The 207540-nt window shown below is 55.0% G+C and overlaps 13 protein-coding genes, 2 long non-coding RNA genes, 13 other non-coding genes and 1 pseudogene across 38 annotated transcripts; 10 read left to right on the top strand and 19 right to left on the bottom strand.

The window, feature by feature from the left end:
- Positions 1-10905: 10905 nt before the first annotated feature.
- Positions 10906-51615, top strand: MLLT6 (MLLT6, PHD finger containing). Of its 2 annotated transcripts, none has more exons than XM_065039638.1 (20): positions 10906-11063; positions 14418-14497; positions 17933-17987; positions 18807-18916; positions 19378-19481; positions 20161-20254; positions 21288-21392; positions 28664-28765; positions 35240-35414; positions 36096-36686; positions 38060-38241; positions 38827-38944; positions 42759-42825; positions 43712-43854; positions 44129-44317; positions 44462-44550; positions 44911-45257; positions 45394-45502; positions 48125-48487; positions 49079-51615. In XM_065039638.1, exons 1-20 carry the CDS (start codon positions 10955-10957, stop codon positions 49121-49123), a joined length of 3177 nt encoding a protein of 1058 aa, XP_064895710.1. In that variant the 5' UTR covers positions 10906-10954; the 3' UTR covers positions 49124-51615. The 2 variants fall into 2 exon arrangements, with proteins under 2 accessions (XP_064895710.1, XP_064895709.1); XM_065039637.1 differs by having other exon boundaries at positions 21285-21392.
- A 936-nt stretch (positions 51616-52551) lies between these two features.
- On the top strand, positions 52552-54231 carry CISD3 (CDGSH iron sulfur domain 3). The gene is made up of 2 exons (XM_065039635.1): positions 52552-52812; positions 53625-54231. The coding sequence occupies exons 1-2, from the start codon at positions 52603-52605 to the stop codon at positions 53802-53804; spliced, it is 390 nt and encodes a 129-aa protein (XP_064895707.1). The 5' UTR covers positions 52552-52602; the 3' UTR covers positions 53805-54231.
- On the top strand, positions 53054-53173 carry LOC135576237 (5S ribosomal RNA; annotated as a pseudogene).
- On the bottom strand, positions 54106-65073 carry PCGF2 (polycomb group ring finger 2). Of its 3 annotated transcripts, none has more exons than XM_065039631.1 (10): positions 64792-65073; positions 61737-61876; positions 61408-61504; positions 58622-58677; positions 58348-58398; positions 58158-58266; positions 58005-58053; positions 57747-57842; positions 57061-57141; positions 54106-56134 (listed from the first exon to the last, which is right to left on the bottom strand). In XM_065039631.1, the coding sequence occupies exons 2-10, from the start codon at positions 61846-61848 to the stop codon at positions 55826-55828; spliced, it is 960 nt and encodes a 319-aa protein (XP_064895703.1). In that variant the 5' UTR covers positions 61849-61876; positions 64792-65073; the 3' UTR covers positions 54106-55825. The 3 variants fall into 3 exon arrangements, with proteins under 3 accessions (XP_064895703.1, XP_064895701.1, XP_064895702.1); XM_065039629.1 differs by having other exon boundaries at positions 57747-57845; positions 64792-65063; XM_065039630.1 differs by lacking the exon at positions 64792-65073 and adding an exon at positions 63993-64123 and having other exon boundaries at positions 57747-57845.
- Positions 65074-66483: 1410 nt separating this feature from the next.
- Positions 66484-66557, top strand: TRNAN-GUU (transfer RNA asparagine (anticodon GUU)). Its single transcript has one exon. It is a non-coding gene; the product is annotated as a tRNA-Asn (tRNA).
- A 1994-nt stretch (positions 66558-68551) lies between these two features.
- Positions 68552-71545, top strand: PSMB3 (proteasome 20S subunit beta 3). The gene is made up of 6 exons (XM_065039634.1): positions 68552-68710; positions 69031-69215; positions 69554-69661; positions 70047-70224; positions 70796-70890; positions 71440-71545. Exons 1-6 carry the CDS (start codon positions 68708-68710, stop codon positions 71486-71488), a joined length of 618 nt encoding a protein of 205 aa, XP_064895706.1. The 5' UTR covers positions 68552-68707; the 3' UTR covers positions 71489-71545.
- Positions 71546-71851: 306 nt separating this feature from the next.
- PIP4K2B (phosphatidylinositol-5-phosphate 4-kinase type 2 beta) lies at positions 71852-94341 on the bottom strand. The gene is made up of 10 exons (XM_065039627.1): positions 94056-94341; positions 86443-86540; positions 84924-85020; positions 80645-80797; positions 79770-79916; positions 79438-79476; positions 77968-78081; positions 77422-77680; positions 76936-77039; positions 71852-76474 (listed from the first exon to the last, which is right to left on the bottom strand). The coding sequence occupies exons 1-10, from the start codon at positions 94230-94232 to the stop codon at positions 76394-76396; spliced, it is 1269 nt and encodes a 422-aa protein (XP_064895699.1). The 5' UTR covers positions 94233-94341; the 3' UTR covers positions 71852-76393.
- Positions 94342-95125: 784 nt separating this feature from the next.
- CWC25 (CWC25 spliceosome associated protein homolog) lies at positions 95126-101270 on the bottom strand. Its single transcript, XM_065039628.1, has 10 exons — positions 101093-101270; positions 100618-100790; positions 99644-99880; positions 99141-99210; positions 98566-98693; positions 98268-98337; positions 97645-97832; positions 96989-97075; positions 96294-96455; positions 95126-95974 (listed from the first exon to the last, which is right to left on the bottom strand). The coding sequence occupies exons 1-10, from the start codon at positions 101108-101110 to the stop codon at positions 95860-95862; spliced, it is 1248 nt and encodes a 415-aa protein (XP_064895700.1). The 5' UTR covers positions 101111-101270; the 3' UTR covers positions 95126-95859.
- Positions 101271-102050: 780 nt separating this feature from the next.
- TRNAC-GCA (transfer RNA cysteine (anticodon GCA)) lies at positions 102051-102122 on the bottom strand. The gene has a single exon. It is a non-coding gene; the product is annotated as a tRNA-Cys (tRNA).
- Positions 102123-102474: 352 nt separating this feature from the next.
- Positions 102475-102546, bottom strand: TRNAC-GCA (transfer RNA cysteine (anticodon GCA)). The gene has a single exon. It is a non-coding gene; the product is annotated as a tRNA-Cys (tRNA).
- A 389-nt stretch (positions 102547-102935) lies between these two features.
- TRNAC-GCA (transfer RNA cysteine (anticodon GCA)) lies at positions 102936-103007 on the bottom strand. Its single transcript has one exon. It is a non-coding gene; the product is annotated as a tRNA-Cys (tRNA).
- A 371-nt stretch (positions 103008-103378) lies between these two features.
- Positions 103379-103450, bottom strand: TRNAC-GCA (transfer RNA cysteine (anticodon GCA)). The gene has a single exon. It is a non-coding gene; the product is annotated as a tRNA-Cys (tRNA).
- A 555-nt stretch (positions 103451-104005) lies between these two features.
- Positions 104006-104077, bottom strand: TRNAC-GCA (transfer RNA cysteine (anticodon GCA)). Its single transcript has one exon. It is a non-coding gene; the product is annotated as a tRNA-Cys (tRNA).
- Positions 104078-104487: 410 nt separating this feature from the next.
- On the bottom strand, positions 104488-104559 carry TRNAC-GCA (transfer RNA cysteine (anticodon GCA)). The gene has a single exon. It is a non-coding gene; the product is annotated as a tRNA-Cys (tRNA).
- Positions 104560-104802: 243 nt separating this feature from the next.
- On the bottom strand, positions 104803-104874 carry TRNAC-GCA (transfer RNA cysteine (anticodon GCA)). The gene has a single exon. It is a non-coding gene; the product is annotated as a tRNA-Cys (tRNA).
- A 537-nt stretch (positions 104875-105411) lies between these two features.
- On the bottom strand, positions 105412-107859 carry RPL23 (ribosomal protein L23). Its single transcript, XM_005508241.3, has 5 exons — positions 107780-107859; positions 107433-107516; positions 106397-106525; positions 105708-105821; positions 105412-105541 (listed from the first exon to the last, which is right to left on the bottom strand). Exons 1-5 carry the CDS (start codon positions 107790-107792, stop codon positions 105459-105461), a joined length of 423 nt encoding a protein of 140 aa, XP_005508298.1. The 5' UTR covers positions 107793-107859; the 3' UTR covers positions 105412-105458.
- Positions 106148-106280, bottom strand: LOC135576239 (small nucleolar RNA SNORA21). Its single transcript, XR_010467841.1, has one exon. It is a non-coding gene; the product is annotated as a small nucleolar RNA SNORA21 (small nucleolar RNA).
- Positions 107860-108036: 177 nt separating the features above from the next.
- Positions 108037-108108, bottom strand: TRNAC-GCA (transfer RNA cysteine (anticodon GCA)). Its single transcript has one exon. It is a non-coding gene; the product is annotated as a tRNA-Cys (tRNA).
- A 161-nt stretch (positions 108109-108269) lies between these two features.
- Positions 108270-108341, bottom strand: TRNAC-GCA (transfer RNA cysteine (anticodon GCA)). The gene has a single exon. It is a non-coding gene; the product is annotated as a tRNA-Cys (tRNA).
- Positions 108342-108591: 250 nt separating this feature from the next.
- On the top strand, positions 108592-136463 carry LASP1 (LIM and SH3 protein 1). 2 transcript variants are annotated; one of them, XM_065039632.1, is made up of 7 exons: positions 108592-108771; positions 112744-112838; positions 124924-125008; positions 130729-130836; positions 133258-133414; positions 134082-134176; positions 134381-136463. In XM_065039632.1, the coding sequence occupies exons 1-7, from the start codon at positions 108703-108705 to the stop codon at positions 134552-134554; spliced, it is 783 nt and encodes a 260-aa protein (XP_064895704.1). In that variant the 5' UTR covers positions 108592-108702; the 3' UTR covers positions 134555-136463. The 2 variants fall into 2 exon arrangements, with proteins under 2 accessions (XP_064895704.1, XP_064895705.1); XM_065039633.1 differs by lacking the exons at positions 108592-108771; positions 112744-112838 and adding an exon at positions 118187-118215.
- A 1135-nt stretch (positions 136464-137598) lies between these two features.
- Positions 137599-138580, top strand: LOC110363139 (uncharacterized). The gene is made up of 2 exons (XR_002421040.2): positions 137599-137832; positions 138286-138580. It is a non-coding gene; the product is annotated as an uncharacterized LOC110363139 (long non-coding RNA).
- Positions 138581-141363: 2783 nt separating this feature from the next.
- LOC110363133 (uncharacterized) lies at positions 141364-159636 on the top strand. The gene is made up of 4 exons (XR_002421030.2): positions 141364-141560; positions 153719-153818; positions 158943-159093; positions 159540-159636. It is a non-coding gene; the product is annotated as an uncharacterized LOC110363133 (long non-coding RNA).
- On the bottom strand, positions 141569-151858 carry FBXO47 (F-box protein 47). Its single transcript, XM_021295570.2, has 10 exons — positions 151534-151858; positions 150942-151112; positions 147014-147090; positions 146395-146472; positions 145842-145950; positions 144803-144979; positions 144077-144223; positions 143470-143612; positions 142882-143041; positions 141569-142476 (listed from the first exon to the last, which is right to left on the bottom strand). Exons 1-10 carry the CDS (start codon positions 151712-151714, stop codon positions 142364-142366), a joined length of 1356 nt encoding a protein of 451 aa, XP_021151245.2. The 5' UTR covers positions 151715-151858; the 3' UTR covers positions 141569-142363.
- Positions 159637-160261: 625 nt separating the features above from the next.
- On the bottom strand, positions 160262-178432 carry PLXDC1 (plexin domain containing 1). The gene is made up of 14 exons (XM_065039625.1): positions 178132-178432; positions 176562-176710; positions 174448-174591; positions 174047-174116; positions 173799-173921; positions 173247-173365; positions 172989-173088; positions 171235-171330; positions 169192-169273; positions 167031-167091; positions 166089-166218; positions 164452-164487; positions 164141-164301; positions 160262-163402 (listed from the first exon to the last, which is right to left on the bottom strand). Exons 1-14 carry the CDS (start codon positions 178415-178417, stop codon positions 163283-163285), a joined length of 1677 nt encoding a protein of 558 aa, XP_064895697.1. The 5' UTR covers positions 178418-178432; the 3' UTR covers positions 160262-163282.
- A 762-nt stretch (positions 178433-179194) lies between these two features.
- TRNAC-GCA (transfer RNA cysteine (anticodon GCA)) lies at positions 179195-179266 on the bottom strand. Its single transcript has one exon. It is a non-coding gene; the product is annotated as a tRNA-Cys (tRNA).
- Positions 179267-181717: 2451 nt separating this feature from the next.
- TRNAI-UAU (transfer RNA isoleucine (anticodon UAU)) lies at positions 181718-181808 on the top strand. Its single transcript is given in 2 exon segments — positions 181718-181755; positions 181773-181808. It is a non-coding gene; the product is annotated as a tRNA-Ile (tRNA).
- Positions 181809-183187: 1379 nt separating this feature from the next.
- On the bottom strand, positions 183188-194977 carry CACNB1 (calcium voltage-gated channel auxiliary subunit beta 1). 6 transcript variants are annotated; one of them, XM_065039450.1, is made up of 14 exons: positions 194364-194977; positions 193087-193173; positions 191535-191654; positions 190595-190717; positions 190346-190482; positions 190176-190252; positions 188966-188985; positions 188752-188832; positions 188603-188661; positions 187674-187783; positions 186805-186956; positions 186626-186721; positions 185835-186020; positions 183188-184867 (listed from the first exon to the last, which is right to left on the bottom strand). In XM_065039450.1, the coding sequence occupies exons 1-14, from the start codon at positions 194448-194450 to the stop codon at positions 183710-183712; spliced, it is 2493 nt and encodes an 830-aa protein (XP_064895522.1). In that variant the 5' UTR covers positions 194451-194977; the 3' UTR covers positions 183188-183709. The 6 variants fall into 6 exon arrangements, with proteins under 6 accessions (XP_064895522.1, XP_064895523.1, XP_064895526.1 ...); XM_065039451.1 differs by lacking the exons at positions 188966-188985; positions 193087-193173; positions 194364-194977 and adding exons at positions 189797-189945; positions 192579-192719; XM_065039455.1 differs by lacking the exons at positions 183188-184867; positions 188966-188985 and adding an exon at positions 189797-189945 and having other exon boundaries at positions 184883-186020; positions 194364-194974.
- Positions 194978-196780: 1803 nt separating this feature from the next.
- RPL19 (ribosomal protein L19) lies at positions 196781-200100 on the top strand. The gene is made up of 6 exons (XM_065039459.1): positions 196781-196929; positions 197227-197333; positions 198482-198604; positions 198825-198945; positions 199133-199243; positions 199911-200100. Exons 1-6 carry the CDS (start codon positions 196925-196927, stop codon positions 200032-200034), a joined length of 591 nt encoding a protein of 196 aa, XP_064895531.1. The 5' UTR covers positions 196781-196924; the 3' UTR covers positions 200035-200100.
- An 889-nt stretch (positions 200101-200989) lies between these two features.
- Positions 200990-204336, bottom strand: STAC2 (SH3 and cysteine rich domain 2). Of its 2 annotated transcripts, none has more exons than XM_065039458.1 (11): positions 204166-204336; positions 203768-203957; positions 203582-203679; positions 203210-203276; positions 203011-203108; positions 202863-202932; positions 202730-202782; positions 202171-202268; positions 202028-202079; positions 201817-201954; positions 200990-201716 (listed from the first exon to the last, which is right to left on the bottom strand). In XM_065039458.1, the coding sequence occupies exons 1-11, from the start codon at positions 204238-204240 to the stop codon at positions 201621-201623; spliced, it is 1035 nt and encodes a 344-aa protein (XP_064895530.1). In that variant the 5' UTR covers positions 204241-204336; the 3' UTR covers positions 200990-201620. The 2 variants fall into 2 exon arrangements, with proteins under 2 accessions (XP_064895530.1, XP_064895529.1); XM_065039457.1 differs by having other exon boundaries at positions 203195-203276; positions 204166-204334.
- Positions 204337-207540: the final 3204 nt, after the last annotated feature.

The following is a 207540-nucleotide window of genomic DNA, read 5'->3' as shown; positions in this document are numbered from 1 at the left end:
GATGGATGGCTGCAGACAAGCCTTTGAAGAAAACGACTGTCAACAGGGGGAGATACCCGGAGCATCTGGGTTAGATAGGTAGAAAGCAAAGAGCAACCTGCATTCTTTGCGAGGCTGGATGCTCTCAGATTATAAACCACGGCGATTCCTTTTGATTTCACCATAAAAACAACAGCAGCAGCGAGTTGTTCTGACACTCTCAAAACATCTGGATTGTAAAGTTTGCTGCTTTCTGGCAACAGCAACAATAATAATGATAAAAATCCCCCCGTACGGGCGGGTCTTTGGGATTCGGGCTCGACCCGGCCGAGATGGTTGTTGTGCTGCAGCACAGAAAATGCACATTTCTGTGCACATCCCAAGCAGGGGGTGACACAGCAGAGCTCTGCAGATCCGGAGGGAAAAAGCTCTTGCAATCTCCATTCGTGGTGCCCACGCACCCAAAGGCAAAAAAAGAGCAGAATTGGGGGATACACCCTGTGTGCGTGCTCTTAAATAGCCTAAATTTTCGTTTAAATCTCGGGCTATGGGAGAGATTTACACAAACCCTGGGATATAGGAGCACAGAGTCGCGCCAAACGCCCGTGGGGCACAAAGAGCCCTAGACCGGAGTGAGTCCGTGTCTTTGACGGACACACGGACACACAGACAGAGCTGCGGGGCCTCCGTGCCCAGCACGACCCGGGCAGGAGCTGCTCTACCTGCTGTCGAGCTGGGTCAAACCCGGGAATTCGGGATTTTAAAAGCTATTGAAAGGCTGAGAACTTGGAGCACATCACCCCAGGTGTAGGGGAGGAGGTTGCATCTGCTCGCCTTTCTTTTATTGTTATTCTTTTTTTAACACCGTGATATCTCCCCGTTGCCAAATGGTTCTCGGTTTTGGAGACACTGAGACCTAAAGGGTCGGAGACACGAACCAGCGGTGACAGCAGCCGTCGCTGTCCCCCGGCTCCATCCCTTCATCCCTCTGCCCCCCCCGCGCTGCCACCGCTGCCTTCCCGGGCTATACCCACCCCAGACCCTTCCCACGCCCGCACCTCCCGGTACCGGCTTTCAGGTTTCCTGGGTGCTCCTTCCCCGGGGGGGTCTGTGCCTGAGGCCCCCGGAGGAGCCGTGTTTTTTGGGGTGGGAGGTTGCGGTACCGCCGGTTTGTTTCCACGCCGCTGCCCCGGCTGTGTCCGTAACGGAGCCCGGGCACCCCCTTGCACGGCCCTTCCCGGGGGATTTAGGCTGGAAGGACTCGGAACCAGGGAACCTCAGCACTCAGACTCTCCCTGAGGAAGATGAAGGTCCCAGGGAGGTTTTTCTCTGCTAAACACGGACACACGCGGGGTGGAGAGAGACCGGGATGGGGCAGGGGAGAGGGGACACCCGAGCAGAGGTGGGTGGGCGGGCGGGCGGGCGGGCGGGCGGGCGGATGGATGGATGGATGGATGGAGGGATGGATGGATGGATGGATGGATGGATGGATGGATGGATGGATGGATGAAGAAATAGCCGAGGAATAGTTCGGTCTCTTGCAGTCATTCCCATTTCTAAAAGGTTTCACACCACCAGAGAAGCCGATCCTTCCCCTAAAGCAGAGCCCAGCCCTGAGCCCCCACCTCCTCTCCCTCTCGGGACCGGGCCGGTTTAGGGGGAGCTGGGTGTCGCCCCCCCGGGCTCAGCCCCCTCCCGGGGCAGCCGTGGTAGGGGGCCCGGGCCCTGCGGGGAAAGGCGAGATACTGGCGCCCTCCCGAGGTCTCCCACCGCCAGTCTGGCCTCAGGGCACGCGTTTGGGGGAAAAAAGGGCATTTTTAGGCTTTGCCCAGCAGAGGTCCCCGGCTGCCTTCCCAGCAGCAGCCTGCGGCTCCCCGGATCTGTCCCTCCCGCTGCCGCTGCCCGCACCCCCGGCAGCACCGGGAGCCCTCCCGCGACCCCCGGGGCATCTGCTGAGCCCCCCGGCTCTGAGCATCACGTCCCGGCTGCCTCAGGACCTTGGGACAACGTGGGGCTGGTACAGACCCCCCGCGGGGGGGGTTCTTCTCCTTCACCGGCTCCAGCGGCAAAGCTGCCGGTTTGCCCGGGAGAAATAGAAACTCCTGGCACGGGAGAGAGCAGCAACGGAGGGAAAATCCCCTTTTCCCGACACACTTCATGCAGAGATGCGTTATCTCCTGCATGCCAGGGCACACAGCAAGCGCCTGACTTGACAGAGATCGTTGGGAGATTATCTGACTGAAGCGAGCAGCAAAATTCAGGGCAGGGACCTGGAAACAGCCGCTGGGTTTGGGAGACGGATTAGAACCACGCAGGGGAAAATACACCCACCCCAAGCCCACAGTTCCCACGCAGAAAGGGAAAACCAGCCTAAAACCAGCACTAAAACCCACCACGGCAGAGCTGACACTCAGAAAATCACATTAGCTCGACTCTTTCTGCCTCGCTAAGCGACACAGTTCTGTAAACCGAGTCTCATTTTCAATTTCAGGTCTTCTCACTATTTTTGTAATTGCGCTGTCAACCAGCCAAAACGGGGTTGGGGGGGGGGAGAAGAGAACAGAGTGGGTTTGTCTATATTAGGAAATTACTCTAAATATGCTGCTGTGTTTGTCCAAAGCTCTCATGTAGCCCCACTACTACTGTATACTGCCCTTATGAAAGATAATTTCAATTCAGCAAATAACCAGTTGGATTAAATGGATGTAAGTCTTAATTAAAGCTGGGCTTAGTGCACCTGGATAAGTTTTGCACCTGTGAAATTCCTTCAGCACAACATTCAGCACAACACTCATCCACAGCCTTGCACCAAAGCAGCCAGTGATGGCCTTGCCCTCAGCTTTATGCACCATTTTTTGACAGTTTTAGAAATTATTCCCATTCCCAGGTCTCTCAAGTTAAGGGCAAAGATATCTGAGCATCGAGATAGATAGATATGAATCACGGCTAAACTGATTTATTCCAGATATGACTCATGAGTTACACTGAAACCATCGTCCTAAATTTGATCCCTTAGCTCTCATTGGAAAGCATCACGAAGAGATGGTGCCAGTGACTTTACACATCATTTTGGGGGTAAGCCTCGAGGATGTCAGCATTTGGCCATCTTTTATTTTCCAAGGGACAAGCTATGACTCACCAATGACTAACAGGTTACAGCCTCAAAATTTCTGATGAGTAATAGGGTGTGCGAGAGGATCTAACCTATTCTGTAAGAGTCACTAAATAGACACATGATTAAAGGGACGATGCCAACAGCAAGGCAGATTGGCAGAGTCCATGATAAATCACTGAAATGATCAGTAAAGGAAACAGTTGCTTCCTCTGACAGATAAAGAGGACAGCAGTGCAGGTGAGGCCTCACCAGGGTGGAGCAGAGGGGCAGAATCCCCTCCCTTGACCTGCTGGGCATGCTCCCGGTGATGCAGCCCAGGATGCAGTTGGCTTTCTGGGCAGCAAGATCACATTGTTGGGTCATGTTCAGCTTCTTATCCGCCAGTGCAGGGCTGCTCTCAGTGAGTAGGTGATGGGTAGATGAAGGGATGGATGGAGGAGGGATGCAGGGAGGGATGCAGGGATGCAGGGATAGATGTAGGGATTGATAGAGGGATGGGTGGAGGGATGCAGGGATGGATGCAGGGATGCAGGGATAGATGTAGGGATGGATAGAGGGATGCAGAGAGGGATGCAGGGATGGATGCAGGGAGGGATGCAGAGATGCAGGGAGGGATGCAGAGAGGGATGCAGAGAGGGATGCAGGGAGGGATGCAGGAATAGGGATGCAGGGATGGATGTAGGGATGGATGCAGGGATGCAGAGGGGGATGCAGGGAGGGATGCAGGGAGGGATGGAGGGACAGACGTGCTCTCCTCTGCAGTCCGTAGGGTGGGCGAGGGGCCGCCCAGTCCCGGCCCGGGGCTCCGCTCCCCCCGCGCCGCCGCCCCCGCTTCCTGCCCGGTCCCCGGGAGCTGCGCGGGGGCAGGATGTCGTTGCCTAAACCTCAGCGCTGCATCTCGCAACCAAAAAAGCCACCGATCGTTTCCTGTCAATATTCACGGGGCTTTCTCAGCCCCACCGACACGGGCTGGGACCCGGAGCCAAGCACCGGCCACCGCGTAGCATCCGCAGCAGGGGCCCGGCAGCCCCTCCAGGCCTGCAGCACCCAGCACACCCCCTGGGCTGTCGGTATAGATGTTTTTGCATACATTTTAGGGAGCAGGAGGGGTTTGGGTGAGAGCCGGCACCCCTCCCCAGCGCGGGGTGCTCTGGGGTGAAGGCACAGCAGAGCTTGTGCAGCTCCATGCAGGACTTTTCCTGCTGAGCTCTGTAATGGAAGCTTTTGCATACTGGAAAACAGCTTGAGAAGTCATTATATACACATAAATATAAGTATATATATATATATGTGAGTAATTTGGGAGGAAGGGAGGAGAAAGCTTGACCCTGTGCAGGTTTAGCAGCTTCGGCTTGGCCGTGGGGCGGTGAAGGACGGTGTTGTCCCCACCGGCTGCTCCACATCTCGCCGTCCCTTGGGGCTCAGGGTGTTTTCAGCCCTGGAAACACAACGTGGTTCGGTGCAGTCGCTGCAGGGCTGTTACCTTCAGGCTTTTACCTCAGGTTTCCTGTCTTAAAGGCAGTTTCCGATCGTGCCGCCAAGAGCTGAACGCACAATTGCAAGCTAAGCTGATGCAACGCTCTGAACCAATGCAAGGATGTCAAAACAGAGCGTTTAATTAAACTGGTTTGCAAACCAATTAAATGAGAGCAACTGGTGGGTAGAGGCAAAGCTTCAATTACTGCCAAGTCTTTCTTAAAGGCGCTAAAAACGCAGGAATGTGAGGAAAACATCCCAAGGCACAAAGGGAAACAGGTGCCTAACTCCCATTTAAAAAAGGATCTGTTTGTGATTATTAATCCTGCTTTTCACATCAGGACCGAGGCTGAAGAATCAGGGCCCGGATCTATGAAGTACGTACCACTTTTCCATGCCAAAGCATCCCAGGAGAGTTGAAACCAAAGCCTTGGTCCTGCTCCGTGAGCATCAGCAGAGGGATGGAGCTGCTCCAGCGCTTGGTTTGGTTTCAACAGAGCGTCTGTTTAGATTCCTAAGAACAGGCTTGAAAGCCTAAGTACAGGCTCCTTAAAAATACTCTTGGTTTCTGGACATAGACCACATCACTTATTTCTCTGGTAATTGTTGTGTACTTTCCCTGCCTAATGTAAATAATAATAATAATTAAAATAATATGGCACTAATAAGTCCTTGGATCTGCCTCCCCATAGGGAATTAGCCTAATTGGCCTCTTGAAGTTCCTTCCAAAGCCATGTTTATGTGATTTTATGACTATCCCATTAGGTTAGTTCAACTGGACTTGTTTCGGTGTTCCTCAGCTGTAGCACATTCTCGCTTTTGCAGGAAGAAGTGAATAAATAGTGAAAGCACTTTAAATACATGACCCATAGGAATCCCCGTCACCCAGTGGGAGAGGACGGCGGGGCAAGCGGGCTGGAAAGAGGTCAGAACTACGGGTATGTCATGAAAGCGTGGGAGTTTGGGCTTTCAGGGAGACAAGGGAGCGATTCTAACGATCCCTTCACAATATTTCCACTCATAAACGAGTAATTTAGTACCAAAAGTGAATTTGTCATCTTCCCATACAGTGACCTCCTATATTAATCAATTTTACTGTTTTGAATGCATCAAAACCATGGAGACAAATATGAGCCACTGTCTCACTTGATTTAAGCTGCTAGAAGGAAAAAACTAAGACAGGCATAGAAGATATTTTAATCACTACTTTTTTCCTTTATAAGTCATTAATAGCACTATTTCCTTCCAAAGCTGTTGATGACATCAGTGTTTCCTTTCAAAGCCCTTAATGACATTGTTTAATGAATAATAAGTTGCACATAGATCGTGCTTTTTCAGACAAACAACCCAAAGTGGGGAACTGGTCGGACAAAGGGGGAAAAAGGGGCACAAAGGGCGGAAGGGACTTGGCCAAGGCCAGAAAGTCGCTGAGGCAGCAAAGCCGGGGGTGTGTGTGGTTGGATTTCCTTATTCTCTGAATTGTTATGTGTGCGTTGGTACATGGGAAACACCGAATTCAGCCCCAAATGGAGTGAGCACAAAGTGAGCGCCGATTCACCGAGCTGTTCCGAAAGCCGATCGTTTCTTTCCCTTTGGCGAGCGCCTTCACTAAGCAGAGCTGTTTCTTAAGGAAAGATACCTGGATGAAATTCTTCTCGTGCGGATGTGAGCAGGGCAGAACAGAGACGCAAAGCGGGGCTTTGGGAGGTGTGGTTACTGAGGAGCGGGGGCAAAGGTCTTGGTTTCTCTCCCTTGGGAACCGTGCGCGGCTGCGGAGGCGCCGGAGCTGCTGTTCAAACACAGACTTTGCCTCTGCAGGTCACAGTCCTCACGGTACCAGAAGCCTTTGGAGACCTCGCTGTGATTTTTCCTCATCTGGTGATGGGAAAAGAGAGCTAAGAGGCCCTAAAGCGTAGCAAAATGTGCACTGCAGAGCTGAGTGGTTGCTGTTGGGATTTCCCCATCTCCAGATTTTCACAGAATCACAGAATCCCAGAATGTCAGGAGTTGGAAGGGACCTGGAAAGCTCATCCAGTGCAATCCCCCCATGGAGCAGGAACACCCAGATGAGGTTACACAGGAAGGTGTCCAGGCGGGTTGGAATGTCTGCACAGAAGGAGACTCCACAACCCCCCTGGGCAGCCTGGGCCAGGCTCTGCCACCCTCACTGGGAAGAAGTTTCTTCTCATACTTAAGTGGAACATCCTGTGTTCCAGTTTGTACCCATTGCCCCTTGTTCTGTCACTGGTTGTCACCAGAAGAGCCTGGCTCCATCCTCCTGACACTGCCCCTTTCCATATTGATCCCCAGGAATGAGTCCCCCCTCAGTGTCCTCTTGTCCAGCTCCAGAGCCCCAGCTCCCTCAGCCTTTCCTCACACGGGAGATGCTCCACTCCCTTCAGCATCTTGGTGGCTGCGCTGGACTCTCTCCAGCAGTTCCCTGTCCTGCTGGAACTGAGGGGCCACAACTGGACACAATATTCCAGGTGTGGTCTCCCCAGGGCAGAGCAGAGGGGCAGGAGAACCTCTCTGACCTACTGACCAGCCCCTTCTAATCCACCCCAGGTACCATTGACCTTCCTTTTGACCCCTTGGCCCCACCAGCCAGTGAATATGGTTCTTTTGTTGCTAGGTAATGAAATCAGTTAGTGGTGGAGAGAAAGGGAAAAGGTTTATCTCCTTTATAAACCCACCGCGAAGGTAGCGAAACTCCGGAACTATGGGTTTGCAACGTTATACGTGGGAGAGGCAAAGAGCCCAATGTACAAGTTGTAAGAAGGATTAAAAGTTTGGTCAAAAACAAGAAAAAAACCTTTCTAAAAGAGATACAGTTGGCAAGTTCTCTGATAATGTCACATTCTCCGTGGCGGCTGCTGCTAACAGAGGATGCGACTTGGCTGCGGAACTGATCCCGCGGCTCCATCGCAGAGATTTGTCCTTTAAAGCAGCGGTTCTTGCTGGTGACTCGATGGAATTCGGCTGCCTGGCGAGGGTTATTGCTCTTGTAGGCATGATTCCCTCCAATCTGCCCAAATGGAGCGAGATAAAACCTGAGGAAGCAAACAGGTCCGTTAAACAGGGCACAGATTTGCCTGTCCATGAATAGGCAAGTTTTAGCCCTACTTGGAGCCAGATAAATGACAGTCCTTACTTGGGGTGATCTCAAGTGATAGTTTGGCCAGAAATGGAGGGAGGAAGAGTCTTCGTTCCCAGGAGAAGCTGCTGGAAAAGCCTAGGATAGTGCATGAAGAGGCAATTTATCACCGAGAGCCATTAATGTGTACATCCCAGCGGTTCTTGCATCGACCCTTTGTGCAAGCCAGGCCATAAGCGCTTCTCTAACACACATCAGTCTTTACATTTCCTGAGAGCACGTGGAGTTATCATAAGAAAGATAATTTGTCTTGTTTTTTTTAATTAAAAAAAAATTATCTAACCTAGGATGTATGTGTTCGATCAATAAAATATCTGAAGTATGAATAATCCGGAAAATGCAATGTATGGCCTTACGCTCCAGGAAGAGTATTTTATTTATTATATCTCAAAAATGTCCATGTCAGGCAGGTGGATGATAACGAAGGTTACGTTACTTTTAAATACTAACCAAGTAAATGCAAAGGATCCCCCAGAAAATGAAAGATCACGTGCAACAGCAGCACTGCAGACAGAGATCAGGCGAACAGCTCTGTTTGTGGTGTGTGAGCCAGCCAAGAGGCCGATTCCCCTACCCAAAGTTTTCTGGATAGAGTAGTAAATTACTAAATTTAGCAACAACTTCTGTAGCTTTGGTTTGAAGTTACGACTGAGATGCACAAGGGCAGCGGTTCCCATGGGTCTGTACATACCCCTTTCATTTTGCCTGCTTCCCACACACGGCCAGATTTGAAAGACTAATCAAATAACAAATGGGCGATATCAATTAAATATCTCCCCATCTCAGTTTTCACAGTTGTAACTTTCCCCTAATTTTGTTCTCAAGAAGCCGCCGTGCCCTTTCCTCCCTGGCCTGGCTTTTCCTCACCACAGGGATTAGTTATGTAAATTGGAACTTAATCCCCTAAAGGCAAATTTGCAGTTCAAGTCCAAGTGTCTGCTGGCATGGCCAACTGGAACCAAGACCGTCAGGGGACGGCGGATGTTGAGGGTTTTGTCCTGTAGTCGAAGACAATCTTAAACCGCAAGGATCTCCTCCAGGTTACAAAGGCAACCAGCCAGATTTCCCCCCTTTTCTTTTAAACAAGTTCATAACACAATAGATAAAAGAAGAAAAAGGGGGAGAGGAGGGGAAACCCTCCCAGAAAAGTGAGCTAAGGCTGAGTGAATTTCCAGCAATGTGGTGAACGTATTGTCTGCCCCTGTGACTCTCAAAGGAATGTAATAAAAGGAAGACAGCGACCCAGCAGGCAGCTTCTCGAGGCGCCGTCTGCCTTCCAGCCCCTCGCCGCAACGCTTGAACAGGTGCAATGTAAAGGATGCTAAACTGGGGATTATTAGGGCTGCTGGAATGGGTTTCCTCTCCGATGAGAAGATTTTGGAGCTATATGTTGGGGTATGCCCACCTTTCAGACTACCTGTTGCAAGGGAAGCACGTTGAGCAAGAAGAGGGTCAGCAGTCTAAAAGCCGGCGATGCTGTTCCTGGCCTTATTTAAGCTGCTGTAAACCAGGAATGGTTCTGGTGGAGCTACCGCAGCCATCTGTCCGCAGAACAGACCCGCCGAGCTTGTGTTGCAGGGACGGCACCTTTCTGCAGCAACGCTGATGGTTTTGAAGAGCGACTTTCGAGTAGAGATGCAGCCTCTTGGCTACTCGTGTACACGCCGGCATCTGAGAATAATTTTAAGTGCCTGCTCCTGGAGGCAGAGAGAACAGCTTTTGATTTGTTTTCATTGATGTTCCTTTCACTGCCATGGCCATTTCTGTTTAACGCTCATGACCCACAAAGAATAGGGACAAAAGACTTCAGGTAGTGCAGTGATTCCATGAACCCCATAGGTCTGCCAAGCAAGATGTAATGCTCTCTCCTTTTGATCTAGTTTACAACACTTCTTTTTTAAACACCGAGGATTTACAGGAACAGAACTGAAAAGCTGTAATGCAAGTCAGGCACCTTCACATGCACCTTTTAATTGCCATTTCTGGATACCGATGCTCCATCAGCCCTGCTGTAATAGTATAACAACTGAAGAGGACCTAGTTTTCTGTATCAATGCAGGCAAAATAATGTTCACTGCTACATTTTCTACTGTTTCTTTGCCAGGTCTGGCATCAGGCCCTTCCTTTTAATCCTGAGGACAGTGGGGTGGCTGAGCAAGGACCTACATGGAGACCATGAGACATGGGCTCTGCTCCCTCTGAGCTTCTCTGTGGCCTCAGGCAGAGGATTTCAGGTGGAGCTGGAGCCGTAGGAACACGTTACATGAATTCTTTGGGTTCCTCCTAGGCCTCTTTTCTAAGATTTAATTACTGATGTGCTCCGTGCTTGGGTTTTCCTCATTTCTCCTCGTCTGGATGATGGATCCAAGGCAAGGGCCGTTTCTCATGGCGTACCAGGGGGCTTATGATACTGTGGGGACTTCTGGGACTTGCAGGTGCAATCCCATACAGAATTACTGATTAGAACCTAGGGTTATTTATTTTTACTGCTTTCCAGCTGATTTCTACCGTTCACCCTACTAGCCATAAACCTCCAAAGGGGGCTTTTTTTCCTCCTTCCCTGCAAAGATAACAAAACAGGTGCCAACGGGTTAAAAAAACTCCTCGAGAAGGAGCCTGGGAGAGCAGGACAGGCGGTGGCGCTGGCGGAGCCCCGATCTGTCAGCGAGGAATTGCGGAGATAATGGGATTTGCGGAACGGTCCCAACTCATCGCTCCGGAGCGATCCATGTTGAGTGGCTCGGGCGCTCATCCAGCGCTTTGCACACGCGGGTGCACACTCGGATTCTTGCTCGGTTTTGCTCGGGTGAGGGCGGGGGTGGGGAGAAGGAAAAATAGGAAGAAGAAGACAAATAAAATAAAGCGGCCGGAATTAAAAACAAATGAAAAAAAAGATGAATCTCCCACGCACAGAGGCACGCAGAGAAATGCACCCGACCCAGCCAGCCCGCAATCCCTGAACCTCAAATTTTACAGGCGGCGCAGCCATGATTGTATGGGGAGGGTTAAGGGGGGGGGCACCGCCCCTGTGTGTGTGTCCCCCCGTGTCCCCACCCGAGCACCGCCCGGTTCCGCGCCGCCCTCCCGGGGGGTCGGGCACCCCCGCGCCCCTCGGGGCGGCCGAGTGAAAGGCGGCGGCGAGCGGGGAGGGGGGAGAGGAGGAGGAGGAGGAGGAGGGAGGAGTGTGTGCGTAGAGAGGCGGGGGGGGGGAAGGAAACCCTCATGGAAGTATGAAGGAGATGGTGGGAGGCTGCTGTGTCTGTTCTGATGAGCGGGGCTGGGCGGAGAACCCGCTGGTGTACTGCGACGGGCACGGCTGCAATGTGGCGGTGCACCAAGGTAAGCGACCGGCCCGGCCCCGCCGCCGCCACCGGGGACCCGCCGCCGCTTCCCCCCCGCCGGCCGCCCCGGGGAGGCCAGGGGGGTGCGGGGGAGGCGGCGGGGGGAGCGCGGGGAGGGCTTTGTTTTCTCCCTATTGTTCAAAATAACGGTGTCGCCGCTGGCCTGGCTCGCCGGAGGAGCCCGGGGGGGTGGGGAGCGCGGTGTGGCGGGGGCCACGGGGGGAGAGGAGTTGGCCAGCAGCTGCCACCCGGGGGGGACACGCACCTCCCGGGGGGTGCTCGTTACCGCGGGGTGGGGGGGGGCACCCAGGCCACCCACCCCCGGTGCCACGGGTCGGGATGGGGGGGGCAGCACCGCAGGCGTCCCCGGGGCCCCGGTACCCCGGGCTGGGCCCGCGGCCTCACATGGCCCCGGGTAACCCCCCCCCCGGCCCGGGCTGCCCCCTGCAAGGGCAGGGAGGGAGGGAGGCAGCCGTTCCCCTCCTAGAGATAGGGGCTATTTGCATTTTAAATGACTTGGAGCACGCCCCTAACACACGGCTGGAAAGTTTGTCCTCAGGTCTCCCAACAACAACAACCAAAAAATTAAAGAAAAACCCCAAATTTGCTTTCGTTCAAATGCAGCAGAAAGGCAGGGTGATTATCCCGGTCGGTTTGTTTTGAATCACTCGAAGGTTTCTGGGCTCATCTGGCATGTCTGTTTTTCCATCTATTATTATCCTCTCCATCCACCAGCACATGTTCCCAGCCAATCTCTCTCCCGGTGTCTCGGTTCACGCTCCCGTCTCCGGCTGCGAACGTGTCCCGCGCTGCCCGCCCGGCAGCCGCAGGTCTCTGGGTCTGTAGGTTGGGCTTTGCTTCTGCTTTGCTCACGTTTGGTGTATCCATGCCCACACCTTGGCTAACAAGTCACTTACAGCCAGGTGACTAAAGGGGAATTTGAATGAGGAAGCCAAGCTGGCCGGGGATTTCTCATCATTCGAGGGGATGTTTGGGTGTCTCCTGTCATCGACCAGCCTCTCCGGGGTGGCTCCAAGTGACCCGGCAGCATGGAAGGGTCTCTTTGGACAGACACTCCTGTTTTCATTTAGCTGGTGTAAGCCTTCCATTCTTCCCGTTATTTATCAAATCACATAGATTTTTTCATCGCTGTCTTGTTTTGGAGGGGGCCAAAGGCCATCAGCATCCTCAAGCCCGCTCCGAAGATTAATACAAACACTTGTTTGCTGCCAGGAGTGGTTTCAAACATGGAATGCTTTGATTCTCTTAGGGTGGCTGTTTGTAGGCCCGCACAGGTCCGGGGGCTGGATGTATTTGCTGGGGAGGTGGCACCGAGTGTTGTTTGGTAGAGCTGCATCACGTTGGGAAAATCTCCGAGAGGGCACCGCTGGAGCATTTGGCAACACAACTGTCTATTTAGGTCTTGTAAGAGTCCTTCAGGATATAATAACTCATAAGGAGCGTAGCATTGTGTAGTGGATGTTCTTCAACCATCTCTTTTTAAAGCCTACTCGTAAACCAGGCAGTAGCGCGGTGTTTCGGGAGGCTTTTATTTCTTAAATAGAAACAAACCACTGTAAGGGAGCATCTGGGTCATCTTGTCTCATTCTGTGCAGTGGGTTTGGTATCTCTTATGTACTGCTTGAACATCTGCAAAACCAAAGTTACCTTTTGAAATGATTGTACAGTGAAGTTAAGATTCCTGTAATTTTCTTTAAGCTTATGTTATCGCTACACATTAGGACCAATTCTTACAAATATCAGCACTGTTTCTGCGACCAAAATGCTAACAGAAACATCTGATTGGAAATGAAGGCTCTAATAAGATAGTTAAGAACACAAATTGTATTTTCCACTCTGCCTTACTTATGCTCTGCGTTTTTCCTTGTTTTCTTCCTTGTTTTCTTCCTGGTTGGAGCAGCGGGCGCAGGAGCTCGCGCTGGCTCCAGCTGAGCGCTCGCCTTGGCACGGAGCCCGCGGCTAAAGATGGACCCAAGCCGGCTCCTCCGTCCCGGCTTTCATGTCGTTTCTATTTGCTTATGTGGACGCCTTGGCTCATCTTGCAGTCAGCTCGCTGGCTTTAACTCCACAATTGCGTTCCTTTTCCTGGCCGATGCCAAATAACAGACATTAGTGAGACGGGGAGAACGTCTGGTGGGTGGTGGCTGGTCCGTCCCCCGGGGAACATCCAGCAGGATATTTTCAGATGCTTTGCCCAACCTAGTTTCAAATGTCTCGAGTGACTGGGATTCTATTCCAACCGCCAGTTCGCATTTGAAGGTGGAATAAGGAATATGTAATTTGTTCTTCTCTAGGAGGCTCCTATACCCTTCTCTGAGGTTTGTAGCTTCATTCTTACCTCTATCGTTACCAGCCTCTTGTTTTAAACCCACCTACATGGTGGTTAAAAGCCCTTTCAGGGTCACAAACGCTTCCTTGGGAATCTCAAGAAAGAGCCGCCCGGGTGGTGAGTATGGACACGCTTGTGCTTGCACCGAATGGGGCCGGTCGATGCCCTTCGCGGTCCCCTGGCCACAGTGCTGGAGCCTGGAAGCCACTATAGCTTGTTTAGAGCAGAGGAATAATCGTATCAAAGGGTTTTATACGACGCTATTAGCCGCTTCAACAAACGCTTCCTTGGGGACTCACAAAGCCCAACCTGCGGTGTTTAGAGGGAGAAGGTTGCTGAAGGTGAACAGTTTTCAAGCAACAGTTCCCCACGAGAGGAAAGAGCTGATTGTAAAGAAGTGGAAGCTGCAGGTTGCAGAGGGAGACCCTGGGAGCATCCGCAGCGATGCAGAAAGCAAGAGGGATGCATGATAGAGCTGGATAAAACCAGTAGTTTTATCAGCTTGTCAGCTGGATACTTGTGTTAACATAGAGCCCTGGGAGCAGCCTGAAAATCCCCGGTTCTGCGATCCTGGATGTGAGAAAGGCTGGATGTGGCTGATGGACATCGAAGTTTCACCTGCTGTCTGTCTGAATTCTCACAGATACGATTTCCTTCACGATGCTGAGATTTTAGCTTGGGCCTATTTATGCTTAAGGTGCTTCGTAGCCACCCATTTCATATATAAAGCACTGGTGACACTCGAAGTTAAGGGGTAAGAAATTGCTCCATTGTGTTTGCTAGGCACGGTGTATGAAGTACTCCATTCCCACTTAGGCCAGATTAAGACTGTCTGCTGGATATGGAAACTAGAAGGGGAAATAAAGTGCATTACAGGTGTAGTTTTTGTCTTAGCTACCCATCCGTGACCAATAACAGCTCTGATAAACTTTTATATACACCGGAGAAATTCAACAGCTGATGTAAAGATGGGGAAATGAACTGTCTTTGCTTTTCTTCCAGCTTGCTATGGAATTGTGCAGGTTCCTACCGGGCCCTGGTTCTGTCGGAAATGTGAATCTCAAGAAAGAGCCGCCCGGGTGGTGAGTATGGACACGCTTGTGCTTGCACCGAATGGGGCCGGTCGATGCCCTTCGCGGTCCCCTGGCCACAGTGCTGGAGCCTGGAAGCCACTATAGCTTGTTTAGAGCAGAGGAATAATCGTATCAAAGGGTTTTATACGACGCTATTAGCCGCTTCAACAAAAATGCTGCCAGAGGTGCTTTTAAGCAAGTTAGCAATATCAATTTTTTTGAGTCTGGAGGCATCAATCTTCTAAAAACTAAGGGTGTGGTAAAAGGTGGTTTCCCTGTTGCTTTCTCTATACAAGTCCTAGGGAATTTTTGGAGCGGAGGGATGTTGGCATCACCTGAGATGCTGCTATAATGTCAAAGTTATCATCCGACTGACAGGGGGATTGGCATTCGCATCTCACAGCAACAGCCTCCTGCATGAAGTCTTCTGAGCTTGTAAAACGGCCGAGGAAATGACAGGAAGCTGGATCAGGGCTTTAGTTTCTGCCGAAGTAGCAGCTTAGCAGTGTGGAACACTTTACGAATGTTCTTAATTAATTCTGGCATTTCCCGGTGAGGCAGGAAGGTGGAAACAATCGGGCCAGGGCTGCCCCTTCTCTCCATCTGTGTGGCAAAGGTATTTGCGCAGTGAAATGAGTTGTGGGTTTATAGCCCACCAGCTCCTCTGCAGAGCCGGTATCGGATACGGCTGCACCCACCAGCTGCCGATCTTTACATGTTACTTGTGCCGCGGATGGTGCTTTTGCCATACAGTAAATCCATCATAGCTGCTCCCATTTGCTTCCTTAAAGGTGGATTTAAATGAAGCTTTGGCTTTCCTTGAGTACAAAAGGCCTCGGTCAGCACGAGCAGCATTTATTAGTGCCTGCTCTGCATTCGGGATGGGTGTAGCTGAATGTTTTCAGGAGCACCCAGCCGGGAAGGTGCTGCGGTGAGCTGGGGACCTGCGCAGCGTGTCCCGTCCCATCCCCGCTCACTGCAGGACATGCGTTTAATCTGCTCCGCAGATGGGCGAAGAGCTTGGCCAAGAGTGGGGCTGAGGTATCTGTACCACGCTCTCCCCAGTGCGTTAACTCGTTCCTCCTTGGAAGCCGGCGTGTAAACAAGACCAGACTTCCAGACCTGAGCCTCTTTGCCCATTGTAAGATGCTGCTTTTATGTGCGCTGCAGTAAAGAAGATCAAATGTGGTCTTTGAGCGGTTTTACATCCTGCGGGTAGTTTCATAGCAAAGAAAGGAATTTGGGTTTCATTGGCCTCCTTCCCCCACTCCTCCAGCCGTGCAGGCAGAGGAGCCTCTTCTGCATTAGCTGCAATCAGTGTAAGCTCTAGAAACACACGTCCACCCAAGTCCTTCTCACCTGTGCTCCTTGCAAGGACCGTAACTTTCCGTTTGCACGTTATGTGCTTCAAGCTGCCCCCGAGGTATCAAAAAAACAATGACCTCGCAGGTGGCTCTTTATTGAAGTCGCCCTCAGTGAAATCTGTTAGACAATGCGTGGTGGGCTCAGTCATGCCGCTCAGCCCCGTGCCTTTCAGCCCTGCTCCTAGAATAACTGAACAGCGATAATCTTCCTTCCCAAGCAGAGCTGGGGATGATTTTCTATCTAAATCCCTCACCTTTTCAGTTCAACACCAGCCGTCCGTAGCAACAGACACGCAGATGGGTAAATGCTTACAAAGAATCTCGTTCTTTGATGTAGAGAGCAGCGCAATCAGAGTAAGGGAAATGAGGCAGGTCTGAGGGCATCTGCACTTGGCTCTGCTGCTGAAACTCTTTGAATTGTGCCCCGTGGTCCAGCGAGGCTGGAGGGTCCAACTCCTTCCCTGCATCCTCTCCAGCTGTAAAAGGGGCATTTTCAACCCACAGCCACTGCCTTGAAGATGTTGAGGGAGCAATGCTGCTATTTGAGCGCTAAACACACTGACAGCAGCAGCAGGGCGAGCTGATATTCGTGTTTCTTTCACAATGACTGTGTGGCAAACTCCTTTGAAAAACAAGCATGTTTTTCTTCCCACATCTGCCTTCACAGAAATATCTTAAAGAGGTTTACAGGCTTTGTCCATAACAAACATATTTATTGGCTAAATATTTACACTTTTGCTTTGAGAATGAGATATGGAGGCATGGGGAATATTACACTCCTTAGGGAGTGCTTTAAAACATATGTCTCCTGATTTCTGTGTCTCAGTTCCCACTTCAGCTTTGGAAAGGGCGCAGGAGCCCCAACTTCAGCTGGAGTCACTTGGTGGAAGATCCCAGAGTTAGAAGCCCCAGGGGGTCAGGAGCTCTAACCTTACCCATCGCATCTTTGCTTTAAAGCAACCAAGCTCTATTTCCCAGAGTTGAAATAAAAACCCCGTTGGTCTATGCGGGTTGAATAAAAGGAAGAGGTACCGCTAATCCCTGCTCATAACCCCTCTCAGATGCTCGGGTCCCTCAAGGATGCTGAGGATGCTGCTGTGCTTGCAGTAAGCAACCCAAAGCCCATCCACTTTGTAATCAAATTGTCTGGGAAGCCCGGTGAGCTGCAATGGCCAGAGGGCACTCATGTGAGGGATCATGTGAAGGCTTTAGCTGTCATTTAGAGGCAGGGCTATTAAAAGTCTTGTGTGGGGCCGATGGAGCTGTTAACCCCTCTTGTTACAATCAGAGCTTTGCTAATCGCATGGTGGGAGAGCCGCTTTGATCTGAGGGGTGGAGGGGAGAGCGGAGGGGCCTTTTCAAGTGCAAATTTCTTATTACAGTGTCTCGGTTAACCCAGTTCTTATTCTGTCTTGGCTCTGCCAGGCTTTCCATAGTAATTGTGAGAGCAGCTCTCCAGCCCTCTGGCAGTGAGAAACTCCTGCATCCATCCATCCATCCGTCTGTCTGTCCATCTGTCCGTCCATCCATCCGTATTTCAAACTAAGTCACAGGGAAAGCAAGATGGGCTGCCAACAATGATGGTGCCGCTTTTTGCTGGTGGGACGTGGGGGGCACAGCCCCAATGGCCCCCACGTCCCACCAGCCAAAACATCACAACAGCTTCACCCGCCTCTCATGAGACTGGAAAAAATATCACAAGAGTAAGAGAGAAGGAAGGAAGGAAAGGGGCAAAGATAGATAATGGCTTCACTTTATTTGCCTTCTGCTCTCTGAGTCATGGTTTTCAGTTTTACTCCCCAACCGCAAAGTCTAAAAGCTTATTTTAAAAAGCCCCGTGAAAGTCAGGGTTCACTTGTAGCCCTGTGGCTCTTGGGCTGAGGCTTTAAATACATCCCCGCCAGATATCGAGCTGTGTCAGAGTCTCTTTTTCTACCCAAACCGCTTTCAGCCCTTCTTCCACTTCCTCTCTTTGAAAGCAGCCCCATCTTTCTTAACCATGTTGTAAATGAATCACCTCTTTTGCGGCCCTGCGGGCCTGCGACTGAGCTTCAACTTGTTGTTTCTGTTTAATTTTAAGAGATGCGAACTGTGTCCCCACAAAGATGGAGCCCTGAAACGGACGGACAACGGAGGTGAGTCCCTGTGCGCAGCGCCAAGGGTCGCGGTGGGGATTGGGTTATGATAATAGAGCATCTTCTTCCAAATGTGTTACGTGGTTGGGTCAGGTGTTTGTGCACAGGCACAAGAGGTGCTACCACTGTACAGAATTGTAGAGCTCCAGTGCTTACGGTGCTGTATGATTCTGTAATCCCAGAGTCTGCTTCTGCCTGTTCAGGTGAATCCATCCTAATTCCAGCTAAATCCTTCCAGTGCATTAGTTGTCCCGGTGTGGATCAGCCCCCAAAGGCTCCTGACCTTCAAACTTCCTCAGTTCTGTCCTGACCAGTTGGAATTTCAGCTTACACACCTGATTTGAGAAGTGTCTTGGGAGTTAGATTTTAATCTAACTTGGCTTGCTGAAAAAGAGCCGCCTTCAGGTGTTGAGAACAGGCAATAAAGGGAGCTTTGTTTCCAGTGCCATGGGACTGCCCGTCAGACCCGTCCCCTCGGCATCATTTACAGCTTGGATGCTTTTCCTGGGTTTGGTTAAGTCCTCAACTCTGGGTCGCAAGTCCTGAGATGGTGCTTTTGAGGATGACGAGCGTTGTACATTTCTTTTCCCACAAAAAATCTCCACTTTCTTATTTAATCTGGAGCTGGCACCTGTCTGTCTGTCACCCACAAAGGATTTGTTTGCTAACCGAGTTGCAACAAGCAGGATTTCCAGTCTAACATCTGACCTAAGCTGGGTCGCTCCCTGCACTCCCGTGCTCCCCGCAGCCCTGTCTGGGTTTGAGACTCTTGTGGCTTTCCCCATGTGAATCTCCGCTCTGTCTCGTCCCCTTCCCCAGGCTGGGCACACGTCGTCTGCGCGTTGTACATCCCAGAGGTGCAGTTTGCCAACGTGCTCACCATGGAGCCCATCGTCCTGCAGTACGTACCCCACGACCGCTTCAACAAGGTAAGGCCACCTCTTTCTCCTGCTGCCCAAGTCTGTTTGCGCCGCCTTGACTCATTGGGTCATCTCATCCTCCCACATCCCATTTATTTTAACTTCCAGGCACTCAGATTCCTTTACATATAACTAAGAAAGTAGATACCTATTCTTGCAGACAACTTTTTGGTCCTCCGTTCTCTCTTCCCCAACCCTCTGCAACCTGAGCAAGCTCTGCCTTGGAGCTGCGTGCCGGTGACTCCACATTTTGATCTGACACAGTTGTTATTTTGGGAGAAAAGATGCATGAGTTTTGTGCATGCCACTGAACAATAGCCCAGAGCTCTTGTCACAGGAGGGAGGTGACTGGCCACGGAGTTCCGAGTTCTGGGAGGTTTTGCTTCCTGCTGATCAGTGGGAGTGAAGCAGACGTATTTTCTGCTTATTCGAGTAAGCGCTTTTATTTTTCTCTCTTTTTCTTTTTGCAGACCTGCTACATCTGTGAAGAGCAGGGCCGGGAGAGCAAAGCAGCCTCGGGAGCCTGCATGGCCTGTAACCGGCACGGCTGCCGACAGGCTTTCCACGTCACCTGGTGAGTCCCCCGGCGTCACCCCAGGAATCGCCCCAGATTTCAGTTTTGCTGCTGTGGCTTTGAGGCCGTTGAGCTGGGGGGGTCGGGCTCAGCACCCTGGTTTGGTTTTCTGCAAGGGGTGTCGCATCCTTAGGCAGTTTGGTGAGGGGAACTGTCCCAGGAAGGCTGAGGTTTCACCGGCTGAGAGCAGGGCTGGGGATTTCCCTCGGCTGCTGGAATCCAAGAGGAGACGAGCTGAGTCACAGCCCAGGAATGCTCCTTCTGCAGCAGAGCACATGCAAGAGCAGCATCTAGATGATGTGATTTGAAGGGCCGATATGCTCAGTACCCTCACAGCCTGAAAACAGCGTTGCCTATCAGCAGGACGGGGAGATTCCCAGCTTCACGCTGATTCCTTGCTCGTGATATATCTTTCTCTGCAATGCTTACTGGTTTCCCCTAAGAATGAACAAAAATTGCAAGACAATCTGGTAGAAAAGTAATGACCATTTTGAAGACCTTAATGTGGGTTTAGAAGAGTCTGAGCTTTCTCCCCCGCCCTTTGCAAACCGTTTGCCAAGCAGAACAGGAAACTTCAAGACCCTGCCTGGGTATCCTAAGCTGTTCTTTGCCCTTGGATGGGAAATGTGGTCTGGCTGTATGATTTGCTTTATCCTCCTCCTAATTGCCTGTGTTTCAGTGCCCAGATGGCCGGTCTCTTGTGTGAAGAGGAAGTCCTAGAAGTCGACAATGTCAAATATTGTGGCTACTGCAAGTACCACTTCAATAAAATGGTGAGTGTCTTCATCCCTGCAATGGAAAGGCATCGTCTTCATCCCAGATTGCATCTGTGCTCAGAGCAGTAAGAATCGCCACGAACATGGTTTGCAACCTGCTTCCCTATCCAGCCATTCAGAGTCACTTCAGAATAAAGATGAATTTTCATTCCGCATTTCTCCAGCATCTTTAAACCTATTGTCGGAACTGGAGGTTGAGTTCTTCCATCTGTTTTGGCTCTGGGTGGCTGGACGATTCAGCCCCAGGAAAGCAGAGCAGCCATGATATTGGATGCTCCAGGGGCTCAGGAGGAGCTTGGGGGGGTGACCCAGAACTGCCAGAGCTCCTGCCAGGGGACACAGGAGACATGAGTCAACTTGAGGGACATTTGAGGCAAAGGACTTTCCCCTATTAATTACGGTACCGAGAGGAAAGAGAAGAACATTTTCCCTGTTCTGCATAATTAGTAGACACCTGCTCTCCCCCTCCAGCGAAAAGGAAACTGGATCCTCTTGCTGTACTTTCTGTCTCAGTGGCCCCTTTGTTGCTGGCGTTTCCCACTTTCCTTCCTGCTTATCAGTGCTGTCACATCCAGTGACTGATGCATCGAGCGTCCCCTCAAAGTCACACTGGGGACACCTCCGGTGGCCTTGGGACCAAACCCAGGTGGAGCTCTGTGTTGAGTTTACCGGTTTGTGGAAGCGATGTTGCTGCTCTGTTTTAGCCTGTTCTTCAGAGAACGGTCTCCCAGCAGCTGTGCTTCTCTTCTGACAAGTGTCAGCGTGCATAGGCCACCAGGAACAGTGTGGGGAGTTAGACCCACGTGTTTGTAAGCCCGCTGGCACTTATCCACTGTGCCCACCGCGTTAGGAACCAGACTGGGCATCTGGTACAAAAAGAGTTTGGTGCTGCGTGTGGTAGACAAGCCATCTCCTATAGCTTTGCTCACTGGAGCAGTGAGAGCTGGGCTCTCTAACGCTGTTTCCTCTCTCTTTTTCTTTCTTTCTCCTGTTCTGCACATCCTCTCCCCGTCCCCGCTTACCTCAGAAGACCTCGCGTCACTCTGGAGGTGGCTCCTTCATCGCTGGAAGGAGGAGTCGATCCACGTCCCCTGCTCAGGAGAAGCATGTGTCCCACCACGAGAGGCCAAAGAAGGTAAGACCTGCAGTTTGTCGGTCCGGAGAGTCGTGTGGGACGGAGGCAAGAAGGGGAAGGGTGTGCAGAGCATCCATGGCTCCTTGGTTGAGCCCTGATGCTGTTGAGTTACACAGAGAGCTGCGTTTTTAAACAGCCCTCTAGAAACCTGTGTGCAAATAGAGCTACCGAGCTGATCTGTGTGGAGATAGTCAGGGCTGTGGATTTAAATGCAGCAGCTCAAGAACATAAACTGGAGGTCGTTGTCCTCAGATCCCAGAGTCCAAGTTTTGAAGGACAAAAAGACGCTGATTAAGCAATCTGCGTTGTGTCAAGAATTAACTGCAGGCAAGAATGCAAATTCATATAAACTAGGTAGTACTTTATTAGATTAACCAACCATGGTGATTCCACCTGCTTCAAGTCTACCTGGGAAAACAGTTTATCTCCATTAAACAATTATTTAGAAGAATGCTGCGTGTCTGACTGGTGTGATAGTTACTTATCTAACTCTGCTGGTTAAGATGTACTGAACAAAACTGCTGCAGTGGTACAGGGCATGTTAACAGCACACCAAGGTTCATAATTAACCAGCTGACTCACGTGACGAATGCTCATATTTCAAGGAAAAGCAGCAGTGAGTGTGTAAGGCAGAATCCAGTGGCTGTACCAAAAGAAATGAGATGGCCAGAGGCTTGGGAGCTGTTTGTGATTTATCACAATAAATAGCCCTAAAAGGCAGGACATGCGTTTTTTGATGATTCGGGTTCTAAGGCAAGTGACGGCAGCAGCAGCAATCTTCCTTACCACTGATGGATAGAGCTTTTGCAGTATCAGGGATCCAGAACACAGTTCTATCCAAAGCAGGGGGTAGAATCCGAAGCAGAAATAATTTATACAGGGATACTTTCAATGTGGTGAGAGAATTTGTAATACTTTATGGGCCATATCCTGGTTTTTCTTAGCAGAAATCCAGAATTACTCTACGAAGCAATCTCTGGATATATTGCACTATGGTCAAAAGCCAAATTTACCTTGTGGTGCAAACACAATTGGGGATACCCCTGCACATTGCAGCACCCGTCTTGTAAGTCCTGCCGCGGGCGCCTGGCTGTTTACCCCTTTTTCGTGTTGCAATAGGCACCTTCGCAATGCCTAAACGATTTTGAGTGGCAATGATAGTGACCCACATCCAGAAACAGCCCGACGATGCTGCAGTGGCCCAAGTCTGCTGGATCTTAGCCCAGTCCCAGGGGACAAGGGCATCCAGGCTCTCCAGAGCAGGACAGCCACCGGTTAATTCTGCCTGCCGCCCTCCTGGCGTGCCCAGCCGCAGATGCTGTGGGCAGGAAAGCCATCTCCTTCTTTATTTACAGAGGTTATCCCGCAATATCCAGCTTGAAATGCTGCCCACCGCATCCCTTACGTGTTTGGGGAGCTTGTCCAAACCATACCCGGTATGTGGGCAAACAAGGCAAACCTTGCTTACAAAGCGGTGCCGGCTCTGCCGCCAGCACCGAGGCTGTAAATTCGCTGCTGCCGACAAGGCTAAAGCGTCCGGGGAGTATTTACTCCTCTTGTGTGTTCAGCTGCTGCGAGGAGAGGAGGAGGAGGAGGAGGGAGAAGGAGCATCTGTGCGCGGCCGGGGAGCGGGCGCTTGGCACAAGGTGAAGGGCTGTGCTGGAACGTGCTATTTTTAGGCGAGGGAGAGGGCAGGATCGGGGTGATTGATGGCAGCTTTGGAGAGCTCGGCTGTAATTATCGCTGACAGGCGTGGGGGGACCGGCTGAGGGTTTTTCTCTGTTTGCACAGCTTTTTGGTGGCAGGGCTGGGAGCGCTGTCACGTGCAGGCAGGTAGGAGCAGGGGAGGTTTGGCTTCCCGGCTTTGCTTGGAAAGCAGGTCAGCGCCAGGGGAAAGCAAAACCAGGAGGAATATGGATTTATTTATAGGCTTCTCAGCGGCACTTGCTGCTATTGTTAGCCCCCGGGTTCCTCGCGGACGTGCAGACTCCGTCTCGCTGCTGCCTCGCGGCTCTTCCCCTCCCGATGGCTCCTGGGGTTTGTGAGCAGAGATCCCATGGAGGCCCCATCCAGGGCTGGAATCGCTCGGTGCAAGTGCAAAATCACCTCTTGCCACTTAGAGAGGGCGCAAAAAGGTGCGGGGACAGGGGGGTGCAAAGCGGCTGGGACAGCGGGGTAGACGGCGCTCCCCGCTCCCAGGGGCGTTGAGTGGTTTAGGGGTCTGGGGAAGGGGGTGAGAAGGGCAGGGAGGAACGAGGGGGTGTGGGAACATGGACCTCTGGAAGGGGGAACACCCCGAGAGGGGGTTGAACCATTCATTCCCACATGGTTTTGGAGTACGTGACCGGCAGCGCATGATCTAATCGCACGTGTTTCGGGGGAACGGGGCGTGCGGCTGCGCTGACCTGCAGCAGAACAGCTTTTCCCCAGCCCGGCCAGCTGTGCAGCGCCTGGTCCTGCCTCCCCGGAGCCGGGGGCGATGCGATGGAGCAAAGCGTGTCCGTGAGTCCCCGGATGCAGGTGCTCTCTGCTCCAGAAGCAGCTCCCAGTGCAGGCCTGGGGCTGTTTGCTTAGGATTTATGGAGGAAAACTCCGAGTTAATGACCGATTGGCACAGGCAAGACAGCAAAAACTTGAGATTTGGACTCCGAAGCCCTGCTGTAAAATGGTTCAGCATTTGTGAAGAGGCCTGTTCTCTGCGGAACAAGGGACAATTGTGATGTGGACAGTGTCAGCAGCCCCCGCCTCCCCCAGGCACAAGTGATACCAGCCCAAGAATTCCCTTCTGTGCTGTCCCGAAAATGGGAAAGCTCCAGGCTTTGGGTTTTCCTCGGAACACAGAGGACATAGCAAAACCAGCCCTATTTATTTCTTTGGGGTTGGTGTTGCAGTGTGTGTGCTCTACCCCGTGGGTTGCTTTGTTTTCAAGAAAGCAAGAAGAAAGCGAGAAAGAAAACAATAGCTAAATACCAAGAAAATGCTGGATGACGCACAGGGGTTGAATGAAGTGCAGATGTTCTGTCACCTATATTGTCTGCTTGAAACACGCAGAAAATAAAATGACCATGCTCCATGGAATGAAATTTGTCACACCGGGAGCACACGCGCTACTACATTTTTAGCCATATACCCCGTGGAGGGAGACGCTCGTCCAGTGTTATTCTTAGCGAACACCTGGAACCCATAAGCGAAATCTGGGGACTTTTAATTTGGATATGGGATGTTGTTATGAGAGGAACGGTCCCTGCCCAGCGACACAGGAAAAGAGGCACTTGGAGCAAATAAGCCTGACTGGAGTTATTCCTAAGGTTTGGGGAGTTGTGCTGGGCTCAAATCTAAACCCGACAGCCCTGCAAGGGGGTTTGTGTTTGCAGTTGAGGTGGTGAGGGCTCTGGCTCTTGGATTTTTGTGTCCGCGCAGGCACCAAAGGGCACAGTGGAATGTGTTTTGTCAAGCGGGATGCAGGTGGCTGGTGTAAGACCAGCACAGGTCTTTTTTGGCAGAAGTATTGAATCTAAATCTCTGATGTAGCTGTAGAAAACCTTGTTTTATAGCATCCTTGACCGGCTTTCAGTGACCTCTCGTTATCTGGGTGTTTAACCGCCCCCAGCGAATCCCTCCATTAGCAGGGGGTGCAGCGATAATTCGAGAGCACGCAAAGCCCCGCGAGGGCTGGATGCGGCTCCTGGTGTAAAAACGCTTACGCGCTCAGACTGTGTCTCAAGGCAAACCCACAAAACCGCCAGGATGGCCGTGGTACGAGGCGCTGAGCGCCCCTTTGCCTTCCTCCTGGCTGCGGCTGCCATGGCTGCAGCCGGAGCCGCTTCTCCTCCTCCTCCGAGTTCAGAGAGCCTGGGAAAGAGGGAGGGAGCAGCAGAGCCCACTTGGCTCTCCCAGCCTTCCCCTCCCTCCTTCCCAAGCTACTTTTAATGGCCCAATTGCCGGTGTCCAGCAGATGAGGAGAAGGGGGCTCGGGGAAGGGGAGATGGCGGCGGGGGGAGCGAGGGGAGCCGCGGAACAACCCTTTTTGGCAGCGAGAAGGCCCCGTTGCGTCGCTCTGGCGCTGGGGAGCTGGAAGGGAGATGGTGTCTCCGGCACGCCCCCCCATGCGGCCGCGCTCCCCCCGCCACGGCCAGGCCTGCTCCGTGCCCACATGCCAAGGCCCGGCCGCTCGCTCCGCCATGGCGAGGGTTGGTTTCCCGTGAAGGTGGTGGCGGGGGGCAGGTTCCTGGGCCCTGCTGGCCCAGCCCGCCGCAGGGAGCACCGGCTGCAAGGTACGGCTCGTGGGACGGGGGTGTTGGATGGGTTCCCGCTCTCCCAGCGCATCCCTCCTCCTCCTCCTCCGACTCCTCCATGGCACCGCCAGCCAGCTCTGGGTTGTTGGCTGCGAAGTTTTCTGGGAGGAGGGTTTGCAGAGGAGGGAACAAAGCACTGGGCACAGAAAAGCCAGGTGGGGACAGTGGGGACAGTGCTACCTCCCCTCCCTTTGCGCCCCGCGGCTCATGGAAGAAGCATTTGGAGCTTTCTGGTTCCTGGAGGGAACCCACATGTCTCAAAGGTTCTACTGCAAGCCGGGGAACACCCCGGGTTGTCAGGGCGAGAGAGCCGGGAGTGAGCGAGCACCGCGACCGTGCCGGTGCCGGCGGAGCCTTCGCACCGGTGCCTTGGTTGGGGACAACCCGGCCTGTCTGCAAAGCGTCTGTGGGGTGACGGAGTTAATTGTTTGACACAGGGCGCTGCATTCCTGCAGTGACACTGAAGAAGGTGTCAGATGCTGTTGCCTTTCTGAGTACCCTAAAGTATAACTGGAGGGTGGGAGCCAGGTGTGCAAAGGCAGCAAACGCCCAACTGTGCAAACCCAAGGGCTGCAGCCCAAAGAGGTCATGGGGGTTTCTGCTCAACCCAGGCAGGAGTGACCCAGAGGAGGTTGGGGGGACAAGGACAAGTGCTTGGTGAGCAGGAGCAAGGGACAGGCTGCGGTGGTTCTGGTTTGAGTGCGAGTCCTTTGAGCAGAGCACGAAAACTCTGCGGGGCAGATTTTCTCCATAGTTTGGGCGCAGTTGCTCAGCACATGTAGTCAGGGCCAGATCTTCAAAAGAGCTCGATACCCAGGGTTTAGTGTTTGGGAAAACCTGACCATTTATTCAAGTGTCTAAATGGGAGCCGAGGCATTCCAACAATCTGGTCCCTATTGTGCAGGCTGGGTTCTTGCTGAATATCTACATATGTCCATACTCCTACATAGACCCAGAGCACCGCTCAGCTCGCTGCTGTACAGTCGGTGCTGCTGTACAGTCGGTGCTGCTGTACAGTCGGTGCTGCTGACAGCGAGGGGAGGATTTCAGACCGGAGACAGCCAGGATTTTGAAGCTGGAGGATGCGAGTTTGGTGGCTGCCATCATAATGAAACTATGGGAGGTTTTCATGGTTCCAAGCAGTGACAGTCAGGATGTTTCTGCTTTTCCCCACGCGTGTGCACGTTTGTGTGTATGTAGGTGTGTAGGTTCATTGTCATTAGCCAGAACGGCTTGGCTCTGCCACGTCTCCACCACGAGCTATAAAATTAAATCATTACAGCGCTGTCTCGCTGGCATTCACAGCTTTGTACCTTATTCCCTCCTGTTGCAGCTTCGTGATCGAAATACATTTGGAATCTGGGTCTGAAAATGACAGAGTAAGCCTTGAGCTATTCCCAAAGTTTAAGGACCAGGGTTTCTGCAGTTCTTTGGCAAAATGGATTGTGATGAGGTGTCTGGCTCCTGTTTCCCATTTCTGGCTTCCGTGATGGCACCGGCAGCATCTGCACGTGGGGCGGGAGCCCTGACTTTCCTTCCTGAATCTTTGGATGACTCGCTATGAAATCGTAGCCAGTTCTCCCATCCCTTGTGCCCTGGTTTCCCCATTTGCAAAATGAGATGTAGATATTAAAAACTTCTCTTCGGCTTGTTGAAACCCTCTGCTGTGTGCTATTAAGTGGGTGCAAATTGTTACTACTACTGCAATGATGAACACGGGTGTGCACGTGGTGTGTGACGAGCTGCTTAACTAACTGGGCCATGGTTTCCTCATCTTCCCATCCTAGAAGGCCCTTGAGACTTAGGCAGAGTTTATAGCACGAGAAGCCCTGAAGTATTTAAAACATTATGAGGTTTACTAAAGATGTAATTTTAATTTGTCTTTCGGCACTTGGTAGAAATCACATTCTCAAGCTTCGCTGCCAAAGCTGGAAATGTGTATTAAATAGGGAAAAAAAAGAAAACAGACATTCTTGTAAACTACTGTAGCTGTAGGGACGGTGGCTTTAGCAGATCTGCCAAACGCCAGGAGTGTGGTGCTAAAGCGCTGGATGTTGGCAGTGCCGGCCGGGTGCTCAGCGAGCGCGGTGAAGCTCTCGGCTGGATTCGCCTCCTGTTTTCACCATCCCAGCCAAAGCTGCCGTGCTGTCTTGGCAGGTTGGCGCTGGCTCCTGCGGCACGGGCCTCCTTTCCAAGCGCCGTGAAAACCCAGCCAAACCCACGCCGGAAGGTGCCGATTTCTGCAGCGCTTTTGCTTCGCTTCACGCTTCTCTTCTCCAGCCGTTTCCTCCTGCCCTCTCCCTCCTCTTTTTTTCCCATTTAGCGTATTGTTTCCTAAGCTAATTGTTCCACTCTCTCCTCCCCAAAAACACAGTAGAGCTCATGTATTTGCTGCGGTTGCATCTTCCCCTGACAGCATCCCAACTTGGGCAGCTGGAGCCTCAGGGCTTTGCCTGCGTGAGGAAACAATCAGCATCTTTCGGGGGAATCAAATGAATTTCAATGTGACTCTTCAGTTCGGTCCAGACCGAGGGCTCCAGCTCCCAGAATAAAACCCCAGCGCAAGGGGTTTGTACCACCGCACAGGGTGGCTCTGAGAAACCCTCCAAGAAGGTAGAGAGCACAGAGTCCCTCTGGGGAAACAGCAAGAGGAAAGGTCAGGTTTCTCGAAATCAGCCAGAGCTTGTTAAGTCCTTCCCTATCGTCTTACCGTCGACTGATTTGGGGGCTTCTGTTGACGTGATGCGCTCCAGATGTTGGCTGCAGCTGGGGCAGAGATAGTGGGACGCTCCCAGCCAGAAGCTGGGATGTGGGGGAAGGATACTGGGCTCGTGTGGCTGGGTGGAGAAGGAAAGAGGAATATGAAATGTATGGTTGTAAATCCAGCCCTACACACCCTCCTTTCTTTTCCCTTACAACCGCTTTTCTCAGCAGAGAAAAAGTTTGCCTTCCAGTGCTCTCTGATTTCTTTTGCAGAGTCGGAAGGACAAGGAAAGACCTAAACAGAAGCACAAAAAGCGGCCGGAGTCTCCCACCAGCCTTACCCCATCCTCAGTGCCCGTCGCTGCTGCAGAGAAGGTACCGAACCCCCAGGAATTTGGGGGACACGGGCGGGGAGGGAGGGAAGAGGCGAAGCATCCGCTTGGGCTCTGCTGGGAGGTGGGGAGGAGGGTGCGGAAGAGCAGAGAAAGGGCTTTTATCCATTGATTTTGCTTCCCGATCCGTCACATTCTCACTGTCTCTGCCCCACCTCAATGCCCACCTTGGGAATTGAGCCCGGCAGCTGCCTTGATTTCTGTCACTGATGACACGATGGTGGAGCTCAGCTCCCAAGCGGTTGAGCTGTAAGTGCCAGGCTGTGCCGCAGCAGATGTTCGGATCCGGAGCTCCCACGGAACAGATAAATATCCGCGCTTTGGCCTGTTCTGCTGCCACATCGCAAACAGCTCGGGCAGGTGGATGAGCAAGGCAAGGCTGTGGAAGGAGGTGTTGTCCTTTATTAGACAAACTGATATAGCTGAGGGGAAAAAAATAACCAAACCAGACAACGTTCGAAGCACAGATGATCTTCCAAGTGCGTAATAGAGGTAGCTTTTTTGTGTGAGATAATAGGAGGTCGATTTCTATTTAATTCCTCCGTTTCAGGGAAATTCAGGCAGAGGGCACAGTGTGGTTTTGCTTCTGTTTTGCTTCTGAGGTGCAGAGAAAGTCCAGTTCCCTGCTGGGAAAATGTCATAGGATGTCCTGCATGTCCCTCGTGTGAGCTTGTCATCTCAGTGCCCAAGGCTGGTGGGGCACGATCAGGGTATCGGGGTATTTCTGCTGCTGCAATGGTGCTGCTGACATTGATTCTTGCACCTGGCTGTAAATCGGGACAGCCCTGAGCTTCCTGTAGCCGGCGCCACCTCCCAGCTCCAGCAATGCGGGATGGACACGGTGGAACTTGCCTGGAGCTGGTGTGCAACAAGGTGAAGCCAAGTTCACCGTTCTCCAGGGTCAGGAACAGAGAGAGCAGGACCAGGGCCAAGCTCCTGCTAGAGCAAACAAACCAGCTTGTCCCAGGAATGTCCTTTTGTGCGCAGAAACGCCACTTGGAAAAGCTCGGGTGGCCTTTCCGCGGCACCACCGCCTTGGGAAGGTGGCAATTCCCGGGCTGGCGCTGTCTGTGTGCGAGAAGCGCTGCAAGGGCAGCGAAAGCTCGTGCCAGCCAGCGCGGGGTCACTTCGGGTTAGGACCGAAGAGGATTTTCTGCGTCGTGCGTGGGGCCGGGGCTGGAAGCAGGAGATGTAGGTCAGAGCTGCAGCGGCAAAGCCGCTCTCGTGGTTCCGAGGCCGGGACCACAGCAAGTGACATCGGGACAGGGCAGAGGAGCAGCCCCCGAGCTGCCATCGCTCCCCATTCACCTGTGTGTGTGTTGGGGCGGCTCCGCTCCGCCTTTGGGGAGCAGCAGGTTTGCCCAGTTAACAGAGCTGTCAGGAACCGATGGCCTAAGGAGATTATTTTCAAGCCGAACTGAAATCCAAGCCGTGAGGCTGGGCCAGGCAGCGCGGCTGTCAGACAATTACCCACTGTCTCCTCCGGAGCCCTGCCAGACCTTTAGAAATAACGGAGGGAAGGGTGCAATTCAGTTTTACAGGCAGCTTTCAACTCTTTGTAAGCCGAAATTCAGGAGATCCTAATTACTGTAGCTGTACTTGAGTGACGGGGTTTTAGTGTTTCCCTAGGGAGTTATTATTAATCCTCATAACAGAGAGTGTATTTCCCTTGCTTTTTTTTTGTGCATAGATCCCAAAGTATTGTTCAAACTCCATTACCAAAGGTATTAACCCCAGATCCAAACCCCTCGGGGTGGTTGGACGAGGCTTTCTAGATAGTTGCACCAGCGTAACATTGCATGTGTTAGAATAATGAAGAACCTTGAGGCTCGTTAATGTAGCACATCCAAACAGGTTTCCCTTGGACATCAAAATCCTCTTTGGCCTTTCTGGTCTTCGATTAGGACAGTTCCCAGCAGTGGAACCGTGTTCCATTGCTTTGGAAGAGCAGTGCTACATCCCCCTTTCTTGTTCCCTCTGGGTTCGCGTTTTTCTTTCATTTTGCCATCCAGATTTACTTTCCAGTTCCAATTTTCACCTAATCTGTCGTCCACCCGCTGCTCCCCTCTTGAAGCGCTTAGTTCTGAAGAAGATCCTTTGATGTGGTTTCAGTCTTCCTCTTGAAATCGATTGCGCTAGACCTCTGACTTCTGCCACATTTTAGAAGACGTCTCGGTGAGCGCTTCCCTGCCTCTTCTAGGAATCTAAACGCCATCAATATGTGACACTTGGGCTCCAGCAGGTCCCCGTGTCCCATCTGCAGTGACGAGCTCTCGGTGCATCACCCTGCTTTGGGGGATAAATACACCAAAACCAGAGCAGTGTGGCCTCAGCTCTGTCTACACCGGAAAGTGAAACTAGGGTGTGAATTCACAGCATGCAAACAACTCTTCATAACACCTTCTGAGCTCTGAAAAGCCTTTAGGCGATGGATTTTCACGGCTCACGGAGAGGGGCAGGAGACCTTGCCCATGGGGGACAGGAATGTCCCTTCCCAAGGGCACACGGAGCAGCTGAGCTGCTGGAAATACCCCCGTGGTGCTCGGGGGCTGGGATTTTGGGATGGATTTGGTGGCAGAGGGGTTGTAGAGAGTGGATTTATGCTGGACGCAAGCTCCCATTCATCATGCTGGCTCCTTGTGGCTCCTACAGCCTTTCTGGGGAGTGGGAAAGAGGCAGCAAACATCCCCTCTGGGTGATAGTTTCTGGCTGTAGTACTTTCTGGCTATTTCATGTGATAGTTTCTGGCTGTAGTACTTTCTGGCTATTTCATGTGGTTTATCCAAAAATGCTGCCGACTGGTAATGCTTCTGAACAGCCTGTTGGAAACATGGTGTCTGTGGAGCAGCCTGGGGGGGAGCATTGGGTCAGTTTTGTGAGCCGGGGCTGCGCTCGCACCCTCCAGACAAATTCGGGAGGCAGCTCCTGTGCTCAGGACATCCCTGTGCAGCCGGCGCCTGGTTCTGGCGATGCTCAGTGATCAGCCCAGCGGCGATGCTGCTTCCCTTGCCCTGCGGATGCCCCGGGGAGCCGTCCTGCTGCTCTCCGCTGCACTTGCAGCGAATCCGCGGGCTCGCGAGCCGCCCCAGCTGCCTCCTCCTGCCAGCTGCAGACACCGCCAGCACTTGTTGACGCGCACTCACACATGCTGCATGTTTCGGGCTGCAACATCTGGCTCGCTCTGGGGTTTGTGATGGATGCCAAGGGCTCCCCGCACCCCCCTGTCCCAGTCAGGTGCTGGAGAGGGCGCACAGCAGGGCGAAGAACACACAATTGCAGGCTTCCTGCTGTTATTTGAGCTCTCGGCGTCGACCCAGGAGCGGCCGGGAGCTGACAGATCCTGGGAACCTCTGCGCTGCGCCTGGCTCGGGCACATTCAAAACGGGGTAGGAGCTTGAGGGGGGAAGGATGGTGATTACCACTGCAAATCAAAGCATGTCTCAGCATGGATATTCGCTGTCAGAATCCCTGAACCTTTTAGCATCACTTGTCCTGACGTGAGGGGGAATTTGCCAGTGACACCAGGGACTTGAAATAGTGTTCAGCCCATCTGTGTCTGCTGCCCCCCCTGCCCAGGACGGCGGCGCGGTGCTGCCGATCTGCGGTAAAGGCTGCGGTGGCTCAGACACAGATGCTGCAGCTTGTCCAAGCGCTTGGGCCCTGATGGAGACTGGGGTGAGCGGGCGATCCAGCCTGGAGAGGCAGCAGATACCTCCACCCTGCCCGGGCGGCTGCTCCAGCATCTCGCCCTGTGCTGGAGCGGCTCCGGCTCTCGGCGCATTGTCCTCCGTGTCCTCCCTGCGTCCCCTCGCCAGTAGTTTAATCCAGGGCACAGCGGCTGTGCGATTCCGCCGCGGCGCCCGCCTCCCCCACCCCTTCTGCATTTCATCAGTGGTTCCCTCTAGGAGCTCGTCTCGCCAATCAGCGGGCTGAGACACGCTCTTCTGATTTCCCATCAATAAATTAATGAGTGAGGAGCTCGGGCGCTGCTCAGTGTCACAGAGAGGCCGGGACGCAGGTACAGCCCCGGGGGACAGCGAGCGCCGTGGGGACGAGGTGCGTGCATGCCTGTGCTTGGGTGTCCCTGCCGCTTCATCTCGCTCCTCCGGGCTCCTGGTTTGGAGCAGGAGTTTCCCCATCACTCTGTCACCTCCAGCTGGGCCAGCGGCTTTCTTCTGGTGACATATTATTTTTCACTTGCTTGCTTTAAATAGACCTTCGACACGAAGCTGCCGCCTCATTTCGAAAGCGAGCTCTCACTTCCTCAGCGCTTCCCTGTTATTTTTCTATCCCCTCTGCAGCATGGCCTCCCCCACACACCTGTTTGCAAAACACAAACCATGGGTATTTCTGCACACAGATTTCCAGCCGCCGAGCCAGAGATCGAGACCTCTGGCCCCGCACAGTGATGGGCACGCAAGCTTCTGCAGCCCAGGTTGGAGAATCCCCTTCGTTAGGGACACCGCAGCCCTCGTTAGCGTTATTAATGTTGGCATGATGGTAGCAGAGCCCTCCCCTTCAGATCAAGGCCGTGTTGTGCTTGGCAGCCCCCGGGTCTCTCCTGGAAGGCTCTGCAGAGCTTGCAGGCTCCACAGAGCAAAGTGGGGAAGAAACGGAGGCACAGAGAGGGGAAGGGATTTATCTGGGTTTCGGTTTCCCTCACTTTGCTCCTCAGCTGCAAAACTTGGGCTCTTGCCCCAAATTCCGGCTCTCCGGAGCGGCTGCTCGAGAAGGGCCCTTTGTGGTGAGGAGGGGTTGTGGTTGTACTGTACAGATCTGTCTGGCAAACAATATCTAGGATAGTGTTTAGCAAGGAAAATCCCACCCCAAAATCTCTCGGGGAGGTCAGGTCGACCCTACAGGTGAGCGCCCATGCACTGCCTTCAGCTCAGCCTCTCTTCCCCGCTCCCCTTTGCTTTCCCCCTCCTTTAATTTCGCAATTAAGATTTATTTCGCAGCTCAGGTTTCCCCCTTCCACCCTGCACTAATTCAAGCCTCGCCCTGCGCTCCCTTCCTGACACTCTGCATTTAGAACGTGTCTTCTCATGTGGTTTCCCCCCTGCCCTTCTGCGGCCTCGTGCACCTTGTGCGGAGCTCCAAAGAGGTGAATTTATGGGGGGCGGAATTTGGGGAGGGGTTGTGTTTCTGAGCCACCTCGTTCCTGCGACTCCGTGCGCGGTCTCGGGACGTCCCGCAGCCCCCAGACGCCGCTCTCCTTTCCCTCCCCAGGCAGATGTGGAAAGTCGGAAAGATTTTCATGCTCCCTCTGAGCTCATAAATCAAGAAAGCTTAATCTCCTACATCCAGGAGTCTGTGATGAGAAAATACAGATTCCCCCTCCTCTCCCCCCTAATTTCCACCACTCCCTTCCTCCTGTCTTTCATATTCCCGGCACATCTGGTGTGCGTTAGGCTGCCAGCTGTTGCATTGTGCAGAGTGATTAAACCATGTGGGAGGAATGGGGAGAGATTTTTATCTGGGCATTCATGAGTCTGCATTACAAGCGCTTTTTTCTTTAGCTCTGCCCCAGAAGAGGTCATCTGGAGTCAGGGATAGTGGAATGGGAGAAAGGTATCGTGCTTCTCTGTGTCCTCCTTCTATCTGCTCAGTAAGAAATAAAAGGTGTCTGCGCTAACGCACAGGTGTTCTGGTTTGGGCTGTAGCCATCCCATTGGAACTGTATCTATAATATTGATTGGTTGTGGTAATATCTCGCAAGAAGGGATCTTTGAACGGTTTGGCTTTGAAGTGACTTGAAGGTGAAGGTTTCACATCCGAGCGTGGGGATCTGGTTTTCGGTTCATTCCGCTCTCCCCCTGCTGAACTCCCACACTTCTCCCTCTCGCCCCCAACTCCTGGATTTCCCAGCATCTGGCCAACCTCTTCATCCTCCTTCCTTCCCTGTCTCCTCCAGGCTTATGTGGGGTTTGGATCGCATCTGTTCCCGCCTGCTCAGATGCTGCTCTGGCCGTGTCACTGTGAAATATTGGCTGCGGAGGGTTCGCACAGCCCTGGGCTGGCAGGGGGGACCCAGGGAAACTGCCACCCCAGCACAGGGACCAGCGAGCTCCCCCCAGGTGGAACGACCTTGCTGAGAACAGCACACCTGAGAGATGCAGCTGAAATACACGTTTGAATCGCAGCCAAATTCTGATTTGGTTTGGGCTGAATAACCCTCTGCTGACGGTGCGGTGAACCTTTGATGTCCGTGCCCTGATTGTTAGCGCCCCGTTTAATTTCCTGCACTTAGATGGGATGAGTAGGAGTGTAAAGCCTGTTGCTACCGAGCAGCAATAGAGGGAAACGTTGCTTTTCTCCCTTGAGCAACATGACCTGGCCATCACTTTGTGGGCAGAGGGGGCAATTAATTACTTCTTTTAAGGGGAAATTGGTAAAAAGAGCCCCCGCTGTGGCCACATCTGGCCTGAGTGAGTCACCTCTGTGTTTGCTGCTCCAGGGCTCCACCAGCCACCATGAGGGGAGCAAAGAGACCTCGGAGGTCGCCAGATCGGACGTGAAAGGCAAGAAATCCTCGAGCCATGGGAGCAGCCACAAGGGAAAGAAGACGGGGAGTGGGAAGAGCTCAGTTGGCTTCAGCTCAGCTTCATCCAGCGGGACCTTCCAGCCTGCAGGTGAGGGCGGGAGGAGACGCAAGAAAGGAGGATGGGGGTGATGTTTTGCTTTATTCTGATATCCCTATATCTGTCAAGATACCCATTCACCAGCTGGCGCTGTGAGACTTTGCTGACAGCTGTTTCTTTAACCCCTTGAAGGGAAAAGAAAAAGTCTTATTGCTACTAATTCCATGCACAGAGGGGAGAAGCAACTCAGGCGAGGAGAAACACGGCCAGATGTGCGAGCGGAGGAGGAGGGACGGGGTTCTGTGCGCAGGCGATGCGGCAGCACCTGCCCTCTCCTCCATCAGCGGCAGCGTCTGCGGCAACATTTTGAGGAGTTTGAGGGGCGAGACCTGAGCCCAAACCTGATAGCCAGGCTCCCCCGAGCTTTGAGCCAAAGCCTCGCAGGGCTCTGACCGCGCTCAGTTCATTTTTTGAGCTGTTGTCATTAACGGCCAGCATGTCTTGGCTGCTGGGATCCTAATTGGGGCTGGAGGGCTGATAACGATGCCTGGGGGAGCAGACACATGCACGTTTTGGGGGGGTGACGCTGCTGGCTTGCACCTCTCATGCTTCCTGAAGAGCGTCAGAAGGGCTGGAAGGTGACAAAGATGTGACCGTGCTCGTGTTGCCTTACAGGCTGAGTTACTGTCACCATGAGCCTCCTTCTATCTGCTTCCCCTCCTCATCCCCCAGGTACCTCCTGCAGCAGCTTGCAGTGCTCCCAGGACTTCGTGACGTTCCCCAAGCTCGAGCAGGACGACGAGAAGTACCGCAAGCCCGTCTCCTCCTCCTCTTCCTCCCACTGCTCCCCTCTGTATGAAGGCCAGAAGGGGGACGTCTTTGAGCAGAAGGTGATCTTCTCGGGCTTTGGCTCCATCATGCGCTTCTCCACGTCGGCCGTGAGCCAGCAGAGAGCCCGCGATGCTTCCCCCGTGGACTATAAAGCCTCGAACCCCGTGGGTGGCCCTTCGGTGGGGACCGGCGGGACCGGCGGGAGCAGCAGCAGCCACAAGCGCATGCCGTCCCTCAGCATGGAGGAGGGAGAGGTGCTCAAGGAAAAGAAGCACAAAGGCAGCAAGAAGAACAAGCACGGGCCCGGCAGGCCAAAAGGGGGGAAAAGCAAAGAGATTTTGGGTGCCCAGCTGGCTGGGTCCACATCTACATCCTCGTCACCCTTCTCCGGGGGGTCTCTTGTCAGCTCCAGCGTCGGTGGCTCCTCACGGTCCTTCAGCCACCCGGGGAACCTGCCCAGCCTGAGCATGGAGTCCCCGCTGCTGGGCTCAGGTGTGTTGCCCCTCGGGGCTCCAGGTGTGCGCGGCTCCTCCCAGCCCCGCCGGCTTCTTCCTCACGTTTGGCTGGTGTCTGGACCTGTCTGCACAGTCCAGTCCCTTTAATTCAGTCCCAAGAGCTATAAAAATCCACATCTAGGTCTCGCCTTTCCACTTTGGCTTTCGTCCTAGAATCTCCTCCGGGTCAGGTTCTCCGGCATCGGAGCTGGGGGGCTTTTCAAACCCTTTTATTGAGGGTTTGAGGAAAACCTCAGCTCAGCAGAGCTTAATTTCCAGAGTGATAAAGAGGGAAACTCGCAGGCTAAACCGGACCAACCGCAGTCTGACCCCAAATGAGGGACTGTCATAAATGGGGCAGGTTTAACCCCTCTTTTAAAAGCAAAACCTCTCATCCTGGGCTCGCCACATCCACGCAGGGCTGGGAGACTGGTCACACCATTAACTCTGCTGCGAGGTGACAGCTGTCCCCGGCCCGAGCCCCTGTCCGGGCAGGGATGGGGACACGGGGCACGAAGGGGTTAAGGCGGGAGGCAGAGGAGGAGCCTTCTGCTCCAGGCTGAGGTTTGACACTCTTCTGGCAGCAGAACTTGTCATCGCTCTATTGTGGGTTGTTTGCAGATGCTCCAATTTAGGTCAGATTGCGATGGGGGGGAGGTATCATTTCGTTGTGTGCGCCTGGGAGCCCTGGCCCGTTTTCTGTGCTGCCTGCGAGAGGAGAGGAGCTGCAAGAATTGGGGCAACTTCCATAATCATAACCTTAGGCCATTTTTTGTTGTTTTTTGCCTCACCCCTGGAACAACAAAGGGATGTTTCGAAGAGGAGGAGGCTGCCCGGCCCTGCTCTCCTGCCTTGTTCTCCTGTTGTGTTGGCAGCACCACAAGGGACCCAGCTTTGGGCACTGCCCCATCCCTGAGCCCCAGGCAGCCGCTCGGGTCCTCTCCCTTGGCAGCAGCTCCGTCCTCTCCTTTTCTTCCTCATTTATCCATCCATGTCCCCCGGGCATCACGGAAGGGACAGGTCTGCTCAGCACGAGCGTGGCCTCTTGTCTCAGTGGGACTCCCTGAGTCCCCGTCCCCTTTCTGCCTTGTGCCTCCGGTGAGACACTTGGTGCCATGGTTTCCCCGTTGGACTGGATTGGGGTGTGGGGAGCAAACGAGAGGAGGGCAGGGGCAAGGCTGGGATAGTTTGTGACGCCTTTCGATAGCAGAGTGTGGGCTGTGACCACCCTCGCCACGTGCCGAGCCCCGAGATGCTGCCGTGCAGGTTACACTTGTTCTCGCCCATGGGTGCCACGTTCCCTTTCAGAAACCCAGCTGCCTCCAGGCCATGGAGGGGAGCACAGCTCTCTAACGTCTCCTCCCCTCGCAGGGATCTACACCAGTAACAAGGACCCTATTTCCCACGGGGGCGGAGTGCTCCGTGCTGTCTGCAGTACCCCCCTCTCCTCCAGCCTCCTGGCACACCAGGCTACGGCGTCTCTCCCGCAGCTCAGCCGCTCGCCCTTCGCCAGCACCATCCCGGCTTCCTCCTCCTCGGTCTCCACCACGCAGGTAAGAGCATCAGGGCCAGGAGAGGGGCTGTAGGTCAGGAGAGCGTTGGCCGGAGCGGTCGCCGGCAGAGTGGGGACGATTCGTGGGTGCAGAGGAGTTGCTTTTTCCACTCTTGGGTTCCCTTGGAGCCGGTGGGAAGATGCGAGCGGTTTTGTGTCTCAGGGTTTTGGGGTGGGAGGGCTTGCAAGCAAAAGGGGCACAAACAGCGCTCAGGTAGCAGAGCCCTGGCCATCAGCATGTCCTGTGTCCCGTGCTGCTTGTCCCCTGCTGCCACCACGGCCAGCTCTGTCACCCTGCGCTGGGTGGGCTGTGCTGGGACAGAGCCTTGTCCTTTGCCGGGTGTTTACAGGGAGGACAGAGCTGGTTTTACAGCATTAACACGGCTCATTCAGACCTCTTGGCTCCGAGACAGGGCTGGGAAGATTTCAACTGTCTAGCGAGCCTTCCAAGGAGATATTTTTAACACTCCCTCTCATGAGCAAGCTGGGTTCACGAGTCAGGAAGAGCTGAAATAATGAAGTTATTTTCCTCTTGTATTTTTGAGAAGTCATTTCTCACTCTCTCCCTCCTTGTTTTGCCCTGTAGGTGTTCTCACTGGCAGGCTCAACATTTAGCCTCCCTTCCTCCCATATTTTTGGAAACCCCCTCGCATCTGGGCTATCAATCAACCCGCTCCTAAATCAGTCGGAAAGCAGCCGGGCAGGTACGTGAACCAGAAGGTATGTGAGTCTGGGCTTCCAAAGGGCTCTCGCTGGAAGAGTCGAGACAACTGCACCCGTAGTTCTGCAGCTGCCCCCCCTGCTCGTCCCCATCCCGTGTGTGTGACAACCAGGGGCTCGGACATGGGGACAGTGGCTTTTTCCCTTAGCAGGAGGTGCTTGTGTTTGCCTTAACGAACCGCTGGCTCGCAGTCCTGTAAAACCACATCTGCTGCTGTGTCTGTTGGATAACGCGTGTCCCTGGACACGTGCTAGAAAAGTGCAAGAATGTGAGTCCCTCCCTACAGCAATTTGTTGACTTTTTCCTCACTAAAGCTGTGCAAACCTGGCAAGAGCTACTGTGAGCTTTTGCTTGCTCAAAACCCAAGTTTTCGCTTTGTTTGCTAAAATGAGAGACACCTCACACTCTTAGTTTGCATCTTCCATTTCTGTTTTGAGTTACTTTCCGCCCTTCCCCTTTGGCTTTGTCATGAATGCACCAAAATCTACATTTCCAACTTCCAAACGTGAACGTGCCAACACGGAATTACTTACAACTGCTCATTTTTTCCCACCGAGGCAAATGCGTTTTTCTTGGAAAATTGCCTGGTTAATAAGCAGGAAACTTGAAGCATCATAAGATTCCTTGTTTTTTTCCCCCAAAACACAGCGAGCCTGATTTTGGGTTAAACAAAAGCACCCTCCTGACTTTTCAGATGTTGCCGTTAGAGGCGCAACCGTCTCGTGCTCCCCTTGCCCAGCAAAACCCTGCCCGGTGTCCCCCCGAGTGACAAGCGCTTTCAGACACTCCGTCCTCCTTAGCGGCGGATCGGAGTTCTCCGCATAATCCCACACCGGTGTGCCCTTATTTGCCTTTAACAAGCGTGCATGCCTGCATGTAAAGCATGAATGAACACGTGTGCTTGTTCACGACCTTGGCGAGCCCGCGGAAGGTGCCTGTGTGTCCGTCCGTCCGTCCCCGGCGGCGTTTTGTCTGTGTGTCCCTGCTGGAGGTGACGGCACAGCTGATTCAGGGAGCGGTGAGTCAGGAGTGATTCAGCCACCTGGAGCGGAGGGAAGAACAGGATTCCAAGGGCTTTTCTCCCCTCGTGGGGATGAGCAGCAGAAGGGATGACCCGGCGCTGTATTTTGGCAAGGGGCTGATGGGGAAGGAAGCGGCTCGGGGGCAGGAATAGCCCTGTGGTTCAGGCTCAGGCTTCTGTTCCAGCCCCGCGGCTGCTGCGGAATGAATCATGATGGCAAAAACCTGATCCTTCGTTTCCATTTCCAACATTGTTGTTTGGTTGGTTGACTGGGATCTTACAAGCTTCAGGACCAGTTCCAGGCAGCGTTTAGAACCGCTCCTGGGTTTTGTTAAGGTTTGTCCATCACTATCTCCCGCTGCAGCTGGTGGCCTAGAGCGTCTTAAGCCAAATTCACTTTGTTTGTTTCCAGGGGGATTAATTAACGTTCGTTAAAGCACCTGTGTGACGCCATTTTCACTTGAAAGTGTGGCGACTGCTTTAATCCCCAATCATTAACAGGGAGGTTGTGAAGTTCTAAGTAATCCCGCCTTGTCTTTAATTCGGATTACCTCTCCTGAAAGTGTCATGTAGACAGATCTCGGGGGATGCAGCTTTCATTGCAGCCATGTTTGAGCTCTTCACAGTTGTAATGGGACACAGGGAAATGGTGTTACCCTGTCTTACAGATGGGAGAGCCGAGCAGCTGTTATCAGCGATGCAGGTCGATACCAGGATGCCGTTGGCAGTACAAAAAGCCTGATTCTTATCTTCCCACTCCCTTCGCTACTGTCTAGTTCTTCCTCCCACGGCTTGTCCTGGATCCTGCCTCATTACGATGACAGGCCAGGCATATTTTATCTTCTCGAGTTGTCTTCAAGCCTGTGTTTCCTACGTGCTGCCTTGGGAAGCGCTGTCTCTGGGCGATAACTCAGTCGTCTCGCCGTTCTGCAGACAACAGGCTGGTGTGGGCCAACAGATAATTGAATATAGAGCCTGGTAGTGCTCAGAAAACCAGAATTGTGTGTGTGTGCAGCCTCCCTGGGCTGCTGGCAAACAACGCGACGGTAACAGGCAAAGCTTAGCTGAGTGTTTCCTTGGTTGGGAGTTAAAACTGTCGTGGCAAAGCTGGGGATGTTTTTCAAAGGGTTTATGGTGGGAACAAGACGGAGAACACTGCTGTGGCCTGTTCCCAGCCTTCTGGGAGCGGATCCTGGTTGGAGAATTTAGGGAAGTGTCCCTAAAATCTGGATTTGTATCCGCAACTGCTGGTCACCTCCAGAAAGCAGTGGCTTCTCCCCGGGAGGGTGGACCGGTTATAACTGATGGCCAGAAAGACATTCCTATGGGGATGAAGGAGTGAGGATCCCACTCGTACCTGTCTGTAAGAGCTGCTGAACAACAGCTGCATTTGCTTGTTCTCAGCAGTGGAAAATACTGCCAGTAACTAATGCCCTGCTCAGGGCATTACACTGTAAATCACAGTGTTCCCTGCAGGAGACTTCCTGGATTCTTGCACATAAGAAATGTCTTTTATTGTGTGAAGAAGAGGAGGAGCGAGTCAGCCAGCTGGTGCAGGCTGGAGTCACAACATCTGACACGTCCCAGAGCCTGGGGAACGTGTGTTTACGGGCTGGCAGGCTCTGGGGATGGAAAGCAAATGGCAGATAAATATACTTCACTTCTTGATTACTCGTTGGGTGGGAGATATCCTGCACATGTACAGCAGCTCCGTCCCCAGCACCGCGGTGTCCCAGCTCCCTGGGACAGAGGGATGGGTATGGGGGTGGCTTCTGGACACTGAAGCATTTACTGAAGCTCTTTAAAAGGAGCAGAGCATCTGGAAATTTTGGAAGACTCCAGATGGGTTTCGGGAGCGGCGGCAATTCGGGAATGCAGGCAATAGGGGAATTTGGGGAACGGAGGCAGAGGCTGCGGTGGTTCTTAGGAGAGCCGAGCGGGGCTTTGCACAGGGTTGACTCATCCTTGCAGCCTCAGCAAAGCTGCTCCCCTACTACTGCTGCAGCGTTAGGGCTAAAGGAGAAGCTGCTTTCTGCCCATCCCGCCGTGTCTGCGGCTGGGAAAGAGGTGGGAAGGAGCTGGGAAGGAGCAGAGGAAGGAACTGGGAAGGAGCTGGGAAAGAGCAGGGGAAGGAACTGGGAAGGAGCTGGGAAAGAGCAGGGAAGGAGCTGGGAAAGAGCAGGGGAAGGAGACGGGAAGGAGCAGAGGAAGGAGCTGGGAAAGAGCAAGGGAAGGAAACGGGAAAGAGAAGGATAAGGAGCCGGGAAAGAGGAAGGGAAGGAGCTGGGAAGAAGCCTGGAAAGAGCAGAGGATGGAGCCGGGAAAGAGCAAGGGAAGGAGCCTGGAAGGAGCTTGGAAAGAGCAAGGGAAGGAGCCTGGAAGGAGCAAGGGAAGGAGCCGGGGAATAGCAGGGGAAGGAGCTTGGAAAGAGCAAGGGAAGGAGCCGGGAAGGAGCCGCTGCGGCCCCGGCGCTGCCCGCTCCCCGCGGCTTCGCGCTTGCGGCCCCGTCCCCTCGGGTACATTAAGCCCCCGCCACACGGAGCGCGGGGAGGTTGTCGGTGACCTTCCCAGGGTCACCCCCCCTCCCGTCCCCCATGGCAGTGTGACTCGCGGTGACATCAGCCCCTCCCCCGGCGGGCGGGGCTGGGCGGACCCGGCCCGTTCCGCGGGGCTGCGCTGCTCGGTGCTCCCATCTAGCGGGGACCGGCCCCGGGTGACAGAGCCGGGCACCTGCCGCCTATGAACACCGGGCCTTTCTGCCCCTCTCCCCACGCAGAGCCCGACCTGGAAGACTGCAGCTTCGGGTGCCGAGGGACGTCGCCCCAGGAGAGTCTCTCTTCCATGTGAGTGTCCTTCAGGTGTCCCCTCCCGCGGGGCCGGGCGTGGGGGTGCAGCCAAATCCGCACGGGGGGACCCCGGGAAAGCGTGGGATGACACAGCAAGGAGAGGGAAAGAAACGGGGGAAGGAGAGGCAGCTCCTTCTCTCCTCCTTGGAGCTGGGAATGGGATGGGAATGGCATGGAAATGGGATGGGGTGGCAATGGGAGGGATGGGATGAGATAGAGTAGGATAGGATGGAATGGGGCAGGGTGGGAATGGGATGGGGTGGGATGGGGTGGGATGGGAATAGGATGGAAATGGGATGGGGTGGGATGGGATGAGATAGGGTAGGATAGGATGGAATGGGGCAGGGTGGGAATGGGATGGGGTGGGATGGTAATAGGATGGAAATGGGATGGGGTGGGATGGGATGAGATAGGGTAGGATAGGATGGAATGGGGCAGGGTGGGAATGGGATGGGGTGGGATGGGAATAGGATGGAAATGGGATGGGGTGGGATGGGATGAGATAGGGTAGGATAGGATGGAATGGGGCAGGGTGGGAATGGGATGGGGTGGGATGGGAATAGGATGGAAATGGGATGGGGTGGGATGGGATGAGATAGGGTAGGACAGGATGGAATGGGGCAGGGTGGGAATGGGATGGGGTGGAATGGGAATGGAAGGGGTGAGGTGGGGATGGGGTGGGATAGGATGGCAGGAGGCCGGTTTGCTTTTCCAATACAAACTGGGGCTAATGGGAACGGAGCGCTCCCCTGAAGTAGAGCAGAGGAGATGGAGGCTGGGAGGGATGCAGCCGCTCCCGGTGCAAGGCAGAGGAGACGTGGGGAGAAGGGAGCTGGGGAGTGCGGGTGCAAACACCTCTGACGTGTCCCCAACCCTTCCACAGGTCCCCCATCAGCAGCCTGCCGACCCTCTTCGACCAGACCGTGTCCTGTAGCAGCAGCGGGCAGCTGGAGAATGTCCCCCAGGCCACCCCGAACATCGAGCAGCTCCTGGAGAAACAGGGCAATGGGGAAGCTGGTGTAAACAGTGAGTCACTCCGGGCACGGGCTGTGGGAGGAGAGGTCCTTGTGCGTGCTTGTGTGGGAGCCAGCTGGGATTTTGCCCACAGGCAAAGGAGCCGGGTGGGGGACAAAGCGCTAGTCTGTGCTGGTGGGGGTAGCTGGGATGGTGATCTGGGGCCAGTCTCCTCCCCCAGCGTGGTCTAATTGAGGTACCTCCTGTGGATCCCCTTCTCCTCTTTCCCCCGTCACCCACTCTCGCCCCTGACCCTCTCCCCTGTTCTCCCTGCTGTCCCCTGCAGTTGTCGAGATGCTCAAAGCCCTGCACTCGCTGCAGAAGGAGAACCAGCGGCTCCAGGAGCAGATCATGACACTCACGGCCAAGAAGGAGCGTCTGCAGCTCCTCAACGTCCAGCTCTCCGTCCCTTTCCCCGTAGTGACCAGCAGCAACGGCCCAGGCAGCCAAGCCCAGTACATCCTGCCTGCCAGCGGTGAGGACTCGTCACCCTGTGCCCTGGGGTGGGCAGGAGGGGGTCACAGTGGGGAGGATCTGACCCATTTCTCTGTCCCTTGCTATTGCTGTGGCAACGTCAGGCTCCACCCCTGACTCCGTCCTCCCTTATTCCTCCGTACAGTCTGCAACAACGACTCACTGAGCATCAGCAAGAGCCCCCCATGCAAGAACAGCTTTGGGATGGAGAACTCGCTCTCCACCTCCTCTGAGGTACGCTGGCCAGCTGGGGAAGGGCTGGGGAGGGGACAGAGCCGTGCCGTCCCAGTGCTCCGACTCCTTACCCAGCTCATAAAGCTGCTTAGTCCAGGCCCAGAAATCAGGTTTCTTTCTCTGGAGTGCCTGTTCTTCACCCTAGAGCAGCCGAGACTGGGAGCGTGAGGCGACAAGGCTTCTAGGTTATTGCACTCTCACTTCTAGAGATCCAGCAAAGCATGTCTGAGCTGCGGGACCCCTCTGAGCACACACCCCCGCCTGCACTCACAGCCCCCCCTGCCCAAAGCACCCCTGGAGCTGCGCTGACCTTTCGCAAGCCACCCCAGTCCGATGCTCTTATGTCCGTTTTTCCCCCAGGACCCTCATTCAGGTTGCCCCAGCAGGAGCAGCTCTTCCCTGTCCTTCCACAGCACCCCTCCGCCCCTGCCCATGCTGCAGCAGAGTCCTGCCTCGCTACCCCTGCCCGGGGTGCAGCAGGTGAATGGCCTGGCCAGGGTGGCGGGCAGCGGGCTGGGGGGTGGCAGCAGTGCCGGCCACAGCCTCTCCACGGTGCCCATGGTGGACGGCCTGATGGGGAGCCTGGCAGGAGGTCAGCAGATGCCCATCAACGGGATCCTGGGGAGCCTGAACGGAGCTCAGGCCGCCCAGCCTCCGACGCAGGCGAGCGGGCCGCCGACCTTGCAGCTCTCCACCAGCCTGAGCAGGTGAGGACGGGGAGCTCGCGGGGACAGCCCTGCCCTCTCCAGCAGAAGCTTAGCACCGGGAGGGATGGAGGGAAACCCGACGTGCGCAGGGCCAAGGCGGGCTGCGCTGACGTCCCCTGCCCTGCTCCCCTTGCAGCGGCCCCAGCCTGAGTCCCCTGACCGAGCAGCAGCGGCACGTCCTGCACCAGCACGAGCAGCAGCTCCAGCAGCTCCAGCAGCTCCTGACTTCCCAGCCGCTTAATCCGGTAAGTGCGTGCCCGCTGGCACCTTTTATCTGATGAGCCGTTTGATGGGGAAGCCGCAGAGCAGAGAGCGAAACTCGGGGCTCCCTCCTCCACGTGAGTCCCCTGCCCGCGGGGCTGCCGAGTCTTGTGTCCTTGGCTCGGGGCTGCTGGGGGTGGAACGGGGAAGAGGAGCTGTAGGTGAGAAGGTGCGGCACCTCCTGGAGCGGGGCAAGATGGGGATTTGAACTTTTGCATACAAATCTGGGTTTCCCACATCCTGAGGGTGTGAGAACACGGCAGCGCTGAGCCAGCGTAAAACCAGGAGGGTTGTTGCCTCCTCCAGCCGCCTCTGAATGCAAATCCTGTCTGCTCCGGCGTGTCTCGGCGCTCGCAGGTGAGCTCCATGGGAGAGGAGGAACTTGCTTGAGGATGCTACTTGAGTTTAGATAGATAAGCAGCAAATTGCTTAGTGCCGAGGCGGGTGAGCTGTGTCTGGGCACATTGACGCGGAGGTGCCAGGGGCTGAGGGTTTGGGGTCAGGACGAGGAACAGGCGGCTGTTTGAGGATCGTGGATCTCTGCCCGAGTCCTCCGGGCACAACAGCCGCCCCGTCGCGGGCCGTTGTGGGAAGGGCTGCCCCGAAATGGGGTGAACAAGCCCTGGAGTGTGTCAGGACCAGCAGCATCCTCCGCGCCGTCCCTGCCCTGGCTGGTGCAAAAGGAACTGTGGTTTTGTGCGGTGTTGAAATTTGCCGGTTGACATTGGAATGCGTTCTCAAATAAACGTCGTTATGCTATACATCATTTTAATGCGCTTTTGTCACGTTATGGTTTTTTTTTTTTTTTTGCTAGTGGCTTATTACTCGCTGATTATTCCGTATTTATTTTAGACTGTGGAAATGATGTTAGGCAAAAAGCAAATTTTCTTATTCAAGTTCCAAATGGGTTGTAAAGCAGCGGGGACAACTCATAAGATCAACAAGGCATTTGGCCCAGGAACTGCCCATGAACGGCCAGGGCAGTGGTGGCTCAAGGAGTTTCACAAAGGGGGCGAGAGCCTCTGAGATGAGAAGCCAAGTGACCGGCCATCAGAAGGTGACAATGACCAACCGGGAGCAATGGTGGACACTCTTACACCCACACGAGAAGTTGCCAAAGAACTCGACATGGACCATTCGATGGTTGTCCGGCGTTTGAAGCAAATTGGAAAGGTGATGACGCTCGAGAAGCGGGTGCCTCATGAGCTGACCGAAAATCAAACAAATCATCGTTTTGAAGTGTCATCTTATCTTCCTCTATGCAACAACGAACCGTTTCTCAATCGGATTGTGACGTGCAATGAAAAGTGGATTGTATACGGCAACTGGCAACGAACAGCGCAGTGGTTGGACTGAGAAGAACCTCCAAAGCCAAACTTGCACCAAAACAAGGTCACGGTCACTGTTTGGTGCTTTGCTGCCGGTCTGATCCACTCTGGCTTTCTGCATCCCGGTGGAACCATCACATCCGAGCAGTCTGCTCAGCAAATCAATGGGATGCACTGAAATCTGCGACACCTGCAGCTGCCCGAGAGAAAGGGCCCGATTCTTCTCCGTGACAACGCACGTCGTACAAACGACGCTGCGAAAGTCAAACGAATCGGGCTATGAAGTTTTGCCTTGTCTGCCACGTTCCCCTGAGCTCTCGCCAACCAGCCGCCACCTCTTCAAGCATCTCGAGAGCTTTGTGCAGGGAAAACGCTTCCACAAGCAGCAGGATGCAGGAGATGCTTTCCGAGAGCTCATCGAGTTCCGAGGCACCGCTTTTTACGCTATGGGAACAAGCGAACTTATTTCTCATTGGCAAAAATGTGTTGGATTGTAACGGTTCCTATTTTGTTGAATAGAGATGTGTCTGAGCCTCGTTATGATCTAAAATTCACAGTCCAAAACCGCAGTTACTTTTGCACCAACCTAACAGTTCCCGTCAATGAATCTGTGCTGGTTTCTGCCTCCCGTGAGCTTGGCCGGTTGCTTTGGATGCATTTCTGGGTCAGGCTATTTATAACCCAGGAAAAGCGAAATTTCAAAGCGCTTCTCTTTCCAGCAGCTGATGTCACCGTGTCATCAGCCGCGTCCCCGTGGGGAGGGGAACAATGTCGCTCCCAGCCTGCCGCCCTGCTCGATGGTTGCTATAGTGATTTGTGCGGTTTGCTGGGGTTTGGGCGCCCCTGGGGTGCAGGTGAACCGTGGCCCTTGTGTCCCCCCCCAAGTCCAGCTCTCACTGACCTGTGGGTCAGGGCTGAGCGGTGAAGCGGGACGGGCCAGGGAGGGAATTTGCAGACGATGGGGTGAATGCCACAGATTTAAAATCCGTCGGTCGGTTGGAAGGAGCTGGGTAGATCCTGCGGGTGTCTTGGTGGGGGTCAGTTAATCCTACGCTTCAGGAAACACCGGGGGTGGAAAGGTCACAGCACAGGCTGTTAACAAGCACGCACAGACTGTTCCCCTCTCTACCTATAGCGATGTGACCAAGGGGACTTTCTCGCTGTCCCCAGTAGCGTTGCCTGGGACGGCGTGTGCACATACGCCTCCTTTGCATCAGCTGTCACCCCTTCCTGAGCGCTCTGTCCCCTCTGACCTCTCTCCCTCGCCCTTCCCCGCAGGAGCAGCAGGCCCTGGTGTTCCAGATGATGCAGCAGATCCAGCAGAAGCGGGAGCTGCAGCGCCTGCAGATGGGCGGCTCGTCCCAGCTCTCCATGAGCAGCCTCCTGTCCGCCACCTCCGCCCCCCTGCACTCCAGCCCCAGCGCCCTGATGACCTCGGCCCCCCAGCCGCCCCCCGGCAGCGGCTCCTCCCTCCTGGCCTCCCTGTCCCCCCAGCAGCTCCTGGCCCCCCAGGCCACCCCGCCGCTCAGCGCTCCCGCCAACAGCCTCCTGGCTTCGGGGACGGGCATCCCGCCCGTCCTCACGGCGCAGACCAACCCGTTCCTCAGCCTGCCGGCCGATGGCAACGCCGCCAAAGGAACGGTGCGTATGCTGCTGGCGCTGCCCTGACCCCCCCCCCAGCTCCTGGGGAGGGACGGGCTGTGCTCCAGTTAATTTGGGGATGCAAGGGCGAGAGGCAACAGAGCCAGAACATTCCGCTGGCTTTGCGGCGTCCCCAAGTAGCTGGTGTCACTGACACTACATCCGAGGTCTCCTGTGGGTCCAGGCAGGGTCACGGGTGCGTTCCGTGTAGATTTGGCTTAAGCCCGTTAAGCCCAGAACGTGGATGGGACGATGTGCCCCTGGCAGCGCTGGCTCCTTCGAAGCCTCCTGGTGAAATCCGAAGGTGGCTGCGTGTTGAAACACAGGGTTTAGAAGGAATTGTGCACCCCAGAGGTTTGCGGAGAGGTTTCCAGCCTTGCGCTGGGTCTGGGTCCAGCCCTGGTTGTGGAAACGTTTAGGAGCCAAAGGCCAAGGTCGAGGGGAGCCCTGGGGTGTCCCCATTGTTTCGGAGGAGCCCGGGAGGTATCGGTGAGCAGGGCCGGGGCCGCGGCACCGCAGGGCTCTCCGCTTCTGCGCCCGTCCCATACTGACACCTGTCTCCTCTGCGTCTCTTTGTTTTCTGTTTTAAAGAGCATGAATGACAAGGGAGCTCCTCTTACGCAGGACAAGGGCTAAGCTCCCCCCTCGCCCCCAACAAACCAGCAGCCGACTCGTCTCAGCCGGGGGAACGTGGTTTATCCACAGTCGACTTTGATACTGGTAGAGCAATGAGCACAAGGCTTCCAAGAAGCGTTTCTCGCCGCTGGGCGATGCCAAGAGGTGCTTTGGAAGACGACACGTCTCTGCCGCCCCGGTTGTGCCACGTGTGCTCCGAGAGGAGCTGTTTCCACGCAGAGCGGAGGAGTCAGTAATGCCAGATCCTGCCGGGCTGCTCCCGGCGTCCACCAGCGTGTAAACCCCGGACCAAGGCACTGGGGACCATCGAGCATCCTCGGGCGAGACCGCGGTGGATCCAGTGGAGGCAGCGCTGGATGGGACACGGTTGGGGACGTGGTGGCAGCGCCGACGTTGCGCCAGCACCGATGCGCTCTGCTTCGCCCAGACGAGGAGGTTAATAAGTCCTGTAGCTGAGGTTTCTCACCTCTTAGGATGCTCTTCTCTCCCTCGCCATCACCCAAAGCCCTGACACCTCAGCTGGGTCCAGCCCCAGCCTGAGCGATGGGTCAGGAGGGGCGCCTGGGGACAAGGTGACAGCCACCGCAAACGACACGGCCACGTCTGCTCTGTACGTCTCACTGAAAAGCACACGGCTGCTCCTCACGCCGACGTTCCCACAGGCTCAAACCGAAAGGGCTGTAGCCAGTATCACCCCTCTCGTAGCCATTCCCAAGGTGCGTTTGAGCCCGGCCTGAGCTGGGAGATAAAACCGTGCGTGGGGAGCAGCGAGTCCCAAATCTGGTCCCTGTGCGTTCTCAGCCACCGCAACTCAGTGCGGCACAACCCGCGTTCTTCCACCCGCAAACGGGATCTCGAGCAATGGGACAGCGACCGGTCCCCTGAGCTGGGACATCGGACCCTTCTTTGATTTTCCACCTTTTGACCTTAATTCCAGCGCTCAGCCTGGAACCTCAGCCAAGAAATTCCTCCCAGCTGGGACGCGATGGACGGACGGATGGATGGACGGACAGACGGACAGGTGGGGCGGCTCTGGGGGAAGGGGAACAGCTACGTCAAACGTACGAATCCCCCTTTTTTAACTTGGACCTTAATGGATCGTTTTCAGCACATTCCCGCTGCCTCCAACTAGTTTGCACTATTCAGATTTGTCAGCAGTGGGGCTGTGCTGATAGTACTAGGAGAGCTTGTTATAGGCAAAACTCATCTGCTAAACATCTTTCTTCCTTTTTATTTTATTTGGTTTTCGTTTTGTTTCGTTGGAACATTTGTCACCACAGTGGTTGAATAAGGCTCAAAGGAGAGAAAATAACTCTCTACTCTCAGCCTCCAGTTCTGTGAACTGGGCAGAACGCTGCTGTCTGCTCAGAAATATATATATTATATATATATATAATTTTTTTTTATAAAGAAAAGCTAATGTTTTAACAAGGTTAAGAAGCTATTGCAAAGGTGGAGATGGCAGCTACAAGTGGAAATGCAGGATAAGCGAATCCAGCCTCCCTTCCTCGCTCAGACCTCGAGAGGAGCCGCAACCAGGTGACACGTCCCTGTCCCCAATTTGCGTCGTCACCTGTTGAGTGTCACCAGCACGGCCATCAGCCCCGTGTGTGACCGCCAGGGCCCGACGTTGTGCTCAGACCTGCTCAAATTCTTCCAAAATTCAACCCCATTTCAAACCCTGCAATGAGAACGCAGCCGGTCCCGGGGAGGGGGCTGCTGAGCGTCAATCCCGACACGCGGAGGCTCCCAGGACAGACAGAATTCCTTGTTCCGGCCTCTAGTTTGGTGCCCAAATCCTTGAGTACCAACGTGACACTTGCAGGAGCCTGAGACCCATTGTATGGGGAAAATGTCGGTATTTGGGAGCTCAAGTGTTGGAAGAGGTTGGAAATTAAGGGTTGGATTCAAGCAAGGCAGAAAGCGGGAGCAGCATCCCCAGTCCCCCCAGCTCCATGCTGGCCGTGCCACTGGTTTATACTGGTGGCACTGGTTGGAGGATGGAGCCTTTGGGGTCTCCAGAGCGGGGCGGGACGGGGCTGGAGAGGATGAGAAATGGGGCAAAGAGGCATTATAGCACTTACACATCTCTCCGACATCTTCCAAAGGTCCCTTTGAAGCGCCGCCCCTTGTCCCATCAACCTGTCCCAGAGCCACAGATTGAGGGGAGCAGAAGTGGGAGGGGGGGGCGACATTAAACGTTTGTATCTCTGTGAAAAAGAGGGAGAGCAGGGGCAAGAAGACTAAAAAGCTAAAGATTATCTGTGTTTCAGTTGCACTGGGGTACGTTTCTTTACCCGTTTTGATGCCGATGTCTCATTTAGTATGTTGCATGTGTCTTTTTTTGTCTCGACCTGGGTTTTTTTTTTTTTTATTATTAAATAAAAGAGAAAAATGTGTATATTTTTGGCAATTTAAGGTAATGTAGCTAAGATATATTTTTTTCACGCTGCTTGACTGTTCTTTATTATAATAAATAATATTAATATTGATATCGGAGAGGTTTTTTGGCAGTCGGGGTTGCGCTGTTGCCAGGGTGGTTGTGCCGAGGTGCTGTAGCACCCACCCGAGCACACGATGCTCAATGGGACCAGGAGGGTCCTTGGGTGCCTCCATCCCAACCTTATACCTGGGGAGCGAAGGGTGTTAGTTGGTAATTAATCAGCTTGTTGCTAATCAGTGGAGATCCCCCAAACCCTCTGAGTCTTTGGGCTCTCCTTGTCCCCCCCTTCTCCCCAGTTTTTCTCCAAAGCACCGAAGAGCTGCTGCTCCTTTCGGTCGGTGTTGCCCTTTGTGGGGGGGTAGATATCTCCCCCATTGCAGCGGGACGGGGGGGTGGGAGGGCTGTTTTGGGTGGGATCCAGCCCATGGAGCTAAATCATCCATCAAAAAAGTGGATTTTTCCCTGTAGTGAAGTGTTTAATAAGAAACAGGGTGGGGGGCGTCCAGAACTTTGATGCTGAAAAGGTGAATTTGCAGGGAATAGCGGAGCTGCAGTTGGGGAGCAGAGGGACCCCCCCAAATTGCAGCTCCGTGGGTGCCCCGTGATACCTGTATTTCTGATTATTAGACTGTATTTTAAGGAATTCTAGAACTCGCCGTTTAGGAAAATATTAAGGTAGCAACCTTTAAAGATTAACCAACCTCGTAACCATAGGATCTTCCTATAAGCGGAGCTTGTAGCCATAGAGTCTTTGTGCTTAGTAATCATACCCTATTCTTAAAATTGCCATAAATTTACGACATATTCGTTTAAAACAGGTAACTGAGAAGTGACTGAGAAATACTCAGCATTGCCTAAACAGGTAGCTTGTGTTAGAATAGGCGTGGTTTTAACAGGTCGATTTTAGGGTATCACGGAGGGGGGCGGAACCTTCGTGCTCCGAGGGGGAACGTTTGTGCTCCGGGAGCCGCGCTCCGCCGAGCCCACCCGGTGCGGCGCTTCCGGCGGAGCAGCCGCCGCGGGGAAGGTGGCCGTGATGGGGCCGCTCAGAGCGGCTGCGCTGGTGACACTGGTGAGGGGCGGGGGGCGGCTCCGGTACCGGGACCCCCGGGGGGTTTTGCACACCCCGGTGCGCCCCTGCTCGGCCCCCCCCGCGCCGGTGATCGCCGCCAAGGAGCCGTTCGCGGTGGAGCTGAAGGCGGGACAGAAGTACGGGTGGTGCGCCTGCGGGCACAGCCGGCGGCAGGTGGGACCGGGGCGCCAACGGTACCGGGGGTGGGGTGGAAGGGGGTGGTCAGTGGGTCAGAGAGGTTCTCCTGCCCCTCTGCTCTGCCCTTGAAAAGAGGGTTTAGTTTGGATACTATCGAATATACTTGGGGAACATATATATACACACATACATATATGTACACACATACATAACACACACATACATACATACATACACGTACATATATATACACACATACATACATACATACATACATATATACAGCCATACCACCACTGAGAACGCCCGATCTCCTCTGATCTCGGAAGCTAAGCAGGGTCGGGCCCGGTCAGTACTTGGATGGGAGACCAGCTGGGAACAGCGGGTGCTGTGGAATGAGCCAGCACTGGGCCCTTGTGGCCAGGAAGCCAGTGGGACCTGGGGTGGGTTAGAAGGGGGTGGTCAGTAGGTCAGAGAGGTTCTCCTGCCCCTCTGCTCTGCCCTGGGGAGACCACACCTGGAATATTGTGTCCAGCTGTGGCCCCTCAGTTCCAGCAGGACAGGGAACTGCTGGAGAGAGTCCAGCGCAGCCACCAAGATGCTGGAGGGAGTGGAGCATCTCCCGGGTGAGGAAAGGCTGAGGGAGCTGGGGCTCTGGAGCTGGACAAGAGGAGACTGAGGGGGGACTCATTCCTGGGGATCAATATGGAAAGGGGGAGTGTCAGGAGGATGGAGCCAGGCTCTTCTGGTGACAACCAGTGACAGGACAAGGCGTCCCTCAGCCGATGGAGAGGACACAGTCCCCCATTTCATCCCAGTCTCTCACCCGCTCCCCGTTTGCTTTGCAGCCCTTCTGCGATGGCACCCACAAGAAAGCAGCTCCGGGGATCTCCCCCCTGCGCTTCGTGGCCGAGGAGGACAAGACGGTCTGGCTGTGTGGGTGCAAACAGACCCGCACCCCCCCGTACTGTGATGGCACCCACAAAACTGAGGCTGTGCAGAGTGCCCGGCTACCCCCAAACCCCTGACAGAGCCCATGGGAGCTCAGCATCTTGGGGGTGTTCACCCCTCTTCGTACGGGAGGGAAGATGCTGAGCTCCCACCCCAATTAGCATTAATTACTGAGCTCTGAGCTGCCACCGGCCGCAGAAAATCAGCCTCGTCCCCACCACGGGGGCAGCAGTTTTGCCTCCTGCCCCGCTGCAAGGGATAACGAAGCGGGGAACAATAAATCCACTGGATAACGGGCTCTGGGGAGAGGATTTGCGTTGCCAGAGCTGCGGGTGCCCATTGGGATGCAGGTGGATCCATCCGGACCGATGAAGGGAATTGCCAGTCTGCAGCATTTATTACATTTACAAAGCTGTATAGTTGTACAAATGTTTAACCGATAACGATATATGAATATCAGAATATATTACAAGACATTAAAACGTCGTACAGGATGCAAACATACAGAGCAGTTTGGTTTGTACCATATAGGAAAAAAACAGGAAACAAAACGACCCCCCCAAGAGCCCCACACAAACCCCAGACTGAGGCACTTCGGCCGCCTCCCTCAGTCCATTTTGGGCTATTTACAAGGAGAAAAGGGGTGTCAAAGTCAAGACAAACGGAGCCCCCACCACATTCCGGGCCCATCCCCAGTGCCAGGGCTGTGCTATAGCAAAGGTGCCGCTGGCGAGTCTGTGATGGGGGTGCGGTACTTTGAAAAATAACTTTAAAAACATTAAAAACTACCGTAACAACTTCCCACATTCCCTGACCTTAGGGGTCGGGCTGTTCACACAATCCCTGCGCTGCGTTCCTTTGGTTCTCGCCGTGCCGTCCGGGCGCTGCAGGCACTTGCTTATTTTCGTTGGCATTCGCCCCCCTCCCCAGGAAGGGACGGAAAGAAACCCCCGGGGGCTCCATTCCCTGGGGCTCGTGTGCTTTTTTTGTCAATATATATATATATAGAAAGTTGGTCCCTTCCCCTCTCCCACCCAAAACACGGCGGCACCGTCCCACGCTCACCCCTCCCCCTTTGGCTCAAGGCACTGTAGTCTTATTTTTTAATTGTTTTGTTTTTCTTTAAAAACCCCAGTGTGGGGGCAAGAGGAGGGGGGGGGGGGAACACAAAACCGCTCTGAAACGTGGTGGTGAAGCCGTGGAGGTGAGCGGGGAGCTGGAAATGTGGGGGTCCTGCACCCCCCAACCGGACGCTGCACCCACCAGCGGCGTTTGAAGCCCCTGGGACCCCCGATGCTGCCCCTGATGGTTTAGATGCCCCCAGCTAAAATTTCCAGGTGGAAACATATTCAGCGGGGCTTGTGCTCTTCCCCTTGGTCCATCTGGCCCTTCGCCGCCAGCTTGTAACCATCATATTTTTAAGCTGGGTGGAGGGAAAAACTAAAGATAAAAGGAAAAGCACCTACTTACTGTGCACAAGGGAAGCGTCTGTGTGAGCTTGAGCCTGAAACACCGTCCAGAGACCATGCAGGGAAAGCAAAGAAACAAGAACATGCACAGGAAAGCAAAGCTGGGGGTGGCACAGGCACCGTGTTATCAAACCCGGTGCCAAAATCCTTCAAATAGAGACAAAAAGCAAATAAAAGGACACGGCTGGGCTGGTTGGGGGTGGTTTTTGGCTTCTGTGCTTGGCCCTTACCTGTGCTTGGCCCTTACCTGTGCAGCCGGGTGTCCCGGTCACGGCCCCGTCCGCTGCGGGAGGGGACAGGGGACAAGGGACAGGGGACAAGGGACGGGGGACAAGGGACGGGGATGGGGATGGGGAGGGGGAAAAGTGTTAGAGAAAAACCAGCAAGGCTCCGGCTCCGGTGTGCAGCGTACATAAGCCAACATTAAACCAAAATCAACATAAAAGGAAAAAAAACAATATTCCACCACATTTATGTGTCTTATTTGCACTTTAAATTAATCTGCTCGATCAATAGAAAATAAGTATGTATAATTATTTTTTTTTCTCCCTATGTACACATATATATGTATATATAATATATATATAGAGACGTATAAAACGCAGCCAGGAGTCCCCGCTCCGCCGCCTTTAGGTCAAGGCGGAGGCCGCGCTGCCGTTCACAGTCGTTTTGCGGCACCGGGCGGGCGGCAGCGGGTGGCAGTTCGAGGTGCCGTTGAGCGCGGTGCCGGTGCCGGCGCTGGGGGAGCCGTGTGCCGGGGCGGCGGGGCTGGGGAGGGACGAGGCGCCGGCGGGGGCGGCGGGGCTGGGGGCCTTGTCGCTGCCCGACTCGCACTCGGACGCTCCGCTGGTGTTGACGCTCTCGGGGGTGACGGGCTGCGACAGCTTGAGGCGCTTGCAGGCGGGTTGCACGCGGTATTTCAGCGGGAGGGGCCCGTTCTGCAGGGGGGGGGACAGGGGCGGATGGGGGACCCGCTGGCACCCCCGCTGTCCCCACGGCCACCAGCCCCCCCGTGTTTATCCTGGAGAGTGGGGGGGAAAGGCACACACCGCCCCCCCTATAAACCAAACGCCTTTGTGAGTTGGGGGCGTCTGGGGTTTATTGGTTGAGTTGCTCCGCGGTTTAAGCTTTTCGGTGAATGTTCTTCCATTCCTAAACGTTTCGATTTTTAAGTTCTTTAAACCTTGAGGTTTTCCATTTTTAAGTTATTGATATTTTAATTTTTTAAGTTCTCCTAATCTTAAGTTTTTTCATTTTTAAGTTCTTCATATTGTGAGTTTTTAATATTTGAAGGTTTTCTATCTTTAAGCTTTTCTATCTTTAAGTTTTTCTACCTTCGATCTTTTCTATCTTTAAATTTTTCTATCTTCGATCTTTTCTATCTTTAAGTTTTTCTATGTTCAAGTTTTTCTGTCTTCAAGCTTTTCTATCTTTAAGTTTTTCTATGATCTTTAAGTTTTTCTATCTTTAAGTTTTTCAGATCTTAAGTTCTTCAATTTTTAAGTTCTTCTAATCTTCAATTTTTAAGTTGTTCCTATTTTAAGTCCTTCAATTTTTAGGTTCTTCAAACTTTAAGCTTTTCTACCTTTAAGTTTTTCAAACCTTAAGTCCTTCAATATTTAATTTTTTAAATCTTAAGTCCTTCAATTTTTAAGTTCTTCTAATCTTAAATCCTTCAGTTTTTAAGTTCTCCATATTCTGAGTTTTTCAATTTGTAAGTTATTCATTTTTTAGGTTCTCTAATTTTTAGCTTCTTGGAACTTAAGTTTTCCCATTTTTAACCTTTCCGACGCCCCCAGCCCCCCCAGGATGGGTTTCCCGATCTTCCCCCACGCGGAGCCCGGGCAGGCGGAGCTGCGCTTACCCTCCTCCAGGGGTAGATGTAGGCGATGTCCATCAGGGTGTAATACTCCTTCAGGGGCTCGTCCTCGTACAAGACTTCAACCTGGCGCAGGGGACAGCGTCACCCCCCCAAACACGGACAGAGGCACCGCCAGCCCCCCCCGGAGCCGCTCCCGGGACGTCGGGGCTTTGCTGTCCCCAAGTGCCACTGGTGGGCACTCGCCGGGAGCTGGAGCAGGTTCAGCTTACACGCAATGTGCTGTAAGGGACACATCCTGCCCCAGCGCCCACCCGCTGACGCAGAACTCAGGCTGTTGTGTTATTTGGGAGTTGGTGACGCACGGAGCGTTTGCAACATGGAATCACTGAATCGTTTGGGTTGGAAAAGCCCCTCAAGGTCATGGAGTCCAACCATAACCCACCCCGGCACTGCCCCATGTCCTGAGAACCTCATGTCCGTCTGTCCAGCCCTCCAGGGATGGTGACTCCAGCACTGCCCTGGGCAGCCTGTTCCAATGCCCCACAGCCCTTTGGGGAAGAAATTGTTCCCACATCCAACCTCAACCTCCCCTGGCGCAACTTGAGGCCGTTTCCTCTCGTCTTGTCATTTATTCCTTGGGAGCAGAGCCCGACCCCCCTTGCCCCAACCTCCTTTCAGCTCACAGCACCGAAAGCCGAGCAGGGAGCGGCTCCCGGGCACGAACTCACCTTGTACTTGCTGGGAACATCCATCTTGTTGCGGAGGAACTTGGCCAAGTGCATGACGGTCATGGCGGCGGGACAGCGCAGGAACCGCACCCCGTTCTTCTGGGGACGCAGCGGGAGGGGGGAGGCGTTGCTGAGCACCCGCCACACCATTAATGGGCAGTTCCCAGCTGCTTCAGTTTGGGGTGCCCTCCTGTGCCCCCACACCCCAAAAGGCGGCTGGACACCGAGCTCTCCATCCCGTGGTCCCACCACACTCACCTTCTCCTTCTCCAGGTCCCCATTCTCAACAGTCCCTTTTTTCTCCTCTCTAGGGGGAGAAAAGCAAACACGGGGAAAAGTCGATGGAGGAAGAAAACGACACAAGAAAGATAAAATAACCCCCCAGGACGCAGGGAGAGCAGAACAAAGCACCTTGACCCTTCATAGAACTCTATGGACAAGCTGACGATCTCGTCGTCCGTCAGGTTCCCCTTGTCCTGCTCGGACACTTCCCCGCGATCCTCGTTGGAGCCGTTGGGAACTGTGGGGACAGCGGGAGGGGGAGGATGAGCCATGGGGGGGACACGGCCGGGGCGAGGGGGGACACGGCGCCGACACTCACCCTCGGCCACGGGGTACGCCGCGTAGAACTCACGCCGCCTCTTCATCTCATCTGTGGGGGGGGAAATAACACAGCAAGGGGGCGATGGGGGCAAAGTGGGGAGCAGGAGGTGCCCCCGGGGTGCCGGAGTGCGGGGTGGGCAGAGCCGCCCCCGTCCCTTCGCATTGTGTGTTTTCCCGCTGTCCCCATCCCCAGGGAATCAGTTTCACGGGTGGGTGGGAGCGAGTTACAAACAACCCCAAACCCAGACAATTATAATCGCCCATGGATGTACCTTTGAAAAGCCCTGGGACCAGTTTGTACACAATGTCCTGTAGGGTTTTGTCCGACCTGGGGGATAGAAAGGAATAGGAAAAGAGAGAGAAATCAGGCGGATTAGGGAGCATGTTGATTCCCCGGGTTGCTGGAAGCTGCTCTGCACCACGTGCTCCTTCCCCACGTCCAGCACAAAGTCCCAAATCCCCATCCCCATTCTATGATTCTATGATCCTGTGGCGATGCCACAACCCCGTCTCGTGGCCAAACCGTCACCACAGAGGGTTAACTCTGCAAAATGAAAGAAAACCATATCAAAACCCCTTGTAACAACTAGGGATGATGACAGCAGCACTTCGGGGCCAGGATCTGTTTCAGCAGTCGAACTGATTACAAAAACACGAGTCTAACATCAGCAAACGGTTCTGCAAGTTTTAATTGGCATCTAAGTTGATTTTTGGGCTCGGCTGCAGCTCAGGGTTTGATTTCCCATTGCGAGGATGGTGGGACAGAGTCCCCCGGCCGGTTGTTACGTGGGAAAGCAAAGTGGGCACCCTAAAATGTGACTGTCCCCAGGTGGGAGTTGCTAAAGCGCTTGGGGAGCTTTGGGGGCTCCATTCGCACCCTCAGCACGGAGCTGGGAATGGGGTTTTGCTGGGGTTTTGCCCCTGCAGACGGGGCGTCTGGCACAGTTTAAAACCAGCAGCTCAGCCTCAAAAACAAAGCGAGAGCAGCGGGACTGGTGAAAAGCAAATTACATCTGCAATTATTTCCATTTTAATAATAGGGCCTTTATTTTAAAGAAAAACAAATGACTGTACCCTATATTATTTTTAGCCTCGCCACGTCTTTCATCCCTAATTCCTCGGTGATGTCACCGTGGTTCATGAGGCCCCGCTGTGATTTGATTTATAATACGTACCCAGAGAATTCGCTTTATAATTTACAGCAAGCTAATGAAAAAACAACCTCAGCTGCTTGATTGGCAGCTTAATTACCAGCCGGTCCTTGCTCCAGCACAAGTCAAGCCCATTGAGCCCAGGGTGGTGCTGGGGGGCAGCACCCCCGGCACCGCGTGGCATCTGTGGGTGTTGCGGTGTTGCCGTGGCACCGGTTTGGGGAGCAAAGGGGAAATCAAGCCCTGCACTGGTGCAGTTTGCTGGGGTTCCACATCTGGATCAGGTCCCCGTCACCTGTGGCAGCACCTCTGCCCAGATGTGCCCTGTGATTTTCTCCCCACAGGACCAAAGGGGGTACAAAGGCACAGTGGCGCTGTGACACCGTGATGCTGTGACATTGTGACACCATGATGCTGTGACACCGTGATGCTGTGACATCGTGACACCGTGATGCTGTGACACCGTGATGCTGTAACACCGCAACACTGTGACACTGTGAAACCGTGACGCTGTGACACTGTGATGCTGTGACACTGTAACACCATGATGCTGTGACACCGTGACACTGTGACACCATGACGCTGTGACACTGTAACACCGCGACACTGTGATACTGTGAAACATGCTGTGACACTGTAACACCATGATGCTGTGACACCGCGACACTGTGACAACATGACGCTGTGACACTGTGAAACCCTGTGCTGCACTGTGTTACACTGTGACAGTGTAACACTGTGACGCTGTGACATCGTGACACTGTGACACAGCAACACTGTGACACAGCGACACTGTGACACCGTGACACTATGACACTGCAACACCGTGACACTGTGACATTGTGACACCATGATGCTGTGACACCGCGACACTGTGACACCACGACACCATGACGCCACGACACCGTGACACCGCGACACTGTGACACCGTGATGCTGTGACACTGTGACACCACGACACCATGACACCACGACACCGTGACACTGTGACACCGTGATGCTGTGACACTGTGAAACCATGACGCTGTGACACTGTGACACTGTGACACAGCGACAGTGTGACATTGTGACACCATGATGCTGTGACGTGACACCGCGACACTGTGACACCATGACACCACGACACCGTGACACTGTGACACCGTGATGCTGTGACACCGTGAAACCATGATGCTGTGACACTGTGACACAGCGACACTGTGACACTGTGATGCTGTGACACCGTGACACTGTGACACCATGACACCGTGACACCGCGACACTGTGACACAGCGACACTGTGACACTGTGATGCTGTGACACTGTGAAACCATGACGCTGTGACACCGTGACACTGTGACACAGCGACACTGTGACACAGCGACACTGTGACACCATGATGCTGTGACACCACGACACTGTGACACTGTGACACAGTGACACCATGACACCGTGACACCGACACAGCGACAGCGGGGCTGGGGGCTGCCGGGGTGCGCAGTGCCAGCGCGGCGGCCGCGGATCCGTCTTTGCACACACACACACACACACACACACAAACACACACACACACAAACACACACACAGGGCTGTTTTGGCGAAGGAGCCGTGGGAGCCGGAGCGTAAATATTTCATAGTGAAGCAGAAACCAAAATAAAGGCGGCAAAAGTGTTACTACAGAAACGGGCTGACGTGGAAGAGGCTAAAAAAAGAGAAAGCTGAGTGATGTACTGCAGCCTTTCGCGGTTTCTATGCCAACCACCTGCAGAGCCAATTCCACAGCTGACGGGATGTGTCTGGCTTTCCCCAGCCAGACGCGGGGCCGGCGCGAAGCTGGGGACACTGTCACCCGCGCTGCTGTGAGCCCACCCCGCGCTGTCACCCCCCGAGGGACGCGGCTGCACCCCTGGGACCCCCCCTGAGCTCACCTGATGCTGAGGAGGGGTCTGGTTTTGTGCACTTGGACATCGCACATGGGGCAGTACTTGTTCGTCTCCAGGTAGCGAACGATGCAGGTTTTGCAGACTGTGGGGAGAGAGTCGGTGTGAGCAGATGGACAGACAGACGGACGAGGGGGCAGAGCCCCTGTTGCCAGCCCGGAGAAGCGCCCTGACCCCCATAGCAGCCAGGACCCAATCCGGCCCCATCCACAACCCCGCAGCTCCCACTGGTGCAGGATGGGTTTGGGGAGCGCAGGAAGGTCTCGGTGCAGCACAAACCCCCTCCCGGGGCCCCGCCGGGTACCCAGGACACTCACAGGAGTGCAGACACTCCACGATGGTGGTGGCGTCGATGAAGTAGCCGCCACACAAGGCGCACATCAGGTGGGGGTTGAGCTCGGTGATCTTTATCCTGGTGGTCCTGTGCATTTTGGAGCAGCGCCGCGGCGGATCCTCCCTGCGAGGAAACACCCGGGGACACCCTTAACGGGCAGATCGTGCAAGGATGGGACTTGTGGGACCCAGCGCATCCTTTAATGAACAAATCCAGGTCTGGGGGGGTGCCTGTGCTCCCTGTGATGTGCCGCACTCGGCACTGGGAGCACTGGGGCAGCCCCAGCACCCTGCCAGCCCCAGGGGGGCACAGTGCCCACACACCTCCCCATGCAGCCCCCGGGTGCTGCCCAGCTCCATCTGCCCCACGTTTGCATCTTCCTGGAGGTCCCTAAACAGATCCCACTATGACGAGTGGGGACAAATGCCCCCTGTTAGCCAGCCCCTCGCACAGCGCCCGGGCTGTGCACATATGCACAAACACACACACACAGTGTGGTTTTGTTTTCCTCGATGGAAAAGGCATTTTCAGCCACCGCCTCACGGTTTCCATAGAAACTCCCGAGACCGGTGTTGGCCACCTGCCCACAGCACCTGAGCGTGGGTGTGCGGGGCCGGGTGTGCGCTCGGGGCACGGGCAGCGTCCCCGGGTACAGACACAGGGGAATCACTGCCTGCCCGCTCCGGCGCTTCCACGTTTATGATGGGAGACGGCGGAGCCAGGGCCCGAAATCACTGCAGTTTTGTTGTTCCCATGGCAACCCTGATACTTGGAGAGGAGCCAGAATATTATTACAACCATCCGAGGTGAGAGGGAGAGGGGAGAAGAAACCCCTGGGTTTGCGTAAAGGAGCGTGGGCGCGACGGCAGCGCTGAGTTGTGCCGACAGCAACACCCGTACGCACCCAAACCTCCACCCACCCCAGGGAGACACACGCACACGTGTGCACACACATGTGGTACGTACACACATGCAGTACATACACACATGCGGTACGTACACACACGTACCGTTTGCACGCACACAGAGGTGCAGCCGCACCCCTGCACCCCGTGGTGCAGCACCCGCCCTGGGGAACCCGCCCCGGGCTCCCACTCGCTCCTTGGGGTGCTTCACCCAGGCTCTGGTCTGGGCCTCTCAGCGCATTCAGCCACCACGGAGTCCCTGGAGGCAGGTGTGCAGGGATGGGGACACCATGGGGACCAGGATGGAGATGCTGCAGGGATGGGGACACCATGGGGACCAGGATTAAGATGCTGCAGGGATGGGGACACCATGAGGATGGAGACACTGTGGGGATGGGGACACCACAGGGACAGGGATGAAGATGCTGCAGGGCTAGGGACACCGAGGGGATGGAGACACTGTGGGGATGGGGACACCATGGGGATGTAGATGGAGATGCTGCAGGGATGGGGACACCACAGAGATGGGGACACTGTGGGGATGGGGTCACCATAGGGATGGGGACACCATAGGAATGGGGACACTGTGGGGATGGGGACACCGTGGGGATGGAGATGGAGATGCTGCAGGGATGGGGACACCACAGAGAGGGGGACACCGTGGGGATGGAGATGGAGATGCTGAAGGGATGGAGACACCACAGAGATGGGGACACTGTGAGGATGGGGACACCATAGGGATGGGGACCTCAAGGACACCCTGCTGCCCCTGGGCAGGTGCCCTCAGCCCTCTGCAGCCCGCAGGTGATGGGGGCCACTGTCAGCGTCCCCCCGCCAGCCAGGAGGAATCCTGGGGGTGTCGAGGTCCCACGGCTGCATTTTGGGTGGATTTTGCTGCTTTTGGTGCTCTCAGCCGCCAATGGCGACCGGGTCTCCGCGGGAGGGGGGAGCCTGAGCCACCGGCGCAAACTGGTTCCAATAAACTGGGTGATAACAACCGCGATTTCCTGCCGCGGGGGCGAACAAAGCCCCGGACCCCCCCGGGCCAGGAGCCGCCCGTAGCACCGGCCCCGCCGGAGCCCTCGGGGCCGCCCCGTCCCGCCAGAGGCGGCCGCTGCCCCGGTCCCGCCGCCGGGGTCGGTCCCGCCGCCCGCAGCCGCCTCTCCGGCACCCCCGGCCGCGAATTTCGGGGTCTTTTGTCTCCATGGGCGGCGGCCCGGCACTGTCCGCCCTCCTCCCCAAAATCCCCCCGGACCGGGCACGGGTGAGGAAGGACGTTTCAAAGTCACCGGGAACTTGGACCCGACCGGCCGCCCCCTCCCTGCGGGACTCACCGGCGGCGGCGAGCCCGGGGACCGGGAAATAAACCGGGACGGCTCCCCCAGCACTGCCCGCTCGCCCGCACGGCGGCCACGGGCCCCCACGCACCGGGAACACGACAAAAAGGCAGCGGAGCGTGAGCCCCCGCCCGCCTCGCCGGGATCCCCCGCCCCTCCCGGGATGCGGGACGCGGGCACCGGCTGCTGCCGAGGAGCGGAACAGCGGGAAGGGAGGAGGAAACCCCGCGGGGAGGGCACGGACACGCGTGTCCACACACCTGTGTGCGCACAATCCCCCCCCGCGCCGGTGCGTGACACCCGCCTGCCACGGGCGCACGGACACGCGTGACCCCGCGCTGTGCCCCGCGGTCCCCGCTTCAGCCCGGCGGGTGGGCCCGTCCCGGCGCCGCGGGGCAGCTCCCGCTTCATTTTATTTTTGGGGGGAAGGGGGGTGTGGGCACGATTTGGGGTCGGGGGTGGGGCACACCCGGTGCCCCGCAGCCCTTTGTACTCGGGGCCGCTGACAGCCCAGCCCGCCCCCCCCGGCCGGACCGCACCGCCCCTCTCCACGCCGCACCGGGCCCGGCGGGGGGGCGGCGGGAGCCGGGGCTGTCAGGGCTCCTTGTCCGCTCGCCGGTGCCCGCCGTGGGGTGGGGGGGTCACGCCTCCCCCGGGCAGGAGCGGGGCCGCGGCACAAAGCGGGGGGAGGCGGCGGCCATCGGCCATCTTGAACACGGAGAGAAAAGGGCGCGGGGGGGGCCGGCGGCGGAGCCCGGTAGCGGCGCGGGGGGGGGACCCGGAGCCGCGTCCCTACCTGGTGGCGGCGGCAGCGGCGGCCCCGGGGCCGCCCCTCCGCTCCCGCCGGGCGGCGCGGCGCGGCTCGGCTCGGCTCGGCTCGGCGCGGCGGCGGCGCTGCGGCCGGGGCCCTTTTTTCTCTCGCTCCTTTTTTTCCTTCTTTTTTTCTTTCTTTCTTTTTTTTTTTTAATTTTCTTTTTTCCTCCTTTTTTTATTTTTTTTAATTTTTTTCCCTCCTCCAGCCGCCGCCAGGCCCCGCCCCGCCCCACGTGACCTCATTCCTTTGGGGTGTTGCGGAGGAGGGGAGTGAGGGGCCGAGATTGGGGGTCCACACCCCCCCTGCCCCGCCCCGCCCCGCCAGGACACGGTCCCCCCCTCCCGCCGCGCCCCGGTGCCCCGGAGCTTGACAACGGCCCCTCTGCCGCCTCCACCCCCAGTTTTGCTCATGAAGGATAAGAGAACACCCCAAAATCCGAAGCCAGAATCCGAGCCGGGGTAGCGGTGCCCGGCGGCAGCGCCCGTCCCCTCCCCGTTAACGGGTCCCGGTGTTCCCCCATCACCGCGGCACAGCTCGGGTGGTGCCCCGGGACCCCCAACCCCGAACAGCGCGCTGGGACCATTTTTGGCCCCAAATGGAAGGACTTTTCGCCCGGGAGGCGACGTGGGGGCCACGGGGCCCCGCCGGAGCTTCCCCGGGACCCTCGGGGCGGTGGCCGGGGCCTGCCGGTGTTCGGTGGGACCCGTGGCGGGAGGGGGAGGCGATGGGAAAGGGGTAAAATAATGAAAAAGGAAGAAAAATAGAGGGAAATTGGAGAAAGGGGAAGATGGAAAAGGAGCGGGGGGAAGAAAAAAGGAATAGGAGGAAAGGAAAGGAAAGGAAAGGAAAGGAAAGGAAAGGAAAGGAAAGGAAAGGAAAGGAAAGGAAAGGAAAGGAAAGGAAAGGAAAGGAAAGGAAAGGAAAGGAAAGGAAAGGAAAGGAAAGGAAAGGAAAAAGGAAAAGGAAAAGGAGGAAAAGTAAAAAAAAAAGGCAGGAAAAAAAGGGAAGGACGGGGAAAAAAAGGAAGAAGCAGAAAAGCAATAAAAGAGATGGAGGAAGGGGAGAGGAGCGGGCGGGCTCACGGCGCCGTTTTCCCCGCACGGGGCCGGTCCCACGGACGGGCGGGATCCGTCTCGGGGGAAGGGGACACCCCGCCGGGGGTTCCCGCGGTATTTCGGGGGTGCGAGCAGCCGGGGCGCCCGCTCGTGTCGACTACCCCCGCAACGCCCCGCAGCTCCTCCCCAGCGGAAAGCGCCAGACAGCCCCGCTGCCCCGCGCGTGTCCGCGGCTCCCGCGTGGGTCCGGCCCGGGCTCGGTCCGACTGAGAGCCCTTCTGAACACCCGGTGCGCCGGCTACTCAACGGGACGCAGCGCCCACGCGCGTTTCGCCTCAGCCCACACGGTTGCAGCCGTGGGATTAACGTCCCGCCCGGTGTCCCGGTGCCCAGGGCAGGTGCCGACGCCTGGTTGCCCGGTGCCGGTTCCGGTTCCTATGCCGGTATCCGGTGCCAGTTCCCACTACTGTACCCAGTACCGGTGCCCGGTGCCGTTTCCCATGTCTGTGACTGGTGCCGGTGCCCGGTGCTCAAGTCCGGTGGCCGGTACCGGTACCTGCGGGCGCTCCCGAAGATGCTCTGGCTGAGGGCGGCTGCCGCAAAATCGCTCGACAGCGCGGTCTCTGTGGCGCAATCGGTTAGCGCGTTCGGCTGTTAACCGAAAGGTTGGTGGTTCGAGCCCACCCAGGGACGGTGCTTCCCGTTTTACCTCTTTTTCTCCTGCTTTTTCCCCGTTTTTTCGGGGGCAGAAGGAGGGAGCGGCCGAGGATGGACACAGCCGGGGCGGGTGGGAGGAGGCCGGTCCCGGGCCCCGGTGGGGTGGGCAGGGTGGGTTTTCACTGTGCAAAGAGCTGCGGAGGGGCTCGGAGGGGCTTTTTCTGCCCCCTTGGGATGCTCGTTGCTCTCAAAACTGGGCTGAGCTGAATGGGGAGAAGCTGTGAAGGGGCAGGATGCGGCCCCGGTGCTTATCGCGGGCTCAGAGCTCTCTCCAAGGCGCTGGGCAAGGTGGAAACCAGCCCCTGGCGTGAACACAGAGAGTTTTGCTCACCCTGTGCTCCCCTCTGCACTGCAGTTTTCCCCATAAGCAAAAGGACGTGTTGGGACATTAAAAATGAAACAGAGAGCCTGTTTCCATCCAGAGTCCATATTTTGCCTTAAGAATAAGCTGAAAGGGGTCCAAAACCTGCATTGTTGAAGTTCTCCTCTCTTACAAAATCTCGTAAAATCTATTTACATTCCCCTCTTGCCCTGATTTTATTTTCATACCAGAAATAACGAAGTCAATGTTTTGATGCAGGGCATAAAACTTTGCCGGGAGGATCCCTGGTGTTTCAAGAGCCCCAGAACCACAAAATGTTGGGGAATCACTGGGGCCCCGGGCAAGGGAAGGGAATTGATGCTGCCTTCCAGACCTGAGAGTGCAAGGTGGATGGGAAAACAAAGGGAGAAGCAAAGGGGTCACCTCCCCACTGCTACCCAAGACTGTCCATGGGGCAATTCCCGTCTGGCTCTGCTGCTCCTTCTCTCCTCAGTGTGTGGGGTGTTCCCAGCAGAATGTGGCCTCTGACTTCATCCCTGCCAGAAACCTTTTACAATGGAAAACACTTTAAAAATACGACAGTCGCAGGACAGGCTGTGCCTCCGGGACTCGGTCCCGGGGCGGATGAACAGCCCCTGCACGGGCTGGGGGTTTTCATTGAAACCAGGCGGGCTGATCTGTTGTGCATGTGAGAACGTTTCCAAACACATGGATCTTTTTCCCTTTGGCACAACATCACTCCCCTGAATGAAACATTTAATCCCGTCTCCTCCAGGAGAGGAGCGAGTTGGCAAGCGGGGATGGGGGAGGAAATCCAAAACTCTGCAGAGTGCAAATCCCCCTTTCAATTGATCTCGGAATAAAAAATACCCTCGCAGCCATTTGTCAGGGACCTCCTCCTCGCCAGGATGTGACTCGCTGCTTTACAGAGTGACTTTACAATGGCTTTACAGTGATTTTACAGAGTGACTTTACAGTGGCTTGATGGCACCAGCCACTCTCCAAAGAGATCTTTTTCCACTGTCCCTGGCCCCACGGGATGAGTTTAAGGTTTTGCCCCCGAGTCCCAGGTGGTGAGCAAGGCCTGACCCGCACCAGGGCTCTGCACAGCAGAGTGGTGCAGGATGGGATCCCTGGAATTTCTAGTTCAATTCAGGCGGGTTTGGCCAACTTTTCCCTGCCTACCACCTCTGCAGTGCCCCTGCGTGTCCCTCTAGCTGTGCCATGCCCTTACGCACAGCTGTGCCATGCCCTTACGCACACATCCAGCTGGGCTATGCCCTATGCGCACACATCCAGCTGTGCCGTGCCCCTACGCACACATCCAGCTGTGCCATGCCCTCACGCACACATCCAGCTGTGCCATGCCCTTACGCACACATCCAGCTGGGCTATGCCCTATGCGCACACATCCAGCTGTGCCGTGCCCTTACGCACACATCCAGCTGTGCCATGCCCTTACGCACACACCCAGCTGTGCTATACCCTATGCGCACACATCCAGCTGCGCACCCCGCGGACCCAGCTGTGCAAGCCCCGCCCCGCCCAGTCCGCCGCAGTCCCGGCATGCCCCGCTCGCTATGACTCTTCACTTTTCCGCCCCGCCCCCAGAGGCCGCCGCAACCAATCAGCTCTGCTCCGCCGCCGGCCTAACCACCAATAGCGAGCGGGAAGCCACTGCGGCCGCCAATGGGAGGCGGCGGGAGGCGGGAGCAGCGGCGCGGCGGGGCGGTGTGCGGAGCGGTGTGCGGAGCGGTGTGCGGAGCGGCCGGGGCAGCGGAGCGGGGTCCGAGCAGCCGCCGCCATGGTGAGCGCTGGGACGGGACCGGGGGGTCTCGGGAGGGCCCTGGTATGAAGCCCGGCCCGGCGGGATGAACCCGCGGGTGCCCCGGGGGAGGCGGGTGAGCTTGGGGGCCTTCCCCGGCCCCGCGGTGGTGCGTTCCCGTGGGCCGCCGGGCCCTGGCGGCAGCCGCGGGCAGCCCCAAAAATGGATGAATTAAAGGGAAAACCGCGAGGGGAGCGGGGCCGCAACCGCTGGGGACGCGGGGCCAAGGGGCGGAGGGGGTACCCGGGGGGCGGGAGGCGCAGCCCGACCCGGTGCCGCCTGACCGAGCTCCTGCGTTCCAGTCGATCATGTCGTATAACGGCGGGGCCGTCATGGCCATGAAGGGGAAGGGCTGCGTGGCCATCGCCGCGGACCGGCGGTTCGGGATCCAGGCGCAGATGGTGACCACGGACTTCCAGAAGATCTTCCCCATGGGGGAGCGGTTGTACATCGGGCTGGCCGGGCTGGCCACGGACGTGCAGACGGTGTAAGTGGGACTCAGAGCCTGCAAGAGGCGTGTTTACAATAAATACTGCGTGGGAGCGTAAATGTCTTTGTTAATTCGCGGGGAAGGGTGTAACAGGTGGGTGGCAGCACTCCTTTCCTTGGTCTCCCTTCACTGGAAGTATTTTTTAACTAAAACAGCACATGATTTAAGATCACATCACTACTAAGACTTAATAACTTCAGGTATAAAATAAGCACATATCTGCCTCCTGCAAGTGTCAGGAGCTGATATCAGTCAGTACAACAGTTCAGGCCAGGGTGAAGGCAAAAGAAAAAGGAACCTGCTTGTGCTTTAATGCTGATTCTCATCTCTTGCAGTGCCCAGAGACTGAAGTTCAGGCTGAATCTCTACGAGCTGAAGGAAGGGAGGCAGATCAAACCCCAGACGTTCATGAGCATGGTTTCCAATCTGCTCTATGAGAGACGGTAACGGTCAAACGACAGAGTCGCGGGTCGGTGGAGGTTGTTGTTAGGGGACAAGACCTTCTCTAAGTTGTTGATCTGATTCTGGAGAGGTGGGAGGTTGAGGAGGGCACCCATAGCGACCACCTGGGGTACAGCAAAAAAGGACATTTCAATCTAGTAACAATGTTATCTTCTACTTCCTTGCAAAAGAATATTGTGCATTGTTAAAATTATCCCGTAGCAGTACAAGCTTGTTCTGTTTGCTGTGCTAAAACCGCTGCGGGATGCTTCTAGGTTGACCTGAAAGGTCCCGTCTGTGGGATGTTTTCTTTGTATAGGTATTTCTGTGCGATGTAGAACTGCAGCGAGGTGGTTGAGCTGCTCTGCAGCATGTTGTTCTTGGCAGGTTTGGACCTTACTACACCGAACCCGTCATTGCCGGGCTGGACCCCGTCACACACGAACCTTTCATCTGCTCTCTGGACCTGATCGGCTGCCCCATGATAACCGACGACTTTGTGGTGAGCGGCACCTGCTCCGAGCAGATGTACGGCATGTGCGAGTCCCTCTGGGAGCCCGACATGGTGAGTGGGGCGGCCGCGGTTCCTGGGTTCAGCTCCTGCTCTTCACTGGAGAACCTGAGATCACAGTATCACAGTATGTTTGGGATTGGAAGGGACCTCAAAAGATCATCCAGTCCAATCCCCCCATGGAGCAGGAACGCCCAGGTGAGGTCGCACAGGAACATGTCCAGGCGGGTTGGAATGTCTGCAGAGAAGGAGACTCCACAACCCCCTGGGCAACCTGTTCCAATGCTCTGTTACCCTCACTGAGAAGAAGTTTTTTCTCAAATTTAAGCGGAACCTCTTGTGTTCCAGCTTGATCCCATTACCCCTTGTCCTATCATTGTTTGCCACCGAGAAGAGCCTGGCTCCATCCTCATGGCACTCACCCTTTATACATTTATAAACATTAATGAGATACGTGCGTGGGGTGAAAATCTCCGTCCCTCGGTACTTCACAAAGGGGCTCAGGAGAACAAAGAGACTGTAGGAGAAATCTTGCGGCATCTTGGGTGATACTTTAGGGTTTCAACAAAAGCTGTTGAGTCAGCATTCAGTTTTTACACCAACTAAAGCAGCTTCTGTTCCTCAGGAACCCGACCACCTCTTCGAAACAATCTCGCAGGCCATGCTGAACGCGGTGGACAGAGATGCCCTGTCTGGCATGGGCGTTGTTGTGCACGTCATGTAAGTGCCGCGCTCTTCCCCTACAGAACAGGCAGAATTTCCCAAGCTGCGTGTTAAGTCCGTTACGGCATTGTCTTCCAGGTCATCCCTTACCCTGCTCCCTTCCAGCACTATCCTTAGTAACGTTTTGTCCTTTCTAAGTGTTGTATTTCTCCCGGCTGCAGTTCGTGGCTGTTGCTAGAACTGCAGGAGCCGTGCAATGTTAATACCAGCATTAGGCTCTCGCTGCACAGGGATTCCTGGGCTACGTTCCCATCAGTGTTTAGGAGCGGGACTCCTCCCGTAAGGGTAGTGCTGGCCAAGAGGATGCTGTTTGCTGTGCCTGGATGCAGCGTTAACTTCGACTGACTTATTTTCCTCGTGGGGCTGTTTTCCTGCTGCTCAGGACTTGGGGTTCCTCGGTGTTAACGGCCACCTTCAAGTTCAGATGATCGTGTCCGCGCTACCACCAACCTGCCTACGCACAGTGCAACTTCCTAACGAGGGGACAGGCTGGACGGGGGTATTACACGCGGATTTGCTAATTATCTTCTCTCTTTCCCCTTCTAGTGAGAAAGACAAGATCACCACCCGCACCCTGAAAGCTCGCATGGACTAGCCCAGCACATCCCGCTCTGCTTGGAACTTTTTTAAAATAAAACTCTATCTTAGCGAACTTTCCTTCTCTTGGGTCTGAACGCTGGGATTAAGTTCATCTCTAAAGCTACGGGAAGGAGCTTGGGTAGAGCTCAGGTTTCCCTGAGCCACCCACACTCATCTCCCTTTGCCATCACACATGTGAGCGACTCGGCATACCCAGGACTTGCTAAAATCAGTTCTTAATTAAACCCCCCATTTTACAGGCACGTATATAAAGACTTTTCCAGTTGTGGTTAATCTAGGACTAAAAGCGACCACGTACCTCATGGAGCGACAGTGGATGGTCAGAACACTCGAAAGAGGACAGCAGTAAGAACAGATGTACACAAAGTTTTGATTTTATTTTCTCTGGTTGGAGACTCATCTTGTAACATGCATGCATTTCAAAACAGTAACAGTGTCTCAAACTGCTCCTACCAAACAGACAAGCACAGAGGACTTAAAATTCCTATTTAAAAAACAGCAGTGAAAAAACCTAGGATGCTTTATTTTAAAGTTTTAGATTAAACTTAATTTATTCACATTTTTTTCAGTTGCACTGATTAGCCCTGCCCGCCCTTGTGGCCTGTGTGTAATACGCTCACTAGACACAAAACCCGGCTGCGTTTCCGCGTTGCGCGGCAAAACAAATGAGCAGCGCAACTTGGGAGCGGTGAAAAGCGAAACCACTACGGATGACCAGCAGTTGGTTCCTCAAGCTTTGCCATCGCTGTTACACGAGATAATTGTTTCAAAAGAGCACGGGAAATCAGTAGTGGCTGATACGGATACCAGAGAATGGCTCTCAGGAGCTGGGGAAGGCAAACCTGAAATGGGGTGTTAAGACACAGAGGGGGAAAGCTGGTTTTTCGGGGCTATTTGAAGGGTGATCTGTCCCAGATCGGTTACGCGGTGTTGGAAACCGGGTTCAGGACACACACGGAAAGGTTTGTACCACCGGGAGGTCGAACACTTGGACTCCGTGCAGGGACGCAGGAGTGGGATGTGTTTGTCCAACGAGGCCAAGACACAACCCTACCAAACCCAGCCCGAAACTACAACACAACCCTGGTTTGTGGCTTTTTTGGGGCTAAAAGGCGAGTTCCCCTTTGGAGGGGAAAGCAGGAGTTTCCTCCCTGGAAAGGAAATCAGACTCGAGCGGTTTAGTTGGTTTTGCTGCTAATCCAATTCAAACCTCAGGTGTGGGAGCGCAGCCTCATTCCTGCAGAAAATCTGCAGTTACCTACTACCCCAGAAGTTATCACTGCGATTCATTTAATGAGCACGGCTTTTCTAATTAAAACGCAGTCAATCAGAGGTGTGTACCACACCAGAGGGAAGGCTCCCACTGCTCCTCGCTGGGAGAAGTGAACTCCTGATGACTTTTCTCTACAAGCTCACAAACACCAGGCCCTTTGCCTCACGCTCCAGAACACGCGGGTCTAATTAAACGGTGCCCCAATGTGTTCTCGAGTGGGTTTTATTGCGCTATTGGAGCAGAGCTGCACCTGAACTGCGACTCCACGCTCTGCCTTCCCTCTCCTGCTGATTCCAGAGCTATCTCAACAGGGATACACATTCTAGGTTCAAAGGGCTGTGTCCAGAAACACCCTCAGCACAGGGATAGGAATCCTGCAGCTCACCCAAACTCACCCCAGCTTGGTGAACCGCACGTTAAGGTTGGTTTTTGTCATTTTGAAACTCTAGTTGACCAAAGGATTGCACTGAAATGTCTTGAAAAGTCCATCGATCCGCCCATGGGCTGGGTGATCTGCCTACCTACCGCAGCTCTTTCAGCCGGGGGTGGTTTTCAGTCAAACGCACTTCAGTGTCAAGTGTTCCGCAGGGTACGCGCTACAGACAGAAATATCTACGCTTAGCAAACTAGAACTAAACTCACACCAGAAACAGACGACAAACTAGCACAAGCAGTTGTAAAACCAGAATCGAAAGGGCTGGGTTCTCCTTTTAAATACTTTGAGTTAAAAAAGTGACCTAAAACAAGATTAAAAAACAAACCAAAACAATAAAAATGAAAGAAAAGAAGTCCCTTTTAAAAACAAATCAAATATTTGCAGCTTCACTTCTTGTTCTGGTAATAAAAATACTGTCTAGAAACAAAAATTAGCATTTTTAACATAATGCTACCTCTCAAAATGTAAACAATATACAAAATGCTTAACAAAGTTACATACCTGGGTAATACATCGTTAAGTGAGAAAATTGCATGTAATTACTTTAATACACACAGTATGGCAACTTGACGGAAGTGGCAGAATTGGGAAGTGCTAAAGTGAACAGAGTTCATGGGGCTTTTCGGGTCACTTGAGCCAGAGCAGCCAATTGAGTTTGGTTGGAGTGGAATAGGGAAACACCGGCCAACTGCTCCTAAGCCCTTTGCACCGTGACTTGTGCAGAGATCGCTGCAGGAACTAACTGCAGTTTCACTCCATTCCTGGGTATGAAATTCAGCGAACGAGACTGTTGCTCCGAGCTACGCAAGCTTCATTATTCTACTTTCTTTGGGTCGGTATTTTTGTGTTGGATCTCCCTGCAGTTCACTAATTTCCTTCTCTTTTCCTCCCCCCTTTACTCATTGTTTAATACATGATTTAGAGACAAACAGCGAGTTTCCCAGAAGGAGAATGGTGAACTTACCGGGCCAAAGTTGCAGATTCAATGCAGATTTTTAAAACTGTCAAGAATAAAAAGCGATTGGTACTTAATTTCTGATCGACAGTAAACTTAAGCGCTTACTCAACCTATATAATGCCCACAAAGCTAAGCTGATGATACCCTCGAAGTCCTCCCTTTTTTAAAGGATTCTCATAGCTGCGCTGGTTTTGTGGCTTTTCCAGCTCTACACCTTAAGACACGAGGCTCTTGGGCCTCCAGACAACGGTGTGTTATCCCCACATCACACACAACGGGGACCGGACTACAGCGGCGGGAAAAACTTGTCCCATATTAAAGGGAACGACCCACGAACGAGTAAAAAGATTCATATCCCATCATGATCCCTACTATTAATTTTGACTTCTCAAAGACTCTATTTACTCTGCCAGGCTGAAACTCCAGCTCCGTTTTGGGCGTTTCAGAGCTGAGACCTGTGGGATTCGCGTCACGAATGTGGGTATGAACGTGAGAACCAAAAACCAAGCCCACATTCCGCATCCAGCCCAGAGCCAGCGTCAGTCGAGGGCAATTACCGGGATGTGATGAGCACCAGTTATCTCTCAACAGGACCAAATTCCACACAGCAAACTGTAGCACGCGTTACAGCACAGGACAGACATTCGAAACAGCTTATTCCCGAAACAAAGGCATATGTGAGAACAGTTTCAAGGCAGATAAGCAATATGTTTCAACTGCAAGAGGTTTGTTCAAAACACTAAATCCTGCTCAGAAAGAAAATTTAAAGTAACGAAAACTGAACCAAAAGGTCTGTAACTGTTGTGCGGCAGAGCTAACGAAACCCAAAGCAAGTCTGACAAGCTCGGCTGTGAAAAATATTACAAGCGTTCTGGAGACAACAGGACGTTATTCAGTCACGCAAATCAGTTCCAACTCCTTAGGGGGGAAATAAATCTGGCGCAAGGGGTTGAACGTTTCCACTCCTTGACTGTCGCTCTAGAGAGGGGTACGGAGCGGAGGAGTGTGGGAACAACCACAGCCCAAGTCCCGAGTCCTCCTGAGCGGTGGGATTTGCTCCACAGTCACAGCTCCCCACACTCCCCACTGGCAGCGAGTCCGATTCCTTCGTGTGCAAGTCACATTAGCATTTACAAAATAAACCGACTAACCAAAGAGCCTCTGTCAGGAAACAAATTCAAGTACCTGTTGCAGATGGGGCGAGGAAGGAAGACTGAACATTAGCTAGATTAACACTGGCAGAACCGCGATGTGAGGCTGTCACCTAAGAGACACGGCAACTCCCGACCGAGGTGCGACAGGGAAACGTTCCAGATACTCAAATCCTATCCCATATCTACAGGTACAAAACACCTTATTTTCTTTTATGAAATCTTCATAGCTGGCCAATTGAAAGCACAATGGGTCCGAGCACATGATTATCTGAGGTTGTTCAGTGCCTCTACTACCTCTCAGACTGTTCAATTTTAGGTTCTAGGAGCCAAACCTTTTTAAGCGATCGTCTTTGGTGGATGTTCATTTCCCTCGTCTTTCCTGTAAATCAAGTGCAGTTACAAAAGCAGTTTTTGTTACTTAAATTAACCAAAAAATATAAAGTGTCCCAGTCTGAATTTACCTAAAGTTCAGCGACTCCTCCTTATCAGAGTAATATTTTCCATCCTTGAAATGCTGAGCTATTTTCCTTCCAATTCCTACCAAGAGGCAAATAAAAGGGCTTGCATGTCTTTCTGGCAAAGACAGTCCAATAATAATAATAATAATAATAATTATAATAATAATAATAATAATAAAAATTAAAAAAAAGTAGTAGTTTGTGGAATCAGGCACTGCTTCACTCCTACCGACCGTGATCTAGAGCGACCCCTTTCATACAGTGCCACGTTATCGCATCCCGATGGGATTCTCTGGATCAGAGAGGAGAAAACGTCATTACAAAGAGCAGTGCTGAAACAATGCACTTTTCTTGTTTTAAAAAGCCCTCAAATCTATGTCTGGGCACTTCTGTAACATAAAAACCCACTTTTCCACCTGGGTCAAGTGGACCGTTGGAGGGTGCACCTAGAATGAGTTTTCTCTTAAGTCACACAGCGCCACACGCTCACTCTTGCACACGCACACACACACATGCACACCCCACATGCTGCTACAGTGTCTGTTCTAGTGTCACAGGCTGCGTCCTCTGTTGGGAAGTAGCCCCTCTTTCTCTTCATTTCTCGCCGAAGGCTGAAGACGACTATGTCAGGATATTGGAGATAAATTCATTGAAGCGTTTAGAGTACTGCTCTGGGTTCACGGTGGAGATTTCTGCCCCGGCCTGCAAGGCAGAGAGAGGAGAGACAAGTGAAAAACCAACATCCAGAGAGGTCTACAGAGACCCCCAGGGAAACCGATTTTAGCTCCAGCTGGATCTTCTGCAGACCACTGAGTCAAAGCATTGGATTTGTTCCCTTGCGCTTTAGAGGAGATTTGGAAGAAGCACAAAAAACTCCATGTCTCGCTAACCTGGGCTGTTTTTCAAGCCCTTTTGGGAAGTTCAGGACTGCAGGGAACAGGACTGGCCCCAGGAAGGGGACAGGGAATGTCCAGTCCTGCTCTGTGATGCTGTTGGTGCCACACCAGGGAAATAAAGCAGCTGTTCTTGGGCACGGGATCACTGGAGAATTTCCACGCTGGCAGAAAAATCAGTGTCACGAGACATCACGCACACGCAGGCAAGTGTGTGAGCAAAGCAGAAGCCCCCAAGCCCATCCTCCCTGTGGCTGGCCAGCTGCTTACCCCATGTTTCACCGTTTTGGCAGCGTGTGCAGCTTTCTTCTTCGTATCATATGGCGTAAGAATGTCTATAATGGCCATGAAGTACACTTCCTTCTTGGGGGCACCTAGAAAGGCAAAAGAGTTGCTAGCACACCCTGAGATATGGGCAAAGCCTGGCTGCATCCTCCTCCTGAAGAAATACATGGCAGATATGGTTTGATGCAACTAGTGGAGAAAGTAAGGCAGCTGGGGGCTGGAGGAGGGCAGAGGAATGACTGGAAACAGCGCCCCAGAGACCCACGCGCTCTCTGAATACGCTGCTGCTCCCCAAGCATCACTTCTACCCATCCCAACTCACACCATCCACACCGAGGGACTGCACAGCAAGGGAGACACTTGGCAGGGTGTCCCTCTCTCTGCAGCCAGTCCTTCTGCTCCGTTTAGCCTGGCCAGGACGCGCCCTTTGCCCTCCAGACCTCCCTCAGGGCCGTATTCCACCATACTCACTTTCGTGGCTTTTCATGGCGTAGACGTCGACAGAAGGATCGAACTCTCCAGGCCCGAAGAAGCGAGGGTAGTTGAGGAGGTTGCCGGGGCTGTCGGGGGGTGTGCCGTAGGAGGAGATGGGGTTGCCTCCGAGACCATCGTTCTCACACTCCTCATCCTCTGCCCGATCCTCCACCTCCATCTCCTCCTGCTCCGCTCGGTCAACATCATGGATCCCAACCAGCAAGCTGTAGTCCATGATCTTCAGCTGAGCTAAGAACTGGGAGAAAGAGAAGAGTGACAACAGCACCCACGTGGGATCAGAAATCCTCAGTCCTGCCCTGCCAGGACCTCCCTAAATAGAAAGAGCTGTAGTGAGAGCTAAACCCTTAGTGTTCTCCAGAGAGCTCATATCCCCACCACTATCAGCATAATCCTGACTGTAATTGCTTGGCTGATCCAGGAATTAATTGTTTCTCAGTCACTGCTGCACCCCTGGAGCCAGAGGCCGCAGCAAGGATCCAGTTATGGCAGACAAACTCGAAGCTGCTCGCCAGGAAACCTTACCTCCACGTCCCGCTTCAGCTTTTCAAGGAAGTTCTTTTTACTTTCTTCTCCAACGTGCAGCTTCTGGCCCTCATTCAAGAAGTCGTTGTCCTTGAATGTTGGTAAATCCTTTGCCTGCAAGAAAAAGCCTGTGTCAAATTCTCCAGACCTGCACTCTTTGGGGAACGGCTGCTACAACTGATCCATCAGCAATTTACTGGTTGCACACAGACTCTGGTCAAGCGTGGGGCTGCACCAGGATCTTCTCCCTGTTTATTAGGGGAAGCGGCTCATCCTGTCCTCTAAGTATGAAAATGGCACCGGGCGGATCACGGTATTTATCAATGAAACCATGTGCTGTGCTGCTCCTGGGGGGAAACTGAAGGGAGACGAGAGCAACTCGGCTTTAAAGACTGCGGGGAAGACACGCTGCAGGCTGAGCGCTGGGCTGCAGCCAGAGACGGGCCAACCAGCTCCCAGAATAGAAAAGAAATGCAGTTTGTTGGCTTCTGATTCAGGGGGGAAAGTGTTGAGAGGGCTTGGAAAAAAAAGCTTCTCTCCCTAAAGACTTGAGGAAAAAATTAAAACCACTGCTTTTTCAGGAATCTGCGTGCAACAGGCTCTGAGGATTTCTCTGAGATACGGAAAAACATACGACGCCTTTGTGCAACTGGGAATTAAATTATGTTGTTCTCGGAATGAATTATGAGCGTGTGGTAGCTTTATATAGATCTAATATGAATGGTCTGAGACGAACTGCATAAGCAGAAAAAGCTGGAGAGTCAAGAGCCAGCAAGCCGGGGACACTTGGGCACAGCGAAGCCGTGCCGCGATGCCAGAGCATTCCGTGTCAACGGGAGTTCCTTGGCTCTTGCCAGAGATCTAATTTTAGGGCAGGCTGGAGTAAATTTACTCTGCAGTTCCAAACCTGAAAATCCCATGTGCACGTGCGAAACACGTAGTACTGTGAGTTACTGCTGTGATTTCAACTGGGCTTTTCACGGCAGCATCACAGCCAAAGGTCTGCAGGGGCAGGATTTAGTCATAAGTTCCCCTAACGGCACGAGAAACAGAACTTACAAACACGCTGAGATATGCCAAGAATCTGAGAGGAGCCGGTCTGGTTTCTGAAAGCATCTGTTGCACAAACGAACTGCTGACCTGACTCTGTGTGGTACCCAGGGAGCACTATGAAGAAATCCTTCCATAAAGCCACCATTGCACTAAGGTGGGGTTTGGGACTTGTGGGATTGTCCCCCAAGAAGTTCCCCCAACTCCTTGTAGTGACAACATAACAGGGCAGCACCAGATCTGCACCATCTCCTGGGCAGTTACCGGGAAGAGCCGGAAAGCTGGGACAGAAACGGGTTGTCACTCAGGGCCCATTTAACACCCCCTGCTCAATATCCCTTTGGAAAAGGGAAATCATTTGAGTCCCATCTGCTTCCAACCAGCAGGAGGAAAGACAGACTGGCCAGGAATGGTTCATACCTTCTCTTTATCGCTTGCTTCCCTGGATACTGTAGAGCCCTGATAAAAGAGTAAAGAAAAGAGCATTGCTGCACTATGTATCATATTCCCAAAGAACTCACTGACACCATTTAATTCCTCCATGCAGAAAAATAATCAAAGTATTTTTAAAATCAGCGCTCAAGCCTTTTTTCATGCCCAAGATAGACCTACAGATCTCCAGAGACCCCAAAACCTGATCCCCTGAACAAACCCTGAAGCCCAGGACCTTGCCAAGTAGACATTACAAAGAGCAAGTCCCACCCTCCTGGAAAAGGAGCCCTCAGCTCCATGACCACCCTTGCAACACTCACCTTCAGGTCATATTTCCTGTGCACTGTCAGCCTGTGACTAAATACGTTTCTGGTTACCACCATATAGGTTTCCACTCCGTCCACGGTGAGCCGGTACATGCCAAGGAACTGGGGCAGGAGGGTGTTCCCGTGACATTCCACTATGAACTGGAGGAGAGCGGGGAAGGGAAGGGCAGAGAAAGACGGTGCTGTCACACAAACTCCAGCTCTGACACAAGCTCAGCAAGAAGCTGATAGCAAAGCCTCCTGTTCCAGCCGCCTGACACCGACGGGAAAGGAAAGGAGGTTTGCAAATGGCAAGTTGGGGCATCGTGAGAATCCTCCAGCCCTGAGCTGAGACAGAGCAGCCCGTTGTGTGTGCACATCTGGCCTGTGTGTGTGTCTGTCACCCAGTCGCAGCAGCGTGAGTCCGGTGCTGGCACTGGTTAAATTCACCTCTCCTGGTTATGTGAGTGTGTCTGAAAGCAAAGAGCAGATAGACCGGCAGATACCGCGGGCCAGGGGAGAACATTTCCAGCTGTCCCACTTTGCCCCCCTTCCCTGCTGCATGTAACTGTCCCCTCCTTGGTCCCTCTGGAAAGTCTGATTCAAATGATCAGGAGCATGTTTACAGCTCTCAGGTACCACCAATCCATAATTCATCGGTGTAAGGAACAGGGCGAGCTGTGAAGGGGCTCAGCACCGCGAAGAAGCGGGCAGCTGTGCCTCAATTGCCTCTCAGATGCTAAGGAACACAGTTTTCTTTTGCAAAAGCTATTTGCAAGCTCTGCCAGGCTGCGCACTGCGAATCCAAGCTCCAGTTCCCTGGCAAATCACAAAATACTCCCCGCAAGGTGTTTGCTACCTCCTCTCCCAGAGCTCCAGACTCACCGTACCTGATGGTACTTCTTTAAGATGTTGTGCATCTCCGCTACGTCCTCGCTCGACACCGCCTTGATGACAAACCTCCTGTCGTAGGTGGTGAGGAACCGGGCCCCACAGCGGCCCTGGCTGTCGCTGTTCACCGGGGCGCTCCGGGTCACCGAGTTCTGAGGGGACCAGAACAAAAAGGTGGGGAGGGGAGGCAGAAGATGCCACCTCCCTGGAGAAAAACACAAGAGAGTCTTGGAAAGCAGATGAGACACAGGTGATTTCTTTTACTAAGGGGTTTTTAAAGAGGGAGCACACACAGGCCAAGAGTTCTTAGCATTTCCTCCTGGAAATCTAACAACAGACAGGATTTTTCCAAAGTTTAAGGAAAACCAGAAGAAAAATGAAACGGCCTGCCTGCTTTTCCATCAAAAAGCAGCGTAAACCAGCAAAAGTCTCATTGTTCAAGAATTCTTCACAGGTCACCCTGAAACCAAAAGCCACCCTCAGCCTCTGCTGTTCCTACAATTGGACGAAAAGGATTGTGAGTATAAATAGCTTGGTTGTTCTTCCGACAACCAGCAGCATCTGTCTTTACATCCCTGTCTCCACCCTTAGCAACGAAACATCGCAGCTCCTTTTTATGCTTGCGGCACAATTGGTAAATCCCAAGCAAACTGCAGAGCGAGTATCTCCCGTGTCCCCTGAGGCACAACGGGAGCTCTTTGTTGTGGTGCCTCTCCCCACGCAGCGGGACGCGCCGTGAGCCCCGTCCCACCGAGACGCGCTGCTCTTTGCGCCTCCCAGGCCAACGCCAGCAGGTCGCCACTTTCCTCCTTGTCACCAGTCTCAGCAGGTCCCTTCCAACTCCACCAGCCCCGTCGCTGCTCAGAAGCCATTCTGTCAACCAGCTGCACAGGCTCTCGCTGGCATTTCCTCACCACTGGCACAAAGCAGATGGGGAGAGTTGAGTTGTGCTCTGAAACACGATGGTCCTGACATCTCGCTAGTGGTCTTTAGCTCAAGGTAGATGTGTCTTTCGGGATCTCAGGGCTGGACGACGCGTTTCGCGATGTGTTTTTTTAGCTGCTATTTCCACTGTTCTCTCTGATGAGCAGACAGCAGAGGGAGCCTGCAGTTCTGCACACCCAGGCAGAGCCTGCTGCGAAAGAGGGATTTACCATGTCACGCTGCAAGCGAGCCCAGAGGTTTCCTTTCAGAATGAAGCATTTAAAGCTTTTAAAACTTTAATGAAGCAGGGGAAAAACTCCACTCCTGCCAACGGTTTTAGGAACTGTCAGGAAAATAAAGGCAAGCAAAAAAATACCCGACCAAGGCTTTGCTTCTTGCTGACACTTGCAAATGAGTCTGTGCTGCACCGTTTAATCACTCCTCACCTCAAAACCACAGAGCTTTTCTTCTAGAGGAGATGGGAAGCAGAGATCGTGACCACATATGGACATTGCCAAACGCACAGCCCGTAGGTTTACCTCGTTCCCTTCCTGTCCCTCCCACCCCTTCCACAGACTGCGCGTTATATTTAGCATCCTGGCTCAATTCCCACTCCAGCCATCACATTTTACCCACCTGAATTTAGCTCAATCAATGTTTTCTGCTTTCTGTTCAGGCCGGACACTTTTAAGGAGCCAAACTGCTTTACCTCACAGACAAGAGAAGTCATCCCTCACAGCAACAGGTGAAGTGTAAATGACAAACCAGCTCTTGAGAACCAACTAAACTGTGGGTGCATCTATGTAAGTTACTTCACACAGTTCTGATCATTTCTTACAAGAAACTGAGAAAAAAGAAATAAAATATACTATAGTGGATGGGCTTGAAATAAAAATAATTAAGAGCTAATGACTTCCCTGTATGGAAGTAAGTGGAAGGGTATGGAAGGAGCCAGCACACCACGTAATTCCCTGGTACAGCTCGCCCCAGGGTGTTGCTGGCCAAGCAGAACCCTCAAAAGCCGCGGCATGATTTGCTGTCCACAGGCACTTCTGGCAAAACACCACGGCTGCCTAGAGAACAGGCCTGATGTCGGAGGGAAAGAAGAGAATTAACACTCTAACAAGCAGTGCTGCAACAGGCAGGACACGGCAGCTTTTATGGTTTCTCCTGGGGATGGCCGGCCCCTTGCAGAAGAAAAGCAGAGGCTGCCAGTTCTGCTGGAAAAAACGTGTCTCACTTTGAGCAAACACCCTCGGAGCGCCCGGCGTGCCTGGGAAGAGGCGGCAGAGTAGGATGGGCCCTGGCAGCCAGGATGGGAGAGGCAGCTGAGATCTAAAGAAGAAAAAGCCCCAACCACCTCTCCCGGTACCCTCAGGGGTCACCCCTGCTCCCTTGGCTGGGAACGCGGGGCAGAGGGGGGGATGCAGGCGCTACCCATCAAATCCTGGCCCCATCACATGAGCCCAGAAACTGGATCAAGTAGATGCGGTGTCTCACCAGTGCAATGAGCCATGCGGCTGGAGCAAGAAAACAGATCTCTTTGTTATACTGACCTTGAAACAGGGGGAGATGGGGAAGTAATCTAGATAATTTTGGCCTGTTTGGAGTGGGTATACACGCAGGTGGATGTGGACATGGACACAGAATCATAGAATCACAGAATCACAGAATCAACTGGGTTGGAAAAGACCTCAGAGATCATCCAGTCCAACCCTTGGTCCAACTCCAGTCCGTTTACTAGATCATGGCACTAAGTGCCATGGCCAATCTCAGTTTAAAAACCTCCAGGGCCGGTGAGTCCAGCACCTCCCTGGGCAGCCATTCCAATGCCTGACCACTCTCTCTGTAAAGAATTTCTTTCTAATATCCAGCCTCAATTTCCCCTGGCAGAGTTGAAGCCCATGCCCCCTTGTCCTATTGCTGACTGCCTGGGAGAAGAGACCAATCCCCACCTGGCTAGAACTGCCCTTCAGGTAGTTCTAGAGAGTGCTGAGCTCAGCTCTAAGCCTCCTCTTCTCCAGACTGAACAAGCCCAGCTCCCTCAGCCTCTCCCCATAGGGCTTGTGTTCCAGTCCCTTCCCCAGTCTTGCTGCTCTTCTCTGGACCCGCTCCAGCACTTCAATCTCTTTCCTGAGCTGAGGGGCCCAGAACTGAACACAACACTCCAGGTGTGGCCTCCCCAATGCAGAGCACAGGGGAAGGATCACTGCCCTTGTCCTGCTGACCACGCTGTTTTTGATACAGGACAGGATACCGTTGGCCTTCTTGGCCACCTGGGCACTCTGTTGGCTCATGTTGAGCTTCCTGTCCATTAGTCCCCCCAGGTCCCTTTCTGTCTGACTGCTCTCCAGCCACTCTCTGCCCAGCCTGTAGCGCTGCAGGGGGTTGTTGTGACACGACCAGAGGGAAGCAGTTTGGTGGGATGAGCAGGAACAGCTCTGCTCCCATCTCCTCTCCCCAGACGCAGGGAGCTCAGCTGGGCTTGTTGTGAAGCAAAGCCGGGAGAGAACGATACCCTGGGCCTGCTCACCCGCGCTGCCGTGCCTCTGGACTCCAGCGAGTATTTTAGTTTAAGCCCTTGACCAGCCAGGGCTGGCGCCTCACCACAGCCTTTATCAACGGCAGCGGAGTGCCAAAGATACGGGTTTAATTACCTAACACTCGGGCTGCTAAAGGCCACGCTGCTATCAAAGCCGTCCTCTTTTCCGCGCTGGCTTTCCCCTCATTTACGAGCTCTCTAAGCAGCCTGCTACTACACATCTCCCGCGTGCGTAAGCCTGAGAGCTGTGTGTGGAAGGGCAGCCCTGCTGCAGCGGCCAGAGTTGAGACAGCGCCGTTTCACGGGATTTCAGCCCAGTGGTTTTAATACAAGGAAATGTCTCTCCCCTCCAGTCTGAGCCTCTGGCCTTAGGGGACGTGTCCCAAAGCAGCAGCCACCGTGATAAACCCAGTTCAAGAGCGTCAATGCTTGGTACACACAGCTGGTTAAAAAAAAGCACCTAAATCTGTAAAAACAGGACAGACTCATTTTCCTTGCAGATGTTCTGCACTAGATCATTGTTATCCTCCAGCTCCCGCCTGTCTGCAACCATCTGCTGCCTCTTATTTTATGCCTGGACTGTAAGTGCTCTGGAGCAGGGACCATCTTTTCATCCTGCAGTTCCCAGTGCCTGGCACAGGCAGATCTACTTTGCTGCTTGGAGCCCTTAGGGTTGTGCTAAAACCATTAAAATCATGATTATAAGCCCATAAAAACTGACCACACAATGTCGGTATCGTAGTTTCTTTGCCAGTTTTGTTATTCTGTCCTAAGGAAACGCGTTAAGAGGGTATGGAGAGAAGAGACGGTACCTGGTAGTCTTGATCATCAATCCCAAATCTTTCTCGGAGGTTTCGGAACACCAGTGGACAATACTCCTTAAATTTAAAGCGACTTGGCAAGTTTTCCCTAGGGCAAAGCAGAAAAGATATTCTGGTGCAACGATCAGCTTGTGAAATCAAACTCAATTCTTCTCCCAGCTCACTGCTGACCCCCCAGGATATCCGAGCCCCCTCCTCCCTACAAGGGCCTCGTTCTGCAAGTATTTACCCTCGTTAGGGGAGCTTGTTTCTTTGGATGCCTACAAAAGTCATCAGTTCATAGAACCGCTTGCAGGATCCAGCTGTTGACTAACAGGCTCTTTGCATGAGGACGTCTGTCTTACAGAACAATCCCCCCTGTCATAAACACAGGTTTGACAGAATAATTTCTCTCTTTCCTCCTCCTTTGTTGCTTTGTTCCGTTCAGCAACACAGCTGCCCCCTGCAACACACTGTTACTGTTTAAGATGAAAAGCTGGAGGAAAGAGGGAGGGGGGGGGGCTCTGATTTCAGATCAGATCAGATCACTCATGCGTCAAAAGAAAGGTCAACACATCCCTGTCGCTGAGGGATGCTGCAGCTACTCCCTACCACAGCTCCTGTTCTGCCCACTGGGAGGAAGCAGAGAGGATGGTCCTGCCTGGACACGGTGGGAGATTTTGTCAGCTCATTCTCAATGAGAATCCTGTGCACCAACACGTGGGAAACTAAAAATCTATGTAGGAGAAGAGGGAAGAGCAGATACTGCAAATTGTAGGTGCCAGAGAAGACAAACTTTTGAATCGCACTCCCACTCTCAAAAGCTGATCCCTGGGAGACTCAGTGAAAATGAAGCATTAAGCAGGGAGCGCTGCAGACCCGCACACACACACAGCCGGGGTGAACACAGCTCTGAGCACCAGGCACAACTGCGGCTTTTAAAAGGCTTCCAAAAACTGATATTTTGGGAAAAGGAGAAGAGGGTAACTCCACACAAGTCCTATGGGCCAGGGGTATAATGCAGCTTCAGGGCTGTGTCCTGTGAACAGAGAACCCAGCAACTTATGGAGAGCAAACTCCTTCCCTCTTGTTCATGGTCTTGGGATTTGGCTTCTCCTGGTCAGGACAGGACAGGACACCCAACGGGGCACAGCAGGAATCAGGAGATGGTCCTGCAGCAGCTTGGTACGTAAAGAAGACGTGCAGCAAACTTCAGCCCTTGGGCTTTGAACAAGTTACACTTTGTGAATTCCAAAATATTGTTTTCTACCCACTTCAGTGAAAATCTACATGTTTTGGTTTTAAGTAGTGCCACTTCTAAGCCTGGCCTTACCAAACTTCTCATCACTCAAAGAACATAAACCAAACCACGAGACAGCATCTCCGTGACAGAGCCCCCATGCGTCTGGCCACACCAGGTCCTCCTGGCATCACAACAGGGAGCAAACCCAAAAACCTTCCACGTGCCAGTTTCCCTCACAGCAAAGAGCTCTATTTACAGAGACAAACAAGCTGGGAAGCACCTACTTACTTGTTAAATAGATGATTGTCCACCTTAATCTTACTGTAGGCTTTAAAGTCATCAGGCATCAACATAACAGGGACGGGAACATTGCTGAGTTCGTTGATCTAAAAGAGAAAGGAAAGACTCAAAACCCAAGTTCCTCTGCCCTGCCGTTACTGTCAATGGACTTAGTTGGGGTGCCCAACACCCCAGAAGCTGTTTTTGAAGCAATATAACCCATTAGACCTAAATAAATAAATCACCTTTGCCTTTATTTGGGAAACGTTGCATCAGCCAGTTTCTTAACTAGTTGTCACCGCTACAAATCACAGATGACCAAAGTCTTTGCCGTAACCAGCCAGAACAGACTGGGCAGCTTTGGTGCAGCACAGCCCAGCTCCCTGCGGGTGCTGTTGCTGCGCTCGCTGTCTCTTGTTGCTCTTATCCCACCTTCTCGAAAGGGATGAGTCACTCCACTAGATTGTTTTTGCTCCTTAGTCATGTGTGGCAGCCACAGGAATACAGGGAAGGAGAAGAATGAACATTCAGCTACTATTTGTACAGACAGGCTCGTGCTACAGCACCCAGCAGCAAAAGCAGCAATAGTAACATGAAGAAAACCAACGCGCTTCTGGACTATATCCGGCTCCCCTGCTCCAGACAAGCAGTGACAAGGACGTGCCAGCGTTCACGAGCGGGTCAAGAGGCAGGATGTTTCTGAGGACAGCGCCAGTGTCGTTCATCCACACGGACGTCAGGGGAATCACACGAGACTCGTTTAATCAAACTGCTCTTAACATGCTGGATTTAGGAAGCAATTTCATGACACCTCCATTCCTGTGATCCCCATGCCCAGCAGGTAACGCTGGGGAGAAGCAGACAATGCTGGCAACAGCAGGAGTCAGGCCTGAGGTCTGTTCCTGACACCAAAACCTCCGGTGGGTCAAGCAACTTCCAGCTTGGAAAGCACAACAGCATTTCCCCGCTGACCAGGAATGGGGTCCGAGATGTCAAGACGGAGGAATCTGGGATTCCCCACTCCTTGTGTGCAACAGGACCCACAATCCTGTCCAAATATCTGCTGCCACGTCTGCTCCGAGGAGGCGGAGATGGAAGGGGGTGTGAGGGGCCGTTCTGCAGCGGGAGCCGTGGCACAGTTCAGCTCTGGAGACACGCAGCGAGCTGTGTGGTTACACGGGCAAGCCTTTGATGCAGTACATATTTTTCATCTCCTTTCTCTGTCGTTGCCAATGAAAAACGAAAAAAACACTAACCAGACCAGATTTCACAAACGTCAGACTGGAAAGAAAGACCCATCCAGGCTTCTAAGAGAAAAGATGACTATTTTCAGACACTGTCATCCCACACAACAGATAAGTGGAAAGCAAACCGGGCAGCACTCCGTTAAGAGCAGAGATGGTGCTCTTTAAATCCCTACCCGGTATTTACTCCACAGCAGCACCAAAGAGCATTAAACACTCCCATAAAGAGCTTTGGGATGTATGGAGAACGCTGCATAGATGAATGAATAAAGAACGTCACACAACTCCCATCATTTGTAATCACAACGGAGCAGGGAGGCCAATATCCCCAGCTTAAGCTAAAGGCTCAATCCTGCATTGAGCTGCTCCTGGAGCCGCAGTTGGAAGAGAGGAAAGGATCTCCCAGATCCCAGGATCCCGCTCCTGCAGGGATCTGCACCAGAGAGCCTCAGGCAGTGATTTCCCCTCAGGGTGAAAAGAAACCAGTTAATTCCATATCAAGAAAGAGGCGCTGCCTCCAGCCACTAATTATTGCTGTCTAACGGGAGGGGAAGCCCAGCTCCTCAGACTCGCCTGTTCTCACCCTCTGCTCGCGGTGGGGAAGGCACAACCGCACTATCATCAGCTTGTTGCAGAGCGGAGGAAGGGTTTGACGGCTGAGAGGGAACAGCGAGTTGGAGATTTGTCTCCTCCCTGCCAGAAATTCAGACACAAACATTAGCAAAGTGAGATGTCAAGACGTCTCTGGGTGCCCTCGTTTCTGCCTAAGCAGAAACCTCAAAGCAAACGTTGTACCTGTTGCTGCTCTCCTGACTGGCAGAAATGGTGCGCCAGGATATCTCGTCTCATTTAAAAGATGTCCCCGCTCTTCACAAGATACAACAGCCAAAAAAATCTCCCCCCTTTTCACTTTTCCAGCTGCACACAGCAGAGCTTTCTGGATGCTTTGGCATTCCGGCTCTGGAGGAGACAGGGAGCAGAAAGGGGTTTGTGCTGGAGACCAGAATCACTGTGGAAGAGCCGAACTGGCTGTTTCTGTTCCCAGCCCTCCACCAGACGAGGCAGCTCTTGCTCAGCCAGCCACCGGGCCTTTGCTTCTGATACCAGCCTGAAAACAAATGTGGTTTTGGCTTTTTTTGTTATCTGTTTTTTAAGCAAGAGGGATGTGCGCTGTCTGCTCCCACAGTACCTCCACACTTGACGTTCTCCTCGAAGAAAGAGGAATGAAAAGCCCTCAGTGCTGCCTTGCAAAAGGGATATCCCAAACCGCCCCTTCTCCCAGTACAACCCTCAGCGCCCAGTGCCCCTTCCCAAGGTCCTGCAGCGACGGTGCCAAGCGGAACACCAGCAGCCCTTGCCCAAGCAGCAGCACCTCTGCACAGGGATCCCCTCCCGTGCTTATCGCCGTGGAATCTGAGCAGCCTCCGAGAGCAACGTGACTAACGCCTGGCACATGTTTGCTCTCTCGCCTTCTCCCCAGGGAGAGGCGTGTAGCAGGAGATTATATATAGCAGAGTGTGTGTGTCTGTGTATTTATGCTACAGAAGGCAAGGTCACAGCAAGGTGCAGAGCCCAGGGAGCCTGTTCCTATGGGTCCGACTTGTCTGTCCGCCACAAAAGGATGTCACCCAGCTGTGGAAAGTCTGCCTGTACCTGGAGCTTTGGAGATCTCCACAGGATGGACACGGAGACCTTGGGCTTGGTGCTTTGTTCTGGAAGAGGCGGCTACAGAGATGGAGCAGCAGACAGTGGCCGCTGTCACACTCCTCGGTCCCTCACCGCAGGGGTCACGCGTCATTTTGAGGTGCACAGCAAGGGGGAAGAGCAGGTCCATATGGTACAGCAGCCCGTGCCTGGGGTATTCGCACATCTACAAAAGCTTTAGAGGTCCCCAAAGCGGAAAAAGTTAAGAACGGCTAATTTAGAGCATGAGCTCCTCAGGCTGGGGAACTGTGTCCAGACCCAGTGTGATGCTGGTTTTCTGTAAGTCATCCAGCTTTCTGGACCTTTGAATCCTCTTGAAAATCAGCCCCTGTTTTTGGACAGTCCTCGTATGCCAGGAGTTTTCTGTTCCCCCACTCAGTAGAAAACCCAGACAACCTGACAAGGACCCGTCCAGGCTGAAAGCGCCATTAAAAAGTGCATCTTTCCACTGCCACCTGCATTTTGCAGAGAGACAGAAGCCACTGGTCCTGCCCGTCCTTGGGCCAGGGGCAGCGCGAACAGCACATGCCCATCGGCCTCACAAAAGGCTCAGAGGGTCCCAACGGAGCTCAGAGGATTTAAAACCAAGTCGCATTTTCGACAAACCAATAGACATCTGGGACCAGATGAGCTTGGAAGGTCCCATCCAACCCAAATATTGGGCAATTTATGATTTGCCCAGGCTCAGCTCCACCGTTTCCCCAGCTCTCCCCTTCCCCCATGAGCATCCAGGCTCTTCGTCCTCACTCAGCACATTTCACTTTTGCCTACGCTGCTGAGAAACCTCCAGCCATCTCTGGCCTTATGGGGCTGGAAAAAACGCCACCTCCCCTCCGCTTTGTACCTCCTGGTCACTCGAATTCATGAGCGACACCAGCCAGTACAATTTTGGGTTTATCTGTAGTTGATAATTTGGCTTCCCCACCAAAGCCAATCCCTTTTTCAATAAAAGGCACATCAATATTCCGTGTCATTCAGGGACAGCTGTTAGAACGAATGGGCCAGACGTAATTTTGTTTCAAAACCTGACTGGAGGCTCGAAGTGGCAATTACCATTAGTAAATTGATGGGAAAACGCAATTTGTTTACTAACAAGATCCAGATGATGGAGCGTGTGAGTCTGCTCCCTCGGATTCTTTACAACAGGAATTTGCCCAGGAAAATAAGAATACTTTGTTCTTCTCACAGCCCTTCAATCAGGCATCTCACAGCACTTGGTGAGCATTAGTTAAACTTTATAATACCCTGGGGAATCAGGTAAAAGACACATAGCAAAATCCTTTAACTCGCATGGCGACAAATCCACACCTGCAGCAAAACTTTGCCACTGCAATTGGGCAACGGTTTGAGAAAATCACTGTTTTCCATGAATTAGAGCATGATTAATCAGTACCCAAGCTAACAAAACCCCCACGCGGCTCTATGGAAGCATGAATCTTGTGGTCAATAATTTTTAATCGGTGCTCTGGGGAACACCAGCATGATTTAAGAGGGAAAAAATAAAGCATCCTCTAGTGACGGCGAACCCACCTCTTCCTGAACAAAGTATTCGGAAGGAACGTAGCATCGCAGGCGGAAGAATCGGTGCGTGCCACCCTGTTGCATACAGCTGAGCCCTGATCTACCCAGGAAAACCTTTTCTCTCTGCATGCCAAGAAGAAAAGGGGCTCCTGGAATTTCTATTTTAACAGGAGGTCCTGGGAGAAGAAGGTTCGGAGCCGCCGGCCGCAATCGTTAACAGGGGCTGTCACGGCCATCGCCATATGCTGCTCTCTCCAGAGGTCAATTAGAGCCGCAGCAGACAGCAAGTGTTGGAAAGGACAAATACCGGCTGTTTACCCCGCGCCAGCACCAATTTTCTAGGGCTTCAACATTTGATACGTGGCAGATGCTGCTCTGGCGAGAATTAACATGGCAACATCAAACCCAACACTGCGGAGAAGGCAGAAGCGTGCTGCAAATCCCGATTTTGCGATTTCACTTGAATACTAAGTAGCCGTGGTTTGTACCGGCTGGCACCGCTCCTGAAGGTCCAAGGAGATCGGTTGGTGCCTCAGCCCACAATCGGAGCCCCCAGGGTGCAGGAGGCTGCCCGGGCAAGATCCACACACCCAACAGATCCCCCTATTTCCACAAGAATGGGATTTGTTTATGCCGACCCCCTGCCAACAGCCACAGAGCTCCAGGGATCGCTTCCAGTTGACGAATTGCCACTAGAGAAGCATCATCACGGCCCGTATGAACTTGACCGTTTGCTTAACGCACAGAAACAAGAGTCACGTCTCCAAGAACCCCCCGAACTCACTGGGATCCCAGCGCCTTGTATAATTAGAACATTACAACCGTTTCTATGGTTTCCGGAGCTCCACACGCCGCCGTGTTCATCTTGCTGTTGGCGCGAGATGGCTTCTCCCTTCCAGAACCGGCACAACTTTCCCTCGGGTTCCCACGCACACGGGCCCAGCCGGGGCGCTGAGAACGTGGACGTAACCACCGAGGAGCCGCAGCTCCTCTCCCAACGCCACGGCAACAGCAAAGCGGCCCTGGGAACCATCTCCACGTTTGCTGAATCTTACAGTGCCTTACAGAAAATTCGGAAATCGAGGGCGAACCTCTGTGACTCCACTCGCTCCTCCGCTCTGCACAAGTTCTCCCTCCCGCTGCGGTTTTCTGGTCTGAAATTTGGCTGTCAGGCTAACACCACCCACGCTTGGCCCCGCTCACACCAGTCCCAGCCCCACCCTGATCCCGGTTCAGTGGGTTTAAACGCCAGCTGGGATCACTGGGACAGCCAAGACCAGCTCATAGTTTAAACAGAAACGCGCAGAACCGGTGTTCCAGAAATCAGTCCCCGTTCTTGGTGCGGTAACATCGCTGATCCTCTCCAGACCCATTGCTGCATCCACACCAGCTGCTAACGAGCTCGTTTAAACACAAGGCAGGGCCGAACCACGGCCAGACTCGCTTAATGGACCCGAGGGAATTTCTTCAGTCAACAGAAATGGTGGATTGCATAAAATGGTTGTTTGTTTGATTCACCCATGAAAAAGTTCATCTCAAACGCAAGTATTTTCGGACAGAATCTTCCTGGCACAGCCTCGTGTCTGTGCTGATAGCGGTTTTCTCCTGCTCCTAGCGCAGGGATCCATGGATTCATCCCTTCTTGTAAAACCACAGTCCCACAGCCAGACATTAAACAACCCTAACAAAGATACAATCTCATGACTAGCTTAGAGTTCCTACAGAACCGCCTGCTCGCCTTCCTCCCTTTACCGAAATATTTCACAGCCAAGGGCTCCAGAAGTTACACTGTCCCGATCCAGCACCTAAAAAAGTTGCCAGGCTCCTAGTACCGAGAATACAAAGAAATAAAACCACAAACTGTCCCCAAGAGGCCAGAAATGAAAGTCAGAAGAATCCGACCAACTTCCATTTCTCCAGAGCTCTGAACAGCACCGCTGATCAAAGGCTGATTAAATTCATTACCCTGTTTCCCGGGCAAGGCTCTGAGCAGCAAGAACCTGGAACATCCTTTGACTCAGAAAGGCAGTGCTGGGTTGAACTACATTTGGAAGCTTTCATTCCACCATCAGGAAGGCTGGAAACGCAATCCTAATTCTGCGTGTGTTACTTGTTTCTGCAAAAATGGAACCTAAATCCCTTTTATAGGAAATATCCATCAATCCACTGGAGAAATAGGTGTCTGAACCCTCAAAACCTACAAATTTAGGAAGGGGTGAGGTTTATGAATTCTTTGACCACCTGAATATTCTCCCAAAACATCATCCAGAGAGCAAATCAATTCCAGTATGAGATTTACGCCTGCCATCGCAGACGAGGGAGAAGTTTCCAGAGAAAAACATAAAGATGGGCTTGGGAAGCTCCAGAGGAGGCGGCTGGAAGGGCTGAGGCTTCGGCAGCATCCCCGGGGGCGCCTGCCCCAGGTCCCCCCTCAGCCTCGCGCCAACCCGGGGCCACCGAGAGTCCTGGGGACACATGTGGCCTGAGCTCCAGCAGCTGAATCCGCAGCTCAGAGGGAGACGAGGTTGGACAGATGGGGCCGAAAAGACCCTTTTGTATTTGGGGACGGAGAACAGAAACACGTGTAATTCTCCCCACGCAGCCAATGGAGGAACGGGATTGTCACTGTGTGTGTGGGACCTCTGGGCTGTGACACGGGGGGTCCCCTCATCATTGTGGGATTGCCCTGGGGTTGTGACAAGGGACAGCGCTGTGGGTGTCACTGGGGGGGAGCAGGGAAGCCTAAAGCCACCCCCGGGGTGAGGAAGGGGACGTGTGGAAGGGACACCCTGGGCCCGGGGGGCTGAAGATGGGGATGATGTGGGGAAGAAGCCCCAGGGGAAAGGCACTGACAGGGACCCCAGGGGCACCACGGGAGGGGGAATCCAGGGAAGGGAAGAGATGCCAGGGGGAGGGAAAGATGCGAATTAAGGGGGGAAAAGGGTTTGGGGGACAGAGCACCGATGGCGGGGGGTGAGGGCCCTGGGTGGGCGGGAAAAGGCGCCGCCGATCCGGGGGGCGGGGGCGCTCGCTGAGGGGAAGGACCCGGGGTGAGGGGGATGGAGGACCCGGGGTGAGGGGGATGAGTGGGCTGAGGGCCCCGACCCTCGGGCTGGGGAGGGGCTGAGGGGGCCCCGGGAGGGCCGCGCTCACCGTGTGGTTGGCTCCCCACATGAGGACGCTGAGCAGCGGCTCCGAGGCCCGGAACAGCTTCACCTTCTGGCACACGAAGTGCTTCTTCTTGGTCTTGGTCTTGCTGGCGCTCAGGGCCGTGCCCAGCGCCGCCCCGACGCCTCCCGCCGACGAGCCCCCCGCGCAGTTCGAGGCCATGGCGGACCCGGCGGCGGCACCGGGAGCCGGACCGAACCCCCTTCCCCGGGGCTCCCCCTACTAGCGTCTCCGCATGGTTCCGCCCCGCCGGGCACACGCCCCCCCCCCCCCCTTCCCCTCAGTGGTACCGCCCGCCCCTGTCAGCCCCTGCCCGTTGGTCCGGCTCGGCCCGTTAGCTTCCCCCTGGCCGTTGCCGCAGTGGTTCCGTCCCCGCCTCCTCTTGCTCTCCCCCACCCCGCCCCCGCGGTGGTTCGCTCCGCCGCTGAGGAGGAGCCGCCGCCGCCACCCGAGCGCGCTCCGGCCCCGCTCTGAGGAGGCGCCAAGATGGCGGAGGGCTGAGGAGGTGGGGAGCGGGAGGTACCATGTCCTCGCAGAGGAAAGGGAGAGACCCGGTTGCTAAATAGCGGGAGCGCGGCGCTGGCCGCTGGATTTCCCCGATTCAACCTGCGGCAGGAACGGGGAGAACGGCAGCACGGCTTGGGCTGGGAGAAGGAACAACGGAAAGGGCTGAACGGAGGAAGAGGGAGAAGGGAAAGCAAGCCTCCTTCCCTCCTCCTCTTCCCGGAGGTGGTCTCGCCCAGTTGGCGTGACGTATCCGACCATGCCACGCCCCCTTCTGAATGGACCAATAAGCAGCGAGGCGCCTGGAATTATGAATGGACCGCTACGCACGTCACAGGCCGCCGTTTAAAGGGCCAGCAGCGTAGACGGGGCTGCCCGGGGATACCCCGCGGAGCCCAACCGGGGCCCGGCAGCACAGGGACCGGGTCCTGCGCTGGGATACACCCGAGGAGGGGCCGCTACGGTCAGCGACAGCCCCCGGGCGCTCACCAAACCTCCACAGCGAGGGCTCCCCCACCCACCACTCCCAAAGGCCACAAAGAACACCTAAAAAGTGTCATTTTTTTTTTAAAAAAAGATCTACGCTGCTGTACATATACACATTACTTACATTACAAAAATCCCAGAGAAACATTTGCTGTATTAGCTATGCTCTGCTCCTTTCCTCTCCTTTTGAAGTAGCTTCCTTTGGGTCAAACACCATTTAGATCCGTGAGCAACCAAATAACGGTTACAGATTTTTGGCAGAATTGTCAAACATCACCCTCCAAACCCACACCTGAAATGGTGACAGTACAATCGGGATTCTGTCTGTTAACTCCTGTAGCTTTATCCAATTCCATTAAATTAACTCACATGTGAATTTCTCCTACTCCGATTTTTAAGGACTAACAAAAATAGGTCTTTTGCTCTGTCATATAAAGAGCTCGGACACTCCGCACAGTGTAAAAAGCAATTACCACCTGGCAGAATTTGCTTAAGAATATACAAAAATTATACCAGTCAAGGTGGAGAGAGAAGGAAAAGACTTGGCAATGCGTTAAAAATAGAAGACAAGGGCTCACGAGTTCTCCAGCAAAGGTTCGCTCGCAAGGTCTCGCTCGTCACAAACACATTCACAAGGCCAGAAGGTCCAGAACACACCGTGGGCAGCGGCGCAGAAATCCCAGCACCGCTCTGGGAGCTGGTAACTGTGTCTGTGTGAGCAGGGAGTCTGTGCTGGAGCTCGCTCACCTTGGGGAATAAGTGTCCTTTGAACTCCTGCACGGGAGCAGAAGAACAAGTTTCATCTCTGCATAAAGTTTTTTTCCAAGGCAGCGGGAGTTCTCTGCAGGGAGTGGATGTTGCGTTTCACCCGATCTTCCAGGGTGGACGTAGATGCGCTCTCTAGTTTCAAGCGACTGCGGGAAATTGAAGCAAAGAAAGAAATCAGAACTTCTTTCCAAACGTTACACCATTTTTTAGTAGGATTCATCCTCTCTAAGTCGTCTACCTTAATAACTGATCACCGTTTTCTGAGTCTGACAGCCAAGGCTATGATAGAAAGAGTTATCTTCTGGGTTAAGAGGAGGATTTGGGAATAGTAGATGTCACTAGTTCTACCAGACAACACAGTAGAGTCAGATTTTTATATCATAATCTGAAACACCTCAAACTTCCAGGCCATCACTTGCTCCTCATATTTCCCTGGAATGAAAACGCAGATAATAAAACACTCACTTGAAGAATTTCCCATCTCGGGAGTCGAGTTTCTCCAGCTCTCGCTCCAGCTCCTCCTCCTTCCGGTGTTTCCTGAGGTTGTTCGCTCTCTCCTCGTCCCGCCACTTGGCGTTCTCCATCATCTCTTGGCGCTTACGCTCCAGTTCCTCTGGAGAAATCTTCCTATTTGTGTGGAAAAAGCCACTGCTGGGAACCAACAGCACTGGGCCCCCTCTCACTTCCCATTCTTTAATAATTTATAATCCTCCAAATTAGGGGTTTTGAACAACTAATTTTCTTTGGTACACAATCAGCAAAGCACATCTGTACAGGTCTAAATGTTCTGCTTTACCCCGCCCGTGGCAAGATCTGTTTTCCTCCTCTTTTTAGCCTCCTTGGTTTTAATTGAGTGGTAAGATGATGCTGGCAAGGTCATATTTTCCTGATGACAGTGAAACAGAATGTCCAGGGGACAGAGACCGATGTCATGTCACCGCATGGAGAACCATCAACCACAGGAACTGCTTTGGGAAGTTGTCCAAGGCGTTAACTAACCCTCAAAAGCACCAAACCGAGCACTTTAAGACTCTCTGCCCTATTTTCTGGACATCTGACCCAATCGATTTTCCTTAACAGAATAAAATCCAGTTCGCTCAGCTGTTTCGCCAGCCCCAGAGCCGCTTCCACCCAAAAGCACAGGGACGAATCTTGCTTACCGTGTGTAGCCCGGACTGCGCTGCCGCCGGTAGCTCTTTTTAGGGGAAGGGCTTCTCGGTCTCCCCTTCTCCTCCCGACCGCTGTGTCTGTAACCCAGGAACACCCTCATCAGGACAGACAAACACACATTCTCACACCTCTAAACGTTCCCCACGCTTTTTGTCCACGTTCTGAAACTCAAACGTCCCCCATTATGCAGGATTGTTACCTTTCCACTTCAAAAACAATACACTGCAGATTTCCATACGTTTGTTATATATTTATGTCCATATATCCATCTGTTTTTACTCAGTTTCAATTATTCCATCAGCACTGGTACCTGATTTTATCAGCTTTTAGTAAAGATAATTCAACCATGATAAACACATCTTAAAGAGAATCGTTCACCCAAAGACAGGAGTCACTAAACCCAAGGGGTGCACCTACAAAGGGGGGTCCCAAATGAAGGCGCAATTGCAGACAGCATGAACCCCCCAAGAATTTCTGGGCTCTTGTATAACCGCACAGCTCTCCCCTTTACACCCAGGACTGAGCAATAATGAGGCCACAACACTGAGGTGGTAGAAGGAGATGAAAAAGATGGATGGATTTTGGTTCTAGAGAACCCCCCTGGCAGCAGCCTTGGGTTGACACCACCCAGGTTCACCACACTCACTGTTTGCTGTGTCTAGAAGGAGATCTTGACCCCCTGCAGCCAGATTGTTCCGAGTTCTTCTTGCTGGAGCGTCTCTGAGGAGAACGGGACGGGCTCCTGGACCTGGAGCGATCGCGGTGCTTGTGGGGGACCCTGTCCTGGGGAGCTGGGGAGCTCCGGGACCTGTGGCTCTGCTCCGAGTCTCTAACCTGGAATTCAAAAGCGTTTTTCAAGAGAGACGTCTCGAAACAACAACGTGAGGCCACAGAGGAGACGTCAGACCAGCCTAAGCGCAGGAAGGTTCGCGTTGACTCATCTCACTCCCTAGGTTTTTATTAAAACCTGTGTCTGAAGGGATTATCTCTGTACAATGTTCAGCAAGTGAACCTGCCAAAAGAGTCGAGCAGGGTATTTGAAAAGAAACTAAGTAAAACTTAACTTGAATTCAGAGAAGACAAAAGTCCCAGCGGGATCTGCACAGCTTTAGTTTCAGGGCTTAGGTGGCTCCAGATTAAATCTGAACTTTATTAGACCACGTTCCCCTCATCATCCTCTTCCAGCCGGTGAAGCCGCCTTGCAACAAACTACCCAAAACTCCTGCTCTTCCCTAACTTGGGGCAGCTGTGGAAAATACACGTACGTACTTGTAAACCGTATCCTGGGGCTTTGGGAGGAGCCGGTTTCCAGGAGGAACTGATCGTCCTCTTCTGAGACCTGAACAGAAAACACAATAGTACTTTTGAAGCAAATCAAGTTTAAGTTTTTAACATTAAGATGTCATAAAAGTAATTCGACAACGCAAAACCAATAAAGTAACAATACAGAAACATTCAGGCCAATTAAGAGCATTAATTAGAAGGATAAAACTAAAAGAGAGGACATGAAAACCAGGTAATTTAACCAAGAGACAAGGTATTTGTACTACAAAATCTGAAAATATACTTGTTTTTGCTCCACTCCTCCTCACTGCTGTCGCTTTCACTGCTGGAACTGCGCCGGCGATGTTTCTTGTGCTTCTTCTTCTTCTCTTTCTTCTTCTTTTTCTCCTTTTTATCTAAACTGTTTTGCAGCTGTAAAGCAAGACACCATCTCATTAGTACTAATTACTGTCTCTACGCTGGGCAGTCAGTATCACAGGGCAACGTAACACAGTTCGCTGTGGGAAGGCTCCTGGAACAAATCTAAAGCCATTTAACAAGGTTTTCTCTCAAAACTAAAGAGCTTATCACTCTGTGGTACTAAAGCAACAAATAATCACTAGCTCAAAAAAAACCACAGCAGAAGAATAAAAGAACACCGAATTGGAAAGGAAGCGAGATTAATTCCTGCTGAGAGACTGATAAGGAACCTTCTTCTATGATATCTGGATTATAGAAAATTGAATTTATTCTGGTTTTCTGTGAAAGACTCAGGAAACGGAACTCAGCTCCTTCTCCTAAACGATACTAATTCGGACCTTCGATCGCCCCCTTGGCTCAGTGTATTTGTGCTTTAAAGGAGCACTGAGATACACCTACCAGTTCTCTGATTTTCTTCATTTTAACAGGATTATTCAAAACCTCTCTCTTCTTTTCTTCCTCCCTCTTTCTAAAGCAAAACCAAATATATATATATTAGTATTTTCAAATAACTGCAATGATATTTTCACGAAAGACACCAATCACGTACAAGCTCTAAAACCATAAAAAGCAGAAGAATGGGCAAAACCAGACGGAACTAAGAAGGAATCTGTCCTTTCCTTCTCCACTTAAGACTGCAACAAGTAGGATAAACAAGAATTAGTTCTTTTACCATCAATCTGCCTACAACGCTAATAAATACCTGAACTCTTAGAGCAGATCAGATAAATACATGTCTGCATGAATAAGGGAGCTGAGACAGTAGAGACGAATCAAGGTGGAATAAGTCTTTGCACTTACGATGGCCACTGACAGCCCAGAGCTCACCCAATTCACACACAGCTTTCAGAAACAGCCACACGAGAGTCTTCACAAAGATCAACCGGCTCCACATTTCGTACCTTATCATGAAAAGCGGATCCTCCCGGATTTTGTTGGCCATGTCAAGGACAGAATTGGCCCCCGACCTGGCGAAAATGGAGCCTGGGAGAAGCCCCGTCTCGCTGGAACAACCCGCGTCCTTGTCCTCCGCCTTCTCAAAGACGTATTTGTCCACGGGGCGACCCATGAGATACTCCTCTCTGTTCACCATGCCCCCGGGACCCTGGTACATCCACTCCAGCTTCTCTTCTCGTTTCCTATTGCAAACGACAGCATCTTATTTTTGGTCTCACAGTTCTAAAGTTAAATTTTAAGGCACTGGCTTATGAAGGTGAGTGGAAACGGCGCTCGCAGGGGCGCCTGGAACACCTGCACCCCACATCACACAGAACATGTTCCTGGAGGATGCCCAGGTGAAAAAGAAGCTTAACAGTATCACAGTATGTTTGGGATTGGAAGGGACCTCAAAAGCTCATCCAGTGCAATCCCCCCATGGAGCAGGAACACCCAGGTGAGGTCGCACAGGAACATGTCCAGGCGGGCAGAGTCAATGATACTGTTAAGCAGCCTTCTTTATTTTATCAGCACTAGGGAACACTGCGGATCATCCTCCATAAGTGTTCCAGTGTCTGGATGCTCTTGTGTTGCTTATATTCACATAATTATTACATACGCATTACAATTTTTTAAGATTTTGACATACATCTATACTAAGAAATAATTGATGTTAGTTATAGTTGTTTAGTTTCTTACTTACAAGACACCTATTAATTATTAAATATAAACTAAGCACTCTGCTTCTAAACAATGTATTGCTTAATCTTCTGTCTCCCTCTCGTCATGCAGAAGGATCTAAGGATCCCCTTGTTTTGCAGGCGGTCAGAAAGCATTTATCTCACGTCAATTGGTTAACGATGGGTACGTCTTTTATAACTTAATCGCAGTGTACATGGATTCGGCAGCTCCTCCTCGCAGGGCGGCTGCAGCCCCTCACCTGACGGTGCCCATGTCCTCGGCGTATCGCTGCATCTCCTCCCGCGCCCGCTCCTCCTGCAGCTCCCGCTGCAGCTCCTCGATCTTCTTGCGCTCGGCTTCATATTTCTGCTCGGCTTTCCACACCTTCTCCACATTGCGCAGGGTCTGGGGGTGCCAGCTCTTCTTCAGGTTCTGCAGGGGAAGGGGGGCAACGGGGACACCGGGACCGTTAAACAAGGGTCCCCACGGGGCTCCTCTCGCCGGTGGCCACGGGAAGGGCCCGCTCGGCAGCCCGGACAACGGGACACGCTCGTTCCCACCCCACGCAGACCGGCTGGTGCCCGGGGAACGGCCGCAGGCCGCGGCCCACCCGCGTCTCCCGGGCCCGGTGCCCGCGGGCAGCCAGCCTGAGCGCAGGCCGGCCCCGCAGCCCCGGGGGGAGCTCCCGGCCCCTCCCGGCCCCTCTCGCCCCCCCGGACCCGGCCGCTCCTCACCAGGTCGCCTCCCCCCATCGCGGCCGCTTGCTCCGCTGCTACCGGGCCTGGATGTGCGTCATCACCGCGCGCGGGCGCAGCTCAGTGTCGTCACTTCCGACGCGGCGCTGAGGAGAGCCGGAGAGATGGCGGGGGAAGGGGAAGGCGGCGCCGGTGCCGTTCGGTAGGGGGATTAAAAAAATAAAGGAAAAACAACCCTAAAGTGTTTAACGCCTTAGCAGGAAAATCTGAGGTAAAGGAGACGGCTGAGCGGCGTGGAGCACCCGGGACCCCCTGCCCCTGCGGGCGCGGTGCCACGAGGGCCCGGCCCGGTGCAGCGGTGAGCGGGTTGTTTTCTTCCCCCCACCATCCGCCGTTACCCCCGGGGTGTCCCTGAGCGGAGGCTCCTCCCGGGCCGTGGCACAGCGGCCGGTTCCCAGGGCGCCGCGGGGTCGCGGTGTCCCCGGCGGGGTTAGAACCGCTGAGCTCCGTGTTCCCAGCGCTGCGCGTTGCCCTCGCGCCATCGCCTCCCGCCGAACGCCCCGCCCCCCGGCAGCCCCGCGCCCGGGGCACAGCTCAGGGGCAGAGCCCCCGCCTGCGGGGCCGCGGGTTGCGAGTTCGAGCCCCGGGGGCGGCGTGCAGCGTTTAGTAAAGTAACCACAAACTAATTTATACAGGACAGCCTCATTTCAGTACAGATCCCCTCTTCTAAGGAGACGCTGTAATAATTGTTTACTGGTTTAATTAATAGTAATTACTCGAACAGGAAAAACTTGACCAGCAGCACCTCTGTTGCACCGGCTTATTTGTGCGTACGTGCACTCCTCAGGAGAAGAGGGGGAGAAACGTCAAGGTCTGGTTTCGTGCTTGGCAAAAGATGACCAAGTGATTTCCAAGACCTCAGAGGGGTAAGAATGACCCTCCATGGTCTGTCTGTGAGGAGATTCTGGAAGAAAAAGGGGTGAAAAAGCAGGTAAAGAGGGGGCACCTGGAGTTGAACCAGGGACCTCTTGATCTGCAGTCAAATGCTCTACCACTGAGCTATACCCCCTACTTTCCTTCCTTCCACAAGGAGGTTTTAAAACCATTTATATGGAGCAACAAGTGTCTGTGTCCACTGATCAGGTTCTTTTACTCCACAGCCCACTCTGCACCGTAACGTGTCTGCCAAAGGGAGTACAGGGAATTACCGCAGGGAATCAAGAACAGAGACGAGTACACACACACAGTGAGTAGTTAGCGCACAACCGCTGCAGTTTCTTTATAGGCCTGGGGTCAGTTCCTCCAACACTGAAACTCACACATCAGCCCTCACAGCACAAGCTCTCAAGACCCAAAACAAACTCTCCAGCTTCTTTCTGTGATGAATTTTGGCAAAAGGAAGGTTAAAGGAGAAGAAAAGAAGGGGGCACCCAGATTTGAACTGGGGACCTCTTGATCTGCAGTCAAATGCTCTACCACTGAGCTATACCCCCTGGGGAACCTCCTGCCACAAGAGATTTTAAAAACATTTATACAGAGAGACTGAGTTTTATACCCACTGGTCAGATTCCTTCACTTGCAGCCCCCATGTGCATATTACTCTGCCTGCCAAAGAGCACAGAGACCCCTAAATATAATAAATCATGACAAATACAATTACTACAGAGCATTAAGAACAGATAGAAGTACGTGCAGACAGTGAGTAGTTACACAGCTCACAACCCTTGCAGTTTCCTTATAGGCAGGGGCTCCATTCCTTGGGTGCTGGAGCTCCAAAACCAACATTTGCTGCACAGCACAAGCTCACAAGGCCCAAGAGGAACTCTCCAGCTTCTTTCTGTGATGAATTTGAGCAAAAAGAAGCATGAAGGACAAGAAAAGAAGGGGGCACCCAGATTTGAACTGGGGACCTCTTGATCTGCAGTCAAATGCTCTACCACTGAGCTATACCCCCTGGGGAACCTCTGCCCACAAGACATTTTTAAAACATTTCTATAAGACGGACAAATTTTTATACCCACTGGTCAGATTCTTTCACTTGACAGCCCCCTCTGGGCCATAATGCACCTGCAAAGGGTGTCAACATACTTAAATATAATAAATGATGATAAATATGATTACTGCAGAGTATTAAGAGCAGAGATGAGTACTCACAGAATATGCAACACCTGCAGTTTCTTTCAGGCAGGGTCTCGGTTCCTTGAACGCTGAAGCTCTGAAACCAATGTTTGCTGCACAGCACAAGCTCACAAGGCTCAAAAGGAGCTCTCCAGCTTCTTTTTGTGACAAATTTGGGTAAAAAGAAGTGTGAAGGAGAGGAAAAGAAGGGGGCACCTGGAGTTGAACCAGGGACCTCTTGATCTGCAGTCAAATGCTCTACCACTGAGCTATACCCCCTGCACACACCTGTAACTTGCCAACAAAACATTTTCACTACATTCTTCCCCAATCTTCAGCATCTCTGCCCCCAGGAATCCAATTGAGCAAATCCTGCTGCGGAAATCACCAGCCTGAAACACAACAGCGGCCAAGACGCCGACTCGCCACACTCCCACAGACAGACAGACAGACAGACACCGTCTCCGCACGTCGTTCACCAGCTGACCTTGGCCCAGTTTCTCTCCAGCCAAACCTCTGTTTCCCCGTTGGCGTTTGTTCTCTTCTAACAGACGGTAACTTGATACAGCAACCGCCTCAGACTCCGAAGTTTTCCCCACTGTTTCTATCTCTTACTGTAGCATGAAAAAGAATTCACAGGAGAGGAAGCCGAGCTGATCTTCTTGAGAGACCAGTGAGGAAAACCTCGTGCTGCACTTAACCTTTCAAGAACAGAACAATCTCTAGAGGTGAAGACAGAAGAACATTGTTCAGCCCCCTGAGACAGCAGAAGATGGGAGGCTGAGCTGCTCCTTCCAGCAAACACTCCGAAAGCCCCAAAAAAGGTAAATTGTGAGGGGGCACCCAGATTTGAACTGGGGACCTCTTGATCTGCAGTCAAATGCTCTACCACTGAGCTATACCCCCTGGGGAACCTCTGCCCACAAGACATTTTTAAAACATTTCTATAAGACAGACAGGTTTTTATACCCACTGGTCAGATTCTTTCACTTGACAGCCCCCTCTGGGCCATAATGCGCCTGCAAAGGGTGTCAACAGACTTAAATATATTATCATAAACAGACTTAATTATATGATAATAAATATTATTACTACAGAGTAGTAAGAGCAGAGATGAGTACTCACACACAGTGAGTAGTTACTCACACAATACACAACCTGTGCAGGTTCCCTACACGCAGGGGCTCCGTTCCTTGAATGCTGAAGCTCCGAAACCAACGTTTGCTGCACAGCACAAGCTCAGATGACCAGGCAAACTCTCCAGCTTCTTTCTGTGATGAATTCAAGCAAAAAGAAGCGTGAAGGAAAGGAAAAGAAGGGGGCACCTGGAGTTGAACCAGGGACCTCTTGATCTGCAGTCAAATGCTCTACCACTGAGCTATACCCCCACCTGCTTCTGTATTATTTCAAACAATCTCAGCAAACGTTCACTAATTAATCCTGAGACAAAACAGCAGCTTCTGAAATACTCATCTCTTCCCTCGCAGCCACCTCAGTGTCGTCTCATGGGAATCAGCTTCTTTATCTCTCCCAGCACCTGATGGAACAGAAACCAAAGCCTGCAGGCAGTTTTAGGGAAAAGTGTGGAAAGCAAGTGCTCCAAACCAACTTTTTCTGGATAAAAAGGAGGGAGGGGGCGCCCGGATTTGAACCGGGGACCTCTTGATCTGCAGTCAAATGCTCTGCCCCTGAGCTACACCCCCACCTACAAAACCAGCCACGGCTCCTCTTAGCAGTGGCCGAGGTCCTGAAATCCCAGTTTTGTCCCCAAAACATCCCATCACAGAGAAAAAAACCCACTTTGAAACACTGACTTCACAACACAGACCAAGGCGCTTGTTTTCAGGTGGTATTTTCCCCCACACCAGCGTCTCTGAGCAGTTAAATCACCCATTCTGGAAGAAAACTCCACACCTACAATTTTGAGAGCCCCCATACGAAGGTTTCTTGTAGAACTTTCACTGACACCTCTTAGTTTCTGTCCACACGTACCTGAACTGGATCACTCTGTAATGCTAAAATTTAAAGTCATTCCAGTGCAACCCCATTGCAGGTGTTTTCCATAATACAGGAACCTGCCTGAAACAGACTTATTGGATATTGAAACTCCAAATCCCACTTTCCTGCTGCAGTCCACGTTCACACAAGGTCCATAAAATGACTTCCCAGAACTCCCTCCCTCACTGCGACATCGTCCCGCTCAGCCGAGGACGGCGCTTCGGCAAGAAAAACACCACGTATTTGGTACAAGGACTTTTTATTTGATCCCTACGAAGACAAAAGGCGTTCACGCGATGCTGCCCGCGTTGGAGGCGATCCTGGGCCACAGATCTGCGCACTCCTTCGCCACAGGGCCTGTGATCGCAGAGCCTGGAGGAGAAAAATACAACAGCATGATAGAGACAGAGCAGGCGCAGAGACGTTCACACAATTCAACCCATTTGCACTGAGTCTGAGCAGAATCTGGGTCCTTTTGCCCAAATTGCAGCCCCAACCCACCACCCCTCTCCGCATCCCCCAGGGTTCTTGTCCGTACCTTTCATTTCACCTTTATTATTTACTATCACTCCCGCGTTGTCTTCAAAATAGAGAAACACCCCGTCTTTTCTCCGGTATGATTTTCGTTGCCGAATGACCACTGCCGGGTGGACTGCAGAGAGAAAGGAGCAGCTCGGGATCACAAACCGCCTTTTATGCGGCACATACCCCGGAGACACAGTTCTGCTGCACCGGTTTGGGTTATTTTGTGGGTTTGTTTGGGTCTGGTGTTTTTTTTAACCTCATATTTGCAGCATTTCACTATGAGAAACTATAGTCAATAGTACCCTTAAAACTGACTATGTAACACAGCTGCACCTACGCTTGGACAATTCAGTGTTTTTCCACTTCCCCACCTTTATTTCCAAATATATCATCAAAAGAACTCCTCCCTTCCCCTCCCAAGCACCAACAAACCCTTGTTTTTCCCCCAAAACGGACTGTCCCACCACTGATTGAAATAAACAGCACAAGCTGCCACTTCACCCAAAAGCGATGCCTTTGCTCTGCCCTTCCACGACAACTCACTGGGTCACTGCGCACAGACCCAACAAGTGCTTTTTAGGAGGGTGGACGTGACACTCCAGAGATTCGGTTCCCGCTTCCTGCACCAGTTTGAGGGAGGAATCATCCTCCCCGTCCTTCGCAGGAGCGACACGGCGGCGCAGGCCGACTCTCAGCGCTCACCCTTCTTCCTCAGCTCGGGTTTGCCCTTCTTGACCGTGGCCATCACCATGTCGCCCACACCAGCCGCCGGCAGCCGGTTCAGCCGCCCCTTGATCCCCTTGACGGAGATGATGTAGAGGTTCTTGGCGCCTGCGGGGAGAAGCGCTGCCGTTAACCGGGGAAGATGCTGCCCCAACAAATCACCGACTGATGCCAAGAGCGCCAGCTGCGGCTTCCCCCAGAACAGATGCTGGTTCTGGGGAGGCCAAACCTCGAATCCTGGGGTCAGTTTTGGGCCCCTCACGCCAAGAAAGCTCATGCCAAGGGAAGAGGCAAGAACATGACAAATACTGTGTCAGCGCTGGTGTGGCCAGTGACCGTCCCAGTGCTGGGCACGGGGAGACCAAACCGCGAATCCTGGGGGCAGTTTTGGGCCCCTCACGCCAAGAAAGCCCTTGAGGTGCTGGAGCGAGTGGAGAGAAGGGAACGGAGCTGGTGAGGGGCTGGAGCACAAGTGTGATGGAGCGGCTGAGGGACCTGGGGGGTTCAGCTGGAGAACAGGAGCTGAGGGGAGACCTTCTGATCTCTGAACTGCCTGAAAGGAGCTTGGAGCCAGGGGGGTCGGGCTCTGCTCCCCAGGAACAAGCGCCAGGAGCAGAGGAAACGGCCTCAAGTTGCGCCAGGGGAGGTTGAGGTTGGATGTGGGAACAATTTCTTCCCCAAAGGGCTGTGGGGCATTGGAACAGGCTGCCCAGGGCAGTGCTGGAGTCACCAGCCCTGGAGGGTTGGACAGACGGACATGAGGTTCTCAGGACGTGGGGCAGTGACAAAGCTGGGTTATGGTTGGACTCCATGATCTTGAGGGGCTCTCCCAGCCAAAACAATTAAACAATTCTATGACATTATTGTTATCTCCTTCCCCAACACCGCGCTGAGCCACAGGTACAGACCTGCAGCCATTTGCAGAATAAAACCCTGTTTTTTACAACTCATTCAACAGCCGTTCCCCTCCGGGTCACACCGGGCGGCTCCTCCCCAGGCCCCTGGCCGCGCTCACCCGTGTTGTCCGCGCAGTTGATCACGGCTCCCACCGGGAGACCCAGGGAGATGCGGAACTTCGCACCGGAGGAACCTCCGCGTCCTGCGGGTGAAGAAAAGGATTAAAACCCCAGAGCCTAAACGCAAAGGGGCTCCAGGCAGCGAGGACCCGGCCCAACCTCCGCCTCCCCAGGAGCGGATTAATGACACCGGCTGCGGCCTCCGCGCCCAACCGGGCTCGCACGCCGCTCCCCGGGACCCCACTCCGCCATCCCCCGCCCCGAGGGGGGCGATCCGGGCGCCGCTCGCCGCAGATGGAACCGGATTCCATCACGCCCCCCTTCCTAGGCCCGGTCCCCATCTTACCTCGCTTCGACATCTTGGCGCCGGAAGAGACGGAGGCGCGCGGGACACGCCGGGATATGACGTCGCCCCGCCCACTTCAACGTGACGGCGGGACCCTCCGCCGGCAGCGCCCCCTAGAGGCGGCCGGGAAGCGGCACCGCTGGGCTACCGGGAGCACCGGGGAGGGAACGGGCGTAACGGCAGCGAAAATCGTTTATTTTAACAAATTTGGGGATTTTAGGGAAAAAAGTGGAGAAAGAGGGGGAAAAATGAAAAGGAGGGGGCACCCGGATTTGAACCGGGGACCTCTTGATCTGCAGTCAAATGCTCTACCACTGAGCTATACCCCCTCACGGTGAACGAGTGTATCGTGACCCCTTATCCCGATTCCACGCGTGCGCTGATGAGGGTGGTGGCCGCGCGTGGAAGTGGGACCGCGCACGCGCGCGGGGTGGGGCGGGGGTTAAAAATGTTTATATAAATGGTAGAAAAAGAGGAAAATCCGGATCCCAGGGGGCACCCGGATTTGAACCGGGGACCTCTTGATCTGCAGTCAAATGCTCTACCACTGAGCTATACCCCCGCGTGGGGTCGCGGGGGGCTCCGCGCTCGCTTACACCGCGCTCACGCGTGCGCCGCCCCCGTTCCACGCGCGGACGCCGCGATCGCGGCGTCCGCGCGTGGAACGGGGGCGGCGCACGCGTGGAAAATCCCACCCCGGGGAGAGAGGAGAAGGAAGAGGAAGAAGGCGGGAAGGGCGCGCGTGTGCGCGCGTGGGTGTGGCCACGCCCCCACGCGCGCCCCCGCCGCCCCGCCCCTTCCCCCCACCCCCCCATCCTTATTTAGGGGCGCGGCGGCGCGGGCGGCGCTTCAGAAGCAGCAGCGGCGGCGGGTGGGAGCTCGACCGCCCCCCCATCCTTCTAAAACCCCTTAAAATTGCAGCTATGAACCCAAATTGCGCTCGCTGCGGGAAAATCGTGTATCCCACGGAGAAGGTGAACTGCTTGGATAAGGTGAGCGACACGCGTGGGAGCGGCGGAGGGGGGGTGTTGCGCTTTCCCACGGGGTCTCCGCTGGGTGCGACAGTTTTTCCGACCACCCCCGTGGGTATTTCTATGGTTATGGGTGTCCTCTGGTTGTCCCGTGGGGTGGGGATCTACAGTTTCTTACATCCCCCTGGGCGTGACACCACCTCGTTCCGTGGACCAGGAGCCCTTTGGCGGAGCTTTTGGGGCCTTTTCGTTAATTTAATGTATAATTAAAGAGCAGCAGCAGCCCCGGGCGCCCGCGGAGGCCGCTGGAAAGCAACAGTTAACGCTCCCCCTGAAACCGGGAACCTCATCTGGTTTCCATTAGCTTTTTTCTTCCATCCCAATTGATACTTCTCTGTTCCAGAATTCAGTCTTTGCTTGCGTGCGAACGCTTTGAGTCTCCGTTTTGGGGCTATTTCCCCACCAAAAATAAAGCTTCTGTGCAACCCGCTGCTGAGGAAGGTGATGGTGGAACCTTCCCACCCGGCTCCCATGGGGTTTGCCTTTGATTTAACCCCTCTCAGAGAGCAGAGCCCCCCCCATCCTCCCCCTTCCAGCCTCTGGGATGACCAGTTTAGGCACTAAAAGGCACTGGAAGAATGCGCGGGTCTCGCAGCGCATTCCTGAGCTGCAGCAGACCCTACACTCGCATTTTTCACAGATGATGTTTCTTCCTGGAGCTGGAAGCTGAACCCTCGGTGTCCCAGGGACTTTGTCTCCTGCAGCCTATGCTGGCTCCGGGTAGCTGCAGGATATCAAATTCACATATCCAAATTGGGGATAATTAGAGGGGGGAAAAAAGTGGGGGGTTGACCCGTTGCTCCCTCCTGTGCAGTGGTTGGGATTTGGGCCACTTTTGAGCAAATTCTAGATGTTTAGGAGCGTGAGGCTGCCGTCACCCTCTTGTGCTTCTAGATGTCTTATGAGCTTCTTGCTACAAGTCATCGCATGGCCAGCCGTGCAATGCAGCACCCCCCAACCAAATGGCTCCCCACTCATTAATCCCCCCCCGTGTTAATTTCTCCCGGGGTTTGTGGCAGCGGGAAGTGTCTCCCGCTTCCCGTCAGAGCTCGGGATGGGCCCCGTGTTATTGCAGCTCCTTCCTCCTCCTCGTTTCGCTCTACCCTGAGCAAAGTTGAAAGGGCAGCTCTGCCGTTGTTTGCATAAGCGCTGCTGGCGCTGAAGTCGAACCGCAGGCAGCAATAACGACGGGCTTCTGGGAGGAAAAGTGTGCACGCCGTTGCCTTTCAGCTGCTTTTTCCTCTTATTTTTGCTGCTGTGTTGACAAGCAGATGCGCTTGGGTTTTCTCCTGGTAGTTAAATCAGGAAAGACAGTTTCCCGTCTGAGATTTACTATAAATGAGGAAAAGACTCGCTGCTTCGTTAGGCTTTACGAACGCAGCGCCTTGGGGGGCGACTGGCCTCCCACCCGCATGAAACTGGGGTTGTGCCCCCCGAGCCGTCGCTTTGTCACCTCGCGAAAGGCAAATGCTCCGCTGGCATTTGGGGAACTGGGTGTCATTCCCTTCCCCCCCGCCACCCCAATAAGGTGCTGGGTGATGCGTTTGGCTTCCGCTGGGGAAGTGACATCTCCTGTGCCCCCCCCCCGCAGGGCTTGGCGGTTGCAACTGCTGAATGCACGTCAAGCTGATGTCAGATCTTTATTTTGGTGAAAATGAGAGGTTTGAATGAGCTGTTCCAGTGCATTAAACCCCATCAAGGCTTTGCCTCCAGCCTAAGGAGTCTCCTTATGTTCTTTAAGCCTTGAGTCTCAAGCGATGCATGTGGAGCAGCTTTGCCTGGCAGAGGATGTTGTGTGGCTGTAGTAGCAGCTCTAAGGGGATACACTGAGGTGGGCTGAGCTCTGCCCCCACATCTACCAAGTGGCAAAGTTGCTTCAGGGGCCCCAAAGTTGCTCCATCTTCCCCAAAACGGCCATGGTGCTTTTCATAGAGGACAACCTATGGGTCAAGCTGTTGTCCCTGGGATTTGCTCCAGATGTTCGCAGCACTTCAGGCTTGGAGCTGGAAAACACGGGTGTTAATGCTCTTCCAAAAACCCATTTGAAACTTGTCCTGTTTTCTCTTTGGAGGGCGAGCGGCAGCGTTACTGGAAGCCGGTGTAATTGCCGTTCTCCTGTGCCCGTGCTGCTCTTAGTGCTGCTTTAAATTCTGGCGTTATTGCTGTTGGTTTAGTGGCAGCAAGACTTGGAGATGGGGTAAGTGCTCTCTGGGTCGCTCAGGCTGCAGAGCCCTTTGCAAGAGCCACAGGACAGAAACACCTCTGAGCAACCCCTGGTGCAAACTGGGGCAGGAATACACATTAATTACTCTCCGGACAGGTGTAAGGGCCATCTGAGCGCATTGCTTGTGCTGCCACGGGCAGGGGACAATCGGTCTTGCCAGGTACCCGGTGGCTCTTGGGGACACGGGTGTTCCTCAAGGAAGCGGCTCTGAAGTCACGTTGTCTGTCAGTTCATCTCTACGTATTTATAGCAGCGTCTCTGGTATTTATGTGAAGCTATGAACGGCTGATGAGGCTCGGAGAAGTCTGTTAATTAGCTCTGATGTGGTGGTAGCTCAATGGAAAGGCTGTAACTTTGGAGATGCCCAGAGAACTGCGGGCTCGGCTGTTTGTCTGTCCGTAAGTCAGAGCGGTAGATGACGGGGTGCAGGAGGGTGTTGGTGCAGGAACAAACCCTCCCTTGCCGCCAGCAGCTGGTATAACTGAGGGAAAAGAACAAATACGTTGCTCTGAGCAACTGAAAGGAGGAGAATTGTCCTTGTGGGCTGAGTCACCGTCTGGCGGAGCCGCGGGGGTGTTTGTGCGCGGGGTGCGGTACCTGCGCTGGGTGGCACGAGGGTTAGGCTTGGCTTTGCTGGAACGTGGGCTGAGCCGGGGTGGAAGTGACTTCTTGTTTAAAGCTTAAGGGTGGAAATCATAGCAAGAGCCGCCAGCTGTTCTCCCCGGTTTGCTCGCTGCACAGTGTCCCCAGCTCCAGGTCTGGGTGTCACTCTGCGCTTGCTGACTGTCACCTCCTTGCTCTTGTGGGCTGTTCGTGTGGCTTTTGGCTCGTTCTTCCCCTGGTTCTGCAGGTTTGTGCTGTGCAGGGGGGTTTGCTGAAGGAATTGGGTCAGATTCTGCTCTGGTCCCTGGGAAGTCACCCCAGACCCCTCCATGTGTCCTTGGGCTGTGTGGGGTGTGACTGCACCCCGAGGGTCTTCCACTGGTTAAAAGGAAAACTGTGTTTGGGTGACAAACCCCAGGGCGTGGGGACAACCTGAGGCTGCTGCTGCAAGAGCTGGGGGGCAGAGGATGAAGAACCCCCCCGCACCTCTTCCTCGCTGCCATCTCCCTTGTGTTGGCTCCCAACAGCCCCACCATGGGCAGGGGGGGCAGAGGGGTTTTTGGGGTGATCCTGTGTCCTCTAGGGATTATACACCAAACTGCGTGTGCAACAGTGGTGTCTTCTCATGAGAACCTTTCCTCCATCTGGGTTTGCTTGGCTCGCTGTCTGCAGCCCCACCTGACCTGCTCGTCTGGCTATCTCCTGCCTAACATCAGCAAAAAGAACCCGCTAAAGCAGCGACTTTGAAGCCTGCAAACCACATCTGTTACCAGCTCCCTGCTCCGGGGGGTGGTGGTGGTGGTGACTCTTTCATAGTAGGAGGCTTCTCGTCTTGTGTATTTGGCCAAACCTGATGAATTCCTGGTTGGGAGATAAGAAAGCAAGATGCTGCTGTAATGCAAGTCATTGGGAGGGTCGGGGGGATTTGCTTGGGTCTTAAACCAGCAAGAATAGTCTGTCCTTAGGGTTTTGTGGGGGTTGGGGATGCCGCCCCCAATATCTCGAGGCTGGAGGAGCCACCGGGTTGGATTCGTGTGATCCCGGTGGGACGTGGCCCCGTTTCGCGAGTCGCTCGTGCTAACGATGCTCTCGTCTCTCTCTTGCAGTTCTGGCATAAAGCATGTTTCCACTGCGAGACCTGCAAGATGACCCTAAACATGAAAAACTACAAGGGCTACGAGAAGAAGCCGTATTGCAACGCGTGAGTCTCTGCTGCCGCGGGGCGTGCCGGACCCTCCTCGCCCCCCGAAATGAGGGTTGGGGGGTGCTGACCTCAGCACAAACTGCCCTTCCCCGCTGCTCCCCAGTGTTCTCTGGGCGTGCAGGTAGAGGGGTCGCACTGGCCAGTTAGCACTGGTATTAAATCAGTGTTTTCTAGGCTTAAATGGCAGCTCTCCAGTTCCAGCTTGGGGAGGCGAAAAGTGGCAGAAATTCAGATACAAGCAGGTGTTTACATGGGGTTGATCTGAATCTGCGCCCCCTTAAAGAAGGGGAAATAAAAAGGTGTTTATCCCACCCCAGCGGGTGTTTGGGGGGAGCGGGAGTGCCCTGGTGTGCAGGGGTGTGACACCGCGTGGGGACACCGCTGTCACCGCAGCCTGTGCCGGGGCGTTCGCCCTCATCTACTGGCACTTGCCCTGGGTGTTATGAGAGTAAATACAGCTTGAATGCAAAATCCCTCGCTCTGAGTGGGGTAGAATGAGAGCAGCTGCCGTTATCACACCTCACTTTGCTTTCCTGGATCTTTCAAGGGGTGGATGTTCCCCAGTCCCCATTTTTTCATATAAAGAAGGACCCTTAATTGTCCACAGCTTCCTATGCTCTGCAATTGCATAACGAACAGGGTCCTTGTTCCGTACGGAAGCACTGAGCTCTACATACCTGACATGTTTCTTAATGTCTATAAAGCAGCTTTGCAATAAGAATTTTGCAGCTGCTGCTTATACATTAACAGCTCTTAGAAAGAAAATTAGATAACATAATGCTGCTTAGCGCTTGTATAGCACGGCGGGTTCGCAGACTACTTTATAAACTTTAATCCCGACAGCATCCTTGTAAGATGGGTATTATCCTGTTAGTGTCTGAGACAAGGAGAAGCGGTTAAACCACCAGCCCTGTGGTGCCTTAGCAGGAACTTCCCACTTGTGTAGCTCTTGCATAGGTTGGTTATTGCTGATATCAGATGGACAAGTCACGATCAAAACTGGTGTTGAACTGGGATGAGATTGGCAGCATTCAAGTCTCAGCTGGTGTAATGGTTGTGTCCTGGGTTCTCGCAGGGTGGCAGTTGTGTGACAAGTCTTGGTGACCTGTTTGTGTGGGGGGTCTCCAGCTCTGGGCTGAGCGGGTGTGGGTTAGAGGGACGCTTGTTCTTGGGCTGTGCAGGTTGGTTGTGGTCCAGCCACCTCGGGATCTCTGAGCTCCAGACCTAATTTGCAGGACATAAGACCCCCCCGAGCTGTTCCTGGAGTCCCGAACCGCAGTTTCTCCCCTCTGGTTACCCGGTGCCAGCTCTGGTGCTGAGCCCTGGCCTTGCCCATCCCCAGCGCTTCTGCCCCTGGACCTGGGGTCGGGTTCTTTGCTCCCTCGCTGCAAGGGAAGTGGGATAATAATGGGAAATTCCTGAGATTCCAAGGAGTCTGCGCAACCCAGACCCATCTCAGTTTCTCAACCCCCTCTCCTCTGGAGCTGCCTTTGATGCTGCTTTGCTGGCTTAACCCTTTAACAGCCTTTCTGATGAAGACGCAGTTGTCTGTCTCACCTCTACCCCAGGGCAACCCTGGATGTTCCAATTGTGCACAAAACCCCACATTATATTTCTTTTCCCCTCCTACCTTGCCTGGCAATGCCTTAAAGCGAAGGGAGGTGAGAAAACAGCAGGAGGATTTGCTGCCAGCCCCCGTTTTTGGGGTGGAGGCTGGATGGCTGCGATGCCCAGACGTGGGGGGAAGCTCCAGCCAAAGGACGTGGGTTTGGTTCCTTCTCAGCTGCTGCCCCCAGAATAGCTTGGGGAGGAGGAAATGAATGGGTGAGGTGTCCAGAACATGCTCAGCCTTTCCCAGCAGTGTCTGCTGAGGCCGGAGCCGAGGGGCAGCATCTTCTGTCCCTTGAGAAGGGGGTGGAAAAGCAACGTTTATCCTGGCAGGGTAGAGGCTGCTTTTCTGAACATGCCTCGGCACAGGGTCTCCTCTGTTCCAGCCGTGGCCGCCTGCCAAATTCCTGAGTTTCTTTCTTCAAGAGAGCAGGAGGAAGAGGGCTGGGCTTCCTCCCATCTGACATCCCCCCAGCAATAAATCCCTGCGAAGCCTTTGGAGAAGGTGGCTGGTTAACTCTGCCCGGCGCTGTTGGGAACTTGGTGGCAGACGTGACCGTCACCACCCTCCTCGCCGTTCCCCTTTGGGCTTCGGTTGGGTGCTGGGGGGGACTGGTTGGGTGCTGGGAGCTGAATTCCAGGCTGGGCTCAGCGCCTTCATGGACACTGTGAGCTGAAACAGGTAAAAGTGAAGAGCCAGGTGAAGCTTGAAGCTTCTGCTGGCTGCAAAGGACAGGTGGGACTGTTCAAAGGGACCAGCTGCTCTGAAATATGCATCATATATATGCTTTAATTTGCTTGTTGTGTGGAAGGGGTAATGCGGCTCAGGGCTGTCCCCCAAACTGGGGTGGTGCAGCACTGGGGCTCTGGTCCCCTCCCTGCTGACCACCAGCTCCAATCTCTGCCTTGAAAGATCCCACCTGAGTGTTCAGAGCTGTATATTCAATCTGGGGAGTCGGCGCCTTCAGAGGCATCACCACTTGAACGCAGCCAGGAGCTGTGCTGGGAAAGAGCAGAATCCGGGGTGAAAAGCCTCTGTCTCTACCGCAGGGATGTTGGGATGCGCATGGGGACGCGGAGCTGCCGAGCCAGACCCTCTGTCCGTCCTGGGCACGCGAGGGGATCCCGGTGCTGCTGCGTCTCCACATCCCCTTGCTAAACTGGATTCTTTTCCCCACTCAAAAAGAGGTTAAAACCCAAGTGATACTGCCGAAAATATCATATGTAGGTGTGTCGGTGGGGTCCCCGCGCCCTCCATGTGCCACATGTGCGTGACTTCAGCTTTCCTTCGAGGAGCTGGCTTTCCTTGCAGAGAAACCCCACCTGCGGGGTGTGTGTGATGTGTCCCCAGGGATGGGGGATGTTCTCCACCCCCCACCCTGCCCCGATGTGTCCCTGGGGATGGGGGACATTCCCCCCACCCCACCCGATGTGTCCCCGGGGATGGGAATGTTCTCCCCCCCACCCAATGTGTCCCCGGGGATGGGGGGTGTTCCCCCCTCCACCCCACCCCCGATGTATCCCCGGGGATGGGGAACTTTCTCCCCCCTGATGTGTCCCCAGGGATGGGGACATTCCTCTGCGCTGAGTCAGGATAAGCGGCTTGCCCGGCTTACCTAGACCCAGTATTACTGGGGCTGTAAAACCTGTAATTGCTGCCGATGACCCGAAGACCCTCCCTGATGGATTTTTGGCCATTAAGATCCTGGCTTTTCCATTGGGAGCGAGCAGTCCTGTAGCGCTGGGCAGAATCCTCACTTGGAAAAAGTTAGTGAGCGGCTCAGAGCCTTGCGAGGAGCCAACGATCCGTTCTTGGCATCCCTCTCCGCTCCATCTGGTAGCAGCCTACTATGTTAATAAATTGATCTTCCAAGTTTAGGGGGGGCAGGAAGGGAAGGAGGAACAACTGTGGCGCTGGGATGGAGTCCAGGTGTTGATCCCAGGCTTTGTTTGTGCCGGGTTTCTGGAGGAGAGGAGCTGCTGTTCTGCCTGGCTGTGCACACTTTGCACACCGTGGGGCTCTGAACAGACTCTGCTGTAAATGAAATCTGGCCGCCCCATCTGCTGCTGGGGGGGAAGACCCCAATGTGTGGCTTTGAGAATCTGGGGGTACACTTGTGCCTCACCATGTTTGGGGAAGGGCTCCCTGGTGCATGTTCTGTGCGGGATGTGGAATACGGGGAGGTTCTCCTGAGTAATGCTGTGATTTAATGGTTGGCAGGCTGCAAATGTTAGTGAGTTCTCTTTGGGGTGGAGGCTGTTTTCTGGATGTTTGGGGATGGCTGACTCCAAGTGCTGCCTGTGTACCAGGGTTGATGGGGACACCTCTCACCGCTGATGTTGTTCCTCCTGGAAACCCCAAATCCTTCTCTAGGGCTCTGCTGCCCTAGAGAATTTCCCATCCCTGGATCCCTTAAGCCACCAAGACACAGGATGTCCCATCCCTGAACACTATGAGGCCACCAAGACACAGGATGTCCCATCCCTGAACACTATGAGGCCACCAAGACCATGATGTCCCATCCCCGAACACTATGAGGCCACCAAGACCATGATGTCCCATCCCTGAACACTATGAGGCCACCAAGACCATGATGTCCCATCCCTGAACACTATGAGGCCACCAAGACACAGGATATCCCATGCCTGGACACATGGGGTGACCAAGACCTAAAATATCCTTTCCCTGGGCCCCTTGGGCTACCAAGACCTAAAATGTCCCATCTCTGGACCCCTAGGACCACCAAGAACCAAGATGGCCCATCTCTGAACCCTTTGGGGACACCAAGTCTTAAGATGTCCCATCTCCAGCCCCCTTGAGCCAGCCGGGGCAAAATGTCCCATCTCTGGACCCCTTAGGCCACCAAAAGACCTAAAATGTCCCTTTCCTGGACCTGTTGCGCCACTGAGAGGCAGGATGTCCTATCCCTGCACACTTTGGGACACCAAGAGCCAGGATATCCCATCTCCAGCCCCCTGGGGCCACCAAGACCTTAAAATGGAAGTCCAAAATCCTTCTCTAGGGTTCTGCTGCCCCCCAGCCACAGCTGTTACCCCCTCCAGGGCGGGTTTGTCCCTGCAGTGGATGCTCCTGGAGATGAGTTTAAACCTCTGATGCTTTGGGGTGCGCAACCTGGAGCACAAGTGTGATGGGAGCAGTGGAGGGACCTGGGGGGGTTGAGGTTGAATCTGGGAACAATTTCTTCCCCAAAGGGCTGTGGGGCATTGGAACAGGCTGCCCAGGGCAGTGCTGGAGTCACCATCCCTGGAGGGCTGGACAGACGGACATGAGGTTCTCAGGACATGGGGCAGTGCCAGGGGTGGGTTATGGTTGGACTCGATCTTGAGGGGCTTTTTCCAGCCAAAATGATTCAATGATTCCTTGTTTGCTGCTCCTGGAGTCTGGAGAGGTGAATACATTCTCCTGCTTCAGGTGCTTGTTGTTAAAGGCTAAACCCAGCCTAACCCTGGCACAGCAGATGGTAACTGAGCCGAGCTGCCCGGCACTGACCGTGCGAGGACTGCAGATGGATGTTGACTTCCCAACTCGCTTTATCCCCGCCTGGGGCCACGAAACCGTGTGGAAAAACCCAGCTGGGCTGCGATGCCGCCTCTGCTCCCACAACCAGCGGCCGAGGGGGGGCTGGACGGGCCGGGCTTTGTGCGGGGTGAGCGGAACCTCCTTCCAGACGCGACTCCTGACTTCACAGCTTGGCAGCCCCTGTTCTGCGTTCCCTTGAAATGGTTCCATGATGGATTACAGCAGGTTTGTGAAAAACAGGCTGTGTTGAGTCAGGCTGCGCTGCGATACCCTGGGCTGGTGGAGCCTTTGGGGCCGGGGGTGAGCAGGATGCTGAGGGATGCGCTGGCCGAGCAAACCCCTGCTCTACACCCCAAAACTGCCGTCCTGGGGCTGGGGGGTGATGGGTTTTGCTTCATCACCCCCTTGCAATCCTGGCACCGGTACCTTGGATGAGCAATGGGGTGGGATTTCAGAACTGACACCCCGCACAGTTGTGCTCTGAGTTACTTCATGCAAAGGCGGTTTTTGGGTGGGCTGGGAGCAGATGTTGGGAACCAGCAGCAGCTGCACATGTGGAGGGCTGGACCAGCCATTTTGGCAGCTTCTCCCTCAAAATGCTGGGAGGAACTGAAGTTTTTCTCCGCAGCCTGTTCTCTTTTAGTTGTATTGGATTTTGTTGGTTGGTTTTTTAATAGTAGGATGTTTTCAACCCCTCCGCAAAGCGCTGTGGTGCTGCTTTTATTATTAAAAAAAAAGAACAGTTTATTTCTTTAAGCTTGTCCCCAAGAATCCGCAACCCCTTGAAAGGCAGGATGTGAACTCGGGAGCCTCCGGCAGAGCCGATTGCTTCCTCTGTTTAACTCTTCTTCCCCAAAACCCTGACACAGTGACCGTCACCTCGAGCTGCGGGTTTGTGACATGGTGTATTTGCATCCAGCACTAAAGTCCGTGCTGCTGCTCGCTGGGCAAATCCCCCCAAAGCGTTTGCTTTAAAGCAGCCTGGATTAAACACAAGCAACACTTTGAGACGGGGAGACTCTTCTAAACATTCAAATCATCTCGTGCACAATCTGTATAGGAACAGATCCATATTTGAGTCGTGCTGAAGATGCCAAGTCTGAGCCCCATGGCTTCCAGACCTTATCAGTTCTCTCTTTGTAGAACAGCTGGACGGTGCCGCGATGCATTTAAATGTGGTTTTAGTTGTGTCCCGCCAGTCTCTTTATTGGAGTTTAAATCCTTCTCCAGCTTGTGCGAAGCTCCAAAGGCAGAAGTTTAAGCGCTGCCACTTGGCTCCCTGGGAAGGCTCTTGGAGGTAAAACCCACATCCAGGGCAGGACTGGGACGCAATGGGGTGCAAGAGATTCACGTCCCTCTGGAGTTTGCTGCTGCTCTGGGCCTCGTTTATGGATCACGAGGAAGCTGGACTGAGATGCTGGTGTGGGGCTGTTTCTGGTCCATGTGTGGGAGGAGGGTCTGTGTTTGCTTTATAATGTCTCTGCCAAAGGAGTTTCCCACCTCAGCCAATCCTTCATCTGCCTCCGTACCCAGAGAGCTCCTAATGCAGGAGCCAGACGGGCTCAGTCTGGAGGAGACTCGATTGACCTGATTTAGCGATGCAACAACAAAAACCGGCCTCATGGCTGGCTGTGGCTGGACCGGTGTCGTGCCAAGGGCTCGTGTGGGGGTCTCGCCACGGGCTGTAACGCTCCTATTTTTGGAGGAGCTGTGCACTCTGGGTTTTTGTGGGTTTGGGACCGCATCCCTGGGGTGCAGATGCTCGTGCCAAGCCGAGGGAATAGAGACCGAGACTGGTAGAAAGTGAAGCCATCCTTGCCGCCGCCGTGCTCATCCTCTCCCGCTCCGCCTGCTCAATTCCTTTCTTTGCAGCACATGAAATCCGGGGTGGCTTTTCTTAGCAATGGGTGTCACCCCCGAGGTCCCGCGGAGCTGCGCGCTGAAGTGGGTGGTTTTTCCGCCACTCCGAGTGAGGATGCGCTGCCGCCAGCGCCGAGTCCTCGCTCCATCACGTGTCCCGCTGCCCCACATATTCCTGTGCTGCTTCGCTTAATCTGACAGCGGGGGGGAGGGATCCCGTGCGTCCTGTTCATTAAACTCACCAGGCGTGGGGGGGATGATGGGGGTGTCTGCGGAGACCCCAAAGTGCCTGTCTGCCGGCGCTGCCCCCACACCAGCATGTTCCGCTCCATCAGTCCTTAAAATAATCTGTGTCTGGGTGATGCTGCAGCACCACATGGCCCCCAAGACCCACCAAATCTTGGCTCCCATCCCACTTCACCCCCTGTACCCTTGGGTGGGGGAAACACTGCGATGCTCCTACCGAAACACAAGCGGAACGTCGGGATGCTGTTGCAGCATCACCCAGCAGCAGGATCCAGGTACCTCGTTTTCCCTGGCTCCCGTTTGCTCTCGAAAGGTTACTGGTTTCGCTTGAATAGCGATTACTTAGCAGACTTTACACAAATGTCACATCTGAGGATGCGTGGGACTAATTATTTCCTCGCAGCTTGTCAGGATGGTTTGAAGCAGCTTCCCCCCCGTTTGTTTTCTCAGCTGCTTGTGCCTGAAGCCCGTGGAGCCCAGAGGGTTTTACTTATGGCCCTTCAAGGCTCTGTCTTCCCTTAAAGCTGCTTTTTGTTCCCCACAGGGTTCTCTACCTGTTGCACTCGCTTACAAATTGAGTGTTTCTGCAGGAAAAGGGAACGAAGGGCGGCAGGGCAGGGAGTGTGACCTGCTGGCCATGGCCAGGTGAGCTCCTATAGCATCCCTTCTGCAGCAGAAATCCTCTTTCTCCATTGATTTTGGACTCAGTGCTCTATGGAAGCCGTGGTGGGCACCAGAATTCCCGCCGGTCCCAGTTTCGGAAGCCGTTGGCTCCGGTCCCTGTTGGTGAGGATGATTGCATGGGTGGATTTGGCGTGTGTTGCTCACGCTCCTTCTGAAAAGCAAAGCAGGTTGAGCAATAAAACACCCTCCCCCTTCCCCGCTTCCCCAGCCAAGACCTATTTCTGGTGCCGGCGGGGGGAGGACAGCGAGGACCCGCCGCTCTGCTCCCCCCGTGGCTTTTTGCCCACGAAAAGGGGCAGAAATGGGTCTGTTCCAATGTCCCCCCACACACACACACACACAGGGACGTGCCCCTTTTGCTGCGCATCCCACGGACACCCCATTCCCACGCAGACGCTGCAACCCAAGGCAACTCACTCGCTGCCTCCTCGTTAAGGTTTAATTTATTGCTGAGTCTTGCCGTGGCTGATTCTGAAGCACAGGGGGTGATTTTTCCCCTGTGTGACGGGGACTTGGGTGTCTGTGTGGGGGGACACGCTGGCTTTGGGGACTGTCACCGCTCCTGCAGCAGGAGCCCCTGCCCTTAAATTCCCCAAGGACTGAAATGCCTGTTTTATTTTATGTTCTTATATTATCAAGCAGCTCTCACAAGCTGGTACAAAAGCGATGCTTAATCTCGGGGGAGGACGCTCAACGTGTGCGTTTCATCCTACGCCTGGCGCAGACGGACAGACGCCTCTGGCTCCTCGCAGCCGTGGGCAGGGGCTGCAGGCTGAGTCAAAACCTGCCTCAAACCCCGGGGAGGTTTCCTCAAAATCCAACAGCAGCGGAAACCTAATTCTAGCTCAGCCTGTGCGGTCTGGGGTTATCTCTTCCTCTCCCTCGCCAGACCGCGGCTGCAAATGCAACAAGCAGGGCTGTCGGTCGCCTTGCAGATGGTTTCTTTTCTCCCCTACGACTGTGGCTTTTGAGTTCCACAGGGGTGGATTTCTCCGTCTGGGGGTTCCCTCCGTGCGGGGGACTCGGTGTTATCAGCGTGGCCAGGGCAGGGATGCGGTTGCCATGGCAACGGGATGGTTTCTGCTGGATCCTCTGGCTGGCCGCGCACGCCGCTTAACAATTGCATTTGCCCTTCACGGGAGCCGCGTGTCTGGCTGCGTCGCCCTTGCTGTTTAAATTGGGCTTCTCTGTGAAAGCTGCTGCTTTTACAATTGGGATTTGCAGGGATGGCGCCGGGACAGAGCTCTATTCCCATCCTCACGGGATGTGCCGCCCGTCGCCTTCCAGACCCAACCTGCAAATGAAGAATCGGCGATCCAGGAGGGCGTTTAGCTTTTTAGCTCTTTTTTAAAAGTGGCTTTGTTTTCTTTGGCTTTGGTGTTAATCAGGCGGTGACTTCCAAGGAAAGGGCTGCGGGATGTGAGCGGTAACTCAATAAGACAATATGAGTCTTGGGCTGTCCTCTCCTGCCCCTGTAAGCTGAGGTGGGCACTTATTGGATCAGCACTGGTGTTAATTAAGCCTGAGCTTCCCCAGCAGCTGCACCGGGGTTTGTAAAAAATAGCATTAAAAGACAATTTGAAAATGCCCGTTTCCTGCTCTGAACTCCGCTCAGCACATCCCAACCTCCTTGCAGCCGTTTGCCCTTTTGGAAGTGGAGATTGTCCCCATGAACAGCTGGGATGCAGCATCCCCTGAGCCAGGGCTGTTAAATTCACCTTCCTAGGCCACCGAAGCCTGCTATGAAAGGTTTTTGTCATCTTTGCAGTGACACAAGGGGCCATTTCCCTCCATACTGTCCCTTTGAGGTATGGATGCATTAACCCAGCACCTCAATGTCCAGAGCGCTTAAATAAACAGTAAATCTATGCCCGGCACGGTGTGCGCTGCTCCCGCTGAGCTCCGGACCCTCCTGGAGAACTGGATTTGTATCGTTATTGGAGTCACAACGCAGGAATTTTGCCGTGGGCAGAATTGTGGTGAAATATCTGCCTTGATATCGGATCCCGGCGCGAAGCTTTGACACACCAGTGCCCGAAGGCAGCGGGGAGCGGAGCCTGAGCACGCCGCGCTGTATCCCCCTAATCAGATTAATCTAAACAGGGATTAAACTCTATCCCCCAAGCAGTTGGTGATCTGTTGTTTGCCTAAAACTGGTTCTTGTCCCTTTTTCCGTTGTAGTGCTGGATGTTTGGGGAGCTGTGGATGGTTAATTTAGGCTTATTATTGGGATGAGGGCTGGCCGGGCTCTCATGGCTGATGCCTATCAGGTGCTGATGGGTTGGTTGCCCTGAGATGGACAGTGTGTTTCCGACCCCTCGTGGACCCTGGGGTTGACTCCCGCTTCCCAAAAAGCAGCTGGGATGGTGGTGATGGGCGGCTGATGGTAGTGGGAGGCTGATGGTGATGGGTGGCTGATGGTAGTGGGAGGTTGATGGTGATGGGTGGCTGATGGCGATGGGTGGCTGATGGTAGTGGGTGGCTGATGGTGATGGGAGGCTGATGGCGATGGGCGGCTGATGGTAGTGGGTAGCTGATGGTGATGGGAGGCTGATGGTAGTGGGAGGTTGATGGTGATGGGTGGCTGATGGCGATGGGTGGCTGATGGTAGTGGGTGGCTGATGGCGATGGGCGGCTGGTGGCGATGGGAGGCTGGTGGTGATGGGCGGCTGATGGTGATGGGTGGCTGATGGCGATGGGCGGCTGATGGCGATGGGCGGCTGATGGCAATGGGCAGCTGGTGGCGATGGGCGGCTGGTGGTGATGGGCGGCTGATGGTGATGGGTGGCTGATGGCGATGGGTGGCTGATGGTAGTGGGTGGCTGATGGCAATGGGCAGCTGGTGGCGATGGGCGGCTGATGGTGATGGGCGGCTGATGGTGATGGGTGGCTGATGGCGATGGGCGGCTGATGGCGATGGGCGGCTGATGGCAATGGGCAGCTGGTGGCGATGGGCGGCTGGTGGTGATGGGCGGCTGGTGGTGATGGGCGGCTGGTGGCGATGGGCGGCTGATGGTGATGGGCGGCTGATGGTGATGGGCGGCTGATGGTGATGGGTGGCTGGTGGCGATGGGTGGCTGGTGGCGATGGGCGGCTGGTGGCGATGGGCGGCTGGTGGCGATGGGCGGCTGGTGGCGATGGGAGGCTGGTGGCGATGGGCGGCTGGTGGTGGCAACCCCGCAGCAGGTGATGTCCCGGCCCTGCCGGGCAGGGCAGCTGCCAGCATGCTGCTGCTTGCTGAGTTGTCTTTTCCCCTTTCTGCAAACCACATCTGCATTGTTTGGTTTCTGTGTGCGTGGGGCGGGGGTTCTCTTTGTTTTTTCGGTGTGGCTGAGGCAGCTATTTTTACTCTTGAGTTTCCTGCATTGCTGCCTTACTGCGAGGTATGTGCTGCTCTTGCAGGTCTGCGGTCGCTTATCCATCGCTGTCCTGCTCCGCCAGCCCTCCTCCACATACAGCTGCTTTTCGGCTCGTTTGACCACGTGTTGATTAGCCCTGGGCAGAGGTGCTAACGTTGATTCTGCAAATAGATAATTACTGATGCCAGAACCCACAAGCTCCTGCAGCCGAGGGGCTTCTGATGCTGCTGCCGACCACAGCACATGGGAGGGAAGGGACAGCGAGCGTGGTCATGGCCATAGAAGGACAGGGAACTGCTGGAGAGAGTCCAGTGTAGGGCAACAAAGATGCTGGAGGGAGTGGAGCATCTCCCGTGTGAGGAAAGGCTGAGGGAGCTGGGGCTCTGGAGCTGGACAAGAGGAGACTGAGGGGGGACTCATTCCTGGGGATCAATATGGAAAGGGGGAGTGTCAGGAGGATGGAGCCAGGCTCTTCTGGTGACAACCAGTGACAGGACAAGGGGCAATGGGTTCAAACTGGAACACAGGAGGTTCCACTTGAATATGAGAAGAAACTTGTTCCCAGTGAGGGTGGCAGAGCCTGGCCCAGGCTGCCCAGGGGGTTGTGGAGTCTCCTTCTGTGCAGACATTCCAACCCGCCTGGACACCTTCCTGTGTAACCTCATCTGGGTGTTCCTGCTCCATGGGGGGATTGCACTGGATGAGCTTTCCAGGTCCCTTCAACCCCTGACATTCTGGGATTCCGTGAATATAATGACTAATAATGTGTATTTTCCCTCGGCAGACACTACCCGAAGCAGTCCTTCACCATGGTGGCAGACACCCCCGAGAACCTGCGCCTCAAGCAGCAGAGCGAGCTCCAGAGCCAGGTGAGCCCGCGGGACCCCCATCTCCCCACATTCTCCCCCATGTTTTCCCCCATCTCCCTGCATTTTCCCCCATCTCTCTGCATTCTCCCCCACCTACCCACATTCTCCTGCACAAAAGAGGGACAGGGGGCTTTGGTGCCTCGTCTCGTGTCTCTCCCATCTCAGCTGTGTTTGCTCGCCCCTTCATCCCTGGTCACTGTGACCTCCCGGGGTGGGAAGGATCCTGCCCAAAATCCACTGCTCCCAGTCCCCACCTCGCACCGCTTTATCCTTTCCCTGCTCCCATCCAGCAGCTAAACTGGGTGAAAATGCAAACAGGCGTTGACTCTCTAGGCAAGAATTCCAGCTAAACCCAAATCATGTTGGGCTTGGGAGCTCTGGCAAGGAGAAATAAACAGATAGAAGGGATAACGACTGGCACAGATAAGGATTTCTTTTTCTCGAGTGGGAAGAGGCTGCTTGAGAAGGGTGTTGTCCAGACGTGTCCTGTTTGACACCCCGAGGGTGTCCCTGCATCAGCAGGAGTCCCCAGCCTCGACACACAGCTGTGCGCTGGGTTCTCACCCCAAAAACCTCCCGATGATGCGCTGGGAGCTGCTTGGCTCTTGGTCCCTTGGGTGGGCTGAGCAGTAATCCCTGTCTCCTTCTCAACCTCCAAAACACCGAGAAAAGCGAGCATCGATTTTGGGGGAGAAACCAGCCGGAAAAGGGCAAGGGTAGCGCAGAAACAGGCAGCGATGGTGGGTGACCTGGGACTGTGCTGAGCAAAGAGGCTGTTGAAGCATCTCGAGATGTTGCCCTGAACTGCTGTGATGCGCATCGGTGTCGCAGCACTGCAGGCGTGTGCAAGAGAACACATCCAGGGGCGATTTTGGCTTGAGTCAGCGTCTCACAGGAGAATGTGGGATGTGGCAACCCCTCTGGGAGTCTATTGAATTATTTTCCTTTGAAAAGGGGTGAAAAGGACTGCCCGGGGTGCTGTCAGCGTGTGGCTGGGCGCCGGGCAGAGGGAGGACGGCACCGGGTTTGCCGTGGCCGCGGTGTTTTCGGGGCGAGCGGCCGTTTTTCGGGCTCGATGCGCTGCTCTCCCTGCTGTGCCGTGAAGGATGCTGCGACCTTCCCGCCTTCTCCTCCCGTTAGCCTGACGTTGAAAAGCAAATTGCATGGGAATAATGCATGGAGGAGGAGGAGGGGGAACCCCAGGACATCACCCCTTTGCAGACAGAGCTGCTGGTGCCCCTGCAGCCACCATTGAGTTTTGAAACCTTGTCTTTTGTAAGGTCTCTTCCCCAGAGCCGGTTGCCCAACAGCTCCCTGGCTTGCACAAGCCCAGCTTTTCAGCTCCAGCTTAGAGCCAGAGCTCAGCCTGGGGCTGGCTTTGTGCTTCGCAGAGCGGTTAAGGGGACACAGTTGCTTTTCCATGGTAACAATCGGGATAATTCTTCACCGAGGAGTCTGGAGTCTCCAGCGTTTTCCTTCCAATGAATTCGGGCTCTTCATTAGTCGTTGCTTATTAAAGCAGACCCTGGGGAGGGAGGGTGCTTTGCTGTCGCTGCTCAGGACGTTCGTTCAGCTCCTGTGGCGTGGGGGAGGCGGCTGGAGGCAAAGCCAGATGCTGGCAGGGGTGGGGAGGCTTTATCCTTTCCAGAATAAATTCTGGATAAAGAAATCACATCTTTCTGCAGCTGCAGAAGTTGGGCACCAGGCCTGGGAGAACCTGCTGCGCTTCGTTGCACCTTGGGGTGCAGGGAGGGTGTTCCAACACCAGCACCCCACGTTTGCAGGGCAGGTTTCCCACCAGCATGAGCTGCAAAAGGAGGATTCATCTGAGCAGGGGGTGCTGGTGGTTTGGGTGGGAGGGGGAAACTGCTGGAGCCCTGGGGAGGACAGAACCTAAACACACTTCAGATAAGATCTTAATTCCTCTCTGCCTTTGTTCTGCCTACAAAGGGAGTCTCCTGTTTTCCAAGCGCCAAATGTTTGTATTTCTTGAAGAAAAACCTGGCAGGCCTCTGGTTTATTGACAAACCATTCTTACTAATTGCAGGAGCTGAGCAAACCATTGGGGACAGGAACAGGTCACTTGAGCCCTTCTAGAGCTTGCAGATTAACTGGGTGAACTGGAGCTGCGACAGGGAAGGGCTGGTGGGAAATGAAGCTGGGGAAGGGGCTGGAGCACAAGTGTGATGAGGGACCTGGGGGGTTCAGTGAGGAAACGGCCTCAAGTTGTGCCAGGGGAGGTTGAGGTTGGATCTGGGAACAATTTCTTCCCCAAAGGGCTGTGGGGCATTGGAACAGGCTGCCCAGGGCAGTGCTGGAGTCCCCATCCCTGGAGGGCTGGACAGACGGACATGAGGTTCTCAGGACATGGGGCAGTGCCAGGGGTAGGGGAACGTTTGGACTCAATCTTGAGGGTCTTTTCCAACCCAAACGGTTCTATGAATCTCCCCAGCAGCTTTGCCCGTTCCTCTGGAGCCGCTGCCCCCGTGTGCAACCCAGAGGAGGCCAATCCCAAATTTCCTCCCACCAAAAATACCCTCCCGGTGCGTGCCAGTGTGACTGGAAAAGCCAGCGGTTCACCGGCGCGGTTTGACGTCCCTGCCGCCGTCTCCGCTATTTGTGTCTGCGGAGGAGGCGTCTCCCATTCCGGTCACTGGGAGATGCTGGATAATGGTGTCTCATGGGGCTAAATGAGTCCCCAAAGTGGTGGCTCCGACGCCTGCACCCGGCTCTTACAGCCCACGCGCGGCGAGAAAATTGCAGGTTCCCGTCCTGTGGCTCCTCTGTCGACCTCCTAAAATGGGTGTTTTTGGGTGCAGCCCTTCCTGGCGGCGGGTGGAGGCTCCCGTGGCGTGGGAGGCCGGTCCCCACGTCTGTCACCTCGAGGAGCTGCTGCTGGTGGCATCGGGGCCGCGGACACAAAGAGGGTTTGATGTGCTTGAACCAAGGGTCGTGATGTGCGAAGGGCCACTCGTGGGCGCATGAGTTGTTGCTGTCCTTATCACAATTCCTCTGGGGAAATTAATTATGGATCCTATTGTTATTATTATTATCGCTGTTGTTATTGTTATTATTATTATTATATTATGATTATGATGATGGTTGTGCCGTGCTCAGGTTTCCCTGGCAGTTTGCTGCGGGTACCAGCCCTGGACGTGTGTTTTGGGTTGGATCTGCCCCTGGGTACCAGCATCTTCTCCTGGGACTCCTCGATTGGGTCCCCCCTGTGGTCAGACATCCCTGTACAGTGGTTATTTGTAGGGTTTTAGGGCCACATTCCTGTAGCCTGAAAGTTAGAGGGGTAAAAAGTGTATATATATATATAGAGAGAGAAGTTAAATACAGAAGTTATCGAAAGCACTGCTTAGCCTTGTGATTAGCTTCTCGCTTAGTAATTCTTTCTCTTTCTGGCTTGGATTTCTTACATCTCATCAACTTGTGCGTTCGCAGCTGGTACCTGATGTCTCCTCCTGGGGTTGGGATAAACCCTCTTCTTCCAGCAGCATCCCCAAGCACCTCGGCAGGGCTGGCATCCCCCAAAAACCAGGATTGTACTGAAAAGGGGGCAGATAAAGGGCAATCGCACCCCCCTGTCGAGCAAACTGGGGCTGGTGCTTTGCAGAGCAGCTTGTGGGGCTGAGTCACCCCTTCCCGCTCCGGCTCTGTGTCATCGGTTTGTATCGCTGTTATTAACCTCGTACGCGACGGCTGACACCCCCAGGCTGCTCCTTCCCCATTGGGGATGTTCGACCTTGGTTCTTTACCCCACCCAGCAACTTGTGCTTGGGTTTGTGGGGGTATTTTGGGGTTTTTTTTTTCTCTCTTATTACTTCAAGCAAATGGAGACTTCTGCCTCGAAACTGGTCTCTCGTGTTCCTCTGCTGTGCTTTGGCATCTTGGTTGTATTAACACCCTCCCAGGGTGGGCTCTGCAGCCTGGTTCATTAAGCCTTTTTGCTTTGGAGTTAGAAATGTCCCGTGACTTGTGTATCGCACCTTCAATCTCAGCGATTCTGTGACAGCCCGTGGTGGTGAAGAGGGTGTAGGGGCTCTGACACGCTCCCAAAACTTGCATTTCTGCTGGATTGCAGGGTAGGAGATGTTGGGTTTGTGAGCAGAGCACCGTGCTCTGGGGTATCCGGTGTCTCCTGCAGCCCTGGGGGTCTGACCTGGGGACATCAGAGAAGAGCAACAGGACTGGGGAAGGGACTTGAACACAAGCCCTATGGGGAGAGGCTGAGGGAGCTGGGCTTGTTTAGTCTGGAGAAGAGGAGGCTTAGAGCTGAGCTCAGCACTCTCTAGAACTACCTGAAGGGCAGTTCTAGCCAGGTGGGGATTGGTCTCTTCTCCCAGGCATCAGCAATAGGACAAGGGGCCATGGGCTTCAACTCTGCCAGGGGAAATTGAGGCTGGAGATTAGGAATCAATTCTTTGCAGAGAGAGTGGTCAGGCATTGGAATGGCTGCCCAGGGAGGTGCTGGACTCGCCGTCCCTGGAGGTTTTTAAACTGAGATTGGACATGGCACTTAGTGCCATGATCTAGTGAATGGACTGGAGTTGGACCAAGGGTTGGACTGGATGATCTCTGAGGGCTTTTCCAACTCAGTCAATTCTGTGATTCTGTGATCAGTGTCCCCGTCCCTGTCCCTGTGCCAGGTCCGCACTGGAACGGGCTGACAGCACCGCCGTGTCTTGGCTTCCCCAGAACAACTTATAATAACCTTTGGCAGCTTTTCCCTGAAAGGTGTTTCCAGGCCCAGCTGGATGCGCCGTCTGGATGGGAGGCAAATACGTGAGGTCTGGAGGAGTGTGTGTGTGTGTGTGTGTGTGTGTACGAGAGATAGATCAGCTTGATCCTGCTGCCCGGGTTGATCTTGGCATGGCGCTGAGCCCGGCGCAGACCTGCGAGCACAACCCTGGCCTTGCAAAGCTCTTCCTTTGTAGGCCTGGCCCAGGGGGACAGGCAGGACCAGCCCAGGGTCCAGCTGCTGCGCTGGCCAGGGACACAACCCCAACTCTGTCATCCCGTCTTCATAGCAGAGCGGTGCTATATTAAAAAAGAAATGCTTCTATATTAAAAAAATGCTGCTATATTAAAAATGCTGCTATAATAAAATGCTATATTAAAACATTAAAATAATAAAAATGCTATATTTTTAAAAAAATTTAAAAACAAACCAAAGAAAACAAGGACTTTCCAGCTCCTGGGTGTGATGGGAAGGGATGAATTGATGCTGATGTCGGCGTCTGGCAAATAGAAATGAGGATGCCTGTGTTTTGCCAGCCTCCACATCCTGGTTTCGTTACGTCTTCCCGGGTGAATTTCTCCCCAAGGCGGCTGAACAGTCCCTGCCATGGAAACACTCACAAAACCCTCATGGAAACGCTCATAAAACCCTCATGGAAACGCTCATAAAACCCTCGGGGCTCCCGAGCAGGGGGGTTGTCACAGGTCAGCTGCTCCCTGGTACGTGACTGTGCAATTCAAGGTAAATCCAAGCCACCCCCGGCCCTGCTGGAGGAAACAAGCTCAGCAGGTGCATAGGAAGGTGGGTTTGAGTTTCTGCTTGTGGCAATGCCCCACTTTGCTGTTACTGGGGACACTGGGGGCTCACCCGAGCAATGCAGAGGTGCAGATGTTATATAATTGTGTACCAGAAAGCTGCTGCATCTCCTGAAGTACCTGCATCTAAATGTGCTTTTTCTTGCTTTTGTACCCAGATTCGCTACAAGGAGGAGTTTGAGAAGAACAAGGGGAAAGGCTTCAGCATGGTGACCGACACCCCGGAGCTGCAGAGAATCAAAAAGACTCAGGATCAGATCAGCAACGTGAGTAGCTCCGAGTGTCTGCCCGTGCCGTTGCCGTGCCCGTCCTCCCGCGGGACGGCCTGTCCCGTACCTGCGGGAGACCCAGCTCTGCTGTTTCTGAAACATTACGTTAAAACCATGCCCAGGTTCAACGGCAGCTTGTGCCTCACCAGCAGCCTCTGTCCGCGCCCAGGTACGCGGCAGCTGCGGATGCGGTTGCCATGGTGAAGGAGGAGGATGCTCGCAGGGCTGGATGCTCGTAGGGCTTGATGCTCATAGGGGTGGATGATCGTAGGGCTGGATGCTCACAGGGCTAGATGCTCGTAGAGATGGATGCTTGTAGGGCTGGATGCTCGTAGGGCTGGATGCTCGCGGGGCTGGATGCTCATAGGGCTGGATGCTCATAGGGCTGGATGCTCGCGGGGCTGGATGCTCATAGGGCTGGATGCTCGTGGGGCTGGATGCTCGTGGGGCTGGATGCTCGTGGGGCTGGATGCTCGTGGGGCTGGATGCTCGTGGGGCTGGATGCTCGAAGGGCTGGATGCTCGAAGGGCTGGATGCTCGTGGGGCTGGATGCTCATAGGGCTGGATGCTCATAGGGCTGGATGCTCATAGGGCTGGATGCTCGAAGGGCTGGATGCTCACGGGGCTGGATGCTCATAGGGATGGATGCTCTCAGGGGCAGCTGCAGCACTAGGCGCATTAGGGGGGGTTTATCTGCCCCCTGTCCAAACTCACCCTGTGCTCCCAGGCACAGCAGCATCCGCCCTCAGCAGCGGGCAGGGAGTTAATTCACCTTTAACCGCTACCAAAACTCATGTGTGTTCCTTATCGACCGCCCAGGAGCTGTTGCGAAAGCCAAGCAGGGCTGGGAGGCGTCTCCCTGACCTGCAAACCCCCCCCGGAGAGCAGCTGTGCGTGAGAAACCTCCTGGGAGCTTCTGCAGCGCCCTGAGCTGCTCTCGCTTTGCCACCCTGGAGCATCCCCAACCTTGGGGACAAAGCCCCAGGGGTGGCAGCTGCTCTCTGCACCCCCAGGGTGTCACGGGGAGGAGGGTTTGGGGCGCAGGGAGAGCGGGGACGGCGTCTGCACCCACGGTGGGAGCTCACACACACACACACAGGAGCTCGCACACAACCAGAACACCCAGGAGGGCGGGAGGAGGTTGGTTATGATGTTTATTCCCTTTTCTTCTGCTCCTGTTGTGCAGCTCTCTATGCTGGGGGAGCCGCAGGGTGTTACCTGCACCCCAACCCGGGGCAGCGAGGCCTGGGGAGGGAATCCCGCTTGGCAAAGGGACCCGGCTGGGAGATTTTCCCTTGGGGGAGCTTCTCGGTGGGGTCTGAGCTGAGCCGAGAAGAACCGAGAGAATCTGTGGCTGTTCGGGGGGCATTAAACTCAGCAGAGCGATGGGATCGGCCCAGTCGCCCTCTCGCAGCTGCTGTTGCTGTTTTCAGCAGCTTCCCCATGGGCATCTGGCTGCCAGCCTGGGGTTGCCGTGACCCAATTAACGAAACACAGGAACAAAGACACGCTACCTGCGGAAATCCCGGCTCAGCGGGCAGCGGGTCGGTCCCGGGCGGGCAGAAGGTGCCGATGTGGTCCTGGTAATGGGGAAAACCTCCTGGACACAGGGAAAACCTCCTGGACACAGGGAAACCCTCCTAGAGATGGAGCTGTGCAAACTGGAGCCTCCAAGCACTGGGAAACGCTGTCCCCAAGCTGGGAAACACTGTCCCCAAGCTGGGAAATGCTGTCCCCAAGCTGTCCCTGCTCCTGGGAGGGTGGCTCAGCTCCAGGCTCTGCGGGGAGCCTGCTGGAGTGCCCTCCAGTAAATAACTGTTTAACCAGCAGCCAAATGGGCTCCAGGTGCTTTCCGATAGCGCTGCACTCATTAACACAAGTGGCTATTAATTTCTACGCCCACAGCCGGGCGGTTGGGTTAACCCTCCCCGCGGCGGGGGGGGACCCGCTGTGTTTGGTGGTGTCTGCTTTGAGTTTCCTTCAAAGGAAAACCCCAAAGGGCTCTCAGGCTTCGCTTAAAGCGAGATCCGGGGGTGGATCCCTGCGCTGGGGGGTTGCACAACAAACCCAGCGTGTTCCAGGGGATGTTTCCTAAAGCTGCTTTTGCTCCATTTGCTCCGCACTCCTGCAGCCTTGGGGGCTCAGGAGGTTGGTCTTGAACCTCACCCACGCCTGATAAAATTGGGTATCTCACCCATAGGACACTTAAAGCTCGTCTTTGCCACAAACAGGTCTGAGCAAATGTCCCTGGGGAGGTGGGAGGGGGAAGCCCCATGGGAATGTTTGGGGGTGTGATGGCTGATGCTGAGTCCTTGGTGACATAAAGAAATGAGCTGGGATGAGGTGGGGGGTGTTGGTGGCATGGGAAGGGTCTGGGCTCAGCTGTCCCACGGCTCTGACCTGTCCCTGTCCCTGCAGATAAAATACCACGAAGAATTCGAGAGGAGCAGGATGGGCCCGGGCCCCAGCGAGGGTGCGGAGCTGGAGGGCAGGAACTCCCAGGAGAGCAGCAGTTACCGGAGACCGGCCGAGCAGCAGCATCAGCCGCCTCACCTCGTCCAGCCCAGCACCCCAGGTAACCCGGGGCGGGGGCACAAACACCCGTTTGCTCTCTTTGCGAGGGGCTTTGTGTGTCCCCCACGTCCCAGCTCCCGCCAGCAGAGCTCTCATAGAATCATCTTGGTTGGAAAAGCCCCTCAAGCTCATCAAGTCCACCTGTTCGCCCACCCCTGGCACTGCCCCGTGTCCTGAGAACCTCATCTATGTGTATTTTCAACCCCTCCAGGGCTGGTGACTCCAGCACTGCCCTGGGCAGCCTGTTCCAATGCCCCACAGCCCTTTGGGGAAGAAATTGTTCCCACATCCAACCTCAACCTCCCCTGGCACAACTTGAGGCCGTTTCCTCTGCTCCTGGCGCTTGTTCCTGGGGAGCAGAGCCCGACCCCCCTGGCTCCAAGCTCCTTTCAGGCAGTTCAGAGATCAGAAGGTCTCCCCTCAGCTCCTGTTCTCCAGCTGAACCCCGAGGTCCCTCAGCCGCTCCATCACACTTGTGCTCCAGCCCCTCACCAGCTCCGTTCCCTTCTCTCCACTCGCTCCAGCACCTCAAGGGTTTTCTTGGCGTGAGGGGCCCAAAACTGCCCCCAGGATTCGCGGTTTGGCCTCCCCGTGCCCAGCACTGGGACAGTCACTGGCCACACCAGCGCTGACACAGTATTTGTTATGTTCTTGCCTCTCCCCCCCAGTTTACCAGCAGCAGCCGCCACCATCTCAGTGCTACGGCTACAAGGAGCCGGTGGCACCGGCCTCGACGCAGCGCAACGCTCCGTCTGGAGGGGGGGTGAGTGCAGACCCCGGGCTCGCACCCCAACACCCCCCGGTTTCCCTCCCCAGGGTCAGGGTTCTGAACGTGTGGTGGGGGCGATGCTGGCGCCTGGTCCATGTCACACCCAGCACCTGCGTTGGGTGAAAACCTCCTGCATTTGGCCCAGCTCTGGAGGGGTCCCGGGGGGGTCTGCGCCCACTGACCCCTCTCTCCCCGCAGAAGCGTTTCCGCGCCGTCTACGATTACAACGCGGCCGATGAGGATGAAGTTTCCTTCCAGGACGGCGACACCATCATCAACGTGCAGCAGATCGACGACGGGTGGATGTACGGCACGGTGGAGCGCACGGGGGACACGGGGATGCTCCCCGCCAACTACGTGGAGGCCATTTGAGCCGCGGGAGGGGACGGGGCGGGGGTGACAGCCGAGCCCCCCACCCCGGCCGCGTGTGTGTGCGTCTCTGTGCCCCAGTTCCCTTCTCCCGCGTGCTCTGCCGGAGCCGCGTCCTGACATCTCGGTTACTCTGTGTTTCTGCAGCCGCCTCTGGTTTCTCTTGCCAATTTTAGCTTCGTTCTAGCTCTGTCGGGACCAAGGGACCGTCTGCGAGGGATGGTGGGGGCTCGAGGGACCAAACCAGCTTTCCTGCTCCTCCGGGCTCCCTCCTCTCGAGCTCTCCGGGTATTTTGTGGCTGGGGGAGCAGCCAGAGTCGCTGGGACCCAGCAAAGGGAGGAGGGGACCCCCTGTCAGGACCAAATTCCCCCTGCGCTGGCGGGACGGGCAGAGGTGTCTTTTGGGGCGAGGCGAGGGATGCTTGTTCCGCCTCGTCCCATCGCTCCCCCGGCTCCTCTGCTCCGTTTTTCCGTCCCGTTTCACTCCCTTCAGCCCTCAAAACAGAAAAACGTTCGCGGTTTGAACCTTAAACAAAGTCTTTCTGGTGGGACGTGGAGCGGCTGCTCTGGGCCCCCCCGGAGCGGCTCCCGCTGCTGCCCTGTCCCGTGTCCCCTGGGAACGGAGCAGCCGCGGTTTTGCTTTGCCCGCCCGATTCTGGCGATTTGGGGGGACGTTGTGACACCCCCATCTCACGTCCCCCCCGCAGCTCCGGCTTTTCGGTCTTTGGGATGATGTCTGGGGGGGTCCCCTGTGCCCCCCATGCTCCCCAAATTCACCCAGAACCTGCTGTTGCTGCTGCGGGGTTTTGGGGACCCTCCTGCTTGGAGGATGCTCAGGGGGGCCGGGAGCTCAGCCCCCATCCCTGCGCCTCTGTGAAACATCCTCGGGTGCTGGGGACCGTCCCGGGTGCCCGTCCCCTCCGGCCACTCTGTCTCGAGGGGCAGCGACCAGAATTTGGCACCCGAACCACCCCACACCCCTCGTCGGTCCCCAGCGACGGCGGCTTTTGGTGCCACCGCTGCCTCGGGGTCATGTCATGGACCAAAATCTCCGAGTGCATCCCCACCCCCTTCTCTTTCGGGTTCCAAAGGGGGTGGGCAGAGACAGAACTGGAAGCGCATGGGGGGGATGCTCTTCTCTGCCAAACATGTGACAGGGACTGTGGCACCGCCGGCCCCTTGGGGCACAAACGGGACCCCCGGAGCAGCCGGGCTGGGTTTACGGGATGAGAATCCCGGTTGGTGCTAAACCGAGACTAAAACTAAACCCAAGCAGGAGAGAGGGGGCGGCAGGGCGGGGGGGGCGGCTCCTGCTCATCCCCTTCATCACCTTGTCTGGGATCGAGGGGGAGTATCAATGTGAATAAACTGGTTTTTAATGGACCAAGTACCACGCGCAATCACGTTTTGGTATACAGACCTTTTTTAATGCTACCTTGAAACCATCGTCCTAAGGCTCCCCTGCCACCCCCTGCCCCTTCTCCCCCCACCACAGCAAACAAACCTCTTACTGCTTGATTTCTTGCCTTTTTCTCTCGACTTATGCACTTTTTTGCCTTTTTTTCATAGCTGAAAAGCACCTAAACCTGTATTTAAAGTAAATAAATAAAGTAGTTAAAAATTAAAAGCTAAATTGCTTCTCATCACGTGTAAAATAGACCTCGTCCACCCCGGCTTCCCCAGTTCCAGTGCTGAGCTTAGAATGTGTTTCCTTCCGGATCCGTCGCTTGATTGGGGTTTGTCCTCGTGTCCCCGTTCCCGTCGGGTTGAGCACCCACCTCTTTAAGACAGAAAAGCAACAAAAATCATGTTATATTTGGCCTTTTTAACCGAACCATCGAATGGAACAAACCAACTGATTCTCTTCCCGGGTTTACTCCAATTCAAAATAAAAGGATAATTTTTACCTGCCGATTGTGCTGGGTTTGATTGCGGTCGCTTTTCCAGCTGTTTTTCCGCTCATTTGGGATGCAGGGGGGATCTTGGGGTCAAGGATCTTGAGACTGGGGATCTCGGGGTCGGGGACCTCAGGGTTGGGGATCTCGGGGTTGGGGATCTCGGGGTCAGGGATCTCAGGATCGGGGATCTCGGGGTCTCGCTGTCTCACCAAATGCCGGTGCCAACGGGGCCAGAGCCCCAAGGTCTGATTTACAACAAGTGCAGCGTTGAGCTTGGGTAAGAAAAATCTCGAAGGGGTGTAGAGAAGGGTGTTGTTTGTATTTGCAGCACTAGCAAAAGAAAAGGTTAAAATAGGCTCCACTTTTGCTGCTCACTGAAAACCACATTGGTTTAAACTGGGTGTTGTGATGCTGAAGCAAAGGATGCTGCGGTACCCGCATACCGCACCCCAAAACTGAGCTCAGAGCAGTGCTGGCCCATCCACACGGCTTCGCAGCGGCCCGGGTTTATTTCTGCTTCGTTCCCCATACGATGTGCCCTTTCCCAGTGGCAAACAGGGGGTCGCATCACCACGAACACCCCTAAACCGGGCAGCGGTTCGGGTGGGAAGCAGCGGGGACAAAACCGCCTTCCCGCGGTGCCGGTGCCTCCGCGAGCCCCATCCGAGCGCTCCCCGACCCAGTCCAAGGCTCCCCCAACCTCATCCCAGCGCTCCCCCAACCCCGCCCAAGGCTCCCCCGGCCCCATCCCAGTGCTCCCCCGACCCCATCCCAGTGCTCCCCCGACCTCGTCTCAGCGCTCCTCCGACCCCGTCCAAGTCTCCCCCGACCCCATCCCAGTGCTCCCCCGACCCCGTTCAAGTCTCCCCGACCCCATCCCAGCGCTCCCCCAACCCCGTCCAAGGCTCCCCCGGCCCCATCCCAGCGCTCCCCCGACCCCATCCAAGTCTCCCCCGACCCCATCCCAGTGCTCCCCCGACCCCGTTCAAGTCTCCCCGACCCCATCCCAGCGCTCCCTCGACCCTGTCCGCAGCTCCCCCGACCCCGTCTGTGGCTCCCCTGACCCCATCCGCCCGCGGGGGGTTATCCCTTTATTTTTCCGCCTCCGTCAGCTCCAGCATCATCTCCGCGTCCTGAGCCGCACCGGGAGGAGAGGGGAGGACGCACGGAGCCGCGGGGGCTGGCGGGCGCAGCGGCGGCTCCTCCGCCCGGCGTCCCCTGGTCCCCTGGTCCCCTGGTCCCTCCGCCTGCTCGCTCACCATGCTGGATATTTTCATCCTGATGTTCTTTGCCATCATCGGCCTGGTGATCCTCTCCTACATCATCTACATGCTCTAGAGGGATGCGGGGGGGGAGATGCGGCATCCCCGCAGCATCATCCAGGTGAGCCGGCTGCTCTTCGTCCCAACGGGGTGTCATTTTGGGGAAGAAACGTGTCCGGGGAGGGGGGGGAGAGGGTTGTTTTGTTTGTAACGCTGTTGTCTTTGGCTGCTGCTCCCTCTGCCTGGCGGGGCTGACAGCACCGGCGCAGCTGTTTCCTGCTCGGGGTGCGAGGAGAGCAGGGGGGTTATTTTATATAAATCAGGGCACTTTGCCCACCAAAATGCACAGAGGTGATTGTGCTGGGTTGATCAGCCCCTTCCCCCTTGGAAAAGCTGCTTCTCCGCCGTTCAGAGAGCAGCAGCGCGAACTGGCGGCTTTTGTTCCCACAAGGGAGAGAAATGAAACAGGGAGAAGCAAGAAGGGACCCTGGTTGCATCATTTAAAAGGGGTGGGGGGATCCCTCTCCCTCCGCCAGCTCTGGGCCCAGCTCAGCATCTCCTTTCTCTTCCGCAGCCGCCGCCTGGTCCCTCGGAACCTTCTGGAAAAGCTTTGACCCCCCCACCGGAGCAACCGGCTGCCCGGCGAGGAGCTCACGGCATCGGCGCTGCGGGCAAAGGGACATGGGGGGCCAGGGACACGTCCCCCCGTTGTTCCCGGTGACGCATCCCTGGGATGGGGGGGATGCGACGGGTCCTGCCCCGTGGGACGAACCCTCCCGAGGGCGGGCGCCGGGTTTAATTTTAGAAAGCGCTTCTATTTTTAATGAGAAATGTTTGGAGGGAATGGAATAAAGCCGGATGGCCCAGGAGAGCGAGAGTGCTGAGTCTGCGGGGGGGCAGCAAACCCCGATTCCATGGGGTGACACAGGGTGGGCAGCAAACCCCGATTCCATGGGGTGACACGGAGCTTCCTGCAAACCCCAAGGATGGAAAATGGTCAAACCACGGCAATACACCCCCATGGCCCTTAGCACAAGGTGCTGCTGCTGCTCCGGGCTCCAAACTGGGCTCTCCCCAGCTTGGAGGGTCCCCAAATCCTCACCTGGGTCCCCAAATTCTCACCAAGGTCCCTGAACCTTCACCCAGGTCCCCAAACCCTCACCTGGGTCCCCAGATCCTCACTCAGGTCCCTGAACCCTCACCCAGGTCCCCACATTGTCATTCAGGTCCCCAAATCCTCATCCAGGTCCCCAAACCCTCACCCAGGTCCCCAAATCCTCACCCAGGTACCCAAATCCTCACCCAGGTCTCTGAACCTTCACCCACATCCCCAAATTGTCATTCAGGTCCCTGAATCCTCTCCCAGGTCCCCAAACCCTCACCCAGGTCCCCAGATTATCATTCAGGTCCCCAAATCCTCCCTTGGGTCCCTCTCGGGTGCTCAGCAAGGTCTCATTTCACCTCAGCACATTAAAAAGAGGAACCTTTTCAATATGATGGAATTTTCTGTGGGATGGAATGAACATTTCAGAGCTTAATCCCCCCCGGCTTGGAAAGGTTGGGGGGGGGTATTTGGGGCATCAGGAGGGTTTTTCCTGCCCTTGCACCCTCGGTCATATGTGATGCTGTTTGATGAAACTTTCATCCTCCTAGAAGACTCAATTTTCACATCCCTGGTCTCTCCCAGCAATATATATACATATATATATTTAAGCAGTAAACACCTGAAATATCCATAATGGGAAAAACTGTTTGTGTCCCATTAACACTGGGCCCATCGCACAAGTGGGTGCGAGTGTAGGGTACATGGAATTGGTCCATTGGGCTTTCGGAAGACGGTGATTCCAGACAAAAGAGGGATTCCGGAGCCTGGGAATGCTGGATGCAGTCGGTGAATATTTGACACCGCGATTTCCTGTGGGTAAAACTCCGTCTGGAAACACAACGCGGGTGATTTTGCTCCCGGGGGTGTTGGTTCTCGGTGCCCTAGTGCTGCAGATGCAGAAAAGCTTCTCCCCACTCCAGCACCAAATATAGTCGAAAAATCAGAAGCTTGAAATATTCTGGGAGGAATTTCCTGCAGCATAAGTCATGTTCTCAATAACCTCCGCTGCATGAGTCGTGTCTGATGTCAACATCTGCAGTGATTGAGAGAGAGTGAGTAAGGAGGAATGCGTGGAATGGAAACTCAGCTGAGTGTGAGACCAGGAGCGATGGTTTTCTCTCACTCCCCTCCCTTTGGGAAGCGGCCGCAATGAGCAACGAGCCATTCCTGAGCTGCACGGGGAGGGGAAGGGCTGCGAAGGGATGTGCGGACGGACAGATGGACAGGGAGGGCTCTATGGCACAGGGACACGGCGCTGGGCAGCTCAGATCGCAGTCAGGGGGCTCCAAAATGGGCCACGATGGCACAGGGGGAGCATTTCACTTCTCATTTTGGGAGGGTTTTATCCACTCCCCACAACAGCAGCAGGAGAAAAATCACCGTATCTTGTCCCGGCTCCTCTGGCGCACGGTGCCCCCCGCTTGGACATCATTACCCAGCGGTGTTTAATTGCGAGAGGTGATCAGAGGGTGATACTGGAAAATAAGGCTGCAAGGTCAGGGTTGTTGCCCAGTTCAAGCAAAACTGGTTTGGGAAGCGCCGCTTTGGTGGCTTTGAGCTTCGACCCTTTGGGGAGGAAAGTCCTTGTTTGGTGTGAATGCAAAAATTAACACCAAACACTCGCTGGGCTGTTGTGCGTGTAAAGAAAAAGAGCAGTTAATGGTAATTAACAACACCACCAACATTTCACACTTGGCAGTGCCTAAAACTGGCGCTGCCAGAGGATCCGCCGTGGCTGAGCCAGCGCCGGCCACGCTGACGTTTCGTCTCCATCGCCAGGGAATCAAAGAGGCGACTCTTCCCGTGTCAGCGCACAATGGCATCCCTGTGCTGGCCAAATGGCTTGTGGCCACGGCCACGGTTGACGAGCCGGGCGCTGGCGAAGCCGCTTTGAGCCTCCACGCACCAGAGACTCGGCGGGTTGAGCCTCCGCTCCGGCGTTCTGGGTTCTGGCCGCTCAGGTTATTCATTGGTGGCAATTCCCGTGTGTGAGGGAGGGACGGTGACGATCCGGATTCCGCCTGTTTGTATTCGCGGCTGTGTCTCACTGCGTGTTTTGAGTTCATTAGTGATGATTTTGGAGGCGTTCGGGTCACTGACTCGATATTGGAGTCTTACACTTTGCTTCTTTGCAGCCGCGGCAATCTGTGGCATTGCAGCGTGGGTTTGGGGTTCATTAATGACCATTTTGGAGGCAGCTCACTGGCTCGATATCAGAGGGTCTTGCGTTTTGCTTTATTTTCTTCAGAAATAAGATGTAATCGCAGCGTGCTTTATTGCAGTGTGGTTTTTAAATCCAACCTTCACCGGGGGATAAAAAAGGGCAGCGGGAGCAGCTGCAGCAGCCGGTCCCCCCCGGGACGCCGGTTGCCCCTCTGCCATCTGCTGGCGCCCCACAAAGATCCACAGCAAACCCATCCTGCTCCTCCGTGTCCCCAAACCCTGCCCATCATTGTGCACCCAACAAATGTCACCACAGTTCTGACAGTGCAAACGGCGAAGCGAATCCCTACCGAGCTTTCTCAGCTTGCAGCTGATGAAATAAGTGGGGGCAGCTGGGATAAATTGGGACCGTTGAGCTGTTTTCACCAGTTGAAAGCTGGTTTTCCAAGGTAAAATGTGGGTCCCAGCAGCTCAAACCTGGTCCTGGAGGAAAACTGAGATGGTTGGAAAGTGATTCAGGTGGAGGAGGCAGCTCTAATAACATGGAGAAAACAGCCACGTTGTAAACAAGACACAGGAACGTAAGTGCTTTTTATTTTGTGTTACAGACTTTTTTTTAAGGTAATAGAGCAGAAAATCAAAACCTTTTTGTAAGTAGCAAACATTTATATACTTCAGTGAAACAGTGATCTTAGCCTGTGTGCATTTAACGTGTCTTCAACTTGGCTAAGTCCTACAAAGGCAAATACACTGGAACAGGTCGGTTATGGGGAAGAGGGAGTTGAAGTTTCCTCACCTGTAGTGTTTTGGGGGGAAAAGGTTGCCTTGTTTGATCAAAGTGGTTAAACTGTGCTCTGGAATCGCCTCTTTCTGCTGAAGCTGCGTGTACAATCACTGGAGCGCTTCTGCGGTAGATCTAAGGGTTAGCGAGAGAGACCCTGGCAAAGCGGGGAAGGGGAGCTGAGCTTCAATAACCGTGTCTGTCTCCTTCTCCTCCGATTCCCAAGAGAAAACAAAAGTAAAAGTTCAAAATGTTTTTGGTTCTGAACTAAGATAACAATCTTCAATTGGTGTGCGAGCATCGAATAGGAAACCATGTCATTTTTTTATTGTGTCTGCAAACATCCACAGTGGGAAAAGAATGTGGTTTGTGCTCCCAGAGGAGAGGCCCCCGAAGGAGGAAAAAGCACAGAATGCCGAGAGATTCCCCAAAATGTTCCGTGAGCTCATGACGGTCTGATATTTACCTCACCGGCTTCTCCCGCTGCTGCTCCAGCTCTTACCGGGGTATAAATCGAATAAATAACTGGACACTGCTTTGCAAATACTTCAAAACCAGAAAAGTCCAGCAGGAGTAGAGGGAGAGTCTGTGAAATTCGGAGCATCAAACGCTGTTGCTTCTCATGGCCAGGTACAGAATTTCCTTATGGAAGTTCGCCTGTGCGTTGACGAGGTGAAACAGATTCAAAAAGCTGCTGTCCTCTTCGTCACGACCGCCTAGCAGAGCAAAGAGAAACATTTAAAAATGATTAGTGAAACTAAATGACTCCTTTGAAGATCAATCTTCCTCCTTTGGCGTTGTCAGCAGAGGCTGAACCAGCAGCCTCCGCTGAGATTTATGAGGCTTCGGCTCCTGCACCTGACGGCAGGACAGCTGGGAAATAGCGCAGGGGACTCCCTCCAACATTCCTTCACCAGCTTGTCCAAAGCCGGACGAGAACAACTGCACGTTAAAACAAAAATCTGTTGGAGCTGAGCCGTTCATCTTTACAGCTCGTCCCCATAATCAGTCTGAAGGTTTTATTGAGGCTGACAAGCTGTGGACAGGGAGCAACTGCAGCTCGTGGAGCTGAACAGGCAGCTGGTGTTTAGACTCGGTCTAAAAGGAGCTGGCGGGCTTACCGGAGAGCACGGCCTGCAGCGTGTCCATGATCAAGTGCGCGAAGGCGTTCTCCACGCACTGCAGGAAGTAGTTCCTCTCGCCAGGGGTGCCAAAAACCTTGCAGACCTTCTGCATCATTTTTACAGCCCAGTCCATGCAGTACAGGTCCTTCTCGCAGACCTGGCGCGCACAGGGAATGTTAGAAACGCACCTTTTATGACGAGCACGGCAAGGTTAAGTCTTAGAGTTAACTATCGATTCTAATGGATCGGTTGCAGCCTGGCCTGGAAAATTAGGGTTTGTTCGTAGAATCGTAGAGTTGGAAGGGACCCGTGAGGATGAGGGTTATGAGGACACACAGGTTGTTCTCGCTGGCATGTTAACAGAGGAACTTCTCAACGTTTTAGTGGTGCCTCTCCCCAAGGACAGGTTTACTAACTCACAGAATCTGTGCTGGACGGGAACCAGAGGGTGGAAAAGCACCGAGCCTCTTGCTGGATTTACTCCTGGTTGGTAGGAGTAGGTGGGGAAACAGTTTTTAAGTCTGAGGGAATAAATCTGGGAGTAAAGAAACCAATGGGCTGAGCCACTCCGCTCAGGGTACTCACCAAGGCCAGGAAGACCACGAGCCTGGCCAGCTCCATGGCTCGGCCGTTCACGGCTTTGCTGGCCATGAACGTGAAGCAGATGTTGTTCCCGCTCAGGATAAGCAGCCGAGCATTGTTCTCCATGAGCCACTCCCGGGGGACAACTTTGCCATAAAACAGAGAGAAACTTAGTGATTTTTGAACAAAAAGAAACAATGAAGTCATATAATCGGTTTTTACCGATTACAGCTCTTCATGAGAGCTCTGTGAAACCATCTCACCCCAAACTAACTTTCAGCGTCGCCGTTAACACTGTTCAGTAGAATTTTGGCTTGAACAAACAACATTATGTTCTCTGCTTACACAACTTGGACAAGGTTTCCTTAATCATGGCTTGACAAGACTTGAATTTTAAAGGTCTGCGTGGATTCTTAAAATATTTCACAATGGGGAAGGAGCCGGAATTTGGGAGGCTCACAAATCTATCTTCTCCCCAGCTACCGCCTGAGTGTAATGACTTTTCCAGTGCTGCCACAGCTACCGTAAGGAATATCGCAGGGTTTTATTCCCAGATTTGGAGGACACGAGCATATAATCGTGTGGATTAATGACATAGGCGAAGCCACACCTGAGAGCTCATCCACGAGGCTGATCACGTCGTCTGCTGTCCATTCCCTCGCTTCTGTATCGTACAGCAGTTTAATCGCGTCTGCCAGACCTTTCAGGCTGGTCTCATCTGTTGGTCCTTCTATCATTTTCTGCCAAACCACGTGCCCTGAGCAATATATTAATCACAACTGCTCTTAAGTGACAAAATACATATATTTTTTGAACAAGGAAGATGCTAAAGTGGCTTTACAGTAGAGCTAGAGGAGGGGGATTCAGGTAACACAACTCAGTCTTTGCAACGGGATTATCTTCCTCTCACTTCAGCAGCGACACTGGTAGTTGCAGATTGAATCAAAGGGCAATTAAAAAACCCCCAGGTCTGATAATTAAGTGAGAAATTGTGCTTTTCTTTGGGGAAACAGCTGCTGCTTTGAGGTGCATTCGAGCTCAGTCTGCCCTAAGCAAGGAGAAGAGCAGAGGTGCAATTTCCTCACTTGTACTGTGAATAAATGTTTGTATACATTGAAACTTGATATATACATATTTATATACATATCTCCACACATTATTTATGTATTTTACGTGCGTTATTGAGGCCTGGTTAAGCAGAGCAATTTTTTCTCGACAATACAACTCCATTTTACTTGCATAGAGCTTGGTTTTCAGAAATGCTGCATCCCGCAAGGAAATCTCCGTTTCAGGGAACAACCTTTGAAAATTAAGCCCCCCCTTCCCAATTACTCGCCATCGAGAGAGGACACCGGCCCAAAGATGATGTACAGCAGCCGAGCTTGGTTAACCATGGGCCACGGCTTTAAAATCCGAGTCAACCAAAACGCAGAATCGCTTCGGTGAATCCAGTGGTTCAACAAGACGCTGCGACAGTACAACCTGATGCGCAGCTCCAGTTTTCGGGCACTTCCTGGGGTAAAAGAATGGAGATATTATAAATCCAGCAAGCTTTGCACAATATAGACGATCACTTTATATTTTTTTGTAGGAAGAAGGGGTTTTTTAAAGCTGCTCAAGAACACCTAAGGTGATTTAACTAAATTTTGAGCTGTTACTTCCCAAGTTTGGCTCTTTTGGATACGCTGAGCTAGTTCAGGCCGTGGAATCTATCGCTGACCCATCTGCTGCCCACGGCAGCTCCTCCGTGTCTTGAGGGACTCTCAGCTCTGTGGTTTGGTTTCTTTTTGGCCTTGGTACATGGAAACGGGAGGAAGTGTGGACGTGGCTGCGTGTGAAGGGTTCCACAGAAACACCCCGTCTGGGTGCTGGGTAACGTGGGAGCTTCTCTCGGGGCATGTGCCACGGCAGGGCTGCGCCTCAGAAACATCCGACCTCATGTTTCACCACATCGCTTTATCTCTGTGTTGCTGACAGCAGGGAAGATTCGAGTCCGTGTTAGCGTTTGGGTATCTACACAACTTATGTGTGCGTTTGATAATGGAAGGATTAAAGAAAACCCTAAATGCCTCTCAAGACAACTCTCTTCACTACAGAATAGATGTCAAAGAGAAAAACACTTTTAGCGAACAAAAAAATAGGTGTATTTATCTATGCAAAGGGCAAATATTTGCTTGAAGTGCCCACTTTCTGTGTAATATTAAAGCTAATGGAGCGGACACGGGAGTCAGGAAAGGTTTGGTGCTGCAAGGCTTAGCAAAGCTAAAACATTCTCCATTCTAGCCACATTTTGTTTGCAGTAATCCAGATCCATTTTCTGACTCCTCCACGATAGCGCACTTTGATTTTTGTGGGATTTTTGCTCTGATGATTACCCGGTTTGCTGCTGACAACTATCTGCACTTTACGGGGTAAATTGCTGAGCTCGCAGAGGAAGTTGAACACGCGGTGACACTCCAGTTCATCCCAGCCTGCTGTTAGGATCTGGAGATTACAAAAGAAAGAGGGTAAAAATTAATAGATTGAGCCATAGGTGTAGATCACAATGCAGTAAATAAGCTGTGGGTTGCTGAACTAATCCATTTGACACTGATTTTTATTATTATGACTTTTAAGCTCCCACGAGCTAACAATAATATTCTGGCATATGATGTGAATAGCCATTTTCTTTAAAACTAAACCACCTCTGCTCTTGATTTGTGAGTTTGAAGCTGCATAATGAAAAACTCCCCTTTTCCCGTGTCTTTCAACAGTCAGAAAGGAAATTCAGAGAGCTGTGTGAATAAATATCCCCCCACACACACCCCTTAAGCCTCAAAACCATCTTATACTTCTAAATATATTGCAAAATCACAGAATAATTTAGAAAACTACCTTAATTTTTTTAATATTTGTAATACTTGCCTTCTCTCCATAAAGATACTGTACCTGTAGAAACACCCCATAGCACTGTAGCCCTAAACAATGCAGAGGCCTCGGGCAGCCAATAAGTTTGAAACAGGAAACCTGCAAGTGCAAAACACGAGTAATTTATCTTAACTGACCATAAGTTGATTCCTGTGATTGAAAAGTATCTGTACTACTTGTGCGCATCAATACCGATCAGAGTGATTCAAATGATTCCAACCCTTATTGTGGAAGGAAACAAGTTATAGGAGCTGTGTTATGGCTTAGTATTGAGTTCAAAACTGTGGTCAAATGGGTGTGCAAAAGGTCCCTAAGAAGAGCAATTGTCTTTTCAGGAGAGTAAAATTTCTGTGCTCTTCCACTGAGCGATTACTGGTAGTCCACAAAATGAGGAAAAGTTGGAAACCACTGATTGTGACACAGGAAATCTCAGTAGAGCAGCCTTGTGTTCAACACGCTGGCTTAGGCTTTTCTATTGTCATTGGAAAGAGACTGATTTCAAATCAATCGATTCCTTACCCAGGAGTACTAAACACCAGCAAAGGGACAGCAAAAGGCATAATTCACCTAGCAGTTCTAGAAACGGTGGCGTGAGCGGCAGGGACGAGTCAAAGTGGCAGCGAAAGGAACGTGAACTTACTTCAGAGAGAATCCTGTGCATGTACTTGAGCCTGTCTTTGGTGGGGAGCAGGAGCGTGCATCTCTTAAACAGCAATCCTGGGAAGAAAAGAGATGTGTACACGACAATGAGTGTACATACATGGCGCAGTTATGGCTGTTAAGAATATTGGAAATCAATGTTCCCTGTTGCACCTCTGTTAACAGCACCCCGGGGTGCTCTGGTTTTCTCCTGACATCATAGAAAGCTGAGCTTCCAACATTTTTTCAAGATAGCCACATGCTCTATAAAGAAAACACTCTGAAATGCGTTAACGTAAAACATAGCGAAGCGGTAAAATGATTTTCCTATACAGGACTGAGATGGGAAGACAAACAAAACCAACCACCTCTTTTTTTTCCCCCAGAATTGTCGGTCTCCTCTAAAATACATAGTTCTCCACTGTCAAAAGATACTTTATGCATTTACTGTGGTTTTAACTTAACTCTTCCCTTATTTACAAGTGCGTTAGCGTTTCCACATGGCAGAGAGAATTTATTCTTCAGCCTAGGACAGGGTTCAAAGCTCAGTCAGGGCAATTTTGTGTTGACCAGATTGGACTTTGGAGAGTCCAAGTGAAGAACAGTTGAGGGTGTTAAGATAGCACGGCTGCAAATCAGAATCCAGCCACCAGCGTGGGGAAAGATTACGTTGAGTAAAAGCTATTGCTCCTGGTTTGGTACAGGAAACCCCCTGCACAGAAGGGCAGCGCCGTGATTATTTATAGTTCAAGTCCAATGAAATTCTGAGCCCATCACAAGGACTGGAAGGTTTTACCACGAGCTGCAGCCCTCTGAGTTTCAGTGAGGGTTATGTCATGTGCAGATGTGGTTCAGGCTCTCTGAATGGGAATGAATTTTTCCCACTGAGTCCGGTCTTCCTGCTGTAAAGTAAATATTGATTTTGCAACTGACCTCTTAACAGAAACGTTCTCTTGAGCCTTCCGCTGCTGACACAGATATTGCCAATGATCCTTATATTTTGAATATCTCATGGGTTTACTACCAGGCCTGTGATAGCGATGGCTTCACGCTTACATTTAAGTGACAATTTTCTATTTTTATGTCATTACTACAAAGCCCAAACTAATTTTGATTTATTTTTTTTATTATTTTTTGAAGAATTGTGGAGTTTCAGGTTTCACTTTAAAAACAAAACACTAGGATTATTTTAAGATACCTCAAAACCTACATGGATTGCTTACAACAGGTGGTCTAAATGACTTTAACAGAGTTCCTTTACCTTGTGTATGCCTTTATTTAGTGTCTTCAGTTCAAATCATACTTATAATTCTGCAGCTAACCAGGGGACCATTTTATTTCTCTTTCAAGCATACATTTTTTTAAAAAAATCAGCTAAATAACAGTAAATTAATATGGATCAAATTAGGATTTAATTAGGTGACTTACTGAGCCATCTGGATCCTCACAAGTCTATGGGACCAGATGGGATCCATCCTAGGGTGATGAGGGAGCTAGCAGAAGAGCTCACTGAGCTGCTCTCCATCATCTCCCAACAGTCCTGGCTCACTGGGGAGGTCCCATATGACTGGAAACTGGCGAATGTTACCCCAAATCCACAAAAAGGGCTGCAAAGCTGACCCTGGCAACTACAGGCCTGGCAGGGTTATGGAGCAGATCATCCTGAATGCAATCACACAGCACCTTCAGGATGGACAAGGGATCAGACCCAGCCAGCATGGGTTTAGGAGGGGCAGGTCCTGTCTGACCAACCTGATCTCCTTTTGTGATCAGGTGACACACCTGGTGGATGAGGGGAAAGCTGTGGATGTGGTCTATCTGGACTTCAGCAAGGCCTTTGACACTGTCTCCCATAATATACTCCTGCAAAAGCTGGTAGCCCATGGCTTGGACAAGTGCACTCTCTGCTGGGTTAAGAACTGGCTGGAGGGCCGGGCCCAGAGGGTGCTGGTGAATGGGGCTGCATCCAGCTGGTGGCCAGGCACTAGTGGTGTCCCCAGGGGTCAGGGTTGGGTCCAGTCCTGTTTAACATCTTTATTGACGATTTAGATGAGGGGATTGAGACCATCATCAGCAAATTTGCTGATGACACCAAGTTGGGAGGGAGTGTCGACCTGCTGGAGGGCAGGAGGGCTCTGCAGAGGGATCTGGATAGACTGGAAGAATGGGCCGATTCCAATGGGATGAAGTTCAACAAGGCCAAGTGGCGGGTTTGCACTTTGGCCACAACAACCCCCTGCAGCGCTCCAGGCTGGGCACAGAGTGGCTGGAGAGCAGTCAGGCAGAAAGGGACCTGGGGGGACTGATGGACAGGAAGCTCAACATGAGCCACCAGTGTGCCCAGGTGGCCAAGAAGGCCAATGGTGTCCTGTCCTATATCCAAAAGAGCGTGGTCAGCAGGACAAGGGCAGTGATCCTTCCCCTGTGCTCTGCATTGGGGAGGCCACACCTGGAGTATTGTGTTCAGTTCTGGGCCCCTCAGCTCAGGAAAGAGATTGAAGTGCTGGAGCGGGTCCAGAGAAGAGCAACAAGACTGGGGAAGGGACTTGAACACAAGAGCTATGGGGAGAGGCTGAGGGAGCTGGGCTTGTTTAGTCTGGAGAAGAGGAGGCTTAGAGCTGAGCTCAGCACTCTCTAGAACTACCTGAAGGGCAGTTCTAGCCAGGTGGGGATTGGTCTCTTCTCCCAGGCAGTCAGCAATAGGACAAGGGGCCATGGGCTTCAACTCTGCCAGGGGAAATTGAGGCTGGATATTAGGAATCAATTCTTTACAGAGAGAGTGGTCAGGCACTGGAATGGCTGCCCAGGGAGGTGCTGGACTCACCGGCCCTGGGGGTTTTTAAACTGAGATTGGACATGGCACTTAGTGCCATGATCTAGTCAATGGACTGGAGTTGGACTAAGGGTTGGACTGGATGATCTCTGAGGTCTTTTCCAACCCAGTCCATTCTGTGGTTTGCTTCTCTGATAGAACGACACTGACAGTGGGTGGGTGAAGAAAATGTTCAGTGTTCAAGATGCATAAGAAGGAATGCTTCATTTCTGAGAGGCTGAATGAATTACAATCGATGTGTTTTAAAAATTAGCAGCAGAGTTAAAAAGCAAACCGTTTTGAATTTGAGGCTGCACAGCACTTCTCATCACCATCGAACCCACATTAGTTTGATCTAGATTTCTATTACCTTGTGCTAAAAGAGGTCTGAGCAAAAATGGGCTTGGTGAGCACACAATATACCACGACAGCAGAAGTTCAAACATTTTCACATTGCCCTGAAGCTGAGAGTGAGAGGAAAATGTGGTTTTCCTCCCATTTCAGTCTTTGCTACAAACCTGCCAAGGAGAATGCTACTCAACAACTGTGATAACGTTTTTGTGATGGGCACTACTTATTCTCCAAGAAGCGGAACGCGATCTGTCCTGAGCAGGCTTTCCGATGGCAGCTCTTGGCTGTCACTGCAGAATTAGGCTGGGTTTAAGTGCTGCGGCTACATTTCCCAGACTGAGGAATGCGAGCTACTCCAAAGCGACACGCGAAGGCGGCCGGAGCAGCCAAATTCCTGCAGCTCGTGTGGGGCCTGGGGAGTCTCGGTTTCTGCTGCGCTTTCCAGCGGTGGCGTCCAAACACATTGAATTTGGAAACACCTACTCCTGAGAGCTGATCCTCTGCCCAGCGTTTAATAGGGAAAAAATAAACACAGAGGAGGCAGAACATACATTATTTTTTCCATAACTTAGAGGGTTTGGAATTATTTCAGGTAATTCCTCCCTCCTCCTCCTGCCGGTTAATGGTTTGGGGAGGAACTTCCCTCTGGAGCTGCACAAAAGATTTGGGCCGTATCCTGAGCATTTTACCAATCGATGCGTAGAAGAGAAGACACCTTTTGAGTTTGGTTCTCCTCCAATTGTTAATATTTGCATTAAAAGATCACCTAGAGATTTGTAGTGCTCTAAAATACAGGATCCTTCTCTCTTGCCAGGTAGCTCCTGGTTGTGAAAGTCTTGCCATAAGAGCCTTCGGTTTCCTGACGGGGTTGAGATGTAATTAATGAGGCGGTTGCTGATGCTTTTCGACACCATGCTCAGCATGCTGATATCCTTCACTGCAAAGGCAAAACCCAGGACCCTTGTCAACCGTTACCGCAAGAAAAACGCTGATCACTAGTCAATAACTTCACCTTACTTCAAAAAAAGGCCAAGAAATAAGATTCACAAGTAAAACAATTTAATTGCTGTTTACTTCTTGTGCCAACAGACTGTGGTGATTAGAAATGCATAGATCTAAGGAATACTTTTCATGCATAACAGGCAAAAACCACTTCAATTAGCTTGTAATTATAATTTAAATTTTGGTCATTTGCTTCTTCATACATAAAAGCTGAAAGTTCAGAGAATAAGTCACATAAAATGACTTCAAGTAGCTAAAAGTTAAGCATTTTAAACAATAATGGCATTTTCCGAACAGAAAGCTGTTGTGGTAATTTTCAGAAATTGGGATTAATACGGTTCTTATCGTGTTCTCACCTGGCAGATAATTCAACACCATTTGAAAGATCTCTAGCGGGAGGGTTTGAAAATACCCGAGTGTGGACAGAGACTGGGGATCGGTGTCCGAGGTGTTGCTGCGGAGTCGGCAGCGGCGGCCGCCGCGCCGCGATTTTGGTTTGGGAGCCGGGGCGTAGCTGGGCCCTGTGGTGGACGTCATCGCTCTGTTAGTCCCCTCAATTCAACCTGCAGAGAAAAGACAAAAGTCCTGTTTTCAGAGGAGGAAAATAGTGCAGCGGAACCTGGGCGAAGAGGAAATCGCTACTGTAGACACAGCAATGGAGTCTGAACGTTAATCCTATGAAAGAACAGGATTTTTGTTTTAATTTAGTGCCATGACGTGCAATTTGCTAAATACCAGCTGAATGGAGTATTCAGCTGGTCATAGAAGAGGAAAAAAGCACTGGAGGACATCATATGAGATGGGAAAGTTGGGAAGATAGTGCTAAATAGAAACTCTTGAGGAAGTAGATCCAATGGTACAATCTACAGTAATTAACGTTCTCTTACCTTCTTACCCTAATTATCCAACAAAAAAGCTACAGAGATGTCATTGGGATCATTTTCATATGACGCGATTCCTTTACAGTGATAACTACTTATACACGTGCTTGCATACGACCAAAAAAGAGAGATTAACAAAGTGATGCTTCAAACCATTTTTTCCTCCAGCATTTAAGTCAATACATGGCTTAATTTCATATAATGACTACATGGGTGAGATGCAAATAAATTATACGGTGTTGCTATCTAAAAAATAGCCGGTGACCCAGGCAAAGCTGAGTTGATGAGGGTCTGAAAGGTAACGAGTTTTAAAGGATCAATGAATATGTTCCTTTGATTTGCCCTCTGGTTCCTGAGTCTCTAGAGCAGGGACAATTCACATTGTCAGGCAAGAATGAGAGTTAGTGACTCGTTACCTCTTTTTTGAACTGAGATTTTTCAGACTATTTCTCGATTCCAGCAGCTGAGGCTTCAGGGAAATTGCCAAAGCGAATGAGTGCTGCAGGATAATTACAAGAGCTGGCAGAAACAGAACTGGAGCCCGTCCAAGCTGCAGAGCAACATCCCAGTTACCATCAGTGGGAAATACGCTCACAGAATAGACCCCATTGTTTCAAAGATTAAAAATTTACAAAAATTACAGAAAACAAGTTCCAAACATCTTTCATATTTATCAGGAAAGCACGCAAGCCAGACCTTTCTAATATGCCACTGAGCAAAATGACCCCGTCCACAATGGGAGCACTGTTTGTGCCGACAGCCGAAAGAATATGGGGCATTTCATGAAAAGTGTTACAAATGGGCTTGGCTGACTCGAGCTTGTGCGCTGGATAGAGTTTGCATTGTCTGCTTAAGGAAGTTCTACTTCACTGGGAGCATTTTTAATTTAGGTACGGTATAATTCTAGCCGGCTAAAGAAGCTTGTAGTTTAAACCTTCCCGAGGCCCCTGAGCAAGCGTAGCTGCTCCGAAAATTCGTGTTTTATTAGGCTTTTGCACTGTTAAAGCGCGAGGCAGAAAATCGATGTTGCACCTTTAAGAACAATCGAGAAACCACCTATAGATAAACATACAGCTATATGGAAAAAAATGTTTATGCTCTAAAAGCCAAGTCAGCAAAGTCTGAAGTCAGTGGAAATTTTATACGTGTGACTGTGGATTCAAGACAACTCGAATTCCTTGTGTGTAACATACACAGCAGCTCCGCTCCTCTTTATAAACACCCAGCTTGGTTGAGACGGGCTAAATCTGATGCATATTTCTGATTCGTGCTTTAGAAATAAAGTTGCAATGCTATGATACTTTCTTTTCCTCCCCCTCTCCCCTTGCTGTCTTTAGCAGGACGGTACCCTAAGGATTTATGGTTTCTTTAAGTGACTTTTGGAAAATCTTACCTTGGGTCTGCAATTGTGTTATACAGAAGAGAAAATACTTTGCCACGGGGGAGGTTTTCAGACACACTCAGCCAGTTCTGGCCTGTTTCTGTTCAACTTGGTTGAAGTCGAATTGACTACCGCTATTTTAATTTAGAGCGGAGCTAGATAAAGATTAATGCAAATAAAACCAAGTACAAGCAGCAAGGTTCGAAGCCAAAGCTTAGGGACTTTACTGAAAGCTCCCATTTGTTTCCTCTTTGACTTAACGTGGTTTTTATTTCTCAGGGAGTTGAGCCAGAGCCGGGCAATGGTCTGTGCATCTCCATCTGCTGCTGGGATACCGCTTGTTTAGAGAACTGCTTAATCCACACTGGAAAATTGAAAGGTAAATGTTAAATATTTAACAAGCTAAACTCATAACATTAGCCAAGAAGGGTCATCTTATTTGTTGCTATAAGCTAATTTGTTTACAAGGCAGAAAGATCAACTTGCAACCCCCTCTAGGAAGTTTCTTGCCCTTAAGCAGTCGCTAAACTCCTGCTAATGGATGCACTTTTGTCCTGATATTTCTCTGAGCTCTGTTTTAGCGTTTGGCAAACATTTATTGCAAAAGGTTGTTTACTTTGGAGATTGGTTTGGAACATTTCCGTTACCCTGTCTCATCACACTGAGCACAAAACCTATTGCTTCAAATATCAACTCAACAGGGCTTTTTTCTTTATGGTTTTTTCCCCCATTTTTCTCTTTACTTGTCAAGTGAGAGATAACAAACCTTAGAGCACCAAGTGCAGCCGTGGAGTTGCGTTAGTACTTGTCACACCGGCCTACACCAACAATTTACAAAACCCATGTTTTTATTTATGCTAAAGTTTCTACATCAGCTTGGTAGTGCAGACTAGTCCCCTAAACATCTAAACTGGCAAATAACTGTGAACAGAAAGCAAATCTCAGGGAATCCTGACCCCGCTGCTGATGGTGACTGGGATTTTTTACTGTGAGGGAAAAGGCTGGTTGAGGGTCCGGTTGGAGGGAAAACATCAACATCTGCTTTTATTTTCCTCAGGTTTTGTGGGTTTGCTCCTCAGACCACGGTATTTGAGGGAGTGGGTTATATTTGGCCTTTTACCTGTGCTTTCGGGTCGGGTTTAGCCGGGTTGTGACAGAACTTTAGGCCAAGCGACCGGCCAGGTCTCGTTCTCCTCCGCCCTCCGGCCCCGTCCCTCACAGCAAGAACAAAATTGGGGACCTGCACCCCCAAACTTACACACAGGGGATGGAGGAGGACTCGCAGTCGGTGCCTACTTACAGACGACACCTTTTGAGCTCTGTTTTACCTCAGGGAAATCACCAGGCTCCCTCTGAGGGAGCAGCAGAGGAATGGGGGGTGCGGGGCAAGCGGGCTGCGCTGCCTCCAGTGAGCACCGTACCCCTGTCCCTGAGGGGAAAAAAAGAGGAAAAATATATATTTAAATGATTATTATTTAAAATTAACTTCTTAAAGCATGGTTTCGGTCAAAGCTCACTATCTACTGGGGCTAAAAGAGAGGGGTCTGTGCATACTACTGTAGACAGGCACACCTTGTGTGTACTTAAGAGCAGGAATGTTTGCAAACAGGAAAAAAAAAACAGTTCAGTTTCAGGGCGGTGGTTGTCAACGGGGCTGATGGCGGTCGTGCACCTGTTGGGGGGAAGAAATTACTACAGGCAACAGAAGTGTTTTATCCCAGGGGTGTTTTATTGGTATCGTTAATAATTCCGCGTCACTCCGCGGATTTTGTGCCGGTTTGTTTGCCACATCCGCTTTCCCGCCTTTTTCGCCCGCTGCCACTTTCAGCGCGGGGAGGGCGGGAATGGGAGGCGGGACCTCGCGCACGGCTCTCCCGCCCTATTGCCCCCGCCCTTCTCATTAATAATTAATCAGTCACCGCCCCCCGCCGCGCCCACTCCTGCGGAAAGCGTGGTTCAACCCGTTACGTGCTCAGCGTGGCTCCGCCCCCCTCATGAATAATTAACTAAGCTCGGCCTCCATTTTGGAGCGAGGAGGGTGGGGGGGGGTTTATTATTCAAACCGCGAATCCTGGGGGCAGTTTTGGGCCCCTCACGCCCAGAAACCCCTTGAGGTGCTGCAGCGAGTTGAGAGAAAGGGAACGGAGCTGGGGAAGGGGCTGGAGCACAAGTGTGATGGGAGCGGCTGAGGGACCTGGGGGGTTCAGCGAGGAAACGGCCTCAAGTTGCGCCAGGGGAGGTTGAGGTTGGATCTGGGGAACAATTTCTTCCCCAAAGGGCTGTGGGGCATTGGAACAGGCTGCCCAGAGCAGTGCTGGAGTCACCAGCCCTGGAGGGTTGGACAGATGGACATGAGGTTCTCAGGGACGTGGGGCAGTGACAAGGGTGGGTGATGTTTGGACTCCATGACCCTGAGGGTCTTTTCCAACCAAAACGCTTCTATGACTCAATTTGCTGAGGAAAAACATGCCCCCAAGCGATGACACCAAGCCCTGGCGGTGCAGGCGGCTCTTGCACCGTGATGCTGCAGGACGAGCCCACGCGGGACCGTGACCGCCTGCAAATCCACGACGCTGCAGCGTCAGATGCCACAGCGCTCGGTCCACGCGCCGTGAAATAACGCTGTTCCGTGGTGCCGCAATCGCAGGGAAACCGCGGCAACAGACAGTTTGTGTTCGCTAATTAACTCTATTTTAAAATAACTTCATTTTTAGGAATTCTGAAGCGGCTGACTATAAATAACTCATTCTCTTGGGGGTAATAACGCAACCCTGGGGAGAGGCTGTTGTGCTGCTCCAAAGGCAGTTCCCATACGATGGCAGCAAAGCGCTGCAGCTGCTTTAAAGGACTTTTTGGGTTGCAAACTGGCTTAAGGAGAGAAGCCAGAGAGCGGTAGTCAATGGTGCGGAGTCCAGTTGGAGGCCAGTATCTAGTGCAGTGCCTCAGGGGGCAGTGCTGGGGCCAGTATTATTCAATATATTCATTAATGATTTAGACGAGGGAATAGAGTGCACTATCAGCAAGTTTGCTGATGACACTAAGCTGGGAGGAGTGGCTGACACACCAGAGGCTGTGCTGCCATCAGAGACCTGGACAGGCTGGAGAGTTGGGCAGGGAAAATGTAATGAAATAGAACAAGGGCAAGTGTAGAGTCTTGAATCTGGGCAGGAACAACCCCAGGTTCCAGTGTAGGTTGGGAAATTACATATTAGAGAGCAGCGTAGGGGAAAGGGACCTGGGGGTCCTGGGGACAGCAGGGTGACCATGAGCCAGCACTGGGCCCTTGTGGCCAGGAAGCCAATGGTACCTGGGGTGGGTTAGAAGGGGGTGGTCAGTAGGTCAGAGAGGTTCTCCTGCCCCTCTGCTCTGCCCTGGGGAGACCACACCTGGAATATTGTGTCCAGCTGTGGCCCCTCAGTTCCAGCAGGACAGGGAACTGCTGGAGAGAGTCCAGCGCAGGGCAACGAAGATGATGGAGGGAGTGGAGCATCTCCCGTGTGAGGAAAGGCTGAGGGAGCTGGGGCTCTTTAGTTTGGAGAAGAGGAGACTAAGGGGGGACCTCATTAATGTTTATAAATATATAAAGGGTGAGTGTCAGGAGGATGGAGGCAGGCTCTTCTGGTGACAACCAGTGACAGGACAAGGGGTAATGGGATCAAGCTGGAACACAAGAGGTTCCACTTAAATATGAGAAGCAACTTGTTCCTGGTGAGGGTGACAGAGCCTGGCCCAGGCTGCCCAGGGGGTTGTGGAGTCTCCTTCTGTGCAGACATTCCAACCCGCCTGGACACCTTCCTGTGTAACCTCATCTGGGTGTTCCTGCTCCATGGGGGGACTGGACTGGATGAGCTTTTGAGGTCCCTTCCAATCCCAAACATACTGTGATACTGCGATACTGTGACTTTACCCTGGTAGTTTCTCATCCCCAAAGACAGTTGGTTTGTTGGTTTGTTTTCTGGAACTTTATTGAAGGAAGAACTTTTCTCAGCGAAACAGAAGCAAAGCAGAAAGCAACCCCAAACATAACGCTACAGCATCGTCTGTTGAGTGCGGTTTAAATGACAAGGAGAGTGGGAATGCCGTGACGGTGTCACCATCATCCCAGTATTTTTCTGAAAAGGTAAATTAGGCGAGTGCAGAAATAACACGCTTTCAAGACATTTCTGTGCGGTCTGGCCCTACAATTGCATTCCACCTCTCTAATAGCTTCAGTAATTCTGTTGTACATTGAGTGTTGTTCTCATCCCATCGCCGTTTTGCCCGTTTGCATTTCAGGAATGCCAGAATAAAGAATTTCCGACTGTTTGTTTACACCAATATTGATGTTTGGAGTAGTTACAGGAGACCAGTGCTTGGGAAATAATATAATAAAATGGGGCAGATGTGGAATATCTGTCTGGTACCTCCGGAGCCTGATGGGTTTAAGGGTTTTGTGGGTCTGAAGCTCCATCCAGGCACCTGTGTTTAGTAATCCTGGGCCTATAAATACGTCTAACTCCACGGTGATCAGCGTAATTAACGACAGCAACAGTTCTGCAGTTTAATTGCGTTGTGTGGTAAAAGTATTATCTCCTGTTTGTTTTCCATTGGCTGAGCGAGTCTCGCTTGTTCTGTTTTTTCATGTGGGGCTCTGTAATCCGGTCAATGTTTGTCAACTGGTTTGAGATGACGGGATAGAAACTAATAAGGAAAGAAGTACAATTAGGTTGTTATAATCATGGTGAGGGTTCCGTCGAGTGCTAACTGCTTATTCTATGCGTGAGTGGCCTTGTCTTGTGTAACTTAGTTATCTTTGCCCAACGTGCGAGCAACATTTTGGGTAGAAATCCAAGCAACATTTTGGGTAGAAATCCGTTGTCTCTGGTGCATTTAAGAGCAGGATGGATTCACCTCTTCAAATATCCTTGTTGTTCTTGTGTGGTTGCTTGAATTAGAAGAAAACACCGAATGTGGTGGGAGCCGAGAGAGAACGCTGGAAAAATTGCACCGCTAGGACCAGCGTTAATAACAACAGCATCTAATGTGCTATAAAAGTTACAAAATGGAAATAATAATAATAAACCGCAGCAAAAAAAGACGTAACGCCCGTTTTGTGTCTTTCCACGTGTGGCCTCAGGCCGTAAAATCTCTTCAGCGCTTACTCTAAATCAGATTTGTTCCTCGTTTGGCGGATGTTGATTCTCTCCCGAGGTTTCACTGGAGCTCCACGGTGCTACGAAGGCGCTGAGATGCAGCCTTGCGCTTGCACTTGAAAAAAGCGCTTTAAGGCTTGTTACGAAATGATCAAAATGTTCAATTAGCGGGGGATCGTTGACTCATCCAGCACAGGCCTTGCGCGAGGATATGGAGCGAATTAAGTCACTGCTTTGTCTCATCCTTAATGAATTCTCGGGGTAAAATCACCTCCTTGGCTGGTATTTCTGTTTTAGGGGTGGCGAAGGGCCCAGCGCGTTTTGATCCGCTCAGATCGCAAAGTCTGATTTTATTGTTGTTTTTCTTGCAGAAACGTGCAAGTGGTTCCTACTTCCTCAGCCCCAGCCTGTTTTGAGCCTCGTTTTATTGGGAGTTGTGCTGATAATTATCACTCTACAGGATGCCACCCTCTAATCTTCCCATTATCTGCCATTCGGGAGAGTCGTACGGAGCTTAAAATGGTAATTTGTGGAGCTAGGAACAAGGGGCCATGGGCTTCAACTCTGCCAGGGGAATTTTAGGCTGGATATTAGGAATCAATTATTTGTGGAGAGAGTGGTCAGGCACTGGAATGGCTGCCCAGGGAGGTGCTGGACTCACCGGCCCTGGGGGTTTTTAAGCTGAGATTGGACATGGCACTTAGTGCCATGATCTAGTCAATGGACTGGAGTTGGACCAAGGGTTGGACTGGATGATCTCTGAGGGCTTTTCCAACCCAGTCCATTCTGTGATTCTGTGATCCCTGAGCCATTTGAAACCACGGGCAAGGTGACAGTGGTGGCGTCACCGCGATTTTAGTGTAGCCTTTGGATTAGGAATTATATCATTCAGACTGACGAAGGGATGAAAAGAGTTGGGCTGTGAGTTTTCTATGGAATCCCTTGCCTGAAATACTAATTTCTTTTAGGGATGGAAACCCGGCTGCTGCGATGGACACGTGGATGATGTTTGGAGCCACCCATAATCCCACCCCCCCTTGGAACCACCTTTACGTTGGGCATCTGTAAGTATTCCACAAATATTAACAAATTTACACGATGTACCTGAGAAAGGGAATGATTCCCATCTTTCCTTTCTCAACTCGAGGCATAAAGACATTTAATATCCAACCAATTCCCCACTCCCCGAAGCTCAATTCCGCAGCACATGGAGAACGCAGGTTCCGAGCTGTGCGTCTATTTGAGATGTTATCCCACCACCCACAGGCCCTTTTGCAGCAATCTGCTTCAGTGCTGTTAATTACGGTTCAGCATACTGTGCTGCCCCAGGTTGCAGTTGCATTTCCAGGGTAAAAACCTTTGTTTGTTAGCATAATGGCTAAAATATTCCCCCCCCCCCATTTCTGGGATGTTGTTTAGTATGAAAACTATTTGTTCAGGAGAGCTGCCATTTCATTGCAGATTGATGAAGTATTTCCTTTTGTGTAGACGTCTATAGATAAATAATGATTATATATGTATATTCTAATTATATATCTGCTGCTTCTCTGCTCAGAACAAATAGAACAAGGCAGTGGGAGAGTAGAATTCTCATCTTAAAATATATATATATATTCTTATAGTCTCAAAAGAATACAAGATGAAAGGTAAATGTTAAATATTTAACAAGCTTAGAAGTCCACACGACCAATAATAGTTTGCGTGGTTTATTTTGAAAACAAAGCAACCCAAAAGGAAGATTTCTTTTTTAATATTAAGACTGTGTTCCATGCAGATAATCCATAGTAAATACATGGCGTTAAAAGACAGATAAAGTGCCTTTAGTCCCCCAAAAGAGTCCAACTGTGCTGTAAATTCAAGTATGTGGAAAGTAGGCCTTTAGTTCTTAAAAAGAATTTATTGTTTATCTGAGTCCTGCCCCCGTTATGTCAAAAATGGGGGGGATTGACCCCCAACTCTTGCAGGAGCAGAACCAACCTCTCCTTGGTCTGATAAACCCCGCGCTGTGTTTTCCCAGCTATTGAACACAGACCAGTGACCAAGCAGCAGATACACCATGTCTTTTTCCTCATATTTTACACCCAAACGACGTGTTCAGTGGTTGCCACAACCAGCCAGGACACAGGGCTTGGAAATGAGGAGCCGTAGCGGTTGTTTTGCATCTTTTAACCATCTGAGCACCGGACTGAGCGCAGCAAACACCCCCTTGATAGCTATAAAGTTAAAATCTACAGGTCAATATACATGATGCTTGAAGCAAGCGCTGGGTTCGTCAGAATCCAGAGGAAAAACCTCAGCATGCGGCTGGAAAAGCCACATGATTTAAAGCAGAAATCAAACTCTTTATGTTGTAGTTGCCACCACCATGTCCTTGCTTCGAGACTCGCAAGATTAACCAGCATCTTGAAGTTCGGAGTCGCACAGGTAGGAAGGGAATATTGATCCGATGCGTTGAACTTGGTGCGGCCGGCACTATACGTGAGCCCAGACTCTTCTCTTCGGCATCTTGGTGATGGAAAATCCATTTTTGTCTTTCTAGGCATCAGCAACATTACCGTTGTGCTTTCTGGAATTTAATAGCCAACCTCTTCCACTACAAAGAATATTCAGGAAGAAAAAGGCTCCTTGTTGACTCACGAGCTTCCCAGGTGTGAAGGTCGAGCACCCGGAGCTCACGTCAAAAGGTAGGACAGAACATTGGGCTTTTTCTCCTCCTTGAGCCACAGGATCCAGGGGCAATAGGAGATTCGGGGGAATTCAGACCCCCAATTTTGGGCAGTAACTTCTCCATCATCTTAGAGATGATTAATTGAAGCCGTTAACGCTCTACCTGACAATACCCCAAACCCCATTCCTCAGTAGGAGGCAGACCAAACATCTCTTGCGCCGCTACAGAATAGCCCCTTTGCTTTTCTTTCTTTCCTTGAAGGAAAAATACAAACTGAAAAGCCTTTTTTCCTCCAGGCGCTCAGAACTTGGCATCTCTCCTGCAGTATTTTCTGTATCTCAACCATTTCTGTTGCTCCAGCACTTGGATGTTGTTATTTCCACCCGATATCTGATCCTCCTTAGATCCAGCAATGCACCAGGGGGAAAAAAACAACCAGTCAAAAGCTTTATTTAGGAATAAACTTTATCTTCAAAATATGTTTAAATAGAGACCGTCTGGGCTGTAACAACTGGGCACGACTGGTCTGACTTACCCTACGTGAGCATTTTGGTGCCTTTACGCCATAATAAGATGCAGCAAAAGTCTCCCTAGTGGCTACGTAGGAGAAAGTATAATCTGGGGTCTAAATGCCACAAAGCATCCATATTTATCTTTAATGGCTATAAAAATTCAGCAGATGAGAAGGAAAACATTAATTAGACAGACCATGCCTTTGGCAGTAATCACCATCGGTGACAGCTGAACCAGCCAGGGGATAAAATATGCACCAAACATGATTATCAGAATAAATAACTGAGGATCAAGAGGAAATGTAAAGGAAAAAAAAGCCTCATACAACCACCACCTTTTTTGGTGGGGGAAAGAAAACTTTACTGTACACTGGACTTTGGACTCTCTTTTAATTCTTTTAGACAAGTTTTCCTTGCACAGAAGGAGTAGAGAACCCTGACGGGCCCAGTGGCAAAGCCCTTAGTGAGGGTCAGATTCTGGAATCATGATTTACATACAAATCCAGACATGGGGCCTATCACAGACATCATAAAAAAATAGCGAAAGATCCTACTGGCTTGAGCAGGCTCTAAAAATGATGTTTACCAGGTTGATTTTTCAGTGGTGTGGAGGAATGTTTGCCCTCGCTCCTAATTGATGGGAAATGCCCACAAACAAGCTTAGATTTATATCAGGATTAATCCATGGGAGGACAAGGGTTCTCTCTAGTGCTCTCTCCCCATCCTGCTCTGTTCCTCCTGGATTTGTAGCCAGACCATGAGGATATATTTTGAAAAAATCTACAATTTGTTTTCACATTCTGTCTCCTTTAGGGCCAAGGGTCATAGTTAGTAATTTAGCAAACTAATTAGATGCTAAAAAGTGCATCGGAGCCACTGGCTCACAAACATCCTGGAGGTGAATCCTCCGCAGGGGTTTTGCCCTTAAAATAGAGGAGGTTTCTGTTTCTGCTGGGAAAGGAGAAGCCATGGTGGTGGAAGAACAACTGCAGGACGGGAAGAGGAAAAAAGGGCTCAAGGCTTCTCAGCCTTGATGACAAAATTCAATGCACTTGCCCCAAAAGGAGGTGGAGGGAGGCGAGCGCTGATGAGCCAACCTCAACACCCCGGCACGCAGCAAAAAGCACCGAATTTGCTGTCCCCAAGAGCCTCCTCCTCTTGCACCCGCACCGAGATGTGCTCCCTGTTGAGGCTCCCGGTGGAGGGGGAACAGTCCAACCACACACAGGGAGGAAACACCCGACCACAAAACCAAAAGCACCCCACCCCAAGCTACAAAAACTGACTGCGCTTTTCTGCCTGTCGCCACATGCAGGGCAGAGTCCAGTGTCACCGCCGTCACCACCGCCGGCTCTGCTGTCTCCTGAGGAATCCAGGCAAGTCCAGCCTCACATCGCCTCGACTCATCCTTTCCAAATGCTCCGATTGGGTCTTTTTCCTCCACTCGCTTGTTTTCCAAGAGGGGAAAGACTTTGCAATAGAATGACAGCAACTCCAACGCTTGAGACCCGAGAGGCGGGGGGAAAGGCGCTCAGCACTGTTCTGCTTCCACAAAGCCCTCCTTCTCCTGGCTGGCCGGCTCCACCTCGGCGTACGTGGCCTGGTTGGTGTGATTCCGGAATTTCATGGCGGGCCAGCGATGTGGCCTTCGCTGCGGACAGAAACGGAGACCCGTCAGAAATTATGGCAGAGCCTTCTACCCCGAGCCCGCGGGGAAACGGGGAACTGCCCTGAGACAAAGTGACATCTTTGTGAAAGTCTGACTTTTTATTAGTAAATTTATAAAGATTGATTTATGCTTGAAAGAGTTGATTACGAAAAGCCAGCGAGGGAGCAGGAAAGGCCAAGGGTTAAGCGTTGCTCACTCCCTCCCTCGGGAGCCTGCGCTGCACAGTCTGCTGCCTTCTAACGGCAGATGGAGACGGTTGGACCCCCCATCTTCCCCAGAATTAAAATATCCCGTTTAGAGCATCCACAGCACCGCTCCCACAGTTGGCTGCTGGCGCCACACTTATCAGTAAAGCCTGACAATTCCAGGCGACAAAAATCCCACTGGGCAATTCCAAAGGCAGCGAACTCAATTATGTCTCGGCTCCGACGGAGCCCCCGACCACACGAGGAGGTGGAAGAGTCTGAGGTTGCGCGAGGGAGAAAATAAAAGGCAACGTGTGAAAGGGAGGAAAATAAAACAGCGTGGGAAGGAGAGAACCTAAGTTTAAAACATCATCAGCTGGAGGTTGAGAGAGAAACTGGGACTGTAGGACTGTGAAAAGGAACTCAGCTTTGAGCCCTATCTAAGGTTCTTGCTCTTGTTTTGCTCCGTGCTGTTCTCTAGAAGGTCGGGATGGGTGTTGATGGCAGAGGAAGATAAAACTGGTTCTCCGCTCACCTCGATGAAGAACAGGGCGGCGGCAGAGGTGGGGTGGCTGTTGATGTAAATCCCAGCGAGGATGATGACGGCGATGAGCAGCACGGCCAGAACGATGCCCACGATGGTGCCCGTGTGCACCGGGGTGCCCGTTTGCTTGGAGGGAAGGCTGCTCCCCACACCTGCGAAAAATCAGCAAAACACCATCAAGCTTCCCAGAATTAGGAGCTTTACAGCAACACTTCGGTTCCCCAGGGCTGACACACAGACTGGGACTGAGCGGGATTCACGGCAACAGGGGTGAAAAAGGCAGAGCTGAGCTCAGGTCTTACCTTCTCCTCCTGCATACTGATTGAGCTTTGTGTCGTCTAAAAGAAGAAAGCAAAAAGGCAAAATAAATAAAGATAGGAGCCTTCTGTGACATCCTGCATCCTTCCTGCCCGTGTGATGGGGCCACAGGTGGAACTCTGCTCTTGCACAGCATTTATGGCCCAAAATGCAGTTGCCCAGAGAGATGGTGGATGAACCATCCCTGGAGACATCCCAGGCCAGGCTGGACGGGGCTCTGAGCAACGTGAGCTGGTGACGATGTCCCTGCTCATGGCAGGGGGGGCACTGGGTCAGTTTGAAGGTCCCTCCAACCCAAACCACCTATGACCTCATTCTGGAAGCACCAGGATGGATTTTACGGGGCTTTACGTCTCACCAATCACCACGCATCCAGCCGATTCCTGATCCAGAATTCCCGCTGCTCATCTCACCCATTCGCTGCATCAACACAGGACCAGCATGTCCAACACGTTCACCCCATGTCCCCCCAGGGCTGGAGGGACACGGAGGTGGCTCCTTCGCTTATGCCTTTGCTGAGCTGCTCCAGATCAAGTTCGCAGTCTGACACAGCTGCCTGTTTGTTCCCTTCCAAGACTACAAATTAACTTCATGCTTGACTATGTCACAGAAAGCCTCTTGTTCTTTCTTCACCCCCCCGCCCAGAAATGGCGATGAGTTGGAAAATAATCTCAGTGGTGGCGTTAACACTCCCCCTGCCTTTAATTGCTCCTTTCAAAGTCAGTGCTCCTTTCCTCCCCCCAGCCCGTTCCCATCGCTGAAGGACAATTACTAATGTTCCTTTCTATTTATTCTAATTAGCAGTTTGCGTTAGGGACTATTAAGCAGCAAAATTGAAGTGATACCTGCCGCTAGGATCCGAGGAGCCAGCCCCTGTGTTAATAGGATTATCAAGCTTTAGAACATGGGTGTCTCCAGGGGAAACTCTGCTCCTTAGGCGGAGCTTTCCTGCGCTGGAACCGGCACCGTTCCCGAGCGCAGGGCACGCACACGATGCCGTGTTGTTGCCCATCTGAAAGCACTGCCAGCCACGAGCCACCAGGACCAGGGACATTAAAAGCATGAGCCCCTATATAGAGTATTAACCTCCATTAAGGTGCTGGGGAGTCTGCCCACTGGGGACAAGTTGCTTATTGACCTTCAAAATGCATTAAAAGGCTGCGAGGAAACTGTAAAACTCTTCCTACCAGGGGGTTTCATCCCTCCCCTTCACACATCACCGAGTGTCACCTCTCAGGCTGCCCTTCCACCCCTTGTCCTTCAAGGGTAGGTTTGTTATTGTATTTATTTAGATATGGAATCATGGAATCACAGAATGGTTTGGGTTGGAAGGGAATCCGTCCTGGTGCTTCCAGAATGAGATCGTGGGTGGTTTGGGTTGGAGAGACCTTTAAACCGACCCAGTGCCAGCCCTGCCATGAGCAGGGACATCGTCACCAGCTCCGGTTGCTCAGAGCCCCGTCCAGCCTGGCCCGGGATGTCTCCAGGGATGGTTCATCTACCACCTCTCCTGTTCCTCTATTGGAATGTCCCAGTACGTACTAAATGGTTTTACATGGCATCAGAACGCAAGATCTCCCCGGGGATGGGGTGTCCCCACTGCCCCCCAGTCCGTCCCTACCTTCCGTGGTGAGCTTGTCCACGAAGAGCGAGGACGTGGCAGTGGGGACGTCCCCATCCCGTGGGGGGAAGGAGCCGTCGGGAGGTGCTGAATACCCTTCCGCTAAATCCTCACACGTCTTCTCATCTGACTGCAGAGAAAAGGCAGAAAGAGCTGGTTTTCCTCCCTTTCCTCCAGTGAGAGCCAGCGGGGAGGGCTCTGCTCCCCAGCTTTAGAGCCTTTGGGGTTCAAACCCAAGTGGAAGCAAGAGACACAGTCCAGAAAAATACATGGGGGGGGTGACATGGGGATTGGAGAAGAGGAAAAGTTTGGGAACCACTTAAATAGGACAAATGACAACGATCTGGCAAGGTGGGTGAGCTCACACATGTCCTGTGGGCTCCTTTGCCTCTGCTCAGCCCTCTGGGTTAACATGGAACAAAGCAGAGTTTTCAGTGAGGAAAAATCAAATAAATTAGAAAATAAAATACCCAAAAGCAGAAACAGATGTTTCCTTACAGCTGATCTTCCCGAGACAAAGAAACTAGTTCATCCAATGTGGAGGTAATTGTGCTAACGAGGACTAAAAAAAAAGGAATCACAAGGGCTAATTTCTTCATGCTTGAGAGTGAGTAAGAGTCACGCTTCAGAAGGTGAACTCAGGGTACTCGCATTGCACCATTTGGTGACTTAAAGAGGTCTCCGCACCTTTACAGAATACCCAGAATCAACCCGCAGAGAAACAAGGCACCAGCGAGGAAAATTTGGGGTGAGATGGACCATTTTTAACTATCCCAGTAGAGAGATGCGCTGTAACGGGACAGGGATGCCCAAAGGGATATCCCAGACCAGCACAAGCCAGGGGGAGCTAAGGGTGAATTTTCTGCGCTGGGATATTATTTCTGTATTTCGACTCTGTTCTCAGCACAAGAACAAGAGCAAGGACCCTCCTGTGGGTCTCACCTGCTGGCCGCAGCCGTAGGACAACCACTCCTCGCGGTACCGGTCGAAACCGCTGGAACACCTGCGGAAGAAGCAGAATTAACCCGTGGCAGGTGAGTTCCTGAGACACAGCAGCAATATTTGGCACGTCGCTGGTGTTTTCTAAGCTGCCCGAGAGTCCCAAGCGCTGCCTCGGTGGGTGTTGTGTCCAGATACTCGGACAAACAAATATCTGAGGGCTGGAAAGACTCTATACAAGTTGGTCTCTGAAGACGTGGGGTTTCCAGTACAGCTGTGCTGGAAGGACACTAATGTTCCTCTTAACAGAGGAGGAAAAGGATCAACGCCGCTTCTCCAAGAGAAGCGGAGAAATAGGAAAAAATATATAGACTGAGTCTGAATTTCCATTCCCTGGACTCCGTGCCAGGGCAAGGCCACGATCTCCTCGAGGGTTTGGGTTATTTATTTTGTTCTTTTCTTTCCAGCAACATCTGCACAGGAAAAACACATTAACGAAATGACAAACTGCACGAGGAAAACACCAGCCAGAGAAATCTCTGCAGGAACAGAGGGAAGGAAGCGGCACCAAACAGCACTCTGACCTTTGGGAAGCCTATGGGGACCACCAGGATGTGAACCAGGGGTTCAGCTCACACAAGCCATAATTTACCCACCTACCAACCAGGAAAAGAGGAGAAACCACAAGAAACTTCAGGTCCTGCTGAGTCACTGAGATCTTTGCCTAAAGTACAGTTCTCAGAACAATTACGGGCTGAAGCAAAAGCAAAAGTTCTACTGTCCAGAAGAGAATTAAGAGGACTTGGGGGTTAAACCACCGAGCTGGCCTTAGGGTAGAAGTTTAAGCCTAACAAAACTTCCTTGGGCAAGATCACAGTGGCTTTGCAAACCCCGCTGGTCGAAAGCCAACGAGATAGCGCTAAGCTTGTTCTAACTTGCTAGTTGAAGCTCATTTGCTGTTTGTATTTTCTATGTGTCATCGAAGCTTTTCGGGACCGAGATGCCGACACGCTGACGCGCGGATTTCAGCCAACGCATCGAGAAATCCCCATGTTATATGTGATAAGAGCAAACATCAGCAGCAGCGCCTTGGATTTGGGCAGCTGGGGTTGGCAAACACCGTGAAATTTGGAATAAGCAGAACGACAAAGTTCTCGAACCCTGGAGTTTCAGCCCAAAACAAAATCCAGGCTTAAAACCACCGTATCCTGGACTTGGTTTTACTACCAAAGCCACATCTGGTTTCACGCATCAATCCCAGCTGCGAGAACATCGTATTCTCTGATCCGGAGCCACCGCTGAGCAACTTGTCATTTCAAAATTATGTTCCCCTGGCTCGGGTTTTATTCCAGCCCATCGCAGGGCAGTGAATCGACGCTGATTTATCGCGTCGTTCCGCTGATCCCTCCACATCTTCCCCTGTCCTGCTTGAATCGCTGCTTGGAAGGACAAGGTGCGAGTCTTAGAGAAGGGCTGCAGGAGGAGGGACACAGCGTTGTCCCCGTGCCCGTGGATCTGTGTTACTGGGTCCCCTCCCCTGCCGCCAGCCCTAAATATCGCAGCAAAAATCTCATTAAACTCTCCTTGTGCTCTGTATCGTGCTGCTGGAGCTGAAGAGCGCGGGGCGGGACTGCAGCAGGGGCAGCCTCAGCCCCAAAAATCCTCCGTTTACCCCCAAACAAGCAGCAAATGCCCCCCAGCCCTCACTGTGTCCTGTCCCCAACAAGGAGAACGTGTCCCCCACAGCCAGGGGGCTGAGGAGCGTCCCTGATTCTCTGAGCATCCTTCAGACCCCAGCGTGTCCCTGCCTTGTGTCTGCAGTCACAGCCTAAACCAGCACTAGTTCCCCCTCTGTTTAATCGTGCCGACAAAAACGCGAGTCTTGCTTCTGGTCTCAACTTGTTGCTGCATCAAAACACAGATCAAAACCCCTCAGCCTCGGGAAATATCTCCTTTCAGCGGCTTGTAACCGGAGATCACTTAACTATGGCTACGAGGCTATAAGCAGCACATAAACTGAACCGAAAAGCAACAAAAAAAGAATGTAATAATGAAAAGAAACGAACAAAACTGATACAGGCATCCGACCTAGAGTTGCACTTGCTCTCCCAGCTATAGAAACACCCATGGGAGAAGGGGAGGGGGGGAAACGCGTGGCCGGTACCTCTGCAGGACGTGGCACCAGCTGCAGTTGAAGGTCAGCTCGGAGCTCACGCACGTTTCGCAGCTCTGGTGCTGGAGACAAGCTGGAAAAGAGAAGAGAAATGTGGCAGCAACACCAGCACCTGCACGGGGGAGCATCCCCACGGAACCAGCACCACCAGCTGAGCCTCCAGCCCGACCTCTGCAACACTGTGAGCAAGGGCTACGCTCCCGGTGCCCCTGAAACGCACTCCCAGTCTGTTTAACTGGGAATTAAGACGCATCTGAGGCTCCTGGGATTTCTTCTTGCACGGAGGGTGTTTCTCAGAAGGGAGGAAGCAACACAAATAGTTGAGCCTCCTGTTGCTAAGGCCATATGAATTCTGCAAGAACATCTCCATGGTGGAGGGGACAAGCTGCTTGTAAAGAGCCAGTGTTTGCTTGTCACCTTGGCTAGAAAAGGTGGTCAAGAGGGCTTGTCTAAAAAGAAGTCAAGAAAATGTGTGCCCAGGTGGCCAAGAAGGCCAACAGTATCCTGTCCTGTATCCAAAAGAGCGTGGTCAGCAGGACAAGGGCAGTGATCCTTCCCCTGTGCTCTGCATTGGGGAGGCCACACCTGGAGTATTGTGTTCAGTTCTGGGCCCCTCAGTTCAGGAAAGAGATTGAAGTGCTGGAGCGGGTCCAGAGAAGAGCAACAAGACTGGGGAAGGGACTGGAACACAAGCCCTATGGGGAGAAGCTGAGGGAGCTGGGCTTGTTTAGTCTGGAGAAGAGGAGGCTTAGAGGTGAGCTCAGCACTCTCTAGAACTACCTGAAGGGCAGTTCTAGCCAGGTGGGGATTGGTCTCTTCTCCCAGGCAGTCAGCAATAGGACAAGGGGCCATGGGCTTCAACTCTGCCAGGGGAAATTTAGGCTGGATATTAGAAAGCAATTATTTGCAGAGAGAGTGGTCAGGCATTGGAATGGCTGCCCAGGGAGGTGCTGGACTCAGCGGCCCTGGGGGTTTTTAAGCTGAGATTGGACATGGCACTTAGTGCCATGATCTAGTCAATGGACTGGAGTTGGGCCAAGGGTTGGACTGGATGATCTCTGAGGGCTTTTCCAACCCAGTCCATTCTGTGATTCTGTGAAATCAGAAGTTTTAACAAGTCCTGACTCTCCTTCGTGTGCCCATGCAGAGCTTTAACCGGCCCCTCTGGAGAAGACACAGATTAACCCAGTTGGGCCTCTTCTGACCTCAATAAGGCTCAGAATTAAACTCCCCAGAAGAAGAAGTGGAGGCTGGTTCTCCCCGCTCTGTGGCTCCTCAGAAGATCCCGCTCTGGCTGCTGGGGGAACTGAAACAGCAAGTCTTAAGGAGAAACAACAAAATATTGCAGAATGCTTATTTATGATCTGCTTTGCAGTAACCCTGCCTGCTGCTAAAATTGTCATAAAATAGCCTGGGGAGACCATTTAAATGCATAACCTTGGTATCTTCGTGACAGATTTACTCTCTGCTCTGTATTTACGGACTGCATGACTATTTTCCCTCATGCACACGTGTCCTTGGATCCGGACACTAAAAACGTCTTTATCTAACACGATCCTGAAGAAATTCCATCTGAGCGTGGAGGCGTAGAAAATGTCTTATAGACGGACCTGAGGTGAACCGCTGTCCAGCAAAATTCGCTGTAGCTTATGGAGCAAAAGAGAAAGAGTTTCAGTGGGAAAGAGCTGCCGGTGCTGGAAATCAAGTGGAAAAGCACTGAGGTGAGCGGGAGCTACTGGTGAGCAACACAAACCTTCCATGGGGCTCATTCCCCATCCCTGGAGACATCCCAGGCCAGACTCTGAGCAACCTGAGCTGGTGAAGATGTCCCTGCTCATGGCAGGGGTGGCACTGGGGCAGTTTGAAAGTCCCTTCAACCCAAACCATCCACGATCTCATTCTGGAAGCACCAGGATGGATTTTACAGAGGTTACATCTTGATGCTCAACACCCTCGTGAGTCCAGCTGATTCCTGATGCAGAATCCATAGAGGAAAACACACCCCAGGGCACCACACCAGCTTGTCCGACTTACTGGGCAGTGGGGTGAACTCCACGGCTGACATGTTGGTGATCTTGCTGGTGTCCAGCTCCACGCGGTGATACTCGTAAATGGTCCGACGGCGGGACTCTGCAACACAAAGACTTGGCTTTAGACTGGGCTTAAGTCCACTTTGCATACCCTGTGCAACATCCTGCAAATCCCAGAGAGGGCAGGGAGAGCTTGTGGGGCTGCTGACCCGCACCTGAAATGGAATCACAGAGCAGTTTGGGTTGGAGGGACCTTCAAACTGACCCAGTGACCCCCCACCATGAGCAGGGACATCTTCACCAGCTCAGGTTGCTCAGAGCCCCATCCAGCCTGGCCTGGGATGTCTCCAGGGATGGTTCATCTACCACCTCTCTGGGAACCTGGGCCAGGCTCTCACCACCCTCAGGTCCAACAATTCCTTCCCCACATCTTGGGGTGGCTCCTATGAGAGAAACATGTCCGGCAGCCGTCAGAGAAGCAAAGCAGGAGGTGCTGGGAGCAGCAGGGATGTCAGGGCACACATCTCCTCTTCCCAGCTTTGTTAGGCGGAGTTTAGATCTCTCTGTCCCCCTCTCCCCATCCAGAGGCTCCCGAGATGGCCGCGGTCCAGCCCTGCATCGCTCTAAACAAACACGAAGCTGCACAACACATTGCTCGGCGGTGACTCATGAGCCTCCCCCGTGCGCAGCGCTCGCAGCTCCCAGCGCTCCCCGGGATGCTCTGCAGCCCCAAAAACCTCCTCCTGCCCCTGTTCCTCAAGCCTTTTCCCCTCTCCTTCCTTTCCTCCTTAATCCCAGGAGAGGGGTCTCTCCTGGCTTCAGGCTTCTCCCAAATCTTCTCCCAGAGCCTGCAGCTAATTGATGTGGTGGCACCAGCCAAGATGGTCCTCTGGCTCGGTGGCCCGGCAAGGAGAATCCAGCCCGTCCTTCCTTCCAGCAGATGAGCAGGGCAACACGGTCTCCCCTCCCGTCCTTCCCTTCAAGCCTCGTTTCTTCATCTCATTAAGTTTCTTCATGGCCAGTTCTTGCATTTTGTCTCCATCCCCCTCCCCTCACACCCCCGGGACAGGCAGGGGGTGCAGGCAGGAGGTAGCACACCCAAGGGGACAGAGGGGAGGGGATGCCCCATCCAGCCAGGCTGAGGGGTTTATTTAACACAAACTGTTGTAAATGGGTAATAAACGAGGGCCAGATGGCAGGCTCCATAAATAACGAGGAAAAGCAACGGCGGTGGGTGCAGTTTTTGGGGGGCCGGGGGGGCGGGAGTGAGGTTGGGCTCCTCACCAAAGCACCTGGAGCACAGGGCTGCACCATCGCCTTGGCCATGGGGAGATGCACCCCAAAGATGCACCAGGGACATCCACACAGCCCCAAATGCCTCCTCATGCTATTTTGCTCCCCACCATGAATCCAAGCAGCACATCCTCACGTCTTGAGGTGCCCAAAGATGAGGGCGTCTCGTGTCTCTGTCCCCACCTGCCCCCTCTCCCAGCCATGGGGCCAGGGAGGTGAATCCCCTCCCTCTGCTCTGCCCCAGCTGCAGTTCTGGCTCCAGTTCTGGGCTCCCCAGTTCGAGAAGGACAAGGAATTACTGGAGTCTCCTTCTCTGAGACATTGAAACCCACCTGGACCGACCTGTGTGATCTGCTGTGGTGACCCTGCGTGAGCAGGGCTGGGCTGGGGGATCTACAGGGGTCCCTGCAACCACAACCCCCCAGTGACTCCATCTCCCCCAGTTCCTAAAGCGCAGCGACTCACCGGGCACATCGGGCGATGGGTTGAGGACCATGAAGGCATCAGACAGCCCGGCTTTCACAGGGTGCTGGGTGGCGCTGATCTGCAGGACGGGCACGGGGATCTGCGGTGGGTTAGAGAGGACAGAATGGGGTCCAGCTGCACGTCCCCAGAGCTTTTGTGGCACCAGAGACTCGGCATGTGAACAGTTATAACACCAGATCTCCTCCCAGACCTGCAGGGCCCCTCCTGCTCTGCTGTCCCCAGCAGAAAACCTCTCACCTCCTTGTACCCAAAGACGATTCTCCCGGTGCTGTGCAGCGCCGCCTGGAAGGTGAAGCTGCCTGTGTCCTCCTTCCCCTGGAGAAAAACCTTGTCCCACTGCACCACGAAAACCGTCCCTGGGGGAGAGACCAGAGCGGGTCGGTCCTCTCGCCTCTCCTCACCCCACAGAGAATCACGGAATCATTTTGGTTGGAAAAGCCCCTCAAGACCATGGAGTCCAACCAAACCCACCCCTGGCACTGCCCCATGTCCTGAGAACCTCATGTCCGTCTGTCCAGCCCTCCAGGGATGGTGACTCCAGCACTGCCCTGGGCAGCCTGTTCCAATGCCCCACAGCCCTTTGGGGAAGAAATTGTTCCCAGATCCAACCTCAACCTCCCCTGGCGCAACTTGAGGCCGTTTCCTCTGCTCCTGGCGCTTGTTCTTGGGGAGCAGAGCCCGACCCCTGCCAAACACCCCAGATTCCTCTACCCAACACCCCAGCTCCAGCCCCCTCTTTTTGCTCTGGAGAGCAGAGATTTGGAGGCAGGAGCGGGCAGATGGACTCACCGTTGTCCAGGTACTGGACGGTGGAGTTGCGGGAGTAGCTGGGGTTGAAGTTGGCCATGAGCGGCGCGATGTACTGGGTGGCCGTGAGCATGCGGTGGATGACGTCCCCCATGAAGATAAAACCTGAGCGAGCAGATCGCACAGTCCCCGTGATGCTCCACCCCTCTTTCTGACCTCCCACCACCCCATCCTGCCTCACCCACCCTGTTTTGTACCCCCAGTGCCCCCCAGGTCCCATCCCGACTCACCGCCCGTCGCTATTGTGACCTGCCGCAGGAGGTGGCCATAGAAGGGGAAGTCAAAGGATAGGATGATTCTCTGCGGGAGGGAGATGGGGTGAGAAAAACATCTGCTGGGGATGGGGGGTACAGGTCTGTGCCCAACGGCTCCACCCCAGCTCAGGATCCCGGGGCTGGGACATGGGGGTGACAGAGGGATGGGATTGGGGGGTCCTGCGGGTGCCCAGTCCCCACCGCTCACCCCCTTCTGCCTGGTAGGACCAGTCCTGGACTGGGGCTAAATCACACACTGGGGGTAAATCAAGCCTTGGTCCCCACTGGGATGTCATGGGAACGTGGAGGTGCCACCACATGGAAATCCCCGCTGGGAGAGGTGACCGGGGGACACCGCAGGGACACGCCGGGCTCACCGAGGCCTGTCGGTGCGTGTTGGAGAGGATCCCGTGGATCTTCACTTGGCTCCTGTTGGCCGCTGCCATGTCCACCCACAGCCCCCTCAGCCGCGCGTCCCCCGGCCCGTAGATCCGCGACACGTAGTAGCTGTGGTTGTCCTCCTACAGCCGGGAGGGGACAGGGTGACAGGGGACAGCGTGGAGATGCAAACCCCAGAGCAGCGAGACCCAACCTCAGCGCAAAGCAGCGATAAAACCAGCACAGACAAGCCCTGGGCGAAGCCAGAGGATGCTGAGCACTTGGAGAAGGTGCCGAGAAGAATCACGAGACCAGATGCACGAGAAGAAGGGCTGGTCGGCAAGAGACGTGACTCACGAGAGGCCGCAGCCTCCCCGGGATGGAAACACCCTGCTCCGGAGCCAGGGGCTGGAAGTTACAGCTAAAGCAACCGCTAGAAGTGAAGCGAAAACAACTGGGGCTGAGGAAGCCCGGAGGAAACGATGAACCGTGGAACAGCAGCCGAGCCAGAGCGAGGGGACGAGGATGGGGGACACTGCGGGGGAATGCGGCTGTTCCCCTGGGTGACATCCCCAGAGCGCGGGATGGGGTGTGAGCCATCAGATCCTCACCCAGAGCAAGGAGAGTGACCCCGAGCATCCCCCCCCCAGCCACCAGCAGCACCCCAGACCCCCCCAAACCCCACTCCCTGGGAGACCAGAGCAGGGACTGCACAGTAGATCTGCCAAGAGCCATTGCAAGCCAGTCAGGGACCTATCGAGGGACACATATCCCTGCAGGGGACCTTGGGGACACCCGGCTCTTCCTTGCAGCAATTCCAGCCCTTGCTCTCTGCAGCCCAGAGCCCTCCCTGCCCTCTGGATGGGGAAACTGAGGCACAGGGAAGGCTGTGCCAGCTGCATCCCAGCAACAGCTGTGGAAACCCCCCCGGGATGCAGGGACAGCACTGGGGGATGAACAACAGAACCTCCCATGTCCTTGTCCCCCCCCGGTGCTTTGTTCCCAATAAACCAGGGGTTTAATAACCGCAGGGCTGGGAGGTTCTGCCTGGCTCACCTGGCTTTGGTTATGGCACGGATTAAGAGACAGGAGGTTTTGAACACGAGAACAAGTGGGGAGCGGAGCTGCCACGAGCAGAGCTTGGGGGGCGGCAGCATCACAACCGCTTCAACCTTCGGGTCCCCCCACACCCCAAACCCACAATGTTTTTGGATGGGCAGCTCCTGACGTCCGATCACACCTTCTGCAGTCAGACACAGCGAGATACAGTGACGCATTGGGGACACCCTTCACCCCAAACACAGCCCCGCTCCCAGGGCGGATGCTCTTCAACCCCCAACAGCACCAAGCCCCAGAAAATTGCTGGTTTTGCCTCCTGTGAGCCACAGATGCCATCACGCCCTCCCTGTGGCTCCTCGGCATCTCCAAATGCCATAGGGCGGCCATGGGTGGGTTTGGGCTTTTTATAAACGCTTCCACATCAGGAACCTTCCTGGCCCCGCTCCGTCCCCAGTGGCCAACAAGCAAAGCCAAGCTGGAGCAGAACAGCCACAGCTGCTCCACGTTGTGCCACGGGGACACTAATTCCACCAAATCCACAGCCAGCTGCTGCCAAAAACACCAGGACAAGTCACCACGACCAGCACATCCTCCTCCAGGAACCAACCGTGGATCGCACCCCAGAATGGTGCAAACTCCCCCCCAGCTGCCAAGAAACCTGCAGCCCCGCCACTAATAACCAGGAGCTAATTGAGGGCGGGTAATTAGGCACGGCTGGGATGTGAGAAGCAAGAGAGATCTCCCAGGTGACACTGATGCTATAGCTCGTTATCAGCCTTGCGGGCTCCAGCTTCCCCAAACAGAGACCCCCCGCTTCCCCCCCAGCCCTGAGCCCCCCGGTGACCCTGGTGGCACCACGGCAAACGAAGCATCCCCACCATGGCACCAGGAGCTGGCGGGCAGGACCGGCCGCAGGGCTGGGCTGTAATTACCCTCCAGCCACACACGTTAAATTTGGGCTCCACCAGCTCCCTGCCCAGCCTGGAAATAGCTCTCGGTGGCCAAGTGCTGGCCGGATCCTGCCCTGGGGACAGCGCTGGGGACCCCGACTCACCACGATCCGCGTCTCGTTGGCCGGCAGCGTGTCGATGGCCAAGGTGCCCCCCACCATGTCCTGGCTGATGCGCGTCCCCTCGGTCCCCAGTGACGTGTCCCGAGCTCTCCGCCGGCCTTCGCCCGCCGCTGCGCTCCCGGGGGGGTGTCCTGGGGGGACAGAGGGACGGGTTCGTGGGTCCCACAGCTGCCCGTGGGTTGGGATCAGCCCCGTCCACCAGCGAGGCAGCTTCTGCTTATGTGACACGAGTTTGAGGGGTCTCAGCCCTGACGAGCAGCATCGTTGTGATGACAGAGATGCAGGGAAGAGCTCCTCAGGTCAGGGATGGCCACGGGACACAGGGACAGGTGACAGACACCCACGGCCAGGGGAGCAGAGCTGCCAGGGAGGGGTGAAAGGCAGCAAAACACCTTTGGTCCCCTCCCCAGCTCACACCCGCACACGGGCAGGGGTGCGAGGCCCCGGGGATGGGGAAGATGCGGTTTTGGCAATGGGGCACCAGCACGGCCACGTCCTCTGTGTCCCCTCCTCCAGGCCGGGTTGGGGTCCAGGCGTCGGCGCAAACTCCAACCATAAGAAAACTGTCCCTTGTCCCTTCCTGCCACATCTCATAGCCCCGGGATGGAGCGGAGGCTGGAAACACAGCACAGCGTTTGAGGGGGGGGGGGGGATGAAAAAGCCGTTTGGGAGCAAATCTGCAGAGATTCAGGAGGTTTCTGGCAGCTCGGCGCACGCGGAGGCGCTGCGGACGGCACACGCTCGCCCACGGGCAGGGACACCGCCAGGCCGGCTGTCCCCAGGGAGCGGGACGCAGAAACAGCTGCGGGGTGCAGACTGCTCCCCGGGGAGGGGGTTCCCCGGGTCCCCCGGGGAGATGAGCTAATTGCTGCCTAACGAGCTGCTGCTCGCCTCCCCAGCTGTGCCAAGGGGCTGGTTTCTGTCCCCAGCACCTCCAGTGGGGGAAACTGAGGCAGGGGGAGAGGGGCTGAGCTGGCAGGGATGCACCACAATGCTGGTGGGTGAGGAAAGGGGGTCTGCGGTTGGGGGTCCCACTCACCTTCCCTGGGGCTCTAACGAACCCCCCACGAAGGCTCCGGTACCCTTCCCAAAATCTCCCCAGCCAGCTGCGCCCACATCCAGCACCCGCCGTGCCACGGGGCGCCCCGAGTGGGGGGATCCCGGGTGGGACACCCACAGCCCCCTCTGACCTATGGCTGCCCCATCCAGCTGGGGCGCCCGGGCACCCCACGGTGCCGGCGCTTTTGCCACGGAGATGCTGGGGCGGGGGGGACGCGGGGACCCTACGGCAGGTCCCACACCGCGGGTGGCCCCTGTGGGTGCAGCGTGACACACACCTGCGTGCCCGGGGAGGGGGACATGAAGACACCCCCAAAGCCTAGCCCGCGCCGGGGAGCGCAGCACCAGAGGGACGGACAGACGGACAGAGCGGTGCCTCCCGCTGCCCGCGGGCACAGCAACGCCCGGGGCCGTGCATGGAGCTGTAAACCCGGGGACCCCCGAACCCCCACTCCCGGGACCCGCCCCCGCCCGCGCTCCCGGCCCCCCCTACCTGCGCCCAGCGCCCCGCGCAGCAGGACGAACAGGATCAGGCCCCCCCAGAGCATGGTGGGGGCCGGGGGGGCCCCGCTCGGCCCCGGCTCTGCTGGGGGGGTCAGCGCCCCGCCATGGGCCGGCACCCCCGGGGAGCCGCGCACGGAGCCGGAGCCGGAGCCGGAGCCCGGGCGGGAGCCGGGGGTGGGGCCGGGGGTGGGGCCGGGGGTGGGGCCGGGGGGGCGGGATGGAGCCGGAACCGGCGGCAGGACCCCCCCGCTCCCCGGGGAAAAATCGGTCTCCATGTGCTGAGCCCCCCCGGTAATGGGGGACACAGCAGCGCGGCTGTCCCTGTCCCCACCGCGGGCAGCCTGAGCTCGGTGATCCCGAACCAGGCTGCGGGGGGGGATAATTGCTTTGCTGAGCCCCCCCAGCCTCACCGAGCTCCCCCAGCCCCGCCGGGGTACGTGCTCCCCCCCAAACCAGCGCCTGTCGCCGCTCGCTGCCGTCTAGAGCCGGAGCGGCTGCACGGCAACGGCAGCCATCGCCTTTGGGGGGATCCAGCGTCCCCCCCCAGGCCCTGGGGTTCCCCCCCCATCAGCAAACCCATCTCTGCAGCACAAACGTTCAGCGTCTTTCCCCTCGCCTGGTTTTGCCCTTTGCCGCAGGAGCGCTGGTTACTGGGGGGCTGGGGAGGGGGCTGGGGGTCACAGGGTCTTGGGGTCACAGGGTGGGGGGGTCACAGGTGGGGGTCCAGCTGGCACCGCAGAGCCCCAGGAGCAGCAGAGATGTGCTCCGTGCGGAGGGCCTGGGGAGCAACAGCAGCCCCCCCCAACCCTGCGCCCAAAGCTGGGGGGTGCGGGAACAACGTGGGGCCCTGCAGACCTGAACTGAGAAAGCTGGGGGGGCAGAGGGGGGGACACCGCTCGGGGGATCCCCACGGGAGAGATGGATCCGTCCTTCTGCAAGAGAAATACCCGTAGGCTGCGAGGAGCAGCAGGATGCGACCTCCCCCCGGGTCTGGGTGGCAAATAAATCGGAGTGAAAAAGAAGGGGAGCCCCCCAAGGGAAAAAGGAAAAGAAGGGGGCACCCGGATTTGAACCGGGGACCTCTTGATCTGCAGTCAAATGCTCTACCACTGAGCTATACCCCCTCTGCTGGTTTCGTTGTGCAACGTACTTAATAACCGAGCTGCTGCACATCTGTGAGCGCCAGTTAACACCATTGCGCACCAGTAAACATCAGTGCGCACCCGTTAACACCAGTGCGCACCAATAAACACCAGTGCGCACCAGTAAACACCAGTGCGCACCAATAAACACCAGTGCGCACCAGTAAACACCAGTGTGCACCAATAAACACCAGTGCGCACCAGTAAACACCAGTGCGCACTTCCACACATGCACACGCAGCTGCAGTGCACCCCCCCCAAATCTCACCTTCCCCCCAGCACACACACAGAGTCAAGATGCAGCCCCCCATACCCACCCTCAGTGCTCGAGGGGGACGTGGCACCAGCACCCCCAACACCCCCCCCCCCTCCCCAACCCCCCCCGCCCCGCAGAGAGCGGGATGGAGCCAAACCCCGGGTTTGCTGCAAAGCCGTGAACCCCACTCAGGGGGCTGGGGAAGCCCTGAGGCTTTTGGGGAGCGGAGCTGCTGTGTGGCGTCCTCGCGGTGCGGGGGGGGATTAGCTGGAGACAGCAGCGTCGGGCCAGCACCCAGCGGGAGACGGATGGGGGGAGCGGCCGTGATTGCGCCTGGGGAGTGAGGTCAATATTTGCTCCCTAAGCTGCTGCGCAAACGCCAGCTGGGGGGGCACACGGGGCCGGATTTGGACATCCTGGCCCGCAGCGTGTCCTGGGCACCAGCACCGCCTGGACCATAGGGACAAAGGTTTAGGGTCACCCCGCTGCAGCTGCCGCGCTGGGGTGTCCCCTCGCTGAGCTGCCCCGTTCTCCTGTGTCACCCAGCGGCCTCACCGCCTTCCTTTATACGGATCGGGGAAACTGAGGCACGAAAACGGGGTTACCCAGGGCAGCAAAGTCCCAAAGAGAAACCCCGAGGGAGGGTGATCTTCCCTGCAGCAGCACACGTCCCTGGAGCCTGATGAGGGGACCCCCCGGTGCACCCCACTCTCAGCGAGCCACCAGCTCTTGTCTTGTCTTGTCCCCCATAGCAGCCCCTGGGGACAACCCCCCCCCAGAACGTTGCCTGCAGCCCCCCCGTGCCACACTCCAGCAACTGGGAACCCGTCCTGTGGTGGCTCTTCCCAGTTGGCAAAGTGTATTGGTGAGACCGGGGGGAGCGAAAGGCGCCCTGGCTGAGCCCCCCCAGCATGTTTGGGGACATTGTCTGGGGGATCCGCTCGGGGGGGACCATTCACAAGTTTGCTCCGATAAGGACCAGGACACGCAAACACCTCGTTTGCAAAGCCATTAGGGAAGGTGCAAAGCCCGTCACCCCCCCGGGACACGTGTGTCACCCCCGGGGGGACCTGTGTGCACAGGGGGTGGCAGATGGGGCACACAGCGGCAGTGGCGGGGACACAGACACCGGGGCAGACGTCAACCGTGTGCCCATCCTGCCCTTCCTGGGGGGCACAGCATCTGCCCCCCACTCTCTCCTGCTGCCTCCCCCTTGTCCCCGCAGTGTCCCACCGCGCCAGGAAAGGGGGACAAACCCGGGAACGCTGTTGGATGGAGCCAGTGGGTGCCCCTGCCACCCCGAGCTGTGGGGGGACCCGGGGCACCCCAGGCTGCACCCAAGGGTGCTCGGGGCCGGCGCTGGAGCCGAACAGGCGCCGGATCCAGACTGCTCCGGGGGGGCTGTTTACCTTGGGGCTGCAGCACCCAGCCAGGGGAAGGCTGGCAATTATGTAAATCCCTTAACCCCTGATTGCCTCCTCCTTCCCCATTAGGTGGGCAAACAGTTTTAGCAGCGGGGGCCAAGATAGGCCGTGGGCTACATAAACCCGCTGCCCCCAAACCCGAGCAGCCGGTGCCACCCACCAGCAGCACGATGGTGTCCCCAGTTGTCCTGTGCCTCGTCACCTCGCTCCTGCCCGCCGCCTCCGGTTACCTCTGGGCCTGGATGTACTCCCTGCCCCAGCACCTGCCCGATGAAGCCGCGCTGGGCAGGAGCGGCAGCCCCGGGGACAGCCTGGATGAGGTGAGTGGTGGGTGTCACCCCCCGGGTGTGGGGCTCCTGAGGAGGGGTGGGAGGTGCAGTTGGCAGCGGGGATGGGAACTGGGCTGGGGGCGGGAGTGGGAACTGTTTTGGAGCAGGGTGGGAGCAGAATTCGCAGCAGGGTTTGCAGCAAAGGTGGGAGCGGAACTTGTAGGAGGTGGGTTTGGAGGAAGTGGGAGCGGAGTTGGGTGCAGAATTTGCAGCTGGATTTGCAGCTGGGATGGGTGCAGAATTTGCAGCTGGGGTGGGTGCGGGAGGTGGGTTTGCAGCCGGGCTGGACGCAGGGCCGGGACCCGGGTTTGCAGGCAGAGCGGGAGCGCAGTTTGCAGCGCGGGCGGGAGCGGGATCGGGATCCGGAGCGGATCCGGAGCGGGGGGGCCGGTCGCGAGCGCGGCCGCGGCGGGCGGCGCCGGGCGCTCCAGTGGCGCAATCGGTCAGCGCGCGGTACTTATAGGGCAGTACGCGGAGCAATGCCGAGGTTGTGAGTTCGAGCCTCACCTGGAGCAGGACTTTTAGCGGAACTTTTACGGGCTCCGCCCGCCTCCCGCGGGGGCACAGGTCACCCCAAAACGCACCCACACCCAGTCCGGCTTCTCTTCATAATGTGCAAACAAAGTTTTTGCCCCCTGCTGCTCTTTCTGGGGGTCAGGGATGGGATCCCATCCCTTGACGTGCTGTGTCCCCCCCCTCCCCAACGCAGGTGACACCGTGCAGCCCGTCCACCCCCTGCGCCCACGGGCACTTCTGCGACGAGCACTTCGGGCTGTGCCTGCCCACGCGCCCCGCGGGACAGTACTGCCGCCGGGACACCCACTGCGCCCACGGCCTCCTCTGCATGTTCGGGAAGTGCCAGCAGCCCGTGCCGGACGGGCAGGAGGGTGAGCAGGGCGCTGGGGGGTTGGGGACACAGGGGGACATGATGCCGATGGGGCGCAGCGCCAGCATCAGCCAAATGCTGCGAAGCCAACGGGGCACTGGGAGGGCACCTGGGGATGGGGGACCCCCTAACCCGAATTGCCACCCCATGGCAGGAGCGCGGTGCCAGCGTGACGAGGAGTGCGGCGCGGGTGGGTGCTGTGCGCGGCGGCACGGCGAGCGCGTGTGCCAACGGCGGCTGGCGCTGGCACAGACCTGCCACGTCCCCCCCGGGGGTCTCGCCTTCAGCATCAACCAGATCTGCCCCTGCCAGGCCGGGCTGGTCTGCCGGCCCACTGCACCCACGCGAGAGTGAGTATGGGGGTTTTGGGGACCCCCCCCCCCACAAGTTGGGGAGGGGGACACCTGGGTCATGCGCTGGGTGGGGGGTTGGAAATAGGGCAGGGATTGAGGCGGTGGCACTGATGTCCCCATGTCCCCCCCGCAGGAAGGCGTTCGAGTACTGGCCGGAGAAGAGCGAGTGGAGGTGCCGGCAGCCCTGATGCCGCCGGGTTTATTCCCTGTAAATAGTGCGTCCCCACCGGGCCTGGGGGGTGAGCAGAGGGTCCCTGACCTCCCCCCGCACCGAGCTCTGGCCTTGTCCTGGTGTGACCCCGACTCACCCCATAGGACCCTTCCCCATTGCCGTGGGACCCCCATGGCGGGGACAGCGCTGTCCCCCGCGCTTTCTCCCGAGCGGGGGGCAGCGGGCAGGCGTGGGGGGGTCCTCGTCACCTTCCCAGCTGTACTGGGCGGTCCGGGGTCCGCGCTGAGCCCAGTGCCCACCGGTGCCCGTCCCCCCGGCAGCGGGGCAGCAGGAGCCCCCCAAATCCTGCGCCGGGGCTTCGTCCCTCCCCAGGAGCCGGGCAGGTCCCAGCTCCGTCCCCCCCCCGGGTACGAGCCGTGGGGTCACCGCAGAGCTGCGCCCACGCGTGTGTCCCCCCCACAGACCCCACCAGGCACAAGGGGGGCAGGTCTCACCGAAATGTTTATTACAAAGAACCAAGCGAGGGGGGCGAGTCCCCCCACACACCCATGAGAATAAATAAATAAAATACACTTTGTCGAGTCTTTTTAAATAAAGGTTGTGGAGTGACATAAATAAGGGACGTTCCTCCGCCCGGGGTGGGGGGGCCCCACTGGCCAGACCCCGGCTGCTGCGGGGGCAGGTGTGTCTCAAAGCACTTGGCGGGCAGTGACACTGAGTTCCACCCCCCCACAAGAAAAGGGGGAAACTGAGGCACGCAATGGGCAGAGGCAGCTTGGCAGCAGCTGGGTGCCCCTGAGCGCCCCCCCTTGGCGTGGGGTTGCAAGGCTGGTGGTCTGGGTAAGGCAGCAACCCCAGGGACCCCCAGCATCGCCCTGGGGGGGGTCACCCTGGTGTGGTCACCCCCACAGAGACAGGGGGGACAAGGGACACCTCGGGGTGGGCGCGGGACAAGGCAATGCCCCGGAGTGCTGGGGGGGGGGGGGGTGACATGGACAGACAGACTCACAGACAGACGGACAGACACAGCCGGATGGACTGAGAGCGGACAGATGTGGCGGGGGGGGGAACTGGCACACACCAGTGTGCCCAGGGAAAGGGGGGGCAGCATGGGGGCTCCCCCAGGGCAGAGGGACCCTGGGCTGCTGCCATGGCAGGCCAGGCTGGGCAGCTGTTAGCACGTGTTAGACCCCCCCAGACTGGCTCAGATTTGCCCCCCCCACCCCAAAATTCAGGCAGAGCCCCTCCAAGGCAAACACATGCAAACTGCCCCCCCGCCCCTGGCAGGCAGCACCCCGGGGCGGGCACCCCAAAGCCACACCACACGCATGCACCCCCCCCCAGCTGTTGGGGGGCACGGGGGGGCTGTGGGTCACAGCCCTGCGGGGGGGGCAGTGCCAGGCTGCAGGCACTGGCTGGAGGGGGGACAGCTGACAGGGACCCCCCCACTGCCACCACCAGGCCAGGGGTCCCCCCTGTGGCAAACAGCACCATGGAGAAGCGGGGGGACATGGGGGGGACACACGGCCCCCCCACACCCTGTGCCCAGGGGACGGGGACACGCGAGGGTCCCCTTTGGTCACTTGCTCTCCCTGTGGGGTGGGGAGGGCCCGAGGCACCGTGAGATGTTGGGGGGCTGTGGTGGGGGGGTGACCCCCCCACAGCAATGAGTGGGGCAGGGGGAGCCCCCAGGGCAAAGCTGGGGCTCCCTACAGCACATTTAGGCTCGGGGGGGGGGCACAAAGGCAACCGGTGGGGCTTCCCCACACCCCAAAACCAACACTGGGGGGGCACCCCCCACCCTAACGGATGTAAACGTCCTGGCCCCAGCCCCCCGCATCGCCCTGCTCCAGGGGCTCCGGCGGGGCGGGGGGGGCCATAGCGGTCCTGCCCTTTGGCTCGTCCCCGCGGCCCCCGGCTCTCGTCCTCGGCACCAGGGGGGTGCTGGTGGTTTGGGGGGGGCTGTGGCTCCTCGTCCCCGGGGTCCATGTCGATGTCCATGCAGCACGAGTCCTCCCGGCCGCCCGGGGGCTCCGAGTCGAAGGTGTCCTGGCGGGACAGGCTGCGGGGGGCCGGCGGGACGGGGGGGCCCTGCCCGTGGCCCCCCCCTTCGGCCGGGCCCTGCCGGAGGCGGCCGTGCTCCCCCGGCACCGGGTACGGACCCTGGTTAGGAGAATCAACCACACCGTGCAAGGAGGGACAGACGGACAGACAGACGGGTGGGGGGTTAGTGGGGGGGTGGGTTAGCTGTGGGGATGGCGGGGGGGCACATGCGCTCCTGCCCAGCCTGGTCTGCCCCTATGGCACCGCTCACTCGTGACATGACAGCAACGGGTCTCAGCCTGTCACCAAACGGCACCGGGGGGGTCACCGGGGCAGCATGGGGGTGTTGAGGGGGTGGGGGGGAAGAGCAGCATGGGGGGGGCTGCGGGGTGGGGGGGCTGGTGCGCCGGCGTCCTGCTCGCTGGAAGAATTAGCGACAGACAACACAGGACAGACGTCCCTCCCGTGCCCCTTGTCCTGGGGGGGCTGTGGACCCCCGGGGATGCTGTGGACCCCCCAGGCTCAGCATTGTGAAGGCCACAGTGGGGGGGGGCTCTGCAACAGCCCCCCCGAGCTCTGGAGAGGCCGTGGGGGGGTCCTGCACCCCAGCAGCCCCCAGGGAGGCACAGAGAAATCCTGAATTCTCAGGGGGCCCTGGGGGGGGGGTCCTGGGAGGGGTGGGGGCAGTCCCCAGGGGGGCTCCAGGCCTGGGGGGGGGTGGGGGGCACAGGACCCCCGAGGGACCCCAACTCCAGGGATGGCCCCCGCCCCAGGCAGGGAGCAGATCCCCAGGGTGCCCCCAAACAGGGACAGGGGGGAGCAGGTCCCCGGGTGGGGGGCGATCCCAGGGACAGTCCCACCCCTGGGGAGCTGCAGCACCCCCGCGGGGGCCACAAGTCCCCGGCTGGGGGGCAATCCCAAGGATGGTCCCACTCCCATGGGGCTGCAGTTCCCCAATCCCGGGGGTGTCCCCGCTGCCACGTCACAGCGCGTGCTCCTCGAGGGTTCCGGGGGGGCTGGGGGTGTTGTCGGCCCCCCCGCGCCCCCAGAGGCCCAGGTTCCTGCGCAGGGAGGTGAGCACCTGTACCTGCAGGTTGGAGACGGGCGCGGGGCTGGCGGCCAGGGCGGCCGTGGCCATGGTGCGGTTGAGCAGCGGGTTGGGGGGGTTGCTGCTGGGGGGGTGCGTCGCCTTCCAATAGGCCTCCAGGTACTCGGCCAGGTGCTCGCAGGCCTCCTCCAGCTGGTTCTCGTCCAGCACGATGTCGAACATCTCCTGGCGGTGGGAGGAGACTGTGGGGCAGGGCGGGGCAGGGTGGGGCCAATGGGCGGGGCTTCTGAACCAAGGGTGGGGCCTATAGGCTGGGGCGGAGCTTATAGACTAGGGTGGGGTCAACGGGAGAGGGTGGGGCAGGGTGGAGCTTCTGGATGTAGGGTGGAGCCTATAGACCAGGGTGGGGCTAATGGGGCAGGGCGGGGCTTCTGAACTTCGGGTGGAGCCTATAGACTGGGGCGGAGCAAATGGGCCAGTGCAGGGCCACGGTGGAGACTATAGACAAGGGCAGAGCCAATGGGCCAGGGCAGGTCCTCTGGATGCAGGGTGGAGCCTACAGACTGGGGCGGGGCCAATAGGCCAGGGCGGAGCCTATAGACTAGGGTGGGGTCAATGGGAAAGGGTGGGGCAGGGTGGAGCTTCTGGATGTAGGGTGGAGCCTATAGACAAGGGCGGGGCTAATGGGGCAGGGCGGGGCTTCTGAACCAAGGGTGGAGCCGATAGACTGGGGTGGGGCCAATGGGAGGGGCAGGGCGTGGCAGGGCGTGGCAGGGCGTGGTGGGGCGTGGCGGGGCGTGGCAGGGCGTGGCAGGGCGTGGCACACTCACGGGCGGGCACTGCGCCAGCTTGTCGGATGCCACCATCTGCACGTTGAGGTGCTTCGCCTGCGACTTGCCCCGGGACTTCACCAGCCGCTGCAGCACCTGGGGCAGCAGGTGACACCCTGGGGTGGCCACAGGGACCCGGCCCCACCACCCCTGACCCCCCGCTCTGGGGCTGCACCCACCTTGGGAGAGGTGATTTTGATGTAGACGATGATGGGGGCCAGGGAGGTCTTGGCCAGCTGGGCCGGGTGGTTGATGGTGTCGGCGTCCAGGGCCACGAGCTGCAGTGTCCGCGCCAGCTCGAAGATGCGCTCGGTCTCACTCTGCACCTCGGCTGCGGGGACAGGGGGACAGCGAGGGTCAGGGGGACAGCGCGGGGGGACGGTGAGCACGTGGGGGCTGTGGGGACAACAGGACAGCGACAGGACCAAGAGCGGTCTAGTACTGGGATCTGACCGCTCCAGCATCACCCATACGGACTGGGCGGGGGGTCACTGTAGATGGGAGGTGGCAGTGGGATCCCAGCTGGGTGACCAAGGGAGCACACACATTTGGGGTCTGGGGATCAGTGGGGCTGTGTGACTAGGGTGTCCCCAACCCCCAGACTCTGTCAGGGTGGCCCAGAGCCTGGCAGGGAGGATGGGGACACGAGGGGACGTGTCCCCCATTGCCCCCGCAGCTGGGGAGGGGGCTGCCGGGGGTCCGAGCTACATACCCAAGACATCTGTATCAGGAGCAGGGGAGGAAGGAAGCAGCGCGGAGGGGAGAAAACCCAAAGGAAAGGAGAAAAAGGAAAGAAAAACACAACAGAGAGAAGATAAAAGGGGAGGAGGGGGAGACACACTGAGTCAAACCGGCCGGGGGGGGGCACAGGACCCACAGGTCCCCCCCGTGTTAGTCGCCCCGTGGCGGTGAACCCCACGCCAAGCCCCACGGCGCAGGCAGGACGAGCACCCTTGGGGGACGGGTAATGGGACGAGAGGCTGCGGGGCTGATACAGATGGAGGCTTGGGGGGGTGGGGGTCGTTGTGGGGGGGCTGCGCCCCCTTACCCAGGCTGGAGCGCGTGCTGGAGCGCTCGATGATGGTGTGTTTGCTGGGGTTGTTGAGCACGGAGCGCTTGGCCAGGGAGATGTCGGCCGTCACCCGCGTGATGGAGATCCTGCCGCACCGAGGGGGCACCAGGGGGTGGGGGCAGCGACAGCGGGTGCAGCCCCCCCAAAAGAAAACACACACACACCTCCTTGAGGGGGGCAGGACAGGACCCTCTTTGCACCCCCTTCCTCCCACCCTGTGCACGGGACTGCCTGGAGTTGGGGCTGGGAGAGACCCCCCCCAAAATGCAAGAACCACAGGGCAGGGCTGAGGGTCTCCCATGGGACTAGGGGTCCCGTATAGGATTAGGGGTCCTTCACAGGATTTAGGGTTCCCCTTGTGGTTTTAGGGGTCCCACCAGGGGTCAGGGGTTCCCCTCGTGGTCTTAGGGGTCCTCCACAAGGGGTTAGGGGTTCCCCATGGGCTCAGGGCCTCCCCCTGTGGTTTTAGGAATCCTCTATGGGGTTAAGGGACCCCCATGGGATGAGGACCCTCCCACAGGGTTAGGGGTTCCCCCTGTGGTTTTAGGCGTGCCCCACAAGGGGTTAGGGGTCCCTCATGGGCTTAGGGACTCCCCCTGTGGTTTTAGGGGTCATCTATGGGGTTAGGGGACCCATATGAGATTAGGGGTCCCCTCATGGGATTAACTGTCCGCCATGGGGTTTTACAGGTGCCCCACAAGGGATGAGGGGTCCCTCATGGGTTTAAGGACTCCCGTCGTGGTCTTATGGGTCTTCCCTGGCGTTAGGGGACCCCCATGAGATTAGGGGTGCCCCATAAGGGTTTAGGGGTCCCCCACGGGCTTAGAGGCTCCCCCTGTAGTTTTAGGGGTGCTCCATGGTGATAGGGGTGCCCCTATGGGATCAGGGGTCCCCTGGCGTCTCACCTGCCATCAAAGCGATGCTTCAAGAAGTCAAAGAGGGCTTTCTGCATCATGTCCGTGACCTGGGGAGGGACGGACGGACAGCAGGGGGCTGGGGTCCCCCCGGGTGCCCCCCACAAGGCCCTGCCCCCCCCGTGCCCCCCACTCCTCACCTCGTAGCCCTTCAGTGATGGCCCCACCAGGATGATGGGCCGCATGGAGGGCACCACGTCGTACGGGGGCACGTGCTCTGCCTGCGGGACAGAGCGGGGGGTCAGCGGGGACGGGGACACACACGGGGGACAGCTCTGGGGGTTGGGGGGGCTGCAAGCGGGGGACACCCCATCCCTCCCCACGGGCCTCCCGGGGGGTCCTGACGCTACTCACCGACTTCTGCTTCTGCTTCGCTACGTCCCGAGAGGCCGCACGGGGCCGGGGGGGCGAGAGAAGACAAACAAGGCATGCGTGTTACCCGCGGGTGGGGGCACCGAGCTGGGCTGGGGATGCGTGTCCCCCCCAGGGGATGAGTGTCCCCCCCGGGGGGCTGCCCCATAAGCGTGTTTCACACAAAGCATCGCTCTGCTCTTAGTTAAATTTGGGGTGTGAGCGAGGGCTCTGCGGGACTTAGAGGGTGGGATGGGGGGGCTCGCCCCCACCAGCCCTTGGTGACCCCCCGGGCTGGACTGTGGTTGAGCCCGAACCCCTCCAGGTTCTGCCCATTTTGTGGGGGAGGAGGAACGGTCCATTCCCAGTCGCGGGGGTGACGAGAGCAGCAGTGCGGGTACACACCATGCGCACACGGGGGGGAGAGAGGCGGGGGGCACGGACTGATCCATCCCATGGACCATGAGGGGAGACAGCCACGGACTGATCCATTCCATGCACCATGGGGGGAGGGTACAGCCACGGACTGATCCATCCCAGGGACCACGGGGGGAGGATCAGACACGGACTGATCCATTTCATAGACAACGGGGGGGGGCGGTTCAGCCACGGACTGATCCATCCCATAGATCATGGGGGGGGGTACAGCCACGGACTGACCCATCCCATGGACCACGCCGGGGTACAGCGATGGACGGGTCCACCCCATGACCCATGGGGGGAGGCAGCCCCCCATGCCCCCGGCGGTGCCCCCACCAGCCGTCCCAGGCAGTGTTAGGGCAGGCAGGGTGCAGCAGGCGAGCTGGGCCGGGGGGGGGCAAGAGGTGCCATTACCTTCCTAAAGAAGGGGATGCGCTTGTTGTGGGCGGGGGGGGTGGTGACACTGCTCACGCTACTCTTAGGGGAGCGGTGGGTGTCCATGGCCTCCTCCTCCTCCTCTAACTCATCGGGGTCAAAGGCAAAGCTAGGCATGTCCAGGGCACCTGGGGACGGGGGGGCAGCCGGAGCCGCGCAGGAGGAAAGAACAGTGATAATGGTGATGGAAGAAGGGAAAAATGGAGATGGAGGGGGTGGGAAGAGCAGGAGGGTGGTGGGAACGGGAGGGGGAGAGCAGAGGAGAAGGGGTCCCTGTTCGGGGGGTACCCGCCTGCCTGCACCCAGAGGGGCTGGGGGGTGGAAAGGCCCCCCCGGCTGGAGCTCAGGCCGCTCTTACCGCTGGCCGGGGGGGTTGGCCGGCGGGTCCCGGTCACCACGTCACCCAGGCTGGAGCTGGAGTTGTCCCCTGATTTGCTGGACGGGAGAAGCACAGAGAGGGGGATGCGGGTGAGGGTGGGATGGGGGGTCCAGGGGGACCCGGGGGGGACAGTCAGGGATGAGTCCCACCTGGAGCTCAGGCGGTTCTGCCTCATCTTCTGCTCCTGCAGCAGCCGCATGTTCTCCAGCTTGACGGGGCTGGGGATGAAGCCGACCTCGCAGCCCTCCTTCACCAGCCGCCCGATCCACCAGTCGTTGTTGTACTTCTGCATGGGGGAAAGGGGCGAAAAACGCCTGAAACCCCCAAAAACCCACCCTTGGGGCTGTGACCCCCTGAGAGACCCCAGCCCAGCCCAGCCCCCCCGGCCCGGCCCCCACCTCCTTGATGTGCAGGAAATCTTTGGGCTCGAAGCAGATGGCCATGCCCTGCACCGGCACGTCGTCGCCGGCCGATGGGTTGTAGCCGACATTGGTCCGCACGGCAAACGCCACCGGCTTCGTCTGCCGAGAGGAGAGAGCTCGGCATCAAACCCCACCCCACATCACCGAGATCCCCCCGTAACGAGACCCACTGTCCCCTTGGGGCAGCACTGGTGTGACTGGCTGGGGACACTGGGGATGCTACGGATGCTGGGGACACTGGGGATGCTGGGGACAATGGGGACACTGGGGATGCTGGGGACACTGGGGACACTGGGGATGCTGGGGACACTGGGGACGCTGAGGATGCTGGAGACGCTGGGGACGCTGGGGATGCTGGGGACACTGGGGATGCTGGGGACACTGGGGACACTGGGGATGCTGGGGACACTGGGGATGCTGGAGACGCTGGGGACACTGGGGACACTGGGGACACTGGGGATGCTGGGGACTCTGGGGACACTGGGGGATGCTGCGGCCACGCCGCCCCAGGAGCAAACGATCATCTAGTCCAAAGAATTCCTAAAAAAAGGGAATTCTCTAAAAAATTCATTCTAGCCACCCAAGTCCTCCAGTGCCCCCCAAACAGCACAGCAGAGCTCCTCATGAAGAGCATAACGAGGGGCTCACTAGCTAATTATCCCAGTGCCATAGCCAAGGCACCATGGCTGGAGAACCCAGGCATCCAGGCTCCCAGTTCCACCCAGTAGCCGCCGCTCCATTCCCAGTGCCACCCAGGTGTCACCGCTGGAGGGGACGGGATGTCACGGGGACCACGAGCAGGGACAGCGCGGGGGGTTCCTGTGCCTGGGACCTATAGCGGGTCCCGTCCTGCCGGGGCAGGGGGTGCGGAGGGGCCTGGGGGGGTACACGGGGGGGCTCCATCACCCCCTCCCACCTTGGCTTTCTCCAGCTGCGCCATGGCCTGGCGCTCGGCCTCCTTGCGCAGCGCCTCCCGATCCTCCTCCAGCGACACGTCCGAGTCCGACGGGCGGCTGGTGTACGACTCCGCCGAGCCCTGGGGGAGCGGGGTTAACCTGCGCCGTCCCCCCCCGAAAACAGCGAACCCAGCCCCAAACCCGACCCCGCAGCCACCTCCACACCCCCCAGCATCTTCTCTCTAGGGCTGGTGCCCATCACCGTGGTCTCTGGGGACAAACAGCCCCCCCCCAAAGCCGCCCCCCGGTCCTGCCCGGGACACCCCCCGGGGTGACGGCGGGTCCGGCGCAGCTGTTGCCACCGCTCCGGCACGGAACGTGACACCGCGCCCGCGCCTGCGCCCGGCCCCGCGCCGCCCGGTACAGCCGGGAAGGTGACAAGGACCCCCCCATGCCTGCCCACTGCCCCCGGCTCAGGAGAAAGAGCTGGGGACAGCACTGTCCCCACCATGGGGGTCCCACAGCAATGGGGAAGGGTCCTATGGGGTGAGTCGGGGTCACTGCAAGATAAGGCCAGAGCTCGGTGTGGGGGGAGGTCAGGGACCCCCTGCTCACCCCCCAGGCCCAGTGGGGACAGTAACGTCACCAACCACCCCTGGGGGGGGGCTGCTCCCTACCACCCCTCTATAAGGCCCTAAAACCCCCCAGAGCCCCCCCCCGGAGCCCCCATCCTCACTGTGCCCCCTCCTTTCCAAACCCTGGCAGGGCGGGGGCCACAGCCCCCCAAGTGACCCTCCCCAAAAGCCACAGGGCAGAACCCAGCTGCCCCATCTCCTCCAGCCACTGCTGGGGGGCTGACCCTTCCCCAGACCCCAGCCCCAAGGAGGGACTTTTGTGGGGGGTCACTGGGGGTCCACACACCCACAGACCCCAAGGGTCCCACCAGCTCCTGGGACCACCCCCAGTCCCTCCCATATCCGAGGACATGAGGGCGGGTGGGGGTGGGAGGGCGCTGGGGGGCACACCGTGGGTTTGGGGGGCTGCGGGCGGGGGGGGACGCTCACCGGGGCGGCCGGGTGGTCTTTGGTGGCCATGTCCATGGCGGTGGGGCCGGGGGCGAGTGGGTCGCGCGGGCGCCGGGCTGGGACACCCGTGGGTCAGGTTTCAGCGCGGGGACGTTCGCGGCCGCCCCCGGGTATATTTAGCCCAGTGCCGGGCAGGGGGTGGGGGCCGGGGGGGGGCACAGGGGCCGCTGCCAAACCTGCGGCACTAAGGGGTGGATGGGGCTGGGGAGGGCAGGATTGGTGGCAGCTGGGGGTGTCCCCCCCCGACCCAGCACCCCCAGGAGGGGTACAGGACCCCAAATTATGTCAATATGGCGGAGTTAATACCCCCCAGCACCCAGCGCAGGGCAGAGCGGGGACGGGGGGCACTCAGCCACTGCAATGCCTGCGCTCCCCCCAGGCCAGGTGTGGGTGCAAACCTGGGCCCCCAGCTCAGTATTGGGGAGCATAAGGGGTGCCATGGGCAGGCAGGACCCCCCCAGGACTGCTGTGCCCCCCCAGCGCCCACCTGCCGCACGAAGCTGTTGGAGGTGGTGTCGGACGAGGTGCTGCCGTCCGAGCGCTTGAAGCGGCTCTTGCGTTTGCTGTACTTGCCCTGGGGGGGGGGAAAGAAAGGGGGAGGTAAGAGGGGAGCACTGGAATCATAGCATTTGGGGGGCAACTCTGCGCCCCCCCAGCCCCAACAGCCAGGGGTGCTCCGTCCTCCCACCCTGCAAGAAAACCCGGCTCCTGGGGGGTGAGAGAAGGGAAACTGAGGCAGGGAAGGGGACACCATTGGGGACACCCCCCCCAGCGCCAGCCAGCACCCACCCTCAGGACCCCCCCACTTCTCCCAGTGCTTCGTGCTGGGATGAACTGGATGTTACGGGGCTGCCCCATTGTCCCCCCTGCAGCTCCTCCTTGGGGGTGACAGATTGTGGGGGGGGGGGGAGAGGCTGGGACATGACAGGACAAGCGCGGCTGTCTCCCCCCACTGTCTCAGGGGACAGCTGGGCCCAGCTGCCACCAGCCGGGGGTGGGGGGTCCCCACGCTGGGCAGCGTTGGGTATTTTTAGGTCCATCGCCCCCCCTTAAAGCCCCCCCAGCCCATCCACGGCTCCCAGCAGGGGATGGATGTGGCTGGGACTCGGTGATGGTCCCTGGGCTGGGGACGGTGGCCCTGGGGTGGGGGGGACACCCAGCGCTGCACCCAGGGCATGTGTGTGTGTGTCCCCAAAAGAACGGTCACCCCAAAAGGCTGATGCCCCCCCAGGCTGCCGTGGGGGGGTCAGCACCCAGCCAGACCGTGGGACAAGGTGCTCCACGAGCCCACGGTGCACCCCCAATTTGGGACCAGCCAGGGACACACCCCTTCCCTGTGCCCCCCCCGGGTGAAGGGGACATGGCGGGGGGGGGGACAGAGTTTTCCCAAATCTTAAAAGTTTCCCCATGCACACGACACCCCCCCCCAGCACCCACCTCCCCACCCCAGCGTGGGCAAACCCCGGGGGTGGGTGGTTTTTTTTGGGGGGGGGGGGTAGCAGTGACACAGCAAGCGGCTCAGAGCCCCCCACATTCTCCAAATCAGGGGGCTGGACACCCCCTTCCCTTGGTGTCATGAGGGTGGGGGGGGGTGAAGGATTTGGGGCAAGCTTGGTTATGGGGGGGCACCCTGTTCTGCATCACCCCCGTTATGGGGTGCAGGGGTGCGGGGGGGGGGATTGATGGCGCTCGTGCTTTGCGCGAGGGTACCGACGAACCCCCCCCCGCCCCACGGCTTTGTCCCCAAGCCCCCGGGGGTGTCACCTGGAGGGTGGCGTTGTCCAAGACGTCCATCTGGATGTCCTGCGTGGAGCTGTAAGGGGTTCGGGCCATGTCGCCTTCCCGCACCATGGAGCTCGGCGGGTTTTCGGGGCGGGGGGGGGGACACACACAGACACACACGGAGAGAGGGACAAGATGATGACGGTGACGATGGAGCCCAAGGCCTGGCCCCCGCGGTGACGGGAGCGAGAGGAGGAGGAGGAGGAGGAGGAAGGAGGAGTGGGGAGGGATGGTGGCGGGGGGGACACGAGGGATGGTGGCGGCCGCCCCCGCCGCTCCAACCAGAGGGATGGGGGTGCGGGGATGCAGCCCCCCCCGCTTCCCACATCGGGTACCCCCACAGCGGCTCCTTCCCCTGGGGGGGGGTGATGAAGATCTAAATGGGGGGGGCGCACCCACTGCAGCCTTTAGCTACTCCCCCCCCCAAAAAAGATAAATGGGGGGGCACGGGGCCCCCAGGCTGTTGTGTGGCTGGGGGGGACACACAGGGGCGGCCGTGTCGTCCCCCCCCCCCAAAAATCAGGGCTTGCAGTGGGATGTGCCACAGGCTGGGGAATCCAGAGCCCCCGCCAAACCCCAGATTTCCCCTTTTACCCCCCCCAGCTGGGATCCCGCAGCCTCAGAGTGACCCACACCCCCCGGTCCCTGTTGCCCCCCCCCCCCAGAGAACCCACGGGGGCTGATCCCACGGCAGGATGGGGCTGAGCCCCCCACGCTCACCCCACACAAACGGCACCGCAGGAGCTGCCACCGGCTGTTGGAAACTTCAACATTCCTTCAGCCCCCCCTTGTCCCCCCCCATCCCGAGCGGGTGTTTTCCTGCTGTGGGACAATGTGCCGGAACAGCTGCCGCCTCGTTACCGTCATTAACTGTCACCAAACGGCGGAGACAAGACACCCAATGTCACCCCAGGGGGTGGTGGGTCCCCCAAAAATCTCAGGGGGGGCTGGAGCGTCCCTCTAGACTTTTTTTTTGGGGGGTTGCACCAGCAGCATCATCCCCACCTGGGCTGAAAGCTTTGGGGTCCCACCAGTCCCTTCACCCCGGGGAAGCACAGAGGGGACAAGGGGACACATGGGAGCACAGGGTGACACTTCCACAGGTCTCGGTGACACACGCACCCCCTTGTCCCCCCCCCAGCCCACACAACGGGCCAAAAACTTCACAAAACATCCATTTCCAGCAGCAAAACACCCCCGAGCCGCTCCGGGGCCGGTAACTCAAACCCAACCGCTCTCCGGTCTCGGGAGCCTTCGGATTTTGCTGTTTGTTTTCCGAAAACGCCGAGTGGGTTTTGAAACAGCAAAAGCCTGTGTTTATCTGTGTTTTTCCCCCAAAACGAACCAGAAATCTGTTGCCAGCGGCTCCTCTTCTCGCACCATATGTTGGTTGTGCCGCGGCCGCCAGATTCCCAAGGAGCCGCCGGCGTCTTGTTGGGGGTTTAACGGGGGGACTTTGGGGTTTCACCCCCAAGCTTCGGCCGTTTGAAGGGAGGAGGGAAAAGAACCGCTGCAAAATTACGGATTTGGGTGCTTAGTTAACATCCGAGTGGTTAAAAAGCATCGTTTTTGGTGGACAAGTCGGATTTAAAGTGGGGATTCGGCCATGGTGTTTTTACGGCAGTTCCAATCTATACATTAACCATTTCCAAGCTTTCCCTTTACCAGGAACTCCTCGCCAACCTGTTGCTGGGGAGGCCCCAGCACTTTTTGGGGTCGTTTCTCCAACACAAAGGCCACCGGTTGCCACGGGGCCCATTTCAAGCCTTGCTGTGGCACTTTCTGGCTGGGACACCCATGAAACATCCCCATTCAGATACATCCAGCTCGTGTGTCAGCCCCATTGCCGCCCCGATCAAGAGCTTGTTGCACCGGAACATACAAGAATCTCCCTTTATTTTCCACAGAAGCGGTGGAACTCAACCCATGTGTGGACACGAAGCAGGGTCTGAGATCCCAGAGCTCCCCGCACGACCCCTGGGCAGCCACACTGCTCTTTGGGGTGATTTCTTGGGAAATAGGGAATGGCTGCAGACTAACACGGGGAAAAATGGAGACGCCATTTAAAATTATAGAATCAGTCTGGCTGGAGAGGACCCTCAAGATCATGGAGACCAGTTAAGCCCCCCTGGTACTAATCCACGTCCTAAGAACTTAATCTCCGCAGCTACTGAACGTCCCAGTGCTCCCAGTTCCCCCCAGCTCCCCCACCCACGTGCCCCCCGCACCGCACCGCGCATGCGCGGAGCCCGCCCGGCCCCCTCCCCACCGCGCCGGCGCGGGCTGTACCACCCTGCTGCAAAGTGGGGGGGGCGAGGAGCTAAACGCGTCTCTTTCCCCACGTCGCGAGTGGACCCCTGCACCCCTCCTGCCCTTCCCCACGCGTAGCCCCACGGCGACTCTTTTATCCCTGCGCTTCGGGCTCTCCCCGAGCTCGCGGGAACGGAGCGGGGCGGGCGCGGGGTGGTACGTGCCACTCCCCGCGGCGCCGGCTGTGGGCGCGGCCGGTGCCGCCGTCTCTTCCGCTCAGCGCGGCCGCCGCCATGAGGTGAGCGCTGCGCTCCGCCACCTCCGCGGGCCACACGGGGAGCGGGGGGGCGACCGTCGGGGGGGCCGCAACAGCGGGGGGTTCCCAACCGCGCTGCGGGGCGGCTCCGGGGTCTGTGAGGCGGCTGCGGCCTCCTCAGGCCTGGGGGTGGGGTGGGGAGTGGCGGCTGGGCCGCGCGGGGGAGGGGGAGGAATGGCGGCCGGGCCGCGCTGAGGGGAGCGCAGCCTGAGCGGGGCCCTGCGGCCCTCGGCTGCTCGCTCGGTGCCGCGGGGCTGAGCCGGGCGCTGTTCTCCTCAGTATGCTGCGGCTCCAGAAGCGGCTGGCGTCCAGCGTGCTGCGCTGCGGCAAGAAGAAGGTCTGGCTGGACCCCAACGAGACCAACGAGATCGCCAACGCCAACTCGCGTAAGTGAATCGCGGCCCGCAGGCGCTCCGCACCCTTCTGTGGCCCTGGGGAAAAGGGACGTGTCAGGATGCAGGAAGAAGCTTTTTGGCTGGGGTGAAAGCTTTTCGGTTGCATCTGGGCAGGAACAGCCCCAGGTTCCAGTGTAGGTTGGGAAACTACATATTAGAGAGCAGTGTAGGGGAAAGGGACCTGGGGGTCCTGGGGACAGCAGGGTGACCATGAGCCAGCACTGGGCCCTTGTGGCCAGGAAGCCAATGGTACCTGGGGTGGGTTAGAAGGGGGTGGTCAGTAGGTCAGAGAGGTTCTCCTGCCCCTCTGCTCTGCCCTGGGGAGACCACACCTGGAATCTTGTGTCCAGTTGTGGCCCCTCAGTTCCAGCAGGACAGGGAACTGCTGGAGAGAGTCCAGCGCAGCCACCAAGATGCTGGAGGGAGTGGAGCATCTCCCTTATGAAGAAAGGCTGAGGGAGCTGGGGCTCTTTAGTTTGGAGAAGAGGAGACTAAGGGGGGACCTCATTAATGTTTATGAATATATAAAGGGTGAGTGCCATGAGGATGGAGCCAGGCTCTTCTTGGTGGCAAACAATGATAGGACAAGGGGTAATGGGATCAAGCTGGAACACAAGAGGTTCCGCTTAAATTTGAGAAGAAACTTGTTCCCGGTGAGGGTGGCAGAGCCTGGCCCAGGCTGCCCAGGGGGTTGTGGAGTCTCCTTCTCTGCAGACATTCCAACCCGCCTGGACACCTTCCTGTGTAACCTCATCTGGGTGTTCCTGCTCCATGGGGGGATTGGACTGGATGATCTTTTGAGGTCCCTTCCAATCCCAAACATACTGTGATACTGTGAAATTCCGACACTTGAAATGGAAAGGAATCCATCAGCAGGTTTACTAAAGTTCCCCAGTTCACTGACAAGAAGGTGCTGCTGGGTGGGTTCAAGTGGTGGGTTCGGTACGTGGTGTCCACAGATAACGAGCGAGGAAGAAATAGGAGGGGAACGGGGCGACTCCAGTAGCGCGAGGGGGATTTGGGAGCATCTGCCATGTCCTTTGCATTGGATCCTCCTCGTAGAGCCCCGACTGGAGCCTGTGCTTGCCCCATGTGTCCTCTTGTTGCACGTACATTGAACGCAGAGTTTCTTCCTTCAGGCCAGCAGATCAGGAAGCTGATCAAAGATGGGCTGATCATCCGCAAACCCGTGACCGTTCACTCCCGCGCCCGCTGCAGGAAGAACACCTTGGCCCGCCGCAAGGGCCGCCACATGGGCATCGGTAAGCGCTGCCTCCCCGCTGAGAACGGGCTTTACGTGGTCCACCTACAAGCCTATATTGAGCAATCATCTCCAAAAGTCTTGTGGAAGGGGCTAAAAACGCACAATTTGTACATTAATCGTTTTCTTCCTGGAGTAAAGAGGATTAAACACTTCAGCAGAAGCGTGTTGTTCCGCTGGCAGCAGCTCGGCCTCATTGCCACCGCGTTTCCCCTCTCTAGGTAAGAGGAAGGGTACGGCCAACGCTCGCATGCCCGAGAAGGTCACCTGGATGAGGAGGATGCGGATCCTGAGGCGCCTGCTCCGCAGATACAGGGAGTCCAAGAAGATTGACCGCCACATGTAAGTGTCCTGTGCCACGTCCAGCTTAGATCCCCCTTTCCTGCCGCCTGCAGCTGGTTCCTTGGTGAAAATAAACCATATCCAGGCACCGGAGAGCTGCTCCCGCATAACCCCAGCAGTTCTGTGCCTGCTCGGAGAGGATAGAACAGTTGCAGCAGCATTTACAGTCCGTTTTCTGCCTCTGCAGGTATCACAGCCTGTACCTGAAGGTGAAGGGGAACGTCTTCAAGAACAAGCGGATCCTGATGGAGCACATCCACAAGCTCAAGGCAGACAAAGCGCGCAAGAAGCTCTTGGCGTAAGTCCTGTCCTGCAGTTTGCATAATTGATTTTATTCCCCCACCCCCAGCACTGCCCCATGTCCTGAGAACCTCATGTCCGTCTGTCCAGCCCTCCAGGGATGGTGACTCCAGCACTGCCCTGGGCAGCCTGTTCCAATGCCCCACAGCCCTTTGGGGAAGAAATTGTTCCCACATCCAACCTCAACCTCCCCTGGCGCAACTTGAGGCCGTTTCCTCTGCTCCTGGCGCTTGTTCCTGGGGAGCAGAGCCCGACCCCCCTGGCTCCAAGCTCCTTTCAGGCAGTTCAGAGATCAGAAGGTCTCCCCTCAGCTCCTGTTCTCCAGCTGAACCCCCCAGGTCCCTCAGCCGCTCCATCACACTTGTGCTCCAGCCCCTCACCAGCTCCGTTCCCTTCTCTCCACTCGCTCCAGCACCTCAAGGGTTTTCTTGGCGTGAGGGGCCCAAAACTGCCCCCAGGATTCGCGGTTTGGCCTCCCCGTGCCCAGCACAGGGACGGTCACTGCCCTGGGCCTGCTGGCCACACTGTGGCTGCCACAAGCCAGATGCTGGTGGCCTTTTTGGCCACCTGTGCACACACACTGGAAACCGGGGCTGGGGATAAACCCCTTTCTCGAGGCTGTTTGAGTCTATTCCTGCGCATTCACAACCTCTTTCCGCTTGCAGCGACCAGGCCGAGGCTCGCCGGTCCAAGACCAAGGAGGCGCGGAAGCGCCGCGAGGAGCGGCTGCAGGCCAAGAAGGAGGAGATCATCAAGACCCTCTCCAAGGAGGAGGAGGCCAAGAAGTAAACGCTGTCTGTCTTGTGTACATAGTGCTTTACACCCGCGAGCGTCAATAAAACGCTGCCTCCGAGACCCCCCCGCGCAGTTTTGTGTTTGCTCGCGCTCTCGTGGGTTTCTGGAACTGGGAGGGAAGAGCTGGTGCTCCCCCGTCACCCCAAAACCCCTCCTGGTGGCCCAGGCAGCAGCTCCTGGGGTTGGCACGTCCCTGCGCAACATCTTCAGCTGGAGCTTCAGGATCCTCCACTGGAGGGGTCAGTCCTGGGGCTCGGGGCCCATCCAAACCCCCCAAGAAAGGGCCTGGCTGGGCCCCCAACACCCCAAAAGTAGCTGTGCCGAGATGGGAGGTGGCTAAGGGCAGTGCAAACCCCCCCACATCTGGGTCTTGTCCCTCCAGACACCCCAACTTCACCCCAACCCCCACAGTGCACCCCAAGCAGCTCCTTACCGAACCCACACGCTGCTGTCCCTGCACTGGGGACCATCCTGTGCCACAGGGGTGGGGGAACAGCCTCCCCAGGGAGGGACAACAAGCCCCCTTCCCCTGCTGGGGGCTTTATAAGGTGTGGGGGGGTCCCACCCACAGCAAATAGAACTGAGCCCCCTCCCACCTCATCACACAGGTGCTGGGACCACCTGGGCACAGGGCTGGAGGGGACGCTTGTCCCCAGTGTCCTGTATGTGCCCACACACCACGTCCCCATGTGTTGCCACCCCCTCCCTGTGCCAGGACACCCCTGTGTCCCCCCCCGCGCCCGCTCTGTCCTTGTCCCCGCTGTGGCTCCACCGTTGGTGACTCACCGCGGCCGGGTGCACCGTGACTCACACAACAGCGCCGGTGTCCCCGACGGGCGGCACGTGGGACCCCACGGGGACAGCGCCGAGACAAGGGGACAGACACCCCGGCAGCTCGGGGGGGCCCTTCCGCACCCCCTCGGAAAAACACAACCTGGTGGCCCCAACACCACGGCGGCAGCAGCCATTAATTAATTTAATTGAGGATTCTGGGGCTGGGCGCTGCCTGAGCACGGGCGGGTTATTGCTTGGGTGCGCTGAGCATGTGCAACACACGCGTGTTGGTGCACAGGGACAGGTGTGCACAGCGTGTTGGTGCACAGGGACAGGTGCGCACAGGGCACACACGTGTTGGTGCACAGGGACAGGTGTGCACAGGGCACATACGTGTTGGTGCACAGGGACAGGTGTGCACAGCGTGTCGGTGCACAGGGACAGGTGCGCGTAGGGCACACATGTGTCAGTGCACAGGTGTGTGCCCTGGGGTGTGCACGGGGATTTGCACGCCCGTGCTAGTGCACACACACACACACACACACACACACACGTGTGAGGGTTTGTGAGCAGCCATGTGGGTGACCCATCCGCGGGCAGTGTCACCCCCGTGTCCCCTGTCACCCCCGTGTCCCCTGCCCCACGCCAGCAGGGCCCGTGCCTCAGTCAGGACCCCGAGCGATGGGGACACTGGGGACAGGCTCTGGGGGTCAAGTCCCACCCCGACGTGGCTTCCTGAGGTGATCTGGGGGGGGTGGTGGCACCGGGAAGGGGACAGGGACACTGGGGGGGCTGGACGCTGCCCCTCAGATCTCGGTCAGCACCTCGGCGGGGACCAGCCCCCTCTTCCTGCCACTTGTCACCCGGACGAGCCCCTGTGTCCTGCCCACACCAACGCAGATCTAGGACAGACAGACAGAGGGGACATGGCGCTGCCAACAACAGCCCCAACTCGGTGCACCCCAGAGCAGCCAAGTGCCACCACTGGCAAGGTCCCCCCACCTGGTTCTCCCTGAGGCTGATGTGTCCCCTCTCCTTGTCACCCTGCACGGCGCGGCAGCTCCGCCAGACGCTCTCGCCGGGACGGACGCGCTGCACGAAGTTGGCCGGGAAGAAGCCGAGCCGGTCGCCCACCTTCCCCTGCGGCACCACCGCGCTGAGCCCCCCGCGCTGGCTGCGCCGCTGCCCCCCGGACCCCCCCGGACCCCCTGACCTTCCACCAGTCCTCGTTGGAGTCGTCCACCAGTGTCACCCTGTCCCCGGGCCTGGGGGGGAGGGAGATGTGGGGCAGTGTGGGGATGAGCCCCCAACTCCGCTGACCCCCGTGTGGGTCTGGCCCCCCGTTCCCCCACTCACTGCAGCGCCAGGTCCTGCTGCTCCTGGGGCACGAATTTGTAGAGCGCCACGTAGGAGAACATGGGGGCCCCGTCCCACCGCGCCGGCCCCCCGGCAGCCTGCGGACACAGGAGCCCTGCCCCACAGCCCCAAACCGGACCCACTCCCCCAGCCCCATGGCCCCAGACCGGACCCACAGCCCTGCCCCACAGCCCCAAACTGGACCCACAGCCCTGCCCCATGGCTCCAAAGCAGACCCACAGCTCCAGCCCTGCCCCATGGCCCCAAACCAGATCCACACCCCCAGCCCTATGGACCCAAACCGGACCCACAGCTCCAGCCCTGCCCCATGGCCCCAAAGCAGACTCACAGCCCGAGCCCTGCCCCACAACCCCAAACTGGACCCACAGCTCCAGCCCCATGGCCCCAAACTGGGCGCCCAGCCCTGCCCCATGGCTCCCAGCCCCATGGCAGCATCCACAGCCCCCAACACCCCATCCCTTTGTCCCACAGCCCCCGGGCATCACCCAAGTGCCCACTCCCCACGTTCACCCCCATCCTGCCCCCCCCAGCCCCCCACCTGCTGCCCGGGGCTCTTCTCCTCCACACTGTCCCTCTCTGCTGGGGTCACAGCTGCTGGGACAGACGGACAGGGGGACAGAGTCAGCCCTGACCCCCCAGATGAGGCCCCCACCCCAATGCCACCCCCTTACCGCTGCCACTCGGGCTCCCTGCATCGCTGGGGGTGTCCCCGCTGTCCTCCCCGGCTGCCACCTTGTCACCCTAGAGCAGAGGGAGGGCTCCGGGGGGGTCCCCACACCCCGCAGTGTCCCCCCCACCCCTCCCCGGTTCCGGGGGTACCTGGATGCCGGGGGGCAGCTCCGTGGGGCCGCTGCCGTGTGCCAGGGAGGTGCCGAACCGCAGCGCCTCGTACACCGGGTCCACCCTCACACCGGGGGCTGATGGGGAGACAGGGGGTGTCAGGGCCCCCCCCCCCCGCCCCAACCTGCACCCACAACGGGGGCAGCCGGGGCTGGGGGCTCACCTGGGGGGGGCTCACCCTGAGCGGAGCCCCCCTGCTCCGGCAGCAGCAGTGGCGAGCTGAGATTGCGGTGGAAAGCGGTAGCCTGGGGGTAAAACATTGGGGTTGGGGAAAAGAACCCCAACAAACCGGGGGTTTTGGCGAAAAAGATCCAGGGGGTTTGGGGGAAAAAAACCCAGAGGTTTTGGTGAAAAAAAAGGGAATTTTGGGAAAAAGCAGCACCCAGCACCCCTGGGCATCCTGGGTCGAGGGGGAAGAGCTGGGGAGCTGCTGGGGACCCCCGTGTGCACGGGGGGGCTCTTGCACACGCGTGTGCGCAGCCCCTGGGCCGGGCCCGCGCCGGGGGGTCCCGGGGGGGCTGCCGGGGCCGTGCCCCCCCGCAGCACGTACCGTCTTGCCGGGACATTGCTGGTGCGAGATCCCCTCGGAGCACCAGAGGTGCACCCCGGCCTTGCACGCCTTGCACCGCAGGCCCTGCCGCGAGTTCCCTGCGGGCAGCGGGGGGGGACACACGGTCACGGTTATGGGGCTGCACCCCCCCCACATCCCAGGGCCCCCCCCATGGCCAGCACCCACCCGCGATGAGCTGCCGGCACAGCTCGCACGGACAGTGCTTCTTGAACACGTAGTGCTGGAAGCCGTGGGGCCGCGGGGGGGGGGACGACGTGGGGTCCCGGGGCCCTGCGCCCCCCCGCGGGAACAGGTTCTCCACGCTCTTGCTCCGCAGCAGCGTCCGCAGGGACAGTGACCGCTTGAGCCGCTGCATCTGCCGGAGGGACCCCCGGGTGAGGGGGACACCCCCGGTGTGCCCCCCCTCGCTGCACCACCCCGGGGATCCTGGGGGGGGCGGAGCTGGGGCAGCTCCCGGGATGAACCCCCCCCTGGTTGGGACAGCGACACCCCAAAGCGGCTGGGAGCCCCGGAGCGGGGTGCAGGGTTCCCCCATCCCCGGTGTCCCCCCCCCCGCCCTGTACCTTGCTGCCGTGCCCGGCCCCGGGGGGCGGCTCGGGGGGACCCGCCGGTTCGTTGTCCCCGGGCGGCTCCGTCATGCGCCCCCCGCCACTGTCGCGACAGCGCCACGACCCGACGGCGACAGCGACACCTGCAGCTGCCGCCGGTCCCGCCCAGCGGGGGGGGAAGGAGATTTATGCTAATCCTTGACTGCTCATTGGCTGCCCCCCCCCCACCAGGGGGCGGGGCTTGCCCCCCATCACCAGGCGCTGCGTAGGAGGGGGGCGCTGGGGGGAGCCCCCGTCCGAAATCCCGGGGTGGGGGGGATGCGCTTTCGGAGGGGGGGCAGCACCCATAGACCCTCCCCGCATTTGCACCCAGGGGGGGCAGCACCCGTAGACCCCCCCTTTAACTCTCCATTCTTCTCCCCACATCTAAAGGGGGGGGAACAGCACCCACATTAACATCTCGTACCCCCCCACACTTAATACCTCAGACCCCCCCTATTAACACCCGGAGGAGGGTTTAGTACCCTAGACGAGCAAACCCTCTTTTTCTCCCCAAAATGAGCCAAACCGGAGGAATTAAAGAGCTGGCACAGGGCGGCTTTGGCTCCGCGCCCCAGACTGGAATGGCTGGGGGGGGACAGGGGGGACAGATGCCCTTGGCTGGGCTGGAACAAGGGGACAGGGCATTGCTGGGGGGGACACGGGTGTATTGACAACAAACATGGGGTGTGGACCCCCCCACCCTGCAGGGGGGCAGCAGGACGTCCCCTGGATCAGCGTGCTGGCAAAGACACGAGGGGACAGCAGGACAAGGACGGACACGGGCCCATGGCTGGGGGTGTGGGGAGAAGGAAACACCCCCGACCCCCCCCCCAGCAGCTGGAGTCTCGTCCCGAGTGTCCCCTCCACAGCCGATTCTCACTGTCCCCACGGAGATCGCAACATGGGACAAGTAGCTACTTATATATATCTTTTATATATACATATATATATATATATTTATGGCTGGGGGCATGGGATGGGGAGAAGGAAACACCCCTGACCCCCCCACAGCAGCTGGAGTCTCATCCCAAGTGTCCCCTCCACAGCTGATTCTCACTGTCCCCATGGAGATCGCACATCACACACATGGGACAATTAGCTACTTATGTATATATATATATATTTATATATTTACTTGTAGTTAATGGCATTATTATACCCCCCCGGTGTCAAGGAAAGCACAAATTACAATATCATGAAAATAGTATTTTATAGCTCTATTATATGTATATATAACCAAGGGAGCGCGTGACAAGGTTCCAGCCCACGTGTCCAGTGTGTGGGACCGAACTGTGAGCCCACCCGTGTTAAAAGTGTGTTATAAATACCAAAATGCTCAGTCCTGCCCCCAAACCTGGGGGACACAGCCCCACCCCCCCCCCCAGGGGGGACACGGAGCCCTCGGGGTTCAGATAGAGGGGGAAAAACCCCCGTTGGGGGGAAATGGAGGTGATTTCAGCGGCATCTTCAGGGACGGAGGAAAAGGCTCATTGCAGCGGGGACAGAGGAGGTGACAGCGGTGACACCCGTGCTGCGGGGTCCCCTCTCTATGGGAGCCCTGGTGACAGCAATGATGTCCCCAATTAATGCAGAAAGTGGCTTTTCCCCCTTGTCTTAATGCTTTGTCCCCAAGCTGCAGCACAGGGACCTCAGCACCTGGTGCTGTTGCCGGACACGGGGAGGACGGGAACCCCGGCGGCTCCTTTGGATGTCAGAAAACAAAGCAAAATGCGAAAATCCACCCCAAAATCCCCCTGGCCTCACCTACAAACCCCTTATTCAGAAAATGAGGTGTTTCAAGGCTCATTTTTGGGGCGCAACCCATGGAGACTGGAGCAAAGAACCTTGTCACACCGACCTCCCGTCCGCCCCCCGAATGGTGATACCATGGGCCAGCCACGAACGGGGAAAAACAAGACAATGATGTTTAGAAAATAGGGATTTGTCCAAGTTTCTGTTTGAAATAAGCGCCGTGACAGCATGTGGCACTTGCCCCATCCTCATCCTCATCCTCATTGTGCTGGGAACAGTCGCTCACCCCATCCTCATCCTCATTGTGCTGGGAACAGTCGCTCACCCCATCCTCATCCTCATTGTGCTGGGAACAGTCGCTCACCCCATCCTCATCCTCATTGTGCTGGGAACAGTCGCTCACCCCATCCTCATCCTCATTGTGCTGGGAACAGTTGCTCACCCCATCCTCATCCTCATTGCGCTGGGAACAGTCGCTCACCCCATCCTCATCCTCATTGTGCTGGGAACAGTCGCTCACCCCATCCTCATCCTCATCGTGCTGGGAACAGTTGCTCACCCCATCCTCATCCTCATTGCACTGGGAACAGTCGCTCACCCCATCCTCATCCTCATCGCACTGGGAACAGTCGCTCACCCCATCCTCATCCTCATTGTGCTGGGAACAGTCACTCACCCCATCCTCATCCTCATTGTGCTGGGAACAGTCGCTCACCCCATCCTCATCCTCATTGTGCTGGGAACAGTCGCTCACCCCATCCTCATCCTCATTGTGCTGGGAACAGTCGCTCACCCCATCCTCATCCTCATTGTGCTGGGATCCGTCACGGAATTGGGGTGAAAAGTGCTGCTGGGTGTTGGAAGATCAGAAAAGCCTCGTTTTTGGTCATTCAGCTGCTATTTCCCGTGTTCCTGCTCCTCGAGTCCAAAAGCTGATCCAGTTTATGGCAAACCCGTTGATTTTCGAGGTGGTGACGCAGGGTCCAGCCCCTTCTGTACCTGGGGGGGCAGGTTCTGCGTTGGTTTGTGAGGGTGAGGAAATGGCCAAAATGCAGCAAACAGCCTCAAATTGAAGGTGGGAGCCCCCGTTTTGCGTCACTTACCCCCAAAATGACATGATAAAGATATTCCTTTAATGACGGACACTACACCTGCAGAAACGGGCACATGCACGTAAACTCCCCAACGCGGCCCATGTCAAACCACCTGCAAAAGGGTTTATTTCCCCTCTACAAAGGTGTTTTCCTAGAAAGACGCAGCTTGGAAAATGATGTTTATTGGAGTTTATAAATACAAATGTAAGGGAGGGGCCATTTGAAGATGGATAATTGGCTTAATTGATGGATAAAGGACACTGAAGCGGTTGGGGCTGCCTTGATGCTGCCACCCTGACTGAGGAAGGGGAGAGGAAGGAAGGAAGGGGAGAGGAAGGAAGGAAGGGGAGAGGAAGGAAGGAAGGAAGGGGAGAGGAAGGAAGGGGAGAGGAAGGAAGGGGAGAGGAAGGAAGGAAGGGGAGAGGAAGGAAGGAAGGGGAGAGGAAGGAAGGAAGGGGAGAGGAAGGAAGGAAGGGGAGAGGAAGGAAGGAAGGGGAGAGGA

The sequence above is a fragment of the Columba livia genome, chromosome 23 (assembly GCF_036013475.1).
Source record: "Columba livia isolate bColLiv1 breed racing homer chromosome 23, bColLiv1.pat.W.v2, whole genome shotgun sequence".
Taxonomy (NCBI): domain Eukaryota; kingdom Metazoa; phylum Chordata; class Aves; order Columbiformes; family Columbidae; genus Columba; species Columba livia.
Note: the sequence above shows the minus strand (reverse complement) of the source record. Positions and strands in the feature narration are given on the sequence as shown.

Excerpts from the sequence above, each read along its gene's own strand:
- CWC25 (XM_065039628.1), bottom strand. Across the intron at positions 96,456-96,988 it reads CGCAGTCCGGGCTACACACG|GAAGATTTCTCCAGAGGAAC; the intron begins GTAAGCAAGATT and ends CCACACAAATAG. Across the intron at positions 95,975-96,293 it reads CGAGATGGGAAATTCTTCAA|TCGCTTGAAACTAGAGAGCG; the intron begins GTGAGTGTTTTA and ends AATTTCCCGCAG.
- MLLT6 (XM_065039637.1), top strand. The coding sequence starts at position 10,955 with ATGAAGGAGATGGTGGGAGGCTGCTGTGTCTGTTCTGATGAGCGGGGC. Across the intron at positions 19,482-20,160 it reads CAGGCTTTCCACGTCACCTG|TGCCCAGATGGCCGGTCTCT; the intron begins GTGAGTCCCCCG and ends CCTGTGTTTCAG. Across the intron at positions 38,945-42,758 it reads GTCGGAAAGCAGCCGGGCAG|AGCCCGACCTGGAAGACTGC; the intron begins GTACGTGAACCA and ends CTCCCCACGCAG.
- PCGF2 (XM_065039629.1), bottom strand. The coding sequence starts at position 61,848 with ATGCACAGGACCACCAGGATAAAGATCACCGAGCTCAACCCCCACCTG. Across the intron at positions 58,267-58,347 it reads GGCGTACCCCGTGGCCGAGG|TTCCCAACGGCTCCAACGAG; the intron begins GTGAGTGTCGGC and ends CTGTCCCCACAG. Across the intron at positions 56,135-57,060 it reads ACATCTACCCCTGGAGGAGG|AACGGGCCCCTCCCGCTGAA; the intron begins GTAAGCGCAGCT and ends CCCCCCCTGCAG.
- LASP1 (XM_065039632.1), top strand. The coding sequence starts at position 108,703 with ATGAACCCAAATTGCGCTCGCTGCGGGAAAATCGTGTATCCCACGGAG. Across the intron at positions 108,772-112,743 it reads AGGTGAACTGCTTGGATAAG|TTCTGGCATAAAGCATGTTT; the intron begins GTGAGCGACACG and ends TCTCTCTTGCAG. Across the intron at positions 125,009-130,728 it reads AGAGCGAGCTCCAGAGCCAG|ATTCGCTACAAGGAGGAGTT; the intron begins GTGAGCCCGCGG and ends TTTTGTACCCAG.
- RPL23 (XM_005508241.3), bottom strand. Across the intron at positions 105,822-106,396 it reads ACCCGAGCTGAGGAAGAAGG|TCCACCCGGCAGTGGTCATT; the intron begins GTGAGCGCTGAG and ends TTCTCTCTGCAG. Across the intron at positions 105,542-105,707 it reads TAATAAAGGTGAAATGAAAG|GCTCTGCGATCACAGGCCCT; the intron begins GTACGGACAAGA and ends TTTCTCCTCCAG.
- FBXO47 (XM_021295570.2), bottom strand. The coding sequence starts at position 151,714 with ATGACGTCCACCACAGGGCCCAGCTACGCCCCGGCTCCCAAACCAAAA. Across the intron at positions 146,473-147,013 it reads TGCACAGGATTCTCTCTGAA|GTTTCCTGTTTCAAACTTAT; the intron begins GTAAGTTCACGT and ends TTGCACTTGCAG. Across the intron at positions 143,042-143,469 it reads TCGTGGTCTTCCTGGCCTTG|GTCTGCGAGAAGGACCTGTA; the intron begins GTGAGTACCCTG and ends TGTGCGCGCCAG.
- CISD3 (XM_065039635.1), top strand. The coding sequence starts at position 52,603 with ATGGGGCCGCTCAGAGCGGCTGCGCTGGTGACACTGGTGAGGGGCGGG. Across the intron at positions 52,813-53,624 it reads GCGGGCACAGCCGGCGGCAG|CCCTTCTGCGATGGCACCCA; the intron begins GTGGGACCGGGG and ends TTTGCTTTGCAG.
- RPL19 (XM_065039459.1), top strand. Across the intron at positions 197,334-198,481 it reads GATCGCCAACGCCAACTCGC|GCCAGCAGATCAGGAAGCTG; the intron begins GTAAGTGAATCG and ends TTCTTCCTTCAG. Across the intron at positions 198,946-199,132 it reads AAGAAGATTGACCGCCACAT|GTATCACAGCCTGTACCTGA; the intron begins GTAAGTGTCCTG and ends CTGCCTCTGCAG.
- PIP4K2B (XM_065039627.1), bottom strand. The coding sequence starts at position 94,232 with ATGGCCTCGAACTGCGCGGGGGGCTCGTCGGCGGGAGGCGTCGGGGCG. Across the intron at positions 85,021-86,442 it reads GACAATCATCTATTTAACAA|GGAAAACTTGCCAAGTCGCT; the intron begins GTAAGTAGGTGC and ends GCTTTGCCCTAG. Across the intron at positions 80,798-84,923 it reads TTGATGATCAAGACTACCAG|AACTCGGTGACCCGGAGCGC; the intron begins GTACCGTCTCTT and ends TGGTCCCCTCAG.
- PSMB3 (XM_065039634.1), top strand. Across the intron at positions 69,216-69,553 it reads GCCACGGACGTGCAGACGGT|TGCCCAGAGACTGAAGTTCA; the intron begins GTAAGTGGGACT and ends CATCTCTTGCAG. Across the intron at positions 70,891-71,439 it reads GGCGTTGTTGTGCACGTCAT|TGAGAAAGACAAGATCACCA; the intron begins GTAAGTGCCGCG and ends TTCCCCTTCTAG.
- CACNB1 (XM_065039450.1), bottom strand. The coding sequence starts at position 194,450 with ATGGTGCGGGAAGGCGACATGGCCCGAACCCCTTACAGCTCCACGCAG. Across the intron at positions 191,655-193,086 it reads CCAACAGCTTCGTGCGGCAG|GGCTCGGCGGAGTCGTACAC; the intron begins GTGGGCGCTGGG and ends CCGCTCCCCCAG. Across the intron at positions 188,833-188,965 it reads CGAAGCAGAAGCAGAAGTCG|GCAGAGCACGTGCCCCCGTA; the intron begins GTGAGTAGCGTC and ends TCTGTCCCGCAG.
- PLXDC1 (XM_065039625.1), bottom strand. The coding sequence starts at position 178,417 with ATGGAGACCGATTTTTCCCCGGGGAGCGGGGGGGTCCTGCCGCCGGTT. Across the intron at positions 166,219-167,030 it reads CCTACGGCTGCGGCCAGCAG|TCAGATGAGAAGACGTGTGA; the intron begins GTGAGACCCACA and ends TTTTCTCTGCAG. Across the intron at positions 164,488-166,088 it reads GGACAAGCTCACCACGGAAG|ACGACACAAAGCTCAATCAG; the intron begins GTAGGGACGGAC and ends TTCTTCTTTTAG.
- STAC2 (XM_065039457.1), bottom strand. The coding sequence starts at position 204,240 with ATGACGGAGCCGCCCGGGGACAACGAACCGGCGGGTCCCCCCGAGCCG. Across the intron at positions 203,958-204,165 it reads GGGCCGGGCACGGCAGCAAG|ATGCAGCGGCTCAAGCGGTC; the intron begins GTACAGGGCGGG and ends TCCCTCCGGCAG. Across the intron at positions 202,783-202,862 it reads AGGGAGCCCGAGTGGCAGCG|CTGTGACCCCAGCAGAGAGG; the intron begins GTAAGGGGGTGG and ends CTGTCCCAGCAG.